Here is a 288,358-nt window from a genome sequence, read left to right as displayed (position 1 = left end):
ATGGGCAAGACCAGCCTTATGCACAAAGAGGTAACATTTTGCCCCCTCTGGAATTTCTATTGGCTATAGCAAGACAGGGATTTTCCCTGCAGTCTCTACTTTTAAGTTACCAAATGCAAAAATCTGTAAATTAGGACCTTTTAAATGCCAGACTCCAAGAATTTATCAAACTGTGCCTTCTGCCTTCTTGACTGTTTTTCATATTTGAGGTTCGTGCCCTTTATGCACTCTCACATGTTGAGTATATGTTCCCATTCTATGCTGTGTACACATTCCCAGTAAATTCTACTCATTTTGGCAAAACTGCTTTGGCACAAAGGCACTCCTTGTTGCCAATATCAGGTATTGGGACAGACTCAGTGCTTGATAAGATAATGAAAGCCTTCAAATCATACCAACTTCCAGGTTCAGGCTTTTGTGCCTATTCCAAGAGTTATCTATACTAAAACTTAGGCGATTTTGAAATTGGAAAAATAAATTGCAGATATCTGATAGCTGAGACCTGTTCCTGTACTCACTCATATCTACTTAAAGCAAAGGGGTTCACTGAAACCAAAGGAGTGACACAAGAAGGAGACTAAGATCCAGTGATGATCCTGCACTGATTGGTGCTTCAGGATGGATTGAAATAAGGAGCCAGCCACTGCAGTTGTCCAATTCTTTTCTCTCATTCCCTGCTCTTCCCATCCTGAAGCCATTAAATGCCAGAACCACTGCTTGATGTCTGACCTCAATAATTCCCAGAACAGCCAGCACATTGACCAAAGACATCAGCAAATCAACACCTACCCAGAAAGGAACAAATGGACCATTGGAATTCTTTTTCTCTGTTTTGTGGTTTGACTCAGGCTTCAGCCAAGTGTTCCTTCCAGACAAACCCCAAAAATCCTTTTCCAAAAGGAAAGCCACTAACCCTGTTTCTCCCCATGGGCACACACAAACCTTAAAACAAGGTTGTCTCCAGGCAGGGGTGGCTGTTTACAGGGGCAGCTTGGTTCCAAAAGTTATTTTAGCACCCCTTGTACTGAGCAATGTGATAGAATCTTGTTCAAGATTCAGTTTCCACAGCTCGAGCCCTGCCCTCCAGGCACACTGGGGTGTCACTCTGCATTTACCTGCACTCAGATCTACAAGCCAGCTCCCCAAAATTCTCTTACACACACACAAACAAGCACACATCTCACTGCATTCCCAACACATACTTTGCCTAACCCTGCAATGACCCATATCTCCACTGGGTTTCCAAAATTTGTTGTTTTCTCCAATCTATCTCTATATCTACTGACAATCTTTCAGCACCCTCTTCATCTACTCAAAGAAGAACTTACAGTGAAGTTTATCTGTTTCCAAGACACTTTTCCTTCTGCCTCCTCAGGGTTCTGACAACAAGCAGCTCATTGTTTGTTGTTATTACCTTGGCAGAGACACTGCTGAGAGAGCTGCTGCTTTCAAAAATCTACTCAGTAGTGTGGTCTCCCAGGGCTGCACGTTGTCATATTTGCCAAGAATGGGTACAAAAATAATCCAACATTTATAACAAAGAGAGAATTTGCTTTGCTGGGGTTTTTTTGTTGTTGTTGTTGGGGTTTTGGGGTTTTTTTGTTGGTTTTTTTTTTTGGGGGGGGTTGGTTTTTTTGGTTGTTTGTTTTTGTTTGTTTCTTTCTTTTTTTCTCTTTCAGGAGTCCTCAGTGCTAATAGTCCAAAGTGGTTTGGCAGCCTGAGAAAGTGAAGTCCTGAAGACCTTTCTCCCACTCCATGGTAGAAAGATGACACGTACACCTGTGACTTGTTGGCTACAAATGGAACTGCACACAAAACTGCCATGAGAGCTAGAAAATCATCTGACAGGGGGATGGGCTTCCTGCACAAGAAAATTGATGGTGTGGATGCAAAGTTGGTGCCCTTGAAAGTAAGGATTTGTATAGCCCAGACATGTATCCACCAGCTTTGCCAGTGTCACCTCTGATGTCACACAAGGCTTTCTCCTAGAAAGTAAGGAATTCAGTTTAATTCCTTTCTAAGCATGAAGAGGCTTTAAAACCTATCCCACCACTTAAAAAGTGGTTCACCAGGGAAAGTCAAAGAAGTAGAAGAAATTACAGAAGAAAATCTTTGCTGTGAGGGTGCTGAAGCCCTGGCACAGGGTGCCCAGAGAAGCTGTGGCTGCCCCATCCCTGGAAGTGTCCAAGGCCAGGTTGGATGGGGCTTGGAGCAACCTGGGATAGTGGAAGGTGTCCCTGCCCATGGCAGTGGGGTTGGAACTAGATGGTCTTTAAGGTCCCTTCCAACCCAGGCCACTCTATGATTTTATGGATCTTCATTTCACCCAATGAATCACTTTGAAAGAAAAATAAATAATTCATTGCCTCAAAACCAATGTCATTCCAGGTTAATCAATTCTTTCCTAACATTTAGCTAGCTGTGTTTTCCACCAAGGCAATTGCTTTCCACTGTTAAATCACACCAAGGAAATTTTTGATCCAAAACAACAACAGAAAACTTGGATTTTCCTGTTGATTAGTACAGTTAATTATCTATCAGAATGCAAATATTTGACGTAATGACAGGGCACAAAACCAAAACAAAGCTTTAACTTTCCAATATGCACTAGGGAAGAGCTCGTTTATGTGTGAATAGGCTTTTTTTGGTGTCTTTTATTTGTGCTTTAACACCTGGAAAAGCAATGCTGCAAAGGGCCTATTTGCATAGCAAAGGTGGCGAAGCTCATGGAGGTGGTTGGGATAACACTGTCCTTGCCACAAAAGACAGACAGACAAAATCTCTGGAATTCTATCTATGTAAACTGATCCAGGCTTGACCCTCCTTTACACAAACTCTCAATTTGGCAACATGAAAGAACTTAAAAATAGGCACAAATGACACTCGAGTTTCACTGCCAGGACAGTAGGACTGGGCAAAGAGGGTCTCAGCTTGAATGTGACCCAAGCACTGAGTGAATGGAGGTGGCTCTCTCACAACTGTCTGCAAATGTGTGCTTACACGTCTCTCTTGAGGCAGCTGAGGGGTTTGCCAAGAGCTGGACATGCCCCCACAGGGTTTTAGCAGGGACTTGATCAGATTTCTCGACTTCGCTCCAGTCTGAGACTCAGCAGCTCTGTTGTGTTTGAATTTTCATCACCTTTAAGTAAAGCAAACGATCCTGCTTTTTAAAGAATTTTCTGAAAACATTTTAGCCTTCCTGGAGTCTTCTTAGTTGTTTTTCTTCTAAGTGGCCGTGACAAGGAGCAGGTTCTCTTGGTGATAGTCAGCCACCAGGTCTCAGGGTGGTCTCCCCACATTTAATTTACAACACCCCCGCTGGTGCCCATAAGCTGCCCCACGCCAAGCACACACCATTTCTGAGGCTGCCACGCCCTGGGGTGCAAGGGTCACTCAACCCCCTGAAAAGCACGGGAGTGGTCCAGGGCTTCCGAACCCAGGCTTCTGATTTGGAGGGTGTGAGTAACTTCCTCCCTCTTGCTCCCACAGCTGGGCTCCCCTGAGCTGTGCCACGGGGCAGCTCAGACGCTCCAGCCCCATCCCAATCAAACCACGATGCCCTGTCAGCGGGTGCATTCATTACCTTACTCTGCAACACGTGTGGGATGGCAGATTCCACACCGTGTAGTCACCACACCTCTGCTCAGCCCTGATTTAGAAAGCTTTCAAGCACAGCCTGCTCAGATGCCTTCTCGGCTGTCCTCTCCCACCGACCAGCAGCAGAGCAGCAACATTTTTCTGGGTTGGCTCAGAGCACCATCCCGTTGCCTGAGCGTGCCCTGGTGGGCTCATGCTGCTGAATTCACCACCAAAGCACTGGGTGGCCCAAGCCTGGAGATTCCGGGGTTTTCCAAGGGCCTGCACAAGCCTTGCCTGAGCAAGAACTCTAGGGCTTCCAAGGAAAAGAGCAGGGCTGAGCAGCTGAGAATTAAAAAGGGTGGGCAAGACAACAAGGTTTCCTCCAGACTGACCCCAGAGGACTTTGTTCACTCTGGCTTAGATTAAGTAGTATTAAGAATTGCCCGACAGCCTAATCAAGTAATGAGAAATAGCTCCTACATCACCTACACAGGCTCCCAAACAATACCTGGGACCCATTGGCATCCACCACATACATAAATAATAGAACTGCAGAATCACAGAAGAGTTTGGGTTGGAAGGAACCTTAAAAACCCTTTCACTCCAAACCCCCTGCCATGGGCAGGGGCACCTTCCACTATCCCAGCTTGCTCCAAGCCCCATCCAACCTGGCCTTGGACACTGCCAGGGATGGGGCAGCCACAGCTTCTCTGGGCAACCTGTGCCAGGGCCTCACCATCCTCACAGGGAACAATTTCTTCCCAATATCCAATCTAAACCTGCTCTCTGTCAGTGTGAAGCCATTGCCCCTTGTCCTGTGACTCCAGGCCCTTGTAAAAAAACTCCTCTCCATCTTCCTTGTTGGCTCCCTTCAGGTCCTGCAACCGTACTTAAATCAAAAAGAAGGAGGAGGGGGGACATAAAGGGATATCCATGAGGAAGATTTAAGCATTTCTCTCTGTGCTGTGGTTGTGATTCCTGTTCCATAACTCTCTGAAAAAGATTTAAGACAGTCCCATCTCCTGCTCTTTCCCCTAACACCTGGACTTTTGTTAATTTATATTTCTGTGTGCAAGAAGTTCTGATGTGTATGAAGGCAAGAAGAGTATCTTTTCAAAAATTCCCATTAAAAATAAAATCTTACTCAAAAATCCATATTAAAAGAAGTTCTTTTCGAAACAGCTCTGACTCATTTGGAAAACACCCAGGATTTTGGTTTGCAAGTGTTTGATAGAATTGAGTCAAATCACCTTTTATAATACGAATTTTTCTGCAGTAAATTCTGCACATATCTGAAATGAAGTTACTTTTTTTTTTGTGGACTCCAAATTAAGTAAAGTATTTACTATTTTACTTCAGGTGGACTAAATCTCTTTTGTTCTAAAGTGTCAGTTTAAAATAACTCCAAGTGTCATGCCCACAAATGTGGGAACACTTTAAAGTGTTCCCTTTCTCTGCATACCCTTTTACAGGTACCTCTTGGGTCAAAACCCCTTTAATTCCAGTTCATTTTTAAGAAGGCTGGATATTTGCATACTTTTTGAATAGCTGAGGAACGAAATCTCCTTTAGAAAATTCCACAGCAGCAGGAAACTGCTTTATTCTTTTTTTTTTTTTTTTTTTTTTTACTGCATTCAGAGACATGTACATATATATAGAGAGATACACTCTACATTTTACTTATGGCTAATTTCAGGCAGAGAAAATATGATTGTTTTCTAAAACCTCTCCACATTTTCAGGCCAAGGTCATTCCCAAAGCTGATCCACCAAAACACAACGAGGAAATCAATTTTATATGAGAGATATGAGCGTCCCATTGCACAACACTGATGAGATTGCTGTGCTAACTCTTCAATCCTAATATCCAGTGTCATGGGCCTGGAAACAAAAGCCAGTTATAGCACAAGTTTCTTTGGCTGGTGTTAAAAGCAACCAGTATAAAACTGCAACTTGAAAAGCTTTTAAACCTTTCTCAAATAAAGTGGATATAAACGGACTCGTTTTCTTAAGTGCACCCCAGTTCACGCCAGATGCAACAAGGCAAACAGCTGGTCCCGCAGTTCTGAAGTCTGGGCTGGAAACACTTCTTTATTCCTAGTCAAAATCATTAAGTTAAAAGAGAAAATGGAAATAACCCATTAACAAAGGCAACCAGCAAGATAAAAGCCAGAATGGACTAAAGGGTCCTGAATACGAGAGAGTGTAGATTAAAGGCCAATGAAATATGGAACCCAGCCCCATATAGATTTACCTGGCTCAGCTTGTGAAATGTCAGTGTAATAGGCTGTTTCTGGAAAGATAAGCAGGGCTGTGGTCTGAAGAGGAGCCCTTAACAATGGGAACCTTGTTAGAGAAGTTTTCTATTGTACACATATATATCAGCTGCCATTGCCTTCCTTTATTAAGAATATCTTGGCTTGGATTCTGAGACTGCAAAAGCCCTCTCAGTTTAATGTGTTCTATTCAGTCTATATTTTAAACTACATTTTGAGCAAAAGAAATCTAAACATATCTTGTTTTTTAACTGGAAAAAGCTTCATAAAAGTCCCAGCTAATTCTTGCTGCTAGATACAATGAGGCATAGAAAATTAATGCAGCAGGCATTTCCAGATGGTGAATCAGTTTTTTAGTGATAGCCATCAGTGAAATCCCCATCGAATTTGAAAGGCTGCATGGAAAGCACTGGGTGTTTGTGTCAGGGAGAAGAGATATTAGATCTCCTTATTCTTCACCAAACCACTGGAGAAGCACAAAGGGTGCACTTGGAGTCAGCCCCCAACAAAGGCAGAAAATCTCTTCTTACAACAACAAATTTGTATTCAGTCTACGCAGAAAGGTATCAAGTGAGCTGGGCAAACCAGTGTGTCTGTTCCCCAAAAACCTGCATTTCTTTCCCCCTTTTGTTGAGGAGTTGCCTGCAGGAGGCCCATGTATTCCCCTTGCAGCATTTACTATGGCCCTGAAAACAAAGGATCATTCTGCACAATGAGGAACCCAGACTAGGAGTTACTTGGCTTTCCATTTAAAGCAAATAGAAATAGGGAAGATGTTTATTACAACATCCACTGTAAAGTGTTACAACAAAGATGTTTTAGGTGACAGAGCCTTTGTCAGATACTGATAAAATGTTTCATGACATCATCATTCATAGCTGGAAGCAGATGGACAATATTCAGGTGTGTAACCTTGATCAGCCTGGAACTTAGTGCTTGTTTTACCAAGGCAAACCACTTAAGATAGTATAATTAACATTTCCAGCTATGTTACCTCTTCAGTAATGATCTCTATATATTAGTATGTAGATAATATATATATACTAACATATATCAAATGCATGATTCATACAATATCTCAACACAGTAGCAATGTACGGGCTGTCACTGCATGCTGCTGCACAACATTTTTTAACAGCAGTACTGGAATCAAGTTTATTTAAATCAAGGCCATTTAAATCAGTGACTTCATTCAATAACCTAAATCCTGTTTATGTAAATTACTGGTTCAATTTTATTTTATTTTTTAGCATGGCCTTTATGAAGCGTGCCAGTCTTGGTAAAAAAAATCTGTTCAGATCTCAATTTCTATATTTTCCAAGTGTGAAGACTTTAAATGTGAAATCTTCAGAATCTTGAAAGCTGGTTAATGACATTAAATAACATTTAAAGGTAGTGAGTACTCTACTGCTTTTGAAAACAGAATACTTTGAAATGTCAAGAAAACAGCAAGAGCCTTGCAAAAATCTAGCAACTAATTTGCATTTTTGGCCTCTCTCTGTTAGGCATGAAAAATTATTTATTTATTTCTGCATTTATTTATTTATTACTTGTCAACACAGTAGTCCCTGGATGTCACCATACAAAATCTTGTGCCTTTCCTTTGATGCTTTGTGTAGTTATCCAGTCCCATGATTTACTAAGTCCTTTGAAGTAGCAGGGGTTGGAAAACTTAAGCCCAACTCCAATCTCTATTTCCAGAGCTCATGTGCCATATTTCCTTTCCTAGCATGAAAAAAGTACTTGAAAATACTTAGCAGGGAAAAAAGAGCTTTTCAGGAGCAGCTCTTTTGTCACTCTGGCTGCTCTTACCAGCAAGTGGTTGTCTGGTCAGGGATAACATGACAGGAATAATCTGCAAAGAGGACACATCTTATTAAAGTTGTGGCCACCCACTTTGCTCCCTTACTCCATCTGGCTTCCCACACATCCTGCCTGCCAATCCTTTATTGTGCTAACAGGAATAAATAAGAAGCAAACATGAAATGGCAGACATAGAATTTCCCTCTCATCACAGGAGCCATAAAAATCGAATTTTCAGAGGTGGAACCAACAGAAGGTCCCCATTATTAAGTCTGCAATTGGTTTTTACAGGGACAGCAATGGGAAGTTGAAATTCACCTTTCCCTTAAAAGACATAGATTTGTATTGAGCATTGATCACCATTTGTGTTTTTGTCTCATGAAGTAGAAAAGCACATTTTTCTGCTGCTTTTGGTTTCCCTGGTTACTTGAGCGAGTTACTTCTTGAAGTTTTTATGGTTTGTGGCATCACATTACACAAACATGAGTTATTATTGATGCACCACGGCTTTGAGCCTCTGAGAATGATAAGTAGAAAGAAAATCCCCTTTTGATGTAGCAGTTGCTGAAAATTCCTCCTGAGGTCACTCATCTGAAGAACTGCTCTCTGTTTACAGCAAGGACAGACTTGTCAAGGGGTATTTTCAATGCCTTGGCTAGTTTCTGTGTAAATATTAGTTGGTGGGTCCTGCACAAGCGAGTGCACCACTAAGTTTTCACATGCTAATATTGGGTAATCCAATGCCTCAGCACCAGCTGCAGAGACTTCTAGAGACTGGACACACTGGGTTCAGCACCATCTCCCCCCCACCTCAAAGCAATATTGCAAACTCCCAACAATTTTCATGACGAAGCTATGAAAAGTAGAGCTTGTGTCAGGTATCCACATCTGGGTTTTCTCAGAGTAATTACATGTAAATGGGCCGGGGGCAGAGCATTTAACTACAAAGCAGCAGCCTGTGTTTCAGAGGTGAGAGCAAGCACTCAGCTTTGGTCCTTGAAACAATAATCAGCAGCAGTCTGTGTACCTCCAGCTGGAGATTGAAAAAGAGGGGTTTAAGGAGTTTGCCCAGTTTCCTGTACGACAGCACGATGCATTTGTGTGCATAAATAGCCATCCAAAAAGGCTGTGAGAATTAGGATTGTTCAGGCCTTGAGGTGGCCTCTTTGTGGCCTTGCAGGACCTAAAGGGAGCCCACAGGAAAGATGGAGAGAGACTCTTGACAAGGGCCTGGAGCGACAGGACAAGGGGGAATGGCTTCACACTGACAGAGAGCAGGTTTAGAATGGATATGAGGAAGAAATTGCTCCCTGAGAGGGTGGGGAGGCCCTGGCACAGGTTGCCCAGAGCAGCAGTGGCCACCCCATCCCTGGCAGTGTCCCAGGCCAGGTTGGATGGGGCTCTGGACAACCTGGGAAGGTGTCCCTGCCCATGGCAGGGGGTTGGAACTGGATGGTTTTTAAGGTTCCTTCCAACCCAAACCATTCTGAGATTCCATGATTTGTACAAAAACACCCTCACAGATCTCAAAGTCCATCAGCCTGGGAAGTCTGCACAAGCAGCCAGCCCAGCAAAAGTGACATTCCACTTTTGAAGGAGTGCAGAAAAGAAATGCATTGTGATAGCTGTGTGTGCTCAGCTGTAAAACTCCACAGCTGAAGTACCAGTTCTGAATTCCAGGGATATTGCAGATATTGGATAGACCTTGTCAGACCTTGCACAAAGTGCCATCGAGGTTAGAGGTGGGGGACAAAGGACCTCTAGGATGAGGTGGAACCTCTTCCCTGTTTCTGGCCCTAAGGGCTGAGAGGTGAAGGACTGTGGGTGGGTTCAGAGCACACAGCCCCATAGCAATGGCAGCAAGAGGCACTTTAACGAGAGAAGTATTAAGTGCCTCTGACACCTATTAGTGAAATGATGATAAAAATAGTGTTAGGTCATGTGAAACTACACAGAACAATGTTGTTTGTACTCGGGCAGTTGAAGCAACCAATGAACTGTGTGGTTTCAGCTGTTTGGTTTGTTTCAAGTGTGATGACCCTTAAAATAGACAAAAATATACTTGTTGATACTGGACATTAGACATCCTTCCAAGCCACAAATGCCCCCCCGTATTTCTAACCTTCCCAAAGGGGCAGAACTGAGGTTACGGATTTAGGTGCCTGCCATTTTAGACGGCCAGTTTTGGAAATGATAAAAAACCCACAAGGTCACACAAGTGATTTTTGGTGGAGCTCAGATTAGACTCAGGATGATTTGGTATCTTACAGCACCCCAGTACTGTTTCACTGGGATAATGATGTAAAAACCCAACTGTTTTGGGGTTTGTTTTTTTCTTTTTTTTGCTTTGTTTGTTGCAGATTTTGTTGTCTGTTATAATAATGTGGAGCTACCTTGCTTTCTATCAGGAGAGAGCGTTTCTACTTAAAAATTGCTCATGGAAAAGAAATCGATCTTTAAGAAGTCAAAAAGGATTTTCTCAAACAGATTTCACATTACACAGGATAAATTGGCTAATAGTTTTATTCCGAACCTGGATTATCCTTCTACCCTGTTTTCCTGAGAGTACAGCTTCACCAGAATGCTAAATCATGGTATATAAATGTGCATATCAGATCTGAAGAATACATCCAGTTCAAAAACAGAAATAAACATTTTCTTTCCTCAAGCACCTAATGCATTTTTCCTAAATAAAAACCATCCTCCTAATATACTGTTAGACTAACATGTTTGGGATTTGTTGCATGTTTTGTTTTGGGGTTTTTTTAAATTTTAGTTTGAAGGCTACTAATACATGCCTGACCTCAAAAGAATATTTTCTTTAATTAGAAAATGCTCCTAGCTAGAGATGTCAAACCCTAGTTTCAAATAAGGCCTAGTTAAACAGCCAAAGAGGAAAATCTCTTAATCCATAACTTTAATCATAACAGATATTTTACATTACCAAAAATGTACTTAAATCAAATTGCTGTCCAATTCAAGGAATAGGGAATAATTTACTTGAAGTGAACCTATAAAGGATAGTCTGACTGCTGTTTTAGCCCAAGGTGTCCTTCCTCTGCAGAAAAGCAGCACATACATACAGGAGAAAAAAAAAAAAAGAAATGCTTTACTGTCTTCCAGTAAATCCCCAAATAAATTGATTAAAAAAAAAAAAAGGTGAACTGGGAATTAATGACATACCAGACACACATAATTCAATGTCCTGTCATAGCCATCACAAACAGTCCTAAATTTTCTGGCTAGTTTGGGCTGTCCAAGCTCAGTGTTTTTTAGTTGCTGTTAAGAGATGCTACTCCCTGGCTGCAATGAGAACAAGCAACCTCAACTGAGAATCACTGAGTCAATGACAAAGAACATTCCATGCTGTGAGGCTTTCACAGCCAGATAGGAGCTCTGGTTTAGGGGCAGAAACATTGCACAGGCAGAGTTTTATGCCGCCTCATAAAACTTGAAATCTTTGGGCAAGATAAGACAATTCCTTCCCAGAATCCCACAAGAGGGTCAGAGACTTGGATGTGAGGACAGGTTGTGGTAGGTGACTTTGAAAAAACACTGCTATTATTAATATGGGATAATAAATAGTTTTGCTAGGAAAGGTGTAGGGTTACATGGAAACAGGGAACAGCTGAATAGTATTAGATCAACAAAGCCAGCCTTGTGACTCCGCCGGCCCTAATATTTGTGAACTTGTGTATCCTGGAGAAGACCTGGCGTGCTCTTCCCTTGCTTCGCCTGGATTTGGAACCCAGGCACCACCCCCGTGCCTACCCCATCCACTTCCACCCCCTCAGCGCAAGGTTAGAGTGGCAAAAAATGTGTTTCACTGACAGGCAGGCCAAGGATCGTGTTCCTTTTCACCCTCTGACTGCACCGTGACCTCCGAGGGCTTATTTAGATCTGTCCTTGGCTGTTCTCAGCCCCAGGAGGAGTTTCTCTGGCCCCCTATGGACCTGCAACCCTGCTTTTCACATAAAAATACAGCCTGTTCAAGAAATAGCTAACAGACTACAGACAAATAAATGGCAAATATCTGCTTGAGGAAAAACAAGAATGATCAAGCCCCGTGTTTTTCCTTTAAGTTGCAATATGGAATTTTAGTTACACAACCAAGCAGAAGGAGTAGACACTTTAAATATCTCTGTGAGTTAAAAAACTTCAAATATGCTTTCCCTGACAAGTTAATTCCAATTTATTAATTAAGTCTATATCTTAACTTGCACTCACAGAAGTGAGTATGATTGACTGTGTCCACAGTTAGGCTTCTTTAATTTGTGTCATCACTGGGACTTCTGTGGTCCTTGGGGCTACACAGACCTGAGCCCCTCTCGGAGCTTTTCCTGGGGTCTTGTGGGAAGATCCTTCTACTCCTCCAACTCCAGAGAGGAAAGGAGAGGGATTTAACCCCTGTCCTCCTCACAAAGCACTGTGCTCTCTACATTAAGCAATAGCATTGCTGGGGCTTCTACCTTTCACCTCACCCTCCATGAGAAGCTCCACTTATAAAACACAGCCATGGTCACACGAGGAATTTAAATGCATGATCAGCAACTGGGTTAAAGAAAAATCTGTGTCCCTTCCCTACCTGTAGCATTTTGTTGGACATGAGTCCCCGTTGGTTAAGACTCAGTATGTTACAAGTCTTTAGTGATGCCTCTACATGAAGAATTACACAATGAATTAAAAGGATGGAAAACAAAAAACACCCACTATGAACAGTCAGTCACTTTGATGCCCCTTCACCCTGGAGCACTGGAAAAGTAATTCTTAGTGTTATTTCTCACAGGGGTACTAAAAGTCGCTTTGGAACACAGTGAAAACACAATCAGTTTTCAGACAGACTTTCCAAAGCACAAAGTGAACCTTGGCATCAGTGAATGTCTCACCAGAGAAGTGAGTCTTCCTGAGGACATTATTTCACTTAAACCATCCAGAAAGCATTGCAGAGTTTACTTTCTTAAATATACATGGGAAGAAGGTTTCTTTGTTTGCAGTTTGGGGCAGAGGGGAGATTGTGCTCTTTTTTCCCCCTTTATATATCTAACATTTCTTTTACTCTAATTCAAACACACAACATGTGAAAAAAGCTGCAGAGTTTATCAGTGAGACACTGTCATCCCCCACTTTTGCCAGATTTGTTTGGATTTACGAGTGAGACATTGTCTAGCCAGGAAACTGCAGATACCAGTTCAATCAGTTTAAACACTGATAAAGCAAAATCTTGGACTTGCATTTGAGTAGGAAGCAGCTGCACTGTGTCAAGATGTCACTGACCTTTGTTATGTGTTAGAGGTGTCCTGGCCAAGTCCCTGCTTTCACAGCAGCATCTGGGGAATGGCATGTGGGAGCATTTCTCACATGCTTCAGAGCAACTTCCAGTGCTTCCACTTCCCCACAAGATGCACACAAAGAGGCAGAATTTCTCTGGAGTGTCTGAGAAGGGCAAGTGCATTCTGACCAATGCATGTGGTGGCGAAATCCTTCACAGAAGGGGCAACGGCATCCGAAAACACCACAGCTGACTGTGAAATGTTCATAAAGAAGCCCCACAAAATCCAGAAAACCCAAACCAACAAAAACAACCAAGCAAACAAAGCATTATTTCAGTCCTTTGAATGTGTGGCCTTAGATAAAGCATTGTTAACTTCAGATAAAATAAAACAAAGGCCATTAAACTGGGACAGTGTGAGATTATCATTCATTTAATCACATCGATGTTGAGCTTGTTTCACCAGTTCAGTTTAAATCAGCATCACACAAAAAGGTCCAAAGTGCTGTAAATTTACAGGTAGAAAGAGAAGTGCCCATTTGTCATAAAGTGCCCATTTGTATTGTTGGGCCTCATCTGCACATAATCCTGTACCAGGTGAACTGAAAGGGTATTTTTAGATTAATTTATTTAGCTGTGGTATATTAATTTTGTTAGCTGTGGTATTGTATCCATAAATCTATGACCTGCATCTCATTTATTCTAATGTGGCTTTCTTGTACTACTTGGCAATAAAAAGCAGTCTTGAAACAGGAAACAAGCACAATTGAGGTCAGTCAGATACCTCATGTGCTTACAGGACTTTCAGCACCTCTGAGAGCTGAATAAAAGTGCAAAGTGACACAGAACAGAGCACCACTGTGCTACACCCCACATCCACACATGTGGCCCTGGCCTGCTGGGCTTAAAGGAGAAACAGAGGATGGCTACAGCTGAAAGGGGCAGAACCAGGAAATTGTGCCAGACTAGAAATTGTTCTCTCTGTTCAATCCATCTAAGTAACAACTCCTGGAAATGGAGCAAGAGATGAGACAAATCATAATATATGGCATGTGGCTCCTTCTACATTTAAAAGGCAGCCCAGAGAAGGGACATGCTCATCTTTGCACTAAATCCCACATCTCAAGCATCTTTAGGTAGGCTTGAACACCTTTCTGTGGAGTTCAGAAGACAAGTGTCCCATGGGGATGTGGCTCAGCTGTCCTCACACTCTCTGTAACAAAACTTGATTTCTCTAGTCCCAGCTTTGCAGTTGGGCTGTGAGCACCTGGGATTCAGTTTCTGTCCATACTGTTGTAAAATGTTAAGAGTAAAAGCACATTATTAGCAGAAACAGTTTGCGGTCATTCAGTGGTAAAACGTCTTCAGCCAGGGCTACAAATACACCTGCACTCTCATACTCAGGGTAATGGACAGACAGTCAAAAAGTTATCTCTTTGAAATTAAAAAAACCCCAGGTTGTTACAAGACAGAGTGAAAAGATTGTGCTAAACTCTGTGATCAAGCACCACACCAGGATATTTACATCTCGTCGGAGCAGACCGAAAAAGGAAACGTAATTTTCACCAGCATTTCTGTCCAATCTATTTTTGCCCACCGCCTCCTGTGTACTGTAACAATGCATTTGGGAAAGTAGGTGTTCATCCCATACCTCCTGATCAAATTTTGTTTACTGCCTTCTTTCCCAGACTTCAGATGAGTAATGGAGATGCCTTCAGTGGCCATGAAAAGCCGAGCGGGGGTGGTAACGGGGGCACCAGGGAAAGGACACACGGGGATGGCAGCCGTGGCCTCCAGGGCAGCAGCACATCCCAGGCCTTTACCTTTCATGGAACTCAGTGCTCCATCTCCACCTTAGGAAGGAAATGGATTGAAGCTGGGATGGCCCAATCCCCCTGGGGCACACCCAGGGCAGCAGCTGCTAAATCAGTTCTGAAGAGGAGCCAGTCAAAGGCGGGGGGAGGGAAAGAATCATCTTGGACCCTTGGGGAAAAAGGAGTAGAGTGTGCCCTCTATGGCTCAGCCACCCCTGCCAGCCACAGGGGACAATTCAAGATTGCAAATTCAATACAGAGCCTAGCCTGCCTTCACCATGAAGCTGCAGAATGGCAGAGGGCAATTCCAATCCCTGCAGCGTGCTGGGATTTCATGGCCTTCATTAGTGCATTAAACGGGATGGCTGAACCCCTTCCTTGAGCATCTCTCTCTTTGCAGTTCCTCTTTCACACCTTAATCCCATTTCTATCCAGGCTGCTGGATCAACAGGTGAAATGCCCTTTGACTGAGCCCTTAGCTGGAAACATCAACGAGATGGAAAAGCTACTGGCTGTTCTGACTGATTAGGTGATTTTAGTCACATAAAACCAGCTTAATAATTTCAGAAGAAAAGTTAATAACAACCCACAGTGGGGTCTTGACGTGGTACTTTTTAGCATCAGGAGCCTCAGGGAAGGATCTTTAAAGACTGAAAAGTGATCAGAGACGTCTGAAAAGGAAATGCTGCTTTCTTCCTGTGGTGGATGATCCCACCAGCACCGAGCCATGACATTGCCAGAGATGGAAGGAATGACTTTGTACCAGATTAAGCAAATCAATGATTTAATATGAGAAAAGATCAAGAACTGAAAAGGGTTTTGCGTTCAGCTTTTAACAAAAGTAATGGTGGTAATGTAAAATAACTTGCTGTAGTGAGAACTAATTTACGTTCTAAACAGGGCCAAAAATGTGGGGACTGAATTAATAAATATTAGGGAACGTCCTTCTGGATTGACTAGCAATTCAGGAAAGGCAATTTCAGCCAATCTAAAAAGCCATAATGTTTCAAAAGGTGAATCCTGTATGTCCTGCATCAAAAAATCCACAGAAAATGTTTGGTTTCCTGTACTGATTAATCTCTGAAGCGTTTCATTTAACACACTGGTTTGTTGCAGTCAGACTTTGTTAGGAATACACTAATACTTTAAATAACATTTTAAAATTTGTACTCTTCTTATGCAAAAAGACTTTCAGTAACTGAGGTGCATTTACTTCATGTACCATCAAACTCACAATTTGCAGAGGAGTCAGACTATGTGTTCACATATGTTCTACTCTCCTTTGCCTTGTGTGAACTTTATATAGCTAGGAACCTAAATTAGCACTTTGTTTCTTGGTTAGCAAATTGATAGGAGTGACTCTATATCCCTGTACTGACTAAAGCTGCAAGTGATTAATTCTCTAATTCATTGCCTGGTAAAACAGGGGTTGTGACAGCTCCCAAAATGCATCTGTGTCTATTTTGGGAGTAACAAGAGTGTATATGAAAAATGTATGGAGATGTAGAAGCATGGATAAGGAAGAGCAGCCACTGACTGGACCATCAGCCACAACCCAAGACATGTCAAGACTCTTAAATTTGAGAATGTGGGTGAGGGAAAATGACTGTGCTGGTGTCAAGTGGTGCCCAGAGCTGGGGGCTGAGGCAGCTTCCGTAAGTTCACCTCCTGTTTATCCCACTCCTTGTTTATTTTGGGAGCCTTCATGGCTTGTGGCTGTAAGAGGGGATGTTAAAAAGGAGCTGCCAGGCTCAGTGAGGTTTTCCCAGCTGGCTCATGAGGAGGACAAGCAGGATAACAAAGGGAAAGGGGAGAGTTGTAGGGATCTGCACCTCCTGGTTCACTGGGCACACCTTGGGCAGAGGGGCTGCAGGGCAGGACAAGTCACAGTCACTGCCTTGAGGGCTCAGCTGAAGGCAGAAGATGGTGCTCTTCTTTTCCAAGCCATTGCAGCACCAGCAAAGAGTGATTCCTGCTTTTTGAGCTTGGAAAGAGAAGATGAAACTTCTGATGAAGTGACTCAGCCAGCCCGGACACTCCAAATGATGCCATCAGCACAAGGTGAGTCATGAACAGGTGATGTCTGATGACTGCCTGCCCCACAAACATCCAAAGACTGCAAATCAAGGAATGAATCTTTCCTCAGATTTTAAGGAACCATTTGTGTCTTTTTTCCTGTTTTCCTACAGGTGGGACTATCCCCCGTTACCGTTCCCTCTGACGTGGTTGAAGTTCTAAACGTGTTTGAGCATACACAGACGAGCTCTTATGAAAAAGACATCTGTCACCATTTCCTAAACTTATAAGCTATGCAATCCCTGCTTTCAAAATTGCCAGGCATCTGGCAGGGAAAAGATCTGGCAAAGGCCATGCTGTACTCTACAGGAGGAAGTGAAATCATCTAAACACTATGGGATCAAAAAGCAAGTAAATTGAGAGAGGTCACATCAACCACATCATATTCAATGCATAGAGACCCAGGAGTCTAAATTGCTTCAAGTACCCTTGGGTAAACAAGTTTGGGTTTGATGTTAAAACTGTTTAATTAATTCAATCAATCGTTTTGCTGAAAATGTTCCTGTCAAAGGTTTAGCATTACATGGAAAAGTGTCTTCTCCAGAGATTTGTGTTTTACAGATCTGTCTTCATGGTCTGTTACTTCCATTACATGATTATTGGCATGATTATACTAATTTGTTGTTTTAGCTAAGGGACAGATCTCCCCAATTTCCCACTTAATTCACTGATTTTCGGGTAATTGCAATTGTGACTTTTATTTGCTCAAATTCATGGTTAGAATATCCGACCTTTGTGATACCTTTGTCTGATTTTCAATGATTTTATAGATTAAGATGTAATTGAAAAAATAATAGTTACTTTCAGAGATGTTTTTCACCATTTTGGATTGTTTTAGACTTCTAGGGAAAGCTCAGCAGAACAAGAGAGGCTGGGAATTCCACTTAGTTTAAAGCTTTTGCTGCTCCCAAGAAGAGTCTCAAGTACCTGCAGAGCTGTTCTGAGCTACCATCGCCCATCAGCATTGCTGAGCCTTTCCTGAAAACTTCCAGGGAACTTCAGCACAAATTCTGTTCATTTTGCCAGAAAAAAATGAAGTGTAGAATATATTAATTAGGCTTGTTTCACCCTCTTAAGAAGATTATGGGAAGGGGAAAGTTCATTTGAGAAGTAAACGGGATACAAGACACACAAAGTTCCTTATTTGTAAGGGGGGGTTTCCTTGTTAAACACAAATGTTGCTGTAACTGTTTGAGACCTTTGTCTGAATTAATCATCCTTTTAAATCCTTCCAGAAACAAAGCTACAAACTAAGAGCCCTTTCTGTACCAGATAAAGCTGTGCCATCTTTCTCAGTTCTGTGAGCCAATCCACTCCCAAACCTGGAGCCAAGTACCAAAGCTGAATCTGAAACTGGGAAATACTCAGGAGGACCTGCAAGACTGTAGGCAAAGAATGGAAGAGCACCTGGGAAGGCATGAAGAAAAGCTGGAGATATTCTGAGAGCCTAAATTATTTTAATGGATAGAAACAGGCCCCTCCTGAAAGTGACAGTTCTCCATAGGCTCCTGAACACAAGAGATCGCTTGGGAGGGAGATCAGTTCAAGGAGCTGGAAGTCTGACATGTCAAATTGCACTGAGGAAGACAAAAGGAACCCCCTCAGTTATCAAACCAAGCACAGACAGTTGCTCTCAGGCCAGAACACTGACACTTCACTGTAACAAAACTCAATCCTGTGAGTAAGGATTAGCACTGCACAGGCCCTGTCCAGAGAACCCGTTGCTACAGATTGTTCAAAATTAATTGATTTCCTTGCATCAGTGCTCTATGAAAATGATTTGTTTTGCTCTATGCACCTAAATTTTGTTAGAAAAAGTTAGGTTGCACCAAGTAAACACAATTAAATGTGATAACTTGGGGAAAGGTTTTCACTGGAACTGTGATTTAAAGAACTTTTTTCCCTTGCTAAGAATGCAAAGTGTTTTGGTTTAAAATACTGTTACTGACAACATACAGGACTTGTGAGGCCTTGCTGGACATCTTGGTTGTTCCATGTGCCTATATCCTCATATGAGAATGGGGATGCCTGGCTGAACTGTGTGGTCCATAAGTGTGCACATAACCCCACAACCTGTTCCTCTCTACACAGCCAGAGCCTGGGGACTGAAGTCCTTCCTCCTCCCTTAAAATAAAAAAATGAGGGGCAACAAAGATTTCCAGTCAGAAAAATTATGGGTTTTGTTTAACTGTTCCAACAAACCTATAACAGAATGCAATGGCTTCAATGAGGAAAAGTTGTTTCTTTCCATCTAGCCCAAAGCCTGATTTCTGATGTGCTCCTTGGTGTGTCAAAGTCCCCTGTCCCTTTTCCTGTCCTGGTTTAACCCCAGCCAGCAGCTGCTTGCTCACCCCCTCACCAGAGGAATCAGAGAGAGGATCAGAAAGGTAAAAGTGAGACAATTCACGGGTTGAGACAAAGTTCAACAGGGAAAGCAAAAGCTGTGTGCACAAATAAAGTAAAACAAGGAATTCTTTCACCACTTCCCAGGGGCAGGCAGGTGTTCAGCCACCTCCAGGAGGGCAGGGCTCCATCACACATATTTGGGAAGACAAAACACCATCACCCTGAACATTCCCCCCTTCCTTCTTCTTCCCTCCCTTGTATTTACTGAGCATGATGTCAGATGGTCTGGAATGTCCTTTGGTAAATTGGGATCACCTGTCCTGGCTGTGTCCCCTCCCAACTCCCCAAGCACCCCCAACTTCCTTCACCAGCCTGGCAGTAGGAAAAGCAGGAAAGGCCTTGGCCCTGTGCAATCCCTGCTCAGCAATAACAACATCTCTGTGTTATCAACCCTGTGTGCAGCACAGATCCAAACCACAGCCCCATTCCAGCCCCTGGGGATAAAATGAAACCTACCCCAGCCAAAACCAGCTTTCCAAAATCACAGAATAAAACACCAAGTTCATTAGAGGGATGAAACCTCTCTCCTGTGAGGAAAGGCTGAGGGAATTGGGGTTGTTCAGCCTGGAGAAAAGAAGGAATCAGGGTGACCTCACTGTGGCCTTGCAGTGCCTGAAGGGAGCCCACAGGAAAGATGGAGAGAGACTCTTGACAAGGGCCTGGAGTGACAGGGCAAGGGGGAATGGCTTCACACTGACAGAGGGCAGGTTTAGATGGGATATGAGGAAGAAATTTTTCCCTGTGAGGGTGCTGAGGCCCTGGCAGAGATTTCCCAGAGAAGCTGTGGCTGCCCCATCCCTGGAAGTGTTCCAGGCCAGGCTGGATGGGGCTCTGAGCAACCTGGGATAGTGGAAGAATTTCTTCTACTCTCTGTCAGTCTGAAGTCATTCCCTCTTTGCCCTGTCACTACAGCTCCTGATGAAAAGTCTCTCTCATTCTTCCTTGGAGGCCCCTTCAGATACCAGAAGGCATCTATGAGGTCTCCACACAAATGACCTTGCTACCCAAATGTGGGCAGCACTCAACACCTGCAAGACATCAATGTAAGACTGATTGTAAAGAAGCTTGGAAATCTCCACATTCCCTACATTTCCCCAGGGAAAAAAAAAAAAAGAAAAAAAAAAAAAAGATGAAAGGGGATCCAAGAAGCTCTAAACATAGATAATTCTATAATTCTGTTTAGAGAAATCCATAAATGCTATGGATTTCTCTAAAGATTTCTCTAATCTTTAGAGAAATCCATAGCATTTATATAGGGAGAAAAAAGAAAAATCACATCATTCATGTGACCAGTGTGTCCTTCTTCTTGCCTTCTCCCATTCCTGCTTTCTCCTGTTGTATGTCCAAGCAATACTTACTCTTAGTAAGTATTGGTCTACTACTCTTAGTAGACCACAATATTTCTGAAGAACTCCAAGACACCTAAATAATTACATCTTCATTGGGTAAAATGCAACTCAAAATGCAACTTTTTCAAGTGTGTAGTCACCATCCTTTTCATTCAAGCAGAAGTTACTCATTACAACTCCTTGTTCATTACACCTGTGTTACACAATACCTAGGGCCCTGGGTGAGGGAAAAAACCACACAAACATTGAACTAGGACACAAGAGGATTAGGAACTGAGCCCCTGTGCCTGTACAGAAAACTGAAACCCCTCAGCATGCTGCTGTCAGGGTTTGCCATCAGTAAGTCACAACCAAAATGGCTCTTTGGGTTCCTGACATTGGAACCTGGCAAAAAGACAGCTGAGTGTGTTTTTGCTGCAGGAGGTGTAACCTCTCCTGCCTGCCCCCCAAGCAAACCTCAAAAATGAACCATGTCCAGCCATATGTAGAGAAATGCAGCATTTTGAGGGTGACAATCTCTGAACTGAGCTGGTAATTGTGTCCCATTGTCAGTGGCAGACGTCACACAGGCATTTGTGCACTCCTGCGTTCTTGGTTCTGAGCCAAACAACTGCTGGGAAAAGCCACATAACAACCATGGCCTGCTGGAGGCTGAGGTGGAGTCTGGTACAAGTGCCTGGCAGCCTGGACATATTAAATGGGAAAAGAAGCCATCACTAAGCTCCAAAGTGAGAAAACAATTCCCATAATGCCTAATAAAAGATGAAGAAATTAAAGGTCTACCAGAACAAATGAATTAGATAATGAAACTCTGGAACTAGATCAAAACTGGGAGGGGGAGGAGGGAGAAAAGAGGGGAATTGAGATCAAATAACAGCTGTGGGATGCAAGTCTGACTGAATATCCTCAAGTCAGGCCCAGAACGAGGCAGCATCTGGCAGAAGGAGGGAGAAGAGCAGTGGGAAACCAGAAGAAAAGGAATGCAGAGTTTGGGAAAGCTGGCCAGATGACATTGCATAACAGAGTCCCCTGCACAGACAGAGTCAGGTTCCAATGTACCCAGCCCATTTGGGAAGCAGAAATCCAGCCCTTCCACCAGAGGAGGAAGACAAGGAAGAGAAAGGCAAGGAACTAAAGAGATGTGAATCAACAAGACAGCACTGGGAAACAAGGCTGGATATGCTGTTCATATTCTGTGGGATAATATTTATGCCCAGAAGGATCAAAGTTTTACAGTGAATTACAGCAGACATGGCACACTGTAAATAGGCACTGATTTGCCTCAGAGTATCATATGTGTTGTTGCAGAGTCTTTAAGCCTGATTCCTTTTCCATTAGCCAGTTTTGGGTAATTTCCATTACGCAGTTTTCCATTACCATTTCCCAGTCTTGTGGGAAAGCACCCAGGATCTGCTTCACCCAGAAGGTGTGTTCCTGACAATAGGAAGTGTCACAGGCCACATGTCCAAAAATGGTTTTCCAAAGAGAGATGCGTCCCAGTTCCTTAAAGATACTCAGGTACCTCTTCAGGTGCATCACAGAACCTCTTTCACAGGCTAGGCTTTCTAAATCCCATGAATATTTTAGGGAAATTAAGGCTGGAAATGGTTAAATATTTTTAACCAGGACTTTGGATAAGGAACTACCTAAATTCCATTTAAAATTCTAATCCAAGGGTTTACTGACATGCCAATATATTCTGACTTTCTAACACTGGTTGGATAGATTGAACTTTTACACTTCTGCAAGGAGTTATCTGTGTGTCCAGGATGAGCCAGAATAATCTTTAAACAGGATTTCCTAAGTCAATGAAGCTAATACAGTCACAGCATAACATCTGGAATCCTCCTTTCCCTTTCTCTCATATTTCTCTCTGGCTGGTTTTGTCCAAAATCATCACAAGAATAGAAGAAGATACCAGGAGAAAGATAGGCATCCTGACTTATCACAGCAGAAATGAGATGATTGGCCGGAGACCACAAATGAGAAACTGTTGTAGTGAACATTTTATAAAAAGTAAAATTCAGGGTTTGTAGCAAATACCGATTTCTTTTATTTTGCTCCATTGATCCCAGTAATATTTATCTGAAGTATCATACTGTTTCTATTCCTTGTTTCAAAGAAAGTTATTTATTTGAATCAAAAAAGCACTGCTCAGAAATGAAGGTGGAATATGATTTTATGTTTAATGCTAGAATTTTGTTCTTCCACAGACTGAAAAATGAAAGTTCCAGCTAAAGGGATCAAAAGAAATGAGAAAAATGAAGCAGCTGGTGAAAGAGGACAAAGTCTCTGCCTCAAGGGGTAAAGGCTGTGGCCTTCAGGGGACCAAACAAGCATTTAAATGTGAATTTAAAGCTGCAGAGTACTGAGCACTAAAGCACTTTACTTTCAAAGCTATCATGTCAAAAAACCCATATCCATCATGTTACAGATTAAGGTGTTTTGCAAAATTAACAATTGGGCAATAGGCATAGGAGGTACTGATTAATCATTTGTATCTGTACTTGTCCTTTGTTATCAGCCTGTACAAATGCTGAAGGTCAATAACCTGTATCACGGGCTGGAAAAAAAAGAAAGAGATAAAATTAATATAAAAATGGGTATAATGAAGGGCATGGTGTGTACACTAAATGGGATCTCAGCAGTGAGGTCTGGGTTCCCACAATTTTCCCACACATTCATCATCATTTCAGCATCGGACTGTTGCAATTTCCTCTTACATTTGACACATTGCAGCCTGGATACATGAGCTAGAATCCCACTTACACCTCTTACATATGGAAAGAGAACATTCCAAATGTCAGGGGATAAATATATATCCATATATATATACACCCTAAATTGTTCTTTTTATGGTAGCAGCTCATGTCTCTCACCATCACCTTTTTGTGGCATGAGACACAGTGTATATTCTCATTGATTTAGTGTTGGAGACAAGACTTCACTTCTTCATCTGCTACTGTCTCCTTGCAGGCTCTTAAGTCACATATTCCCCTTGGTGCCTCATCTTGTCCATCCAAAGAAATCAGTGGGACAAGAAAATGTGCAACAGACACAACAGAGTCATTTCAGAGGCAAGGAGAGAAGTTTTACTCATGAGCTGGGGCAGTCCAGCATTAAATAGAAAGTTCTGCAACAGAAAATCTTGCTCACAGAACAGGGGTGTAAAAGAGAGGTGAAGTAAATAAGTATGTGTGGTGGAAAACCTGATTAGGAAGGATACTTGGTAAATAAATATATGTGTGGTGGAAAACTTGATAAGGAAGGACACTTGGTAGGTTACTAAGGGACTTCACTAATATGTCGTCCCTCATCAAGAAGAAATTCTGCTACCACATCAAAATACTTAAGCGCTGTCCTGAACGCAGAATTGAGTTCTCTCAGGTTCTCTGTTATGCTTATTTCCTTTTCCTTCAAATGGAAATTTGCCTTCCTTCCACTGTTGGAGCTGCCTGGATGTTGTGAACTTGAGTCAGAGCAAAAACTGTTGCAAAGAGCACAGTCTTTCTAGCAGAAAAACACCAGCACATTTTGTGCAATCACATATCCTAAAGGGCACATTAAATTTGCTGTTGAAGCTCTGAAAAATTTGTCTCTGACTGAAAGAAGAGAATCACCTTTGCCATGCCAAAATTGCAGAACTACAGTGATAAATATTCCTTTTTTTTGTTTAGGGAGTCCCTGTAATTGAATGAATATATCCTTTCCCTCCCTCCTTTGACCACCTTTGCTTCAGCTTTGAGTCCTAGTGAAGATTTAAAGTTTAACAACATCACAAAAAAGGAGAGAGAAAGTCTGGGGTAGGGGGAGGAGGAGAAAAGGCAGGTGTGGCTTGACAAGTGATGAGGAAAGAGGCTTTCAGGACACAGAGACTCGGGACAGCTAAGCTGCCACCGTATCCCTGAGAAACAGAGGGAAATGCCACGCCAGGCAGGGAACAGCATTGCTGAGCCACTGGAGCACACAGGAGCGAGCAGCAGGCATGCTGGCATTTCAGAATAGGCAGGCTGAAGTCATGAGAATGTGAAACACCATCTGAGAGCAGGCATTCTATACCAAATGCAAGGAAATCTCCATGGAATCAGCTCGGAGGCATGTCAGGAGCATGACCAGCAGTGCTGGCCGGAGTTCAAAAGGCTCAGCCCTGCATCACAAAAAGCTTCCAAGTGTTGTCTCACGAGTTAGTGTTCATTATAATTCCATGATTCCCACCCACCCCTTTAATCCTGAAGAGGTGGCTGCCCACAGCACCTACCAATGTCACAAGAGCTCTGCATCCATGATACTCTTGTGAAGAGCTACCTTGACAGAAAAAACCAAAGGCTACTTGCTGAAGGTGGTGCTACAAATCAGTGCTGGATCCTACAGGTCCACAGGGTGACTCTTTAACTACCAACTCAGAGTTCTCTCACTGCTGTACAGGAAGGAGAGCTGTTATTTCTTCCTTGTTACCTGAATGTTATCACTCAAGAGCCTTCACAAACCAGTTGAAGTGAATTAACCAGAAAAGTGGGCCCAGGGAGCATCAGGACCTCAGCAAATCACCGAGTGCTTTACAGCCCTCATTTGCAAAGAAGGGTGAATAAAACATTATCTAAATGAGAGGCAACAAGTTCCTGGAGACAGCTCAACAGCAAACAAGGCTTTCTGAGCAGGTGGCATGGTATCTGATAAGACAAGGGAAAAAGTAAGTCAATATGTAAGGCTAGATCTCCCTAATCCATCCTAACAGTGCTAGAATACCCTTCCCAAGCCTGGATCCCCATTCCTTCTTAATAGCAATTCTTGCATTACTAGCACTTTTAGATTCAGCTTCACAGCACAGTGTGTTTCTTCTAAAATGCAGGGCACTAATATAAAAATGCCACATCACAAATTCAGTTTCTCTTAAATAAGCAATAACTTGCTGTAGGAGAGCCCCACAATTTCAAAGAAATGCTTGAGACATGAGCTGGCTGAAAATTCAAAGCAACTCTTTCTCATGAGAAATAGCTAAATAAACCTTCAAATATTCTTTTCATTCTCAGGCAAAATGAGAGAGATTTTTTTCCTCTCAAACTCCTGCTTCTCTGCAAAGGAAAGAGGTATATGGATGCTTAGCTCACTGCAACCATGAAGGGAATGAATGAAGGGAAACAACCACCTTTTGGCTCTTCCCTCAGCTCTGGCTTTGCCTGGAGACTGGAATGCTGCCAAACAAACATGAATTTGTTATTAATGAGCAAAGTCCTTCTTTCAGAGTCAGAATAGATGGAATCTGAGCAGAAAAATATGGACAGAGCAAGGCGTGAGGTAAATTCCCAGTTGGTTTATACCCTATCCAGTGGGTCCTTGCAGAGTGAATAAAGAGAATTAGGCTTTGGGCTCACGTGTCAAGGGGTTTCTTTTTGAAAGATTGAATTCTTTCACACCGGCCTTCACAGCCACCTGGCAGGAGAGGATGGGACATCCTTTGAGGAGATAAAGGAAGGAAACAGCCCAGCACTGCTTCACATGCAGCATTGGTTTGGTGAAGGACACACTCCAGTAATCACAGAATCACAGAATCACACCACACAGCCTTTTCTGGCACCGCTGGGCATGGCTGAGTCTGGGTTTGTGGATAAAAGAGGGCAGGACATGGTGTCTGAAATATGTCTAAGGTAGCTGTAGGAAACATTAAAAAGTGAGAGAGTGGGAATGAACACTGAATTCACCTCCAGCAAAAGCAACCACTGGTGGATTCCAGGAACGTCTATTTAACTAACTCTTGCCCCTGGAGTTGCAAAAAGCTTTCAGAGCACGAAGCCACAACCAGAGACTAAATAAAGACATCTTCCACTCAACACTAATGCTCAAAGCTTTACCTAGACTTAATATAACCTTGGATTTTCAAAAATGCTTTTGGACAAACAAGGCTTGCTAACTCATTGGGAGAGTATGACACGTACCAGATTCATTTCCTTGGATGTCCAACCCTCATCACTCAGCCAAAGCTGCTCTGGTGTAAGACCCTGGGCATTCACCCCTTCCTGGTGCTTCCCATCTCAAAGAAGAATCTTTTCTTAGGTACACTGGTCTTCATTCCTGTGAATCAAAAGGATTTTAAAAATCACTCTGAAGGCAAAACAAAAACAAACAAACAAACCCCAAACAAGCAAACAAACAAAACCCCCCAAAAAACCAAAAAAAAGAGTGAATAAAATTGGATTTGAATATGGAAAAGATGAGAGGAATTACATACAAAGCCTGAAGTAGTTACCCTACAAATTGTTGCTTCATGACCTGTCATTGCTGCAGATGTTTTGCTTCTTACAGAAAGGGCATCAAAAAAGTGAAGAGGTGTCAGTAGAACAGTTCAGCAATGATTTTACAGACAAATACAGTCACATGGTCAGATTCAGGCACAACTGGAGATGTTTCCTATTCGTTGGAGATGGCGTGGGGTACCAGGACTCTGGTAAACATTTCCAGAGGGACAAAATTCAATAATTGATTTGAAATATCAAGCAAACCAGGGACCACTGTGTATAGATCCAAACCTTTTCCAGGCACCTCTTACAGGGAGGATCAGCCATCCATGTAGACAGAGTGCAGGGACATGGGAGGACTGGGATCAACCCCCAAGCAGGAAGATTGTCAATATTTTGAGGAGTCAGCACAGGATCTGTCCTTTCTCTGCTCAAACCACTGTGCCCTAAGACTGTTAGTGCATGAACACTAAAGTCACTGCACAGTTTTTTGGGACAAGGAGGAATAAAAATACTACAACACCGCAGGAGATTGCTGGTTGCATAGAGGGCAGCCTTCTGTAAACATACCGAGAGACAGGTTCTTCCCTGCAGGATTGCATACATGGGATTCAGTCACTTTTGGTCATTTTTGACACTTTGTGTCACTCAAACATACACTGATTGCTCTGAAATCAAGGAAGGAGCTTTCTCAGCCGTCACACTGCTCAGCCACAAGCTCCAGGCTCACTGCTGAGCACGGCTTCACAGCACAAGTTACAAAGAAAGTCAGAGCAGGTATCTGAAGATTCATCCCTTTCCTGCCTTAATGACCCCAATTCTCTCACCCCCCACAATGACACCAGAGTTACACCAATTACCACTCTTTTCTGTATAAAAATATTTTCCTTTTCTTTTCCTCAGCCTTGTTGGAGGCTGCCTTTTGCATGATTCACCTGTTCTCTGCTCATCCTAGCTCCAGCAGTACTGTTTTTCCTGAGACTGGGAGTGGAGAGGGATCTATCTGTGCATAACTATCAGCAGACAGTCTGTCAGCTAGAAAAGAGCTATAAAACCCAAAATGTCCTGTTCTTCTCCAGCAGAAGGGGGGAAAACAGAAAAACCATCTATTTATGGCTTTCAACTCAAAGGTCAATGAAAATAATCCCATTTGCTTTCATGGATTTTGGAGGAGATCCACAGATCTTTATTTTTAGGTATGAAAGGATCTATTGCTGGCTGCTTAAAATACACCATGACTGACTCTTCATCCATGGGATAATACTCCTCCCTTGCCTTTGTTGCTCTTTGACAATCAAAGGACCTTTTAAAGTTTTTTTTCAGCACACTCTTGTTTTCCCACCACACACTGAATACTTTGTTCAGAGAGGTTTTCTGGAACAACATTTCTTCCCCTTCTCTGAGGAAAAAGGCTTCGGTCTCCTTTCTGAGAGCCCTCCCTTTTGTGTCCGAGCAGCTGAGCCTTTACCCTGTCCTCTGGCCACATTTCTGAGCGTCAGACTGTCACGGAATCATGGAATCTTCAAGGCTGGAAAAGATCTACAAGATCATCAAGTCCAACCTTAATCACAGCCATGTACACCAGCTGTAATGCACTCTGCAAACCACAGTGTCTAAAAAGAAATTACTGTCTTTCTCAGACTGCTGTCACTGACAGGAATCTCCTTGGATGTCTGGGCTGGACCAAACCCCCCAGGTCAACAGCACTCCTAACAAACGAGGGCCCATTTTCTTTTCATTAACTGTTCCAGGAATTTGTTTTGTACTTCAAACAACACAGACAACAAACTTTATCCAAAAATCTCTTCCCATATACAAGAATGTACTTTTCCATTCCAGTGTAAATAAGGTGCTGCTGTGGGAAGTCACCCGAGGCTTTAAATCTAATCCATATTCTACCCACTGTGGCTATCTGGCCAAATGGAAATTAGACACTCTGGGACATGAGCCCCCAGGGCATCTCAGTAACAACTGAAAGGATTTAAAGATTTGTCATAATTATGGTGGACAATAAATATCTGAGCAGAGTGGCAGAATTCTGTGGGATAGGGAGCGACCCCACTGGGAGCTGCCCATGGTTATGTGCCCTATTCCTCCCCTTTTCAGTCTGAGCTCTTATGTGCATCAAGAATTTTTATGAATTAAATATCCTGTTTCAATTAAAACTGCACCAAAAGTGAAAGCACAGCTTATCCTAAAGTCATTTATTCCATTCTGGTGAAAACAGATAAAGCAAATATTAAAAAAATACTTAATATAAAAAATACTACACAATGCACCAGGGTCTTATGACTGGAATAAAAGTATCTTCAAGCATCCGTGCTTCTGAACTGTGCTGTTTATGCTGTTAGCAGAGACAAGGGTTTAGCTTCCATGCTACTCAAGGTCTGTGGATCAGCCTCATTTTCAACAGTGGCTGTCATTCTTAAGGAAATCTTTCTTTCTTGTGCTGCCAAGCTGAAGTCAAACCAGCCTTCCAGAACTCCAGTACATAAAAATGTGTATTTATCCTCCCATACGCTTTCTGTCGGACTGCATTCCTACAGCCTGAAAAAACAGTGCACAAGCTAAATCAAAGATAACCCACAAATACTTTGATAATGAACTCTTAAAAGTCTTTTACACTGGGGATTGGGCTGAAGAATTCCTTTGCAACAAGAGTATCAGTTCCTTTTCTTATTAAAGAAGTTCTGAGCTCTATCCAGTATTTCCTTGAGTTTTGAGTCGTGTTTTACTTCTGATGAAAGGATCAGAGATGCAATTATGAGTGAGCAATCCTTGACAGCTTTCCGGGATCTCAGCTACAAGTCAAGGGGGATTAATGAGTCTGCTCTGAAAGGTGATAGGACAGCTGAATGTTACACAGGAAAAAAAAAGGGATCTGTTCTGATTACATGAGGACATCTGGTCAGCTTCCTGTGGGAAATTATTCTAATTTTAATACCAATGAAAGCAATCCAATATATCTAGAAGGCAGACCCTTTAAAGAGCCACACACTGAGTCTTGAAGGCTGGGGGTCATCTCAAAAGGAGATCAGTGGCAGAAGTCACTGTCAATGCCAGGGAGCAAGACAAGATCCCAGCAACCTCCTGCCTGCAAGTTTGACTTTTTAATGATGACCAGATCTATCTAATTTTATGTGTACTACACTTAAAACACTGAGAGGCTACCAAGGTCCCACTACTGGTGGATATTTGAGGAGAAAACAGCAACTCCAAGGGACTGGTACTGCAACATTTCCTTTCAACAGGATGGTGCTGATGGTGCTGCTTCTTTATAACGTGGATGGCCCTGGCTGGGAAGTCCTCAGTGGGACTTGGAAATTCATCCATAAATATATTACACTGTAATTATATTATTTATATTTATGCCAGAGCCCCTTAAAATGAAGGGAGCATAAGAGAAGATTGGCTGTAATTGCCTGGTATTTGCTTTGTTAATTATTATTGAGTGGCTTAAGTCCAGAAAAAGAGAAGTCATGTGAAAACAAGAAAAAAATATAAACAGGAAAGCTAGTCAAGAGGAAGAGATGTTCTTTCTAGCACACAGACACGACAACAAGGGACAATATGAACTGGAGCTATCTCAGACTGCCTGTGGGTGCCCTGCCAGTACTCAGAGCAAAAATAGGATTCATAACACCAACATCTGACTTTCAAGACTCAAGGCTGCAGAGGCTTCTGCTGGCAGCTGCAAAAAAGAATCAGAAATAAAAATAAATATTAGCTAAAGCAGAGGGAAAAACAAAGGAGAGTCTCAAGGACATTGAAATACTCCTGATGTCTGAGAGAAAAACTACTTATTTTGTAGAGGAACATTTTGGATTGTTGCAGAGCTGCAGAATTATCATCACTTACCAGCACCAGAGATACCGGGACAGAAGAGAGAGGTGATCCCTGCTTCAAAAATAAAAACATGGGCACATGCAGGTGAGCAGATGGGAAAGGACTGTCAGGGCCTGCTTCATCTGCAGACATCCCATGCCTGCTGCCAGGATCAATCCAGCTAAATATTTTTTCAAAACAAAACAAAACAAAAACCCCCTGACAAACAAACAAACAAAACCCAAACAAACAAGCTCCTTGCTTGAGCTCTGCTTCTATCTCAGGTTGTAGGAAAACAAATGTCACACTGTGGTGGCCAGCAGGGACACTGGGCCTTCTCCACTCAGCAACATGAAAACTCACAGAAGCATGGAGCCACTGATTGAAAAATCGAAACCATAAAGGGAATGGACACAGGAAAATCTCCACAGAGCCCCCCTACATAAAAAAAGCACAGCAAAGCAGCACAACAGGACTCTTGTTTAGTTTCATGCCCCAGATACCCTTGTCCATCACCCCACTCTTCAGCACCCTCCAAATCCCAAGTGTCCTGCTCAGGAACACAGGTCAGATTTTATTCCTGCTGGGCCAGTTCAAGTCACCCACAGAGGGCAGGACCTTCAGGTAATGAGGAGAGGGCCTTTGACACCTGTGGGGTAGGAAAATAAGGAAATAACAGCAGTCCTATCTCTTTGTGTGACCCAAACCTGAGTTCAGGTTAGTGTCTGTGGAAAGGGGAATACTTTTTCATAGCATTCAAGTCAACATTATTTGTGGGAAGGGGAGCAAGGCCAGACCAAGAAAATGGCCAAAGTGGAAGGGCAACAAGCCTGTAACAGGCAATCCTTGCCTTTGGACAAGGGTGTAATACCATATCTCCTTATCTTACCAAATATGTCACGAATAAATGTTATATCTGAGGAAACACAATCCAGTCTGATGTTCTTTGGTGCCTTGGCTGGATCAGTGTTACCTTTGCATCTGCAGAGACCTTTCCTTTCAGTTAAAAAAAGAATTTTGCTTTTTAGTAAGTTTTCTAAAAGTAATCTTTCCCTAGGGAATCTTTTAAATTTGTGTTTCCCCAGAGAGCTTTGAAGGCAAATAATCCTAAACCACATCCTCTGGCAAGCTACCAACTTGTTAGGTAAACTAGATTTCCTTCAAAATGCCTTAGAACAAATTTATCACTGGTGATGGGAAGGATGAGAGCTTGCACTCACTGAGCTGGAGTTGGAATCTTTGGTTTCTTTCAGGTGGTAACATTCATCTGCATAAAACAAAGTGTCTTGATACTGTGCATTGGGATTAGAGGACTATCACCATGATCTAAAGACAGAGCTGGGTAATTTTATATTTCATGTCCTTCCCAGGAGCCCTGAAAGACTCTGGAGATGGAAAACCAATATAGCAGATACTTTGTGACTAACAAAGAGAAAAGGCAAACAGCCCCCTGGAGCACACTGAATTCCTGATAAGAAGCAATAAATGGAGAAGGAACTTGGGGAACAGGCAGGGACTTTGAAGAGAGACACTACAAAAGAAACACGTCTCCCATAAAAAGGGTATCAAACTCGAAGTGATTGTGAGAAGCAGGAAAGGCTGAAAAACTTGCTGAATCTCATTTGTAATGTGATCTGAAGGATGAGTTGCCAAGTCCTGTCAATGTACTTAGGAAATTGGCCCTGCTTTTTATTCGCATTCCTACCATCCTTTCACAGATGAAAAGGGAAGAGAAGGTATGACACTAACACCTGACTACCATAAACAGGCTGAATAAGCTGCATCCCCTTTCCAACAACCCTGATCTGAAAGGACAGTGAAAAATATGAGCATTGGTGTCAGCAGTGTACTCAGAATGTCACCACTTGAAACTTTTGTTGTGGAAAGACAGCAACTATTCCTGATATGGATCCTCCTTCTTTACCCACAGAGGTCAAGATGCTTTCTGGTGCCTTTACCTCCTTTTCCCTTCATAAGACCTGTAAGTAAAAATCAATTTCTCTCATTTCATCATCCCACAGACCTGTGTCAATCTGTTAGATGGTACTTCAGGTGACTCAGGCTGGAACAACAATAACAATCACCTGCTGGAAACCTCAAACATCCTTTTTGGGAGGACACTGTCCTGGGACAACAGGCAACCAAGTCATATTTCTCCTCTAGATATGGCAAAAATCCTGACTTGGTCTGGAGTTTTCAGAATAAGAATTTGCAGCCATAATGCAAAAATCTGGCCAAATGACTCAGGTTCCCATGGGTCCTGCTGGGAAATAGTTTCATATCATACTCACTATTGGGATATGGTTATTTTTATTATTTTCTTTCCTGAATTAGGATAAAAATCCAAAGGTTTCAAACTAAAGATATTTTTTTCTATTAATTAGTTAGAGCAAAGTGGTTTCAAGCAGGGAAAAGAAGAAAAAACACAATGAAAAATCCTCAGAACTGTTAAATCATATTACAGATCACCTTAAAACTTTTACCTGACAATGTACTTGAGTTTTTTCCAAAGCTAAACATTTGAGGTTTTTAAATCAGCATGTTTCATAAATAAAGACAGAGATCAGCAAACGTTTTCTAAAGTGTAAAGCTGCCATGCTAAATGTGGAAGAAATATAAAGTGCTTATACTTAAGAATTCTCATGACAGGTGCAGGTGAAATGTTTCAGAACAGAGTGAGAATGAGAAAGAAGCAAAAATTTACATATTTAGTTGTCAAAAACTGGTAAAACATTGTTATTCATATTTCATCCTATACAACTGTGGTGTTTTGTTGTGGGGTTTTTTTCTGACTGGAATTTTACTTTGAAAGCTGCTTTTTAAAGGTCCCACCAAGTAGAAAGTCTACAAAGATGATTTTTCTATATTGTTTTAGTCACAAAATCACCTTAATTTTAAATCATTGGCCACTCAGGTTCACCATACTTGTGGGTCTCCTTCCCTGGAGTTGTGGGAGCCATCCCCCATTTGGGAAAGTGTGGAGTGGCAAGGAAGAAAAATCACTCCACACTGAAGAGGTCAAGGTACACTTGAGGAGCTTGAAGGACTCAGGAGCTCTAGTTACTTCTGTATAATGTGTTCTACTTAAAAATATATTGTCTCAAGGATTACACCTTTATTTTTAAAATTAAAATCATAATAAATTAAATGAAATGAAAGACTTGACAAAGGTAGTGGAGAGCACTGCCTTCACTTAACAGTCTGAACTGCAGCAATCCCTTACATTGTCAAGGAGTACAACTCCTCTGTGACAGAATGTACTGCAAATTTTATGAGTGAAAACCAAAGCCAATTCTTGTAACATCCATTAGAGTTCCTCTCTGTCTGGGTGAGATCTGGAGGACTGTAAGTTTTCCAGTTAATTCTCCATGCTGGTAAATAGCAGTTTACTGCTGTTTCCACCTTTAGAACTGTAGAAATCATACCTGCCACCTTTAAATCATTAACCTCTGCAAAACATTCCTGCTCCAGCATTTAGCAGAGAGAACCACCAAAAATATGTCTGACACTGGAATGAGAACTCAGTTGATGCTACACCTAAAATCACAGAGTGAAATGTTGGTGCAGAACTCTGCCTACCTTGCTTAGTAAATTGCGCAAGAAAAACTGACCTTTACAATATTCTGCATTTATAAATGTCCTAGAACTGGGGTGTCTGCAAGTCAAAGCCAGAGGTGGAGCTCAAAGTTGCCACAGAGGCGGTATGATGACCAGGAACTGGAATGATCCCAGTAGTGAAAAGCTTGCTTGAAAAGAAAGGGCCTCTCCTATGGTTAAGCAGCTGATAGAGTTTAACTCCAGGTCTGCTGGGTGTATATAAAAGCTGTAATAGTCCTATATTTTAGGGATCCTGGAAGCTCCCAGTTTAGGAAGCCCTGGTGAGGCCTCACCTGCAGTGCTGTGTCCAGTCCTGGGCTCACTCCAGGACAGGAGGGAACAGCGGAGCTCTGGAGTCGGGCAGCAGAGGCTGAGGTAGATGATTTAGGGCCTGGAGCCATCACCTGTACAGGGAAAGGCTGAGGGGAGCTGGGGCTGTCCAGCCTCGAGAGTGAGCCCCACAGTTGAGAGGGGCCTCAGCCCTGTGTGTCCCTAGTGTGCAGGGAGGGCTACGAGCCAGGGCCCAGGCTCTGCTCTCGTGGGGCCCAGCCATCGGCAAACCAGAGGAACGGCGCAAGGGAGATCTGATGCCCAGCAAATCCACCGGACATGGAGCAGAACTTCTTTCCCTGGGCAGTGGCGTGAAGCCCTGAACAGAGAACCATGAGAGGGTCGTGGAGTCTCCTCACTGGGGATATTCCAGACCCCTCTGGACACAATCCTGTGCCGTGTCTCTGGGATGGTCCTGCTGGAGCAGGGAGTGGGACCAGATGAGCCACTGTGGTCCCTTCCAACATGACCCATCCTGGGATTCTGTGAAGCTGCCCACTCTGAGTATCTACACAGACATACAATTTGTTCTGCAAAGAAAACCAGAAGCTTTTTCTTTTTGACTCTTCAATCTCTATCAAAGAAAATGAAAAAATAAAATCAAACAAATCCAGAGAAAAGAAAAAGACCAAATAAACCCAAAGAAAAGAAAAAGACCATGGCTATATATACACAAATAGCCAACTACAGTGTAGTGTCCTTTACATCCATTCATGGATGGCTTTTTTAAACTCAGTCTGCTGCAGAATCCTATTTCATCTACTTGATGTCTTGCATAAAAACAGAACCAGGTTAACACAGGGCAGATGGAGGAGGAAGAACACCTAGCAATGCTGACCACCTTCACATGGGTAGTTTTGCACCTGAAGAAAATTTTCAATTATTTTTGGGGCGAGTTTCTCAAGCTAAAGGTGCTCCCTGTTTTCCCTGTCCTCCCCGGAGCAGAGACCTCGTGTAGAAGCCCAGAAGATAAGAGGACTAATGTGTGTGTCTCGAACATGGATAACTGGATAGCTGTGGAGCCAAGCAAGGATCGTTGGTAACATGCTGGGAGACAGAACACGACGCTCTCCTTCCCTGCCTGTCTCCCTGCTTCCTTTCCTTTCTTCCCTGCCTCCCTCTCTTCCCTGCTTCTTTCTTCCTCTCTTCCTTCCCTCCCTCCCCCTCCTCTTTCCTGCCTCCCTCCCCTCCCCTCCCCTCCCCTCCTTTCCCTCCCTCTCTGTCCCTCTCTTTTTCCTCCCTCTCTGCTGCTTCCCTCTCTCTTCTCTCCCTCCCTCCACCCCTCCGTTCCTCCCGCCCCTCCTGCTCCTCCCTCCCTGTCCTTCCCTCTCATCCCTCTCTGTCCCTTTCCCTTGTTCCCTTCCCTTCCCTTCCCTTCCTTCCTTTCCCTTCCCTTCCTCCGTCTCTCCCTGCCTCCTTCTCCGCCTCCCTCTCCCTTCCCTCCCTGCTTCCCTGTCTCCCGGCACCGGGAGATGGCGCCGGCTGCCCGCGGTAGCGGCGGGTCCCGCTGCTGTCGCTGCTGCCGGGGGGTCCCGGCCCGCGGCAGCCCCGAGCCCAGGGCCGGGCTGGGAGCAGCAGTGCGGGCATCACCGCAGCCCTGGACAGCCCTGGCACAGCCTGCGGGATCCCGGGACACCGGCGGCATCTCCCCCCGGGACGTCGGGCCCCGCCGGGCGAAGGCATCGGGAGCGCCGGGGGCTGTGGTCCAAGATGTACGCGAGGAAACGCCTGGCCTTTCTGCAGGAATCCTCACAGCCAATCTTGAGCCCGATGCGTGTTCCCGGCGCAGAATTTCCCCACGCTGCTGTAACACCGGCTCTTTCTCCTTGAACCAAAGCCCTCAGTCGGGGGTATGCGTATTTCCCCGTCTTAAAACCCATCTGCCACCTTCCTCCCTTCTCCCGCAGAGGGTCTGAACCCCGCTCCTCCTCCCACCCCACGCCTCCTCCCCGCAGCCCCAGCCGTGCCCGACCCCCGAGCCTGCGGTATAAGCTGTGGTATTTATGCCTGGCCAGCCACGCTCCGAGCCCTCAGGCCACCTTGTGCATCTGTCACCCTCTCCTAATCCTGCCCAAGCCGCCCAGGCTGGCTCCAGGCAGCCACAGCTCCGGCATCTGCCTCTCGGCACGGAGATGCCCCGCACCCTCACGAGAGAGACCAGCAGAGAGGGGGCCAAAAGCACCTGCTGCCTCTCGGCCCTTTTAGGAGAAGACGCACTGCACGTCAGCCTGATCCTCTGGACGTGGTGTGTGGGTCACGGCGCAGGAGAGGGCCCCAGACACAGCTGGGTGGCCCTGCAAGTCCCCAGGTCCCCAGGCCGCAGCCTGAAGTATCTCCCTGCCTTTCTCCCATAATCTGATCCCCGTTTTGAGCCTTGTCTTTGTTGCCCGTGGTGTGTAAAACACAAGGAGGGGGTTGCAAACCACAAAACCCAGCAGGTTTGTTCCATGCTGTGAGGAAAATTAAAGGCTTGGACTTCACTACTGCTGAACCCAGGGAGTCACTTTCAGTCACAGAATCATCTGAGAATCATGGACTGGTTAGGGTGGGGAGGAACCTTAAGGATCATCTCATTCCAGGCTCCCCGACATGGGCAGGGAGACCTTCCACTAGACCAGGTTGCAATCCCCTTCAAATCCCTTTGATGGGGACCACTCGTGACAAAGAGAGGAGAGTGGCAGGTCTTAATCAGCCTCCATTTCCTTCTCTCCGTCTAAAGAATCATCAGAGTCCCACACAGACTGGTGCCGTGTCTTGGCAAAGAGGCAGCATCAGCTCCCTGATGAAGGCTGATTTGCAGTTCAGCCATCTCTGGTTCACAGACAAACTCCAAGCAATTGAAGGGAAAGATCCTGTTTACATCCTTTCCCATAGATGACATCTATGCGGAGTTGAGGAAAGGAGGAAACATTGTGTTTTTAATACCCTAGAATCATGGAATGGTTTGGGTTGGAGGGGACCTTCAAGATGATCTCATTCCCCGCCCCCTGCCAGGGGCAGGGACACCTTCCACTATCCCAGCTTGCTCAGAGCCCCATCCAGCCTGGGCCCTGAACACTGCCAGGGATGGGGGCAGCCACAGCTTCTCTGGGCAACCTGTGCCAGGGGCCTCCCCACGCTCACAGGGAACAATTTCTTCCTCATATCCAATCTAAACCCACCCCTCTGTCAGTGTGAAGCCATTGCCCCCTTGTCCTGTCACTCCAGACCCTTGTCAAGAGTCTCTCTCCATCTTTCCTGTGGGCTCCTTCAGGCACTGCAAGGCCACAATGAGGTCACCCCAAAGCCTTCCCTTCTCCAGGCTGAACAATCCCAGTTCCCTCAGCCTTTCCTCCCAGTAGAGCTGCTCCATCCCTCTGCTCCCCTTGGTGTCCCTGCTCTGGACTGGCTCCAGCAGCTCCCTGTCCTTCCTGTGCTGGGCCCCCAGGGCTGGAGGCAGCTGTGCAGGGGGGTCTCAGCAGAGAAGAGCAGGGGGACAGAATATATCTTAGTATATAATAAGGTACAATAATGCCTTAATAACAGGATGTTAAGACATCCTTCACTTTTTATATAACGTAAAATAGTAATGTACACAATTGCCATATTTTTTCAAATCATTCCAGCTGCACTATTTCTTTTTTATATTAACATTGAATGAATTTTATTTTTTTATGGTCATCAGAATGTGCCCAGCTGAGAGGAGATGATGCAGCCAGGCTGCATCCCTGAGCCAGAGCAAATCCAAGGTCAGAGTCACGAAGGTGCCGCAGGTCTGGAGCAGGAAAGCTGGCTGGGGTTTCCACGCAGCACAGACTTTGTGCATCTGGGAGCAAACCAAGCCATAAACTCAGAGAGGTCACATATGTCTGGATCCCCATGGGCAGTGCTGAACTGAGGCAAGGCTTGAAAATCAGCCCCAAAAACAAGCAGATGCTCACCACTCACACCTTGGGATGGTGTAAAAACTACAATAGGGTGGGTCGAGCCATAGGGGTTGAGGGCTGATTCTCTAAAGAATGTAATAAAGTTAAAATGTCTTTTCATTCTAATGTGGAGGTCTAGGATTTCATGGCAAGATATGCATCGTGTTCCCTAAGGGTTTCCTTCCCTTATACAAGCACTGTCAGGCAATCAGTATTGTCTGACAGGGATGAATAAAATAACCCCAGATTAGTTTCCCATTTGTGCCTCAGCACAACAAACCATACACTTGTAGTAAAAGAGATTGTTTTGATAGGTTCAGGAAGAATATTTTAAAAAGAAGTGTTTAAAGATATCAAAGCAAAGCAAATCTGTTCTCAGCATTCTCATTCCCAATTTACAGATATTTGCGTTCTCCTCATTCCTCTCTCTATTTTTAAATTTAATTCAAGCAGCATGTATCACCCTATTTTAAAAACACCCCATTAAAAAAATCAAGTGATATTTGTATCAATTTAACCTACTTTTCAGATATTTTGCCAGAAGCTCTGGACTTAATGCAGATTGCTGCAGAAGGATTTTTTTTGTTTGCACAGAAAGAAATCTGCTTATGATAGGTTAAAACAAAGGAGATAGGTCAGACTAGTCTGACCAACTGCCCCTTTAATCAACTATAAGCTCAGTTTGGGGGATTTTTTAAATGAATTTATCCTGATCCCTAAGACAACTTGGCCCAATAAATAGGATGCAATATCCTTTCTACAACATTCCTTATAATTAACTGCAATTTTAAATAACAACCTAGGTTATTAATATTACTGCCCACGTTAAACTCTTCCAACAATTTTCCATTTCCTATTAAAAAAAACCCACCATGTTTTCTTCTGCCTCTTTCTTTCCAACACCATTGGTCTTCTAGTTTTGTGCCTTGTTTTGTTCTCCAAGTTGGAGTTTCATGCAAATAGGATTGTCCAGTTTCTGGTCTGAGAACCATTCCTGCATTTTTCCCTGCCTTCATTTCCAGTGAGGCACAGAGCAGATGGCCTGGGGAATGAGCCTCCCTCCCTTCCTCCCGAATTCCTTCCGAATTCCTTCCTTCCTTCCGAATTCCTTCCGAATTCCTTCCTTCCGAATTCCTTCCTTCCTTCCTTCCGAATTCCTTCCTTCCTTCTGAATTCCTTCCGAATTCCTTCCGAATTCCTTCCGAATTCCTTCCTTCCTTCCGAATTCCTTCCTTCCGAATTCCTTCCTTCCTTCCTTCCTTCCTTCCTCCCTTCCTCCCTCCCTTCCTTCCGAATTCCTTCCTTCCGAATTCCTTCCTCCCTTCCTCCTCCCTTCCTTCCGAATTCCTTCCTTCCGAATTCCTTCCTTCCTTCCGAATTCCTTCCGAATTCCTTCCTCCTTCCTCCCTCCTTCCTTCCTTCCTTCCTTCCTTCCTTCCTTCCTTCCTTCCTTCTTCCTTCCTCCCTTCCATCCCCCCCTTCCTTCCGAATTCCTTCCTTCCTCTCCGAATTCCTTCCTTCCGAATTCCTTCCTTCCGAATTCCTTCCTTCCGAATTCCTTCCTTCCTTCCTTCCTTCCTTCCTTCCTTCCTCCCTTCCTCCCTCCCTTCCTTCCGAATTCCTTCCTTCCGAATTCCTTCCTTCCGAATTCCTTCCTCCCTTCCTCCCTCCCTTCCTTCCGAATTCCTTCCTTCCGAATTCCTTCCTTCCCTGTCCTTCCTTCCTCCTTCCGATTCCTTCCTCCGCTCCCTCCCTTCCTTCCTCTCCTCTTCCTCCTTCCTTCCTTCTCCTTCCTTCCTTCCTGCCCTTCCTCCTCCCTTCCTTCCGAATTCCTTGCCTTCGAGAATTCCTTCCTCCTTCCCTTCCCTCCCTTCGCTTCCGATTCCTTCGCTTCCCGATTCCTTCCTTGCCTTCCTTCCTCCTTCCTTCCTTCCCGAATTCCTTCCTTCCTTCCCTTCCTTCCTTCTTCCTTCCTTCCTTACCTTCCTTCCTTTCCTTCCTTCCTTCCTCCCCCTCCCTTTCCTCCTCCGTTCCTTCCTTCGCCCTTCCTTCCTTCCTCCCTTTCCTCCCTCTCCTTCCTTCCGAATTCCTTCCTTCCGATTCCTTCCTCCCTTCCCCTCCCTCCTTCCTTCCGAAATTCCTTCCTTCCGAATTCCTTCCTTCCTTCCTTCCTTCCTTCCTTCCTTCCTTCCTTCCTTCCGAATTCCTTCCTCCCTCCCTCCCTCCCTTCCTCCCTTCCTTCCTTCCTTCCTTCCTTCCTTCCTTCCTTCCTTCCTTCCTTCCTTCCTTCCTTCCTTCCTTCCTTCCTTCCTCCCTCCCTCCCTTCCTTCCGAATTCCTTCCTTCCTTCCGAATTCCTTCCTCCCTTCCTCCCTCCCTTCCTTCCGAATTCCTTCCTTCCGAATTCCTTCCTTCCTTCCGAATTCCTTCCGAATTCCTTCCTCCCTCCCTCCCTTCCTTCCTTCCTTCCTTCCTTCCTTCCTTCCTTCCTCCCTTCCTCCCTTCCTCCCTTCCTTCCGAATTCCTTCCGAATTCCTTCCTTCCTTCCGAATTCCTCCCTTCCTTCCTCCCTTCCTCCCTTCCTTCCTCCCTTCCCTCCTTTCCTTCCCTTTCCTTCCTTCCTTCCTCCCTCCCCCGCAATGGGAGACACAAGCATGGACTTCAAGAAACATGGATCACAGACTTTTTCAAGAGCTGGAGGAGACAGGAACAGGAGATTGGCTGAAAGTGGAGAGGAAAGAAGATTATTGCAGATAAAATGATGGAATAACAGGAAGAATTTTGACTGAACTGCAAATTTGTCATCAGGACTCAATGACCTTGGGGGTCTTTTCCAACCTTAATGATTCTCTGAAAGACTGAAAAGCAGGATCAAAAGGCAGAGAACAACATGGATGAAGACAGGCATTTTCACAGAACCACAGAAGTTTATTCCTAGTCGGTACTCAAGCTCTTAGTTAAAAGCTCTTCCATCTACTGGTGTAGCCAAGCTGTAAATGAAGACATCCAAAAGAATAGATGGGGATTGTTTCTGGAAGAGAAAGACAGCAGTTGCTATTGGATTTGGTACCAAGAAAAATCATGGCACAGCATTCAACCCCTCTGTTAAAATAGACACATCCCACCAAATCTGGAGAAGCTGTTTAATTTTGAGTATCAGGAATGAAAAAAAAAAAGGAAAAAGGGCCTATGTGAGCATTCATCTCTATTCCAGTATTTTCTGGGTTTGTGGGCTGATGCTGGATCCTGATAAAAGTTGCCTGAAGATGGAATGCTCAGGTACAGTTTGAATCCCTGAGTCCAGCCAGAGCTCCAAGCTCTCAGGGACTCAGTGCTCAAAGCCACCCTCACCTAGACAGTTTTTGAATGAGAGTTAGAATTGTATATTAGATACACAGGAAACCATCAGTGCAGAAGTTTATCACAGGGAAGGCTGGTGTAAGAAATGTAGCAACCTCCAGAAATGTGGGCCTGCCCCCTGAACTTACTACCTTCCTCGAGGAAAAATAAAAAGTTTGAGGAAAACAGATACTTCCTGTGAAATTTATCATGTCTTTTAATAAAGCTGCAGGCCTCTGCCTTATACTGACAGTGGCTTTCTCATTGTCCTCTTACAACCATTTCATGTTCAGCTGTACTCATATTCTAATTTGCTGCTAAAAATAATAGTGATTAAATAAATAAATAGATTTATCTGTCACATTGGCTTCACTGACATCATGATCAAAATGACAGAGAGTTGGTTTAGACTGGATATTGGGAAGAAATTGTTCCCTGTGAGGGTGCTGAGGCCCTGGCACAGGTTTCCCAGAGCAGCTGTGGCTGCCCCATCCCTGGCAGTGTTCCAGGCTGGGTTGGATGGGGCTCAGAGCAACCTGGGATAGTGGAAGGTGTCCCTGCCCATGGCAGGGGGGGGTGGGACTGGGTGATTTTTAAGGTTCCTTTCAACCCAGGCCATTCTATGATTCATTAAATCTCTTTTGCATGGTTTTTCTTCTTCAAGACACAATCCCTGACAATCTCCATACACATCTACAGGATCAGGACAAAAGATGACAAAGCCTTCATCCGAAGTCACAAGATTGAGTAAATATAACTATATTGCTCTGAAAACTGCACATGCTGGCTCAACCTCAAGACATGCATGTGTATTATTTATCTTGGTTGAGATTCAACTCCTGCCCAGAATAAAAATACTAAAACAATTGGCCAAACATGGGTGTAAGCATATCTGCTTTGATACTGGGCACTGGATTTTCCTAGAAATTAATCCTCCATTAAAGCAACAGATGGCCCTGTGTTGTTCCAGGGGCTCAGGGCACACATGAGGGGCTGGGTGACTGATGGACTTATGAATGACTGGGTCTGCAGAAACCTTAAGTTGGATTAGTATAAGCTCATGCATGTCAGAAATGGTTTGCAGTATTGACATTTCATGTCAACTTTGTGAATCCAGACTCATTTCAGCCCCACACAAGGTTGTGTCACGTGGAGGGGACAACGTAGGAATATGTAGGAATAAACACATCCTGGCAGCTTTACTGACTGCTTGGATGCTCTCAGCCAGCAACAAATGAAGTCCCTGCTGATTCATCCTTTAAATCAGTGACAGCTACTTAATTAACAGGACCACAGCCAAGCTGCTTAGGACTAGCACTGACCCTTCTTAAGGAAAGGAAAGTTGTGCAGCACATTTTGAAGGGCACCTCCCAGCAAGCCCATGGCTCAGATTTGGGGTGAGCCAGGTGAGAAATGGTAGCAGAGAAAAGCACAAGGTGTGCCTGCACTTATAGAGCTGGGCAGGACCATCTGGGCACAGGGGGCTCTCGGCCCTCTCCTACCTGACTCCATGAGGCACACAGATATTCCTTGGATAACGCCATGACCTTCCATGGACTCCCACAACCAGTGTTGACTGTTACCCAAATGCTTTCACAGTGGAAAGAGCATTTACAGTAGTTATAAAGGGTCAGTAAAATGCTCTCCAAAGACCATGACCTTCTCTACTATACACAGTTAAACCCCCCCTCCCCCGCACACCTTTAAGCAGTTTCCACCTAAACACTTCTTAAATGACAGGTGCAAAACATGCCAGGTGCATTAAATCCATGACTAAGGTACAAGTTGTCCAGGCTCCACAGACACCTCACTGAGGGGCTGAAAAGTCAACCAGCCCTGGGGGCCCAGCACAGGAAGGACAGGGAGCTGCTGGAGCCAGTCCAGAGCAGGGACACCAAGGGGAGCAGAGGGATGGAGCAGCTCTGCTGGGAGGAAAGGCTGAGGGAACTGGGATTGTTCAGCCTGGAGAAGAGAAGGCTTTGGGGTGACCTCATTGTGGCCTTGCAGTGCCTGAAGGGAGCCCACAGGAAAGATGGAGAGAGACTCTTGACAAGGGTCTGGAGTGACAGGGCAAGGGGCAATGGCTTCACACTGACAGAGAGCAGGTTTACATTGGGTATTGGGAAGAAATTCTTCCCTGAGAGGGTGGTGGGGCCCTGGCACAGATTTCCCAGAGAAGCTGTGGCTGCCCCATCCCTGGCAGTGTTCAGGGCCAGGTTGGATGGGGCTCTGAGCAACCTGGGGTAGGAGAAGGTGTCCCTTCCCATGTCAGGGGGGGCACTGGAATGAGATGATCTTGAAGGTCCCTTCCAACCCAGCCCATTCTGTGATTCTAAACCTCACCTCATCTTACAGGCCTAAACAGCCCCCATGCTCATGTGAATGGTGTATACAGGCCAATGAAGTGCATAAAAACTCCCCACCACTGGCAGAAGTCCTCCCAGTCCATTTCAGAAGCAGCTATTCCAGGATGGATGGGGTCAGTAAACATGGGGAAGAGGCCAGAGTGGCACAATGACGTTTGCCAGCAACGTGAGTCCACATTCAGCGATCAGTAAAGGGAGCAAACGGAGGCCTTGTCTTGTTAAATTTACAACTGTGGGTAGAATGAAAACAATTTGCTTCCAGATATTTTAATTTAGCCTTTTTAAAAAGACTACTTGTGCTTAGTATGGCTTTCAGAGAAGCTCTGATAATGGTAATAATAAAAAGAAAGAAACTGTAATACTTTTTAGTGCAATGTTTGGCTGTTCCTGTACTTCATGAAGAAAAGCACAGAGTTAACCTCAGCTTTTACTTCCACAAGCAAAAATATCCCCTGCCTTACTCCCTACCTTCTTGTTCTCCCTGTGCTTATAGGGCAAACGAGGGGAGGTGAGGGAGAAGATCACCTTTTCCCACTGAATTCTTTGCTATACAACACAGACTCACACTTTCTTCCACAGCTGAAAAAGCAAAAAACTTTCCTGTACCATCTGCGACTCCAACAGCTCCACATAATATTCCTTCCCAAGAACAGAACCCAGATATGTTCCTTTTCCCCATAACTCTATAAAACCCTATAAAATAATGGCCACAGGTGCACACAGAGCACTCCAGCACTGCAAGCCTCGCTCGGAGTTTCTTGGCACCACATGGGGCTACACGGGCTCCTGCTGTGGGTAACTTGCAATGGGCCTTTCATCTCCCTGAAATCTGGGGGAAACAACACAGAGAACAGGGGGTTTTGCCATTAAAAAGGGGGAAAGTGTAAGCTGCCAATTTATTGGAGACAAAGGAAACGAGGAAATTTATCCCATCCAAACCATCACAGAAGACTGATTCTGGAGGACACACAAGCACCATCAGAAGGCTAAAGCTAGTCATGCCAGAGGCCTGAAAAAAACCCAGAAATCGAAGCAAATGCTAATTCATTTGATGAACTAGCAGCAGAGTTTATTTTCACTGCGAAGAAACTTGCCAGTGGCAGAATACAGACTGTCCCACTGGCCAAAGGCAACATCATTTGGCATGAAAATAACTTGTAGTTACCGAAGCAACAAAGGATTTCCAGACCAGAACTCAGGCATCACACCAGTCCTATTGCTACAGGAACAGGGGACTGGGGGACTTGCCCCTGCTATGTGACAGTTGACCCCTGACTTGTACAGGCCAAGACTGATTCCCTCATACTGGATATCATCCTGGATTAACTTTTTGCTGTTTGTAGCTGAATATTTTAGGGCACAAGTAGTTCTACAAACATATTTGGATAACGAAACATATATATTTTTGAGTAAATGAAAGAGGGCTTTGAGGAGGATTTTAATCAGCCCACAGAGATCAAAAGAATACAAATTTTTTTAATTGGTTATAGAGACACTTTGGTCTTTATTAATGGAAATCTCATGCCCTTCAGATATTCAGGATAACAAAAGCCACTCTGGAATGTTCAGCAGTGACTGTGCTGTTCTATTTAACCTCCTTCACTCATGCAATTAAGACAAGAAAATGGCATGCAATTTAGGAAGAAGAGCAAAGCAAAGAAACTTAATGGTCCACAAACAATCCAGAGGCTGGAAATTATTTGGCTGGAGTATTTGGTGGGTGTACATGTTACACTGGAAGAAAATGAGACCCAGAAAAATTTACTATGGTCAAAAGGGAAGAAATTCAGATAACAAATCTTCAATTATAGGTTTCACAGCAGATTCCTGCCTTTGCTGACTTGTCTGTTAGATTTCCTCCATGCTCAGCCTTCCATTTTTTTTTTTTTATTCTACCTTCTATGTATGGGGAAAGCTCCTGGTCATAATGTGTAAATAGCATGCCATGTGTTTCTTGGTATATCTCTTTAAAACTTAGCCCCTGCTCTATCCTTTCTAGACAAAGGACAGACAGCTGGTGTTCCATGGCTGCTGCTCGTTATACTAATCTTAATCAGTTCCCAGCTCCCATGCAGCTCTCCTGGCAGCTCATCTCTCCCAGAATATACAGAGAGCTCTGGGGCAAACAATATTTATTATCATATTGAAACGCCGAGCCTCGCGCAACGGAGCACGAATGTCTGACGTATCTAGATGCTATCAGATAAACAAGGAAACCATTTGACACAGCTTTTGTCACTGCCATTAAATCATCTCAAGGGGTTTGATTTCAAAGAGCTCAGCAGAGCCCTACTGCTGTTGTCATCTCCTATTTTTGTTTGCACTAAGGGCTCTGCATCACTACATCAGAGGCACAGATGTTGTGCCGCTGCTCTCGGTGGAGTCAGCCCTCACATATCCAAGAGCAGGTATTGGCAAATTTGGGTTTTTTCATTTGTTTGTAGGCTAGGATCTCGCATAGAAGCTTAAAAATACATGCACACAGCAGAAGAAAAAGAGGCAGACAATGTTGCAAAGGTGAGACTTTGAGCTAGGACCAAGAATTCAAAGCCTGGTGGAAAGTAAAATGTTTTTAAGTCTTGGTTTAAAAGGTTTCCCTTGAAGCCAACTTTGCAGCATCCTGATTTTGTGGCATGCAGCTTCAGCCTGACCTTTTCCCTTGCTTGGCTCAGAGTCATGTTTGCCAAGGGAGCATTTGCCCTGCAGCCACTTGTGTTCGTTATGAGCCACTCATCAGCTCCTGGGCAGTGGCTGCAATCAGCTGATTGTCTGGCTAGGGGACAGTTTGCTCAGAGACAGGAGCATCCACTTGCCTTAACATTTCTCAAGAGCTCTGTCCAAGTTTCCACAGAGTAGTGTTTCAAAGGAGACCGAGGCTCTGATGCTCTCATCAGCCAGTTGTCTTTTTGCCTGCTGGCATCAGTGGCCAATGCACTGCCAAGCAAAGGAGCAGCTCCCCAGCTGTTCTTTATGTGTTCTGAGGGAGCAGCAGATGCTCCCACTCACCTTACTGAAGGCACCATCCACCAAAAAAGTTTTACAGATGTGACTCAGCCTCTCTCCAGGAAAATCCAAAGCTGTCTGGTCACAGTTAGAGGAGATTCACAGCACACTTCAGAGCACAGCCAAGTCAGACCCCATTTTTCACAATGACCCAGGAAGTCTCCAGTCAAAATTCAAACTGTGAATCTCAGAAGTTATCCTCTCTCTGCATCTTTGGCTAACTAAGGATTTAGAGGCAAAGGGCTGCCAGTATCCAATCCATAACACTGATATTATGCTTGGAGCACCTTTTAATGAGTGCAGGGCCTTCAAAACAGCTGTCATTTAGAAATGTACAGTCATCATTCAGTGCAGTGTTAAAAAACCAGACCCTTTAACTGTTAGGTGCCTGTTGAGAATTGGGAAGTTTTTGTTCTGTTTGCATTTTGCTCCTAAGAAGAACCACTCTGTAGAGTAATGAAATCCCTCCCACTTGCTATTGCCAAGGCTTTGAAAAACACTGCCAGGGCTACTTATTTTTTATGTTAAACAACTTGTGTAACCTTGCTGTGGCCAAACTGAACCTTACACTGACTCTGCTGCAGAGGATGACTTTGTCTCCTAGTAAAAAGCCAAACAAGCACAGAGGGCAGGAATATCTTTCTCACAACTGGGGATTCAGAGCACAGGGTTGATGCGGCAGAAGGAGATGCAGAAGCAGCCACATTATCACTGGATGGGAGTTCCCACCAGGGTTATTTTTTATTCAAAACCCAGAATTAAGCAAGGAAGGCTTCCTGAGAGCAAAGAGGACACGAGTGGTGACTCCTCTGGCCTGAGGGTAAAACATGTGGTGTTTGGCTTGAGATGAAATTTGCAGAAAGAGGACTCAGGCTTAGGGACACTGTGCTCATGCACAAAGTTAGAAACAGGAAACTTTCTCATTTATCATGTCTGTGGTTGGACTTCCTCAATCCTGTGCTGGTTGGCAGTTTCCAGCTCTTGTGGTGGATTCTCTTAGCAATGTTTTCAGCTCCATTCAACACCTTTCCTTTCTAGATTATTTTACCATTTTGTTCTCCTTATCCCTTCCCCTTAGATTTCCTTTTCACCCTCTGAAAAGCAGCACATTTATCATAACATGGGATTTTTGCTGCCAGTGTACTCTGCTCCCTCTGTGTTGATACTATTCACACCACCTAGTTTGGGGGCCCAGCCTTCCCGGGTGTTATCTGCAGGGGGAATAAAGACACCCCAAAAATACCATTCAAACCCCCTGAGAACAGAACCGCCCCTGTATGTGCCTGTCTCTCCCAGCAGTGACTGAAGAGGGGTCTAAAGGCACAAGACCCTCACCAGGGAGCAACAGGAACAGAGCTGCTCTGTGAAGGACAACAAGAAACCAAGGGTGACCACAAGAGGGGCAGCTGCAGCACCCATCTGGCCAGAGCAGCGTCCCCCAGGGCCTGAGCAGAGCAAGCAGAGATGGGTGACAGCAACGTGCTCATTTGATGGTGAAAACAAATCAATACCAAGGTCAGCCCTGAAAATCCACTCAGCAGGAGGGGGCTGGGTGCTGGAACACCTATAACACAGCCAAAGCCACAGGTGGGTGCTCAGGCTTGGGCTCACAGTGGTCCTGGGGCAATAAGCAGAAGGTGCACGTGGGGAGGCTGCAGGTCAGGGCAGTGAAAGCCTGTGTGGTGCTCAGGGCCACAGTAACCAACCACTACAGTCAGGGCCCCAGGGGTAGCTCCTTTGAGTATCAGCCAGCCTGACTTGTTGTCCTGTGTGTGGCAGCAAAGCTTCCTGGGTGGGTGGCACTTCTGCTGTAAGCACAATACACTGCAAACCAGTGCCAGAGCCCAGGAGCATCTCCCTGCTGCTGGGGTTCACCTAGGGGCAGCTGCATGGTGGCTGTGCCTCTGCTCTGCCTCGTGTCCCCCCTAGTCCTCAGTCACTGCCTGCACCTGCTGCCTTGATCTCAGCCCTGCCTCGGTGCTACAAACCTACTGGGGTCACAGGTTCACTGATGTCAGAAAATACCTTAAGGACGAATGAGTCCAACCTGTGACCAAACACCACCGTGTCGCCCAGCCCAGAGCATTGCATGCCATGTCCAGTCATCTCTTAAACACCTCCAGGGATGGAGAATCCACCTGCTCCCTGGACAGCCCCTTCCAATGCCTGACAGCCGTTTCAGTGAAGAAATTCTGGCTGATGTCCAGCCTGAACTGATACGCGGAAAAGACTCCACCACTGAAGTAAGTAGTAAAGTAGGTACGGTTATTCCAGCGCTGGGGCGCATGTGGATGTGGATTGCCCCATCAAATGCATTCGCACAGTTACAAGCTACATATTCATTAAGTTTCCAAATACGCCTATACATATTCATTGCCTAGCCCCGCCTAGCCCCGCTTCCTGTTATAATGAGCCCGAAGTCATTTCCTTTTGGCTTGCGCTTGTGCAGTGCCTCATGCAGGGGTCTCTGGGATGAAGTAGGGAGTCTTCCTCAGATGAAGTAAGGAGTCTTCATCAATTTGAACTTTTCACCTTGCTTCCTTGCACATGCTCCCTGAGTCCCTGGCCCAACTTCAAACACCAAGGCTGGTTTGAGCTGGTTCCTGGGTCCAAAGCAGGATCTTTTGGTCACGCCTGTTTCTCCTTATCAATAGTCTTGTACCCTCCCTTTTCCTACTTGACAAATGTAATAAATATTAGGCAAGCTATATGCATTGTTTTAGCAAGCAGCCCCTTTAGTAATTCACTTAACCCTTGTTTCCCCGACTCAGAACCTCCCCTGGTGCAACTTGAGGCTGTTTCCTCTCCTCCTGTCCCTTGTTCCCTGGGAGCAGAGCCTGATCCCCCCCCAGCTGCCCCCTCCTGTCAGGGAGTTGTGCAGAGCCACAAGGTCCCCCCTGAGCCTCCTTTGCTCCAGGCTGAGCCCCTTTCCCAGCTCCCTCAGCCCCTCCTGCTGCTCCAGCCCCTTCCCCAGCTCAGTTCCCTTCTCTGGACACGCTCCAGCCCCTCAATGCCTTTCTTGTCCTGAGGGGCCCAGAGCTGCCCCAGGATCTGAGGTGTGGCCCCAGCAGTGCCCAGCACAGGGGACAGTCACTGCCCCGGCCCTGCTGCCACCCCATGGCTGGCACAGCCCAGGTGCCATTGGCCTCTTGGCCCCCCTGGGCACAGCTGGCTCATGTTCAGCTGGTTGTTCACCAGTGCCCAAAATCACTGGATTCTTGCCTGGCCCAAGAAGCTTGGTTATCATCCCAGGACCTCTCTGATGTAGTTTGGATCTGTGGGACTGTGCACTCAATGACAGTGCTACTCCCATCTGCCTCGCCCTTGCTGCTCCCTAACATAGGGCAGAAAAAGAAATAATTTCTGGAATTCTGGAAGTACCAAGCAAAGGTTATTTGCCAGGGGTTTTGTCACCCTGTCCCTGATTCTGACATCCACCTGTTCACACGGACACACACAGAGCTGCACACATCATCAACACATTTCCACGACGCTGCACACAATAATGTCAACCAGGTGAGCGTGACGGTAGGAGCCAGGATCCTGTTTTATGGAAAACAGGAATCCTGGAGGAGTAACTGAACTCCTGTGGGGGAGAGGTTGTCCTGCTGCCCCACAAGGAGAATCACAGCCTAAGGATAAAACTCATTCTCTCTGCTCACTCTTTTCAGAATTCTGTTTTGCTCACAAACCAAAGAACTACTTCTTGGAGGATAACATTTCTCTTTTTTCTGCAGTTCCCAGATACTTCAAGTACACAATCTTAAATTCCTTCATACCCAGATAGAGTGGGTATTAGAAATGAAACGACTCAATTCCAGGAAAGCCTTCATTAAATTTGGCCCATCTCAGTTTCCCTCTGAAATGGATAGCAAAAATTACAGAAGCTAGAAGAGCCCAGGTGATGGATTAAAATGAGAGGCATTGGCACAGATCATAAAACAACTGAAAACGGTCCTTTCAAACCCACTGTGAGAAGACTGCCAAGGGAAAAAAATCAGACATTTTAAAATGGCTGCTTGCATCACTTTCATTGACTGTCTTTTCAGGTGCCATCGCCCCCACTGATTCACAAAGTCACATTAATTCAGGGAATGAGGTTTGACTGCAAAAAGAGCCACCTCAGAAACAGGTCAGTCATGAGAATTCTCAGGAAATAACTACAGGAAGGAACAACCCAATAAAATGCAAAGGAAAACTACGTCGCACACTGACTCTGGGTGTACAAAACCATACAAGTCTGATGGACTTGCTGTTGGCCACATGGGAGCCTTAACTCACCTGAGACCATTAACATTTGCATGCACATTTGAGAAAGGAAGATTTATTTTTAAACAATTTTAATCACTGACATTTGTTCTGTTTTTATGATGAAAATGAGGAAGAACAGAGGAAAGGTTCCTAATATAGATGTTTTTCTATTAAAACTTGCTCCTCAAGATCTTCCATGCTGCCCACTGCTGCTTTTCTAGCCATTAGCCCTAATGATTTTCCTAGCAGTAAAGGAACTCACTTCAAAATGTGTACATACAAAAGTATATGTACTTAAAATACTTATAAACATTATATTATAGTAATTATTATGTATAATAAATATACACCAATAATATAATGTGTATAAAAATATTATATGCAAAATCCCCAGAGGGAAAGGATGATAGAATTCCTTTCCTTGTTTTTCAGTCCCTAGGTTTCACATTTCATAAGATGGATGTTAGTTATGACAAAGAGTGTTAAAGCATCTAGTCAAATTCCAACAAGATTCCCATTCATTTCTTTGGGAAATATTAAAAATCACAACTAAGACATCAAGCAAAGAAACCTGGCATAAAGTGATGCATTTTAGCTAAAACTAAGGTCAACTTTTCAATAGCATCCAGAAATTAAAATCATGTCATCTAAATGATTAAAAGCAAATAAAAAAGGCAACAGATAAATATATTTTTCTTCCTTTCAGCACAGTAAGACAAGCCATGGGGTGTTTGTTCCAGAACTACACAAGAGGAAGATGAACCCAGATGTGTCTTTGCTTTTGTGATCAGCAAAACTCAAGAGAAAATTACCTTCTCTCTGCAGAGGTGATTTTCCCAGGCTGTACTCCTCCACAGACTCTGAAACTTCCAACATCTGGCTGCAAATTCAGAAGAGAATGACATAAACTTTCTTGGAAAGACTGCCAGACTTTGGGACTGGCTAAGGGAGGACACCAGAATCCACGAAATAAAACCCTCTGTGGCCAGAAAAGAGAAAGGGAAATGAGGAGGAAGAAAGAGGGAAAAACAGCAGCATAGTAAGAGTAATAAAAATAGATTCCCTCCAATTTTATTAAACCACCTGCCTTAACGTCTCTGCTCAGTGCCAGCCTGACAGGGAGGTGTCAGGAGAACACAGCTGGGGAATCACAATCCACATCCTTCTCCCTCAAAGTGTTTTCATTTCCCTGAGACTGCCAGAGGCAGAAGTCTGGACTAGAGGAAGGTCACGTGCGAACAAGTGTGCTGAATCCTGCACTCAGCCAAGTCCCTGACACACAGACAGGAGGGGAAATAGGCTCATTTTGCATTATTTTCCCCTTTCCTGTTCATTGTAGCAACTGCAGTGCAGCATCATTAGAACCTGCAGGATGAGGTAAAACACTTCCACTGATAAAACCTCCAGATCCCCACCAGTATTAGGGTGGGAAATGAAGCCTCTTGGTCATGCTGTTCCAGAGGTTGTCCTGCCAAGCTGTTCCAGCTTAATGCCTCTGGTTAACTCCAAGGAAAAAATGAGAATTACTGAGCAGGAATGACAAGTGACATTCACAGGGCACTGCCTCTTACTCCAGGCACCTCCCCTTTCTAACCCACAAACACCTTGACCTTCATGAATCTACTGGAGTCATCCTGATCTACAGCAGCTAAGTCCTCTTAGGTGCTATTTAAATAGCAACAAAATCCCTTTCTTCACATTTTACATTTATGCCAAGGAAAGAAATCACAACTGATTAAAAAACAAAACAAAACAAAACAAAACAACAAATACCACATGGAAATATGCTGGGAGTTTCCTCATCCTCAAAACTTGACAATAAGCACATTTGAAACACTTGTGATGTTGCTGGGAAGGAAGGAGTGGTTTACTCAATATTTAAAGAAATGTTTCAAACCTGAACAGAATAAAGAGGGTTTGTAGCCATGGTAACTTCCACAATCGTTTATTAAAAAATGATAATATCCCTGAAGATTTGTGACACGATGCAGCAACCATGTCACATTGTGTAGGCTGATGTTATGTCTTGAAAGCCTGAATGACTTGATGTGACCTGGCATGATGCTATGGATATTTGAAATTTTTCAAGGGAAATTCCAGTTCTAATGGTAGGTAGCAGGAAACAAATTTTCACATGGGGTTGGAAAAGGACACAAACAAATGACAATCGTAAATAATTCCTTAAAATTTATGTGCTTGCAGAGTAACTTCACAGCATGGAAGGTGAATAATAACACTGTGGCTGCACAGGAAAAAGTTCTCATCCAACATGTGGCATCTCCACTGGGACTATACAGCTCTTGGAGTAAGTAGGCAGTGTCTTATTTTTGGTAAATATAAAGACACCATTACTATAAAAACGTATTACAAATTCAAATTTCACCACTGGAGAGACATTATACTTTGGGGTTTTTTTTTACTATTTAGACAGTCACAGAGAGCTCATTTCAAATGAGAGTGTAAAATCTTTGTGCTTTGACATCTTTTTTTCCTACTTTGAATGAAAATTAAGACTTGAAAATAATTCTTGAGCATGTGATTTTGAAAAAAAATATCCTTTCTGCCATCATTAGAGCTTCAGACAGTGGATCAGACTGTTCTTTTAATGATCAGACCAGGCACAATATGTGGGATCAGGTGATTGCCAGTTGAAAGAGAGGTTAAAATTCAGGACTGATCTGAGTCCAGCAGGGAAGGGAGGGGATTCTGTGGGTTATTATACCCGTGTATTGCAATGAGACATCTCTGAGAGAGATAGAGTATTCCCAAAATAGCATTTGCCAGCACATTAGAGCAGGCATTGGCTTGGTACAGAACCTTTCTCTTTACTTAGTATTTTGTAAGTTGCTTGAGAAGTATCAAGGAATGAGAGATCATTTGTAGCCAGTACACATAATAATGAAGTAATGGTGAAAACTAACAACATTGCTGCAGCACTCTCAGAAGCAGCTTTCTCCCCCAAAATAGAGGTACATCAGTTTTAAGAGAACTGTTTTATAAGGAAGTGCCAAGAAACCACCCTTGAAAACTGTCTTTCTAAGGGGAGTTGTAGAAATTTCTTTCCTAGCAGAAGTATGACAAAATACATTTAGAAAAGCATTCTGCATGGAAGAGTCTTGCACTGGCTCTGAAAGGAAAATGATGATTTATTCCTTGGAGGGGTATGACTTTGAGAGTGTGGATCTACCAAATAATGGTTAGGAAAGATCATCCACTGCTGTCCTGTTGGACTTGGTCCCAAAGGCCTGAGTTATCTCCATCGTGTCCAGAGACATTATTCTCTCTGTCCCAGAGATGAGCTCCCTGCCTGTGCAATGTGTTCTCTTCATTGCTGTGCCAGTTTGGACAAATTTGGAGGAAAATATCCTCTGAGAGAAGGCAGGTTACAACCCACCAGGTTCGGGAAAAAAGAAATTTTCCTCAGAGGAAAATGAAAGAGATAAAAACTATTTATTTAACAAACACACAGGAAAAGGATAATAATGCTAAATAATAAAACCTCTCGCTGTGGAGAGAAACCTGGGAAAATTTCAGAGTCCTTCCATAGGTGTAGTCTCTCTCCTCCTCCTCAGAGCTGGGCCAATGTGGGCCCACCTCCAGGGCCTCGGTCGAAAAATTCTACTGATGTGTTCTGATGTTGAAACAGTCCAGAAGAGAAGAAGGGAAAAACCGAAGTCCCAGGAAAACAAAGTTCAACTCTCGGTCTCCCTCTGGAGAGAAGGAGCTGAAAGCTGGCTGAAAAGCAAGCAGGGTGCTTTCTCCACTCTTGCTGCTGCAGCAGAGGAATGTGTGTATCTGTGTCCTTGAAACAACTACTTGAAAAGTTTGCTCTGTTTTTTTTCCTGTCCCCCCTCTCAGGCTCAGTTTAAAGGCACAGAAAGGCACAAAATTAATTTCTGGGCATAGAGCAGCAATAGGGGACACACATCATAAAGTCACCCCAAGACAATTGCAAACAACAGGCTGCAGAGCCAGGGCAGCAGGGAGCCATAATAAACTTTACTTCTCTTATCTGGACAAGTTGCCTTGCAGCAGGTATTTGTCACCAAATGTTCACTTGTGTCACTTGTTCAGTGTAGCTCAACCCATATTTGTGCTCTGCTCCACCACAGGCTTGTGCACAACTGGTTGGAGAGTGGTGAATGAAATAACAAGTTTTTTCTTCTTTCACAAACCTCAGTCACAGTGATTTCTCTCAAGATCTGCCAGAAAATGTTTAGATCACCCACTGGCAATAGGCTCTGCCTTAAGTGTCCAAGTGCATGACCACTCCATAAACTTAAGGCAGATTTCCACTCGATAGACTTTAATAGCTAATATTTGCTTGGAGACCTTTTGTCTGCCCTCCACACACAGGACCTGCTTCCATTTGGAGATAAATCGTAAAGAGATGAGCCATAACTGAGACAGAATCTGTCCATTTGAATTTCTTCTCTTCATCATGAGGAACTGTCTACAACACACCACAAGCTCAGAGACACTGACAGACAGAGATTTGAAACCCAGAAAGATGGAGAGATACTATTGGCCTCAGCACCCTCACAGGCAACAATTTCTTCCTCATATCCAATCTAAACCCTACCCTCTCTGTCAGTGTGAAGCCATTGCCCCTTGTCCTGTCACTCCAGGCCCTTGTCAAGAGTCTCTCTCCATCTTTCCTGTGGGCTCCCTTCAGGCACTGCAAGGCCACAATGAGGTCACCCCAAAGCCTTCCCTTCTCCAGGCTGAACAATCCCAGTTCCCTCAGCCTTTCCTCCCAGCAGAGCTGCTCCATCCCTCTGCTCCCCTTGGTGTCCCTGCTCTGGACTGGCTCCAGCAGCTCCCTGTCCTTCCTGTGCTGGATGCAGCCCTGCAGGGGGTCTCAGCAGAGAAGGGCAGAGGGGCAGAATCCCCTCCTTCCACCTGCTAAATCCTCACCTAATGTGAACTGAATCAACTCACTCATCTGACTGCAGCACTGTTCCACTATTTTAAAGCCAATAAAAATTTATTCTACTGTATTTTGTTTGATCTGGTTTGCAACAAATAAACCAGTTAAGTTTTATGATATGCCCTTTGAGATGTTATTTTTCTTTGGAATCTAAATTTAAACTAGATCAGTCTCTGGTCCCACCAAGGACAAATATTTTAAAAGTGCTGCCAGCCATGCCTTTTAGCCTGCTGTCTCCCCTTTATAATTATTGATGTTGGCATTATACCAAGAACCCTTTTCTTGGTGTATCAATAGAGCTGTGTTTAATTTGACATTTTACTTGCTGGTCTCAGTCTCAGCATCAGTTTCAGTGAGTGCTTTCGAGCAACAGAATCCATAATTTCTGTGTTTTAACAGCATTTTCTTTCCCTGATATCATTCAGAAAATCATTCAATAATTCTCCACTAAATGATACCAAGGAAGCAGGAGATTATTTGCAACAGATCACATCACACTGCAAGGCCATGTCAAGTGCATGAAACAAATCTCCCAGCACACCCTTTTCAGTGGGCTCATGAGAAACTCCCTGTGCAGGGGAGTGCTGTCCATGTAGGAAACTACACCCTCCTGACCTTCAAACACTGGCATTTTGGCCTCATAGCCCCCCTGTCTTCTCTTGGGCCTGCTCCACACCAGGCTGCATCATGAATTGCTGAGCCCCTAGGAGAATTAAGGGTTTGAGTCTTGTCCTTACCTGAATGCACACCTTAAAGTGTGAATGGGATGGGATAAATGCCTGGTTTTGTCTCATGTTTTGTGATGCAGTCTTTCTGCCATAGCCACCTTCAGGAGATGAATTATTCACTAGAAATAATAAGACTGGCACTCAATAAAAAACTGTCAGGTTTCCAGGTCCCATTCAGGTGCTAACATTAGCTTTCATCTTTCAGATAATACATATTCAAATTCATTTGCTAACCTATTATTTGGCAAAGGAACTACAGGTCACAATAAAGTTAATTTATGAAATCACTTAAGTGAAACTCCACACCTGCCTTTGCCTTTCACCTCTGCAGAACATTAGCAGGCCGTATCACGTATCATTGCAAATGTTTTTCATTAGAGTCAGCAGCAAAGGTGACTAAAGTGAAGCACAACAGCTGGATTTAAGAAAAGCAAGTCTTGGTCAACTTAATTGCAAAGGCCCTTGAAACTGGCCTTTGCCATCTCAACGATAGCTCCCAAACGATGGTGTGTGCATCTGCATGTTAGAGCCCTGCTTTGAAGGCATCACAATGCCTCATCATATCAAATATTGAAGAAACATGATCAGCTTGTGCTGCAGCATGGCACTACCACTGAACTAACCAATTCCTCCTGTCACCTGTCTGTATTAAAATCGGGAGGCTGGAAATGTGGGAAGTGTTTCTCTAAGATAATAACCATAACTTACCTGAAGTTCTCATGTTCATGTTTCAGTCAACATGTAAGGTAACACAAACAGGCTCCTGTGACGACAGAGACCTGCACACTCTCACTATTCCTGAACACGTAGTGAAAAGTCAGAAATGTCCTCAGAATAAAAAGGCTGTCAAAATATAGCAGAAAATTTGCTCTGGTTTTCCTCAGCGTAGCTTTCATATTTCCATTAAGGGGGTAGACGAGCAAGTACTGACAGTTTGCAAGGATTTCCTTAACTTCCCCTTCTGTTTCTAAATTTGCTGAGGGAAATTTGTCACTTTCCCCCTTTTCAGATTTTTACCTCCAGCTTTGGCAAGTTTCAAGTATGGGGTTTTTTTTCCCTTCATTCAAGGGAGTTCCAGATGTATGTGGGATTTCATGCTTCTTCTTTTAATGGATGGTGGACAGTTACTACTCATGAAAGAGGTTGGGATCATTTCTACAATACTGAATATGGCATATTTATCAGCAAAATGACCTGCACACTCCTCTTCTTCCTCATGTCCAACCTGAACTTCCCCTGGTGCAGCTTGAGGCTGTTTCCTCTCCTCCTGTCCCTTGTTCCCTGGGAGCAGAGCCCGATCCCCCCGGCTGCCCCCTCCTGTCAGGGAGTTGTGCAGAGCCACAAGGTCCCCCTGAGCCTCCTTTGCTCCAGGCTGAGCCCCTTTCCCAGCTCCCTCAGCCCCTCCTGCTGCTCCAGCCCCTTCCCCAGCTCCGTTCCCTTCTCTGGACACGCTCCAGCCCCTCAATGCCTTTCTTGTCCTGAGGGGCCCAGAGCTGCCCCAGGATCTGAGGTGTGGCCCCAGCAGTGCCCAGCACAGGGGACAGTCACTGCCCCGGCCCTGCTGCCACCCCATGGCTGGCACAGCCCAGGTGCCATTGGCCTCTTGGCCCCCTGGGCACACCTGGGCTCATGTCCAGCCGCTGTCCCCAGCAGCCCCAGGGCCTTTCCCAGCTTTCCAGCCCCTCTGCCCCAGCCTGGAGCTGCAGGGGGTCGGTGTGACCCAAGGCAGGACTGGGCCCTTGGCCTTGTTGACCCTCAGACCATTGGCCTGGGCCCATGGATCCAGGCTGTAAATCTCAAAATAAATTTACACCTGATGATGACACTACTGGTAGTGACCAAAAGCCCAACATGTCGAGCCTTTCAGAAGCAGAAAGGTCACCACTAACCTGTCCCGTATTTGAAATATTGCTGAGTTACCTGTTGGCCTCCAAACTGTCTGTCACTTGATCTCCCATGGCACAAAAACATGAAAGGACCGGTGGTACTTTGTGCTGCCTCACCCTAAAGAATTCTGAGGACAAATACATGACTGAGAAAGGTTCATGTATCCTCTCAGATCCGCTGCCACAGGATTAGTGTCTCCTACCTACCCTGCTCACTAATTCTGAACAGAGAATAGAAGAAATTTGGGAGGTAGAGTTTCTCCTTTGGTGCTTCCTTAGCAAGTACAGACTGCTTGCTGTTTACAAGGCAAATACAACCTTGAGGTTCCCTAATTTCTGACCAGTCTTCTATTTCTTGATGAAAATTTGAGTGTACTCTGAGTGGATTTTGAAAGGTTGTCAAGCCTGGAATGGGCTGCCCAAAGGGGTGATGGAGTCCCCATCCCCAGAGGTATTCAAGAAATGACTGGATGTGGCACTCAGTGCTCAGGTTTAGTTGACAAGGTCAGAGGCTAGACTTGATATCTTGGAGGTCTTTTCCAACCTTAATGATTCCATGATCCTGTGGTTCTCTGGAGGGGACCTTAAGGACAGTTCTTTAAAGAAGCCTCATACCAAAATGCCAAACCAAACCAACAACCACCAAATAACCAACCCAAAACCCCACCACCAACCCAAAACTGAGGAAAGATAGAAAAGTGTCACTCAGAAAAGCTTCCCTGTAGGGTCACTGGAAGTCTGATACTCTACTTATCTATGATTAGATCAAATATTACATGATAATAAATATATTGGACACAAGTTAATCCATAATTGCCTGATTTCTTCAGACACACACTTTCTGCAAAATTTCTTCAGATACACATTTAATTCCGAAAGTCTTTCCTGTCAAGTGCACAAAAGAAGCAGAATGAGAGTAAATCCCCAATGAAAATCTGCCTTCCTCACCCTAGAGAGAAGAACACTTAGGTACTGGGCCACAGTAGAACTTGCAGCAGAGACAGCATTGCTTTGTCACAGTGCAGCCCAGATGAAATGGGGAACAGCACAAGAGGCGATGGCTACAAAGAGGTTACACAACAGAGAACTGTTGAAATAAGCTGTTAATATTCTGGAAAAGCAATAGGCAATCTGCCTGCAAGCTACTGATCCATAAAAAGACAAACAATTTTCAGTGAATCTACTTGAAGTGATTTTTTGTTGAATCTCCTTTCCCAGGAGAAGAATTCACCCTGCCTCAACTCTGCTCCCCAAACCTTAATTTTCTGAAACATATAGGAAGATTAGTGCATAAAGGAGAGACCATCTGTTTCCTTTCATCACTAAACTAAAGATGGTTTCCTCCGTGCAGAAGATTGCAGCCCTTAACATCTTGAGACTGTAAGCATTTGCTATTTAAATGCAAGCAGGCAGGAATCTAACAGGTCATTATTTCCCTTTAAAATGAGGGAGGGAAGTTGCATCTTCAATCGTTATCTCATATTATTTCAATCTTATCTCTTTGCTGGCTTTGGCAGGCAACCTCAGGCACATAGTCAGCAGGATTCCATTTCAACCAGGTTTTTGTTTTGTTTTCCTACTGGAATACCTGGGTGACTCCAGGTATTGAGACACATTTTGAACAGACACACGCGGGAACCACTGGAAAAGTCCTGTTGGAAGCAAATGTGTGTCTGGTACATACTATTAATGCTATTTTATATGGTTCTAGATGACAAGCTCTTTCCTTTTCATGGGATTGGCACTGTTAGAATAGTTAATTAACACAAATTCAGGAGCAAGCCTGCTTCTTGACACTTGATGTTCCCAACTCTCCCACTACTTAATTCCATCTAGAGGAAATAATGGGGTTTTGCCTTCTTGGATTGTTCCATTTTTATGGCCAATGTGTTTTCTAAAGACAGGGAAGGCTTTTAAACATAGGCAAGCAGAAGCTGGAGCTGTCCCTCTCATAGACTGATTTCTGCAGCTGAGGATTTGAAGGTGCTCAATGCCTAAAGTTTATGATTGGACCCATGTGTCCGAGGTCCATTGAAATTTATGATGTCACTATCTGGAATTCACTGCCTCAGTCTGGAAAATAATGTTTCCCTTCTTCTCCATAGCTATCCTAGAGCCACCAAAACTGTTCTACACTGTTGAAACATTGCAAATCTGGAAAGGGATACTTTTGGCCTACATGTGACATATTTTTGGCATCTGCTTCAAAATCCATCCAAATCAGTGGACTTGGAGGAAGAGGGAACAATATGAGTCCACATGGGCCAAAAAGGTCCACTTACAGTGACCTAATTCCAGGCTGAAGTCTCAGAGCAAAACAAGCAGAGCTATATTCCAGCTATTGCTACTGGGTACCCATTTTACCAAGTGAGTTTGGCAACTATTTAAAAAAAAACCAAAACACCTCAAAAACACCCCAGAACCATCATATCAGAGATATTGTTGTATGCTCAGTTGTATGCTCAGCCTGATTGCAGGACACTCTGACAATGATGAGAAACCTCTATGATTACAACTCTCCCATGTGTTTTACACCTGTTTCACCGAGGAATGAAAATGCTACAGGTCAGTCATTCCCGAAGATTTCCTATAATTATGTTACCTGACTATGATGCCTCTTCCTAATTATTTTTTATATCCTGTACCCGTGTAGATCTTCCTTTTAATGGCATCCCTGGACTCTCACAGAGCAGAGGACAATATCCCTCATCCTCTTCTTTTTGTCTGGCTTTCTCACTGGATCCCCACAGTTTGCACCCTTACCTGTTTATCTCCTGTGCCCTTTGGGGTCTGTAATCCCTCTTCCTACTTTCAGAATATTAGTATTTTGACTATTTATCTCCCAGGATCATACAGTACCTTCTTTCTCCAGCCCATGGCTGCCCTCATGGTGGGAATTTCACCCTCACAGAGGAAACCAGATAAAAAAGCAGGCATGTTGCCTTTGCCAAGAGCCACTTCTGCAGAGACCATTTGGAGGGCTCTGCTGTCCCACAGAACTTAAATTGGGACCTTTCAGCAGCTCGTGATTTTACTTGAAAGAGAAGGGAAAAAAAAAAAATCAGAGCTGTTGAGAGAAGTTTCCCAAGTGAAACTCAAGTCTCAGAAGGCGAGGAAAGGAGGTTCTTTTTTAAAACATAAACTGCTATAAACTATAGCAATATAAACTGCTGCTCTGGAATTGGGATAAATTTAGTATGAATTCATCACTGAGAAGTAACTTCTCCTGGTATGTGAGCTATCTGTGAGCTTTTGAAGCTGTCTTCACTGGACTCTACAGAGGGGTAAACAGGCTGGCATGTATCTCACTGTATACATGCTCTTGCATGGGAAAATCCAATTTAATCCCTGGAATTTCAGCTTTCCCTGTTCTGTTCTTAGCGAGGCAGCTGCTTTTAGGAAAATCTTATCTTCAAGCAAGACAAGGAGCAAACAGTATGGACTGCATGTGACCAGAAGCAAAATTTCTACTGCAAGCACTGACTACTTTGAGTACTTTCAAACACCTGATTTCTGCTAAAGAGTGTTGTGGGAGCAAAGGACAGTGGACCAGAGAGAAAGGAATCAGAAATTAGAGGGAAATTTGGGATCTAATAATAACTTTTTTTTTTTTTTGGTCACAAATTCTTCCAGAAGTCATTACATGGTTTTTGAGTTTGAAGACCCCATGCAGGGCAAAATAATCTACTTTGGGAGATCAACTCAGTGAGCCAAGAACTTTACATTTGCAATATTTGTTTTCCATCTTCCAGTGCTCTGCTGACTGTCAAAGCAATGCACATTTCATGGAGCATGAAGAGAATCACTGGAGAGAAAGGGGAAAGAGCCACTGAGGTCACTGATCCCACAGCTGATGTGAGGGCAGATTTTGGGGTTGTCAGGTCAAGTTTTCTTCATGTGGTGAGCAGTTCTATCTCTTTGGCCTGGAATCTTCTCCCACTCACCTGATGTGAACTGAATGGAGTTATCTGAAGGCCAGCACTTAGACTTCTCTAAGTGTGACAAATAGAGAGAAAAGTCATTACTTTGTGCATTTATTTGCACTTCGATTAAGTGCAGCTCTGTGGTCTTTCATGCTCATCTTGCATTTGCATATCATCAGATAAGTGTTGGGGTGGAGAACAGTCTATTTAAAATTTAAATCCTGTGTGGAAAAAAAAAAAAAAAGAATTGTTGGGCCACCTTAATCACCAGATATTAGTAGGGAACCATGCTCATTCGATCCAAGTTTCACAGCCAGAGGTGGAAAGATTATTTTCCTAAACATCTGAGTAAATAAAGAACAATCCACAGACACAGGGGAAACTTCATGGGATACAATAATCTGGAAACCTACTCAATCAGATTTAATTTATATATATTTATATATATATATATATACACATATATTTTAAGAAGAAAGGATAAGTAATTACAACCAAAAGAAAAAAAAAATATTTTGAAGGACATTAAGAAGGATGAGGGCAGAAGAACTTACCAAATTTACCAAAGCTCAAAGACTAGGTTTTTGGGAAAGCTGGAGCTTTGGAAGATGGGAGTGCCTGCATAAAAAATGTTCCCTATAAGAGCTCGGCCCTGGTGCCAGGCTGTTTTAACCTTAAACTACCTAAGGGAATGCGTTGCAACCATACAATTTTATCTTAATTTATGCATAGTAAAGGCATTTCTGTGCCACATTATGTGATCACGGTAACTCTTCTGACCTGTTAAAGCTCCAAATAACATGAGGTCCAAACTAGATCAATGCTACTGAAACGAAAATTTTATTATTTCCCTGAGTTATGTTCTGTGGTATCTGAGATATCAAAATAAAATTTCAAGTACTGATAGAAACCTTAACCTCCATTAAGCTTTTCTGGCAACAGAGAAACAAACACGAGGTCCGTAGCACCAGGCTGAAGCACAACGGAACTGTTACCTCAGTAGGGCTGGTATTTTTAAAATCCTATTCATTCTTCTTAACTCTCCCACAAGTATCAGCTGTTCCATACTTTTCTTCCTTGTATAAGTGAATTGACAAACACACTTTGAGATATGTGTGTGGGTTCTCGACCCCCACGTGTCCTCCCCGGATGGGGGAGAAAGTCCTTGCCAGGAATAAGAGACGAACGGGACTCTTGGATCTTCTTGGTCTTCAGATTGTTTATTATATCTTATCAGCAATTTACATGCTGCCAACATAGCATGAAGCAGAGCAAGTACCAAAAGACATGATACAGGAAATTCCAGGCCCTTTTAAAGGTAAATCACCCAATTGTCACCAAGAATGTACATTATTTATACTTTTCCACCAGTGCTTAATGAACTATCCATTCACGTAGCCCTGTACTGCAGCATTTCCTAACCAAGCATTCTGTGCTACGAACACTGCAGGAAATGGAGTAGGTGAAGAAGAAGGAAGAGACCTGAAAAACCACAGGGATCCTCCATCTTGTCTTCATCTACTTACCATACTAATAAACCTAAAACTCTAAATTTTTCACCCTGTAACAAACTATGTATTATACTACCACCTAACTCACACCCTTGTAGATTCTAATTCACCCCAAAGCCTTGGCAGCCCTCTCCATGGACGAAGGTTAAAAACAGTGTTTCCCTGGGGGGATGGGCCCGTCAGGACAGGCAGAGAAACATTCCCTGCACTCTGGGTTCCAACAATATGGGCTCTAATTTCGGGTATATCTGGAAAGGAATGATTTCATTTCCAGAACAGGGATCAGAAATATAAAACTACTCTCCTCACAGATTATTCTTCATATTTCCACACCACTCTTCCTGCACAGGGTTGTGTTCATTGCAGGACCTGTTTTTCCACAGCTTCCAATGGATTGCTGGAGGTGTTTTGGGACTACAAGGACAGAGAAAAGCTCACAAACAGGCTGATGGGGATCCTGGATGGGAGCCACGGAAAGCTGACCACACACATCAGACCACATAATCTTCCACACTAGAATATATCCACACTTTATTTACTCTCAGTTTATGTCTTGATCACCAGTGTGGTTTTCTCAGCCTTTAACTCCCTGGAAAATGGGAAAGTATCTAATGGATGTTGAGTCAAAATGGAGCTAGTGGAAAAAATTAGAACAATGTTCTTCTGGATAACATGGTTTAGGTGACTGGGGACCTCTCATCCAGAGCAGTAAAGCTCTGTTTCACCTTCTTATCTGGTTTCTATGACAATCACACCAAATAATATTATTCAGGTGTAGCCATAATTTCATATATATTCTATTCATGGCACTCTGTGTCATTTCAGCTAGGACAAAAATTGCTGACTTACAAAACACTCCAGTTCGAGCTTTCGAAATTTCCAATTATTTTCATGAAGTATTTTTATTTCTGTTCTAAATTTTGGACAAAATATAAGGGGGAAAATAGAAAAAAGATAAATAGAAAAAGTAGAAATTACTACTTCTCAATTTTTTAAAGTGTTGGCACAAGTGACCATCTATAAACTGCTATTATGCATCAAACTACATCAGGAGAAAGCCAAAAGTCTTTCTGAAAACAGTTTGTGTTTTAAGTCTCACACACTGTGGTATGCCTCACAATCATAAATTCATGTTGGAACAGAGCTGAGGTCTTTACACTATTTCTAGCCTCCTTTAGAAAGGGGTTACACTGGTAATGTGGCCCTTGAGTGAAGCTGATTTATTGACATTTCTTTCAGAAATGTCACGAGAACTGCTCTCAATGCCAAGGCTACCTGAGACAAAAGATTGATGGAAATTTCCTGTACACATCCTGCAGCTTTTTCACTCGAGATACTACCATCAGAATCCTGTTTAGCAATATTACCATCACTTTTACTGAAAGGAAAAGGCTGATGAAATTGATTCACCCCATGAAAGAAAGATAGCACTGTGCTGGCATCAGCCTTTTAAAATTCACTGGGATCAGTGGCCATGGAATCAATTGGCCATGGGATCCTAGCTAGTGCAAATGCTCCTTCTTTCCCCTTCCCTTGCTTGCTGTTCTGTGACTAGCAGAGACACATTTCCAGCACAAAGCAGACAGGATAACAATGAAGAAGCAGAAAAGGGGGGTGATTTTCACTTCACCCCATCCTTATACCTTGAGAGGTTCAAGCTGGTCACCAAGGAGTGTTTTCACCAGCTGGATTTGAGTACTCTCTTTGGGAGGTTCATTACATGGAAGTTTTGGAGCTTCAGGGTTTGGGGTTTTTTTCAGTCATTCCCTATTACTTTCTTCGCCACTGTACAACCTTCTTTCCCCAAGCCTTTCACACCTTCGTTATAAGGCCATCCTATTCCTTCAGGAATTTGGTACATTTATTTGCTAAGATGGATCTTTGGGACGCATCCCTACACAGAGAAAGGGGTGTTGTGTAGCCTGGAATCAACTTCCACTTAATCAAAGCACCTTGCTCAGAGTGGACTCGCTGTGCCCAAGGGGAGAAAAAGAGAATATTCTTACCTCACTTTCAGCTGATTCACCTGCTTATCAGCGATCCCATCTTCCTGGCCTTGAGCCATGGCAAAAGAATTTATTATTATCCCATATCCCTTCCATTCTCCTACAGTGTTTCTGCTTTTCCTTGGACTGTATCTCTTCAGAGGATGGCTTTCCCTCATGCCTATCCTCAAACTATGGGCACCATAAAAAAAATGAACAATTTTTACACCAGACCCTTCTAGGCCTGAGTTTCATTTTTTTGGAGGGTGGGTCAGGAGATACTTAGCTAGATTTTATTCTTAGAACCTTCTTATATTGTGAATAAAGTAAGTTGTGAGGAGAAGTTTTTATTCTGATTCATAGCAGTGCAAACAGAGAGAATGGCAAAGCTCACCATGGAGTCCTTAAGTGTTCATCTCAGGGGAAGGGAAGTCTTACCAGCAATTCATATGGACAGGGCCAGGGAAGTCAGAGTTTTAGCTGTCACATTTACTCAGCTGCACTAGCCTGGATGGCCAGTTTTAAAAACCACCATTAACTATTGCCTGTCCCTTTTTTTCCCCATCAGCTCTTGCTCATATTCCTCACAGAAAACCTGTTAGAAGATCAAAGGCAAGTGATAAAAGCTGCCTTTTGTGCACTGCATTCTGGTGTATCAAAGTGCTTTAAATAGACCTTATAAAAAAAAAAAAAAGGAAAAGGAAAAGAAAAAGAAATTATTTTATATTGGAGGGTTTTTTTTCCAGAATCTCAAACCTTGCCTAGCAAAACCCCAATTTAAGTTGGGAAAAGTTGGGACAGCTATGAACTCCTTGACTCTTTCTCTTCATAGTTATTTGTACTTTGAAGGTTTTCAGTATAGGCTTTATTTGTGGCAATTTCCAAATGAGGCTGAGCAGGGAGTGCCAGTTTGGCAAAACAGGCTGGAAAATCTACTGAGAAAAATATGTCCCTCAGCATTTAAAGATCTTTACTCTTCCCTCTATGTGTGCCTAACAAATACATGCTGGGAGCAGCCTGGTTTTTTTCACACTAATGAAGCACAAAAATAATGGAAAAATCAAGCAAAGACAAAGCAACCCAGAAACTCCCCTGGGTGTGGTGCTGAGCCTAGGAATTCTCCACCTGCATGACCAGGCAGTGCCAGTGGGGCCCAGGGATGCTGGACAGAGGATTGAGAATGGCATTGGGAAGGCTCTGAACGGAGAATTTTGTTCTCTAGTGCATAATTCTCATAGTGCAACACTGAGCAAAGGCAATAATTTCTGTAACCAGGTAGGAAAGGGTTTGCTCTTACATCCTCTTTGCCTGTCAGCCCGAGATCTGCAGTCAGAGAGAGAAAGAGTTGAAAGAAACCTGTCCAGTGAAAGCTGAGACTGCCCCATCCCTGGCTGTGTCCAAGGCCAGGTTGGATGGGGCTCTGAGCAAGCTGGGATAGTGGAAGGTGTCCCTGCCCAGGGCAGGGGGTTGGAACTGGATGGGCTTTAAGGTCCCCTCCAACCCAAGCCATTCCATGATTCTGTGAAACCCATGGAATATCAGGGTAAGGAATTCTAGCAACCAGGTGGTTTTGTGAGAATTCTGCACTGACAGATGGGATATTTTTTTCCCTTAGTCTTGTTTGTGACTCTCTGCTGAGGTGCTTACACGGATACGTTGGCTCCACACTGTTGCGGTGAGTTGTCCTGTTTAAATGAATCCAAATGATTGGTTATCCTCCACAGAGGCTGGCAACCTCCACGCAGCTGAGGGGTGATAGCTGTGCTCCATTTATCAAACAGTCCTTAGCCAACATATAAATTGCACTGAGGCTGCAGCCACCCCTTCAGTCCCCAAAGGCTGCTCCGCTCATTCCTCACTCTTTGACACTTCTCCCTACTGGATCGTTAGAAGCCCTGTTCCGATGTCCTGGAGGACGGCCTGTGGCGGAGAAAGGAACACTCTGCTGTGCTTCCTAAGCAAGAAGGGAAGCAATCACTCACACTTCATTAGCTGCTGGAGCACACATCTGTTCCCAGCTTCCACACTGCCATCCATCTCACCGATGGGGGCAGACCTCAGAGTGAGCAGAGGAAAATTAATTCCTGCCGTCTACCCCCTCTTCTTCCCAAAAGCTGCTTTGAGCTTTACTCTTTAAGGACAGAAATCAAGGGCCCTTGACTCAGCCAGGACTCAGCATGGTTCAATAAGGTCACAGAATCACAGAATACTTTGGGCTGGAAGGGACCTTAAAGACCATCATGTTCCAACCTCCTGGTCTGGGCAGGGACACCTTCAACCACACCAGGTTGCTCAAGATACTTGTTCCCTCCTTCCCCTGGTCAACAAAGAGGGGAATAAGGGGACACTCTCCCTAGAGGACCCCTCAGCAGCAGCACTGATCTTGGCACTGCCAAAGAGACCAGATTTTGGCCAGTGAGGTGCAAAAAAGCTCCCACGCAGCCACATTCCCCCCAACACATTAACTCAGCCTGGCTCAAAACAGCAGGTTCAACTCTGGCCTGAAAGGCACTTTTAAACCCAGAAGCACATGAGCACAGAGCTCCTCTGCCTTGGCTTTGTGGGTGAGGCAGGTTCAGGGCCTGGGTGAAAGGCTTTACTCCACCTGAAAGTGAGGCAGCATGCTCACTGCAGCACCAGACCTGTTAATCTCTGTGGCTAGAAAGATCACCCTGGCCCTGTCTAGCATCAATTCAGTATTTTCTTCCTTTTCCTTCTGCAAATTACATAAGTGGGGAGCCCCTCAGAGGCAGAAAAGAGGGGCTGTGGGGGCAGCTGCTGCTACCTAGGAGGGAAGGAAAAGGGAGCAGTGAGTGGAAAGGGACTGTCACCACCAGAGTGGTTTTGCTGCAAGTAAAGGCTCTCCAGCTGGGGCTGTGTGGGAGGGAGCAGAGATTCTGCCAGCAAGCAGAAAGGTGGAGGATTTGTTGTGATGTGGTTATGTTGTTTTTTTAAAAACACAAGCTAATTTTATTTCTCCCGTGGCCCCTTCCTCATGCAGAGCTCTCGAAAGTAAGAGATCACAGCTCTTCAGACAGACTGGGCAGACAGGGCTTGTATCAACAACCCTCAAGCATTTTAAACCAACAGCAAAGAACCCAACCAAAAGTATCCCCTCCCTATCACCAACAAAACATTTTTGGTCGTTATCAGATTTCTCATCCTACAGCAGCTCCCGTGTCCCATCCTTGTGTCCCACAGAGCCAAGTGTGTGTGGGTCCGCACATGAGAGACAGCAAAATGACAGCTGAGATCCCTGAAAGTTGTGAAAATCCAACATGATTCCAAGGCAATATTTTGGGGGGGAAAGGATAATAAAAATACCCCAAACAAATCAAACTCTTTGTGCTCCTTTCCCACCCTCAGTTTGTCTGCACTCAATGAGCAGGGTGAAAGCAGCTCTATCAGAGCACATCATTAATATCTTCTGCCTGCATCTCCTCTACCCAGGCAAAAAATGCTCCCAGCCCTGCCCCAGCCTCACATCCCCCAGTGCAGCTAATGTGCTGAGAGGCACTCTTTTGCCCTAGTAATCTTGTTCACACGTTTCTGCTGCATTTTATTTTCTGCATGCCTGTGCTGTAATGTCATTTGCCAGCCTGAAAGGTAAAAACAAAATAGAATGAGCTACCAAGAACAAAAAAGAAAAGGCAGGAGGCTCACAGGAATGCCCTTGTTCATCTCACGTAGGCAGGAATGTGCTTTTTCACCGCTGCCACGTGAGGAATTGCACCTCTGTGCTCAGTGTTCCCCGAGTCCTGCCTGAATTCCCAACTGGGCAGCACAAGGCACGGGGATTTGCGGGCAGTTAATTCAGATAATTGTATTTTCCTGCTGCCTGTGTAGCGGAAATGCCGGAGCTCCGGGGGCAGAGGATTCCACGTGCGCTCGCCTGCCGTATGTAGTGCACCGTATGCCTGCAGCTGCCCTCCTCTAGTCCCATCTGTTGGAGATTGATGTTGATTTTGCTCATCTTGCCTCCTGAAAACCCAGCAATAAAAATGAATGAACTCAGTGCTCGGCAGAGTGTTGGCAGCCGATTCAGGCTGATGGCAGGCACATGCGCTGCAAGGTTCCTCTGCTGCAAACACGCTCACAAGGCTATGGGACTGGATCCTGGGATTAAGAGTCCTGTCCTAGACAGGTCTTTGCACCACATTCACCTCGGTGGATTTCAGTCTGTCACTTTCTTATCATTAGGAGGCTTCTGTTGTGTTTCCTGACTACCTTGGACCTTTTTTCCTGTAACTACAGGCACAAAGCCCAAGCACAGAGCTGGCAGCTGGTTAAGGACAGTCAACTTCTAAGCAAAATCCCCTTTTCAGGTTGAAGATATTTTCATCTAAATTGAATCTCTTATTGCAAATTAAAAACTGATAAAATGACCAAAATGATTTGATTAGCCTAGTCTGAAACTCAAGCTTATTAAACCATGAACATGCTTCCTATCCTCTAATAATGACAAGGAGAAGCTAGAAAGAAATTAATGAGCATGCTTTTGGCAAAACAGCAGCAGTAGCGCACCTAAGTGAAAGATGATGACCTATAAATAGAAACCCTAATTATAAACCAGCCCCAGATGTTTGTTTACAGGAATATATCTTGTTTCTGATTGGAGATGTCTAGTTGTGTATACTATGCCTCCAAGATGTAAGAGGAATCAGGAGCTGTCATTTTGGGGTACATGGGAAAATAGAGCTCCACTCAGTTCAGTGATGGAGGTGTAGGTAAGTCTGACAAGTCACCTGTCCCCATCACCACTGTCACCACTCACAATCCTCAGGCTTCCCCTTGGAGGTCCTATTGCCCATTCCCTGTGGTAAATATCCCACAGCTTGAGTGGGTTCAGCCTTCATTCTATTTGGATGGGACACTTTGCAATTTGTACGATTTAAAATCCTGAACAGAGGCTTGGCATACAGCATTAAATAGACAAGGACGAGAAATGTCCTTCCCTCTTTGCTTTGTAAATAGCTGTATTTGATGGGGTCTTTCTTGCAGCAAGGACATGTTCCCAACACACTGAAAGTGATAGAAAATTTCCCACTGACTTCACTAAACCTTTGAGACCCAAAGCAATATTACAGCAGTAAAAAGCCAGCATTGTACAATGGCCTCAAGTTTCTCCTGGCAGTGAATGCCTTTTAACAAATATGCCAAAAAAAAAAAAGCTGAATCTCCCCAAAGCAAGAGAGACACTGAATGGTTTCATGTCCTTGCTCTGAGGGACTTTAATGTCCACGAATGCTCAGAGCGCTCAGAATTTTGATAAGTTCACTCTAAGATCAAAGCCTGTTTCCAGAGACTCAGAAACCTCCTCATTAAAGCCTCAGTCCTGAATCCACTTGTGCATCTGTTCATGTCAGTCAGGACTATGCCTCAGCACAGAGCTGAGTACTTCACTGGATCTATCCAGCAAAAGAAAATCAAGGGACTTGGAAGAACTGGAAGATCCATGTGACAAGGATGAAGCCCTCCAGTTAAAGGCCTAAGGCTTGCATCAGCCCACAGATCTCCCAGGTCATGGTACTCTGTTCCTTAGTAGAGAGGGTTAGAAACAACCCAACAAATTCCTTTAAAAAGTTTGCGCTTCAGAGAAACAAGTTTCATTTAAATGCAGATAAACTCTGAGGTGTTCAGTGAGCAAAAAACAGCAGAGCTCCACTAATGTCAAGGAAATTAGGCTGGTTCATGCCAGCTGAGAATCTGCCTTAAGCACTCTAACAAGGCAGGGCCAGGTCCTACAGCATCCAGTTCCAAGAGTAGCACAGGGAAGTACTGTCCTCACACAAACTTCTCTGGTGAAATGGGTGACACTCCACTGATTCATGTAATATCAGTTCTAAATTTAGCCATGGATGAGAACTGAAATAAAGAACATAAGCCTTTAGGGAGCAGGACAATCTACCTTTCAAGTCCAAACAGGTTTATGAAGAATTATCCCCGAGCCGAGCTTACCACTCGCTGGTAATTTTTTCACCATCTCAAATCCCACATCAGAAGAATTTCAGGCTGTGACAGACAGATATACAGAAATAGATATAAATATAGATTAACACATTTAAAATTATCAGTCATTATTACTCAGAAACTGTTGTCACTGTCACACATGTGATATGGTTCTGCAGAATGGGGACATTATTTTATTGAGTTATAGATGGGGAAAAGGCATAAAGAATACAGGCAATGCACATATTTGAAATAGCAATATAAACATAAACAGAAAAATGTTCAAGTCAAAGTCACATGAAAAATTAGACTAATCTTCAGATTCATTCTAGACTTGTATGTACAGCGTTTTTACGCTAAAGGTAGAAATACAAACTCCAGAGATGCAGCACATCTCAAGAATACAAAATAAATAAACAAAGAAGAGTGCCAGTAAAAGAAAGAGAACAAACACTTGAATCTTCTTCCAGAATGATGAGAAAGTTTGATATGTAAGAACCATGGGAGAAGATGCCAAATCTCTGACAAGAACTCAATTTATTTCCAAACAAAAGCTCAAATAATAAGTCTTGTGCCTGGGAGTGAGCCCAAAGCATTTAAACTTTTCTCACTCCTGTTGCGGAGCTGAACAATTCCTCTATGAGAGAAACCTTGGAGCAGACCAATGTTTCAGCAATCCCAGTGAAGAAATCCAATTCTGGGGATGATGGGGACATCACAGTTATTTATCCAGAAGGAAGTGTTTCGGCAGCTTCCAACCCAAGATGACTTGAGAACAAGGAATAGGCTGGTTTGGTTTCAGACTCTGCAGCAGTGTCTTCCTAATGGTCAGCGTCTGCAGGAGGAAAGCAATCGGGAGACTGTCATGCAAAAAGCTGCAGTAAGTAATGAGGAAAAATCATTAGGCTCCACACTGGATACAAAATGATAGCTTAGAACAAAGTGGAAGGTGTCCTTTCCCATGGCAGGGGGTTGGAACTAGAGGATCTTTAAGGTCCCTTCCAACCCAGGCCATTCTATGATTCTCTGATTCTCTGAAAGGTTCACTGTTATTTCACTTTCCTTTCAGGAGTGTTACAATTAATCGAGTGGCACCGAGCACCATTAGTGGTTTTCCTGCTGGAATTTTCTTCTTCATCAATTTGTTTGCATAACCAAATATCCTAGAGAAAAAACAGCCCTGTTTCCACTCCCACAATCCTTTCAAATTAGATTTTTATGGTAGATTTTTCCTCTTCAGAAAAATAGGTCAGTTCCCCTGCAGTAATGCACACAGTCTGAGGCCCATGTTTCTGCTTGGAATTGAGCACACATGGAATGCAAGTGCCCCTTGGTGCTGGGCATCTGCACATGCCACCGACTACTTCGACTGGTCAAGAGACTACTTGCAGATTTCCCCTGCCTTCAGAGCTGAAGCGAGGCCTAAATACTTAAGCCCTTTTCTACTTCCAATCTCCCTCTCTGAAAATATGGACCATAAATATCCTCTCCCAGAAGATTAGTCCTGGAACCTTACTGGGCTTAAAGTTACGTTCAAACAATGTCCTAATAAAAACAAATAGTAAATAAAGTGCGTTCCAAGGACATCAAATCATGATTACAATGACTCCCATTTTTGTAGAACTTCCAAAATAAGTCTTTCTTTCTTTACGCATTGGAAAATAAAAAGCCTTGGTATACAGGAATAAGTTAAATAGATGGGAATATGGAAGTAAAAAATAACAGGAGATTGCTTAAGAAGAGTATTTAAAACCAGAAAAGCTATTCCCAAGTAGCTTCCCAGGCAGCCTCTGTAAGACAAAATAGAAAAGAAAGAAGCAGAAAAAGAGGGATTTTTCAGCTTAGTGGGATCAAAGAAGTTGGTTTCAATGGGGTCTGAAAGGGAGCAAGGAGTACTCTGACCATAACTGCACACCTGAACCACATGATTTTACACACAGACAGCTTAAATCTATCACAATTGAATGGTGCCTTCTTTCAGCATGTGTGCTAATGCTCCACTTCATAAAGCAGCCCTGAAAGGGTAAAGAGGAGAGAGAGCCCTACAAATATTAGTCATTCACACTGTGAGTCCTGCAGCGTGGGGACCACACAGCCACCTCCCTGCCTGCCTCAGAGGGCTGTTCCCCAGTTTTGATAAAGTTTTCCACAGTCTTGAAAGTGAACTTAAGCCCAAAGGTGACTTACATGGAAAAGAAAAAAACAGACCAACGACAAAAAAGCAGCGAAGTGAAATCCTTTGGAAAGGTTTTGAACTGAATATGTGTGAAATGAAATAAACAGTTCTCCGCACCCTGAAATAACAAGGGCAGTTTCTGTCAGAAGAGCTCCCCATGTGTTAATCTGCAGTGAAGCCTCAGTGCCAGAGCTGGCACTCTTTGAAGTTAAAGGAAAAGCTCCTTCTGTCTTTATGGTGCCCAGATTCCTGACTGAATTGAAAAATAACGGAGCAAGAGGCTTCCTAAGCTCCCAAGAGCTCTTTGAAGATCACTGCCCAGTGATTAGAGGAGATGTCAAGGGGACTGGGTTAGAAAGCTCACACTGGCTGAGCTGGAAATGCTCCCTAAAAGGGCTCCTGATTTTGTTGTGAGTGATCTCAGAACAAAGCTCAGCAAATCTGATGGCAGATTTGAGTAGAAAAAGAGAGATCCATTTTGTCAAAATAAAATACTTGGCGCTTTTTTTTTAAATTTTATTTTGCCAATTTCACTTTTCCTTTTTTTTCCCTACAGATTTATGTTAGCTAGAATCAAAGTTGAATTTTATGTGGGTTTTTCATAGTATTTTCATAGTCTTCTCCTTTCTTTTCTCCTTTGGCAGGAAGGAAGAAGGAGAGAGGGGAAAAAAAAGAAGGTTGGAAAATGAAAGGGACTTTACTCATTTAAATTTTGCATAAATCAATTTTTTAGTTGAAGTCAAATTAACTGAAATCAACATTTTCATGTAAACATGAAAAATACAAATGTAGCATTTTGACACTCTTTGATTACATATTTTCTACAGCAGGAACTTCTTGATTAAGAATTTTCAGCCAACTTAAAAGCACAAGTATTAGGAGTCCCTGCAATCTGGCATCCTGAGCCATAATCTTTTTGAGCAGCAGAGCATCTACACTAGAGCAGAGTAGCGCCTGTAATACAAGCGAGGATAACACAGGGTAAGAGATTAATATTCTGCATCATACTGGGCTCTGTTATTTTTATCCTGCTGTTTCCTTCACTCACCATCTCATGACTCACACCCTCCCCACACTGGAATTTCTGCCTCGATCTCCTGGCTCACTGGTGTGTTAGGGAAGACGTGGAGAGCCATCTGGAGAGCACCGCTCCTGCTGGAGCTCCAGGTCGCTCTGGAAAACACAGAGAGGCAGCAGAATTTACTGATTTATCATGCACCTGCACTGGCTGTTGAATCCCTTTAGCAAACTGTCTTCAGCACTTGTGAGGGTTGCAGTTCTTCCTTGTTTTCACAGCCTTAGTGAATCCACTGGATACAAGTCCAAGTTCCAGACAATCTCGTGGAAAGCTGGCACTGCACCAGCCTTTAGTAAAAATACAGGGCTCAGCCTGTGAGGTGAGAAAGGGCTTGTGAGAGGTGAATGTAATTCAAGATGAGTAAAAGAGCTGTTCCCTACACATTTCTTGGTTATCACCTCAGGGATATGGTCCTTGATGCCACACTAGGCAGACCATCCAGGATTGATACTTCCTGAGGCCAAACCACAGTTCCCTGAAGTGGGATGGGAAGGTCACAGGAGGAATTAGATGTTTAAATCCTTACTAATTGCACATATAGCTACCGTGATCCCAAAGGCGGAACATATGAACCCCAGTACAGTCTGCTGCTGTAGAACCCTGCACTCACACTTCCCAGTGGATTCAGTTCCCCAAGTGCCTGAACTCTGCCTTCTCTTTACATCCAGAAGTAGCATGGAGTTTGCTAGTTAGGAACTTAAATTCTACCTCCTCCCAGAAATGAGTCTGATCAGAGGAAGCATAATTATTTTCTCTTACCTTCCCATTGAGTGGTAAGAGCCCCTGCTCAAGAATCACAATTCTCTCCCTTCCCTGTATCTGAACTTCCATCTCCACCTTCCTGAGGGCATTTTCTAACCAGTCAGCAGCCAAAAGCACAGAAGGTTCACTCTTTATATGAACAAGCAAATATTCCCTGGGCTAGAGGGAGTACTTTAGGCAGCAATTGGACACCATATCACCCTTCAAAAAAAAATATCATACCAGAAAATGACCTCTAAATCTCACTCTAGAAGACGTTTCCTCCTTTTTTGCCCTGCCACTTTCAAAAATGAACTTCATTGAAAGGTGTCAGAGAAGCTTTGTCCACAGAATGTTTACATCTTGCCAAAAAAAGGTGTTTATCTTGGGAAGGGGGGAAAAAAATCCTAACTCAGTAGCAAGATTCCCCTCATGCAGGTAGTGAAGCAATGGGCTCTCCAGGACCTTAGGATGTGTCTAGCCAAAGTAATCCCCTTTTTTGTTGAGGAGGCAGGTAGGAGTCAGCTTGGTTCTGGAGTCAGTTTAGCAGAAGGATCATTTGTGTTATTCCAGCTTTCACAGGCAAACATAGCAAAGGATGTCAAATAGCCCTTTCTCACAACCTTTTAGATCCTCTGGCCTCCTGCTTTTTCTTTTTTCTCCCATCTGGCTCTCCAGGTAACACTGGAAAACACAAAGCATGTTTTATTTTTGTGGATGTTTTACTCTCCAGATTTGCCCTGGGTCAAACTTCCTACTCGGGTCACATCAACTCAAGTCCTTCACATGGACTGCTGATGATGACTCAGAGCAGTCAATGAGCCTTTTGTTGGTGAAACAACCTCATCCAGCAGAGACTTTGTAGCTCAGAACCCAAACACCAGCTCAAGCCACCCGTCACATGCTCTGCCCTCTCCTCTTTTGCCTTCCCAACATAACTGGCTGCCTGGAGGGGGGCAGATGTGCATGATGGAGCAGGAAGGCTGACGGCTTCCACGCCACATCCAAATGTCAGGTCTCCCCTGAATCCAAAGGGCAGAAGCTTCCCTCAGTCCACCCTCAGTCTAGAAATGTGATTTCAACACAACAGTCATGCCCTTCCTCTCAGACAATTCCTGCAGCTGGAGGATGATCAATGCAAGAGCCCCAGGAGAGGCTGAGGAGGACATGATTGCTGACCTGAAATGAAGCCTGTGCACACTGCAGGAGAAGCTTCCACTAAAATCTCTTCCACTGGAGTCAGCACCTCAGGACAACAAATGCTGCTGCAGTTTGAAAGACGATTACTGAAAAAAAAATAATAAAAAAAACCTAAAGGGAATTGGAGCAGCCAGAGAAAACCTTGTTAATGCAGCAGTGTCCTGCTGTGAGCTTTCTATTTAACAGAGAGGCTCTTGGTACTACTGAGTTAAATAAGTTTTTGCTGTCAAACACCTGTCAGCAGTCCTTTAGAGTAAGGTTTGTCCTGAGCTGCAATCTCCTGTTCTGAACCTGTCTTTGCCTGCAGCTGTTCTAAGTGGACTCTAAGAATCAAGAGGAACCCTTTCCATATCTTACCTTTCAACTCTGTCTTATCACCTGAGGTGCACAAAAGGTCAGGAAAGGACATAAAAATATCTCAAAGAGGGCACCAAGAGGGTGGTGACAGGCCCTCTTCAGTGGTGCCCAGCGACAGGACGAGGAGCAATGGCCGTAAACTAAACACAAGAAGTTTCCCCTCAACATGATGAAGAACTTCTTTCCATTGAGGGTGGCAGAGCACTGGAACAGCTTCCCAGGGAGGGAATGGAGTCTCCCTCTGGAGACATTCTAAACCCACCTGGAAACATTCCAAACCCACCATCCAGGTGGGTGTTCCTGTGTCACCTGCTCCAGGTGACCGTGCCTGGTTGGAATGGATGATCTCCAGAGGCCCCTTCCAGCCCTAAGGATTCAGTGAAAGCAATCACTCAGAACAGTCAGGAAATGACTTGCAAAGAGCAGCTTTCCTTTCACACTGAGTTGCTCTCTGCACTTCCTCCCACTCCCCTCCTCCAAACAAAAGGAAAGGAAGATGCAGGGACACTTTTGTGGTCAGCTGGAACATTGGATAGAGCAAAGCGAGGGACTTTGTCCATGAACTGTTTTTTTTCTGGAGGATTGTTAGGTGCTTGGAAGATACATTTTTCATGGAAGTGTTCCTGATTCAATCCAGAGTTCTCTGGCAAAGGTTTCGTCAACCATATGGGAGATGAACTCTTTGCCACCTCTCACAGACAGTAACTTCCAGGAGAGGCTGAGGAGGAGGCCTTCCTACAAGCTGGAGCAGGGTGGTTCATTTTACGCAAGATTTTAAATATTCCAGAAAAAAAAAAACCACCTAGTGTGATTTTCTTCTAGTGACTCAGAAGACAGAGATGCAATCCAGAAGGCAAACTAAATACTGAAATGTATATAACCACTGTAATTTCCAGAGAGCAATGATCAAAATTGCCTCATGTCTGTACACTGCATTCCGTGGAACTCAGTCTTCATGGCAAATGGATGCCTACTATTGGATAAAAATGTCATCTGGCACTGAAAACAGCAAAGAAGGATGGTAGTTCCTCGCTCAGAGCATCACTGAAAAGCACTTAAAATCACTGATGTAAGATTAAAGCCTTAAAAATAAAACCACATCATTAAAGAGCAGGAATTTTGCCTTGAACGTGAAATGTCACCAGTTTCAAGACAAATACAGTTCTATATTTGGAACAAGAATTAATGGGAAAGGAATCTGAAAAACCCAAACATCACTACTTGATCTTTCGGCACGAGAAACGTGTGAGATATTTCTCCATCTCACAAAGAGTTTCTGTCCTAAGAGGAAAGGTTCACAGTTTGCTTTTTTAAGAAACTACAAGTCTTGTACTTTCTAGTATTAACTGATTTATGCAAATTTTATACTTATCCTGTCCATGAATTAATGAGTTGCCAATCTCGCTGTATTTTCAGTCAGATCAGCACCAGGTGGAGAGCAGACTTGCTTAATAAGGGGTTTTATCGAAAGAGTAATTCAGCAAACATACATCAGAAATCCAGTGTCAATACTGACAAGCCTAACAAACTTTCCTAAGGAACCACCCAATTCTGTGGGGGCTGGATTCAGTTTTAAGTTCTTGGCAGAGATCAGTAACCTCTACTTGAACCGTGCTGTCCAAAATGTCTAAACTGAGCCCTGAGCTCAGTTCTGACCCCCACCAAGTCAGTGGCACCACACCAAGTGTCTTCCACTGCATCAGGACTGTGACTTAACTGTTTTTAAGCCAGACACTGGCAATTACCCAAAGTGCACCCTTTGGCTGCCATGGCAAGGTCTGGATTAACTCTTTCATCTCCAGCTTAATTAGATCACCCTTGATACATTCAGCAGTATGAGAGCAATCTTTCTGTGGCACTGCCTTTCCTCTGTTCCTGCTCCTACACAGGCTCTGTGGGCACAGACTTTATCTCTGTGAACTGGGAATGTAGCCCAGGAGCAGCTTCCCATCAGAAAAACACAGGCTTTACTGAAACAACAGCAACTCCCCTCATAAAATGCAGCATCAGGTCAGGTTTGCCTATGACAAAGGCAAATTGAGGCTGGCACAAGGCAGTGTTGAGTCTGACAGTGTGTGACTTCCACAGGTGTTGCTCGAGCTTGTGGGAGGTGTTGCTCTGACTCATGGAGGCTGTCAGAACTAACAGGGCAGCTTGGTGAGGCAGTCTTGCTAATGACTCTGGTGGTTGTATGAAGAACTAAGCCATTCACAAACAGAAAAGGAGCAAAAGATGTTTCAGGAGAGGGCATGGGGGCAGCCACAACTCCTCTGGGCAACTGGGCCAGGGCCTCACCACCCTCAGAGGGAAGAATTTCTTCCTAATACCCAATCTAAACCTGCTCTCTGTCAGGGTGAAGCCATTCCCCCTTGTCCTGTCACTCCATTTGTAAAAAATTCCTCTGCCCCTTTATCCCTTCAGGTACCGAAAGGGATTTCTTCCTGTGAAGCCTGCACCTGCTTCAAGAAAGGCTGAATGTCCCCTCTCAGTGAGTGACACACTAGGTGCAATCATGGGAGAAGACCAGGCAAGGCTCCCTGGCAGTTGTGTTCGACTGAGTATCTAAATTTTCTTTGGAAAAATAGAAATGAGACAGAGTAGCCTGCAAATGCTCAATTCATTTAGAGTAGCTGGGACAAAAAGAATGTTGAGATCCTTCAGAGAAAGAGGAAAAAGCTGGGTGAACACACAGCAAAATGGCCAATAAAACTTGCAGCTGCATAACGTGTAAGAAAAAATCCTCACATGTATCACAGAGATCTAAACATTTGTCTTCTGAAAAAACATGTTCTCGGTATTTGTAGTGATGCTGGTCAACAAGAAGCCAGCCCAGATTAAATCTGAATCAGCCTGACACTTAACCAACAATGAATATTCAAGAGACCTGGCTGCCACCACTTCGGGTCAGTGCTCTAAATTCTACCTGTGAGAGACCAGCAGTGAAGTTTCACTACCTGCAAAGTGAAGGCTTGTGTTCACTACACAGGGTGCAGCCAAAGCTGTAATGGTGACAGGGTGCATGAGTAAAAGAGAGTGAAAATATCATCTTTACTGCAATCTGTGGATCAGCCCATTTTAGGATCCAGCTTTAGGTGCTGGAGTTTAAAACTGAATAGGAAGCCTTACAGGAGATGTGTGAATGATCCACAGCAGAAAATTTAAAAGCAGGGGAAAGTAATTACTTTTAAACACAAGATGTAATTAGGCTATGGAACTGAGTGACACAGGTAATCAGAGAAGCCAAAAACTTAACTGGATTCCAAAGGGCCAGCACACTGAAGGGAATATCCAGATTCTAAACTACAGAAGATAAAATCATGGAATAGATTGCTATTCCAGCTATCTTTTCAAATAGTAAGTACTAATTTGGCAAGGTCTTTACACATCAGTTCAGCACTTGCAACCCCTCAGTTAAGTTTTCTTAGGGGGAGTCCAAAAGTCCCATTTGCCTTGAATTGTTCCTACCTTCTCCAGCTCCATTTTTTCCAGCTTAAGCATTATGGACTGACAGTGACACCCAGCCTTATATAAGAGACCACAGAAACAGACTGATTCATAATTTAGGCTCCAAGCTGACAGTGAGGAATAATTGACTCATCCTGCTCCTTTTCCAAAGTGATTCTTGCCACTAGTTCAAAACACAGCTGAGACCGACCCTTACTCCATCCACCTAGCAGTGGGAAAGTACCAAAAACAGCAGCAGTGCTATTTCATGCTCTCTCTGTCTGCTGAAGCCAGTTGCAAAATATCCATTCAATTCTACAGCACAACAGATCTTCAGAGTCCAAATATAATTTGAATCAGGTAAGGGTGGAGTGGGCATCTCTCTGGTCAAAATTCCAGTCTTAGAATCATGGAACGGTTTGAGTTGGAAGGGACCTTAAAGATCATCCAGTTCCATCCCCCTGCCATGGGCAGGGACACCTTCCACTATCCCAGGTTGCTCAGAGCCCCGTCCAACCTGGCCCTGGACACTGCCAGGGATGGGGCAGCCACAGCTTCTCTGGGAAACCTGTGCCAGGGCCTCACCACCCTCACAGGGAAGAATTTCTTCCCAATATGCAATCTAAACCTGCTCTGTCAGTGTGAAGCCATTCCCCCTTGTCCTGTCACTCCAGGCCCTTGTCAAGAGTCTCTCTCCATCTTTCCTGTGGGCTCCCTTCAGGCTCTGCAAGGCCACAATGAGGTCACCCCAAAGCCTTCTCTTCTCCAGGCTGAACAATCCCAGTTCTCTCAGCCTTTTTGTATGGCTCTTTATCATCCCCACCCTGGACTGATCCTAGGGGTTAGTGCTCTGCAGCTAAGAATGGTACAGGTTTTGTATCCCTTATAGGATTAAGTTACTCTTCATTCAATGCCTATGAAATTTGGTAACAGCTATGACATAACTGGTACTGAGCAGCACAGGTCACCCTCCATGCCACCTGTACTTCACCATGGGTGATACTGATGGCCCTCAACACCCACACAGGATAAAAGGAATGCATCAAAAAAATGTTGCTCAGCACCTTGTTGAAGTGTTCCCTTTGTGTACAGCAAATTATGGAGATGGCATCTCTGTTTGCAATAACTTCAGTGTCCCCCCTGACTTCTGAGATGACTTTTAACAATGGGGATTGTCTACCTAGGAAAAAGCCATCTGTGTCCTGGGTAGTCCCTGCACAGCCATTCTCCTTTCAAATAATAAAGATGAAATTTGTTTTAGTATTCCCAAGTGGACTCAGTTACACATAAGTCAGGCCTACCCTTATTCCAAATGTGATTATCCACAAAGGAGTGTGCAACATTTTGAGTCATCATAATCAAGAACTAATTTTTTCTAATATCCATTCAGATTACACTTCCCAAGTGTTCCCACGTAGGTGAAGCCATGAAGCTTTAGGAAAAAACCTCTTTCCAATCTCTGGGCATTCTCTACAGAAGAAAACTTGGTGTAAATTCTCGCCTGTAAAATCTGAAGAGCCACAGTACTGTCCCTGTTACATGCACTGCCTTTTCCCCAAACAAATGTAGCAGGAGCAAAATAGGCCAAAAATCTGCAACAGAAACTGCAAGATGATTCTCAGAACATACCTGTGTTGTGGCAATGCCCCAGATACACTTCTGTTCCCAAATACCTTTTGATTTATCACCTAGGGTACAACAAAAGGTAAGGCTCAATTATTGGGGAATTCTCCTTTTCTTTTTTCTCTTTTCTTTTTTTTTTTTCCTTTCTGGAAAATATGCTTTTGTAAGATATTTCTTGCTTTTAGCCTGTGTGCTTGTAGCATTATTTTGAAAAGCCACTGGGCAGATGGTCCCCAAATGTGAGTTAATAACTTGTAGGTAGCTTTTGGGGAAGCTTTTTGAAATCCCTTCATGCAAAATGATTTCACGAACTGCCTGCACGCTGTTCTTTGGCCATTTGAACAGACTATTTCAAAATGGTCAAGAGAAAAAATGGCAGATTACGTCCCATTTGTTTTGCAGCAGGCTGCTACATTTATTTTACCGTGGTAGAAGACCAGAAAGGGAAAATTAAGCACGTACAAGACTTTCACTGAAGATTTTTCTAGACCCTGAAAGCCATGACAGGCTTCAAGGTGAGGATGTCTGGGCCTCTGCCCCTCTACTGCAGCATTTCTTACCTTTCAAAATAAGGTTGCTTTTAGAGAGAGCAGCACAGGCTGAGTGTTCAGGAACCATGAGTCAGACTTCACAGCATCATAAGGTTAATGTAAAAATCAGATTTCAAACAGGAGGTTCTTCCTGCTCACCACTGGTTTGGTAGAGATACTGCGTGCTCTGCATGGTATAAAGTTAAAAGTGTTTTAAGTGGCTGGTCTGGCAAGAATTTCATCATCGGTTTTGAACACATTCCAACAAAAATCCATCACTGCATCGATGACAAAATTCTGCAGCCTTTCTTAACAATGGCAGCACATCAAATGCCTTCTGATCCTCACCCAGATCTGCCTCTGTGTGAACCAATCAAGCATGACTGCCCTCTCTCCAGGGTGATGTGTAACTTTAGAAAATAGAACCGAAAAATAGAGTATTTTCAGTTGGAAAGGCCCAACTCTCTGAGCACTCCTCTCCCAGTGTATATTGTGCCCAGCATTCCTCTGTTCCAGGTGCAGAATCCAGCATTTGTTGTTGTTAAATTTCACCCCATGGCTCACAGCCCAATGCTCCAACCTAGCAAGGCCTCTTGGCCCTGAAGAGAGTCAACAGCACCTCCCAGTTTGGTGTCACCAGCAAATTTCTCATGGCGTGTTCGACTCCTGCATCCAGCTTGTTGATAAATAATTGAACAGGACTGGCCCTAGATTTGAACCCTGAAGAAACAAGGCCCAAGATATAAAAAACCATCACCTCAGAGCCCCAGGTTGATAGTTACAGCAAGTGGTACTTTTTCCTCAAGCACAGCAAACTCTCCCACCATAATGGACCAGGAAGTAACACTTCTATCTTGACAGGGCCAAAGTTTTGAGGACAAAGAGCAGGTCTGAAATGTACTTTCTTCTCAGAAATCACACATTGCTAATAGATATGTACCTATATTTTCTTTTTCAAACCTTCAGCTGCCTTGCAGCTCACAGAGAGCCAATCCACGTGGGCTACGAGCCACATTTTAGATGGCATCATTGAAAGGGCCTCATCCAGAGAATCAGTGATGAGCACAGTCTAAGAATGTAAGCAAAACTGATTGCATTGGCTAGACCAGAAGGGTAAAGTCTGGCGACCAGAGTGATAAACATGATGGTAAACAACTTTACAGTTTCATGTTAGCTTATGTCTATGAAATATGTGGGGATAAAGTGTGGCCACATGGTCCTTCAGGTTAAGGTATTGGCCTCCCCATCAGGACATGGGCCCTACTCTTCTGCAGCCCAGCACTGTGGGATCTGGGAAAGTTATCTAGAGCTCACTCCTGCTTTTCAGTTCCAGTCTTAACATGGCATAGTGATAATGCTTTGCTTTCCTTCCTGTCCATTCTCAATTCAGTCCAGAAGTCCTACAGTAAAAGCCACCAGTATGGAAATTGGGTAGGGAAGAATCAACCAACTCTTTTGCAGTGTCTCATGCCTTGAAAAGCAAATAAAATTAGGTATTTCTCAGCTCCAGGAGGTAAAGGAGCTGCAGACAGTACTGATCCTGTGCAGGTTTCCTAAAGGAGGACTTAAACCCAGTCTATTTAAAGTCCAATAGTAAAGATCCATTCTTCTTGTAAACTATTCCCTTCTAAAGCGTTCCCTCTCGTCCTGCTGCCTCTCCAACATCACCAGTGCAGTGCAGCAGAAAAGGATACGAGCTTTAAACTCAAGGTTTTCTCTCCTCAGCGAGGGAGGGAGGGATGAAGGCAGGCAGGCAGGAAGGCAGGCAGGCAGGAGGAAGAAGGCAGGCAGGAGGAAGGAGGGGAAGGAGGAGGGAGGCAGAAGGAGGGAGGGAGGAAGGAGGAAGGGAGGGAAGGAAGGAGGAGGAAGGAAGGAAGGAAGGAAGGAAGGAAGGAAGGAAGGAAGGAAGGAAGGAAGGAAGGAAGGAAGGAAGGAAGGAAGGAAGGAAGGAAGGAAGGAAGGAAGGAAGGAAGGAAGGAAGGAAGGAGGAAGGAAGGAAGGAAGGAAGGAAGGAAGGAAGGAAGGAAGGGAGGAAAGAAGGAAGGAGGGAGGGAGGAAGGGAGGGAGGAAGGGAGGGAGGGAGGAGGAAGGGAGGAGGGGAGGGAGGGAGGGAGGAGAGGGGAGGAAGGGAAGGGAAGGAAGGAGAGGAAGGAAGGAAGGAAGGAAGGAAGGAAGGAAGGAAAGGAAGGAAGGAAGGAAGGAAGGAAGGAAGGAAGGAAGGAAGGAAGGAAGGAAGGAAGGAAGGAAGGAAGGAAGGAAGGAAGGAAGGAGGAAAAAGGAAGGAAGGAAGGGGGAAGGAAGGGGAAGGAAGGGAAGGGAGGAAGGGAGGGAGGGAGGAAGAGGGGGGAGGAAGGAGGGAGGAAGGGGAGGGAGGGAGGGAGGGAGGGAGGGAGGAATTCGGAAGGAATTCGGAAGGAATTCGGAAGGAATTCGGAAGGAATTCGGAAGGAAGGAAGGAAGGAGGAAGGAAGGAAGGAAGGAAGGAAGGAAGGAAGGAAGGAAGAAGGAAGGGAGGAAAGAAGGAAGGAAGGAAGGGAGGGAGGGAGGAAGGGAGGGAGGAAGGGAGGGAGGGAGGAAGGGAGGGAGGAAGGGAGGGAGGGAGGAGGAGGAAGGGAGGGAGGGAGGGAGGAAGGAAGGAAGGAAGGAATTCGGAAGGAAGGGAGGAAGGAAGGAAGGAAAGGAAGGAAGGAAGGAAGGAAGGAAGGAAGGAAGGAAGGAAGGAAGGAAGGAAGGAAGGAAGGAAGGAAGGAAGGAAGGAAGGAAGGAAGGAAGGAAGGAAGGAAGGAAGGAAGGAAGGAAGGAAGGAAGGAAGGAAGGAAGGAAGGATCTGCCTCAAGATACATGGCACTGTTTGCCTTATTTCTAAGCACAGCTCTGCTTCTTGCTGTTATCCTGTAAATCCAATCTAATCAGCATCTGCAGCACTTCGGAGAAGTCTGGAACATACCACGGTCTCTCCTGTGTTGATAGAGCGACAGCTTAGGACAGCTCATGCCACAGCTTTTGCCTAACAGAAGCAGTTTTAATTCCAGTCTTTCTTTCCCCCATGCAGCCAGCTACCTTTCCAAAAGCTGTAAAAATAAGTTATCTTCTTCAAGGCCAGTGTCCTTTGGCCAAATTCGGTTGGAAATGGCTAACAAGTTCAAAAATTACTGATGGACAAAAGAGTGACTAAAAAACCACCAAACCCTTCTCCAGACTGAACCCAGCTCAGTCCACTTCTGTCTGCAGAGCTGATATAAACCTGTTTCTGTGGTGCTCCCCAGAACCAACCACGTGTGAAAATAGCTGTACCTAAACTTTCTGCTAAGGCCACGGCGTCCCTGTGTGGGGAATCATCCCCAACATGAGCCAGCCCTGCAAGGCCTGCCAACACCAGAACATGTGCTCCATGGCACGTACTGGCATCACCAGCAACCCTGCTGAAGGTGCATCCAACTCCTGCATCCAGGTGGCTGATAAATACGTTGAAGAAGACTGGCCCTGTTCAATAGGGAGCACTGGGCACAGCCACATCCACTCGGCCTGGAGTACAGAAGTTGGGAGGGATGATGATGATGAGGCAGAGCCTGCTGAGCCTGCAGAAGAGAGAGAGGGATGGGCGAAGGATGGTGTGCACAAAAGTGCCCTGCCACTGTCCAGGGATGGCTGATGTGCCCACCAAAGCTGGAGGAGAGCCGTGCTGGCTCTGTGGAGCACCGAGCCAGGGCCAGCTCAGCACATCTTGATCTTCCCCATGCCAAGAGGCTCCCGGGCAGCAGGGCAGGCTCAGCACGGACTCTGCTGGAGCTGCAGGACCCTGCCACTCCCTGAGCGCTGCCTAGCCTCAGTGAAAAGCACCAGCTCCAGGCTCCTACCGAGATCCAGAGCCAGCAACTCAGCAGGGGCTGCCTGTAGCCCTGGCTAGAGACAGAGCCGGTCTGTTGCCATGCTGCACCCTCAGAGCACGTCCTGCACTGGCTGAACCCCTGTGCCACCCGCTGCTCGCTCAGTGTGAGCCTGCGATCTGCTAACAAGGCATTTGCTCTGACGAGGCAGCAAACACGAGCCCCCCACAGATCCTATAAAAATTGCTGACATTCACAGAACCGCGAATCAGCTGCACTCATCCTCCAAATTCCACCACCTCGCCGGGAATTAGAAAGCTGCAGGTTTGGTTCACTGCAAACAGGCTCAGATCTATGCTATGTCTTGTCCCAGTCATGTCAGCACCAAACTGGAAGGAACAGCCACAGGGCAGGCAGATTTGTCTGCACCACTTTGTTACCTTCACAGTTAAACCTTGGAAAATCCACTTTTTGCCAGGAACTTTTCCTGTTGCTGTTCCTCCCTTTGGAAAAGATGCTAAATGGCTGTTTGTCATCTGATCAGAAAGGGGAATTGAATATTGCCTGGCTGAGTCACAGACTGCTGAAATTCACTCCTGCCCTCTCCCTAAATTGAGAAGGCATGTCTGGCACACACCTGAGTAAGACACTTTATGAGTAAGGCTTCTTCTCAGTACAGGTACCTGGCTCATGCTTCCTATACAACAGAGACTAAAACTTTACAAAATCAGCCATGGGCAGCACTCCCAGGATATTTTTCCATTTGCACATATTTCTAAAAATGTCAACACCAGTCTAACCATTCTCATCTGGGGAGCCTGACATCAGATGTACATTAGCCTGGGAAAAAAAAAGTCCAAACTGCAAGCCCCTTCTAAAAAGGAAAACAAATTCAAAGTATGTTACACTGGCTCCTGCCTCTGGGCTCTCTGCAAACGAGAGGAGGAAATTTTACAATGTGATTTTACACCCATGACAATTCAATTAGAAAATCAGACAAAGGAATGGGCATGGGTTTTACAGGGATGAGACATGGGTGATATGTGAGATTCCTGTTCAGGCCTGATTTCCTGTTTGTTTGGGTTTGCTACCCAACAGCAGACAAAAAAAAGTCCCAGGCAGGACCTTAAGAGCTATGTGCAGTCCTGGAATGAAATCCAGACAGCTAAACAACACTGCATCTGACTGTGGGAGAGCTTCCCTGGGGAGAAAGCATTTTGGCTTGAGCATTTTTTTCCAGTCATCAGCCTCTGATTATTTTCTCTTCCAAATTCGGGCCCTTCACACCCCTCCCCAGCATCACCTGCCTTGCCTGAGAGAAGAGTACAGCTGAGACATGCCATGCTACCATTTGGCCACTCTGAGTCCAGGCAAGAAGTGATGTTGTTTCCACACCATGCCCACAGCACATACTGTCAGCATTCCCTCACTGTTAAGAGAGATCTCCATTTAATTTGGGCTGCCAGGAGTCAAGCAAAACAAAGGATATGACTGCAGAGCTCAAGTCTATCTGAGCAGGATTCCTGGAATGGAATCCAGTTGACTTCAGTAGGACTAATCTACAGCTACAGAGTGAACAGAGTGCAGGGTGTGCTTCTGAAATATTTTAAATATACATTTCCACGAATGCTGCAAAAATGACTTTACAACTGCTCTCCCTCGGGGAAATAATTAGAAAGCCCTCCTCCCCTTACTGGCTCTGATGATGATTGCATCTGCTCACCTCCAAGATGTGTTTGGCACCTGAATTACACTTTTGCTTTCTTGCAAATCTTCATGTTTTCTACATGTGCATTTTCACTATGTGTCCTGCCTCTAAATATTAACTCATAAATACAATAAGCAGCATTTTCAGCCTTACTTATTGAAACAGACCTCAAGGAGTGATACCCTGACACAAAAAGTTCCATCACTTTTTCCCAGGTGGTGCACCTCAGCATTCCAAACTCCACAGTTCTGGTGGTCTTTTCTGTATGACACCCACACTAAACCACGTGCCCACTCATCTGCTGAAGGAAAAATCCCATCAATAGGTTCACCTGTCCTTAGTGGTCCCTTCAGAGGGACTTACTTCTCACCCCCCTCTTGGAGTGGTTGACAGCATCAACATCTTAAACTACTGTAGTTAGAGCTGCCAAGACCCATGGATTACAGGAGAGATTTAAAATGGAAGTTTACTTCTAGACATGCACCCTTTCTTCTCCCTCTCACTGAATTTAGCTCATGTTCCAGTCCCTGGGGACCCCTGGCATGTAGGCTCACCTTGAAGCCACAGAAGAATTCTAGTCCTGGTCCACTTCCTGCCTGTGCTGGGTGGTCCGTGGTTTCTTCAGCACTAGAATGCAGTGTGTCCCCACCCCTTCCTTATTTTTTTATAGTTTTTTCTTTTAATTTCAAGTTATTTCATGGTGCATCCTGCTGGATAGCAAGACCAGGGGTTGTGCTCAGCCACCAGGGCCTCAACTGGAATTCTAAGCAGAGTTAGAAGATGCAGTGACTGAAACGCAAGGCACAGCCTACACTAGGGCTGGGCTAGGAAAATCAGGAAAATCAGCCAAAACCCAAAGCAACAGTATCCCCCTCTCACTGTCAGATCCACTTGTGCTCCTCTGCGTGCAGCTGGAAGAGTGTGGTGATTTTTAGTAGAGTTGCATATAGATGAGTGCAGGTGGAAGCAGAATTAGATGAGAACAGATTTTGGCAGGAATAACTGTGCTCAGTGAATAGAGGCTGATTATTGTTTAAGAATGTGCCAACAGGGGGAAATGTGTAAAGCTTTTAAGGTACCCCAAAAATTGCCTGAGGGCAAGAGGCATCAGAACAGGGCTGTATCTACACTTGCCACCTCAAGAGTTTGAGGGAACTGTTCCCAGGAAGTTAATCACAATCAAAGGCTCCTGGCCACACTGGTAAGTCTGTACCCAAGCACTCTCTCCCAAAGTACTTCCTAGGCACGATGTGGGAATGAGCAGAGGCCAGGAAGGGAGCCCAGTAGGCTGAGTGCCGAACACCTTGTTTCAGAGGGAGCCTCTGGCAGCAGGAGCACAGCCTGTCTCCTGCCAGCTGGCCTCAGTGCCAGGGAATGGTCCTGGGCACATTTCATTTTCTAATATAGATGCAGTCAGGATGTCTATGAGAATTTGTATCTCCCCCTCAGTGGAATATCCAGCTTCCTTTTTAAGAACAGAGCTACCCCATTTTCCACTAGCAAGGAGCAGTGCAAATTCTATTTCGAAATGCCCAGGGTTTTCAAGCCTTCCAGAGAGATTTCTCTCTCATGCTCCAGAATTCTGCACTTCTCAGCCTCTGCTCCATTGTCAGTATGTATCACTGAGATGGAGACACTCTGGGAGACAAGTGGGAAACAGGAACCTGACCAAAATTTTGTTGGTTACTGGACCCTACTCCATCAGGCCCGCAGGAAGATGCCAATGCCCGCCTTAGAGCCACACTTCAGCACATTCTCCTAAAGGCAGGTACCTGGGTCCTTCCAATGCACTGAGCAGACTTTTAAAACATGATCCTGTGAGATACTGTGCAGGTATTTTGCCCAGTGGCTGAAATCCAGAAACAACTGTGGGAGCCACCATCCCTTTCTCAGCCAAATGCCCTGATACCTCAGCTGTGGACTCCTGCTCTTCGCTTTGCTCCCTATTTGGCTCAAGGAACACTGTCTCCTTCAAAGCACAGTGGCTAAGCTTAAGCTAGAGGGCATTCCTTCCCAGAACAAGGTTTGTCACCCTCCAGACTCCCTGCTTCTTTGCATCATTCTCTTGCATAATAAAACACCATGTATTTGCACAATAACCTTCCTTTAAACAACCCCCTTGTGCAGCACTACCTTGAAAATTACAGTATTTGCTGAACTGAGAAACTCATACAATTTGCTCTGCAAATTCATGTTAAATGAATCACATTCAATCACACCCCATTAGATATTCAAATCATTTTAAACAAGACAGAGAAAAAAATTATAAGGCTACGTTGCTTAAATAATTCAAATAATTTCTCACCTCCCCAATCACAGGCATTTCTACCTACAATTAAGCAGGGAGGAGGGAGAGGAAGAGGTTTTAAATGTGTTGAACTTGCTTGAGAGAATTAAATAAGGTATAATGTAACTAATCTCTATGAACTGAGGAGAACAAAGCAAGCCCTGGTATGTATCTGTGATAGTTTTTGGGGGAATTACTACATGCTAGGACACCATCACTAGAGTGAAATCATGCAAAGGAAGAAATTCTACCTGCTCCTTGTACACACCAGAGCCTCAGACCAATGCAGTCAATTTAAATCACACCTTTTCCTCCAGCATCTTCCCAGAAACATCAACCCTGACGTGAGTATTTATCATGCAACTGTATCATCATGAGCAGAGCTGCAAGGTTTCATTGCACTCCTTGCCCACAGGAATGAGGAAACCATCACTCCTGGCCAGGGTTGGAGATGGGATTTGAGAGGAGACCATGTATTTCACCATTTATCTCCAAACTGGCTTTGTCAGAAAACTAGAGAAGGTCAGAATTACCACTGTCTCGAGAGGGAAACTATTGCCTGTTTCCACCCAAGGTGGCTTCTCCAGCAACATTCTTTCCAATGTCAATTTTAACACAACACCTGTTTTCCACAAAATTCCAAATGACAATCTCCATGGCACACCATAGTTGAAGCACAGAAATAAGATATATATTTCTTTTTTCTCTTCTTCCTGTCAATCAAGTGTTAAAAACCTACACTGATTTATTTGGAAACATCCCCCTGATGACTGTGAATTACTAATACAGGAGACAACTTGCAGATGACTTTTGGTAAATTTTAAATTCTATCTGGAAAATTATAAATTCTGCAGTAACCATAAAGACTGTGTGCTAGGAAGCCCAGGCTCTAATGAAAACACTTTGCTGCCAGCTAGGAAGGTTATTCATTTTACTATTAGATCAGGTAACTTCTGAGGCATCCACAGCTTCTCTGGGCAACCTGTGCCAGGGCCTCAGCACCCTCACAGGGAAGAATTTATGCCTAATATCCAATCTAAACCTCCTCTCTGTCAGTTTGAAGCCTTCTTTTTCTTTAAACAAGTTGGTATTTCTCTTCACAACTTCTAATTCCAATTAGTTCTTTAGTCATATCATTATCAGCCTTACTTTTTTCCTATTCCAATTAACATAAAACTTCTTATTTCATATTATTTCAATGGGTACTATACCCCCTTTTTTCACAATATTTCATCATACAAATATTAGGTATGTTCTGGTCAATGGGCCCACAGAGTTACTGGAGAATTTCCATGTTTACTCCTCCTATGAGCTGACATGCTGATGTCAGATGGGATGACCCAGGTCTACTGAAGAGTATCAGCACTCTGAGGTCCCAAATTTAGGCCAGAGAAACAGAACTTTAACAAGTTGACAAGGAGAATTGGGGACCAGTTAATGCATACAGAAAGAAAAAAAACCACCAACAAACCACAACCAAACCAACCAAAACCCAAACATTTCAGAAACTACAAAAAGACTAAATGGCACAATCTAAAAAATATTTAGTGGTGCTTTATATAGCATAAGTGTTGGCAGAATGATTTGGGAACAATGATTTTAATTGGTCACAGGCTATATTATTATAAAGACCTTTTCTGTTTCATTTTTTGGACACTTGTAGCTATGGAGTGAGGCTGGTGGTCACACAGTGACATGGCTGAAGCTGCACCAAAGGCAGGCAGATGCTGTTAGAGCTTCATCTCCCAGTTTCCTTGCTGCCCCTCTGTCCTGCATGGGACCAACCTTGTTATTCCCCCACACGCTGCCTGCCACACAACATTCCGATCCCACCACTGGCCAAGTGGCAAGGCCAAAGCCTTGATGAGGTGCTTAAAGCCCTCCTTCCATTATTCCCTAAATCTGGCAGCAACCAGCCTGGAGGCCCCTGCCAAATTTCACTCCTGTTCATGGCATCTTGCTAAATGTCTGGATCAAATGTCAGTGAGGCAGCTTGTCCCTCACCACGGCTCAGTGGCACTGTCACATGCCACTAAACGCTCTCCTCATTTGACCTCACCACCAGCTTCACTGGCACTGATCAGGAAGGAGAATTCCATCACAGAAAAGGTTGTCAGGCATTGGAAAGGGCTGCCCAGGGAGGTGGTGGAGTCACCACCCCCGAAGGTGTTCAAGAAGCAACTGGACGTGGCACTCAGTGCTCTGGTTCAGTGGACAAGGTAGTGATCAGTCACAGGTTGGACCTGCTGACCTTGGAGGTCTTTTCCAACCTCAGTGATTCTGTGACAGGTTTCAGAAGAGCCAGACCTTTTGTGCACACATGCCATCTCCCACGGAGAGTGCTCTGACATGTGCTTTGTTCCCTGATGGGAGGTGAAGGGCAGTGCCTAGAGAATGGCTCAGTGAGTGCACTGCAGCTCGACAGCCCCACCAGCACCACCTCCACCAGACCAGCAGTGTCTGCAGCTGGAGAGGCCAGGGAACAGCCAGCAGAAGTGCCACGTTCTCCTTACAGAGCCCAAATGAAAAGAGCACACAAAAGAGGGGCTTGTTCGTACCACTCAGAGCAGCATTAAGTTCCCTCTGTGTTCAGTGACCCCACCAGATGGGTCACAGTGCACAGCTGCTGGCACCCAGTCCTTGCCTGCAGAGCCACTCACACCCATGCAAGAGACCACAGGGGGAAACTCTCTCTTCCCTCAGATCCACGTTTTAGACCTCCTAGTCCAGCCAAGCCCACTCCTATTTGTGCTTGTGTCCAAGCCCTCTCCCCCTTTGAAAGGCTTGGTCTTCTCTTCCACAGCCTTTTCTTTACCCTGCCTGTACACAGAGCATGGAACAATGGTTCACAGAGCTCCAGGAGATGAATGGTGTTATATAACTGCTTGTTACTGTTTTATCGTTTTTTTAGGATGATGGAAAAGTAAAAGGGAAATGTGGACTCCCCTTGGGGCCAGGCCAAGCAAACTAAATTTACATCACTGGTGACCCAAATGAACATTCACCTCAGGACCCCCAAGAATGCATTTTAGTGCAGTGTCCCCACGTGAGAGCACAAGCCATTAATAACTACAGCATGTGTGGGGTGAGGGAGCTTCCCCGCTGCAGCTCCTAGCCAGACGAGTTTACAAGGAAGTGTTGGTTTGTTGTTTGGCTGGGTTTGCTTGGCGTTTTTTATGTCTGCAATGAGTTGCTATTCATTAAGCTCTGATATCTTGATGCTTTTGATAGGGCAAAGAGGTTTGATTGCGCTTGCTGTTCATTCCAGGTCAGCTAACATAAAATCAATAGTGGTCAGGACATATTTCCTTCTTGTGATGGGCCTGGAAGAGAAAATTCTCTTCCTGTCTCACATTTCCAGGAGCTTTCTTGGAGGGACTCAGTTCTCTCTTACACTCTTTTGCAGCACAAATTTGCATCAGCACATTACGTGACTGTACCACATACCCACATATTAGCCCCAAAATCCAAGGGGAACCAATGGCTCCAAGGTTTCAGCCCAGTTTATAACTCATCTTTAAATAACCACCAGAGAATCAAAGAATACCCCGAGCTGGAAGGGACCCACATGGAACACCCAGGTCCCATTCATGATCTCAAATCTCAAAATCATAAAGATCAGTGCATCTACAACGCCTGCTGTAAGCTGAGTTGCTTGAAGAATGTGTCCATGGTAAATGCTCTGCTGAACTAGGCTCTGACCATGTTTCTTGTCACATTACTCAGTGTTTGGCAGCAGTACCTCTCATTAGAAAGCAAATCCTTTACTGCCCTATAAGCCAGTAGAAGCTATGCATTTATTTTTAAAGGTGTCAAAGCCAAATTTGCCTGAACTCTGCTTAACAACTGTTTAGAAGCCCAAGCCAAACAAATATTTTTAACCATATTTTGAGAATAATTTGTTTTCTTTCTATTGGAAAGTTCTGTTGTTCTGTTATGGAAAAACAGCATATTCAAACTAGAGGTTGAAGAATTACTTGACAAGCTTGCGTGGAACCCTGTGCAGCAGTCAGGGTATTTTGCTCTCACTAGGGTTGGTTTTGGTTGGGACGAACCCTACTCTCAGTTGTAGCAGGGACATATTAGACATTAGAAAAGATTCTTTCCTGTGAGGGTGGTGAGGTCCTGGCACAGGTTGCCCAGAGCAGCTGTGGCTGCCTGGAACCTGGGATAGTGAAAGGTGTCCCTGCCCATGGCAGAGGGTTGGAATGAGATGCTCTTTAAGTCCCTTCCAACCAACACCATTCCATGATCCTATACAATGGAATCCAGAGCTGAATTTTGCAGCCTGGCTCCCGTGGGAAGTTAAAGGCCCTCAGCACCTTGCAGGACTCAGTCCTGTGAGGTACTTCTGCAAACATGAAGTAGGGTTCAACAAGCAGTCATGATAATGTCACAGTTCATGATAATGTCACCATTCAAGATAATGTCACAGTCCACTGCCACTGAGGAGTGAGGATTTCAGTCCTTGCTTCCTCACTTCCCCACACCACTGACCTTCTCCATCCCTTCCTTGCACCAGCTCTGGCACTCGCTTGCTTTCCAAATCACTAATTTGACACAAAAGATCTACCTTGTTGCTGCATTTAATTTCCTGTCAGATGAGTGAGCTCAGGCAGCTCCAGGAAGAGAAGGCAGCACCTGCACTTGTACTTCCACAAGGAGAGAACCAGTTCAGTGCAAGCAACAAAAGGACACACGGTGGGAAGAAGAAAACTGAAAAGGAGGAAGGAAGACCAGGCCTTCCCTTTGTGTCATTAAGATCAACTTCACCCACCCCCATAGCCCTGATCTGCTTTCGTCTACATCAGCTTCCTGCAACAACTGCAGAGCTGTAATCCAGACCCCTAAAATCCTTACACAGGGTTCTAAACAAGTGGCTGTGTGGACACAGTGCCCCTGCTCTGAGGAGCCGACAGCCCAGTTGATGTAACACACAATTGGAAGACCAAACTCTGGTGGTCAGGAAGGTGGGGGTAGTGGTTAGAGAAAGACCACCCCAAAACTTTATCCTGAAAGACTCACTGCAATTGTTTGGTGCTTATTCAGGCGAGTCAGATGGATGTGATCACTGAGAGCAAATCAAACCACTTGTCTGACCAAAAAGCCTTACTCCAAGTCCATCAATGACCTAGATCTCAGCACATGCAGCAGAGTTACACCACTTCTTTGTTTCATCTGAGATTCAGCCTCACCAAAGAGCTGATTCTGCACTTCCCCCTGATGCAACAACTCCCACCAAAGCTCACTGGAGATCTCCCTGAGTCTGGAGTGCAGCTGCACTGGGCGCTTTTCCTGTCAGTCTTGTTTCAAACAGCTCCTCAGCATATTACAGCCTCACTCCCCATTTAAATAAACAAGCAAACAAACCAAGAAACCAGCATCTAAAATCCTAAAATTAATGTGGAAGATGCTGTTCTCTATTACAAGATTCAAACTCCTTCCCCTCAGGCCTGGGTTTTAGGCTAAGCACTCTGTTCATGAAAAGTATGACTTGCTTGGCACTTACTTTACTGACTAGGAAGGAAAAAATCACCATGCATTTGGGCATTATCATTAAAGAGCACAGTCAGGGACAAGGGAAGCAGCATTTGTGTCTGGGGAAGAGAATGTCAGAGCACTGCTCGGCAAAGCTCATCTCATTTTATCTCAGGACATAGATGAGGTACTTGAATAAATTATAATCCCAACTGAGCACTTAGTTATATTAGAAAATTTGTTAGAAAATTTGTTAGAAACAAACCTTGAGCAATGTTGACAATCAAGCCTTCTCTTTTCTGCTACTCTTGCTGTGCCACAGGATGTGGGAAAGGCATGGAACATCCTTCAGCAATAAAACAGAAGTTGGAGGGGGAAACAGACATGTCCTTTGCAAGAGAAATGGTAACACAGCTCTTTGAGCTAAAGGAGCAACTTTGTGTCGGTCTTCAGAGTAAGCTGTGATCTCGATGAAGACAATGTGTCACTCGTCTCTCAACAACACCTCAACTGTAAAATCCACAGCGCTGAGAAGGTTTTGTTTGGAAATAAAAGAAACCAGGGGTGTGTTTTGATGCAAAGATGGTGCTTTCCATCCGTGTCCAAGAGAAAAGCCACACAATGGTTATTTAAGCAGCACGGCATGCCACGTTCAACTCCTGAAGTGCCATCCACTCCCAGTCTGTGGTAACTAAAACCAGTGAACTGTGTACACAAATGGTGTGTGGATACATAGAGGTGACTGATACACATGCCCAAGGAACCTGGAGTGTACACTGAAAACAGTTTTGCAGATATTGCACTCAATAGTCTACTTTCTTGTTGTGCCTGTCCACTCCCTCGTGCTTTCGATCTGTTGTGCACTTGAAAATCTGTTCAGATCACTTTTGATCTGTTGTGCACTGGATTGAAACCAGTAACAGCAGACAGTGTATTTTTTCCTTTCGGTCTCAGATATATAACAAAGATACAAAACTGTAAAACTACCAAAAAAAAAAAAAAAGCTGCACATACTTTTTTGAGTGGGGCCAGTAAGCACATGACTGAATTACTTAGAAATTCTGAAACAGGAAGGTAATTAATAAAATTATTTATAAAGAAGTATATCTACAAGATTTAATAATTTAAGGCTCACAAGAAACTAACATATCAATGACAACAGAAGTTTTCTGCTCTAGGGTTCAAAGCACCAAATTCACTTCACATACAAGATAACCAGATCTGTACTGATCACAAATGGAAAACTCAGAAAGTGCTGATCTGCTAATGTTCCTAGTGCTTTAATGATATCATATTTCACAGGAATAAGAAATCTCCTTTCAACCATAAATACAGTCATACAGATACAAAATATATTTGAATAATTTCAATTTGAAACTACAGTACAAAACCCCTCAACCTCCCCCCTCCCATCCCCAATCCATTCACTCTCCACACACACATCCCCGCAGTTCTTTATACTAAATTTGGAGCAACTGAATTGGTTACAAATTACCCATTTAAAACCAATGACCATTTGCTAAAATAAGTTTCTACAAATTAGATTTTTCACTGTCATAATTTACCAGCTCCTGCATCATGGAGCGTAGCTTATTCTTAGTCTATTTTAAAAATAGGTGACCCTTTGTGTCATGGAAAAAGAACATAAAAACATGTATTCCTGGAGGACTGCTCAGGACAGTGATCAATTTATAAAATACAGCCTGACTTAAAAAACTAATTGGTACTAAAAGAATAATTATAGTATCAAGATTCTGACACCAGAGAATCCTTCTGCGCCTCTGAACTCTAACTCTCTCCTCTCCTCACAGGTCTGTTTCCCTATTGGTGTCCAGACAGAGAGCATAGAGGGATTTTCTGAGATCTACGTTACTTTTTGCTTTGATATTGGCTTTCTCTAAGGAGCTGGTGCCACTGTTGAACTCCTCACTGTTTTCCAAGTGCACAACAGATTTGTTCAGAGAGTTGTTACTGGGTCTTCTCTTCACTTCTCCCCCCGCAGTGCTGCCCTGAGCACTACTGTGTTCATCTTTGAGGATAGCCTGCTCTTCGTGGTCAGTCTCTCGGTGGTAGAAGTAATTGAAGTTGGACACGATGACAGGGACAGGGAGGGCAATGGTGAGCACACCAGCGATGGCGCACAAGGAGCCCACAATCTTGCCCCCCACGGTGACAGGTCTCATGTCCCCATAGCCCACAGTAGTCATGGTTACCACTGCCCACCAGAAAGCATCAGGGATGCTGGAGAAATGAGACTCGGGGTCATCGGCCTCAGCAAAGTAGACAGCGCTGGAGAAGAGGATCACCCCGATGAAGAGGAAGAAGATGAGGAGGCCCAGCTCCCTCATGCTGGCTTTCAAAGTCTGTCCCAAGATCTGCAGCCCCTTGGAATGTCTGGAGAGCTTGAAGATCCTGAAGACTCTGACTAGGCGGATGACTCTGAGGATGGCCAGGGACATGGCTTGCTGCTGGCCCCCACCCCCATTGCTACTGCCGGCCCCGGGCTGCTGGTGCTGAGCCAGCTCGGTGCCCAGGGTGATGAAGTAGGGGATGATGGCCACGATGTCGATGATGTTCATGATGTTGCGGGAGAACTCGGGCTTGCTGGGGCAGGCGAAGAAGCGCACCAGGAGCTCGAAGGTGAACCAGATCACACAGGTGGTCTCGATGATGAAGAAGGGGTCAGCCAGGCTACTGGGTGACTGCATGGGTGGGGAGTCCCCGGGCGTGCCATTCAGACCTCCACCTTGTGGGGGCAGGGGTACGGGCAGCTCCCTCTCGTCCCTGAACTCGGGCAGGGTCTCCAGGCAGAAGGTGATGATGGAGATGAGGATGACCAGCACGGAGACGATGGCGATGGCCCGGGCTGAGCTGGAGCTCTCGGGGTACTCAAAGATGAGCCAGACCTGGCGCTGGAACTCATTGCGGGGCAGAGGCTTTTCCTCCTCTTTGATGAAGCCCTCGTCCTCCCGGAAGCGCTCCATTGCCTCTTCACCCAGCTGGTAGAAGCGGATCTCGTCGGCGAAGACGTCGATGGAGACATTGACGGGCCGGCGGAGCTTGCCGCCGGACTGGTAGAAGTAGAGGATGCCGTCGAAGCTGGGCCGGTTGCGGTCGAAGAAGTACTCGTTGCGGAGCGGGTCGAAGTAGCGAATGCGCTTGTCGGGGTCGCCCAGCAGCGTGTCGGGGAACTGGTTGAGGGTGCCCAGCTGCGTCTCGAAGCGCAGCCCCGAGATGTTGATCAGCACCCGCTGGTGGTGCATGGCGCCCGGGTTGGCCGCCGCCGCCGCCTCCTCCTCCTCGTCGCCCGCCGCCGCCATGGCCATGCCCCGGCGGTGTCCCCCTTCCTCCGGCGGCCCCATGTCCGCGGCGGGGCGCGGGGCGCGGGGCGGCGGCCGCGGCGGCGGCGCGGGGGCTGCGCGGGGCTCCGCCGGCCGCTCCTCGGGGCCGCCCGCGCCGCCGCTCCCTCCTCCGCGGGGACCCGGCGGGGGCCGCTCCCGCTCCTCGTCCCCCGCGGGCGGCGGCGGCGGCGGCGGGGCCGGCGGGGCGCTCTCCTTGCCGTCGCTCAGCTGCGGCGAGCCGCCGAGGTGCAGCAAGTTGCCCCGCCAGCGCGCCCGGCCGCCGGCGGCCGCGGCATCGTCGCCGCCCGCGATGGCCGTGGTGCCGCCGTTCTCCAGAGTCACCAGCGCGATCTCCATGGGCAGCAGCAGCAGCGGCGGCGGCGGCGGCGGCGGGAGGCAGGCGCGTCTGAGGCGGCGGGCATGCTGCGCTCACCGCCCCGCTGCCGCCGCCGGCCACCTCCGGGCGGCCGCGCTGCCCTGCCCTGCCCTGCCCTGCCCGACCCGCCTCCCCTCACTGCGCCGCCGAGCGCGGCCGAGCGCGGCCCGGGGGAGCCGCCCGGGGACCCGGATATGAACGAGCGATCATTATATTATGGTCGCTTGACGTAAAAGAGGATCCCTCCTGCTCCGCGCCCCCGCGCAGGCAGCGGCAGCATCCCCCGGAGAGCCGGGATGCCGCATCCCCCCGCGCCCCGCCCCGCCCCGCCCCGCCCCGCCGGGGGAATGCGCGTCGGGGCGCGGACGCGCTCCGGCAGCCGGGCCCGGCCGTGGGGATGCCCGCAGGTGCCGCGGCGGGGGATGCGCGGTGCGGGCACCGCTCCGGAGGTGCGGGAAGCCGGGCGCCGGCGGTACCTGTGGCCGGGCAGGGGGGCTGGGGCCGCCCTCCGGCCCGGGGGGCGCGGGGCACAGCGCTCTCCGCTCCGCAGCCCGCGCCCCCGCCGCGCCGGGGGATTACGGAGCGGCCCCCGCGCGTGGATTTGCTCGCTAAAGGGATTGCACGCAGCGAGCGCTCTGGCTGCAAACCCCCGCTCACCTCTAATGAAAATCAGAACTGAAAGCCCCGGGGATTCCTGGTGCCTCTTGGCGTGTGTCTTCCCCTCCCCATTCCCCAGCGGAATAAGAACAAAGGAAGGGATGGATTGGTTTGGTTTTTTTTTTTTTTTCTTCCGTTGCGTTTGCTCTCCCCGCTCCTGCTCCCTCGAGTTTCTCGCTGAATTAGCTCCCAAGAAGAAGGTGCTTCCCAAGCCAGCAAACGACATTTCTACCATGCTACTTTCATGTTAGCATTTGCAAACACTTTCCCGTTGATGCATTCTTAAACCCACATCCAAGGCTGAAACATTTCAGTACATGCACGTTTTATTAGAGAGAAGCAAGCAGCTTTACACAATTACTTCAATTACAGTTCAGTAATACAATCTATGCTAAGATCTTACTTCCTATATTCAAGCCATAAACTCATCCATTCTATTCAAGGTCTGCAGGGGAAGACACTAAATATGTATATGAATACTATAGGATTAGAACCTGTAGGTATATATACCACTCCAGTCTTGTAGAGTTTCTGGTTTTCTAACAAAATTGAGTGTGACCATTTTGCCTTCCAGTTGGCATCGCTGCAGTGACATTTTTTCCTAAATCCTTATGTTACTACTCATAGCTCCATCAAACATTTAATCTAGATTCACTGTGACTAGTGGGTTTCCCTAAATTTAAAACATTACCCCTGTGTATGAAATATGCCCAAAGATATTAAAAGCAGTGCCAAAATAGAAAACCATAATTGTATTAAGCGGTTTCTGTAAGTGGTGGCTTGCATTTTATCTCCAAGAACTGAGCACAGAAGTGCCAACCTGTTTCGCCACCATGACAGTGAAGTAAAGGACCGCTTTACTCACACAAGTAATTTGTAGAAGCAAAATTATCTGGAAAATAAGTTCTTCTTTGAAAATAACGGCCCTTTGATTTACAGTTATTTAATGGAATAACATATTAAACCTGCAAAATGTAGGATAACACCCTTCGGGACTAGCAAAACCCACAACAAATACAGACACACCACACACACACACACCTGTGCACCCCAACAAGGAGTGGCTGATCTGCTCCCAATGCACATGAGGGATTACAACCAGAGAAGGGATTGCACACTCAAAAACTGTTCTGGTTTTCCAACTCTGTCAGCTCCTGTAATGCAAGGCATTCTCCCTCGAAACATTGCCTCAGGAATAACCATTTATTTCAGGAGTAAACATCCTCAGACATCTGTGGTGGTGGGCACCACACAGAGCAGAATAAAGTGTACAGAGCAGAAGTAACTTGCTGCCCCTCAGATGGTTGTATCCATTCTGCCATTCCTTCATCAGTAACAGGGAATGCCTGGGAGGAACCATGCTGAATTTAAGTTCAAGTTTCTAGCCTTTTCTAAGTATCAAGCTGCGGTGTTTGCGTCCTGATTTTGAAGGCAGATGGGATTATGCTGAAGTACAAAGAAAAAGAAAGACTTGCCCAAATTCACCTGGATGAAACCTTGCAGAAAACCCTATGAAGAAAATGTACATTATTAATTGATAGATCAGAAAAATGCAGCTGCTTGTACAGCATTTGAATAACTTGTAACTACTTTCTTTGCAGCTTGAAAAGGTCTGAGAAATCTATTATGGTGTCTGTATGCATGCATACAAAAGAAGAGCAGAGAAAAGGGACAAGAGAAAGTGGGAGGATGACATGAAAGGGGAAGGAACATCCACTCCAAGCAGGGAATTTTGAAGGACAATTTTTATTTAATAGCCTTTGTTTTTTCAGCTCAGTGTAAAGACCCTGAACACTCTCTTGAAGAGCAGCAGAAAGCCAAGGTACTGGAGAGAAAGGATGACATGCAGACTAGGGAAGAACAGTGCTGAGATGCGGTACTGATGTTTTAACCAGGCACTCCCTGAAAAGAATTTATTTGTCCCCATACTTGTGATTTAGCCAGAAGTATTTTCTACCCTGAGCACAGAAAATCAGTCCCTTACACTCCAGCACATCCACAACAAAACCTAGCCTTCACTGCTGCTCCCACTGCCCCTCCAGCTCCCACTGTGCCATTCCATAGCCAGGTGTGGCTGCTGGGAGCTGTCCTTCAGTGTCCCACAGCGAAATGAAAGACCCATCCCATGGAGAGGTCCCACATATTGAGAAATGAGCCGTGGGGATGGTCTGCAGGGGCTGCATTCACCTACCCACACCCAAACACACTCATGCACACACTACACCCTCTGGTACCCTGACCAAGGACACCCTGGGGACATCCAGTCTTCTCACAAATATGCCCTCCTGGGCCATCCCTGTCACTGACAGGGAGTTGCAGCATCCCAAAAATAAAAACACAGTGCTGAGAGGTGAAGAGAGGCACACCAAGCTCTTGAGGCTGCCCACAGCCCTCCTTCTCAGCACTGATGGGACTCCATGTGTCTCCCTCAGCACATTTTGTGGGTACAGGGACCCCAGGGTGACACGGGTGACTCCTTTTTTTCCTTCTCCATGTGTTGACTAAATAATAGCGAGGTTGTGGCAGATGGTGAGGAAATCATCTGAAGGTGAGAGGAAACCGAAGGGGTTAAAGGCAAATCTATCCCTCAGCCACTTGGTTAATTCCTCAGCAGCCTGATCCCATGTTGAGATGATTCAGGCCAGAGAGAGAGACTGCCACAGTCCCCAGGGGAGACCCCAGAGGAAAGACTCATATTTCCTGTCCAAGAGGATTAAGTACAAGGCCATTGACAAATCACAGTAAACATCTGGATGTGAGCACTCCATCTATCAAGCCCTAATCCACGAAGCTATTCATTAATGAATTCAGCACATTCACACTGTTCTATATATAGGGCTGGCTGATCTTTTTAAATGTTTGACTTGTAGGTAGTTTACATCTGTATCAACAGATTTTTATTTTTCGAGTAAAGCAATCTACTGTATTCTGCTTTTGCTTGTTTAATTGTTTAGAGTAATTCTTTTGCCTTTAAAAAAAAAAAAAACAACCCACACACAGAGCCATATTTTCTGATAGTATATAAAAAAATCCAATAGCTAAAACGCAACCATGTCCCTGCATTTTATATTGCTTTGCAATTTTAAGCCCAAGTTCCTCTGGAAAGTTTCCATCACACAGGGATGGAAAAACAATTAAATAGTAATTGATTTTCTTTTCTGTATTTTGTTTTGATTAAAATGAGAATCCCTCTCATTTATCTTCAGAGAGAAAGTAAGCACTGAGTAAATGGTCTGGTTAATTCAAAAGTAATTTGATCAGAACATCCATAATTTACATTGACTGGAACAGCAGGAAAGATGCTGAGCACTACCAGATATCAAGCTTATTCATTTCACCAGCCTACTTACACTGCGCTTTACATCTTGTTCATGTAAACTGCTCTGAGAACGTCTAATGACCCACATGTTATAAGGGGGGACTTACACACCACCGTGCCCTTAAAGGTCATCTGTTAAGATTGAATAACATTCCAGCCTGCTCCCAGCAAACAGGGCTGTGGAGCCGAGCGTGTTGTTTTCCACACAGCTGTGGCAGCCTCCTTCCAGAGGAATCTGCAGCCTTTGTCACTGATATTGGTGGAATCAGCATTTGCCCAGAGGTTTTTCACAAATCCAGCTGCCACAGGATATTTTCAAGTCATCCTCAAAGCTTTGGACTCTACCAGGCAGCATGAGCCATCCAAGCTTGCAATTTATAATTTTCCCCCATTCTCACTTCCAGTGCTTTGCTGTGGTGTAATCTTTAACTCCAGGGACTTGATCTCTAGAGGGGAAATCCCATTCGGTGCCTTTATTCTCTGTTAAATTCCAGGAGCATGTACCTGTGCTCTCAAGGTTTTGTCACAATAGGGTGGCCCAGGTGGACAGTTCCAACTGGGATAACCCAATTTTAAAGCAGGAGAATGAAGATAAGCACGTGGAATCTGAAGGAGCAACCTACAGAGCCACTGAGCTATACCCCTGCAGTTTTATCCTCACTGCCAGTGCGAATACCCTCACACGTGAATTGTGCTTCCATCAATGCTTCCGTAACAGCTGTGCTCCATGCCAGTGTCTGTTCCTGTGTGGAAAGCGTGGTGTTTCTGGGCAAACTTAATCCCTCCTTATCAGTCAACTGAAAATACTTCATCCTATGCCACTGAAGTCTCACCAACAAAAAGCTCTTACTCATTCAGGATCAGGCCACTCACTCAGGCTGTGAGGAAGAGGGACAGGAATAAATCAAAGGTTCGTGTCTAGAACAAATGGTGACAGAAGTGTTTGATTTAGGTGATCAGTCACTTCAAGCTGTCAGGTGACAGATTTGTACCTTCAGGTTTTGTTACCACCTGTGTGGCCAGTGACACTCCAGAATCCATTGCTCTGTCACACACAGACACGAATTAAGCTGCATAGGCTGCCTTAAAAAAAGCTAAATGGCGTGTTTACAAATTCATCTATTTTAAGAGTGGAAAAGCATTGAGTAATCTCATTCAGATTTCGTGCTCATTTCTAATTTTTAAGCAGTCATGAATCAAAGAAAATCAAAATACATGATGCTTAGTCTGATATAAAATTATGAATGAACTTAGTAACTACATTCTGAAAACATTAAAGTGAGGAGAAACTGAGGTTGAAACCTACTCATGTATAGGAAAAAGAGCATTAGATTGCTTTGTGAGCACAGATAATTTAGCCAGCTGCAGGAAATGCTCTACCATGAAACTAGAGGGCCAAATGTACTGATGGTTTAAGCAGGAGAGGGCCCTAAATGAATCATTAAGTGGACAGGAGTAATGAAACAGCTTTACATGCACTGAATCTTCATCTCTGGAGAGGCCCCAGGGGAAACCCTCCACATGAATACAGTATGTTAGACACACAGCAGATCCTGTTTTCCTGTCTTTCCAAACTAAGGGAGGAATGAAGGACTCACCCAGGGATCTGCTAGTTAAAATTCTGACAAATGTAGAATTCCAGTATGCAAAAGGGTCACTATTTATTTATTAATTAGCCCAGAAAATACTTGACAGGAAGAAAACCAACTAGCACAGATGCAGTGATTCTCATACTCACCAGTGACAATCAGAAGAGAGACTGCTCGGATCAAAGGAAGGACATTTATGATGTGCCCTTGTGACAGTGTAAACAAGTCCTTTGTGGATGTGTGTGAAGAGGAGGAGGGCAAGGAACAGCAGAATATTGTTTTATCTTCCATATGTGTGTGGAGGGGCTGAGGAAAAGGTCTGGGATACGAACATAGAGCAGTGAGGAACAAGTTGAATTTATTTTTTGTAGCCGCTCAACTCCAGATTGGTGTGGGGCACACAGGGTATTTTGGGGTACATCCATCTGCTAGGTTCAGGCCAGCTCTAGTCCTCTGGGCATTCCCAGTGGAGTTGGACTTCTTTACATTTGAGGTGGATTTGGTTTGGCAATGCATCATGTCACTAATTCTCCTTCAACACCTTTGTGTTTCACAAAATACCACTACTCTCTAATACATTCAGATGTAGTGTTTTAATCAACTGAGCAGAATTCAATCAATAATTACCACTTTGTAGTTTAATTAGGATTTTCAAAGCACTACAACATCAAAACTTTAACAGTATTTAACAATCTGCAGGTGAATATAAGTGCCAAGTTCTTGCTGTCGTTGATTTAGGAGCAAAAAGAGAAGCCAACTAGTGATGTGTTAAAGTCAATGGAGCTATGCAGCTTTGCACTAGCCAATGAATTGATTTTATAAATTTTGTATTAATTTTTATACAAATAGGAAGTGGAGGTGGTTGCTTATGGTGTTGTTAAATTCTTTATGTTTGATGAGAAGCAAAATTTTAAAATAGCAGTATTAAAAATAAAAACAAATTGGAGGAAAAAAGTTACGAATAGGGAACATTAATGTATTCTTTTTAGTTCAATTGTGGCATCTGTAAGGAGCAATACCAAGTATCTTCATGCATTAAAATCCTCTATTGTTATGAGAGCAACCAAGGGCAAACAAGCATTCCAGAAAATGGGACATGGTAACTCTCACTGCACTAGTTTCTTATTAGGATGAAATAATAATGCCTTCTTTAGCTTCAGAACAGTGAAGACACCTGTCCAGCCAGACAACATAAAGCCCAATTTCCTTCCTGCTTATACTGATATGAAGTTAATCCATCAGGACCACCCCAGTCCTAGTAGGAGCTTCCTTAGCAGGACAGGGTGGGATGCAGTGTACAGGTGAGTGCATCCTGCAGTCCCTGTGGATTCCTGGCTGCTGCTGCTGCTATCTGGACATTGATTTCCAGGCTGGAGGCACACGACCCTGCCTGATCTGCAACACCAAGCTGAGATAGTATTAGGGATGCAAAGAAGCCCTGAATAGCCTAAGAAAGGAGGCAAGGAGTTGTAGCTGCCTGCTAGACCTTGGACACTGAGTTAAAGATGGAAGGGAAAAAGACCTTATCTTGTAAATGTCCCAAAGCCTCCTATGCTGGTGATGATTTGGCTTAGCTTGGCCTCATCTTAATTGTGCTCCTCAGTTCCTTAACCCCTGAGTTTACATCATTCCTTTCTTCTCCCTAACCTGGCATATTTGAAGGCAAGACATGATCCTCACACACACTCCCCAAATACATTTTCTTCCTGAAACCACGCCACAAGCAGCAGATAATGTGCATGTTCATCAGACTGTGCTCACTGTCCTCTTTGATTTCCTTTAAGTCAGCTTTTCCTGCTTTCCCCTAACGCAGGTCCAATAGTAGAAGTGTAGGAAGAGAGCCAGGATGTAGAGGAAAACTGTGGTGTTGAAGCCATCAGGGTACAGGCACTCTGTGAAGAGGTTGTAGGAAGAATGAGCAGCAATGGCCACAAACTGGCACTGGAAGAGGTGGAAAAAAGAAGCAGCCAGATTAGGGAACCTACATGAGATACACCTCAGCTGGCCACTGAGACCATCACAAATCTCACAACATCCTAGCAGTGTTCTCAATCCAGAGGATGACCTGCTTGCCTCTCCTGACATCCCTGAGAACCTGCTTTTCAAGCCTAGCAGTGTTTTCCCACCAGGAAAGATGCCCATCGAACCTGGAGGTTGAACAAATCCAGCTTCTCCTGCCCTTCACCCATTTCTCTGCCACAGTGCAGTAACTGAGATGTTGGAATATGGAAACTGAAGGTGGGAGATTCCTCTTCCTCAGTGGTAATCAGGTTATTATACCCAGAATTAATTTGATTTGTATTTTAGCTTGCAGGGAGGAACTACAGATACGACCTTTATTCATTTAAACATTAAACATTAGTCCTTTTTTTTTGTATTTTACTAAATCACCAAAGCAATGAGTTCTACCTACCAAAAAGCTGTTAATTTTTTTTTCCTGTGCTATAATTTGCATTACAAATACCCTTTTATTCCATGCAATGCTTTCTTGTTCTACTTTGCCACACAGGCTAAGTGAGAATTCTGGAGCAGCCTTCACTGCACCACTGCTTTACACATATCCTCTTCCTCTTCCCTTGTAACTGCATACTTTTGGTTTGCAAAGCCTCTCTTTGAGGGAAGAAAACTTTCCTACACCCATTGTCCTTGTCTGGATCATTGCATTATGCTGTATCTTTGAAAAAACACAGGGTTTTCAGGATCTGTAACTTTGTCAGAGATGAGGGAAAGAAAATCCAAAGGGATTTTCTAGAGAAAGAGTAAAACTCACAAATTCCTCTTCAACTTGCCTGTTTGCCTACAGTTAGAGACATTCTTCCTTTCAGAAGGAACTGAATGAAGGCTCCCCAGTCTGCTGCCATAGACAACACAGAAAGGAGGAATCCAATCGCTAAGTTTTCTCTCCCCTTCCCACAACAAAGCTGTGGATAATTGGTTTGGTATGGTCACTGAAGGCCTCTTGATAAGTCTTGTGAAAGCAACATTTGGAGCAGGTCACCAGTGGCTTCACCTCTGAGAGTGGCACAGGAGGGCACCTAGGGATGTGCTGCTGTCTGTGGGCAGCAAGCAGAGGCTGAGCCAGTGAGGTGACAGACAGCAGGGGCCATCACACCTGACCCATGGGAGGGCAGGGATGAACACTTGGAGCTAATTACCAGCTGCAGGATGGTCAGGTAATCCTTCCACCACACGTGCTGGCGCTTCCGCGGTCCAAGGCTGGCCAGGGCGTAGTGGTCATACATGAAGATGTGGACAAAGGAGTTCAGCATCCCAGTAAAGAAGGCTGAGGAGTGAAGAGGTGAGGGTGAACAAGACACATGACCCATTCCAGGCTAAGCCTGTGAAGGGCTCACAGCCACTATGATGATGCTTCCAAAACACATCACATCTACCCCTGTGCATGAACATTCCATCTGGGCTCTGCTGTGGAAGCACATCAGCTTCTCCCTTCCTTCAGCATATGGGTTTGGGTTGGAAGGGACCTTAAAGGCAATTAGCTCCAACTCCCAGGGCCCATGTCCTGCTGGAATTGCCCAAAGCCCCATCCAATCTGGCCTTGAACACTTCCAGGGTTGGGCATCCACAATATACCCATCCCATACCAAGTGTTCAGAGACAGAGAAGAGCTTCAAAGGCAGAGGAGAAACTTTTTGATCTTCTGACCAAAGCATTTCATACCATTCTGGTGTCAGGCTCATGTAGCCAAAATGACTTCCAAAAAAAGAATGCTCCAGCATCTTGTATAGGGCCTACCTAGTGTGGCTTGGTACTCAGATGTTTCTCTTCCAGTTGAGCAAAAGGGGGCAGTGGTCTGGATACAGCCCAGACAGGGGCACAGCCAGAGCAGGAAACAGGGAGCCAGGACCTGGGCTGCTGTCCCAGGGCCTCTGCCTGGGGAGTGAGGGAGCACTGCTCTGGGAGGAGATATACACAGACCTCCTGTGGGATGTTATTTTTTTCTGTTTGGACCCACTCTGTTGGAGCACTCTCATTGCAGTGAACATGGCAGCCTGAACAGCCCCAAGAGCTGAGCAGATGGGATCAGCTGAAATGCACATGTTTTTCACACCTCTGGAAGCAGGTGAGCTTCCTACCTGCCAGTCAGCCCATCTGCTGATGCTACCTCCACAGCCCAAAAAAGCCCTGAAACACAAGGTTTTCTTTCAGCAGCATTTCTTACAAGCATACCTTGTCCTCCAGGTACGTATTTGACCCCTGACCACCAGCTGAAGAGCATAGAGCCATGATGGTACACGTGCAGAAAAGTCACCTGCTCTTGTTTCTTGCCCAGAATTAAAACCTGAAAGAAGCCAGGCAGAGGAGAACCTTGAGTCGATGTGTTTGGACAAAAATTTCACAGTATAAAGTTATAAAAATAGCTAATGATGAGTGCAAATCTCCCAAACCCATTTCCTCTGCTGTTGATAAAAACTGGTGAAACTCAGTAGATGCAACAGAACTTACAGGAGGAACTGGAAGACAGAATTTCTTCCACAAAGCCCCAAATATTTTTATGTCTGGATTGAGGTCCCAAAGTCCAAAGAGGACACATGTGAGACTCTGACTGAGCTTCCATACAATTCACAGCTGCTTGGGTCTGGTCCTTTTCAGCACATAGGTTGTATGTTTACTGCTACCAGACAGTAACCCACAGAAAAGCCACTGTTGAATGGCCAAACCCTCCTGGAATTTGCATTAGCAAAGAGAATGGTTTTGCCAGATGAATACATGTCAGGTCACTGTATTTCACCATGCACATGCATACACACACACACCAAAAAGTGAATCTGCTTTTCAGGCACTCAGGACTGGCAAAAAGCTGATTTTGTTGCTGATGCAAACAGACAGGGGATTGGCCAAACCACTGGCAACAGCCTAGGAAGGATCCACATGTTTATTCACATTTCAGTGTGTTGTCAACTTACACCCCAAAGGGCTGTGAAGTTTTAGGCTAGGACACAGCTTTCTCCTGCTGGCCAAGCAGAGACCTTGTCCAGTCATTTAGCTCATTCATCGTGCAGGAGGAGACCTGAAGACAAGCTCTAAAGAGGTGGGCTTTCAATTCCCCACGGGACACAAAGCTTTAGTGCACAGTTCCGGGATAACTGTGGCAGCAGAGATGTCAGGACTTGTCCCCTTGCAGCCCCTTTCCTGCCCCACTGACCACTGTTAATCAGCCAGCCAGGCAATGGCAGAACCTGTGTGGCACCAGCAGCTACAATTTTGGGAGCCCACCTGGCAGTAGGCAGGTTAAAGCCTCTCCCCTAGCACTGTACCCAGCCTCAGGAAGGCTGTTGGGGAGGGAATGTGCGTAGCCACCGGGATGGACACAGGCAGCGAATCAATACAGGATCAGTCCAGGACATCAGTTTCGGCACGCTGCCCCTTTCTGACAAGGAAATATCTGTTTCCAGCCCCGGTGCCGCTGAGGAGCTGCGCCCTCCTTACGGCATCCAGGAGCTGGACGGCTTTGGAGGAGAACCACCAACACACTCTTGCCATCTGCTGGGCAGCGCAGGGCACGGCGCTGGTTTTACCCAAAACCAGCACATTTCCAACCACGCCCTGTATCCCTGCCCACCCGGGGTCTGCAGCAAGGGGGGGAAATTAAGGGGTTCTTTTCGTTTTTCTGTTTTGTTTTTTTTCTTCCAGACGGCAAGTGGCTGAAAAACTGAAAAGATAATATGACGCTTGCATCTGTTCAAAGCAAGATATTGTAACTCCAAATTCAAACAGAAAAAACTCATGCAGCATTTTTGGAAAGCTGAAGCTGGTGGGACTCAAACCCCCTGTGATGAGCAAGGAATAGTTTTAGCTAAACTCCTCTGCTAAAAGAAGTGTTGGGGAAGATTTCTGTCATGCAAAGCAGAGGATATAAAAATTGGTTTTCTTGTTGGAATCGATCAGAATCCTTATAATGCATGCAAAGAATCACATCTATTTCAGAGGTAGTTTGCAATATTGATACTTCAGCTGGTAAAATCACCTTCTCTGCAGTGATCAAAGAGCAAACTTAGATGGCTGCGTTGACTGAGATGATTAATTTTAGAGAACTAAAGCAAAATGCAACAACTGTTGAAGCAGACACTTTAGTGGAACAGATTTACAGGCAACAACAAACTGGAGTCAAAGCCTTCTTAGCCATGCAAATTGCTATTTATGAGCAAAAGAATCTGCATAGGCATGGGAGAGCAGGGCCTAAGGCACGCTTTTTCCAGAACTGTACCCTCATTCCCAGCTCACTCCAGATGTGATCCACTGCCTGGCACAGGTACCTGTAGCTGGCCAAGACTGAATGACCAGAACCTGAAACAAACAAAAAGCAAATAGAAATCAATTTTCTGTTCAATGCCATCTGTTCCAAAAAAGATGGGCACATTAATGCTGAGGTAGTAGGGTCTCAGTCTAATAGTCACTGACAGAAAATCCATGAACAAATAGTAAAAACCTAAAACAAAGTACTTCACATCCTGGTTGCAATCTCAAAAGGCAGATTTGGCCTGGGAAGATTTGTAACTCTTTGTGTAAACACTGGAGGGCTCAAAACTACTTCAGCAGGAATAGTGAATTCTTGGCTTCTAAGTCTCTCTGAGAAGACACTGTTCTCCTTTGCAAAGATCTGAGGCTGTTCTGTTTTGGCTGGTTGCATTTGCCTGTTCATTGGAAAGCCAAAAACTGGACCAAGTAACCAGTACACTGAACAACCAAGCACAGAAAAGCAATTTTCACACCTGTCCTCAGATGGAGCAGCATTTGTTAAAAACAAAACAGAACAAAACAAAACAAAAGCAATTCATGTTAATGTAATGCTTGTGATACAAACTAAAATGGCATATTTGTTGACACCAGAATGTTTTTGAAACCTATTTGGCCATGTTCCCTCTCAGAGTTTTCAGTGGCCTACATAAACTAGGGGGGCAGGCTTGTGGAAAGGCTTATGCATTAAAAACAAGCAGAAGAAAAACCATTCTTTACACTCTCAGCAGCGGGAAGATAGAGAGTGCTTGGCACTCCTGGAGAGAACTGCCAGCTTTGGAAAATCATAGAATGTTAAGGGGTTGGAAGGGACTTTAAAGATCATCTAGTCCCACCCCCCTGCCTTGGGGAGGGACACCTTCCACTAGATCAGTGGTTCTCATCCTCAGAGATGGATCCATCACTAGCCAGACTCGAAGAAAATGAGGCCGTTCCACATCCTCCACACACTCCGTGCCTAATGTGGAGATCTCAGCTTGCAATTCATCCATTCAGGATGAATGAAATCCCGTGTTAATTTCATGAATGGCAGGAGGATTGAGAAATGGGAGGAAATAAAGTACAGCAGGGCAATAGTGCTCCTCTTGTGGCAAAACACGGGACATGTCCAAGCCAGCTCCCACTCCCTTCAGCAGAGTCCATCAGCAAAAGCTGTTCCAAACCTGGAATCTGGAGGCTCCGGAATTCAAACCCTTCCCAGGTGCTTACCTAGGAGCCAATCCTGCCTCCTCACCTCGTAGAACATGTAGCTGGATAGTGCCACCACAGCCAGGCTGTAGGCGACCAGCAGAGCCCGCAGCTCCAGCCGCCTCTGCTGCTGCATGTAGGAGGGCCCCAGTGCCACCACAGAGAGGTGGAAGTGGGGAGTAGACCAGTGGCCACAGGTCTGTCCTTGGACCTGGGAAGCAAAACACACAGCCACAGCTGGCACCGCCACACACTGCAGGGTGGATATATTTAATTATGTTTAATTACTTCCCTTCAGCGCCCTCCGTGGCAGAAAGAAAATTGGTGTCTCTGTGTCTTTGCAAAGCTGCACCACAGTCCTTCTGCTGTGACTCAGCCAAAAGGCTTCAGCACAAAGGTTTTAGCACAATTTTTGGGTATGGACTGCAGTGCTGGAAGGCAGATCGTTCCTGGGATGAGGTGGAGCCCTCCCTGGGCAAAAGGAGCGATCCCAGACACTGTGCAGGGAGGCACAGGAGCAGCCAAAGCAACAGTGGCTCTTCAGGAGTGTAAATCCTTACAGCTAAACAATAAAAGTGTTTCAATCACCGGTGTTACTTCCTCACAATCCTCAGGACATCTGAAATTCTCCACTCCTTCACTTTTATACCTGCTCAGAGAGCGGACTCTCTTAAAAAGCATGAATTCACTGGGAAATGCCAAAACACTTACCTCTGCTGGAACAGCTCTTCAGTCCTACAACAAAGGGAAACTCAACAGATTTTCTGCCATGCCACCTCCTCCTAATCCTGCTCTATCACCCAGGATATGTTATATCAGCAAAAACGTCCCAGGTGCCATTCATGCTTTCCTTTCCTGTTCCCCATGTGATCACTGCTCTGCCAAACTCCCTCAGTTTTTTTATAAATGCCACACCAGTCTGGACATCTCTGTTAATCCCCATCCCTTCTAAACCGTTCAGTTCTTTACTATGGCTACTTTGGGCTGTGTCAGGAGCTCTTTGATATTCCATTTCTGGATTTAACAGTTTATCAGAAGTCCTGAATCCCAATTTACACTCTCTTGTGAAATTCAAGTCCTGAAACATTTACAGTCTGAGCATTATGCCCCATGTCCTCCTCCTGCCAAAGCCACCATGCAGGCCTGCTGTTCTACCTTCATGGCATTTTGTGGCTTTTCTTTACATCCAGAGATACAACAGAGACCTTTGGGACCAAATTGAACCTCTAACTACTGAAGATCTGATGTCTCCTCACTGCAAAGTGTCAAATCTCAAGCACTGAGGAGTGGGTGCTGCCAATATTTCATTTGATAATAGGTTTTACCAGCATCACAAAGAGTTTAAACCCCAAAGTATTAACTCTTTGGTCAGCTAAGCTTTCCCATGACACATGAATATGCATTTAAAAAAATTCACTTCCTTTAGTATTCCAGACTTAACAGGCAACCCCAAGCATTTATTGCTCCTGGTCCTGTCAGAGCCCACTGGGAAATCCCCCATCCTTTTATTCCTTGCTGTGATCCAGTGGGAGGGTCCCTGGGATATGTTTCAAGACTTAAGGGAAGTTTGTGATTGTACAGAAAGAAAAGTGGAAATCTGCCTAGTGAAGAAAATGTGGGCTAGTAGAAGGATTGCATTCCTCCTAGGTTTGGTTTTCATGATCAACCTGTTTATGCAGAAATTCCCGTTTTAGACAGCATCTCTACCTACCTCCACTTTCTCCAGTTGTAGAATTCCTGGAGTTTTCTGCCAAGTTGAAGCCATCCCAGGTTCTGGAAAGAAATTAACTCAACTGAATCTAGAACGAGAAGGCTCCTTAGACAAAGCCTCAGGACTACAGCTAATGAAAAGACAATAGTTTGCTTTCTAAAAATTTAACTTTTAGACCAGGATTAAAGGCCCCTTTAAAAAAGGAAGAAAGAGAACCCTGCCCTGCAATGATTAGCTATTTAACTTCCAGATTTTATTCATTTATAAATTTAACTAATTTATTATTTCATTTCCAGGTTTTGATATTTCGTGGAGGTTTCACCTCTAAAAAATGCTCTGAGCAGCTTTGGTCTGCCAGAGCCAGGAGGGAACTGCCAGCACCACTGGGAAATCAGTCACACGCCATTTTTTCCTAAAGCACTGTGGGCACAACATTCACGTGAGGACACACACCAGGTGTCATAACTGCATCCTTCTGCAGGTGTTCTTGGATATTCCCAGTGCTGGAAGGCAGCTAGGGATTCATTCAGTACTGCTGCAGTTCCAGAGCTGTTAACAGAGCTGGTTATTTGGCTTTCTGAGGCCCTGGTTTATACACTAACTTTGTTTTATCTGGTATAGATTCTGTAATGTAGTAGATAAAGTAGAATACTCATACATATTATGATGATCCTCCTCTTCCCTTCTTTCCTTTAGCAGGGAGATGTTTTCAATGGCACTTGGAAGTTCTCCTAGAAAACACTTTTCTGCAGTTAGTTTCAACAGCTTGTGCTACCTGATCCAGCTCTCTCCATTAGCAAATACACAGGACCAGCTTCCTCCCAGGTTCCTCTCCAGCTGGCATTGAGAAAAGCACATTTTCTCCTTTGACTCTTCCTCACAGACTGTGACATCCACGCCCAACACCGTGTTGGTGACAGACATATTCCCAAATTTCTCTCCTGCAGTTCATCCTTGCAGTCTGTCCCAAACCCCTCTTTGGGGTGTTCCTCTGACACAAAGCCCGAGACCCTCAGCAGGCGTCACACCCATTCTGACACAGAGACACATGCCCTTGTAATCCGGGTGGAATCCGCCAGCACCGAGATTAGTCGGTGATTATCAGCTGGCTCAGAGTCAAACCAGCAGGGATTTCATATGGTTACATGCCCCCAAACAATCCACACGCATTCCAGCTCACTCCACCTCCCTTCTTCCCCCCCCAAACCGTCGGGAAAAGCCAGGAGGGAGGAGCGGACTCACCGCAGCTGCCTCCGAGCATCTCTCTCTCCAGGGCTGTCCCCAGCCAGTCGCGGCGCAGGAAGAGGCAGCGAGACAAGAAGCTGCAGACTGCGCTCAGCTTTCTTCTCCACAAGGCAGGTGAGTACATCACTTGCTGGGTCTCCCACAGCCGTGGTGGATCTTCATGTCTCTTCTTCCATCTCCCGGTGGCAGCCACCAAAACGGCACCGCGAGCCGCAGGCACCGTGGGGTTGTCGCGCAACTTTGCCAGAGTAAGAGGTTACAGCACCTTCTCCTCCCCCGCCGCCCTCTCTTGCCTCTCCCCACACGGTTTTATCAGATTAGGGGACTGGGAAGAGGCCGGAAACGAATGCAGAGGGCTGGGATCCCCCAGGAGTGAACCACTGACCTTTACTGCCAGGCTCGGCAGCCCGGCCAAGTGGGAACTGGGCCAGCGTTTCTTCTGCAGGTTTCTTCAGGACATGCCACGACAGCTTTGCAGACAGTAAAAGTATGTGGGATCATGCCTGGAAACCAGTCTGTTCAGAGCACTCCTTCAGACCAGCACAAGGGGCTGTCAGCAAGCTTTTTGTGTGCTCAAATAGGTCCAGACCACCAAATGAGGGGGCAGAGAACAGTGGGAACACTAACTCACTCACTCATTCACTCACTCACGGAAGGCAGGGAAAACTCAGCTGGAGTCACCCCCTCATATCCAGCCTGTGTTCCCAGGGGAGTCACATTTACCGTTTTTAATGAGACAGGGAAATATCTGGATAGGGTGTGACAGCGACACCAAGTGATCCCCAGCGACTGCCCAAGGGCAATGCAGAGAGCCGCAGTGATTGGGTGCCATGTGGGGGTACCAGTGCAGAACCAGGACCCTGGATCCCCACCCTCCAAGAAACAGCCCAAAGCCAAGTGATGGGGTTCTCTTGGTCATCTGGGGTGTGGATACATCCTCTTCTTTTCCCAGTGGGCAAACTCCAAACAGAAGAGAGGGTAGCACCATTTCTCATACCATTGCACTGGGTCTGTCACCAGATCCATCACAAACCCGTCTGAAGGGCAAAGCACCAAAGATCAGCTTTTCAAAGCAGCTTTAGGAATTAGGCATATCATGTGCTGGGAGTTTTTCATTGAAACACATCATGTGCTGGTGCTGCCGGACACCTACTGCGTTTCTATGATGTATGGAAACTACGGAAGAATTTAAATAGGTATTTTTGGGAAAAGTGATTTAGGATGAAGGTTTTGAATTTTGGGGGTCGGGGGGTTAGAAGGGCAATCCAGTTTAGAAGAGGGTTTGACTGACCTTTGGTATCATATTGGGTTTTTGCTGACCCAGGTTCAGGGAGACAATTATAGTGAACTTTACAATTATAGTGGACTTTACGGACCTTTTTTTTTTTTTTTCCCAGAGCTTCCTATAAAGACCCTTTCTTGAACTTTTCTAATTGCTCGTGAACCAGCAGGTTTCATTTCTATATTTTTGGTGCCCCAGTCCTAAAAAAGGTTCAGTGATTTATCTGTGTGAATAGATGGAAGTGATAAACCAAACCAGTCCTTTCTATCTGTCTCATGTAGATGGGACTATGTTTTATTATATCTATTTGGTAATTTAAGTAATGTTTGTTGAGCTATTTATATTGATGTATAAGACTCAGAATTACAGACACAAAACTTTTCCATCAAACTTTTTTTACCCTGGTGAAAAAAATTCACCTGCAGTGAATTTTCATAAATTTCATTTGGGGCAAACTATTTTATTGTTCACATAAACTGGATTTTTTTTTTTTTAATACCATGAAACATATTTTATTTTCTAAAGCCTTTCCTGTTCCCGAAGTATTCCCAGTGGTGCTGTTGCAGATGTTCACTAGCACCACTGGCAGACGGAGAGATGTCACCAGTAATGTGATACTTTTACACTCCAGGAATGGGTGTCCTTTGATGAATGTCAGGGCAACTGTGAGGAACCACACACGAAAGCCTCAGGGCTTTCACTTTCAGCAAGAACTCAGTAGGAAAAAAACCCCAACATTGCTCCTTCACTGAAATAGTATTAGGGGAGCTCTGAATGCCAAAGTGAATTGGGTTGTTCATTCAGTGACTTGGCAAGAAAAAAGGGTATTGCAGGAACATGGATGACAGGCACAGTAATAAGGAATTCAGTTATGTACAGTGTGTGACAGCTCAGCCAACTCCATCAGAGATTAAGAAATATTTTAACTAATGACAAGCCTGTCTCCAGCATAGTCTAGAGGTGGCTGCCACAAAATCATTATCAATAGCAAATACCAGCAGTAAAACAATCCTGAGGGCTTCTAGACTGTGCAGCTTTTGCTCTTTGGTCCTATGACTGCTGTTGCTTCCAACCAAAGCTGTACTAAAAGCACAAATTACCAAAAGAGACCGGTTTTAACACTTGAGAAAGACAAGGAGCAGGGGGCCACTCTCATCTGGATACCCAGGCTACATCATGGTGCTGCTCTGAACCCCACAGCAGACACTTGGCAGATCACAGAATCACAGAATGGTTTGGGTTGGAAGGGACCTTACAGACCAATCAGTTCCAACCCCTGGCCATGCACAGGGACACCTTCCACTAGACCACACTGCTCAGAGCCCCATCCAGCCTGGCCTTGGACACTGCCAGAGATGGGAGCTTCTCTGGGCAACCTGTGCCAGGGCCTCCCCACCCTCACAGGGAACCATTTCTTCCTCATATCCAATCTAAACCTGCTCTCTGTCAGTGTGAAGCCATTCCCCCTTGTCCTGTCACTCCAGGCCCTTGTCAAGAGTCTCTCTCCATCTTTCCTGTGGGCTCCCTTCAGGGACAAGATGGCCAAAATGAGGTCACCCCAAAGCCTTCTCTTCCCCAGGGTCAAGAATAAGATGATCTCTAAGGTCCCTTCCAACTCAAACCATTCCGTAATTCTCTGATCCCTTCTGCAGCAGAACAAACCTTCACATGATATCACCAACCTCCTCAAATCAACAAAACACCAAATAATAGCAGCAGGACTTTCAAGCTGGGTCAAAGAATATCTAACCAGTTAAGGCACCACAACCTTAATGACCAGCACACACACAAAGATTGGATGTGGCCAGATACTTTCTAAAACTTGTACTCACCTGGCCCTTGGAACACCCGAATGGCATCAAATTCACTTCCTGTGCAATTCAAGTGGAACAAACCTCTCAAGTGTTTGATGCATGCAAGTGATTCAGATGTAGTGGTTTTTATGCAGATAATGAGAGGTAAATATCAGAGCTGAGGATGCCAGAGAACAGGAAGGAAGGTGACAGACCTGCAAATCTCTTGCTCAGCTCATATCTACATCTGCACTCTTGCTAAACATGATGCTTATGGGATAACACACGAATCAGGAGATTGTCAACAGTTCCAGCAGATGAAGCACCTTGCTCCTTGGCAAGAGTGCCCTCCAGAGAAAGCCCTGAACTCCTGAAATGGCATCTTTGTGAATATATTGCCGAGGGAGGTTCCTGTCATCTCCCCTAATTCACGCTTTTCAACAACCACAACTGCTCACAACAGAAATAAATGACAGCTGGTTTTATGAGTACTCTCTCAACAATGGGGACACAGTAATAGGTGTTTTTACAGCAATAGAATAATAATTCTATTATATTGAGAATAATAATTGAATGGCTGTGTTAGTTTTGCTAATATGCAATTACCAGCTTACATATGTTTCTGGGGAAATACAGTGGTTTCAGGTGACAATCAGCCATCACTAGAACACTCTGAAAACCTCACCAAACTTTTCAGCACATCTGGGTCTAGTCCACAAAGGTCCTGTGCATGAAAAAATCCAGACTCACATGTATTTAGAGTAAAAAGAAGCCCTTAAGAGGCACAGTGAAGCAGCTGAAGCTGCTTCTGGCACAGGGATTCTCTTTCCTGATGGCCTCAGTTATGCACCATGCAACCAACTGCACAGACCTTGAAAGGTTTAGAACAGATTACAGGGAGGAATTTTTGGCAGAGGTACTGAGCAGCCTGGCTCTGTGCATAGGACTGGGAGACTGCATCAACTCTCGTGTAAATTGCGGTCTTAAACCCCAGTATTTTAATTTTACCAGTACAGATTTTTCACTTTAATTAATCCGTGGGGGCTTCAGAAAAGTCATTTGGCCTCTCCGTGCCTCAGTTCCCAGAGCTGTAAAGGAGCAGCAAACCTTTTCTCTCCCACAGGAGGGTGGTGAAGGTGACCTGCAGTAAGTGGAGAGCCAAATCTGCCATGTTCCACCCATCTGGGTGCAAACTAGGGTACTTCCGGCTCTGGGGCTGTTGTCTTTGTGACCTTGGGCCAGTAATTTCGAGTGTGAATCATCTGGCAATAGCCCTAAATTTAGGTGTCTACATCTAATGAACTTCTGCAAGGCTTAATGAACTTTGCAAGGAGTTCTAAGGGCTGGTCCAGCTGTCCACACAGAGGAATGGGCTGACTCCCAGGGTGCCTCAAGGTATCTCACCTGAGCTCCAAGTGTTCTGGTAGGCAAAGGATTCCTGCAAGTTCTGTGCCATATCCGTGAGATCCACATGGATATCAGAGCTATCTTAAGGCATCTCCAGTGCACTGGACACCTACCTATGAACAGGCCTCTGAACTGAGTCCTCTTTGCTTCTAGACCCACCTTTTGTCAGCCTTGCCTACTTACCTGATCAATTCTTTGAGATAAGAACATTCTCTTGTGATGTGCTTTTGTGACCAAGCATCAGTCTTGGCTGTAGGAGCCTGAAATAGCTCTGTATCCAACAGTGCATTCCCAAATAACTCCTAGGCCTAGAGAACTCAGAAACCTTCGGCTCTCATCTCAAAATCTGCTGTCCTTTCAGCATGTCTTGAATCAGCGTTATTTCAAAGTTGCACTGGGACTGGCAAGGAGAAGGGACTTAATGCTGATGCCAAATGTCATTCAAAAACCTCCCAGAAATGAGCTTAAAATTATGTATTGATCAATAATAACAACCTCTTATTAAAGTAACACCCAAAACCCAAACCTTAGGCATCATGGTAGCAACAAGGTTTTTATGCCAAGATCTTGGCATAAAAGGAGTGAGAAGCCAAAGGAAAGAGAAGGTGATGAGCCTTCATTTAGACATCCAAGGGATGCCAGGAATATTGTTCTAGTCCTAGAGCTCTACAGAGAACACAGAATGAACTTGATTGTCCAAGGGCTCCAGCAGAAGCAGCCTGTGGATCTCCAAACCCAGACCCCATGGCATTTCCAATATGCCGGAGCCACAGGTAGAACACAAATTTAATTCCTTTAATTAGTGCAGTACCCATGTAATGAGAGTACAGTGCTGATGACTGCTGTCTCTTGTTTTCCCATCCCAAATCAAGGGAATACAGAATTTCCACATACCTGTGTGTGGAAATGTCTCTCAGTAATACTTGAATCCTTCACTGCTTCTGAGAACTCTCCTCTTCCATTTCATTCCCACACAAATCCACCAACAGTACTGAGCTGAGAAATTAATTCTGACCAGCTGTTCCTATTGGAGAGTACATGACAGAACTTGCCACTGAACATCCACTGCCATTGGAAAAGGGATTATTTTCCCTTTTTATTTTCCCTCTACTTTCTGATATTCCTCCACTACGTGCACTCAGCTGATCAAACATGCCAGTCATACCAGATGCTACTTCAGAAGCTGAAGAGAGACATTAAATGGTGTACAAACATTGTGCACGCCACCTGCAAATGTCTGGGGTTCACACTGTAGGAAAGAGGATGGTCTTGTAATTGAAATGCTGCTGTTGAAAGAAAATAATGTGTATTCTGTTTTTAAAATCAGATGCTCTGAATTACCACACCAACATCTGTCAGCCTCATGGGGATTCTGGAAGTCTAAGACAACTCTTACTTTTTTTTTTTTTGTTTGCCTGGTAAATACCTGTAGGAACCCAGAGTGCCGAGAACATTTCTCTGCCTGTTTTTAAGGGTTCTTACCCTCCTGAACAACACTGTTTTAGCTTCAAACCTTGGAAAAAGTTACCAACAGTCCAACAAGAACTAGAAAATACAGTGGTGTGAATTAGGTGATAGACTACTATGTAAGATTGTCACAGGGTGAAAAATTTACAGGTTTTAGGCTTCTCTTTGTAGTAAATACATAAGAGTAAAAGTACCAAAATGGAGGATTGTTGCTGTTCTCTAGACCTTCTTCTTCTTCTACTACTCCATGTTCTGCAGTGAAAGTAGTTTGGAATGATTGGATAGAGAATTCTGCAGTTCCTGGCCGTGTTACTGAATAATTGGTAGGAAACTGAAAATAACATACGTTTTTAGTAACTATTGGTTAAAATATCTTTAAAAGGCTGTGTAAATCCTGATAATGGGGCTCACTCCTGCTTTTCTGTCTTCTATGCTGTACCTGGGTCACGCTAGTGGCTCTGTTCCTCTGATAAGACTTAATAAACAACTATCTGGAAGCATTGAAACTCAAGGAAAAGTCTCTGTTTATCTTTGAAACTCCTCGCAAGGACTTTCAGCAAATTCTCTCCCATCAGGAGGGACTTGATTTACGGCATGGTTCAGTGTCAAATACCCATATCATCCTCCCTCTGCAAAGATGTCTCCACCGAATTGGACTTAGCTAAATCCCTCTGTGATGGTACCGTGCTTTCATCCCTGCTGTTCCTGCCCCTACACCCAGAGAAACCTCTCCACAGAAAATAGTATGGCTCCTTTTCATCATCAAACCTTTCACCCTAATTATGCCTGCAAGTTGCTGACATGTGGTGGTCAACCAGGCCATGATGTGTCCCCAGCTCTTTCCACTTCACCTTTTATTCCCATTTTGCCTGCTCCTGCCGTTATCCTGCCTGTGTCTGCAAAGCACTGGATCGTGTCTAACATGCAGATTGCAGGCTCTGCAGACTCTGACTCCCCGTGCAGTGACTACCAAAGTATTTATGGCAGCCATAAAAATTGAGGATGCAAAATCCTCTTTCCTTCTCTAATGATCTGGTACATCTGCTCCCAGTGATCTGGAAGCCAAATAGAGCAGATATTTATAGGAGCCAGAAAATGAGCAGTTAGACTTTCAAACTTCTAATGGTGGATTTTGGAGCCAATAGGCAGCACAGAGTGTTCTGATCTCTGTCCTTTAAAGAATTACTGTTTGGAGAACAGCAGACACCTTCCTGAAATTGCCTTATATTTACAGTAGCAAAAAAGACTCAGTTTGGTCATGGTCCATCCTGAATCTCTTATCTATGTGTGAAAAAAGAAGATTTCCCCCTCAGTTAATGTAACTCATGGCAAAACACAGTGATGTGAAGTCCTTACTGAGGCAACAAACTCCTCCATGCAGAAAAAAATGGCAACATCTCTACTGGGCAGGACTTTGGCTGGATTTTATGTTTTGCTCTCACAGCGATGAACACTCTGTTCAAGCCCTCAAGGCCAGGTTTTGCTCAGGGGCTCTGAGCAACCTGGTCTAGTGGAAGGTGTCCCTATCCATGGGAGGAGGTTGGAACTGGGTGATCTTTAAGGTCCCTTCCAACCCAAACCATTTTGGGATTCTCTGAAAACAGCGTGGGTGATTCACTGGAGAAAAACTGCCATTCCCCCCTCCATTTATTGCAGAAAAAGGATGTGGTTGGGACTCCTCCAGTTCAGATTCCTTAGACCTGTGGTGAATCAGTCAATAATAGAAGGGCATACACAGTCAAACAGCTGCAGAGCTGCATCATAGAAGTAGCATGACTCCTTTGCAACTCCCCGAGGTGTTTTGAGGTTTAATTTCTGTTTTATTCTTAGGAATTCTCACAGAAAGACAATCTGTTCATGAGAAATGCTGTTAATATCATTGCTGCTATTGGCAAGTACAGTCCTGGTAAAGGTAGCAACAAATGAGCCAGAGTAACATGCAGGAATTCCCTCTCCTCCTGTTTTCCATTCCCCTGCAACCGCATTACATACTAGGGAAGTTAACCTGGCCTATAGGCACAGGTCTTGTCACAATTCCAGGCTACAGACCAAATCCTGAGGGATGATGTGGGCTAGCAATCCTGCTTGGGTAGCTCACAGTACTTCAATAGACTTCATCCTTCCTTTTCATCTTGACTACTGTGAGAAGTTTGGAACTCATCCATTTGGGATTGTGCACGCTCCTTAGGTTTGTGGGTTTGTCCTTGTTGCCCTACAGTGCTTTGAGACACAATCTTCTACACACCAGTGTGGGAAAAGCACAATGATAGAATATTCTCCGAGCTGGAAGCCAACAAACCACCCCTGTGGGAGGAAAATCCTGACCTCTGCCACGGGAGATATGATGGAATACAGAGCAGGCACTGACCTTGGAAAGAAAGCCTGGTTCTGAGTATGCAGGTCACATACCTCTGTCTCATCTGTTTGTTAAAAAAATGGAGGGTGTACAATTTGTCTTCAACTGTCCTATAGCAGATGAAGGAAGCCTTTTAAATGACTTTCTGTCAGGAGGAGATTTAGACAATTAAAAGATGATATAATGACTGTGTAGCTAGCAAGGCCCAAACTAACGATATAAAGAAGGCAGACAGAAGAAAAAGGGACCTCCTTTTGCAAAAAAAAGTCTACATGGCTCATGGGCTTCCTTAAGACTACAGAGATTGTGCACTGAAATTAGGATAATATGCTGAGCCCCAGGCTGATAGTTCCATCTCTATGCTAAGTAGGTAAGGAAGAAGATTTAAAGAGAGATTTGAAGGTTTCCTGCTGCTCCTTGCAAAAACATCTCCAAAGGCATGTATTTAGGATGCTGGTAAGTGCCAGCACAGGCAGTCACCAGGCTGGTTTGTGCAGTGCCAGAATTGCCCTCCACACAATTCATCAATAGATCCCTCCCATCTGCCTACAAAAGTATTCAGGATTTCATGGCCTCACCTGCCCAGCCCCTTCCCCAGGAGCAAAGTCTCAGCCAAAAAACAGCTGCCACCAGTAAAAGGTGACAAGGGAAGGGCCTTGTGTCACATCTGAGAGCTCTCAGGGGTATCCTGGGGAGCTGGTGATGCTCCCTCAGCACCGTGGGAGGGGTGCAGCAAGGTTTCCACCGCATGAATGGCAGTGATGTCTCATAAAGAGGACAGCCCAGCTGTGGCCCTAAATTAATAGAATAACCCACCCCTTGGCACTATCAGGAAATCACTTCTGTTGGGGCCCTTATACCTCAGTTAAACGGATTATCAGAGATATCCTGTAGATTCCAGGCAAATATTCATTCTCTCTGAGCTACCTGGAAATCAGCCAAAGATGCCAGGGCTCAGTTGTGGACTAGGGACTTAGGCCAGTTCTTTTATTACCTGATTTTTTTTTTTGTTGCCATGTAGCCATGAGTCTTTAGTCATGTCTCAGGCATCACAGTCTCTTCTTCTATACTTGGGAACATTTAACAGCTGCAAGAAATCTGTTTAAAAAGTTGATTTAGCAATGGAATCTTAGGCTCTCCTGGATTCTAGGATCATTGAGTCCAGCTCCTGGCCCTGTGCAGACACCCCAGCAATCCCACCCTGTGCATCCCTGAGAGCGGTGTCCAAACGCTCCTGGAGCTCTGGCAGCCTTGGGGCCGTGCCCATTCCCCGGGGAGCCTGTTCAGTGCCCCTGCACCCTCTGGGGGAAGAACCTTTTCCTGATACCCAGCCTCACCCTCCCTGACACAGCTCCAGCTGTTCCCTGGGTCCTGTCCCTGGTGACACAGAGCAGAGCTCAGTGCCTGCCCCTCTTCTTTTCCAGGTGAGGAAGCTGCAGAACTGCTGTGAGACCTCCCTCAGAATGCAACTGGACTATTGTGCTGAATGAAATACTTTTTTTTCACAGTGGATCACGAGAGGGAATGTTTGAGAAATGTTGGCACTATTTGTACCAAAATAGTCCAACTCACACATCCCCTGGACAGGACTGGCAAGTGTAAATCACAGAATGGCCTGGGTTGGAAGGGAACTTAAAGATCACCCAGTTCCAACCCCCCTGCCATGGGCAGGGACACCTTCCACTAGACCAGGTCCCTTCCATAGATCCATGAGAGGGTCTAAAGACACTTAAGCCGAAGATGATGCATCTCACAGGAATGCATTCACTTCCAAATACAATGTTCTGGCTTGAATGCCACCCTCAACAGAATTTTACCCTCTTCTGCCATCACTTCTTCCATGGTCTTTGTTCACACAGAGATTTTGATGACCTTAAGCTTTCCTCCACAGCTCTTTAGTCCCCATATATACAGCATTTCATTTGACCTCTTCTGAAGCCTCTCAAATTTGCCTGCTTCTTCACCAAAATGCAGTGACCAGTGACCAAACCCCGTTGTCCAATAAAAAACACCTAAGGGGAAAAAACCTTCAATCACTTCTAACACTTCTCTTTTTTTTTTTTTTTACATATAGTAGTCCTCTCCTTAAAAATGCAGCAAAATGCTGAGAGTTTTGGGAAGTATAAGTTTGCATCATATTTATTTCAGAAATGAAGAGTTTGAGAGTAGTATTATTATTATTAATCTTAGCAAAAAATTGTAATTAAAAAACCCAAACAAAAAAAAAGAACAAAAAACCAGAAAACCAAGAACAAAGCACCAAACAACCCTGTGGGAATTGCTTAGTCACTGCCTGGTACTTTGTGCAAAAGAAATAAATTTGTGCTGAGTAAATCAAATGTTAAATGCTACAAGATCAGCCCTGACAGGAGGCTCCTTTTGCAGGGCCTGAGAGGAGGATGCTCCTGGGCAACTCTCACCTGAATTTGTCAGGGAGGTGATAGCAATGGGGCTTTGAGATGGACTGGCAGAGTCCTGTGCACACACAGACCTGGCAGAAAAAGGGGTGGGAAGGCTGGAGCCTCAGCAGGTGTGGTGTGGCATGGCTGTACCCTGCCAGACTCACAGCATCCTATCTCTTTCGGCTACTGCAATTAATTAATTAAGCAAGATGAGGGCTATGCATGAAGTGCTTTTCTCTTTTTTTTAAACCTGGTTTACTTTCTCTTTTTTTTTTTCAGATTAACAGAGAATTGTCACTGACACCTCTGACCTATGCTGAATTTCCATTTCCCTCAGGTGAGCAAACTACAAGGCCAAATCTATAAACAGAAAGCATTATGTAATTTATTAAGACTGGAATTGAGCACCATCAGGAACTGTTACAGTTAGGATGGATCCTAAGCTAGATTTTTTTTTTTTATTTCTACCACTAGAGGCCTGTAATGTGCTGCACATTTGGAAAAATCCACATTATCTGTCAGTAACATGAGAGTACAATGAGTATGAATCTGCATTGTGATTGTAAAGAAGTTTCTATGTATTTAATTTCAACTTCTGAAGACAACTTTCTGCCAATGGAAGAACAAGTTCAAATAAGCAACTTTTCAGCAGTTTAATAAGAGAAAACACTTAATAAGCAAATCATTTAATAATTTTATTCTCTTTAAAAGCCGTGGACTGATCTCTTGTGTAACATTGCTTAGACTGGGATTCACTGAACAGACACCCAGCCAGCTGGTTTCAAGTTAGGAATAAATAGCAATTTAGGAATAAATGTTCACATCTAGCATGTTTGTGCATTTGTTTTGAAAGTATAGCACATCTGACATCTTCACTGGTGTTGGTGGTCTGGAAAAAGTACCTTACCTATGCATGAAGGCTTAATGTTAGAGAAATACTATTTTCTTCTAAAGTAGTCATAAGAGATGGGTATTTCCAAAACAGTGGTGCTGTTTATCATGTTGGGGGGGGGTTGTTTTGGTTTGGTTTTCTTTCATGTTGATTTGGCCACCTGATCACTCCGCTTTGCTCTAACAGGCAAATTTTCTGCATGTATAGAGAAAACTTCTCTGTGGATTTCAGAGTAACCCCTGAGATCTGTCTGTAACTGAATCTCTGTGGGTAAAAACAAGTTGAGCACTCAGACTGGTGGTTTTCTACTCCTGACATCCCCCCAGTCCAGGTGTAATAGTTTCTCTCTTACAAGCTGGCCATAGAGCCACTGACATTTCTCAATATTAATTTCAGAGCTGCTGCTTCATCCTGAAGAGCACATTTCTGCACAAGTCACTGCACACCTCTCACTGGAGGTGTTTGCAGAGGAAGGCAAGAGCAATTGCTTCCCGGGATAAGATCCATCTCACCTAAGTTTACCCACCTGAAAGTTAGATGTCTTCAGCAAACCCACAGACCCTGGAGACAAACCAGTGTTCTTGGGAGGTGAGTCACCGTGCCTGTCAGCCCTCCCGTGAATCACCAGTTAGCAGTGCCTTGGTTTTGTTACTGACAAAATAAAGAGGCCAGACAATTAACTGAGCCTTTATGCCTGAGTGCCATCGTTCAAATCAGGAGAAATGTCCCTTCTGCAGCCCCCAGTGCGGGGTACCGATGGCACTACTGGAAATACGCAGCTGCGAAGCTCTCTGCTGAGGGCTCTGTGAGGTAATTTCTCTGTGTGGGACATAAAGCAAGCAAAGTCGAGTGTAAAGAACTGGAGAGGCTTTGATTTGCTGGTGCTGCCTCCCCCAGCGCTGTGGGTGCTAAGTGACTACATAAAACATGAGGGAGTCAGACTCACCCAGAGCCCCGTGCCAGCCCTCTGACAGCCGCTGATGGCACCGCGGACAGGCAGGGCTGTGGCATGCCCACCGGAGGTGCTGTGCTTTCCTGCCCTGCCCTTCCCACGCTGGGGCACTGCCGCCGTCCCTCTCCGAGCCCAGAGCCAGGGGTCACCGCAGAGCCTGAGCGCAGCAAGGCAGTGAAAAAGCAAGAGGAGGAGGCGTTCTGGAGGTGGAGGCGCTTCCCTTGCCACCCAAGCCAGAGCCTGAAGGTGACTCATCCTCCTCTGCACTCGCTCTCGAACAGCTCCTTCATGTGCTGTTCTTCCCTTCCTTCCCCTTCCTCTCCCTCCCCGTAGAGGTGATCCAAAAAGTCCTTCTTTCCCCAGGAACTGATCTTTTTTTTGCTTGGTCACTGGTGTATCCAGCCCTGTTTTTTATGCATTGCTTCAGGCACTGCAGAGCAGGGCAGCAAATCTGACACACTTGGTGGAATAAGCATTCCAAGTCAGGAGCTCAGCAGATATAAACTGATGTGGCTCCAGAAAAAATATGACCCTCAGTTCTCCCTTTGTCTCTTGGGACAGCAAATGCAAAATGCCCCTGGTGAAGACTTTGAAAGCAGACCGGCTTAAACCAGGCACAGCCTTGCTGATTTTTAAAACCGTGCTGCTTCTAATTCACACCAGCATGGGAATGTTCGATAACAGCTTTATTTGTGCGCTTCGGCGCCCAGCAAAACCCATCTTCCCACACGCAGAAAGGAGGTGTCTGCTAAAATTAAACGTCATTCTCATTAGCATTGTAACACGCTGAATTTTCAGACTGAAACGTGGCATGTGGAAGAGCTGATAAACAAATCCTCCGGGCCGAGGCCGCAAACAGGAGAAGGCAGTAAAGCAGAATGATGCTGCCTCTCCCCAGCTGTAGATTTGGTGCTGTAAATCTCTGGAACAGAGACCATCCGAGCCTCGGTGTCCCTGGCACACTCATCCTAACAAAGCACAAGAACCAGAGGACTCGGTGACCCTGGGAAGCTGATCAGCTTCTCCCTCCAGGAAACTCTCACCATGGGAAGCCAGCATTCCCTTCCTGGGGTTGTTAAAGCACACACACACCCCTGGAGTCATCAGGGAAGGCTTCCCTCCTCTCTTTCTCAAGGCTACATCAGTAAGCCGATGCAAATGTTTCAAAAAACTACACGGGAAGTACAGAAGCATCGATCTCATCCTAAAACAAGTCCTTCAGCCTGGCTGAGGCTGCCCTTTAGGCAAACAGCTTAGCTGCGCACACACGAGACAGGCTCCCTCAGCTGCCCTGAGCAGGTGTGGTTGGTCTGACGTCAGGGGACACCAGCTGAGGCTCAGGTCAGACCTTTCTCCCGGGCCCATATGTTCCACAGGACACTGGGGCCACGCTGTTGCACTTGAAGCAGTCACTCAACTCCTGTAATTAATAAAGAGCAAAAATGAGCCTTCTGGCAATGGAGGCAGCACACCTCAGCGTGACTCCATTGCAAATTGTTCTCTTCCCTCAAAAAACATGGGGAGCCATCAGAAAAAATGGAGGTGATAACAATCCAGCAACCAGGGCCAGGGATGAGATCCACCACCCCAAATTTCATTTTCAGCACCAATTCTCCAATGAGCTTGCTTTAGCCCTTCTGAAAAGCCTTCACCCTCTCATGCAAGATGGATATTCACACCAATATCCTTTAGGCAAGCTCAAACCACCACTGACAGATATACAGTATCACCTTCTCTGATCCTGTTGCACCTTCTTTGGGAGGGAAGGTGTTCCTCCTGTCTCACTGGAGACTGCAAGCTTAAGCATTTATGCTCTGGAGATTTCCCCTCATTCCTCAGTCTCTGTACAACACACCGAGAATTTAATGGCAAGTTAATGAAGGGCTTCTAAATTACAATTTTAACACAGATACAGATGATGAAAACACCTGCACTCACAGAATCACAGAATCCCAGGATGGGTCAGGCTGGAAGGGACCACAGTGGCTCATCTGGTCCCACTTCCTGCTCCAGCAGGGCCATCCCAGAGCACATGGCACAGGATTGTGTCCAGAGGGGTCTGGAATATCCCCAGTGAGGAGACTCCACACCCTCTCTGGTCTCTGTTCAGGGCTCAGTCACTGCCCAGGGAAGAAGTTCTGCCTCCTGTCCAGGTGGAATTTCCTGGGCATCAGTCCCTGCCCGTTCCTCTGGTGCCATGGCTGGGCCCCACGGAGCAGAGCCTGGGCCCTGCTCGGAGCCCTCCCTGCACACAGGGACACCCAGGGCTGAGGCCTGGGTTGGAAAGGGCCTTAAAGATCATCTTGTTCCAACCCCCCTGCCATGGGCAGGGACACCTTCCACTATCCCAGCTTGCTCAGAGCCACATCCAACCTGGCCTTGAACACTGCCAGGGATGGGGCAGCCACTGCTGCTCTGGGAAATCTGTGCCAGGGCCTCAGCACCCTCACAGGCAACAATTTCTTCCCAATATCCTACCTAAACCTGCTCTCTGTCAGTGTGAAGCCATTCCCCCTTGCCCTGTCACTCCAGGCCCTTGTCAAGAGTCTCTCTCCATCTTTCTTGTGGGCTCCCTTCAGGCACTGGAAGGGACAATTGGGTCACTCCAGAGCCTTTTCCTCCCCAGGCTGACAATCCCAATTCTCTCAGCCTTTCCTCCCAGCAGAGCTGCTCCATCCCTCTGCTCCCCTTGGTGTCCCTGCTCTGGACTGGCTCCAGCAGCTCCCTGTCCTTCCTGTGCTGGACCCCCAGGGCTGGATGCAGCTCTGCAGGGAGGTTGCAGCAGAGAGGGGCAAAGGGGCAGAATTCCCTCCCTGTGACCTGCTGGAGTCCATGCAATAAAACATATGGACACTGGAAAAATTGACAAGCTTCATTTCCCCCCTCTCATTTCAATTTCTTAGCTTATGGATATAACAAAGGAACAATTCTCCTTACGCTGATGGAAGTTCTGCTACTACGGCTTTCTGTTCAGCACACACACTCAGATGGGGTACAGCTATTGAACACATAAACCAGGGATGCCCCGCATGCAAACACAGCTTCTGTCCTTTCTGGAAGTGGAAGACTGCACAGGGAAGTGACGTTACTCCCACCACAGTGGCACCCTTCCTGTTCCCATCTGGGAACAAGGTGGGAAGCAGAGATTGAGCATCCTGCTTCCAGCATCCCACTCCCAGTCCACGCAGCAAAGTCACTGAGGCAAAAGGCTTGGATGCAGGAGAAGGGGAAGGTGGGAGGAAAGACAAGGTCCTACTGGCTTTCAGAACTAAACAACAGATTTGGAACTCATGAGCAGCTTATGCATTTGACTTGAACCAGGTTCAAGGCAGGCAGGTGCTGGGTCAGCAGCCTCTGCAGTGCTGTCAATGCCTTTCACTCCTGATCTGCAGTTTGTTAACATCTTGGCATGTGGGGACTGCTCTGGCATCCACCCCACTTGAAATCTGCTGCCCACACCCTCAGGAAACAGCCAATGTCCTTTGGGACCCTCATTCCCTCTTCACAGAGAAGACAATGACAGCAAGAATAGAATGGAATAGACTGGAATGGAATAGAACAGAATATTTCAGTTGGAAGGGACCCACAATAATCATCCAGTCCAACAGCCTGAGCACTTCAGGGCTGACCAAAGGTTAAGGACATTGTCCAAATGCCTCTCAAACAATGACAGAGCTAGGGCACTGACCATCCCTTCAGGAAGCCTGGTCCAGTGTCTCACCACTCTCTCAGTGAAGAAATGCTTCCCAATGTCCAGTCTAAAAATCACATGGGTCAGGGGAATATGCTGCAGGAGAAAGATTTCTGGGAACATTGATCCTTCCTTTTCCCAGTTCTCCGTCTCTGCAATAGCAGAAAATGCAGCATATTCCCCTGCCCTGTGTGATTTTTCGACTGGGCATCGGGATATTTAAGCTACAACTGTTGTGATCAACTATTAAATTCAGGTAAGGAAACTCTCAAGTAAAGGCTGAATGAAGACCAGTGATTTGTCATCTTTCCTTTCTTTTTGTCCTATGGGCATATTTGAGGTGAAGGTGGCGTAGAAATGACTGCTTTCTTTCCTTTCAACCCTTTTACCAATCTGGGATTTCTGCCACTTGGCTAAGTTGACTTAGAACTTTCTTCTGTAATAAATAGGATTTAGCTGAAGCTACTCTAGTGATCTAGGCATGAGGATCTAGAAATGAAAGTCTGGTTGTTACTGTGAAAGCTGTTATTACTTCAGTCTCTGACCCTGACTGTGCTGGCTCTCAATTTCTTGTGAGAAATGACAGTAAATGACGTCCAGTCCTCCCGGGTTTCTGACTATCAGTGTCTGGGAAGAGACCTGCTGCACTTAAAAACTAAAATTAAGTCAGTCTCTCCCCCAAAAATAATAAAACCCCAAAATACTGGACACCAAGACCTCTTGGGAATTCCATGCATTTGTAGAATATGTCCGTATGCTGAGAGGGAATCCTGTCTGTTGTTGCCATCTCAAACGCACAGGAAACATTCCTTTTGTGGATATGAACCCTTCTGTTGCAATTCTCCACACATAGGAGGTGGCAGGATTTCCTCCAAGAAGAAATGAAAGTCCTTGTATGCCCCCACACTGATATATCCTTCAGGATTCCCGTAAGGACTTGGAGCAGCTTATTTGTCATTTGTTAATCAAACTCAAGGGGATTTTTAATGTGAAAAAAGTCCTTCGAACGAGACAGTCGAGTGCATCCAGTGAGGGTTGTGCTAAGATGCAGACTGGCAGTCAGCACAGCTAATAAACATTTAGTTCCAGAACTTTGACCCAAAGACTAACAACTTTTTTTAGCATTTTTTTGAATTCTATAAAAAACTGGGGGATTGTGGAAAATTGCTCTTTTAAAATCTTCCGCATGCTGCCAGAGTGCTCCAAGCGAGAGACTCACCAATACTTACGACTCCAGGGTCAGCACTGCTAATTGAATTAATTGAGGCTGTGCTGATCTGCACTGTCAGAGAACATGACCTCAAAACATTGAATTTAAGTTCATTTTCCTCATGTTTCCAGAGTTCTAGCGAGAGAAAAACTACCTCCCCCTCAGGATTCATAGGGCATGGGGGTATATAAAGTAAGAGTTGTTTGATTCTCCCTGTACCATTAGGGGCAGGGAATGAGGAGAGAACATAGATGGCATGAGTCTGTTTGTCAAGGATGAGCAGAAGGGGGGGATGGAGATCTGCTGATGCTGACAGTATTTCCATGATCTCCAGATCTCCCCTGCAGCGTCCCACTAATCCCATCCCTACCAAGGCACCCACCTTCCTCCAAATGGAGCACTCTAGGACCCTGCTGTGGTTTCTGTGCCAGAGCAAAAGTCACACACCAGTTCTGCTGCAGGAAGCAGGGATCCTCTTTCCTGTGCATCTCTCCAGGACCCAACCCAGCAACTCTACCAGTTTGCCCCTAGAGACCGAGGACCTGCTGCCCTGCTTCAGACACAGAACCTTCTGACCATCCCACTTCCACAGGGGCTTGCTGGCTGCCCATCCCTCCAGCTGCTCTGCACCAAACCCAGTTAATGCCACGCAGAGAGCCCTGTAACCCAGGTGAACTCTGGTTCACCCTGCTGCTGCTGCTATCTGCTTACAACCTCAGCTGCCCCTCCAAATGATGGCTGCTGACCTAGTAATTTAAGCCTGGTCTCCCTTCACGTGATTATACCATTCCTAGAAACTTCAGTTGGCTTTGTAATTGAGCAGGTCCTCTGTGCAGGTCCAAGGGCACTTTCCAGGATGCTGTGGTGATCCTCACCAATTCCCCTGCGCTCCAGGTGTCACCTGGGGCATCACCAAATGTCACTTAGCTTGGATGCAGAGTGCTGTGCACACCATGGATTTTCCAAGTCCCAATACCAATAAACCATTTGCTCATTCCTCTTGCTGGCTACTGTTCATGAGAAGCATGAAAACTGCAAGCCACGATTATGAGCAAAATACCTGTGCCCTGCCCTTATGTGATTCCCATCAAAAGAGCATGGGAGAACTTCTAGTGGGAGGTGTCCCTGCTCATGGCAGGGGGGTTGGGACAAAATTATCTTTGAGGTCCTGTCCAATCCAAACCATTCAATGAGCTTTGTGATCTTTGAGGCAAAACCTTATGGATACAGGAAAGAGCCGTCTCCTCCCATACAGAAATTGAGGTGCAGGACACCTTCCCCTTTTCAAGAGGAGCTAGAAGTTTGTTGAGCTGGAGATATGTAATGGACAGGGATTTTCCACCCCTCAGTCCCTGGAATGAGCTCTGCTGAAAGAGGCCAACTTGAACTGCTGCCTGAATCCTGCAGAAACAAACTGGCCAAGCTGGCAGCTGCTGAACCATCGGTAGTCACCTCCCAGAATGGCCATCAGCTGCCACTTTGACAGGAATCCAGCACTCTTTGGTGGCATTTACCTTAGGGGACAGATATTTCTCTGCATCAGGGAGAGCAATTTCAGCTTTCAGAACTGTGTCTGTATGTTTATTGCTTTTTTTTGCGTTCAAGAATTATTCATGTCACAATTCAGATTCTGACTCAACTTAATTAGCACTGGAAAGGTCATCTCACAGAAACTTAGGTAGATGAAGGACAGGAAGTATTATAACATTTCCTTCCCTTCCTTGCTCCAGAAGGAAAAGTCTAAACATTTCTATGCTTGTGCCTAGCTCTGGCCCTGTGCAGGGTCAGGAGCTGGGCTTATGATCCGTGTGGGTCCCTTCCAATTCAGGATATTCCGTGATTCTGTGAGATGACATTATGTTAGCTGTGGCTGTTTATCTGTAGCCAGCAGAGAAACCTTCCAAAACAGTGCTTCTGCTCTTTTTCTGTGGCTATGAAATGTGTTTGAAAAAGAGTGGAATTAGCTGGGGATGCCAGCCCTCAGGCAGTGTGCTCCTGCACATATCAAATTTAGTAATGAGTATTTAATAGTATGTCATTAAGATGATGTTGAGTTGGCTTCACCCTCGTAAATCACACATCTCACTGCATGACCCAATTGGTTTGTTCCAATTTTGTTTCAATAATATTTCATGGACTAGGCCAAGTTAACAGGCTAATATTCATGCAGTTCATGCATATAAGTACAGCTTTGCCTGGTATTTCTCTGTCTCATCCAGCAGCTCACAGATTCTTTTCAAGAAGGCAAAAGTGAGGTAACTAGAATCAATTATTATCTGTATTTCTGCTAACAATAAAAATCATCATGGATTTGCTGTCTATTGAGCATCTGACCATCGTTCCTGGAACAAAGATGCTGTAGAAGTGTTCCACCTCGTTATTCAAGGATTAAGTCCAGCATTAGAAACTAAGTTTCAGCTGGCAAAACTCACTCGTAATGTCCAATCTAACCCTACTCTCTGCCAGTGAGAAGCCATTCCCCCTTGTCCTGTCACTCCAGGCCCTTGTCAACAGCTCTCCATCTTTCCTGTAGGCTCCCTTCAGGTGCTGGAAGGCTGCAAGTTGCGTGGATGTCGAGGGCTGCAAAAGGACAGTGGGAGAGAACCAGACACATCATTTTGCAGGCACAGCCTCAAGGCACTGGATTCCACACCATGACATGATAGCTAGTGAATGCAACAGCCCTCCAGGGTCCTGGCTCTGGAAAACTGGAGCTGACCCTCACTGTTTGGTCCTGCTAAGGCTCACACAGCCACGTATTCAATCCCCCCTTCCCCTAGAAACCAGGATTTCCTAATGGTCTGAGCAACACATTGCACAGTTTCTGCCCTTTGCTCCTTCCAGGGACTGGTGTTAATCTGGTGGTTCTCAAAGTCTCTGCTAGTGCCTGTCCTCTGCCTTAAGGATACACTCGATGCACATTTCAAGAACTGCTTATGCAGTACGAGTTATTCCAGCAGATTCTAACACGAGAGAAGAACCACTGAGAACAGCACGAGGCCAGTGGGAGGCTTTGCTTGGAGAAAGTCCAGGACCAGAGCAGCAGACCCAGGAAGGAGAAAGCTGCACAGCCCTGAGAGCAGAGCCAGAGGCAATTCTGTGTGTGGCAGAATCGTGCATCTCCACAGGAACTGTGTGATGGGGTCAGTGAGAGACGACTGACACACAGCAGAGCAGTGTTTGGAACCACAGGGTCTCTCTCCTCTGTGCTGGCTTTCCTTCATTGCCTCATCTCGTGATCGTGGTTACATCCAGAACCTGCCAGCAACCTCTTCCCCCCAAAACCCACCATTTTTGCACCTGTTTCCACCAGTGCTCCCCTGAATTTCAGCAAGACTGCTAAAAGGAGAGAGAAAACGCCTGGAAATTATTGTCCTTGGTGGTCTGGGGATGCAGCTTATCCCTCTGTGTAAGCACAGCCAACTTGTACTCACAGCAATCTACAGTTCCCCTGGGACTAAACCCCCTCTCAGTGTCTGCTGAGCCGGTGCTCACCTATAGCTCAGGGTCAGATGGAAGCGTGGGGCTGGTGACACACGCTCAGAGGCACTTCCAGTCACACACATCCAAAAGAAAATTCACAGAGGAGCCACCTGCAGCAGAGCAGTCACTGCAAATGCCACCTCCCAGCCATCACGGAGCATGTTCAAAGCAGGGGGATTTCCACAGGTCAGGAACACAGCGGCAAAAACAAGGCAAAGATAATCTGCTGGGTATTAGTGGAAGGACACATGTAATAAGAGGTCAGCTAGTTCAGGAGAAGCCCCTTTGATGTTTCAGATCTGCCTGACATCTGAGAAGTCCGCTGCCTTCCAGAGCTGGCAGCAGGAGCTACTGTTTTCCTCAGGCTCTTTTCTCCATGCTTGTGGCAAGCAAAGCAAGGACATATTCAGAACTGTCTGGCTTGGAAACACTGTTTTTTGGGATGAGGGCACTCCAAGTTGTTACAGGATTAGTGCTAGGGAGACATGTTTTAAACAGAAAAGGTCCGGAGTTCATTTTCATTCCCGTTCCCACGTTGCCCAACCACTGCGTCCCCTTCCTTAGGTTCAGCCTAGGGCTGGCATCCAAGAACACAGATTCAAAAGAGGCTTCTACTGCCTTGCTGCCCTAGTTCTTCTTCCACCCCACAGCAACTACCACATCCCCAGCCTTGCTAAACGGGTGAAATGCCAGAGGGCTTTTGCTGGAGGCTGCATGTGGCTTCAGACTGACAGAGAGCAGGTTTAGATTGGATATTAGAAAGGAATTCTTCCCTGTGAGGGTGCTGAGGCCCTGGCACAGGTTGCCCAGGGAAGCTGTGGCTGCCCTATCCCTGCAAGTGTCCAAAGCCAGGTTGGATGGGGCTCTGAGCAAGCTGGGATAGTGGAAGGTGTCCCTGCCCATGGCAGGGGGCTGGAATGAGATGATCTTCAAGGTCCCTTCCAACCCAGGCCACTCTAGGATTCTGTGATGATTTTGTATGGATCATAACTGAGAAACAAAGGGTGCCAGCTAACTCAGGGAGCTGTGTCCTTCAGATGGGAGGTGAGGAGCAAAACCTTTCCAGTCCTGCCTTTTGGACCTGTAGCACAGCTTTACTGTTGCTAACCAAGTCAAAGTCTAGCTTCAAGAAGTCAGGGCTACAGCTAAGCCAGCAGCCTGAAACCTGACCTGGATTTATTCTGTGAGCATGTTTTCTTTCCTGTGCTTTGGGTATGACTGTGCTTGGTGTGGGGATGGCACAAGGAGCACAGATCTGATTGCACAGTTAATCCTTCATTACAAAGGTACTCTCTGGCTTCTCAGCTGGTAGGAGGGAGGGAGACAGACAGATGAAACCCTGACATTTTGTCTGCACAGAACTAGAGACCTGGACTACCCCAGAGAGGAAATGCTGCTGGATACTGCCAAGAAAGGGCTTTGCTGTGCTCAGGTTTCCCTGACTTAGATCTCTTTGGGAATACAGAGAGGGAGCTGCTGCTACAAAATCTCTCCTACCCACAGAGCTCTTGGTAACATTTTCCTCATGGTTCCCAAGCTCCTCTGTCTCCACAGAGAACAAAAGAATATTCCCACTGCCTTTCCAACACAAGTGCATCCTCACCTCAACCAGCTGCATCTATCCCGAGTCTTTTGTAAAGGAAATCCTATTTGAGGAACTCCACTTTGAGCTCCACTGCCTTGTTCCTGCAGGCAGAGCTCTCCAGGGCTGGGACTGCATCGTGGCTCAGCTCAGCTCAGGTCACTCCATGCGCAGCACCAGCATCTGCAAAGTCATCGAGACTTGGCTGCAGTGTGCTGTGCCGAGCTGGAGCACAGCTCCACGGGCACTGCGCATTCCTGCCGGCAGGAACAGGCACCGGGAGCACGGGCAGCCTCGCCGCGACCTTACCAAGGCCGGGAGAGAGGAGCCAGGCTCTCTTGGAGTGGGGCACAACCTGTCACAGCACCCATTTGAAATGCCCCATTCGCACTGCCCCTTCTTCCTCCTCGTCTCTGGTGGAGAACAGGAGAGGTTACTGGATCACCTGGTCATTTCCAGCTGTCGTCATGCCCCTGATGACTGCGGTTTAATTATAGGAAGTGGACTTGGCCCACCTCCAGAAGCCAAGGACTCAGGTCTGGTATCCAATCATTTCTCTTCTCCACAACTCAGGAACGCTGAGCCTCTGCAACTGGAGCAAACAGCTCTAGCTTGCTCAGACTGCTGGACCAGTTCTTTAGAGATGACTGTTCCTTGGTTTTTAAGAAAACGTCACGTTCTAGGATATTTCAGGTAGAAACTTCTGAGCAGAGCCACATCACTATAAAATAATGAGCACACAATCCTGAAAAATGAGCTGCAGTGACATTTTATACAACCAAAAAAAAAAAAAAAAAGGGGGGGAGGAGAAGAAGAAAACACTAATCACGTCTGTATGCATCAGCAGTGTCACTACTGCACTGGTAATTATGCCAAGCCCGTACATTTTCTTAAAAAGCAAAAAGATGATAGGTTCTTTAATCCCACAGCTCTTCTAATTCAAACCAGGCTGAAAGGGATGTCTGTCTAGCTGTGTGAAGCTGTTTCACACACCTGTATCCCACACCTCTTGTGTCTGTAATGCTCTCACCCTTACATAAGAGAGAGGGATGAAAATCTCTGAAGTGACAGGTGTAAGAGAAGAGATTACTTTCCCCCCTTATTCCAACACAGAGGAATCTGCTGGAATCTGCTAAACTGGGAACAGCTTCTACTTGAGCAATGCTGCTCTTACAGACACCAGTCAAGTCAGGGCTGATTCCTTGCTCTGATAAGGACACAGAAGGCTCCACATCATCGAGCTGCACACTCCCCACAGCTGGCAAAGGAACAAGGAGCTCAGGGGGTCCATGACAGCGTTTGACAAAAGAGCTGGAGAAAGCCACTCCTGCTGTGAGCACAGACACATTCCTGCTGCAGGAAGTGAACACTAGGGCATGCTTTCTAGGGACACAAGGATTAGCTGGGACAGATAAAAATGGCAGTAACAGCAAATGAAATACAAGGCATTCCTTGCAAATTTAATTCTCCTCTTAGTGATGCATGTCCTTTTCATTTGCGAGGCTGGCGCTGTCACCAAGGTCAATGCAAATGTGCTGTCAGCTGCAGGAAATTGGTGGGAAACTGAGCATTTCTGAATGTCCCCAGGATTTCTGATGGCCTCTGCAAAATCGCATCGGACTTCATTCCCTTGTCACAAGTCCCACTTGTACAGCTAAAACAATTTTTTTTCCATTTAGGGTAGAGAAGACATCTCCATTAATCTGATCTGCCCCAACTCACAACCAAGAGAAGCTCTCCCACACTGTGCTAAGACAGAGGTTTTGCTGGAATTTTAGAAGGGATAAGAACATCGCTTTGCTAGTTCTTCTCTCCTAAAAGCACCCCAAGCAGCTGAGATTATTTCGCTTTCTTCCCTACAGTCCAACTCTCACCCTAAATGGCAGAGCTGATCCAGCCAGAGCAGTACCCATTCTCCACCAGTGCTGTGCCAAAAGCTGTGCAGGCAGCTATGAAACAAAAAAAAGTGCCAGAAGAGAACACTGGTAAAATATCACTTCTGAGACCAGTCAGTTCTGTGAAATGTAAGAACATTGCCATTGCATCGTCTGCCAGCACCACGGCACTGCAGAAATCCTCCTCTCTGTAGGCACTCTTCAGAATGGGTGGGCTCCACCATCTGTCTCCTGAGCACTGCAGAGAGCACAACAACTCCCTCTGCACATGCTCTGGCACGGAGCAGCAGGGAGTGATGGCCCCAGCTCTGGCTCCGAGTGGGCAGATGCGAGCAAATAGGATTTATCAATTCATCACTGTGTTGCTTTTAGCTTTGCCTCGGTACAACTGCGCTGAATTCCACCGAGCTAAGCTGGAGTAATACCTCAGGGAACCTGCTGCTCCTTCCCACCCACGTGCCCCACTCCAACCACAGCTTCCACTCCGTGGACAGGTGGGTTTGGGAAGCAAGCTCTTTTCAGAATGAAGCCCTGGCAGAGGGGGCAGCTTGAGGAAAGTTTCTTCTCAGTGAAGCCACCTCTGAATTGTACTGGGGAACTAGAGCACCAAAGACCAATGATAACACTCAGTACCTGGGGAGTGATTTTTACTCCCAGAACTCATTTCATCTTCTAGCAGAGGGCAGGGAGTGTCACTTGTAGTTACTGAAAGGGCCAAAGATGGCAAACACCAGGATCCATGTTCCCTATCTCCCAGACAGGCTATTCCATTGCCTTACAGACCCTGTAATTATTTCTGCAAACCAGCATTCAGCTGGGTCAAAGGAGATGAGATTCGCCACCAGGCCATCTTCTCTCCATCAAACCCACCCCAATGCAATGTGAGTGGAGGATGTCAAAGATGTCACATCTACCAAAGCTGCCGGCTTTTCTCTTAGCAACCCTGACAGTTGCCAGGAAATGATGCCTTGCTGTTACTACGGTGACACAGGGGCCCAAAGCCACATGCCACACAACACTCACTTGCAAGGGAAGGGGAGAAATGCTCACCCTGGCTCTCCCATCACTTCACAGGTGAGGAGGTGGGGGAGGAGGGCCTCCACTCAAGCCACAGAAATTCCAGCAGTGTAAATGAGGAGCAGGGTTCCTGCCACCTCTGGTCTAGAAAGGGCTTAGGCCACCTGTCCAGGCTACCAACAGGTTTGGTATTGCACTGCTTCCTACCAGCACCCAGAAGCTGTTGCTGAGGAGCGACATGAATGCTAAAGAAAGGCCTCAAAGGTGGCAGAGATGCACCAAGTGATCCAGAAACACCATCACCAAAACCTACCACACAGAAAAGGGAAGAAAAACCCCATTCTTTGTCTCATTGGATGACGCCACAGCCTATTCTACAAGGAGCAAGAACAGGGAGAGGACAAGGCTTTTTTTTTTACTTTTTTGTTGTTTACTTGGCACATTTCAGATCTCAAACAGTGCCACAAAAAGCATCAGGCCTGTGTAAGTACCAGCTCCTTTTGAGGGATGCAGTCAGGCTATAGAAGGTGGCAACAGCTACGGTGAAGGGCCTGGAGGGGAAGCCACACAAGGAGCAGCTGAGGGCACTTGGTCCTGTTAGGCTGGAGGAGAATGAGGTCAGAGCCCACAGCAGTTCTGCAGCTTCCTCACCTGGGGAAGGGGAGGGGCAGGCACTGATCTCTGCTCTGTGTGACCAGGGACAGGACCTGAGGGAACGGCTGGAGCTGTGTCGGGGGGGGTTAGGTTGGATATCAGGAAAAGGTTCTTCCCCCCCAGAGGGTGCTGGGGCACTGAACAGGCTCCCCGGGGAATGGGCACAGCCCCAAGGCTGCCAGAGCTCCAGGAGTGTTTGGACAATGCTCTCAGGGATGCACAGGGTGGGATTGTTGGGGTGTCTGTGCAGGGCCAGGAGCTGGACTGGATGATCCTTGTGGGCTCCTTTCAACTTAGTGGATTCTATGATTCTGTGAGTGCAAGAACCAAGACCCCACAGAAGCAGAGACAGACACACAGCCTGCTGCACGATCATACAGGGGATTGTCTGCCCAGCCCAGGAGCTGCAGTTTTCCACTGTGCCACCACCTCAGCACAGAAAACAGACAGGATTCCAGCCCCTTGCAAAGATGGGAAAGAGGTTTCCTACACCTCCCCCAGTCTGTTCCTGACCCCTGACACTACAAACCTATAGCCTTATGCAGAACAGGTACAGGATTCCAGCTCTGACTTTGCCAATGTGTTACCTCTGCCTTTTCCTGCCACAGGAGACACCAAGTGTCAGCCCAGATGGAGCCTTTTGGAGCAACCAACTACCTGGGTCAGCTAAATGGGAGCCTTGACACCAACACAGATTTCTGTCCCCTCTTAATAGAACCTGGGTTTCCTTTCCTTGCTACAGAGGAAGAAGAAAGGCCTTAGATTTTTATCTCCTGGCCTACAACTGGTTGAGTGTACCTCGCACTCCAAAGACAAAGTAGGTGGAATTGAAGATGGATGGGAAGACTGACGTATTCCCTCTCCCCCATCCCCAGCCTGTGTGGAGCTAAGCCAAGAGGAGCAGGGTGTTCCAGCTGAATGGTGCAAAGTCCTTCCCTCCTGCAGAGGGAACAGCAGGGAATATTCTGCTCTTGCTCCATGCAAAACAGCACAGCTCCTCACCACATCCCACCCAGTGGGTGAGGGCAGAGGATACCAAAGACTTTCAGAGCTGCCACTTTGCCACACATCACAGCCAAGAGGATTAGTTCAGTAAGGGCAGATACTAAGCTCTGATCATCTTGTTCCAAGGGTACAGATTACTGCAATATGAGCCACAGGGAGAAAAAAACAAAAGAAAAAGAAAAAAAATACTGGAAAACCAGCTGACAACAAGTCGAGCCAAAACGTTTTTCTCAGAATGGGTAATGACAGAAAAAAAAAATAAAATTATCACTTTTCTTTTTTTCACCAGTTCGAAAGCTGATAAGAGTTTGGAGCAAAACATTTCTAAACTGAAAATACAGGCAAAAGATTTTCTGAAAGATGTAAGCACAGAGGAGCCATTTGATCTCTTGGTGTCATCCCCTTGCGTTCCACAGACCAATTTCACTCATTCGCTTCTTCATTAAACACAATGAGAGATATTGAGCTAAAGCTTCTACTCCCAAAAGCCATCCAGTTTTGAAAACACCAGGAGGTGGTGATGCTTCCCTCGATCATTTCCTCCAGGGAATAACCACTGGATTCACAACAGGCCCTCATTTTCTGTTCCCTAACAAATCAGTGACAAACTCTAGATCACCTGGAGGGCACAGACATGCACCCATGCCATCCAGCATATTCTACCACAATTATTAGCACATTTCAGAGACAACCATCACTGGAGCCATTTATTATTTATCCAGCTCTGGAAGGTTATCAGCTCCCAGCTGAGATCATCAGAGACATTCTTCCTCCATCCTATCTGATTGAAGAGCAATGGAAATCCTGTCTGGGCTTTCTGACTGTGGGAATCGTGCCAGTTGACCTCCCCTGGTGCTTCCAACAACCCTGTTTATATAACCACACAGCCATCCCCTGCCCTGGGGCAGTTGGCCAGAAAGCTGATGGCTAGTCTGGAATTACAGTAAATTTAGATATGAGGTATGGCTTCTGTTAGGAATTGGGAGTGTCTTCTTATGGCTGACATAAGCAGGCCTGCATGAGAGGTTTACAAAGCACAATACTGCAGGTCATCAGGGGAATCAAAGGCTGAGACCTTCAGGAGAGACTAGGAACAAGGATCCAGCTTAAAGTCAATGAGAAAGAATTTGCTGGTTCTCCTTGGTGGGTCCCAGCCCAAAGAGACAAATCCAACATTTAGCTGGAAGCTTCGAATCCCAACCAGGGAGCAGTGAAACTGGCATTTTGATGATGATTCGAGCTTTCTCTGCTACTTAAGGCAGGCTCAGTGAGGAAAAAACCTCTTAGTGAGAAAAATTCTTGAACAGATTCCCTGTGATTCACTGTGTTCCTAGCTCCATCTGTTTCCCTTAATATCCAGTGTAGCTACACATTAACCTCACATTTTAAGAATGAATGATGAAGGCTGTAGCCAGCTCTGTACTCTGCAGTGAAAAGGCTCCATAAGGCTAAGCTAAAAGAAGTTAACACTTCTAAGTGGTGTCTTTCAGTGTAAACCTGTCAAACTCTCCCAGCAGTACAACCCTGGAACACTAACCTGCTTTAATATGCAAGAAGCTGTGGCAACTGCTTCTGATGGGTTGCCATTTTTTTGTCTTTTTCTTTATTTTCCCCAACCCTTATTTCCTATATTTGATCTAAATCTCAAGCCAGGCTCTCTCATCCACTGGGAGGTTCTGTGAAAGCAGTGGTCACCCTTTCCTGGTTTGAGTAGGCCAGTGCAAGCCAGGCTTGACACAAACTGTAGGGAAGAAGAGGAGTTGCTGAGGTGCTTTGCAGCACAGCACAGCCCTCAGGAGAGGTTTTAGCAAGGGCAGAAACTTGCAGGAGACATTTTTTAATGTCCCCCTCTGCTACGTGAGAAGGAAATGCTTCTGGCACAGCCTGCCCACCCTGTCTCCTGCAGCCTGCTTCATTACCTCACACAAGTCCAGAAACTCCCTGAACTTCTGGCTAGGATGGAAGGGAATTCTGTGGCATTCAGGAATTTTGTAAAAAAAAAAAAAAAAACAAAACAAACAAACAAACAAAAAAAACCCAAAAAACAAAAAAAAACCAAAAAAACCCAACTCATTCTTAGGTGGTTAAATCAAGAAAAGGGCTCAGCCTTAATTTTCAGAGGAAATATCCTGTCCTGTCCACGATACTGTGTGTTTCTCACCAACGCAGGGCAGTGGAGCACAATGGAAAATCATATAGGGAAATCATATTGGGATCTTCATGGATTGGTAATGAGAGTTAACAGATGACCTACAAGAAGGATGGAGAGGGACTTTTTACACGGGCCTGGAGTGACAGGACAAGGGGGAATGGCTTCACACTGACAGAGAGGAGATTTAGATGGGATCCCAGGAAGAAATTGTTTCCTGTGAGGGTGCTGAGGCCCTGGCACAGGTTGCCCAGAGAAGCTGTGGCTGCCCCATGCCTGGAAGTGTCCAAGGCCAGGTTGGATGGGGCTCTGAGCAACCTGGGATAGTGGGAGGTGTCCCTGCCCACAGCAGGGGCGGTGGAACTGGATGATCTGTAAGGTCCATTCTATGATTCCATGGCCAAATTTTGCTCTCCCTTGTCTATCTCCAAGTTACATTTGGAATTAGATGAATTTCACTAAGCAAAGTTCCAGCTGTGTATTGTTAAGCAAAACATAACTGTGCCATTGGATCTGCCACACAGACAGACTCCCTCCAAGCCAGCTCTTACTCTCATTGATATCTGTGGTGCAGTCAGTCACAGCAAGGTTCATATCTCTGAACTTCAGGCAGTTGATGTGGCCATCCAGACTTCCAGGGATAATGAACAGAACCAGAGACTGCCAGGATGCACCTCATCTCCATCAGAATGTGAACAGCTCCTTACACCAGACAACTCCTGCTCCTTGTTTCTGGATATCATTGCAGTTGAGATACGTTGCTCAGAATTATGTCTAAGTCTTTGCTGTCAATGTCTACAGATAAATGAAGTAAATCCTGCTCCAGTTGTCTCTGAGACAGTAAAGGAGTGGTCCAATCAGCTTTGCATCCATTAAGTTATAATTAAATAGTTAAAGTAACATGGGCTGATATCCCTGGCTCCGTGGAGATTTAGGAATTTAAGGTTCTACCCAGGGCATTTCATATCTTCCCTGCCTAATGCCCATGTCAAGAGAAAACTCAAATTGCCAGGATCAACCACTTGATAATGATTTGTGTAGGAGAAAAGATTTCTACATACTCAGTTTAGATTAATGTCACTATTAGGCTGCTATTCCTTTATCCCAACTCTTGTCACACAATGCAATTATTAATGTTTTGGCAGCATCTTCCCTGAAACTTGAACCAACAAAGCACCCAAAGCCTTGAGCAGAGCCTGATATCTGCCTGCCATCTCATCACAGCTGCTGGATATTGATTATCAGCTAATTACCCAATTGACATCTTCCCAGTTTTATTGTCTTGTTAAGGAGCTTATCATAAGATCTGTCAGACAATCCAAGACAACTTCATTTGCACAGCGCTAATAATTGAAGACTTTGGATGAGTAATAAAATACAAGACATAAATTTCTTATCACCCCCTCTTCCTACTTCCCTCCTGGCGTGACAAAGCACAGTAGATGATGATGATGCCTCGCAAATCTGTTTCCCTTCTTCACCCCAGAGACTCTATCTGATGGTATCTAGTTTTGATAAGGAAAACATTGTTCAAAGTAAGTTGAAATCAGAAGAGACAGCCTTGTTTACTGGTACTCTGGAAGTCAATCCAAACCAGTCTTTCTGTAGTCTTGGAATGTATAAATCAGAAAGATTAACCTCCTTGCAGAACTATTGTGCAAGTACAGCTGCTTTGTCTCCTCCTCATGCCCAGGAAGGGAAGGCATCACACAAATCCTACTCAGCAATTTCAAATTAAGTTGGAACCCTTCAGGTTTGGGGATGATCACCTTCCAGAGCTCCATAAGAGCATTTCACTTGCTTGAGTCAATATTCCATACAAGCAACACTGTGGTTCAGCTTTGTGGAATAACCTCAGTCAGGTGTGATTCAGTTCAGTTTATAAAGGAAAAAACTTGAATCTACCCACTCAGAGCACAACAGGGCACAAACTTTTGATGAGACCCACCAAGAAATCTTCTTTGCAAAGTTTTCCTTTTGATTTCTTTGAACAGAACAGAATACAATCAGCAATGCACTTGGAGCAACCTTGAGCTAGAAGGGTGGAAAAAATTTCCAGAGCTCTCGGGGTACAAATGAAGCACCAGCAGGTTCTGATTCTCTATAGCAAGACAAAAATCACATGGCAAGCTGTCTACACAGTGAGACAAAGGCATAAAGACTTATCACTGAAAAGGTGATGCCAGATACAGAGTACTATGCTAATAAAAGTCAGACTACGCAGATTTGACTCTCTCCTTTTGATTAAAATTCATTTTTTTAATTACTACTCCCAAATGTGCTGCAAGATATAGCTATGCCAGTATAAGAAACCCTATAGGTAAGCATCAAATAATTTAAGAAAGATTTAGAGTATAAATACACCTTTCACTAACAAAAGGGGAAGGTTTCAAAAGCAGAGCAATTCTTAGTCTCACTCCTCTTGAAAATGGAACAGATTTTTCCCAAGTGAACTGTTGCTTCTTCAAAAAACTTCTGATTGGACAGTAATACACCAAGAAAAAAAAATATAGTAGCTGAACTAGCAAAACATTAATTAATATTTCTTATCATTTATAGGAAAACGAACACAAAATAAACCGTCTTTGAAGGCATCCTTACTTTTACTAAGACATGTGGCACCTTGCTTTGTTATTTTCTGTTTGAATTTCATCCAGTGAAGACCCAAATGGCTTTACATACAAGTGTCAGCTCAGGATATATGGTTTTAAATAAGGTCAAGGTGCTTTCAGATTCTCAAAGGCACCTAACTCTCAATCAATTAGCTCCAAGCAATCTCTAAGCAGTTATCACAGGCTTGAAACACCTGAAAGACTTTGGAATCTATATAGCACTTGGCCAGTTTGAAATTTAAACCATTTTGTCTTTCACTGGATTTGATGCTCTTGGACACTTGAAACACTTTTGAAGGCCAATCTCATGGATAGAATTGATGCCTTTAAAGACTCAAAGAGCTCTGGACTTTCAAAAATGCATCTTTTCTTTACTCTGTACAAGAGTTCCTTACCTGGAAACCGAGGGCAGCAGCAGGAAAGTCCTATTCCCACAGACTGGGATAAGAACAGGAACGATTATTAGACACAGAGATTATACAGGAACAGTGGATTGGACTATGACAAAGCCTGATTCTTCCTGATGCTTTTAGTCCAAGGTAAAGAGCTCTGATGTAACCCTGAAAGGGAATGGGCAAGACCAAAGAACCTAATAGTGACCTAACTGTGGCCTTTCAGTGCCTGAAGGGAGGCTGCAGGAGAAATGGAGACACTATTTAAAACAAATTATACTCCCAGCTCAGCTCCTGCAAGGCAGAGAAGTTCTGGTGCAGGAGAAGCACAGGGAGCCACAGCCTTCCAAACCAACAAGAGAACCTACAGGCAGACCATATCTAGTTTTCTTTCCCAACCTCCAGAAGCCTTCCCTGGAAGGGGAAGACGACTGACCCCTTCTGACCCCCTTCTGCAACGTGGCTTTGAAAGCTGGATATCAGATCCTCCCCCTTCCTGCTAAATAGAGACATTTTCAGAAGTCAAAGTCAGTTTCCTGACTCTTGTATGTGTTTATTCTGCTCACTGGATGATATTTGGCTTCCCATATTTCTGCCCCTCTAGCTGGCCTGTCATCCAAGGGTGTGATAAGTTCATCAAAAGAATGAGGGGCAGTCCAACCTGCCTGAAGAGAGGTGATGGAAAACAGAGTCCTTGCTAACAAGAGCAGCAGGACAAGGGTCACATATTGGTAGAAGTGATGAAAGCTCCTGCAGGTCTATTCAGTGTGGCTGTTGCTATGAGAGTGAAGAGATTTGCTGGCCCTGAAGCAAGGAGAGGACACAGATGCTGTTTGTTCCATATCAGTTACAGATTCTGGTCACTTGTGTAAGTTAATACTCTCCCAACTTCTTTTAGGCTCATTACAGCTCTTCTTCTGTTACAGCTTGGCAACACAGTTCTGCCTCTCCTTCCACAGGGAGAACACGCTGCCTTCTGCCCCTAAGAGGCACATGGTGGCAAAGGGCAGATTTTAGTCTCTGCATCTGCACTGGTGGTTCTACCTCAGGTTTATTATCTGTGTGGAAGAGAAAGACAACCATCCGTCAGACCTCTAATCTCAGGAATGCTCTCCCATTCAGAGCCAGTCCCTCTGTGCTGATGAGAAAATATCTTTGCACCACTGTTCTCAGTAGGATCGTGCTAGGCCATCTCCAGCCGTTTTCTACTGAAAACAATAATGTGTAAACAGGGAAGTAATAAGGACTTGAATCTCTCTATCCAGGTGAAATAAAGAGATTGTATACAACAGGTGCGTTCCTGGTGCTGTTGAACTCTCCTTTTGAAAGTTTGTTCCTACCACAATTAGACTTTGGCCGTTGTGTTCAGGGTAACAGCATCAGAATCATTGCCCAGAGCATTGCTTCAGAAATGAATTCTGTTCCAGGAATGATGACAGGTTTCGAGATAGCCAAGCAAACAACACGCTGGAGTACTGCCCATGCTGTGCAGTGCTGTGAGTGCCATATTAAACACATGTTTAATCACTGCAATGAAGGGGAAATGGCAGAAACACAAGTTCTGCCTCCTTGATCAGCTCTTGTAGCACTCAAGTGCTACATCCAGAGTTGAGCCTCCAGTACAAGACTGGAGGCACCACTCCAAGGGTATATGGAAGGTGGGGGCCTCTGCTTCATTATCCACTCAAGGAGCCTTTCCCTCCCACAGGAATATGAAATGAAGGAGGAATTTATAAAAAAGAACATGCAGAGGGCACAAGCCACGTGCACAGGAGAGGGAGAGAGGCACCGGGAAAGGGCAAAAGTCTTTAGCCATTAATTGATGGGACCACCAAGGATTGTCAGGCACAGCTTTGGAGAGGAATTTGTAACTGATAAGAAGGAGGAAACAAGAGGAATAAGACAGCTGAGGATATTTGAGGTGGGCCTGAGGGACTGAACTTAAGGAACGTTTAGTGGGTCAGGGCAAAACAAGGGGGGAGGAAGAAAATAGGACATAGAAGGGTACAAAGAAGAGCCAGTCAAATGTAACCCCTCACTGATCAGTGGATGTGGCTGAACAAGCCTGCACCCCATCACTACAGCCCATCCTATATTTTTATTAAAGCTTTTTAAAAAGGTCTTTTTAAGCCTTTTAAAGACTTTTGCTGTCTTTCTGTACAACCTTACTGCCTGTTCCACATGTGGGAATGCTCTAAGGACAAGGTACCAGCTACTGGGGACAGAAACTGACGCAAACCAAATACAAAGCATTTTGGAAAGGTAAGTAGGGTGAAATGTCTCTTTGTTTTCTAACCTCAAACTGACTTTTTTGCAGCTCAAATTTCCCCTCAAAATTTTTTTTTTCCAAATGCTCTCATGGGACAACTGCTGAAGCAACTCTCAACAAATTAAGGTGCTTAAATACAAAACATTTCAAGTTGGAAAGACCATATTTAAGGAGAAAACAGATGATCTTTTGGGTCAACCCTAGGCAGTGTTCTTTTCTACAAAATGAACTGTATATATTCTATAGATATAAGTATAGACACACTAATGTAGCATTAAAAAAACACCAAACAAAACAGAAAATTATAATAAAGGTAATATCACATTCTAAATTTTTTTTCAGAGTCCTTGTTACAAGGCAAATCATCTCTCCTGAGCACCAGTGGGAAAGGCAACAAGTTTCTCCTATGAACACACTACAGCAGGAGGGGTTTAGCAGCAGACTCTCTATTCCTGAATCTCTGTTGAGAGATTCCTGGTTTGAAGTCAAGAAAGAGGAAAAAATATCTTTCCACAGATACAGCTTTATCTAGGCATAATCCCTAATAAAGTAAAAGCCTTGGTTTCATGAGGGAAGCAGATAAGGAAGCAATGCCCAGAAAGGGTTTAAACAGAGAGGTTTTACTAAATTCCCCAATTCTCTTTTATATTGTGCATTTTTGGCCAGAGAAACAGGTGCAGGAGTTCCTGAAAACTGGAGTCCATAAGATTTTCTCATCACCATCTAACCACCACCCCAGCCTTATTTCGTATTTTTTTCATGAGGCCAACCCTTTTGCTTCTCTAAAATTTGTTGCCATAACTTTCTGTTCTGAGATCTTGTGGCAACAGAAAACCTTCACAGGCAATGATACACTAATGCCAGCATCAATCAGCAACCACATTAGACAACAAAACCTCTTCCAAAATGTCAATACAATAAACAGTGATCATATTCCACTCAGTGCAGGCCACGAAGCCTTGCCTGTACTTCCTCATGATTTTTACATGACAACTGCTTAAATTTACGGGAACGGTCCTGCCCTGTTGCTAAAGAAAGGAGTCAAAGAACTGGGGTATTCAACTAAATAATCAGGAAAGACAATTCCTTCTCTTCCCAGGGACAAATGCACAACCATGTAATCTATAGAATGGATAAATGTCATTTCTGGGTTGCTTGAATTTTAACTCAAATCCAGCAGCAGGCAGGCTCAGTTGTGATGGAACAATGCCTATGCTTTGCTGTGACCAAGATGTCAGAGCTTCATTTCAGACATGGCTGAAATGGACTTTTTTTGAGGGGAAAAAAAAAGCTGCTTGTAGGTGAAAAAGCACATTCCAGGAGCTGCACACCCAGTGCTGCCTGCAAGTACCACAGTGCATGGCACGAGCCAGACCACCACAACTTCTGGAGCTACACATTCCCTTCAGGAGCCCCTCTTGCTCTGCCCTTCAGAAATCCAGCATCCTCTGAATTCTGGGAAGGGAGAAGGTTGAACTTCATGATGGAACAGCATCTCACTCTGGCTGTTTAAATACAACTCTCATGTATTATGAAGGCAGGTTTTCCACAGAGATCACGGCTGTGCTGAAATTAAAGATTGTAGTACCTGCAATCCATTCCCTTCAGGAATCTTTACCAGTGGCCCAGGTACCCTATTGGAATGTGACCTATATAGATGCCAGTGGTTCTGTGGTAAGTCACTAACCTTTTCCCAGCCTGGTTTTTTTCTTTACCTGTTTACCAGCATATCCCACAATTCCAGTTTCCTCCAGTGACATGAGGAAGTTTCTCTAGGATGCCATAAGCAGTCCCTAGTCTACATGGCCCAGGAACTGCACCAATAGCGTATTTCTTGCATTAAAGAAGAATGAGAGCTCAGAAAGCTAAATTCTCTAAAGCTATCTCCACAGATTCAGCACAGCATTTTTTATTTCTGAAGTAAATACTCTAAAATCCAATTTCGTCTCCTACCAGGATTTCTATGCAATATTAATATGCATAACAGATTTTCCTAGTATTGCTTCCAGTTCTTATCTTCCCTATCACTGCACTTTTTCTTTATAGTTATTGCTTATAGTGGAGAAACTTCTGCCACATAGGGCCTAAAAAATAATATTTTGATTCCCAAAGGCCTTTAGGTAATATGGTAATGCAAACAATAAAGACAAAATTTCCCTGTGGAACTTTTCAATACAGTATTACCCACCCACCCCAAGCACTTACACCGTAACTCTCTTTTTCCTAATGCTGGTATTCAGGAGACAACACAGAAATGACAGAATTTGAAGCAAAAAAGACAGATGATGCAGACATTTGTCATGCAGCCCTGAAAAATGTTTGTTACACCTTCTCATCCTACTTTTCTTCTTCCCAGCTTAACTCATTTGCTTTGAAATTCTTCCATTCTGCTGGAACCTGTAGCATGAATCTTGATTGTTTTTAGAACAAACCATGCTCAGTTCATTTTAAAAATAAGGGTTTCTGTCCCACAAGACCTTAGAACCCATCTCCACTGTCTGCAATCTGTAGGAAAACTGACTTTCTTCACTTCACTGTCTCTTCCAGCATTCCCATTCTGCATTAGTGCAGCATTTTTCATGGGATCTCTCAAAAATTCCTGCCCCACCACCACGCACGTAGCTCTGCAGTACTTGCACATCCCTTTGTGTTTCATGGCATCTCCCAATCACTCCCCAGCATTCCCTCAGCCCACCTTCTCTGGAGACAATAAAACACTCACTGCCAGGCACTGAGCTCCCTCATCTTGCCAGAGAATGTGGGAAAGACGACAGGGTCTGTGTAGGAACTGAAATGGAACTGAGCACTGAAAAAGTCAATGCTCACATTTCAAAAACTGACTCTCTCCAAATGTAATTTTTGCTATGTATGTAAAAGGTATTAAATATGTCAAAGACCTTGATCTTAGCTCCCATCAAAGGGCAGGAGACCCCGTCCAACAAACTATACTGAACTCTTGGAGGTTTCTACACCAAAGGTCCTCTCGGTTCCTTCTCCAGGAGATGACGTCAGTGCTGTTGGACAGGTGGATTACATGCAAAGGGCACAGGCCAGGGCTTGCTCATCCTCTGATTTTTGTCTCTGCATTCTGCACTGAAACAGTGTCAGCTGGCTCAGGGCTTGCAGGTGCCACGGGGGGCAGGCAGGCAAGCCCAACTCACCTTAACTCACCCACCCTCCTCCCAAAATCCTGACCTTTATGATGAATTGGAAATAAAAACAGCTCAAAGAATCGCAGAATGGGCCGGGTTAGAAGGGACCACAGTGTTTTGTTTTGGGGTTTTTTTTGTTTGTTTTTTGGGGTTTTTGTGGGTTTTTTCATGGGTTTTTTTGTGTGTGGTTTGTTTGTTTGGGTTTGGTTTTGGGTTGTTTTTTTTTTCTTTTTAAATAGCTAATTCAGGAGATCTCTAAAGCTTATGATAAGAATATCCTGATAATTACTAGATACATTTTGTTTACAGCAATATTATTGGCTGGACTAGAATTAGACTCCTGCGCATTCCTACCTCTACGTTTAGCAATGGTTCTGGATTTTCTTAAGAAAGACTCCACTGTTGTGGATTGGAAATGTAGGAGCCCATAGCCTGTAAGGAAGAAGGAGACATGAATTATAGCACAACTCCCAAAAGTTCAGTGTTCAAATGCTGAGGGACTCAAAAATGGGAGTGGAGGGGGTGCAGGTGGAGCACCTACACACTTCTAAACGCTCAGAGAAAACAGAGTATATTTTTCCTGTTAATGGCAAGCACTTATCCGTGGTATTTAGAGCATAAATAGGATCTAAAGTGCAGCCAATAGCTGCTTTCTAAGCACGGCTAAAATCAGTTATATTCACGGTGCAAAACAGACCAGTGGAAGGACATTCACCACTCTCTAGGCAAATTTAACATATGAGGATGCCTACCCTAAGCCCTGGGACAGTACCTGGGTGCCTGGCCGGGCCTTCCAGAGATCTGGAATTTGATGCTGCCCTTTAAGTTGACGGGACTCCCGTGATTTTCAGGTTCAGGATACCAGAGTGACACCACCAGGGTGCTTTAGTTCAGGATATTGAGAATTGAACGGAATCCTCCTCCCTCTTGCCATTTTCCAGTCCTTCCCACTTCAGAGGGAAGCTTTGATCCAACAAGGATCACAGGCAAAAGGCTGGTGAAATCCCAGATGGAAGAAGGCCAGCGCAATTAGACACAATCCCGCTTTGTAACTCACGATGTTTTCCCTAAGTAAATTATTGCTAATTTGATACACCAGGAAACACAGCTGGTGTTTTTCAAGGATAAAAACCCCTCTGTTCATGAAGACACAGCACTACAGGCCACAGCAAGACTAAGACAGGCTTAAGGACCAGCAATATTAATGGATTATTGGCGCAGCTGAATTTGCCCCAGGACCACAGCTTCCTCGAAAGGTGCACAGGCCAAGTAGGCATCACAGGGGATGTGAATGGACAGACAGAAAAAGTAGTAAAGAAGGAAATTTCTCTTTAAAGACTGAGATAAATGAGCGGTATGACCATTAGCAGCATATTTTCTTAAGGTTACCCATCAAAAAACTATGAAGAAATAGAAGTCATGTCACCAGCACGGACAAATATCACAGAATCGGTAAATTTGGAAGGGATCGCAGTGGGTCATCTGGTCCCACCTCCATGCTCAAGCAGGGTCAAAATATACAGCCTAGATGGCAAGAGCAAGAGAAGCCTGAACAAACACCGTGTCTCAAACAGTGCTTCAAACTTTTTAAATGTTGCTTTTAAGATTCTGTGCTTTTGGGCGTGAACCTCACAGCTTTAAAATTGAAAGAAAATGCACACACAGACTTCCAGTCTCGGGATAACTTCAGTCAACCCAGCATTCCACTTAATTGGAGTTTGTGGAAGATCATTTTTGCAGAGGCAGCTTGCATCCCCTCACTACAGACCAAATGTTCCACTCTTTCCTCATCCAAATTTGAGATAGAGATGAATTCATCTTCCTTACTCCCTGTGGTGTAGAACAGGTTGTTCACTAAGTGGAAAAGCCTTCTGGAGTCTTTATTAGGGAAAAATAAGGGACAGAAGCTGACAATTAATAACAGAAAACTCCTGGAGTGACAATGACTGTGGCTTGTCCTCCAAGTTATTACTTTCCCACCCCCAATACAGATCTAAAAATCATGCTTTTCTCTTTGTGTGCTTTCCATCTGTTGCAAAGACAGCAAGAAGGAATATTCCACATGCATTTCTCCCACCATGGAAGAGACATGAGGGGAACTGATATTCCTATATTGCTGTGCAGCAGCATCCAAAGGCTTCCCTTCGGATCAGTATCTGCTCGGCTGGGCTCTCTGTCAGCACAGAGGACTTCAAGACCGTGCTGTTTACATCTTCTGGCAAAAGCAAGTGTAAATGTCTGTAAAAAACACTCCTGGACTTAAAATATGAGCATTAAGATTCTTAAGACTTCAGAGTGATGCAGAGGTGAGGACAACTTAACAGAGAGCCTTGGGCTCTTTCTGAGATAAGACATTCCAACTTCCAACCAATCATCAGTACCTCTCCTTCCACACTTGTTTCCTACCTCTGCATCAGTGGGGGACAGCAGCACTCCCAGCTAGGTAAAAAAGCCCCTTTTATTTGTTCCATAACACAGCACCCTCTTTTTCTTAAGGCAGAGAGAAAAAATAAAACAAAACAAACCCCCCAAGCAGCTTCACAGCACTTATTGATACACCTTGAGCCGTGTGAGCTTAGAGGATAAAGGTTAAGTTTATTTTCACTGATGCCATAAAGAAGGAAGCCACTGAACAGTCCACCAGGGAGAAAGCTCCCACTGATGCAAGTATGTGGGAAGCACATGAGCCACAGAGCCTGGTCTGCTGAGATCCCCCTGCAGAGCTGCATCCAGCCCTGGGATCCCAGCACAGGAAGGACAGGGAGCTGCTGGAGCAGGGACACCAAGGGGAGCAGAGGGATGGAGCAGCTCTGCTGGGAGGAAAGGCTGAGGGAACTGGGATTGTTGTGCCTGGAGAAGAGAAGGCTTTGGGGTAACCTCACTGTGGCCTTGCAGTGCCTGAAGGGAGCCCACAGGAAAAGATGGAGAGAGACTCTTGGCAAGGGCCTGGAGTGACAGGGCAAGGGGGAATGGCTTCACACTGACAGAGAGCAGGTTTAGATTGGACATTGGGAAGAAATTGTTGCCTGTGAGGGTTCTGAGGCCCTGGCACAGGTTTCCCAGAGAAGTTGTGGCTTCCCTGCTCCATCCCATGGCAGGAGGCTGGAACTGGATGGTCTTTAAGGTCCCTTCTGACCCAGGCCATTTTGTGATTCTACGAATGTTAAAAGAAATATTGATTTTCTGCAGGGGTACTGAAAAGTGGGAAGTGGGTGCCTGCATCCATGTGTTGTGCATGCTTTAGTAGATAAGGGCTGACTGCACATAAATCTGTTTGCTGGGAACTCATTTTACATCACCAGAAAACCCAGCAGGTTTTGTTTGTCTCACACAGGGGTGTTCCTCTGGTTGCCCAATCACATCCTGCTCTTGTACAACAAGAACTTCAGATTAACCTTCGTGGCTGTGATGGTGCATGTGGCCTACACTTCCCCAAACACATTTTTTTAATGCCCTCCCAATCCTTTGTTACGAGATTAGTGCAAGCAATTATTCTAATGCCTTCATCTGTGTGAGGCCACCTCACACACGGAAGCCACCAGCGGAACTCAGTGGTTACCAGTGCTCCAAAGGGCAAGAGGAAAAAAAAAAAAAGAGGGTTAGAAAGCCAAATTGCTCATTCATAGGCAGCAGAACAACCCCTTCTGTCCAACTGCTCAAAGATACAACCCCTCCATTACATACAATCACTCACACATTCATTCCTCCTCAGCCACAGTGGCACACAGATATATTTTGCTCCTGTGGGTGCTTGTTACTACTAAGTTGCAAAGCATTACTGGACTTTCCTCCCACCTCCCTATCTTTGACAAAAATATTCTTTCTTTTTTTTTAAGAACTGCTCTCTTCCACCTCAATCTGGTGTATTTTTGATAAAGCATGTAGCTCAGCCTTCTTATTTTTTATCTTGGTAGACTCATTTCCATGGAGATCTCTGGAAGGCCAGAGAACAGAACCATCACACTCCCCCCTTCTACCATCCCCACTTGAGCCTACAGTGCTTTTTTCCACATTTTCTTTTCATCCTCTCTCTTGTTGCACTTGTGCTTGACTAGAAACTTATGTTTACCACTACAGCACTCCTGACTCATGCAAAATGTGAGATCCAACATTAACACAATTCACGAGAAGGGAATTAGAGAACAGAGAAAACGATGTCACCCTCTCCATCTCACCACCCACTCCATCCCAGGTCCTTCTGTGGCCCCAGCTGAAGGAGTAACTGAGCACTTCAGTGCCTTTCACTTGGTGGATCTATCCCTAAAAAACTCCATGTAGCAATGCACTCATAGATCTATTTAAGTTAGCAATGAACCATCAAGAACGAGCCAAACAGAACTCTGATATTTATACAGAGACTAAAAAAAAAATAAAAATATACTTAAAACCTGAAAGATGATTCTGAAATACCCCTACATCAATTGAATCACAGGCTCTTCTGCAGGTATTTCAAATATTGTGCTCTAGAGCTTCCCAGGTACTTGATAGGTCACCTGGGCCTGCTCAAAGGCACTGGCATTCCTCAGGCAGCTGAAAATCTCCATCAGACCTGTGCCCAATCTCTCACAGATTTTAGAGCCTAGGGCTTGGAGTTACCTTGGTTGTCTCCAGTGTTTTATGGACTCACTGAACAACTCAGCCAGCGATCTGAACTCCCATTACAGTCACTGGGGTCAAACTGGTATTTCTGCAGCACGATCCCCTTACTGTCAGGTCAACATTTAAGGCTGTCAGTGAATCACGCCCAGCAATTCCTTTTCCTCTCAACTGACTGTAAAAAACCAGAGGGAGCCAAATGCAGTGCTCATAGGCTAGGAAGGAGATCATACCTTGCTCTGAGCAACCTGGTCCAGTGGGAGGTGTCCCTGCTCATGGCAGGGGGTTAGAATGAGATATCTTTAAGGTCCCTTCCAAACCAGGCAATTCCGTGATTCTATGGTTCTATTATTAAGTAATACTAATTGATCTAATAGTTTAGAACTAATTTGTAGCCTGGGCCCCATTATCATTCACAATAATGCACAGATGGCATTCACAGGACACACAAAAATGAAACCCCCAAAACTCAAGTAGTACAGTGAAGGGATACAAAAATGACTTCAGAGACTCTTTGAGAGAAATATAAGCAAGATTAATGCTTTCTCTGTCATTTGTTCTCCCAACAACAGAATCAACATGACTGCTGCCCTGGCCAACTCAGATCCTCAGGTATTGTTCATTAGCCACATGAATACAAATATAACACACATGTACATATAACTTCCTACCCACATTGCAGCTCTGACTCTCTGACTGCTTCTCTAACTCTGAATTTTCCTTTTTTTTTTTTTGGCAGACTTCAAGAAGACAGAATGAAGTGAATGTCACCAAATGCTTTCACAAATTGTTTTAATGAGCTGGATTTTGATCGATTTAAAGGCCTAAAAAGGTGGATATGCAGCAGGAAGGAGAAGTGGATAATGGTGCTGCTGGAGAACAGCACTAAAAGCCAAAAAGGGAAATACACAGAGCAACCAGTTTGATGATGCAGCCACCAAATGAGTCTTCAGCCAGGTTGTGTAGGAGAGTATAACAACCTTACCAATTCCAAAAATCGGAAACACCAGAGAGATACTAAACCCTACCCACCTCTATCTACATCTTGCAGCATTACACAGGCAGACTCTCAAGTGAGGAAGGGTAACAACCATCTCCAGGCATTTGGGATTCTCACAGGGCAGACACAGGATGGAGAATTAAAATGGGAGTCTACAACTAAAACTGATGAATTTAAGTGCAAAAAGTGGCACAAGTGTCAACCAAAATGTCCTAATGGTACGATTTGGAAAACAGCCTCTTGAGAGGTACGAAATAATATAAAAAGCATTTTATAAAGCAGTCTTTTCTTAAAGGGAAGAAAAGAGGTTTAAAGAGATGTCTAATACAGGGATGTAGGTCATGTTGTTATTTATAAAATGGTGATTCCTGTCATTATTTCCAGTATATTCCTGAATGTTATCTTTCATCAGTGACAATGGCAGAGCGAGTGCTACAACAGTCCCTTCAGGCTTATTTTCTGCAGAACCATATGGAAAAATTAGGAAGACATTCAAGAGTTAAATACAATCACCCTCAGCAGAAGCTTTTCCCAGATTAGCCCTTGTGTCAATGCATTGAGAAGAAACCCAGAGGTTATTTTCACTACTGATCACAGAAAGGCTGAAGTTATCAAGGACCTCTGGAGGTCACCCCTGCTCAAGTAGGGCCAGCCACAGCTGCCTGCCCAGGAACATGACCAGTCAGCCTTGGAATATCTCCAAGGATGAAAACTCCAAAACCTCCCTGGGCAGCCTGTGGCAGTGCTCAGTCACTCTCATACTTTAAAAAAAACCCCTAAACAAGCAAAAACCCAACCAAAAAACCAGTTTCTGTTCTAGTTTGTGTCCATTGCCTTTGGTCCTGTGGCTGAGCACCATGGAAAAAAGCCTGGCTCCATCTTATTTACCTCCCCACATCAGATAATTCTGGTAAGATCTCTCAAGAGTTACAGCACTCTCAGCTTTTCCTCACAGCAGAGATGCTCCAGTCCCTTCATCAGACTCTCTCCAGCACATCCATGTCTTTCTTGACTGGGCACCCAGAAGGGAAGACAATACTCCGGGTGTGGTCTCACCAGTGCTTAACAGAGGGGAAGGATCAGCCCCTTGACTTGCTGACAATGATCGTCCTAACACAGCTCAGGATACTTTTAACTTTCTTTGCTATGGGAGTACACTTGGCTCACATCCATCCTGGTGCCTGCCAGGACCTTTCCTGCCAAGCTGCTTCCCAGTCACTCAGTCCCCAGCAAATACTGGTGCCTCCTCCTCCCCAGGTCCACAGAACTTTGCACTCCTCCTTCCTGAACTCCAGGAGGTTCCTGCCACCCACTTCTCCAGCCTGCCCAGGCTCCCCTGGATGGCAGCACAGCCCCCATGGACACCAGCCACTGCTCCCAGTTCTCTGTCTGCTGGGGGAATACTCTGCCCCATCATCCGGATAATTAATGAGGATGTTGGACAGAATTGGACCCAGTTAGAGGCCTCCATTTAGACTTTGTGCCACTGACCATCCCCTTCAGACTGTCCCCTGTCTCCTGATTTACCCCACCCTCAATCTGCTCTGCTGTGAGGGAGACAGTATCAAAAGCCTTACTGAAGTCCAGGTAGACAATGTCCACTGCTGTCCCCTCATCTACCAACCCAGTCATTTCCCCACAGAAGGTTTTCTGGGTTGGTCAAGCACAACATCCCTCTGGCAAATCCATGCAGTCTCCTCTTGATCACCTTCCTGTGCCTGGAAATACCTTCCAGGGTGAGTTACTCCATCACTTTCTCCACAGATCAAGGTGAGCATGACCAGCCTGTGGTTGCCTGCTTCCTCCTTCCTGCCTGCTCATGGAAAGGAGTGGGAAGAGAATGAGGATATTCTTTTCAAGAAAAGAAGGCTGACAAGTGTCTGGCATCTACCCTGTCTTCTGAAGGAGGGAATGTTAGATCCAGACATATCCTCAGCAACATTCCACTGCTAGTCTGAGGACTTCAATGCCATCTAAATAATCTGCATCAGTTTGAACTTCCCCAAAAGTGACTATTTTATCCTCCACAAGAACAAAAATGTCTGACACAAGCATCCAGCAGCCTTCAGGAAAAAAAGGAACTTTACATGCTGATAAGAACACATTAGAGTAGAGCAACATACAAACAAAAAAAGTACCTAGAAAGTTAAATAATTAAGAAAAGGTATCTTCCATCTAAGAGCAATGCCTTTTTTGAAAGCAGATGGTCTGGAGTCGGAAATAAAATCAGACTTCCCCCTGACTGCCTCCATCCCCTATTACTTGATTATTTTTCCTCAAAGCATCTGGATGTAACTGACCTCCAACCGTGGAATCAGCTACAAAATAAACATGTCTTCTTGTCCTTAGGCTGAGCTGCTGAGCTGCTGTGTCTTGAAACAGTATTCCTGTCGAAGTTAAAGTCTACTCAGTGCAGGAATTATTAATAACTCCTTTTATTAACATTCCTTTGGCTGAACTGTTTGGGGTCAGCTAAAAATGTTTTCTTCAGTAAGGGGATATTCTGGAAGAAGCAGTGTTCTATCAATTGAGGAGGCAAACCCAGTGAAAACAAAGAAAGATATTATAACAATCCAGGATTACAGAATGTGCCAGGTTTGGGGTTTGGTTGGTTTTTCGGGTGTTTTTGTTTTGGTTTGGGTTTTTTGGGGGGGTGGAGAAAGTTCTTTTTACTTGTAAGTCCACACCAAAGTATGCTTTAAATGCTTCTCTCAGATACCTGAATTAGCAGATGGTATGAGTTTAAACCATGCATTTCCTCAAATCTACCTGGAAATGCGCACACAATCAGTTCCTGCTGGGCAAATACTCACTATCTGCAAGGTGCAGCTATAACCAATGGCACAGCTATTTCTGCAGCATTACTGATCACCAGCAGAGATGGCAGCTCCATGCACCAGGGAATGGAGAGTGAAGTGCTGCCCTGTCTTCTGTCTGCACCAGAACAATGCCACTCAGCATTATCTAACTGGGATTATCACCTGACTGGCAGCAAGAAAGCCTGATGAATCATTTTTATTCCAAAGCACATTAAAATGTGAAAGGGCAGTGCATTAGGTCCTTCCAGTGGAAAACCTTACTTCTCTATGGAAGAACCTTCATCAATATTGAGTTTCACCTTTCACATAACTCACTGCAAATCTATCCTGTGTACCAGGACAACTTTCACCTTTCCTGGTAAGCACCTAAAACTTCATTCACCACTTCGGGAGAGAAGTTACTCTCAAAACCAGTAGCTGGGACTTGCACAAAAGCTCAATTACCTCTGAGGAGCTAATACTACTCCTGGGATTCAGTTCCCACTAACTTATGCATGGAAAAGCTACGTGCCATCAGCAGAACAGAGAGCAGCATCCTACTCACTTAAACACATCCCTGCAGCTGCACAGAAAGCAAGCAGCAAACCAAAAATTGCCTCAGAGATGCATTCATACTGACTGCAAACCCAACATTTCCAAGAAAGCCTTGATTAAGTCCTGGAGACAAGCCAGATAGAAAATGAAGCACTTCTATGAAAATTATAGTCACTGATTCGTTTCTATTGGCTGCAAAGTTGTTTGTTTAAAAACGTTTCATTCCCACCACACATTTTGAGTAAACAGGTACACAGAAAACTTCAGCACTTCTTCATCCTTTCCCCTCTCTCCCTATTTCCTCCCCACCTCCCCCAGTCCTTAAGCTTCTCTCAGCAGCTTGCAAACAGTACCTCCTTCTCCCACTGCACGCACACCAACTCCCTCCTTCCAGCAGAACTGGGGACACACGTGAACTGGGCACAGAAACACAGAATGGTTTGGGTTGGAAGGGATTCCAAACCCCTGCCATGACAGGGACTCCTCCCACTACCCCAGGTTGCTCAGAGCCCCATCCAACCTGGCCTTGGACACTTCCAGGGATGGGGCAGCCACAGCTTCTCTGGGCAACCTGTGCCAGGGCCTCCCCACCCTCACAGGCAACAATTTCTGCCTCATATCCCATCTAACCCTACCCTCTCTGTCAGTGTGAAGCCATTTCCCCTTGTCCTGTCACTCCAGACCCTTGCCAAGAGTCTCTCTCCATCTTTCCTGTGGGCTCCCTTCAGGCACTGCAAGGCCACAGTGAGGTCACCCCAAAGCCTTCTCTTCTCCAGGCTGAACAATCCCAGTTCCCTCAGCCTTTCCTCCCAGCAGAGCTGCTCCATCCCTCTGCTCCCCTTGGTGTCCCTTCCCTGGTTCAGAACTGAAAGCAGAGGGAAGTGGTGACTTGAACTGCTTGGCCTCAGCCTTTCAGAAAGGGTTGATTTTCCTTCCTGGTGACTACAGACCACATCTGCTACACCAAGTAATTTATCACGAGGATTTTTTTTGCTTGCTTTTGAGCAAAAGAATGAAAGCATTTTCTTGGGGAAGAAAAAGCACATGGTACAGTCTGCAAAAATGGGTAGTTTTCAGCCAATTCAACTTAATTCATAATTCATCCTAATTGATGATACAAGGTGTCTGTCTAAGCAAGTGCATTTTTGTGAACAAGTAAAATGACCACAATGAATCACTTAACACACCTTCATGTGAAGTAGGAAAAGCATTCCTAGGACAGTTATTCCTCTTTTGTTAAAGCAAGGTGCGCCCCAGTCCCTAGTACACACACACTCTGCTCTGGGACTTCCAAGGCAAGACCTCAGTCACCTTTAGAATCACAGAATAGAACCACAGGATCATTAATGTTGGAAAAGATGCCCAAAAGCATAAAGTACAACCTTTGAACTATCCTCACTTTGTCAACTAAAGCATTAAGTGCCACATCCAGTTGTTTCTTGGACACCTCCAGGGATGGAGACTCCACCACCTCCCAGAGCAGCCCCTTCCAATGCCTGACCACCCTTTCCATGAAGAAATTCCTCCTGATGTCCAACCTGACCCTCCCCTGGTGCAGCTTGAGGCCATTTCCTCTTGTCCAGTCCCTTGTTCCCTGGGAGCAGAGCCTGATCCCCCCTGGCTGTCCCCTCCTGTCAGGGAGTTGTGCAGAGCCAGAAGGTTCCCCCTGAGCCTCCTTTGCTCCAGGCTGAGCCCCTTTCCCAGCTCCCTCAGCCCCTCCTGCTGCTCCAGCCCCTTCCCCAGCTCCATTCCCTTCTCTGGACACGCTCCAGCCCCTCAATGCCTTTCTTGTCCTGAGGGGCCCAGAGCTGCCCCAGGATCTGAGGTGTGGCCCCAGCAGTGCCCAGCACAGGGGACAGTCACTGCCCCGGCCCTGCTGCCACCCCATGGCTGGCACAGCCCAGGTGCCATTGGCCTCTTGGCCCCCTGGGCACACCTGGGCTCATGTCCAGCCGCTGTCCCCAGCAGCCCCAGGAGAATGCTGGGGGAGACACACGCGAGACTCTGCCACCGCTTAAAGGACTGGGCTTCACTTTTTGCCCAGCCCATAACTTTGGATACCCCGTTCTTCTCCCACTCCCCCACTTTCCACCAGCACCACCAGAATTCCAGCTCCATGGTGACTGTATCCACAGGCTGATGAAGCTGAAAGCTGAGTTTTCAGCCAAGCTCAGGGAGCTGATGTGAGTCACAGCACAGCTTCCAGAACACCCAAGTGGATTTGGGCTTGTTTGGAACCTTAGCTGAGCGCAGGCAGAGGAGCTGCTCCTTTTGGCAGCACATCACACGTAACTCAGTGGGGGTGAGCTGGCTGTGAAGCCACACTCCCAGTCAAACACTTCTTTTACCTCAGCTCCAACAGCTGCAGCCACAGAGCAAAATCCACGGAGCCAACAGGTTGCAAAGCTCCCTGGCCTAAGGACCGGGTTTTCACTCATCCTTGTACAGCCCCCACAACCAAAAGGCACCCCAGCTCAAGTGACATTCTTGAGCCAGCTCAGCTTTCAGACTTTGAATTGTTGCAATCACTTCTCCTAGATCCACGCTGATCATGCCACATCAGAGCCCAGCTCTTGCTTCCCCACAGAAAACAGACATATGTTTTATGGGTGTTTTCCACTCCTGAACATAGCCTGTCCCAAATAACCAAGATCTTGGTTCTTTTCCCTCTGAACCCTATTAGGGCTTTCTGCCATCTGCTATGTCTGTGACAGATGCTTGTATAACTGAGAGATCAAGCTAAATATAAGATACCAACACCCCCGTATGCTCCAAACATTCCAAGTTTAGTACTCCTATTGTAAGTGAGGCCTAAATATAGCAAGATAAACCAAAAACATCTTTTATGTTGAAGCATTCCTAAGTTCGATGACACCTCAGCACAAGTTCTCCAAAGCTTAGCAGGGAAGGGAGGGGACAACATCTCCTGAGGGTGTTATTTGGAGATTAAAAGCATCATTACCAAGGCTGTAGCAAACCCTTCTCCCACGTGAGGACACTTGGCTTTGAAGCAGCACAGCTGAGCTGTGTTTGCCACCATGGCTACAAATCCAGAGTGCCACAGAAGCTCCCTGATGGAGAGCAGCACTCTGCAGGCAACACCAGCCCAGCCCAGGAGGGGACTGACACATTTTCTACTCCTCATCTTGCTCAGCAGAGGAAAACTGCCCTCTTTTCTAAAGCTCCAGGGACCTACACAGGTAGAAAAGCTATCCTGTTCCCCCCCCACCAAAGCCACAAGGCTCTCACATCCTGAGGGACAGGGAAATCAAGGAGCAGAGACCCTTTGCAGGCTGAAGAACACCCAGCAGCACAGGAGCTGTTGTCTCTGGAGAGCTTTTTCACCTTGAAGTAACTCACAGCACTTCATGGACTCCAAGTAGCTGCCATTTCACCCACCTCAGAAGCCCAGGTACCCCCAGTGCAAGCTGACAGCTGCTTAGGCAGGCTACTGGGGAAAAAAGCCACTTTCAGTGTGGAACACACCACTGAGCAAACAGTATCAGCCAGGAGGGAGAGGCACATTTAAATAAGGAAATACAGGTGCCTATGCTGGACTTCAGCCAGCTACTCTGTCCTGAGAGGTCTGTTAACCACAAGGACCCAAACCTTCTTTTCTTTTTTGGTCTCAAAAACACATTGATGACACAAATACTACCCTGTGGCACCACTGCAATGCCCAGATGCAGTCACAGTACATCTAATGAAACAGAGCTACAAATACCACAACTTCTTCCTTCCAAGTTTCATTGAGGAATCTCCTGTTCAAGCACTGTTTATATGACAATACCAATTGTGTTGTGAATTAAAGTGCAGCCTAAACTTCTCACACTGTTTGTGCAGTCCTGCTTACTGCAAACAAACCTGAGCTGTCTCTTTTGACTCTGCACTTCATTTCCACTGAAGACAATGACTGAGCTTTGGGTGAATTCAGTGAGCTTTAGGACAGAGCCCAAAGGGTTGAACACCTCTCTCCAGCAACAGAGAACTGGCTAAAAACCTAAATGCTGTGCAGCATCAACCAGAAAAATCTTCCCTTGCCTACCAGTTCCTTAAACATAAAGAACAACTTGGCTGAATGAAACAGGGAGGACATTGTGCCTCTAAACAAAGGAGTTCTATCTCTTATTTTATGACAGGTCCCCCTTCTGCATTTCAATATAAGTTAACAAGCACAAAGATATCCATGCCACATTGCTAGGAGTACTCCTGGGCTCAAAACAGCCAAAGCTACTGACAGCACACATCCAAAACCCACCCAGGAGAGCAAAAGACAAGACTAGGTACAAGCATACCTGCAACGCAAGTCAGGCTGAGCCTGATGCCTCCAGCCAGACCTGACAGGGAGCTATGAGTGTATATCAGCTGTGTTGTGGAAGCCTCAGGTGATCAGGTTAATTAAGTCCTATTAGTGCGCTCAGGATCATGACACCAAGAGCAGGAGGGCAGCTGCAAACTGTAAACAAACACACAGAGAATTGCCACGCAGATGGGCAAAATTCCTGTTCACACATCCCAACCTTCAGAGGGTGGAGAGCCATGGAATACAAATCCTGGGCTGAAACAGCTGGCACAAGCCAAGGCACAGCCTCTCTCCCCAGAATGACGGGATGACGCACAGGCCTGAAGCCCTCAGCATTCCCCTGTCCCTGGCAGATCCCACAGTGTGACCTTTCTGCTGCTTCGCTCCTGGCACGGGAAGGGTAGGAAAGGTGATTTCTGAGCTCCGGCCTCCAGCTCTCAGAACAATCTGTGATGTCTTGCTCTCTCCCCTGTCCCTTTCTACTCATGTAGCACCTACTCTCAACACAGAAGTATTGGTTGGAATTGAGGGAGTTTGGGCTGGGATGAAGTTAATTTTCTTCCCAGGAGCTAGTATGGGGCCGTGTCTCAGATTTGTGCTGGAAACAGCATGGATAACACTGGGATGGTTTCGCTCTTGCTGAGCAGGGCTTGCACAGAGCAAAGATCTTCTCTGCTTCTCACCAGAGAGGCAGCTGGGGGGTGCACAAGGCATTGGGAGGGGACACAGCTGGGACAGCTGATCCCCACTGACCAAAGGGACATCTCATACCACAGCACACGAGGAGGAAGTGGGGATGTTGGCACCGATGGTGTTTGTTTTCCCAAGTTACACATGATGGAGCCCTGCTTTTCTGGAGAGAGCTGAACCATGGGCAGTGGTGAATGAATTCCATATTTTGCTTTGCTTGCAGCCCACGAGTTTTCTCACTTTCACCTTCCAATTATCTCCCCCATCCCACTGCGAGGTAGTGAGTGGCTGTGTGGGGCTGAGCTGCCAGCTGAGGCTAAACCATGACAAAAGGTCATCTAGACCAACCTCCTGCCCAGAGCAGCACCACCATCAATGCTAGACCAGGTCACCTCCAGCTTCATCCAGCCAAATCCTGGAAATTTCAAGGGCTGGAGTTTCCCAACAGCTCTCCAGATGACTCATTTCAGTGCTAAACTACCCACGTGGTGACTTTTATTTTTTTCTCATGTCCATTCTGAACCCCAGTAATGTCACCGGAGACCTCCCATGGGGATTTCTCTCCAATTTAGTGTCTTTCCCCTTTCAGGTAACTCCCAGCCTTATCCACTGAACTCCCACACTAACACACACTGCCTTGCCCTTACATTTTCAAAGGTTTATATAGGACATACAGCTGTAAAGTTCCTGTTAAATATGACCTAATTTAGTTCCAAGTTTAGCATTACCAGGACATTTTCAGGGATGGGAATTTCACGGGCTTGTGGCTGTGCAGCCATGTGATTTTATGAAATAGCATTCAAGTGCAACACTTTCAGTAAGGCACTCCAGAAGAGGATATTTACAGGGGATCACTGTTTTCTGGGGTTTCTGTGGTCCCAAACGTTACTGAGCACCATTTGGCTGTCTCACACCAACACAGATTTGTGATTCTATTCATCACAGAATGCCCACAGAGATGTCAGACACCTCGAGCATTATTTCAAAAGTGTCACAGAGAGACCGTGCAAAAGGTCAAGAGATCTGAGTCCCAGGAGCACCAAGTGCAACACCAGCCCTTCCAAATATGAAAGAAGCAAGCTGGGCAAATCCTGCCTCTATATTCTCAATGGAAGACAAAAAATCAAAGCAGCCTGCAAACTGTGAAACTCTAACTGCCCTTGGTCACACTGTGCAGCTCTCTTTGAAGCCAGCAGGACCACAGGAGAAAACACCTCTGAGATGCTGCAGTGGTTTCTTGAAGAATCATTTTGCTTTAGAGGGAAAAAAACCCCCAAAACATAAAATCCATGTTGGATTGTGCATTCTGACAGAAGAACAAAATGAATGGGCATAAGGAGGCAGGAGATGCAGTGTGGGCGATGCTCAGCGCAGCACTTAACGGCGCTTTGAAAATTACACTTGAAATATAATTTGGACATAATAAGTGGAATTGTATCAGAGAGCACCAACACCTTGGAGGTGATAAGAGCTCCTTAATCACATTAGTGTAAACACCTGGATTTCAAACGAGGGAGGCAAGAGCAATCAGAATGGAAGGGAGCAGCCCGGAAAACCCAGAGTAATGACAAAATCGGATTCTTCACTGACCAGGACACCAATGCTGAAGGAGAGCCACGGTTTTCAGAACAATCTGGCATATTCAGACAATGAAAACCTGGATGAACCCTGTTACCTGATGTGGCCAAGCTCCCTAAACCCTCTGCAGAGTTTCTCTACGTGGGGAAATGAGTGAGTGGGCAGAGAGCCCCACTCAGCCAGGGAGCTACAGAAACAGCTTTACAGCCACATCACAAATGAAGTGCCCACAAGTCAATGAACTAATTTAAGCTACAGCTCCTCTGCAGACATAAGGTCCATGTCTACACAGTGCCTTAAATAGCACACAGTATGGATTCTCCAGCTGGCCCCATGTAGAGAAACTGTACAGAGAGAGAGAGAGAGAGAGAGAGACCATGCCTCAAATGATTGCCCAGATTTCTGGGATCATCTCTGTTGTAGAAGGAACCTGGAACAATTCCATTCAAGTGTGACAAAAAGGACTTCAAGGGCTCTGTTTATGAAGAAATTATTTCTGCCCTAATTTTACTCCCCCTTTTGCTTTCAGAGGTCTGCCCAGTCTCTCCCAGACAAAATGTTACATCGAGTCGAGGTAAAAAAGCCAAGGGGAGTGACAGACATCTGCCACACACTTGGGAAGAGCCAAGGAGAAGAGTGGGGAATTAACTGTCACTTATAGGGAAAAGTCAAAGGAAAATGTAGGATGTTCACATTTTCCAGTGATTAAACCCTTTCTGAAGGTGTCTGAATGGCAACAAGGATTTCTGAGGATTTTTGTCTCTCATATAAAACTGGGAACTCCAAGGTCCCATGCTCAAAGGGCTGGATTTGTATCTTTTAGATGTATTAATCAAGAGTTACTCTGAGATGAGATTAAAATGCTCTCTAGAATGGGCAAGCAGGAGTTCATTGAGCAGGGAATTTCTTTAGGCCAAATCACTATGCTGATGGGATTCCCATTACTAGAAACTTATGGTTACAATCCATGTAAGCCCTGAAAAGGATCAAAATATTAATCATTTTGTCTGGCTGGAAATTATCCATCAAAGCCTTGTTCAGCCAAGAAATGGGATAAAATTTGAGTTATCTTGTCTCCAAAACATTGATGTTCAGAGAGGTTCTGAAGACTCTGGGATTTCTGTTGACCCCCCCCTGCCCCATGTGTTCTGTTCTCTCTACATGACAAGCTCTGCTCTCTCCCCCACAGCAAGCAGAGAAAGATGTAGCTGAAGTGGAGCTGTGGGAGGTGGTACCCTCTGGAAAAACTGAGCCTGTGCTGCAGCAGCTCTACACAACCCCCCTTTGGCAGGAAAACAGTCAGTTTCACAGGTAATGATTTAATAAATCAGGGAGCTCACTAGAATGAAGTCTGCTAAATGTGGGAACAGCTTTTTCAGTTCCCTTTCACTCTCCAAAAAAAATTGTATTTGTCCATAGACTACAAGACAAAATAGTTTTTCGTTTGGAGATTTTTTTTTTTCTTCTTTTTTGACAGCCAAACGTTTTCTTCTGCCAGCAAGAGAACTCTTGGAGGTGTTGCTGAAAAATTCTGAAGAAAAGAGAAAGCTTCTACTTCAAATCATGTTTTTGCATGTTTGAAAAGTCTTTTCAGCTAGTTTTTTCAAGCTGAGAGATTTTTATATTGTTGAAAGTAATTAAACAGAGGAAAGTGGAAGTTCCTCTCTCTTCTACTTCAGCTGGTGGTTTGTGAAAACATCACTATTTCCCGAATATTGATGGAATATCCTTTAGGCCAAAGTTTCATGTCTCTTCCATCTGACAAGCAGGGAAGTGAGCTCTGTTCTGTGGCACACCTGCTTTGTGTGACTCCAGACCTCTTCATTTTCCCTGACTCTTACTCACACCCAAACTTCTGCAACTGGACGAAACCCAGCACCCCTCCTTCCAGGCCTCAGGAAATCAGACTTCAGGCCAGAAGGTTCCCTGAACCAGAAGAATCTAAGCATCCTTTTTTTCCCCCTTATTCTGCAGAAACTGCTAGTCCCAGATGAGGACCCCCAGCCTGTAACTTTGTCCATGGTCTTTTTCACAGACAATGATTGACTAGAATGGGGATGTGAGTGATTTGTAACAGCGCATTCCAGCGCAGAGTTTGTCCTTTGTGCCTGGATTTTTACAGTGGCAGCATCTGTTTCATGCTGCCATCAAATCACAGTGATGTTTCCACTCTCTCCTCAGGCTATGATGAATGTAATTTTCCAATGTTTGCCTGAATCCCACACAGCACTAATCAGCAATTATCAAAAGCAGCAAACACAAATAATTAAGATATTTCCACGGCATGCAGGCATGGTTGTCTCTGGCATGTGTGCCTCACACTGCCTGGGAAGAAATGTTGTCTGTACCACCCAGGAGAAACCCTGAGGGGAAGAGCAGCTTCACCTCCACGTCTTGACCCCAACTCAAGCAAAACAGTGTGGATGAGGCATCCAAGTGATTTTATATTTTCAGAGGAAACAAGCAGCTTAAAAGTGACACCCTCTGCTCCATCACCAGCCCTGCAAACATGGGGAAGCCCAAGCAGGGGATGCAACAGCATCAAGCACCTTTAGTATCTGACATGATTATCGGTGCTCTGGCAGATCAACCAGTGCCCTTCATCCCCTCACTCCCAACTGCTCCCAAATACAGCCCAACACAAGAGATTTCAATCTCCCTTGTACTGACACGTTGTTTCCCAGTCACATCTCCCTGTTTGCTCCAGTCTGGGCTCCTCAGCCAGCCTGGAATGCACTGCAGCCAGGGGCTCCTTTCAAACTTTGACGTGGAGGATTTATTTTTGTTAACGTGTAATATTTCCTCCCGCTACAATTAGAGGGATAAATAAATAAGCACGCTTGCATATTCAAGTGTACTGCTCTCAAATTCCCAGGAAAAATCAGTGGATCTGTGTGAGCATACTGACATGGGTGGGAATGCTTGCTGAAAAGCCTACACACCCAGCTCCCCTCTCCTCTCTCCAGCTTATTTTTGCTGCTGAAATCATCATTCCAATTTAGACCTGCTGTAAAGTGGTAGAGCTTAGAGGAAATCAGTGGGCCTACAGAAGTTCCCTTGACCCAAAACCTTTTATTCATACCCCATTATAAATCGAGCAGGTTTGATTTGACCACTGGTCCACCAAAAGTCCAGACCCACGAACCTCTCTTCTCAGAATGTGTATCATATTTAAATCTCTGCTTTAATCTTTATGTGTGTAAATCCGCACAGAACTGACTCCATTCAAGTGACTTGAATCAGCATCAGCTCAAACAGGTGGGATTATGTGAATAATTCCTTACGGGACAAGAAACATGAAAGATTTTCCCTCCAGATTTTGCATTTTGGTTCTTGCCTTGACCAAGGCCCTTAACCAAAGAAAGAAAGAGTCTTGTGTATTTATACATATATCTTGAGGGTATTTCTCATTTCTGTAACCAGCTGTTTCACTTTTGAAAGAGATGCTGACCACCACCCTTTAGGTTTTAAAGCAAGCTCTCTGTACCAGAAACCAGGATGAGGCTGCACACGAGAATGTATCTATAAGGTGATTTAGACGACCATACATATAAATTCTCCAGGGTTTCTGTGCCTTCTGCAGCATCCAGTGCTAGAGGACAGACAACAGGACTGCTCGTCCACCACCAGCTTGGGACAGACCCCAAGCTCCTAATCTGGCATGGATGTGCAGGGATGGACCTCCAAATGCCTCTGTCTGGATTCACAGTTCCTCGTGATCACACTGCCCCACTTGTGATCACACATCCCACAGAGATGATCAAAGGACTGGGAACCTCTGCCATATGCTCCAGGAGAGGCTGGGAGAGCCAGGACTGTTCCTGGAGAAGGGAAGACTCAGGAGGACCCCTGCACTGTGGATAAATCCCTGATGGGGGAGGGTGTAAAGAAGACTGAGCCAGAGTCTTGTCAGTAGTACCCAGTGATGGGCCAAGAGTCAATGGGCATGAACTGAACAACAAGGAATTCCACAGAAATGTAAGAAAAATGCTCATTTTGAGTGTGGAGGTGATTGAACAGTGGAACACATTTCTCAGAGAGATTGTGAAATCTCCATCCTTGGAGGTATTCAAAATATGACTGCACATGGTCCTTTGCAGCTGGCTCCAGGAGACCCTGCTTGGGACACAGAGGTTGGACTAGAAAATCACCAGAGATTTCCTCCAAACTCAGCTTTTCTGTGATTCTGTGCTACTGCTGAGCAAGAAAATAACAATTTTCAACATCTGGCCCAACACAAATGAAAACATCACCTGACAATTATTTGCTAAAGAGTGCAAAGATGGAGTATTTACAGCTACCATCCATTCTGAAACTGGGAACACAAGAATGACAAGGGAAAGTGGGGAGGAAGGAAAAGGCATGGGAGGTCAAGGACCAGGATGCCCTGCATTTTAACTACTCTTTAAACTGTAACATTTCTTCAGCCTCCTAAGAGGGCAAAAGTGACTCCATGAGCCACACACCAAGAGGTCTGTGTGGCCCAGGGCTGGCAGGCAAGTACCATATTCCTTGGAGAACTGCAAAGAAGGGGAGCACTGGGAGAGGTCTCCAACTTACCCCTCATGGTGATTCTGCTCCAAAGGCTGAAGTTCAGGCAACCACAGGGACCCCAAGGAACTCTCATGTGCCCTGGAGTCTGGGACACCAGGAATCCTCTCTATCTCTACCAGTCAGGTAGTGATGGAGGCAGTGTTGGTACTTAAATTTTCTCAGAGCAAATTGTTGTGTGTGTTGGACAGCAAATTTGTAGATGCAGCTTTTTTTATGTAGCTATTTATCCTGAAGACTCAAACAATTACCTGGAAAGCTGGAACTTGCTCACAGCATCAATAGATTGTAACCTCTCTTTACCATATTTATGAGCAGAGAGACATTCACCAAACCTACTTCCTAGCAGACTCATAATCTTGCTGCTTCTACTGAGCTTCACTTCGTGTGACTCAACAGAAACCCTAAGAGTGCAGCAAAGAGTAAATCAGTCTTCTTTTCATGCAAAAAAAAGTATTGCCTGGAAAAGTTCAAACAAATGGAAATAGCAAGACCTTTTTATGTCTCAGTTTCCCCATCAGTCACAATCTCATCTTCCACAGAGATGCTGCTCACACAGGTTGTAAATAAAATGAATCAGAGCTTTTCTCTCATTTATCCACAAAACACCTGCCTCACTCCAGATGTTACTGAATAGAAGTAATCAGAGAGGGCTTTGTTTCAAACACTAATCACCAAGATTATATTAAAAAAATAAAAATGCTTGGTTTTACTCATGTTTTTAGTGTAGTCACACTCTGGGATCCAGGGCTCCATTTTACCTGGTGCTTTATACCAGCAGTTCCTCCTCACCCTCTTGAGTGGGTGACAAAGCACGGGAATTTCATCTGGACTAACCACGGAACACCACTCAAGCAACAGCATCTACTGCTTTCCCACACGTCATTGTTAATGTAATTCCTGCTCAGTAACACATTAAGAGGTGCTGAACTCCACAGGAATTTAGGGCACTTGGAAAGATCAGCTGGGAAATGCACGGGGACTCACAGACAAATGCCCTCAATTGCTCCCTGCTGCCATAAGCGGCTTTTGTACTACAATTTCATGGCTGTTTCGTGCTCATTCACTTCACACTGGTAATCTCACAGGACCACTGGCTTCCCCAGAACCCAGCCCAGTGTTTCACCATGGAGTGTAAGAAGTCCTGAAGCTGGGTTTAAGTTTTGGTGCAATTTAGACTGAAATTGAGGAGACTCACCTCCAAAGTGCATGTAGGTTATGTTTGTACAAGAAAAAAAAAAAGCTGGTATGTGTTTTTAACCATGTTCTGCACAAAGTGAGATACACAAGCAGACTTAAAGTATCACAGCAGAGATTTACTGTGATAAAAAATAAAAGACTTCCTTCCCCTACACTTCCAGATAGTATTTATTTGCAGGAGGTTTTAGGTTCCCTTGTAAAAGCAGATAAAGTCTGGAGCATATTAACTTCCACTACAGTAAATCATATTTTTTGATACTGCTACAGTAGCTTTATCACAGGAGTGTTAAAAAATTCTGGAGAAGAGTAGGAATTAACAAGTTTGCTTGCTCTGTAGATGTCTCCATGAAAGCTGACATTTTCCATGTATCTTAGATGGTATAAATTTAATTCTCCATCTCTCATTCATGTTTTTCATAAACTGTTCCATATTAAGTTCAAATCTATGCACAGTGAAAGAGAAGAATTTAAGTCTTCACTAAAACAGCATCATAGCTGTGAGGCCTATGGGCAAAATAAAGGACTCATGGGCTCATGTGTTTATTTCATTGCCTTAATTTTTATTATCTTAAAGCACAGACTCTGTGTGATCACAGAATGTTGCCCAGAGTCACAGAACACCAGTAGATGAAAATATATTTGGTGTCACTTTAACACATCTCTCCTTTAAAAGAGGTGGGTTTTTTCCAATTTATTGTACTACAGGGGAACCTGATAGGCAAGATCCTTTCCTGGCCAAACTAAAGCTCTTATGTTATGTAGAACTTTATCAGATGTGAATAGAAAAGGAAGACCCTGAGCTGGTTAGTTCAGAAGAAATGAGTTATGTTGACTTGCACGAGGGCATTTTGCATTTTTCACAGGAGCAATGAGCTGCACAAATGCAGCCAGTGAAGTCTCTGTTCCCACGTTCTTCGCATTCACTTTGGTGCCCAAGTCAGAGGAGTAAGAACTGAATGAGTACTACCAAAAAGACACACAGAAATCAAAGGACACCCCCCCCAGTCTGCTACCTGTCTGCCAGTCACAAATGTTCCAGCCAGGACGTGGGGTTCTGTGGACACACTGATCTGATCTGAGCTGCTCTGTGTGTTGGGGGATTCCAGCAGCCTTTTGAAGGTGTCATAAATGGGTGAGATCACAGACACCTGCACACCAGGAGAAGCACATCCCAGTCCTGTCAGGCAGTTTGAATATGCATTAGCAATAGTGGCTCTATACCCTACTGTGAGACCCAGCTTCCATTTGCTACCTTTAATTAATAATTGAAGGCATTGACTCCCATTGTTTTTGACTGCTGTTTAGGATCCTCGATAAATAGATTGATACCCTGGATTACCACAGCACAGCCTGAGCATCCCCAAACCCTTGACTGGTCTGGGGGACTGACACAAAAGCTCCCTTCTCATTTCTGAAACTCCTGAGACAGAACACAGTTTCTCTCCAACACTGGAATGTTACCAAGGGATGAGAGCAGCACATGAAATATTCACGGGGCAAGCAGACACAGAGCCAAAGCAGACCAGAGCATAACTCCAGGCCTGCCCAGACACCAGGAAGGCTTCACAGTTTGTAATGACACCAAGTTCTTATCGCATTTGTCATCCCAAGTGCCGACAAGGTGTCGTGCTGGAAACCAACTCAACATTACCCCAGGAGGACCAAAGCAGTGGGTTCAAAACCTCCACACCAAACATACAGACCTGCTGGAGACTCAGCAAAAACTTCACACAAACTATGTGTTTTTGACAGACTGGCCACAGGACAAAACAAAGCAGTGGTCTGGTTCATGCCACTTTTATGTCTCAAACACAGGAGGATAAGCAAAAGTATAATGGAAAAAGGTGCTAAATGCTAAGAGCCAAAATGCCAGAAGCCAACATGGCATGAAGTCCACTGGAAGACATTAACTTGTCATGATTTCCTGCACAAATTCTTTCGGGACAAGCAAGTTTGTGTCACAGCAGTGTTTTCCTCATAGGCAAAAAGATTTCCCATCTGGTTTTTGGAGCCTTAAAGTTAATGCATCCTTCTGTTGAACTAAAGCAACCACCCAGGATGACTTTGGGGTCTCAGCTCAGCGGGCAACGCCCAGTTTGAGCTGCATCCCTACACCCCAGTGACCAGTTGTGGATGTTACCCAGAAGTGCACAGCCCACTGAACGCCACCCTGTACAAACGCCACACTGTACAAACCCAGCAGCTGCTCCTGCAGTACTCACATCTTACCCTCTTCAGGATTTAAATATTAAATACCACAAGAGTTTACATTAAAGCCTCATTAGCAGTAAATGTTCTTCTCTTGGAACGTCAGCCATTTTTTTATCATCTAAATAATCATAATGAGGGTATGTACCCCAAGTAGTGAGATCTTTTTTTATTTCTCCTTCTAACTTTTCAAATTCCGTCCAAAAAGAAATTGCAACTGAAACAACCAAACAATGATATTAATTGAAGCTACAGGTGTCAGGGTTGAGGGAAACAAGCATATCCATGAGTATTTCAGGAACATTTTCAAGTGATTTATTTGCATTAAAAGCCACAGCAACAGTCAAAGGCCAGCAAAACAAGTTTTTTTGGCTAAATAGAAAAGCACCAAAGGAAAGCTACATCCCTGAAAGCTGGAACTGGCTTTTTTGGGCTGAAGATGAGTACTGGAACACACTGAGAACAGAACAGAAGACTCAAAGAAGAAGGCAAAGATACATCTAAACACCTACCATTGCCTGAGTGATTCCACTTGAAGGCAGGACCCTGTTGCCAGTCTCAGCTCACACCATCAATCCAGAATGTGTCATGACCCAGCTGCCACAGGAAACTAGCAAATCCTTCATTCAGAGTTTAGTGCAGAATTCTGCATGCAGATTTGTGTTCAGAAAGGCCAAACAGCAATGAGCTAAACATTCAATAAATTAAAAAAAATTTTTTTTCTCCCCAACCTGGAAAAAATAGTTCAAGTCTACTATGTGTTCTCAGTATTCGTGACAAAAGAGCTGGAGGATCCAGCTGGGTATCAGCCTAGGAGATGTGGGACTCTAAATGCCACTTCCACTGCACCTGGGTTTCACTCAGCAAAACTCTTATGTGAACTGAAAACAGGTGAGAAGGGTGACCCATGAAATGCACCTGTCCTTGACCTGTCCTCCTCCTAAGGATCAACCAGTGCTTTTTCTGCAGCTCTCCCTGTCACAGTGACAACTGCAGGCTCCCCTGCTCCAAAGCCAAATGTGCTGCTGCTCCTACCTAGTGAGAGGAGGTCACCAAATATACCATCTACAATTACAGTTTCATCTGCTAGCTGTAAAAGGTTTCTATTCAAGAGTCGTAATTGTCTTCTCGTTGGAATAAAATGTGAGGTATTTTAGGAAGCTCTTAGAGAAGCTGAGTGGATTGAAGCATTGTTGTGCTAATTAAAGCTTCTTTGATTTTCCAATGCTTAATCTAACACTCTACAAAGTGAGCATTTTTATAGCAAGGCCAGCCATGGGAGATAATGCAACTCCAAAAGTACCTGGTAGAAGCCTTGAGCACAGAATGTTTCTCATCTTCTTTTCCCCACAGACTGAAAAACAGCATGAAATCGTGGTCTTCTGACAGCCTTCTGAGGGGAAGAGACACAACCCTGTAGATGTCCAGTGGACCTGGGTTACTTCAAGAGCCTGTATTTGGCGGTGGCAGGCCAGAGCAGCTACTCTTGGGGACAGCCCTGAATCTGATACCTGACTGGCTTTGGCAGTCACACCATCTGACTTAAACTGCCAGCCCCAAAGGCACCTGCTCCAGATGCTGCAGAGGACAGGCAACCCTTTAACACTGGGGAAGGGTGCACCCATGAGAGAAGTTGTTTTGCTTTCGGAGCTAAGAGTCATTTTATGGCTTGGAGCTTTAGGATTCTTATTCATTGAAGCGTAAATACCTGGTTTCTGCATGGCAAGAAAGCATACATTCACACCTGAGATTCACAGGATTCCACAAAGCAATTGTTTTGTATCCATCAATGAAACAGTGCATGAAAACTGACCAACCTCCAAGATTAACCGCCAGATCAATCAAATTTATGTTGAAGTCATCAGTATTATACCAAGAAGGTAACAGGAAAATAGCACCTTGTTACTGAATGGACTCTGTGTCCCCTCTGTGTTGAAAGTCTGCTGAATTACTGCTCCTCTGAGGACCCCACTTGCCTGTGCAGCTGAAGAAGAAAGAGGAGCTTATTCCATGGATCATCATGTGTTATCTAAGCTATACCTGCAGAGACACATTTTTTCCTTCAGTGTAGGATGCTTTAGAGAGAACCTATATAGGAGGTGGCTTGGTGTAACCAAAGAAAGGACTCAACATGCAACATCTTTGTAAATTATGAAGTATAAAAGACAGCATAGGAGGATTTGCATTTTGGGCTAAAAACCCCACACATTTACTTCTGAGATTAAGTAAGGAATTAACACAGACATTCAACTAACCCAGTACACAGTGCTGGTTGGGTTTTTGTTTGGTTTCTTTTTTTTTTTTTTTTTTTTATGGAGCGATTTTAGAGGGCAAAACCATGTCCTAGGACCTGGTCCTGAATGCACAAAGTTTCAACAGGAAACAAGAGGAGCTTTGCCAAGAGCAAATGGGAGAAGACTGCTACTGTTAGAGATGATAAACAAGCTTTTTTTGTTTGGTTTGGTTTGTTTTTTTAAACACAAGAAAGAGAAAAGGAAGAAGCAATAGACTTCAGACACACCTAGAGCCAGCAAAACTCAATGACAGTGAGTTGAAGGGAGGCACGGACACAAGCACCTCATTGAATTAAGAACACCACCACAAAGCAGCCAACAACAGACAAACAGCTTGGACCAGACCCATCTGAGACCACTGCAAATCCTTGCTGACAGCTCAACAAAATGATTTCTGACAGTTTGTAAGTGATATTCAATCAACTGACTGGACACTCGAAGCTATCGATGAACGAGGGTTTCGTTGACAAAAGCTTTTCTCGACCAAGAAGGCAAAACAAGCAAGGCAATAAAATCACAGGACAGACCACACAAAATGTTCTGCCTCGTGTGAGGTCAGGGTACTTTCCCTCCATTTCACCAATGTGTGATCAGTGCTCTGTATGCATCCCACTGCTGGAAGCCACCCCTGTCTCCTGAAAAACCCATCTCTGTAGGTAGACTCCCAACACACAACAGCTTTGGCACAAAATAATGAGTATTTAATTAGCATTTATATCACTGCCTCCTTTGTGTACAACACAACACCGGGACACGGCACACGTGGCTCTATCGGAGCACTCTGCATGAAACATGCCTTGAAAAAACAATTTTCCAAAGAAAACAACATCAAGTCACTTGGATTTGCTGACATCCAACCCAACCCAAAGCCTGTGGTCGGTCACACAGTGGTCTGAAACCTGGTTTCAAGTCTGCACTTAGATGATAATGTTAATTAATACCCACAAGCCTTTGTGGCAATCAGTGTTCACGGCCAGTAGGTTTAACCTGATTTCTACTGGTTTTGGTGGGACTGAGTGATGTCTCAGCAGTGAAGCCAGCACAGCTTGGCCCTAGAACATTACTCAGGGCTGGATCCAAAGCCTAGGGAAGCCAAACCTTTGGATTGATTGCACTGTAAAGCTTGAGTTGACATTTACAAGCCTCTCAAAGCCCACAGCCACATTTCCCACTCCCTACATTGCCACTTCTTATACCATTCAGTAGGAAAACCATAATAAAGCAACCATTCATTTCAGACAGAACTGGCCAATAGTGACAGCAGAGAAACCAGACTCCAGAAAATAACCAGACAGAATAAACCTGGATAAGATCCTTAAAAATTATCTTTAATTGATGCCAAGTATGAACAGATGAATGAGTACAGAAGCAGGTAAAACTGCATAGATGAAAACTATGCATTTCAAATCGTTCAAGAACTCATAACATCAGATGTTTTAAAAATGGTAAGTCAAACAATTTCACTACTTGGAAGTAAAATGAGCTGTAATGTGACAATGAAGTACATACTTGACCCAAAGTATAAGCGACTGGTAAATGGTGGAAATAAGTACAGCTGTGTCAGCTTAAATGGTTTGTTGCCCTGATGGTGCACTTTCATATGGAAACTATTCAGTTTATATATTTCACATTGGCAATATCTGATCTTTAAAGTCAGAGGTATGTCTGAGAGGCCATTTACAGTTCTATTGACAGCTGTTATTTATTCATTTCAAACCGACATACTGCAAAAAAAACCAATGTTTTACATGTAAAGGAAAAGGGAAAAAAGATTTCATCATAGCAGGTTATAGGTAAGGGTTTGCTGAATTTAGTCATAAAAATATCATTTTTACTTTTGTACAAAAGTAAAATATACATTTGATCCCAATTACATTATAGAAATGTCACTGAAACAATAACATGGATCAAAGACTGATGCACCTAAAGGAACTGAATGCAGTGTCTTCATTTTATTACAGAAACTAGAAATGGAAGATGTCTTTTTTTATGTATAACTTGTAGTGACATTTGCTAGAGCCTGTGAACAGGTGAAATATACAGAATTACATAGATATTAACAGAAACTTTGAGACAAATTTCAGTTAAGACCTCAGTTTCATTTTATTTCCTTTGAAAATATCAAAGCATGCTATGCCTTGACAGCATAAATTGTTGACCTCACCGGTGGCAAGTTCAGCTGTACTGAGTGAAACTGTAGAACACCCTGAAGTTTCTTTTTTTTTTTTTTTTTGCAGATACAAATACTGACACCTTTAAGAATACTTGATAAGCATTTCAGGAAAAAGAAATTCCCTACACCTGATTAAGTAAAGCCAGAACAACAGAAAACAGAAAAAGAAACTCAGCCTGAATTAAGTCCAACCAAAACTGAAGTGTAGGTCCCTGGTTAAAGCATCTCAGAAAAGGAGCCTGTTCCAGACTTGCAGGAGGCAGGTCTGGGACAAACTTGCCCTGCTGTGCAATTGCAAGGACAGCTTTCCAGTTCCATCCAGCTCTGCGGCTGCAGAGGCTAAATCACACCTTGGAGCTGACTCTGCATCCCTGTGAGTCTGAAATTACTCTGAGGACCACTGGCATCAGGCTGCTGGAAGCCTACAGGATCAGACCATTCCTGGAAAAGCTGCAGTACCTCCCTCTTCTTCAGGTTAGGGGAAAAGATTAATGCAGAATGGCACCCCTCAAGCAACAGTTATCAAGGTAGTATTTGGAAAGGAATACTTTCTCTCCATGTATTGCATATGTATGCAGAAGATTTTGTTCTAAAATACAACTTTCCACCTTTTTCTAATAAATTTCAGATGTTCCTGACCTAGCGTTTGTTGTGTTTTGTTTAATAAACGCACATGTAAGAAACTGCACTGTTCAAGTGTGGACTACGGAAAAGTGAAACTCGCCATCAGTTCCTTAAAATCAGCAGGTTTTGATGTTACACTTGGGCTTCAGCTCTCTCATCATAGAAACTGACTTCCTGTACTTCTGCCTAAGGAAAACAATCATCCCTTAGTAAAGAAAAAACCCTGCCAATAAAAGTTGCTACTGCTCCTGTTGCCGATTTGGGCCACTGCAGCCTACAGTGAATGATACACGGCTGATTTGCTAACAAGGGTCTGATCTCTGAAATCTCTGCAGGGGTAAAAACCACTGCTGCAAGCAAGAGGACTTTGGCTGAATTTTGTCCTGTCTCCAGTGCTTCGTTGTGTCTTTCAAGTGCTTGTCCGCGTGACCAACAGTACGTCAGGCGAAGCGCGTGTGCAGTTTTGTAAAGTGGAAATTAATTCCTTGGGCCACGATCATTTTCAGCTTCCCCAAAGGCAGCAGGGTGGATTATCCTCATAAAGGTGTAAACCAGGAACAAAGGAAGGGATCAAGTGTTAGTTTTCGCCTCAGTAAGCCAGGCTGTGAATCTGCAGCACTCGTGTACCAAGAGTTCTGCTGCACGTGGGCACGCTCTGTCCAGCCACCCCCTGCACAGTGGGGTCAGTTCCAGTACATGTAATGATTACTACAGGCTTATCTGTCTGAATGGACTTGTGAGGCAGATGAGGTAAACTGCATTAAGCCCCATTGTGTTCGGAATTAAAGCAGCCTTAATTCAATTCAGGTTACTTCCCTTTCCAAAAGAATGACTCCAAATCAGATTAAGGCTGCTTTAATACTGCAACAGAATGTCCATGCTGGGCTTTAAAGCAGTTTAACAAATCTACTTTAAATGCACACCTTTCATTAATTCAGATTAGCTTTCCTGAAGTCCCCGGTGGAGATAAGGCTTAGGAGACCCCATGCAGGGAATCTGCATGGGTTTGCTGGGATGCTATGAACTCACAGCCTGGCTTACTGCACCCTAACTTCCTCATGAAGGTGACTACATCCAGTTCATGGCCTGTGCTGGAGCTGCCACACAGAGGGTTTGGCAGTCTGGCAGCAACCTCTCAGTTCTGTGAAGGAACGGGGTACGGAGTCCCTCATTTTCACTCTCCCCCTTGCTGCTCTGCCTCTCCCTAGTGCTCTCGAGATAAGTATGGTAGGACCAGATGGGGAATTCTGGCAGGGATACCAGCCTATGGGATTCCTGCCCGCTGCCTCTCCGCTTCATTCCTGCCTCTGCACTGCAGTGCACTGCTGCCTTGCCCTTGCCAGGTAAATTCCCTCACCCCTTTCCCTGAGTGGACGAAGGAAAAGCTGCACAGGACCAGCTACATAGCACAGAGGGGCACAGAGCAGTGGGTGGTAAAGAGGGCTTGGGGAATGACTCCTTCTGCTGGAAAATCTGCCTTCCCCTCATCAAACTAAAGACTGCCATATCCACTGGGTTCCCTGTCCAGCATAACAGGGGCATCATTTCCAGGAGGTTCCTACCAAATTAATTCCCTTGACTCTTTCAGAGAAGCACTAAACTGGCCATCAGCTCATTTCCAGTCCTCTTCCAGTTACATAAAAAACCCCTTAGAGTCCACATGTGGCAAAAAGAAACATAAGGGCCAAAAGAAAAAAAAAGAAAAGAGATATAAAAAGAAAAGAAATAAAGAAATAAAAAAAGGATGCTTGCTGATAAGAACAGGCAGTTTGTTAAGTGCACCTTCAGGCCCACAAAGACATTTCAGCACTCCTGTGTAAAGGGAGTAAGAGCTTTGTTTTCGTTGTTTATTTTTTTGTGTCAAACTTGTCGAAAACGCATGCCTATGCTACATGAGGTTAATTCCTGTACTCCATATGGATTGAGATCCTTTGCAGTGAGCTATAAATGGACAAAGCAACATTCAGGCTCCCCAAACCACGAGTCCTAATGATCTGTCCTGGTCTCCTGACAAAGCATCGCTGCATGCAGCACTTTTCTCTGTGCATACGCAGAATGATCATCACTCTGCACATTAAATTAAGGTGTGCACACCCAGCTGGGGCAGAAGTTACCCCAGTGAGGCCTCATCTCCCAAGTGCATCCTTCTGATCATCGGTCCCATAGCACTGAATTGATTATTGCTGTTTAGTTTAATCAGATGGTGGTTTTATAAGCTGAGTGCAGCATTCAAGTCCATTTTGACACCAGAAGTCCTATCCTAGGATTCAAGAGTTTGGGAAGATCAGGACCACTGGAATTTAACAGGGAGAGAGGTGTACAGCGGGCAAGGGTGTGAGCAGGGGACAGGAAAGAAGCTTTACAACATCTACCTAGAGGATGTAATGCCCTGTTTTATCTGATGCTTTGCACTTCTTGCAGGAGTTAAGAGCTCCCTCAGTTCTTGATCTTTCTCATCACTAAGATTCACAGAAGTCACACAGTGAGAAATAAAGTCAAGTCTTTCTGGAAACCTGGCAGGTCAAGCTTGTGCGTAACTGCAGAGTTAGGATTGGTTTTTAACTGTAAGTGCCTCAATTTGATTTTATTTTATATATACATGTGTCTGCATACGTATGTGACACACACAGGAGCAGACAGACATATATATATATTTATACACATATATACATGTATCAGAAAGATAGGGGAGGAAAGGATCTGTACAGTGTGGAAGGAGGTGTGTTCAACAGCAGTTGGCCACATGCTAAGTGCAGAATGAAGATCCTCAACTCTGTCCATTTGAAATATTAAGATTAGTGCCTATGTTAGTTCAGATCAAAGGTTATTATCTTCCAGGGCCTAGCAGTCAAGGCTGGAATGTTGCAGAGGACACCTTCTCCTAGCATTGCTTTCCTCACCAGGAAATGATGGAAATAGAGTAAGATTAGGGACCAGAAAGAAGAATATGGCTCAAAGGCTGTGATGGGATCTAAGATCTGAAAGGGGATGGAGGAGACAGGGATGGGAGGGCCCTGCAAAGCCTTTCCCATCTACCTGCTGGGGAATCTAAGGGAAAGAAGAGCACAGTCCTTCAGTCTGGTTGCCTGACTGGGCGATGCCAGAGCCCGTGTTCCTCCTGCCCTGCAGGGACAAGCTGCCAAAAAGCCACCTCAGGGAAAGGAAGGGCAGGTACAGTGACAGCAGCGATGTCTCTATGAACAGCCTGGAGAAACCTGAAGCCTTGCATGAACACAACTATGAGTTATTTGGCAGAAACAAATACTGAGCCCTGCAGCATCCGACTGGCTGGGGAAGGAAAGTATCCCATGGGCACTGATGGTCTCTGCCTGCCTCTTCTGCATTCCTCTCACTCACACTTGATCCTTCTATCCCTAAACCCTTCCATGCTGTGCCAGGAGACAGCACAGGACACCCCTGACAGTGGACTGACTCCTTGCCCTTTCCCTCGGTGTCTCTGATCCGCTCAGTTCCTGGAGGCACTTTCAGCAATTTGGGGGGTGTAAGATAAAGGCACTGCGCAACTCTCTCCATCAATCTGCTGAGTCTCTTCAGTGAGTTTTGGGGGGGTACAAAGAAGTCTCAACTGATGACTGCAAAAGAAACCAGCTGCTGCAATTTGGATGCATATAATAGATAAGTTTCATTTACATTCTGAGAATGCACCAAAAAGCATGCATCTGCACCTTTCATCTATAGAGGATACGAGGTTTTTAGGTGTTGCTATATATAACTTGACTTCTTAATTTTCCATATAGCTTTCCCTTTAAGGGATGGGATACGTTCCTTTCTGACAATGCCTGGACAAAAGCCAACACATTTCCCTGAGCAATGCAGGAAAACAATCAGGTTTCTCTAATCAGTTCATTCAAGCCCTCAGTCTATCAAGCTCATTTTTTTTATTTTTATTGTTACCATTATTGTTGTTATTATTATCATCATTATTATTATTATCATTGAATTCATGCACTAATTAATTCAAGTTACACTTTAATCAAATAGGCCATAATGCTGAATATTTGAACATGCTTTGATCTCCAAAAGTTATTGTTCCCATTTGACTAACATACGCACTTAAATACAGTACTTTAAATTACTAGTCAACGATTTAATAAATTAAGGAGTGCACTTCTGGTGAATGCAAATCAAAAAGAAAAAGAAAAGAAATGAAAAAAGAGGAGAAAGGACCTATTTTTCGAAGATTCAGTTCAAACGAAAGCTTATCCGCTATTGTCTGAGGTAACGTTTCAAGCATGCGATCATAAAATAAATAGTATCAAATTCAAACATGCTTATATTAAACTCCATTGTGCTATCTTGCAACAGAGGGGCTTAAAGTTTTGTATCCAGTTCCGAATGGGGAGGGCAAGAAAAGTGTGTTTCTATCATCTGCATGTGAGAGAACTTAGCAGCATTGCAGATGTTTTGTCTTCAGTTTTGTTTGTTATTCTCCTTTTAGGATATTTCTTCTACGGACAGCAAAAGAGACCAGGCTTAAGTAGGTTTTTTAATAAGGTGCTGTGTGGATCTGTAGTTTGGAAGGATGGAATCTTTCACAGAGGGGGCGGAAGGAAAATTTGCACTCCTTCATAAACACCACGGCAAACGCTCGCCGCAGGTTTTGGCTGATCTTTTTGTACTATTATTATCTGATGCACTTTCTTGCAACTGTGCAGTTTTGCAGAATATTTTTACTGGAATCCATGCATATGCTTAATAGCTCTAAAAACTGTCTTGCTTAGTTTAAGATAACTTTATCAAAAAAAAAAAAACAAAAACAAGAGGAGATGGGAGAGGAAAAGTTTAGGTCTAGCGTCATAACGGCTTAAAACTAAACTAGTTCGAATGGTTATCGTTTACCAGGTGGAAAATGCTTTTCTGAAAATAAACAAAATTTTATCTTTCATGGATCCTGGAAGCTTCTTTATCGCAGAGCAAAGATTCGCAATGCAACAATGCATTTACGAGGTAAATAAAGCATTCAAAGACTATCAGTAAAGCATCTACAAAGTGTGACTGTGTCACTAAAGTCTTCAAGCTGTGAGTGGGGATTTTGTTTTGTTTTGTTTTTGTTTACACATCAGTCAGCAGCTTGTTTTTATTAACGCAGTTTTGGTTGGCTACAGTGCAGTTGCCAGTTCTGAGATTAGCCTCTCTAAAATTGTCTATGCTATTATTCATATCCTCTTCGATTTCCATGTACTCAGATTTGCTGATTGTGGAGGAGCTGCGGCGACTGAGATCACTGTCAGATGCTAAATTAGGGGAGCTAACGTGAAGTAACTGAGCCTGTTCTTCCCCTTCTGTTTCTCGGTGGTAGAAGTAGTTGAAGTTGGACACGATGACAGGTACAGGCAGGGCAATTGTCAGCACACCAGCGATGGCACACAAGGAGCCTACGATTTTGCCTCCAATTGTCACAGGGTACATGTCACCATAGCCCACAGTGGTCATGGATACCACCGCCCACCAGAAAGCATCAGGGATACTTGTGAAATGAGACTCAGGTTCTTCAGCCTCAGCAAAATATACTGCACTAGAGAACAAAATCACCCCAATGAAGAGGAAGAAGATTAGTAAACCTAGCTCTCTCATGCTTGCTTTGAGGGTCTGTCCCAAAATCTGGAGGCCCTTAGAGTGCCGGGAGAGTTTGAAGATTCGAAAGACTCTTACCAGTCTGATGACTCTCAGGATGGCCAAGGAGGTGGCCTGCTCTCCCTTCTGAGTCCCCTCCCGCTCGGCCATCTCAGTGCCCAGGGTGATGAAGTAAGGGATGATGGCCACAATGTCAATGAAGTTCATTATGTTCTTGAAGAAATCAGTCTTGCTAGGGCAAGCAAAGAAGCGCACCACCAGCTCAAATGAGAACCAGATGATGCACAGGGTCTCCACAACAAAGAAGGGATCTGTGAAGATGTTGGATTTGTAGACCTGGGTAGTGTTGTCAGTGCGGTGCACTGTGTACTCCTTATCCTCTTTCAGCTCAGGTAATGTCTCTAGGCAGAAGATCACGATGGAGATGAGGATCACCATGACAGAGACTATTGCAATAACCCTTGCTGGCCCAGAGCTCTCTGGGTACTCAAAGAGGAGCCACACTTGGCGCTGGTACTCCCCCTCCGGCAAGGGTCTCTCCTCATCTTTGATGAACCCTTCATCTTCCCGGAACTTCTCCATGGCCTCTTCACCCAGCTCATAAAATTTGATCTCCTCAGAGAACATGTCCAGGGGGACATTGACGGGCCGGCGCAGCCGCCCCCCGGACTGGTAGTAGTAGAGGATGGCGTCGAAGCTGGGCCGGTTGCGGTCGAAGAAGTACTCGTTGCGCAAGGGGTCAAAGTAGCGCATGCGCTTCTTGGGGTTGCCCAGCAGCGTGTTGGGGAACTGGGCTAAAGTCTTCAGCTGCGTCTCGAAGCGCAGTCCCGCAATGTTTATCACCACGCGCTCACAGCACTCGTGGTCGTCGTGGGCAGTGGGCTGGTAGCTATCCTGGGGGTGGCCAGGTAGCGCAGAAGTCTCGTCCATGTTCTCTCCAGCCATCACGGTCATGGTGGCACACAGGAAAGGGGACCAAGGGGCAGGGGAGAAGTGAGGGAAAGGGAGGAGGAGGAGGAGGATGGAGGAGCACAGAGAGACCCAGGGCGGTTCAGGGGTGGGGGGTTGAGGTGGGATGGGGAGCTTGAGGAAGGGGTAGATGAGGAGCCTAAAGGATGGAAATACCCAAAAGGGGAAAAGAGAGGCGGGATGAAGGGAGAGGCATCAGGGATGATGGGAGGGTGAAGAAAGAGGGAAGAAGTACCTTTAGGGGGGGCAGAGGGCAGGTAAGGTGAGGGGTCCTGTCCCCCAAACCGGGAGGCTGAAGGTCTATGGAGTGCACCCCCAGGCTGGGGCTCCCCTCCCCAGCCGTCTCCTTTAGCCTTTAACTCGATCCGTCCACTTTTCTCGCCGGCTCGACCATCGCCGCAGCTGCTGCCATGAAGCTACCACACACACACACACACACATGCACGCACATACACATAAAATAAATAAATAAATACAGAAATAAATATATAAATCACGGGCTGGCTGGGAGGCGAGTCCTTGCAATGCCAACTCAGCAAATTTCCATCACCTGCCTCTTCCTTCCCCCCCCTCCCCCACCACTGCCCTGGTCCTCTCCTCTTTTGCGCTGGGGAGGGAGGGAGGGATGGAAATACTCTGCTTTGAAGGCATAAAGCTCACTTGCAGGATGGAGGCTGCCAGGGAGGAGAGAAACAGAATAAACCAGCCCCCAAGCCCCTCCACACACACACACACACACACACACACACACACACACACACACTCTCAGGCGCAATGGATTGGCTTTCACACCAGCAGGAACATCCCGTTCTGCCCACTACGGCAGCACGTGCGGAGTTCTACGCGTTCCTACACATCCCCGGACATACACCAGGGCCTCCAAGGCAGAAGGTGCCCCGAACTCATCGGGAGGGCTTCCCAGGCAACTTCAGCGGGGTCAGCTCCTGCAAGGAGTCTCCCGAGCACCGCACTCCCCGCTGTGGAGACTTAGCTGAGCACTGACAACTTCATCACACCAACTGGGGGGGGGAGTGGATTACGAGAGGGAGAGCAAAGCATCTCCTCTCCTGCTTTGCAGCAGCTAAACGTAACTGAGAGAGAGACAAGGGGAGGGAGGTCGACATCTCAGACCCAAACCGTCCAAAATCGAGTGTAACAGCGGCGGGGAGAAGGGGCTTTTCCTTACCTGCTCCGGGTGAGACGCGCCGCTTAGGAGTAGGAGCCAGTGCCGGAATGCGTCAAGTCGCCTTGCAGCAGCATCCAGAAAACCAAACCAAAACAAAAACCGCAGCGGCAAACTTAACCCTCCTCCTCCTCCTCTTGCGCCCCTCTTTATAACACAGCGATCGCTTTACAGGGCTGCCTGCGAGACACTGAAATATTCATACACTGTCTTAGGCTGCACCAAGGGCGAGTGGGTTTAATTAGTTTCTGCTGAGAACCGCAGTGGGGGGTGGGGGGTGTGTGTGGAAAAGAGTGCAAAGTACCTTTTCCAAAAGGCTTGAGTTAGTCAATAAAATCAAGGAGTCCTAGATAGCTGCTGGCTCTCCAGCTCTCTTCCTTTAGGACAGCTGGAAAAGGAGCCGGGCGCTGGGCAGCGGCGGCGGGGGAGATGTCAGAGCGCCGCAGCCCTGCAGCCGCATCCCCGGAGTCGGTCTTGGCTCGTCCCGGCAGCAGCAGCGGCGGAGGCAGGAGGAGGCAGGAGCTGGACGCGTGTGGCAGGAGCGAGAGCGCTGCTGAATGCATAAGAGCGAGGAGCAAACTCGAGCCATTTCTTGACGCTGCAGTATCAGCAGAAACCTGAGAGCTGTTTGGTGCAGCTCGGGGAGCGGGAGGGCGGGGGAGCCGGGGGCCGGGGCCTCCGGAGGAGGGAGGGATGCGCGCTGCCCCGGGCCGGCCGCCCCCGCACGCTGCGCGCCGCGCCCCCGACGCAATGCGGCGGCCCCGGGATGGGGCTGCGGGATGGGATGCGGGAGCCAGCGGGATCCCGGGCAGCCGGCACGGGAGGCGCGGGCAGCCCGCACAGGTGCGCCGAGCAGCCGCTTCCCGACGCGCCGAGGGACGGCGGGACAGCGCTGCGTCCCCCGCAGGTCCCCCCGCAGCACCTGCGGCGGAGCGCGGCCGCACATCCCGCACGGAGCGCGGCTGCGGACCCCAGGGCGGCGGCTGCGCCCGCAGTGCCCGGAGCCCCCTGGCCCCGGCCCCCGGCCCGCCTCGGTACTGAACGGGGCTGCGCATCCGGAGCCTCCTGGACACACTGGTGGAGGCTAAATCCCGAGCGGAGTGGCTGGAATTGAGAGGGTTAATCGTCGGGCAGGGAAATCGCCCTTTCATGCTGCTTTATGCCACCGAATTCGTTTAATTGATGAATCACATAACTTCGAGATGGAAAAGACCCATTATGTCATCAGCTTGCCTCCCCTGCCAGCGCAGGATTGTTCCCCACAGTCTGTGATCACTTACATTATATAAAAGCCTGCTGCTCACTTTGTCGGAGCGGGAGCGGTGATCAAATACAACCCGTGCCTGTGTAATTTGAGGCACTCCGGAGCTAAGTAACACCAAGTCCGTGTTTAACAGACCTGGTCTCATTAGCTTTCCACTGCATAATACATTATCTTCACTTAAGATCACCACCTTGGCAGTCCGAAAATACTTAACCACCTGACCTCCCGAGTGGTTTCTATCTCTTTTTCCCTTCCCCTTACTTATGCCCGTGTTTTGTTGTTTTGGGGTGAGGTTTTTTGATGATTTTGTGGGGGTTTTTTTGGTTTTTTTTTTTCCCTAGAGTAAAAACCATTCTAAAATCCTCTACTCCTAGCAGTGCTGCAATCACAGCTAGTTAGCATGCTGTATTCACCACCCCTGTGGAAACATAAGTGCAAAAAACCAAACAGATTTCCTGTCTAGCCTGGTATAGGGTGGGTTTTGTTGTTGATTGGTTTTTTTTTCAGCGAGTGTCACATATGCTGAAAGTATTGTGAGAAACTTCTGGTGAAGTTCCGAGCAAGAGAGAAGTCTCTTTCTGCCACTCCCGGTAGAAATAATTAAAATAAAAAGAGAGGGTCTTCTTCCAGTGAAAAATAAAGCACAGTTTTCTGTCTGAAGTTCAGCAGCTCAGCATCAGCACCCAGCCCTGGACCCTGTACTAACTGCCCCCCCAAAAAAAAGAAAGGCTGTCCCATCACCTAAACTAACCAGACTGTTTTTCGACCCTTCGAGAAACTCAGTTGCAGCCTTTGACTCAACATCCTCTCATGGCAGTGAATTCCATGCCTGGGTAACTGGGCTGGCTGCAAAGTATTCCAGGAGCTCTGCATTTGGTGTGCTCAGAGCTGCTGTGCAGCAGGAGCTCTGGGAGTGAGCGCTCCCCTGCCTCTGGCACAGTGCTTTATCCCCCTGTCCCAGCCCAAAGGATGCTCAGGAATGGGATGAAAATGCAGATCTGACAAGCAGAGGCCCGAGTCCACAGTGCTGCTCTGCCCTTGGCTTCCTGCAGGATTGCAGGCAAGGCTATACATTCTGCTTTTGCATCTGGAAAACGGGACTTAAAAGTGCTTCCTTTGCCTGTCACAGCTCCTTAGGCTGCTGGTTTCTGAGAGCTGCCTTAGCACAGCAGAACCCAAATCCTCACTGGGAGCTGTGTGCACACCAGGCACAGAAGAAAAGAACCAGGAGTAAAAGCGGCCTTTGTTTCTCCATTGCAGTGAAAGGACAAACTGGGATATTGCTCCCCCCTCCTCATTTTGGATAGCTTTGAACTCTGGGATTTCTCTTTGCAATCTAACTACCATTACTGACAAGCAGTCACGCTGGAAGGGAAGGATCTTTCTAAGTGGGCTGTTAGCCACAGGGTCAATAAAATCTTGTTAAAGTACACAGACTAATGAGCAGTGTAACTAGGGCTTGCAAGGAGGTCGTATGTTACGCATTATAGTGCTAAGTAGCTTCAATTAAATGTTGAGGAATGGAAGGAGAATCCAGCTTGCTGCCAAATTTGAAGCCAGGCTGCTATTTCCTACCTTAAATATTACAGAAAATGGCCAGCAGCAGTTGAACTGATAATCCCCCCAAAGAGCCAGACAGAGAAGTTCTCTTCAGGAACAAAATTTTTTCATAGGCAAACTAAAAGTTGTAAAATACCTTTTCAGCTTTGTGTGGTGGGGAGTCTGGTGGTACCGTTATGATGAGAAAAAACAACAATTTATATATATATATATATATATATATATACACACACATATATATATATATAGAGATATAAAGAATTTAGTTGTTGATTAAAAGTCCCTGTGTGTTGTAAGGATTACAAAAAAAATTTGAATGAATGTGAATCTGAAACAGGATTAAAAAAATAAACACTGGCTTTACACAGTGAAACAGGCTTTAAACACTGTCACCAGGGAACCTGGAAAATCCTGATTGAAATCAGTGGATGCAGAAGCACAGCGGATTTCTGAGCATGGCATCATTCCTGTGAGCGTCTTGAGTGACCCCCAAAATTTCCTCACCCTGAAGAGACATTTAGTGTGATAAAAATCATTGTAAAATCCAATGGCAAAGGATATCCTGGTTGTTTGAACACTATGGATCCTCATGGGCACTGTAATCCCAATCCATCTAAGCCTGTAAACCAACCTGGAAACACTATAGCTCCATTTTGAGCTGCCTAAACTCAGCAAGGAGTTGTGCAGGTGTCACCACACACCTCATTTAATGGCCCTCGAGGCAGAGGATAAAGTGAGATGTTTTGGCCCAAATTTGCCATGCAGAGGCTCTGTCAATCGTTCTGGTTCATGACATGGAAAGAGTCAACAGATGGAACCAAAGGTGAGCTTGTGGTGTTGACAGTTGGGTTTTCTTCCTTGAGGGGAACAAAGAATCCTTTAAAAGGTTTTAATCTTTTAGTACTGATTTATGAGCCTTGCTAATATCCTACAGTATCATTAGGCATTTTTTGTGACTAGAATAATCAAATTGCATGCTTCAAAGCATACTGATAGCTGATGGGAGATGACAATTACTTTGGTTCCCTCTTGTCATATCATTTCATTGTTTGTCCTGCTTCTTTTTAAAGCCTTAAATATGGGCCCTCTGTGATCAGAAAAGGCAAGGAGTAAACCCAGTCCTGTTGCTACACAGAGGGAAGAGGAGAGCTTGGGAGTTATGCCTGTGAAGAAGGAAGTAGAAATTGCCTTCACTCATATGATAGTTGTGCCATTAGGACCAGCCAGGAGAGAAAAGATGCCCCTGCCTTGCCTCTATGTCCCCCATCAGTGGTTTGGAAAGGCACAAAGTATGGCAGTGGGAGAACAGATGGGAAAACCAGAAAATGTTCTGTGTTGGGTTGGGGTTGAGCCTTCTGTCCTCCTCAAATGCAGCTGTATAATCAGAAATGGAAACAAAGTGCCAATCCACCCCTGGCATATTCAGGTTTTTAATACACTTTTTTCTTAACAGGAGTCACTTTTGACTTCCCATAATTGGATGACTTAGTACAAGATCTTATAAAATCACCACAGCAAGAATATATTTCTCAAGAGTGCTGCTGGCCACCAAGCACAGAGAGCAGAGAGTGACCTTCCCACATGTCATGAGCGGCAAGCACCACACAAAGCGCCACTGTCAGAGAAAGGAACACCTGAGGAGGACAGAGCACCACCAGAGCAAGTACATTCCTCTTAAACCCCAAAAGCAGTCCTTGCAGTGGGTCCTTGCAATACACAGCCAAGAAGTCAGCTTTGGGAAGTCTGAGTTTTCTCCTGTGTGAGCTCATTTGCAGGATGATTCCACCTTATAAAAAAGGATGCTGACACATATCAAAACAAAGCCCCACCTCATATGGCATCGAGCTGCCCAGGAGTGAATCAGAAAGTGGTGGTGCTTTTGAAACAACAAGTCTTGTTACGAAGCCCCAAGCTTGAGACAGAGTGGTGATGAATCATAGAATCACATAATCACGGAATGGTTTGGGTTGGAAGAGACCTTAAAGATCATCTCAGTCTACCCCCCTGCCATGGGCAGGGACACCTTCCACTATCCCAGGCTGCTCAGAGCCCCATCCAACCTGGCCTTGGACACTGCCAGGGATGGGGCATCCATAGCTTCTCTGGGCAACCTGTGCCAGGGCCTCAGCACCCTCACAGGAAACAATTTCTTCCTCATATCCAATCTAACCCTGCTCTCTGTCAGTGTGAAGCCATTCCCCCTTGTCCTGTCAATCCAGGCCTTTGTCAAGAGTCTCTCTGCATTTTTTTTGGAGGTTCCCTTTAGGTACTGGGATGCTGCAATGAAGTCACCCCAAAGCCTTCTCTTCTCAGAGCTGAGCAAACCCTCTTAGTGGAGTTCTCTAAGAAAACAAAGTGTGCCTTAGGAACTCAAGGCATTTCAGGATACTCCCAGTGCTCAAATTATCGACCAGTCTTGCCATAGCCATAATCACAGCTACCCCACAAGACCAGAGCCAGGTTTAGCCCTAGCTGGGCTGCAAGGTCACCTGCAACAGAACTCCAGGAAGGCTCATTAACAGCAACATTAGACTGCAGCAATAGGACTTGGAGTTTACAGCACAGGATATTTTAAGGCCAGTGGGCAGTTGCAAGCTCTTGATAAGTTGCCACAAAATATGGCACATTATCACTTGTTCTTATGGTAAAGGACACTCACAAAGACCATCCATCACTGAGCAAGCCATGTGGAGGGAGAAGTCCTCATGGGCTTCATTTAGCCTTCCTCAAAAGCGTTGCCTTCTTGTTTAAGCAGGCTGGTGCCTGCCTCAAAAGCTGACTGCAGACCTGAAATTCAGGCTACCAAAACATGGCAGTCTGCTGGTACTCTCAGTGTTACTGAGGGAAATTTCCTGAAAAGGAGACATGTAAAAGAGAGATATAAAGGAGAGATGTGAAGACACCTACAGAGAAAGGAGCAGAGCATACATCAGTGGCAGTGACAATGAAAAACAAGGGGTATCTGCATAAAACTGATGCCAAACCAGTGTCTACAGGATTGAAGTCACCAATCTTCAGCAGTGACAGAAGTCAGGCTCAATTAGATGTATCAAATTCAAAAGTATTCAGTATTTCTTATGAGTCAGGGCAGCATCTTACACTGGATTCATGGTTATTATCACACCTGACAGAATGTGAATGCTGGAATCATGATCATGTGTGTTCCCAGCAGAAACTAAGACATGCAGTGGAGGGATTCCCAGGCACCAAGGCAGTGGCTGAGGGCAGTTTCTACTGGAACTGGAAGTTTTGGAGAAGAAGGAGCCCCAGCCATGATTCCAGACCCTCAGAACAGCATATTAGACTGGATGCAGATAAGCTGAATCTTGCAGGGGATGGTGGCCTGCACACCTCTGAACTTTTCAGTGTTTCCAACTATACCTCAAAAACCTTAGAGCCACAAAGGAAATGTCCAGAGCAAAAGTGGTGAAGGATTTCTAGTGGTTCATAGAGGAGATAAACTACTGGATTCTTCTTTTTGTCTTCCTGCCTCTCGGGACACGAGAATCGTCAAAGAAGTTGTCACACAGAGACAAGATCTGGCAGTGGTCAGGGCCCCATGTGATGGGGTAAAGGCACTCCAATGCAGGGAACCAGTCCCAAATAGCTATAAACCCCTGGAACAGCCACAGAAAGCTTGGACCTTGCTGCAAAGTCAGCACCTGGAGCACTTCGTGGTTGAGCCCTGACACAACTGGGATGGAGCCAGATAAACAAGGAACTGCTGCTCCTGCTCAGGGGGGTGGGACAGCCCCAGTGTGTCACTTTGGAGCATAGCATGAAGATGCAGCATGAGCTCCAGCACAAGGAGAGCCTGCTGAGGAAGTGCTGAGTGCTCCTGGAAGCTGTCTGGGTGCAATGATAAAGACATGGAAGCACTTCGTATCCAGAGTATGCAGCTGTGCTGGGAGGAAGAAAGAGCACAGGCATCGCCCATCTCATTACTAGGCAAAGGATTGTTTGTGTCTGCGTGTGTGTGCACATGTGCAAGATGGGATTTTATTTAAAGCAGGACAAGCAGTAATCCCTGAGGATATAAGAGCTGCCATCAGGAAATGAATAACTTCATACCTAGGGATAGAGGGTGCTTTATTGGAGTCAGGCTATTCCACTGGCCAGGCACCAATGAGCTCTGCAGAGCGTGGTCAGGGTAAACACTGATCAGCTGGGATCTTCCTGCCATTCCAAGACACCTTTGCAAATGGTCATTTTTAAGGACAGGAGATGGATGGTCTGCTTTCTGGGAGCTGGCTCTGGAGGAGGCTCTGGAAGAGCTGATCAGGAGTGAAGCAGTGCCTTCCCACAGTCTGACAGGCCTTGCATGCCCTCCCTGCTCTGACACGGCTCGTAGCACTGTGCAGTGGGATTTGTGCCATTCAGCACTTCACAGGCCAGATTTGAGCACCAGATGTCTTGCCGTGGGTATCAAAATGAAGAAGAGTGAGAGCAAACAAAGTTAGCAGCATAAACAGTGCAGGGACTGATAGTCAAAACAAGGCAGTGAGGAAAGAGATCCTTACCTGCCAGAGCTGGGCCACAGCAAAGCTTTTTCCCTAAGACTAAATAGGGAACGGCCAATGCATCTACTGAAGGAAACGTGTGCAGGGGGCTGGGTTGCAGTCCAGCAGCCAGCCTTTAGAAGCAGTTACACTGAACAAGACACTCACAATGAAGAAATGGAGAAAAGAGATGGTCATTTGTGTGTGCTGCTCAGAGTGGAGCAGATACAAACACAGAGAGCAGCAGCACAGGTAAGGCCAAAGGAAAGCAGCTGCAGCCTGGCAGGGAGCATAGGTCGCAGCTACAGTGACAGGAAAATGGTAAAGGAGGGCCAAAGGTAGCTGCAGAGCTGGGAGAAATGTCCTGACACAGTCTGAGCAGAGACCGAACCAGAAAACATCTTCATCGAGGTGCTTGTGCAGCAGAGCCACACTAGCAGGAAATGGAGTAACATAAAAGGTATGAGGGAAGTCAAACCCCTGGCAATAAGGGGCTCCATCTCTCTTGGAGGGACTGAGGATCTTCAGCCCCAGCTCTAAACCTGTAGAAAGCCTGAAAGAGCCACACAAGGGCAGAAGCTGCTGAGCAGGTAGTTCAAGCATCTGTGTCTGTGGCAGAGGGTTGGAAATGCTCTTGCTACTGTTGTCCTTCCCTGATGAAAATTCCCAGTGCAGGTTGCTTTGCAGAGCTGCTTTGGCAACAGGGCTTCCTCTTGCTTTATTTTTAGGATGCAAGAGAGGGGAAAAATGCTTAACAGGGTGTGTTTCAAACATATCCTTGCCTTAGAGCCCCAATTTCGAGTTACAGTTGCATGTCCTCTTTCAGGAACAGGGTGCTTGCTGACCTGCCTGCCCAGAATGCTTCTTGTCTGCTGGAGAGACAGCTCAAGTGAAGCAGAAGCAATTATTTACAGAAAAAGAAGGAACTTGAGTAAACAAAAGCACCGGCGGCTACTGTGTATTAAAGTGAAAGACCCAGATGCTTTGAAGCCTTGTCCCCAGGTGATTGTAAGTGCTTCAGAATAATTCTAAGTCTTACCCAGAATGAAGGCAGCTAGGCACCCCTCAGACACTACCAGGCCATCGATGTCCCATCTCTCCTGTGCCTTGGGCACTGCTGTTGTTCCAGCTTCTCAGTCTTGCTTTTTTGTGGCTTGTCCTACTTTATATCTGGGCCAGGGTCTGTTCTGGACTTGAGAAGTTTGTGACCTATTCCCTTTCTGGAGCCTCTTCTGTGCTAGCTGTGGCAGAAGGGAATGGGCTGCTTCCTGTTGGTTGTATTCCTTATGTGCTTTGTTAGATCACAGCTCTTGAGTTCTGAGCACCTCTTTTTATGATTTATTTTCACTTGAAGTCTCAAAATCAAGTCTCATGGTGTTTAAAATGCCAGTGAGTGCTTAGTGAGCACATTGCAGTAGGGCCATTACACTTCAGACTAATCTCTCCCTCCCTACGTGGCAACTTGCTGATTTATTTACAAATTGCTTGCCTTTAGAATTTCTAAAGCTTTTGCCCCCTTATGTCCCACTTTTCAAATCTTTGTGCATTATGTAGGAAAAGAGACAGGACATTCATCTGCATTACCTCCTGTCTGTGTCCAATTGCCTCAAAGCAGCAGTCAGCAAGTTAATATTCAACATTCAGAGCAGTATTTTCGGACTCCAGCAGTGTCTAAGGACTGATCCCAGAATAATGATCCCATTGTACTGTGTAGCAGAGAAATACATTGATAGTGTGAGGCATGCCAGGAAGAGCCTTTCAACAAGGGACAGGGAGCAGTAAGCATGGTGAGCAGTGAGATGGATGTTGTAGGGCAAACACAACAGCACAGTGCAAAATGCCTTGCCAGCAGCTACTTCCAAATGCTGTGCTGATAACAGTGTATGTAAGAGGTGAAGACACGCACTGGCATGCTCCAAATCTGAGCCAGAATATCAGACCACTGTTCTGGCCCAGTCTTACCAAATATCTTCTTTTCCTACACCCTGAGATGTGCTTCAGAACAGGTAATCACTGTCAAAGCCACATCCCCGAAGCAAGAGAACCCTTGGCAAAGACCTCAGCCTCTGGGATGTGTAGCAGAGCCAGCAAAACCCACTCATGGAAGGAAGTTTGGTGTCTGCCTGAAACCTCAAGGTGATCCATGTTTGATCATTTGGATCCAGAGCCTGTCATAATCACAATCTTTGATTTCCCTCATGCTTATTGATATGGTTTAGAAACATAAACTGGTTGTTGTTGTTAAAACATAAACTGTTTTACAGTTTAAAAATAAGAGGTTGTGCTTGCTCACAACCCAACATTTTGCCTATGGAAATTTCCATGGCCTGGGTGAGGTGAAAGGAATCCCACCTACCTGCAAGAACAGGTGATACCCAAGCACCCAGGCCTCCAGTGTCCTGGCATGTTTTACACATGGCAAATCCATCCCTTTTCTCCTGTGAATGAATATGGATTTATTTAGGGTTCCCAAACTATGGATGGATTTCAGGTTTCCTCATGAAAATTTTACCTGGACTGGCCTGAGTTCACTGTGTGTTGTTCAATGAAGCCAATTTCCTACAACGGCAAAGCAGTAGAAAAATAATTATGATGTTTCGTTTGACTGATAAAAAGAGATAGAAATATAATCATTAAGAAGTGATATCAGATGATATCTTCATCTGCAGCACTATTTCTGTGGTTGGGTATCTTGTATTGTGGGGAAAAGGCAGAGATTGAAAATGTATTAAATATAGCAGCTGGAGATGGTGAGTGGCATAGGAAAAAAAAAGCAAATGTGTAAAAATAATTTATTTCAACATAAAGCAAGCCCTTCTTTAATTGGTCTCTGCAATTTATTAAATTTATCACAAATCATGAGTAGTTTCAGGTTATCCACAGCTGTGAATTTTTAGAGTTAACCTTGTTAAAGAATGGTCACTCTTGTAACACACAGGCATCTGTGACTGTGCATATCTCATTGGATTGCTACCAGCTGGAAAATCAGAGTATGGAGCAGAACTCTGACCTTTGTGCTGCAGAATCAGAGGAAACAATCAACTGAAGGAGATAAAGGAGAATCCTCCTCATTAAGGAGGAAGTGGTACAGAAATCAAATTCACTTGTGCAAAGATTCACTTTACCAGCCAGCCCACCAAGGTGAAGAACTCCCCCTACTCAGCCGGCCGCAGGAAGGATCTGGAAATTTTAACTTGGAGCATTAAATTAATCAGAGTACTGTTAGCAGTTGGCACAGCAGGGATTGGAGGGTCAATTTGCTGTGGAATCCTTTTTGGGGAAGAGCTGTAGGAGCAGACCAGGCTGCTCTTTCATTCTAGCCAGGGAAACAACAAAGACATCCAGTGATGGATGTGATGGACAGTGCCAAGTAAACACAAAACAATCAAAAGAGCTGTTTCCTCACGTAATATGAAAGTCACCACTGTATTGAGGACAAGCACAAGTCATATGTTCCTCTTAAGTCCTACTTAATCCCTTCTTTGAGGATTTAAAGGACATTCAAGTGATTCATAAACCCTGTGCATGTTGTCTGCACAAGAATGATTTTTATCCACCACAGAGACAGCTGAGCCATGGGAAATTCTGCAGTGGGTCTCATCAGTGGAATAATGCTGCTGTGCTCAGGAAGGTCTGGCTGTAGCTTTAACATCTGACATCCTGGTAATCCAAACTTACGGTTTATGGTGTGCCCTGATTCCCCACAGGGTTCTGCAAGTAATGTATGTGTCTTACTGGCATCATTACATATCTGGCTGGGAAAGCAAGTCAAGGAGGAGCTTTGCATCAAGCACAAGCCAGGAATAAAGGCAGGAGGTCTCTTCTGACAGTTCATTGATCTGAGCCAGCATGACCAACTTCCTGTTTTCTAAAAAACAACAAAAAAGGGATCGAAAAAATCTGTTTGTTTTCAGAGATTATGTCTAGTTGGAAAATGGTGTGAAATCAGCAAGACAGTGCCTAAATATTGCTGCTTTTGAAGGTAACAACTAAACTGTGAAAGATGGCTTCAGATACCTTTTGCACAGTGTATGTGAATTTATTTTTGCTTGAGCTTTTGGTTTATGCCTCGCTGTGGTGATCTGCTCTTGCTCCTCTTGCTTTTTTTTTTTTTTTTTTGCAGGTTCCTTGGCTCCTGCATCTATCACAGCTCCGTTCTGCAGCATGCAGCGGAAAGGAGATTATTCGGATCTATAGTTCTGTCAAATGACACTCCTCAAGATATTGTGTAAGCTTAAAAAGGTGAATTTATGCTCTGGCTTCTATTCCTCTTTGTGCCTGAGACACTTTGATGTATAAGGATCTTTCAATAAAAGCAAATAAATGCACACACCCACCACTTGCTGGGGCCATGAGTTCTGAGAGTTATTTTGTAGGGGGACGGATACCTTCATACCTCCTTTCTTAAAAGGAAAAAGAAAATGAAGAGAATTTATTTACAAGGGCCTGGAGTAACAGGATGAGAGGGAATGGCTTCACACTGACAGAGAGCAGGGTTAGATTGGATATGAGGAAAAAAATTTGTAAGGGTGCTGAGGCCCTGGCACAGGTTGCCCAGAGAAGCTGTGGCTGCCCCATCCCTGGCAGTGTTCCAGGCCAGGTTGGATGGGGCTCTGAGCAACCTGGGATAGTGGGAGGTGTCCCTGCCCATGGCAGGGGGTTGAAACTGGATGATCTGTGAGGTCCCTTCCAACCCCAGTCATTCTGTGAGTCCATGAAATTCAAACACATTGCAAGAAGCAGAGAAAAACTGGTATTGAAAAAGTATCGGAGACAAACTCTGGACAGGGCAATCTTTTTTCTCATCCACAGAATAAATCCTAAATGATAACTCCTAAAACCTAGATAAAGTTCTAGATGCTGGATTCTAGTCCCAGAACCCTGGTTCTCACTTGTGACCCTCAGCAGCAGCATTTGCTTGGTCCAGACATTTTTCCTCCCCTTCCCATCTTGCCTTTCCTATGTAGACTGCAGTCTCTGTGGAGCAAGAAATTGCATGTCCATGTGATATTTCATTCAGGTGGCCCTGATCCTGTGCCAGTAGAAGAATATAAAAATCTCCAGTTTGACTCTCAGCAACACAGCTGGAAAGTTGGAGAGGGAGCAACAGTACCGTTTGTTCCTAATGGAGCATGACCTCTGGCTCTGTCCAGCTTTGATCACTAAAGAAAAGAAATCTTTCCCAGTCCTTTCATACTGCTTCCCCTGCTGTGCTGCTCTCTTTTGCTCCTGGATAGTTCCCCAGCTGCGGCAGGAACTCCCAGCTCTCTGTCCCTGCTGGGTGGAAATGGTGCTCCTCGCCAGCAGAGGTGTCCTGGATGCAATTATAAACCAGAGGGATCTCCTGTGGCATGAGGAGTATTTCATTTACTCTGGATATTTAGCAAGAACTGGTGATCCAAAGCGTGCTGTCTCCACTGCAGCCATCCCTTCCTTCAAAACTCCTCATGAGTCCTCTCTTATATCTCCATCTTCCATGGAACACCTGTGGCTTTGCAGCAGATGGCAATGCAGCACTGCCCGCTGCCAAGATGAGCCAGTTCATTTTTCCATCGTCTGCATCTTACTATGAAGCAGCAGAAAAAGAGGGGAAAAAAAACCCCACTTGGCAGCTGATCTGTGGCAAGTTCTCTCCTGTTGTGGGGCTCTCAGTAATATGAGCACATCGATTCGAATAACTCAGGAATAAGCAAATGGAGAAGTCCAGAGACAGCTGGCCCTTATTGACATGGTGGACATAGTCCCGAAGGCAATCTACAGAATTAGCTAAAATCCCAGCCTCAGATTCCTAAACAGCTCCGATTTTCCTGTGCTTTTCCCAGGGAGGGGCAGAGAATGTCCCCCTGGTGCAGCATTTAAATGGAATATTTCCTTGGCATTGTATCTTTCCTATCTGCTCTGTCCACCCACTTTCTTCACATTGTGTCTCAGCATTAGCCTGGCTTTTGGGCACATGATGCTGTGGAATTAAAAACTTGAGTTTTTAGCAGATTAGTCCAATCAACTTTCAGCTGTGATGAAAACAAAAGCAACCTTCGAATGGGGAACGAGGTGTCACAGCAAGGAATGCACAAGATATCCAGGGGTAGATTTAGCTCAGTTAAAACTATCAATTTTATTTCTCCTTCCCTCTATGTGGTTTTAATCACTTCAATAAACGCAAATCAAGAGCTTTCAACTTGCTCAGGCCCACACTGAGCTAAAACTCCTATTTTATGAAGGAAGAATTGTCCAATTTCCCATCTTTTGGAGCTAAGTAGCATTTTCCATGGGCCACTGAATGTCTTCAAAAGAACAGCCAAAGCTTCATAAATACAAGCAAAACCTTCCTTTCCCTCTGAAACTCTGAATCTCTCTTAGAAAATAATCAGGGATGGTCACTTAAAGATGATGGTTCCCATTCCAAGACCTGAAGTATTTTACAGAGGTCCCTCTTCCTGCTGTTCTGCCTTGGGGCTTTGGCAGATGGGAGCTGTGGAGCCAGATTCAAGCTCTTGGTGCAGTGCAAAGTCATGGTTTCTGATGGATTTGCTCCTCGTTGAGGATGCCAGAAGAGTGAAAACAAGGGTCAGGAAGTTCAGATACAGCCTTAAGGAGCAGCCTCCAGATGCAGGTAAGTGAGCAACACTAAAAGATAAAGAGCATCATCATTTTCTAAGGAGCTTGACAAAGTTTTCAAAGTAAACAGCATTTCTGATACCATGTAGAGTAAGTGCAATGGTCTGTTGTAAACCAAATTAGGCAAGAGATACCAACATTTCAACATCCCCCCAAAAAATTCATGCATTCAAAACAAACAGCAGGAAGAAGAAAGGGATATGAAAACATCATAGCTAAAATGTGCCTTTCATCTTCTTTTGTCAGGATCTTAATTATTACAGATCAGCAATGTGCTATCCTGCTGCATACTTGTGAAACATCCATAAAAAACTTTTGGTTTGACTTGAAAACAAACAAACAAACAAACAAAAAAAACCCCATGCAAACTATTTCAGCTAAGTCCAAGGGATCATTTCCAAATGCACAGAAAACTCAAGACACTTGCAGTCAAAAGTACCTCTCCAGGCCAGTGGGATTCATTTAGGCTCTGCAGTGTTTTTGCTGAACTGTGCTGGAGTTTTGACTCGTGTAAATCAGGATTTTAGTGTCTGTGCTTGTCTGTGCAACAGAAATAGCAGGCAACTAGAAACAGTGTGTACCTAGTAAAAACTGACCTAGCTGAGAAGTTTTAAGTTGATTATCTTGGAGTACAAACCTGAGAAGGGAAGGAAAGAGAGTGTTTTCCAGTGCTGCTTTTACTATGGGTGAAGCAAGAGCAGAAATTCAGGGTGGACAGATGGAGGTGTATTTCAAAGCACAGCAGTTAGACTCTCCAAAGCTTCCCCAGCTCAAAAGCAGTTTATTTTCCTGGGCTGCAAGAACCTGCTGAACATGGAAGTCCCTGCACAGGTGAACACAAGCACTGGCCATCTGGATATAGAGAAAAAGGCAGTGCAAATTACAGGAGAACAGGCTCCAGTCATGGTGTCTTAGACAAAGCTCAGTGAAACAGGAAAGTGTGGACAGAAATCTGATGGTTAATTCTAAGGGTTTATCTACTCAGCACATCAAAGTTTGACACAGTTCAGATACCTCAGATCCTTGGAGACAGGTATCTTCCTAAATATTTATTGGTTTTTCTGACATTGAACTTCTGTCTCCAGCTACAGTTGTGCAGTTGTGGGGTTTTTCCCCTTCTTAAATCTGTTATCCCAGAGGTATCCCTGATGGGCTCAGCCTTGGCCAGTGGCAGGTCCATCCTGGAGCCACCTGGAATTGGCTCTGGTGGACATGGGGAAAGCTTCCAGCAGCTCCTCACCCCCGTGACAAAAACTGTGCCCTGCAAACCCAGTGCACCCCAAAATGAAAATAACCAGTGAAATGTTGTATATTTTTCTCAAACCTCCTCTGTGTATTTTTCAGGCTTAAATGAAGCTGATTTTAGAATATTACCTGTTCAAGGTAAAGCTAGGAAGCGCTTCCCTGCCAGAAGCATTTCATGCTAAGTGCATTCTTTGAATGCAGGGCTGTCCTTTAGGGATCTGCTTGTACAATGCAAATGTGCAAAGATGGATGTGGAAATAAGAAAAATCCTTTCACACAGGCCTTTCATTTGAGCTTTCTTGTCCATAGAGAGAAGGGGTGCAAAGTTCATCAGTCTAAACTTAAATTGTGCCTCGGAGTATTTTGCTGTGTTACATTTTCTTTCTGTGACTTTCCCAAGCAGATGTTATATGTCAAAATACGATCTCAAACAGGCTCATTTGCTTCAAAGTGTTACCTTTTTCTAGCCAGCATTTCTTCATAATGTTCCATCTAAACGTGCTCTCCATCAGTGTGAAGCCTTTGGAAGTCGTGCCAGGGCATCCTACTAAAGAGAGGACTACAAAATATGTCGTATCATGTTTATCCAGTCACAGCCAAAATAACACACTTTAATTCACAGGGCAGCTTTCAGGACCCCTGTGGGATGGCACAAAAGTGGTGAAGATGGTAACTGCATAAAATTTCTACTGGTTTACTAGGAGAGGAAACATGAGGAGGGACTATTTACAAGGGTCTGGAGTGACAGGACAAGGGGCGATGGCTTCACACTGGCAGAGAGCAGGTTTAGACTGGGTATTAGGAAGAAATTTTTGCCTGTGAGGGTGGTGAGGCCCTGGCATGGGTTTTCCAGAGGAACTGTGCCCATTTCTGGAAGTGTTCCAGGCCAGGTTGGATGGGGCTCTGAGGAGGGCGTTGGAACTGGATGATATTTAAGTTCATCCCAACCATTCTGTGATTCTGGGAAAGTGGTTTCAGGTGGTAAAACCACATCTGCCCACCACCCCCTCAAGCCATAATTTGAATGAAACAACACAGGCCAAGCATTGCTTTAGCCTTTTGCTCTTTGGATAATATTACCAGCTCTCCCAGGCCTGAGTGTAAGGAGCTTAACTCTGCAGCATTATTGTGACTAAGCTCATCAGAGACTGCAGCGGCAGCCAGGCTCCCCAAGACAGACGATGGGGAGGATCTCAGGGAATAAGGGAAGGGCAGATGGGGAAGCCCTGCATAAATCATAAAGAATATGAAATAAACATTCAAGAGCTCAATGAAAATCCCAGATTAAAAAAAAAACAAACAAACATGTCTAGTCTCAGGCTGCTTTGCACCTAAAAATATCAAAATCCCGTTTCCGTTCTTTCATAGACTGTAGATCTGTATCAGAAGAATCTAGTGTGGGCATGAACCCATGTGGGACATTTATTGCTGGACTTTCCATGAGTTTAAAATCCATTTTATGCTTCAGAAGTACTACATTAGTAATGGCAAGTTCACCAAATAATGTGACTCCATCATCCTGAAAATTAGTTTATCCTGGACCTCAAAGCAGCAAAGTTACCTTAGGAAAAGATTAATTAAAACAAGACTTTCTTTTTATTGTCCTTCTCTCAGGAAAAAAAGAAAAAATCGCCTGGCTGGAAATTATAGGATGATAAGAGAGGAATCCTGGCTTAGACTGTGATGAAGACCCAAAAACCTAGAACATTTCAGATTTTCCTATGATTTCCAAAAGAGACCAAGAAAGAAATTTGTACCATAGAAAGTACCAAAATGATAGATCCAGCCCAGTGGGATAGATGGGAAGACACCCTGGGCAAGATTATGAACTTTCAAAAGATAAAGGTGTATTGCTGGGAACCTGCTGTAACTTTTCTGTGTCTACAAGCTTCCAGAGTCATGTAAAATGTGATTTCTGCAGTGATTTTGATTCATATGCTAGGAAGTCACCTGCTAAGGCAGCATCTTCTTTGCAAAAAAAACGAAAAAAAAAATGACAATCTCATGGAAAACTTGTGTTTCTGGAGGTATGTAGGCACTGAAAAATGGTATCATGAAGACTGGACAAAAATCACATCAGCTCATGATCTCAATCCACAGATAGGCCTAACCTTTGTCAGATCTATTGCAAAGCATGTCAGAAGAACAGAGAGAGCTGGCTGGAAAAACATGAAATTGCCTGAAAGAGTACATATTTATCCACTCATATCTGCCCATCCAGCCATTCATTGATCTTGTGCACACCCTGACAAGACATGCTTCCATCTTCCTTTGTTTCTCCCCTCACACATCAATCCAGGTAGATACTGGACATGATAATTATAGTAAGCTCTTAAATCCCAATAAATACTACCAAGCTGGCTACTCAGAGGCTTCCATGCCATCGACTTTTTAACACAGTAATGATGATTAGACTATTGCATCTCAGTACTTTTAGAGGTTTACTCCTTGATTAGACTTAGGAAGAGGGAGGAAATACTGCCAGAAATGGGAAGGAGATATTTCAGCCTGGGAAGAAGTTATGTTTTCAAATTTTGGGATTCAGAACACTGGAGGAATAATAAACACGTGGAGATTCCTGTTGTTAGGCTCTGGTGTTCTTTCAAACATGCCAGTGACAGAGAAAATGATGCTTCTCCTGCTGTGAGGGCTTTGGGACACCCAGTGCTGTGGAAACACTGGCTAACTCATGTCCTGCAACATAAGCTCAATTTCTTAGGCTGTACTTGCCAAAAAGACCAAAAGCTTGGCTTAGTACTCATGGCTGTGCCTAAATTCCATTGCCCAGCACTGCCAGTGGAAGTGCCCAAGGTTTTCGCTACCAAGAGCAGAATCAGAACCAGGGTGGGGGGCAGTGGAAACAGAACCAGGAATGTAGCACCTCCCACCCTCCACCTGCATGTTGGGCAGGCATTGCCTCAGTTTTATCAGTCCTACCTGCCTCCTCTCTCCATCCCACCTGGGCCAGGAAAACCGTGCAGCTCCCTGCAGGTTTGTTGTCCAGCACAGTTCACCATACAGTTTAGGAAACACAAACTAGTTCTTCTTCTGGCCTAAACTCAGAGAGCTCAAACGCTTCCTCTGAGGGAAATGCCTTCTGAATCTCAAATTTCTCATGATTCAGAACTTACTCAGAGCCCTTTTTTCTAGCACATCTTACAAAAGGCACTATTTGGTTTTGCTGCCTTAAGATCTTTCTATTCTGCAGCAGCAGAGTAGGACCAGGACGAGGAAGGAAACTCACAAGGTAGGTGAACATTTGGCAGCCCAAATGGCTGAAGGGTGAGGAGGGGATCCTGGCACACCATGAGTCAAGAAAAAGGAAAGTCAAGAGTTAATAAAAAAATCTAGGAAGGGTGGATAAAACTGCAAGTGAAAGGAGTATGGTCTGGGTGGAGAAGGGCTGCAGGAGACCAGCAGCATTGCAGGGGCTATAAAATCTTTAGAGGACTACGGGTGAGTGGAGTGAAGCAAGGTTCATCAGATCCTTCTCCTGAACCCAGCAAGTGACTCTTACAGAATCTGGATACCAACAAATACATCAGAACCAGGGGATTCACTCCACTTTGGTTGCTGTAAGTGCACTGCAGTTCTGCGTACAGTGACTCACAAAGGATGAGTAGGGCCCAGCAGTCTGTGGAAAGAGCAGTGGAAACCTGCCAAGGTGTTGGGGTTTTAGGAGCTCTCCTGGTTTTTTTGTTTTCTTTTTTTCTGTTAAAGGAATTTCCCCCATACATGTTGCTAAGGGAACAAATGGCTGGATATTTTAGAAAAACAAAAGAGCTGGCTACTTTTTTGTTTCACCTGGGTGTGTGGGCAGTTCGGTCTCCCAGCGTTTGGACAGAGAGGGAGGCTGCTTTCTTTGGCTGCTTTTCCTTCTGCTGGATAAGCCCCAGGATCCCCAGCCCGCCTTCCCTGTCCCGCTGGGAGCCGGGCCGTGGCCGCCCTACCCTGCCGTTGCTTTGAGCCTTCGCTACGCTGTAGCCGTGCTCGCCCTGCCTGCCCAGACCTCCGGGGGGTTCCCCACTTGGATACATCCCATCTGCCACCGGGGATTTGTGCTCGTCCCTGCCGTTCCAGCCTGCTGTTCCCGAGGGTCCGGCCGGACACCGGGATCGGCTGCCCAGGGGTTTGTGAAGCTCCTTTGTCCCATCCCTTCCCGGGATCCCAGGGCACCGGTGCCGCGTGCTCCCCGAGCTCGCTCCGGAGCGCCCCCTGCAGCCGCGGGGGAACCATCGCACCTGCCCTGCTCACCAGGAGCCGACAGCGCCCCTGCCGGCTGCGAGCGGAACTGCACCCGAGGGGAAAGGGCCTGACAGCCGAGAAGGCTGGCACTGGGTTTGTGATTGCTGTTACTGCCATGGTTGTTGTTGTTTGTTTGACTGGTTATATATATAATAGTAAAGAACTGTTATTCCTATTTCCCACATCTTTGCCTAAAACCCCCTTGATTTCAAAATTATAATAACTCGGAGGGAAGGGGGGTTACATCTGCCATTCCAAGGGAGGCTTCTGCCTTCCTTAGCAGACACCTGTCTTTCAAACCAAGACAGAGGGCCAAGGCAGCCCGTGTGTTCTCCATGTCACAGGACTGGAGAGACATGCCAATCACTTTCCCTCCTTGCTTTCCATTGAAGTTTGTCCAGACTTCTGGCTATAATCAAGGCCCATTGGATGCCCATTTTGTACCAAGACACAGCTTCCACTTTGGGGCAGAATTGCTCCTGAAGGGCAAAAATAAAAAATACCAGCAGTACTGTAGCTCTTGGTAGAATTTGAGGCTCTGGTTCTGTGTGACCCTGAGGAGGGCACTTTAGACAGCAATCACTGTTCCTGTCTAGGAGATGGCAATATCAGGTGACTGCAAATGCATATGAGAGGGACCAAATGAAAGAAGCCAAAGATATGTCAGCTGAAGAGGAAATCAGTTGAGAGGGCCAGTCTTAGTTTCTTCAGCAAACTGCAATTCAAAGGCTTGATCACTGAGGATATAAAAAGGTTGATTTTGATATTGAAGCTATTTTATTCTCCTGCTGACTGGTCTGCAAAAAGAATGTTTGTTACTACTGCTTTGAAATGTGATATACCTTCCAGTCTGTTTATTTGTTTTGCTTGTATCCCTACTCACTTCCACTGACACTGAATATACACAGAAAAATAGCTGTCTTTATAAATTCCAGCATCTCCCTCTGTGAAAAACTTCCAGAGCGGGACATGGCAGCCATTTAGCAGCGCACAACAGCCCTGTGCACCAGTTCAGGGTATGAAGGACTGCAGATTCCCATATCCAATTGCCATTGCAAGATGAAAGCGTAGATACTTAGGCTATAATTAACCACATTGAATTTGAGCAGTAAGCTAAGGTTAATGGTCCTACAACACTTGAGAAAAGTGTAATTGATCTCTTAGAGAGTGTAAGTGATTAGGAGATGCATTTGTGTCACTGGGAAGTTAGTATTGTCAACACCACAGTGGCTACCAACAGTGTTCACAGGGCACCCCTTCAGCACCAGCCTAATGAAATGGATCTGCTTCATCTCCCACATTTGCCAGCACCTTATAAAAATGGACCAAAGCTGATTCCATTGCCTTTTGTGTTGGTCCCAGCCAGAGGAACTGCTCAAATAGGGATTCATACATCTCAAAACAATCCATTTCCTGCTCCTCCCAAGGTCAGGTAATGCTGCTGTCCCCATTTCATTACACCTGAGTCAGAGCTACGAGATATATTGCCTCAAGCACAAGGAATTGCCATGATACTACGTCCAAGGTGATGAAGTCTGAGCCACTGAGGATATGGCAAACTGAGATCAAAGAATCACAGAATCACAGAATGGTTTGGGTTGGAAGGGACCTTACAGTCCAACCCCCTGCCATGGGCAAGGACACCTTCCACTATCCCAGCTTGCTCGGAGCTCTATCCAGCCTGGCCTTGGACACTGCCAGGGATGGGGCAGCCACAGCTTCTCTGGGAAACCTGTGCCAGGGCCTCAGCACCCTCACAGGCAACAATTTCATCTTCATATCCAGCCTAAACCCACCCTCTGTCAGTGTGAAGCCATTGCCCCTTGTCCTGTCACTCCAGACCCTTGTCAAGAGTCTCTCTCCATCTTTCCTGTGGGCTCCCTTCAGGCACTGCAAGGCCACACTGAGGTCACCCCAAAGCCTTCCCTTCTCCAGGCTGAACAATCCCAGTTCCCTCAGCCTTTCCTCCCAGCAGAGCTGCTCCATCCCTCTGCTCCCCTTGGTGTTCCTACTCTGGACTGGCTCCAGCAGCTCCCTGTCCTTCCTGTGCTGGGCCCAGGGCTGGATGCAGCCCTGCAGGGGGGTCTCTGTTAATGTGGACTTGCAGACTTACTCTAGTACCACAATGAGACTCCAGCATGGGAGAATCCACCTTTGGAAATCAGAGGGAAAGAACAGTAAAAACTTTTTGTCTGATCAGATTCAGCAGAGTTACCTTCCAGAAAAATTTCTGGGGAAATTTTCAACTGCAAACCTTTTCTTCCCAGCAAAACCAAACTTAACAAAATAAAGTCAAATGAAACAAATCAAAAAGTTTAAGGAAGAATGGAAGTCTCTCCCTTTTTGATTTCCACTTATAAATTGATTTTAATTCATTACCTTGTCTACCCCATCATACAAACTGACCAAAACAATGAATGGTCTTTCTAATTGCATGCCCCTTCTTAATGCAGATGTGTGCCTAAATTTCCTTCTCAACAATTACTTGTATTTCTACTTGAGCTTTTCATTGTAGAACAGAAATAGATCTTATCTGACTCCAAAGGGACTGTTAGCAACGAGCAGATTAGAAGGAAAACAGATGCTGGGGCAGAAGAGATGTAGTCTTGCTTATATTTTTAATCAGATCTAGATGTTGCCCCCAAGTTAAGAAACATTGCGGCCAGGGTAGACCTACCCAGGGCTGAGTAGGTGTTTAAACTGCTTCTGCAGAGAGGTGTCATTTCCAACAGGCAGAAGCTTTGAGTCATTCAAGTGCACAGAAGATACAAGCCCATTAAGGACAGTCTTCCCTCAATATCTTTCATCCTACTGCCCTTGGATTTTAAGAAGCTATTGAAAAGGATGTGTCTTTCAGCAGGTGAACCCCTTGTTTCTCTGGTGTCACATGCACACCTGAATACCTTTATTAGAAAGGTGAATAAGTGGCATTCTTCAATTTTCTAATAACAGAAATTTAATTTTGTGGCCAAGTGAAGGCAGCTGGATCACAGCCACTGTCTGCCCCTGCTGTTAGAAATTCCTCTGAAGTCCCCAGTGTAACGCAGAGTGGTTCACAATGTGAAGAATGCACACAAAAGCTCTCACTCAGAGCCGAGTGAGCTGCAGTTGGGGAAGATTTTGGCTCCCCATATCTGTCTCCTCCTTCCCTCTGCTGAGCTAAAGCCCCAGGCATTAAGGTACTGAGCCAAAATGTAGCATTTCCTGCAGGGCTCTGGTTCAGAGGCATTTGAAATATGACAGCGTAGACTAAAACTCGTGTTTTCTTGATGGCAAATAGAGGAAGAGGAAAAAATATATTTTTAAGGACACAGCATTGCTTGGGTTATCCAGTCAGCAGCAGAAACTTGTTAACAGGACAATGAACACAGAATACACCAATATTCAAGTATTCCTGAATATTTGTGGATGGTGTTCTCACTCTTAAGCCTTAAAGAAAGCTTATAACCTTGCAGTTGCACATCCCTATGGCAGAGAATCCTGTCCACTAATTCTTGCATTAAACCTGCATCTTGCCTTAGGAACAAATTACATTAAATGCCAGGACAGGGACTAGAAAGGTGCAGGTTACTATTTTGCCAATTTAGCAGTAGTTGAACATAAGTTTAATCCTGGGTATGTCAGCCTGTCACATTCTGGGCTGGGAAATATTCTTTTTAATATGTTTTGCATTGTTTTCCCAACAGCACTTGAAATCTTACTAAGGCAGCATTTGCTTTTTTTACGGTTCATTTCTCTGCTACAAATATCTAAAACCAGGCATTTAAGCAGTGTAAGACCACAAATGGACACCACTAATCTTATAAAAACGAACAGAACTCCCTTGTGTTCCATCAGTGCTGTAGCCATATCAAATGGGTGTCTGAAGAGGCCAGCACAAGGCACACACTGCCAATGCTTCCAGCATTTGTGCTCACTTTCCCTTCACCAGCCCATATGAAAGAGGAAAGGGGAATTTGCTATCCTTTCTGGATGACAAGTGCAATTCTGAACTTTCACACCTTGAGCTGAGAGCTTGATTTTGAGAAGAACCACAATAATGAACAGGCAAACACTGTGATGGTGAAAAGGGAAGTTGTGGCCAGCACAAAACGCTTCGTTGAATCTGGTGTGACACATGAGACACCTTTTGTCCTTATGGAACTTTAATTGTTGACTGTTAATTGTTGGCTGATTTAATTCCAGTTTGAAAAAGTTTTTTGAGATGACCCCTCAGGGTGGGGTGTTTTCAGGAGAGTTAACATTGCTATTACATCAGTTAACATTAAGACAGGGCAAAAATAGCTTTTAAAATGAAAATATAAGTCTTATCCAGCAAAACAAGCAGCTGTTCAAGCTTGGCTTCTTCCTTGATGTATATTTAGTCAAATGCACTGAGCCTGCGAGGGACCAAAAATAAAATATCTGTACTATGGCTTTGCACCCCCACTCCCCCGAACTCCCAGCAGCTCACAGATACACAAACCCAGCCTAAAATCTGAGCAGCAGGGTCTCCACTAGCATATATGTGCCTAGCTCTGTTGCTGGACGTTTATTTAACACAAACCAATAACCAAAACCCGAAGAAAGCTGCTACAATGTACTCTGTGCTCTGCTATCCCCACAAGTGTATGGAACAAGCCTGGGAGTCCAAGTGTTCTCAGATGGCTGCAGTTTCTAGTATTTAATCATGCCAAAATTCACTTAGCCCTTGAAATCAGACAAGATCAAGCTTATGAAGTGTGGGAAGCTCCTCCAGCATTCACTCAGTGGCAATTTACTGTAACTCCAGTAATGAGTTCCTCCCATGAGGCACTTGCATATCTGAAGCACTATTTCCTGAGGCTGTCATGTCATTAATTTCCAGTGTTTATAGGCCAATGGAGCTCCTGGATTTGCTGTGTGTAAAGGCTGGGAGATTCTAATGCATCTGCTGCAGCGCAGAGCATGTGTATCAAGCCTCCAACACAACCTCTTCAGAGGGAGGAGTTCAAGCAGCATTGAGGAAAAGAGGGGGAAGGCAGAATGGGAAAAGGAAGGAGAAGGGGAAAAGGACAGAGTGCTGCACTGAAAGGACAGAGTGCTGCACTTTATCAGAGTCTGCAGAATCTCCTATTTTCATTCTCAAAGGTGTCATTTTTGTGTTTAACACACACCTTTGTTACCTTTTGAGCTGAACATTTCCTTCAAATGATGGCAGGAACTGGAAGTGCTGAGCAGCCCACAAACCTGACTTGGCTCATGCAAAAATTTAGTTTCACTGGACGAGTAAAACTAAGAGTGGACAGCAGAACACCAGCTGGGCACTGTGAACTATAGCCACACAGCTCTGCAGTCACTCATAATCAGAGTGACAGGAAAGCCACTTTGAGATGCCCTGGATGCATTCCCTGATCATAGTGAAGTTTGTTATGCATGGAGGTGTTGGTTCAAACACAGATAATTAAAGATCTTTTTCCTTTGTGCCATCTTTTCCTGTTCCATGCCCGGATGTAGCGCTGAGAAATTACCAAATTTCCTATCAGATTTCCCTTGGCATGTATTTCATGTATTATGCAGAGACAAAAGGCTGTGAATGTGGGATTTTTAGTAAGGTTCTGAACCTTTTGTAGAGGGCTTAGAAATAATTTGTGCCTGATCCAAGTCACACTAAAGGGTCCTGCTGACCCAAATCTGAATGGACTTTATCCCATTATCTTGTGGTTGTAAATTCTTATCATCCAAACCAACTAAAGAAGTCCTGAGGAAACAAGAAAGGAACCAAATGTCTCAGTTTGTTGTGACACAGAACAGAAAATAATTTTTAAATATTCTATTAAAAGGACCATTTGAAACAAAACAAATAGGCACCCATTCTAATGTCCAAAAAACTCTCTTCAGTTGGATAAAGGAGAATTACTTGAATTTCAGCCAAACAGGGACTGCACCAACCCAAGGACTGCCTGTTCTGTTGTACACCAGGTCTGAAAATGCCTCAGGTCTGTGCACTCAGAAATTTTAATTATCAGCTTGAATTCAAATGTTTCAAAACAGAGGATCCCCTAAAGTTGGGAATACAAGTATTGTGAGGAAATTTGCTTTCAAATTATCTTTTAAGCACAAAGCTAAGCACTTGCTCATCAAAAATAGGTTTTTAACTTGGATTTTCAAAACTCCTCTAAGACAAATCAGATGAAGGAAATTTTCTTATATTCCCCCAACCTGAGTTCAAAATTTTCCTTGTGAACCATTTCAATCTGAGTAACACTGAAAAATCCACTGCTATTTGTTGGTGCTGTAATGAAACATTTTGTTCCAGATTAGAGCAATATCTCTATATTTTTTCTTTTTTTTTTTTCATTTAAAATAAATTTTTAAGCTTGACTAGATTTTTTCTTTTACAAGTTCTTTAATCAACCAATTAAACAAAGAATGGAGCACTCCATCACCTCTTCTATGAGGAACTACTAGGGATTTTAAGGCATCAGCAATATGCCTGTAAAACTCTGGATTCTGACCAGAGGAGGGAAGATGCTGAAGGCAAGGCAGAAGGTTAAACAGTAGAGTAAGCAGCATGTCAGGAAATGCAGGGAACAGTGTCATTTATTTTTATCCAGAAGCCTTTTTGCTTGACAGAATTGAAGAATCCCATTTTATAGGAGATACCCATAGGACTTGCAGACTAAAAGTAATTCCATTTAAATTTTCAGCCAGAAAAAGCAGTATTTCTATTTAGGTGTGTGTGTCTGGTGGAAGGATGGCCCTGCCTTGGCAGTAGGGTTGGACTGGATGATCTCCACAGGTCCCTTCCAACCGAAACAGTTCTGTGATTCTGTGACCATAAATTATGCTATAGGATTTGGATTACAGCAGGAATTTATCACCAGAAAATTCCTCAAGACATCCAAGAAGTCCTCAGGGAACATGTGCTGATGTAACTGCTGTTTGATAGCTTTCTTATTGTTCTTCCCTGTATTCCCCCCTTTGTGAATCACATTTTTAGTTTTTTCAAGGTCGTATTTTTTATTTTAGAGTTCTCTTTGAAATAATTACCTTTCTTCCCTCTCAAAAAAACCCCCCTGTGATTTATACCTACATCTCCTCTCAGGCAGTTTTGACTTTTAAAGCTTTGAATATTTGTGCCTTTCCGTAAAGTTAAGGATGCAGATCATTTATCTGTTGATTCCTAATATTACTGTAAGGTAGTGAACTCTTAATATATTTGTGGCACCAACCAGGCAGTCCAGATGAGTCCCTACCTAAACATCTTACAATCCTACAAAGAGAATATGTTTTATGGGAAAACAAGACATGGATTGATCACACACAACACACGATACACACCTGAATGCTGGACACATCAGCCTGTCTCTGCCTTGGCTATCAGCACACAACAGCTGAGGCAAAAGTGGGATTTGATCCCCGTCTCCTTGCACACATGGAAAAAGAAGTTCCAATGCTAGGATCCTGCAGCTCTTTTAAAATAACTTTTCAAACTAAAATTAAAAATTGAAAAATATAAAATAGTGTTGTCTGGAAACTAACCAGAAAGACACAGAAGATTTGTGGAATACAATGTTTTCACAAAACATTACTTTCCTGATACCTGCAGCTCTTCTTTCAGCCTCTGCGGTCCTCTGAGCATTAGGAATGTCAGGGAGATGTTTCAGGGAGATTGGACAATGCACAACTTTTAGTTGCACCCTTTTCCATCTTCCACAGGCACTGTGCCAGACAAATGAAAGTCATTAGCCTCCTTTCCAGTCATGCTCACTTGGAGGCTGAGCTCAACCACCCACCTACTCCCCAGTCCTTGTCAGCTGGTGATTTTTCCCCTCTTCTCTCATCATCCTGCCATTCCCAACATTCCATTAAACCCTGCCTATGTGTCTGCTGCTTTGCCTTTGCCCGAGAAAGCTCAGCACTGCAAGCCTTGATAAAGTGGATTTAACCTTCAGCACGAATATCAAGTCTCACATGACTCAGGCACACAATTAAGCTTTGCAAGATAAGGGGCTAATTAATTTAATTGCCAAACAGAAAGAGGGAACTCCTACTCAGGTTTGCCTGAAATCATGCTGTTAATTAATTAATTATTTATTTATTTGCCATTTTACTTTGAAACCAGAAGGTAATGGAAATGTGAACAATAACTCCCCATTCCTCCCTTTAAATTTTGATTTTCCAGGTCAAATGGAAGCCTCTCTTTTAGTGCATGTGGGAAGAAAAATAAAACCAAAAACTTTCTGATGTTTCAGATAGAATTTTAAAGGCTCTACTTTTACTTTAATCAAGAAGTAGTGGGATTAAACAACAATTAATACATTATCCTCTATCATGAGACCTTTACACTAACAGTGATAGTTTGAACAAATTGTTCTGTGGAAAAGTGTTCTGAAATCAGGTGGATTTGGCTAACCCTACTGGAGACATGTTTATTAATGACTGACTCAGGGTTCTGATAACCAAGAGGATTTAGAACATACTTGATTTTAAATGCAGCAGTTCAATGAATATATGGAACATTTTCTCAAATGGTTAAGGTTAGAAAATTGCATAATAAGCATTTGACTAAAACACAAATCTAAATCTGTTTCTCAGAAGAAATGTTTCTAATTTTTTTCCCCAGTTTTCCCCAGGAATTTATTCAGGCTTCTTCCAAAATTTGTGTGTTGGAATAAACACTGTTACTACTTTCAACCTGTAAAATGGCCTGAGTTGGCCAGAAGTTCTCCAAAAGTAAGTGAAAGCAAAAATGTTATTCTTTCTTCAGAGTACATTTTTCCCAGCTTTACTTTAAGTCCATTCTCATGACACTGAAGATCATTTTTAATGTACCAATATCATTTTATCATGAAATTCAGTGTGGAAATGGTCCAGCACTCATTCACTACTTCTGTCCTGGAGCAATGAAGAACCACACTTAATATTTGCCGTCTATCTAGCAACAGTTTCTGCAACATCTTCTTGGATGATAACACCCAGAGCAGCAGGAAAATAGTCAAATGAGCCAATCATTCCAAACCTGTAGAGTCATTGCAGTCTCATCAGCTGTTTTCTCATCCAACATAAAATGCATGAGCAAATGTGCCCGTCCTCGAGAATTGTCTGAGGAATTTTAAAGCTTTCCAACAATGATCACTGAATCACAAAATGGTTTGGGTTGGAGGGGACCTTACAGATCATCTTGTTCCACTCCCCTGCCATGGGCAGAGACACCTTCCATTAGACCAGGTTGTTTGGAGCTTCAGACATCCTGGCCTGGGACAATTCCAGGGATGGGGCAGCCACAGCTTCTCTGGGAAACCTGTGCCAGGGCCTCAGCACCCTCATAGGGAAAAATTTCTGCCTCATATCCAATCTAAACCTGCTCTGTGTCAGTGTGAAGCCATTGCCCCTTGTCCTGTCACTCCAGGCCCTTGTCAGGAGTCTCTCTCCATCTTTCCTGTGGGCTCCCTTCAGGCACTGCAAGGCCACACTGAGGTCACCCCAAAGCCTTCCCTTCTCCAGGCTGAACAATCCCAGTTCCCTCAGCCTTTCCTCCCAGCAGAGCTGCTCCATCCCTCTGCTCCCCTTGGTGTCCCTGCTCTGGACTGGCTCCAGCAGCTCCCTGTCCTTCCTGTGCTGGGCCCAGGGCTGGATGCAGCCCTGCAGGGGGGTCTCAGCAGAGCGGGGCAGAGGGGCAGAATCCCCTCCCTCACAGGGTAGAGGACGGTAGAGAAGAGCAGACCAGCAGGCAGTTCTCCTCCTGAGCTGGATTTCCCCAGTAAGGGAATCTGTGGCCACTCCCTTTCTGGGTAATGCTCAAACACTGTCCCAGTATGAAGAAAGACTGGACACCCTCCTGGGCACTTCGTTTCTGTGGGAGATGGAGCAGCAATCAAGGTTCTAAGTGGCAATTTGGAACAAGGCTCTGCAGCAGGATACAGGACAGGGATAAGTTAGTCATGAGCACAGATGAAGAGTAATCCTGCATTAGTCACACCACAGATAATAAGAGCTGGAAAATGATGACATGTGAGCCTCATGTTAAACCCACTTATGCTTAATTCTCTGTGCTGAATATAAATTGTTCTAAAGAACAACGCATTCCCACAGAACGATTCTTCACATCATGCCACTAACATCTCTGTCATCTTGATTTAGGCCACTTAAATGTCAGTAAGACAAGTTAACACTGCCTAAGGGCAGCTCTGTCCCATGCACCAGAAATCTTGTTCTATCATATTCTATTCTCCTGCAGTGCCTCATGAAAAAATGCAACTTTCGCACACAGGGGTAGATTTGCAGTGGGGTTACAGGGGAGAGGGATGGTGAATCCCCTTTCTCCCCCAGTATTCCTCCCCAGTGCAGTATGGAATATAAAGAATTAAGATCTAATGTGACTTGGTGTACCTCTGCCACCACCCTACCCATGCTGTACCCAGCCTGCCACGTGGAAATGCTTCCCTTCCACTCATTCCAGCCCTGAATGCCTTGATTCTCCAGAGGTGTGTTTATATGTCCCCAAAAAACCCAGCTGAAAAGCCATGGATGATGAGGGAGCACAAGTCAAGTTTCCCATACAAATACAAGGTGCCCATCTGCCTCTCAACAGCTCTGAATGCCAAAAGATCCACAATTTCTACCATCAAGACAGGATTATTAGACATTGAAAACACATGAAATATCATAAGCCGTAGGATCAATTAGGTTGGAAAAGACTTCTAAGGTCATCAAGTCCAACCTTTGACCATGCTCGTCACAGAGAAGCTGAGTATTGAAGGGCAGAATATTCCTGGGGGAAAGGGGAGTTGCTGTGTTGATTTCTGAGGATGCAAGTTCAGCATAAAAAGCTATAGTGAATTTTTCTTTTGGCAAAAGTGGGTGTAGAGCCTGACAGCATTAAAGCCTCCGAGGTGAAATTTGAAAATGTTAGCAGATTATTAGCAGCATATAAAAAAAATGTGCAGAAAGCTGCAGTGCTGAATTCATGAAGTGCTGCCCTCTCAACCCCTTGCAGCTTGTTTGAAGAGAGGCTCTGAACCCCCTGCCACAAGGTCCCCTCACCTGAAGCCATGGTGCAGATGACACTCAACCAGGTGCCTCCTACCTGCTGAGGTTCCAGGTTTGTCCCACCTGCAGGAGAATTTCAGAGCAGGTGCTCACAGGCACCTTTGAAGGGGTGTTAAAATGAATTCTATAAACAAACAACCTTTGGCTTCTGGGAGATCTGTACCTACTCCTGCAGCTTTCTCTAAAGGTAACGTGTAGTTTGAGACTCACAGGAAATATATTTTACCCACCCTTCTGGAGACTGAACTTTTGAAGCACTGTCACAGCATTTTTTCCTAATGACTTCGTGTATTTGTCCTTGAAGAACAACAGCAGCTTTGGGGTGGGAAAGAGATAAATGTTCTCTGAAGATGCTCTTTCTGGAGGTTACTTTTAGAAAGCCTGGAGTCTGCTGCCACTAAAATCAGCAAGAAAGTTATCACTGGCATCAGTGAGAACAAGACCACGTGCAGCAGTTTTACATTCAGGCTGGGTTAGGGAGTCTTTTGTTCTTGCCTCTGGTTTGCATGTCTTGTTTACACAGCGCAGTTAATGCCAGTGAAAGGACTAAGCACCCCTAACAAGAAAGGACTAAGCACCCCTAACAAGCAGCTGTAACAGATAACTCGGTGGGTATGGGATGGATTGTGTTACAGCAGGGAAGGGGGGATTTGTAGTTCTGTGTTATATTAGGATGCTGTTTTCCCACACAGGGAGCAAATTCTCCAGTGGTTAAACAAAGGAGGGATCTCATTAATTTGTACTGAATCACTCCTTCTGTCCCCGCCCCGGAGCACACTCTCCCTGGGAACAAGGCAGCCTGAAGGTATTCATCTCCTAGCACCAATGCCTGGGTGGTGAATATACCAAGCACCTTAGCAGGAAGTTTCAAAGGCATTTCCCTACCGGAGAGAACTGATAAAACTCCTGTCTCTTACCGTTTTTATATTCTCGTGGAAATAAAAGTACTGTGACTGACACAGTAGCATCCACCCATTCCCTGCAAGCCCCCTGCCCCACATGCTTCAGCGCTGCCATCTCTCCTTTGCACACCCTGGATTTCTCTTTGGGGTCTGAGTCTCAGGCTCTTCATTTAACCATGCAAACATCGACTCTGCACACTCCCTTTCTTGTCTGCTCCCTTCTCTCCCAATCTGTTCTCAACCTCAGCCCTTCCCTTCCACTTCCCAGTGTTTTCATTTACCCAAATTCACTTTCCTCCATACCCCACCCTGCTGCAGACCTTCCTTCACTGTCTCCTGTCTCCTCCCCCCTTTCTATTCCCATCAGCTTGGCTTGCACTCTCAGCATGCCTTCCTTCCTCCTTCTCAGAGTTATCCTCAGTATACCCTGTGTCCCCTTTTGCCATGACCTTTAAGCTTTCCCACACTGATACCCTGATCTGGTACCCAACAGGTGCTTCCCTGCCATCTCCAGGCATGTCAAATGTCAGGCTGTGCAAAGCATCTCTGTGAAGGTTTTGGATCTCCAAGCAGGAAACCGAAGGCAATGCTATATGAACTGAGTTCTCTCCAAGGGCACGTCTGGTACCTTGGAGTCTGGGCTCTGTTTTGCTCCTATAAAGATTTGTGACTCCAGCCGGGAGTACAGGGCATCCCTGCCCTCAGAGAAGCACCTGCAGCCTCTGCAATCAACCCACAACAAGGGTAATCCTGCATTTTTCTTGCAGTGTCTGCTTGGTGCCAACATGGTCTCCTTGATTTGCAGTGAGGAGTCCAGATGTGGATCCATCTGAGGCATGGCCAAAAGATTGGAACATGCCCTGTGCTGCTGCATAACGTGGGTTTAATATTCAGTGTCTTCTGAGGGAAAAGCTATGAAAGAGTTTAACTCTCTTTGCTAAAGGGTTTCCATTCTTTTCTGTCATCCCTTTGTGTTACTAGTGTGTCTTTCACTAATATCTTCTCTCACTAATACCTCCCTTCCATTTCCTCATTTCCCTCTCTTCTTCCAACCAATTTACAAACCCTTTGGCAATGGCTTCACACTGACAGAGAGGAGATTTAGATTGGGTATTAGGAAAGAATTCTTCCTGTGAGGGTGCTGAGGCCCTGGCACAGGTTGCCCAGAGCAGCTGTGGCTGCCCCATCCCTGGAAGTGCTCAAGGCCAGGCTGGATGGGGCTCAGAGCAACCTGGGATAGTGGAAGGTGTCCCTGCCCATGGCCGGGGAGTTGGAACTGGATGATCTGTAAGGTCCCTTCCAACCCAAACCAGTCCATGACTCTGACGAGATCAGGGAGGCAGCAGCCAGCTTTGCAAACGAGGTCATTACAGGCAAAGCTGGAAATTTAACCCAGTCCCTGATAGGATGGGGCTGACTCCCAGCGGGCTTGTTTCTCAGGAGACACCCAGTCTGGGTTTGGTCACTGTCTGCAAACACAGCTTTAGCTCTAAACCCCTGCTCTTCTTCCCAGCACAGATATGAAATCCAGCAGATAAGAACTGGGATCCCCTCCCTTTGCCTTCCCCAGTAAAGGAGGAAGTTCTGTTCCCAGCAGAGGGCTTGTGCAGAAGATGGTTGGTCTGTGTGTGCTGCTTGCTGTTCATTCAGCCAGAGTGCCAGGCTGCAGCAAGCCCTCATTTGTGTTGCTTGTTAAGGAGTTTTCAGCAAATTTTCTGCTATAAAATGTGGCCATGGCAAAAAGAAACCTTTCATGGCAATGTTTTCATTCAATGAAAACTCTGGGGATGCAGAATCCTGGGTCCAGGAGGAAAACCCTGCTGAAAAGCAGTATGAAAGAGTCTGTTTTCCTTCTGTATAACAAGTGGGTTTATTTCTCAACACTTGGATTAGGCAGGGAACTTCATCCTGAGTCTCCTGTCTCTCCTGTACTTGAGCAAAGCCACATCCAAAGGGATCTTTCTAGCCCAGGGCAGGTGTTTCACAGTTTTCCCTGCTAGAGTGTATCTAACCTGCATAAATACTTAAACACTTGCTGAGAGAGGAGAGCGTTCTGCAAGAGATTGATTTGACAGTGCTGTTGTTCAGGCGTTCACACAGGATGTGGGAAACTGAGGTTCAGGTCCCTGCCTCAATGAATATTGAATTATTTATGGAAAGTGGAGCAGCTGCAGCAGGGAGGAGTGGGACAGAGTAATGCTTTTGGAGTTGGGGCATTTATAGGGCATGTTGGAGATGGCAGAGCAAGATCTCATCCCCAAGTCTCCCACATTCCTGGTGACTGTCCCAGCCATGGCTGGCTCACTTGCTCTGTTACCTCAGGGGAAACCTTCAGAGCTTGCTCCTGTCCTACTGCAAAAGTTTTAAAACCTCTGTGTAGTACAAATGACTCCAGTTCTGGCATTTTTCAGCTTTTCAGACCTCTGTTTTTCAGTGTTAATGTTCTTTTACACTGTACAAATATTTAAAATGCAAATTAAAAGATTTCTGTCTTCCTGTGACTCTCAAGGAAGCAGTGTGAATAGTTCTCTGTATTTTCAGCCTGCGTTCCAGGGCCTGCTGGTCTGGGCTCCTGAGTACTTCTGTGGCTGAGGAAAAAATAATTAAAAATAAATAAATAAAATTAATGAGTTTTATATTTGGTTTGGACAGTCATAAGGCTTGAGGTCAGGCTTGCAGGAGCAATTTCCGTAGACTAACACTCTCAAGATGTGTCTTATAATGTCCTTAAGGATCAGGAAAGGAGGCTGTAAAAATAAAATGCCCACTTTGAAGAAACATGAATATTATGTTCTCAGGCCTCACCACAGAGGTGTTGGCTTATCACCTACAGGCATTCCTCATGGAGTCCAGGAGCCTGGGCTCTGTGTTCCACAGAAAGACCACAAGCAGAGGAAGGAGAGGACATTGTGTGGTGGGTGGGGTAAACTTCTGTATTTCCCGGTGTCTCTGGACTTTCATCCCAATCCTTTACTCTCCTTCAGTTTGTCACCCCCTTTACATGCTTGCTGTTTGCACCAGGTCAGAGAATTTATGATGTGAAATCCCAAAGCTTCATCCTTAAGTTCACATAATCGTCTCAGGTCATTTTTGCTTGGCCACTGTAGTCCTCAGTGTGGAATTTAAACCTGTCAGATCTAACTTTCCTGCTCATCCCCTCAAATACAGGTGTCTCTGGCTGCCTGACTTCAGCAAACACTGGTTTTCTTCAAAGCTTCCACCAGCTAGATGCCTTCAAAACCATAAAATTCTCCTTAGGGCAAACGGAAGCTCCCCCAGCTTTCTGAACTACCTTGAAGCACACATTCATCTCTCTGATCCATCACCTTGCTCTTATCTTTCTCCTTGAACTGTAATTTTACCCTGTTTTGTTTAGCTTGCTGATCTCCCTGTCCCCATCACCACAGCCATACATTCATATCACTGCTTCCTCATCTTCCAGCTTGCTGAAATCCTCTTTAACTTAGCAAGGAGTGTAAAACTGAACGTGTTGCTGTCCGTCAGGGACACTTGGCAGACAGAGATGGCTCTGCTTCGAGGCAGGGAAAGGACATGAGTCAGGAATGGCACCCAAACTTCCCATCTGAGCAGTGACTGGGGCAGCTCTGGGCTCAAAGTAGCTGAAGAAGGGCCCAGATCAGATAGACTGCTCCTAAACAGGAGATGATTGCCTGCAGACTGGAGACAGGACTAGTTAGGAAAAGTCAGTTCAATGCCAGGGCTTTCCCAGCACAGGCAGTGACCTTCCAGCTCCCAGGGATGTCCCCAGACACACGCAGGTTTAATGCAACACACACAACCTGGTTGCCAAATCCAGCAGGATTAAGGACCTCATTTTTATCTTAGTTCAGAAAACCTCCTGCTTGTGGGGAAGGGCAAGATATGTCCTACTTTGCTGCTTTGTGAAAGGCCATTTAGCAATTAACATGTAGCAGAGGAGGTAAAATTTGTTGCACAATCCATCACCCTGACCTTTGCAGGAAACAAAGCTCTGCTTCGGAGCTCATCAACAGGAACTCACAGTGTGATTTACTGCTGGGGCTCCCTAATCTTATGCTAATGTAACTCTATTGATTTCTGCAGATTTGCAGTGGTATTACATGGGAGGAACACGAAAATAAACTGAGCACTCAGTGTGATGAGGGGACTGTGTGACAGAAAGCTTGCCTGTGTTTTCCAATTTTATCAGCTGGCCTAATGAAAGCCGCTACTTCTCCGTACACTCCTCAATGCCATCAGTCCAAGCACGGTGTTGGTTTAAAAAAGTGATAAATTACCTCCTCTCACTGCTGTCTGGATCTAAAGCTATTTGTGAATTACTGCCAGTAGGAATTTCAAGAGAAAAAAATAAGAAGTTAAAATCAATTCAGCAAATGCCCCTAAGTAGTACAAACAAAGGAAGATTCGTAAATGACCTGTGCTCAGCATGTCTGTCACCAACAGGGATGACAATGTTTGGCGGTATTTTTCCAGTTGATTTGTAACACCCTGGAGAACAGTGAAAGTTGGCTGAAATTCTTGTGCTTCCACTTATTTCTCTATTTGTTTGTTGAGGTTTTTTTGTCTCTGTACTGAACACAAATGTTCTCCTTTGGGCTGCTCCTCTGACTTTTGGTTTGTGCTGCAGAAGGGAAAACATGAATCCCTTGACAGCTGCTATTCTGGCTTAACAAAGACTTGCTTAAAACACATTAGAGTCAAAGAAAGGCTGTTGTGCAGCAAACAGACACCTGACAACAGGGCTAAAAGATGCCAAAACAACTCCTTTGCAAAGCAAAGTTTAGAAAGCAGAGTTTAGAGTGAAGCAGAAAAAGACATACACATTAATTTGACCTTATGACTGGGCATAAGGAGCACAAAGATTCTGGGAAATCTGGGGAAAAATAAATCCGTGGGACCCCCTCAGGTGGAAGAGCATATGCATTAAAAATTTCTGGCAGTGGATTCTCAGTAGGATAAAGAAAGGGTGTCTCGTTTTTTGACAGAACAAGCTTTGTACCTCACACTTTGTCCAGAAGCCTGCTTTGGTCGCAGTGTCTGGCTTCTGACACCTGCATGGATTAATTTCCACCGCAAGCTCCTGTGTACGCCTTCTTTCAGGATGATGCCTGTCAAAACAAAGCCATGAATTCAACCACTGGCACTTCCCTCACTCCATGGAGTTATCCCTAATGCAAACTAGAAATTAAAGCTGTGCATTTTTTTAAAGAAAGTTTCTGGATTTTGGCAGAATATGGAATAGGGAATATGGCTAGGGAAAGATGGTTCTCCACAGAGCAGGAAAGGAGCTAATCTAATGCTATGGGGATAGAATAATAGTACTACTAAATTTCTAGGGAATATTAGGCAATCAGCAACACCATCTCCATGCAAGCTCAGATGACCAAACAGGAAAATGATCTAGAGTTACTGAAGTTCACTGACCAAGGCCAAAATCTGAGGTTCCAATTGGAGGATGTTCATCCAGGGTGGTAAGGGATGGACCTGCAGTACCAGAAGCTGTTTGGATTCAGCTGACAGCAGCTCTGAGTTACAGGTTAGTTGGTGATCATAAAATGGATCAAGAACTGGCATTCATTCATTCATTCATTCATTCATTCATTATTGGGGACACAAAGGAATGTTTTCCTTACCCTGAATCCACCAGCTCAGTCTCAACAGCTGGCAAGACTGGTGAGGTACAGGCATGGCTACCCAGAAGCAGGGAAGAATTCAGGGAACAAGAGAGAGGAGCTTTACTTAGGTTCCCATCCTAGCTCCCAGTTAGCTTAGGACCTGCTGCTGAGGACCTTGTCTCTTGCCTTTCGCCCAAGGTGCTGCCTGTGGAATATTTAGTTCCACAGCTGGGTTGGTCCTCTAATACACACTCCCACCTGCTGCACTTCCAAAGGTTTTCTGGTCTGCCAGAGCATGAAGGGGAAGTAAATGGCGCACGCAGGCTGCCTTCCCACTGCAAGCAGAGAGGATCGGACTCTCAGACCACAACAGCAGAGTGTGGTCAGTCCCCTGCAGCCAAACCTCCTCTCAGCCAAGCTGGGCCCATTACTTGCTGTTCTCCAGCCTTATCAAGGAATGTTATCACTCATATCAGTCCCCAAGTCCTTCGAATTCCACTGCAAGATGTGGCAGACAGTAGGACGGCACCCACCAAAGTAAAATGAACCCCAGATCTCTGCCTCTGAGGGCTGTAACGAGAGTAGGGGCGTGGGAGTGCCCTTTTTCTCAGGCTGGGAGGGACAGAGTGACGAGCACAGGGGAGCGGCTGTGGGAATCCCAGGCTGTGCTTCCCATTTCTTATTCTGCCTGGGACACTGGGAGACGGTCAGGAGTGAGTGTGAGGGGTGGGGGAGCAGGAGGATTACGGACAGGAGGCCTTCGGTGTGGGTGTGGGAAGCACAGGCGCCGTGCAGCCGTGAATCCAGGGCTGACAGCAGGCACTGACGGCAGGACTGTCACGTTCCCCACTCTGCCTGGAATTACCTCACTAACAGCATTTCCACAAAAGCTCTTTCACACCTTCTACAAATGTGCAACAGTAAACAAACTCCCACTACGGGGTAAAAAAAACAAACAAACTCTGCCAGTGTAAGAAACCTCGAGCAGGACTTTTTTTAAGCTGAGGAAAAGTGCAGAGGTTGTGCTGGCTTGTTAAGCTGTATGTGCATGATGAATTTGTAACCTGCTCCCACTTTTCACAGGACTTATCTTGGCTTCCCGTAGGTTTGCACAGGTATACTGCAAAACACTCCTTTTACGCCCTTCAAAGTGAAACATTTTTTCTTCACCAGTATTTGCTCTACAGTGGGCTGAGCTTATCCTTCATGTTCCACTTACACAGTCCCGGCAAAACCGAATGAAGAATTACACAGGATGACGTTTGGGTGTCTGCTGAGATTTGGTGGGTCCACAGTGTCACCGAAACGGTGGGAAAAACAAAAACCCTCCAACAATATTTTTAATGATAGAGAGTCAAGGCATTACTTTATTATCTGGCCAGGATGTACCACAGAAATCATCTCATCCTCACATAGTCCGGGTGTGCAGAGAGAATCATTCCATGACACATGACCTTTACTAGATTTTTCAGATCATTTATACAGTCAAAACTCATAGAAACCGATCGGGTCACTGTTCATTGGTCTCAGGTTGTGTAGTTCTTAGTATTTGGTCTCCTATTGGATCCGGATTTCTTCACTTCTGGTGTTAATTAGATCTTCATTCCTTGATTCCCTTATCAGTCTTTTCCCGAGGAGATACCTCCAGTTCTGCCAGAGGCAGAGTCTGCGGTAGATGTTCGTAGATGGCCGATGATGTTCTGTTGATGTTCTGCCGATGTCCTTATCTCTTTGGGGCTACTCCCAGTCTGTTGAAATGCTAAGCCCATCAGGCCTCACCTAGAGAAACATTGCCCTGGAAAGAAGCTTCAGTTTCCTTCCCCCGGGACAAAGGTGAACAAACTTAGCTACATTTATATATAAAAAAATTTTAAACTGGTATGTTTCCCAGCAATAGGGTGAACCAAATTCCATTGTTCCTTTGATTCATTTTCAGCCACTGAGAGTGAGGCAGTCAAATGTGAACTCAGCTGGGATTTTAACCCAAGTTTTCCACTGAAAATTTCCATGGCTGAAAATGTATTTTTTTAAATGGTAACATGCAATAAAGTACAACACATGTCCCCTGCCACTAAGCAAAAACCAAAATCTACAACAACTTGTGTGTTTTCAACAACTCAGATGCTGGGAGCCCTTGGGCCCAATGCAAGCACGATGCACTTTGGTTTGCCTCCTGTTCTTCAGGGCATTTCTGTCTGAGTGTAAGTGCTCAGTGGGAATTAGAACATTAAATGACCTGAGAGAAAGCTCAGAGCATCAAGGTCTACATATACTCCAAAAAGTGGTAGAGAAATCATTGCCATAAGAAAGTTAATCGTCTTGCAGCTGGAGTAGAAAACAAGGGAAAAAGATTTTCTCATAACGCCAAGAAGGTCCTTTACTACATAAACACCTCAGGCTGATGAGCAGGGGAGGGCTAAAGGGTATGGTGAAGACATGCACAGGAGCACCACCTGCACCACATGATTGTTTATGCACTGCAGAAAATCATAAAATCACAGAATGATTTGGGCTGGAAGGGATCTTAAAGATCATCTTGTTCCACTCCCCTGCCATGGGAAGGGACACCTTCCACTAGACCACAGTGCTCAGAGCCCCATCCAACCTGGCCTGGAACACTTCAGGGATGGGGCAGCCACAGCTTCTCTGGGCAACCTGTGCCAGGGCCTCACCACCCTCACAGGGAACAATTTATGCCTCATACCCAATCTAAACCTGCTCTGTGCCAGTGTGAAGCCATTGCCCCTTATCCTGTCACTTCAGGCCCTTGTCAAGAGTCTCTCTCCATCTTTCCTGTGGGCTCCCTTCAGGCTCTGCAAGGCCACACTGAGGTCACCCCAAAGCCTTCCCTTCTCCAGGCTGAACAATCCCAGTTCCCTCAGCCTTTCCTCCCAGCAGAGCTGATCCATCCCTCTGGTCACCTTGGTGTCCCTGCTCTGGACTGGCTCCAGCAGCTCCCTGTCCTTCCTGTGCTGGGATCCCAGGGCTGGATGCAGCTCTGAGGGTGGGGCTCAGCAGAGGGGCAGAGGGGCAGAATCCCCTCCTCACTCAGAGTATCTGCACATCACTCCCACTGATGGTCTTTGTAGTGTTAAATGTGGCCCTGGGAGTCACCTGCATGAGCTCCTCAGACCTGTGTAGCAGCAGAAGTCTCACAAGAATCAGTCACTGCTTTGTGAAGGGCTGGTTGCAAACACAGGCCTGGCACGATGGGTGCTGACAAAGGCACTCCTTGGAGCCAGGGTCTTGCTTTCTCCAAAAAACTGTCAAGCCAAGGGCAAGACACATGAAATCACTGCTTCTAAAAGGAGATGTAAGCCTCCAGAAACAGAAAGTGGGGCTACACTCCTGAAGACTTTGACAATCCTCTCTGGGAGGAGTCCTGATATAAACCCGCTCACCAGTACAAAGAATAAGAACTGCTTGTTTTGCAGTGGAAAAGACATCTTCATTTTTCAGAAAGGAGCAGAAAGGGTAGAAACTGTTTAAGAAAATATCTTTATTACATTTCAGGACACTGGGGAACACCGGAGCTGTGGCAGTGTTTCGGGTCTTGAAATGCAGGTGTAAGGAAAAAGAAGGAAAGTTTGTTGCATCTAGATGTGAAGTGTCCCTATGCCTTCCTGTGTCACACAGATGCTGGCAGCTGGAAGAGTTTTGCTGAGGGAACTCTCTGGTGCCACAGTGTTTGCCTCAGAGTAGATGTGTGCAAGTTTTTTAGAACTGTCCCTGTCTGAAGGGGATAAACAACTGAGCTGTTTCAGCTGGTTTAAGAGCAGGCAAATTTCATACCTCCCACCTTGCAAACAAAGATATGAGACCAAACTGAAGAAGTTCCAGTTCAGCTAACAGAGGAGGCACCATGCATTCACTCTTTACAGTCCCCTCTGTCACTACTGACCTGGAAAAAACTGTGTCTAGACAAAGTGTGGCTTCACCTGGATATACTGCTCCATGGTCCTTTCCATCCTGTGGATTAAATTTCCTTGTGAAGCCATCAGAGGATTGCACGGGCTTTTGCTAGGAAAATTGCAGCATTAGCATGTGGCCTGAGGAAGATATCATCACTGAAACAATTATAATGGTCACCTTTGTAACCTCAGGGAGGGACAAGCCATGTTTAATATGGCACCTGGCTGTGCCTTGAAAGCCAGGAGGGATATCCCTGTCCTGGGGGCATCAGGCCCAGCACTGCCAGCCAGCCCAGCGAGGGGATTGTCCTGCTCTACCCTGGGCTGGGGTGGCCTCACCTCAAGTGCTGGGGCAGGTTTGGGTGCCACAATAGTAGAAAGACCTAAAGCTGTTATAGAGCTGTGTCAGGGGAGGGTTAGGCTGGATTTCAGGAAAAGGTTCTTCCCCCAGAGGGTGGGTGGACACTGAACAGGCTCCCCCAGGCAGTGGTCACAGCACCAAGCCAGACAGAGCTCAGGAAGTGTTTGGACAGCACTCTCAGGCACATGGTAATTCTTAGGCTGTGCTGTCCAGGGCCAGGAGTTGGACTGGATGATCCTTGTGGTTCCTTTGCAGTTCAGGACTTACTATGATTCTGTGGAACTTCTCCCAGCGAATCTTCAGCAGGTTACAACATAGGATGAGTGCTCCATTTCCATTTACAGCCTAATTTCCTTGATCTTCCTAGCACTAAGCAGTTACCACTGTGTCATGCAGGCCTGGATGACAGCAGCTCTTCCAGCCAAGAGAAAGGTGATGTCAGAACAGTGAGAAGGCTTTGGTTTCCCTGAAGGCTACAATGAGTTAAGCAGGTGCAGCATTCCCATTTCCACACAGAGATGGGAAGATGGAGCCAATTCCATGCAGATGGTGAGCTGTGTAAACAAGAAGTTCCTGTTCTGCACCAGCCTGCTGATGTGCCTCCTGCCAGAGGGCATCTGCAGGCTGAGCACTGCCAGTTTCCAGCCCGGGCACTTCCCCCATTCCACCAGCCCTGCTTGTACAAACAGGGAAAAGGCACTGCATCCCACCATCCCTCCTCTGCTCCTTCAGGCCCGGGGAAGCAGGAAATCTACACATTTATCACTCAGAAAGGCACTTTGGTGACAGTGGAAAATATTACGCACAGCCATAAAAATAGTCGCGTCTCGTACCCAACAACAGCATTATTTCAGTGTGATGGATGGCTTAAGCCAAATAAAGTTACTTTCAGAGGCAAACCTCAACCTTCAGGGCTCTTTATTAGATATGTAAAGCTTCATCCACCAGGGCTCTCAAGCAGCTGTTTAAACATGCAGAGTCTTAATGAAGTCAGCAATGCTCCTGATGTGTTTCAAGCACTCTTTGCTGGATCCATGCCCATAAAACAATTCTTCTGGCCTTAATCATGGAGGTATTTAATGGCCCAGGTGTCATTCAGTGGAAGTGGTCACCATTCTTGTCACCCAAAGAGAGATGAGGGCATGTTATGGGCCAGGTTCAAATAGTACTGTTTTTTCATCAATTTCAGTGGGGCTACTTCCACTCCAGATATTAAGACCAGCATCACAGAGCTGTGCCTCCTTGCAAAAGCTTAGTTATTGTTGATGTATTATTCACATATTCAGCCAAGAGAAATTCACAGTGCAGAGTCTATTTTAGCCCTAGTCTTGGAAGGGGTCTGCTAGAGCTGGCTTTATTATACATGTGAATTTCCAGGTGCACATCTGACCAAGTACCAACAAGTATTTTCAGTCTCTGTGGAATGCCTACCAGTGATGTTCCAAAACATCTTCCTCAGACTGCCCATGTAGCTCATTCTTCTTTCTGTTCATTCTTCTATCTCTGACCAATGAAAACATGTACCCAACCTCATATTTATATAACCTCATTTGCCATCTCAGCTGGGGAGAGGCTGAGCTCAAGCTGCCAACCAGGCCTGTGGCAGTGCCTATATTGCAGGCTGGTTGTTTGGATTGGGTCTGCAGATGGAGGAAATCCAGGCAGTGCTGGCTCCTGGAGCCCAGTGACACAGCCGATCACCAGCCAACGCTGCTTCAGGCAAGTAGGAGCTCTCGGCTCTGTTGGCCATCACTGGGATCTCCATGGCTCAGAGCAGTTGCTTAATCTTGGACATCAGATGCCATCTGAGGCTGATGAGGATGCCCCTGCTCTGGCTTTTTGCTCCTGCTGCAGGAGAATGCCACTCTCCATGCCTGTAATTCCCCAGGCACCTCTGGGATACCCTAGGAAGCTCACTGCTTATTTATTTCAGACCTTGTTGCACTAGAAAAGTTGGTTGTGTCAAGGACCAGAGGGTTTTGCTCTGTGCTCTCAAGAGAGAGGGGCCCAGTGGAACATATTTACCGCTGACATTGACACAAGTAAGAGTGGTGTTTGCTTTGAAACCAAAAATCCTGTACCAAGAGCCCCATTGCTTATGAGAGTTATTAGTCAAGCTCCAGTTTTAAACCTTGTGAATTAAGTAATCTATTATAAAAAATAAAGTCTAGTGGTCAGACAGTTGAAAGAAGCAGAATATTCAAAGTCAGTTATTCAAAATATCCAAAGGAAGTCCATTTTAAAGGTATTGAAGAGACTATTTCTTCCAGACCATCAAGAGTCTGAGACATTCAGATGTCCAGATGCAGAATAGACTGTGCAATTTATTTACCTGATCTATGCAGGCTAACGTAACTGGGGTTTTCAGTAATAATTTATTGATAGCCACCTATTTGTGAGCACTATATAACCCCCTGAGACTGTGTCATATTTCTTCAGACACAAGGGGTCAGACAGCTAAGACAATCTGAGAGCAGAGAGGATGCAAACACAACGATTTTTTTCACGTGACTTTTGAAAAGCAATATAGAAAACACCAAAATAACAAGATCATCACTTTTGTACAACAGTGCAGTCACTGTTCCTGGGTGTAGGACTGACCTCTGCAAAGCATTTTGATTTGCTGTAGCTCAGTTTCTCCAGTGGAAAATGGCCACTCTGCTGCCACAAACAAGAAGTGCTGTGTGAATTAAGCTGCTGCTGCATTATCTCTGATTCTGTTTACAGCTGGTGAGGGCTGTTGGCACAGCAGACTTGTGTGGGTCAGGCAGGCATTCTGTTTTCCACACAGTGCTGGAATGCTGGTGTGCAGAGGTGGCTGCGTGGGTTGGCAATTACGGTACTCTTGACTCTGATCCATCCATGATCTCTCTGAAGAGAGCCTTTGTCAGGCTTGCTACCATGTGGGCAGAGAGTCATTCCCGGAGCAGACCCAGCCTGGGTGTAAGGGCAGATTGGGGGATGAGATGTTGGGGAGCAGTGCCAGGGAAAGGGACCTGGGGGTCCTGGTCAGTGGCCAGCTGGACATGAGCCAGCAGTGCCCTGGAGCCAGGAGGGAGATCCCTGTCCTGGGGGCACCAGGCCCAGCATCGCCAGCCGGGCTAGGGAGGGATTGTCCTGCTCTGCTCTGGGCTGGGGCAGCCTCACCTCCAGTGCTGGGGCAGTTTTGGGTGCCAAAACATAAGAAAGATCTAAAGCTGTTGGAGAGTGTCCAAAGTAGAGTTTTAGAGATAGTGAAAGGCATGGAGGGGAAGCCACACGAGGAGTAGCTGAAGGCATTTGGTCTGTTCAGCTGGAGGAGACTGAGGTCAGAGCTCACAGCAGTTCTGCAGCTTACTCAGGAGAGGAAGCGGAGGGGCAGGCACTGAGCTCTGCTCTGTGTGACCAGGGACAGGACCCAGGGAACAGCTGGAGCTGTGTCAGGGAGGGTTAGGTTGGATATCAGGAGAAGGTTCTTCCCCAGAGGGTGGTGGGGCACTGAACAGGCTCCCCCAGGAATGGACACAGCACCAAACCTGACAGACCTCAAGGAGTGTTTGGACAACACTCCCAGGCCCCGGGTGAGATTGTTGGGGTGTCCTGTCCAGGGCCAGGAGTTGGGCTGGATGATCCTTGTGGGTCCTTTCCAGCTAGGATATTCTGTGATTCTGTGGCCATGTCAGCTGCAGGGAACACTAACCTAGAATATGCTGATTATATGACAACAAAGCACAAATGGGTGGGTTACAAATTCCTGGACAAGGAGGCTGATCATGTATCCTGAAAAGCTAATGATGATATGCAAGGAGATAGCCAGACATCCCACTGCCTGGTCCAGGGGAAGACAGGTAGGAAGGTGGGCACCTTCCTGCTTGAAACTAAAACCCAGGCAAAACTGATCTCTGCTTAGGTTTGATTACAAGCACGAATCTCAGGTTGGGTTCATCAAAGTTCCAGGATGGGAGCTGAGTATTGAGTGAAATGAGCGCTCAGATTTCCAGCAGGTCCAAGTCATGTTTAGACTCAAGCTCAGTTCTCAGGCTGAGGATCTATGGTTGCAGAAAGGAAGGTGGTGAACCTAAGTGGTTTTATCTGGAAACCACTCCAAACTAAGATCTGGAAAAGTGCTGCTTTCTATTCTCTGCTTATCTGAGGAATAAAATGGTGTCAAAGCAAAAAAAAAAAAAGGTTTTGTAATAGAGCTGCTTAAAAATGGGGTCCTGCACAATTTTCGTCTGCCTCTCCTCAGATTTTGGATCAGTGTTCAAGCTTTTGTAAGCACACACTAGAAACTGGAGGGGAATTCTGATTTGGTTTGTTTTGTGGGCATTGTTGGCATTTTTTTGGCTTGTGTCTTCTTTCCAAATAGGGAAATTACATCAACATTTGCATTTTTTAGTCTTTTTAACCCATTCTCAGGCTCACCTTCAAGACAAGGGCTTGAGACCCCACGTGTATTTCAAACTTAGGGTTTTTTTTCTTTGCTGGAGTGGATTTCACTTTTTATTTTCTCTGATTTCAAGAGGGAAAACAGAATAGGTGTAATTTTAACAAACTCTTCTGAACCATGTGTACCTAGGCAGATAAGGGCCCAGAAAGGACCATGTAGGTCTGGTTCTATAAGGATTAAAGCCTCCAGGAGGGCAAACATAGGAGGCAGCATGCCAGCAGTTCTCATGCTCTGTCTCACCCTGTTTATAGCTGTGTGTCAGGTCTGACGTTGATATCTGTATGTCTAGGAACTTAAATAATAAATTGAGTCAAGAGTACCCCCCCAAAGAGCTCAGTATCACCTCTTCACTGTGTCTGGCTGCATGACATGGTATTAGCAGCATAACAGGGATGTTTATCTGTGTCCAGGTACCACTGCTCCCTTTTCCTCTTTCACCTGGGGTCAACATCTACAGCCAGCCTCACCAGGACCTTAAGGGCTTTAAAGCATCCCTACAAACTCTGCAGGACTGCTCTTGGTGTGAACAATACAGAATATTTCTGCTCTGGATCTCATCTGGACCTCCACCAACAAGCCAATGCTCAGGCTGCTCTTGCTCTGCTTCTCATCTCATGTAGTCTAAAAACACTTTCCTGTTCTCCCAGAGCTCCCAGGCACCTCCCTGCTCCCTTCCTGTCTGCTTGGTGGACCTGTTGCAGTGCCAGCACTGTGTTCTCCATGTCTGCAAGCCCATTTCTGTGCACACCAAACCAAGAAGGTTCTCCAGTGCCACACCTGAATGGGCAGCGAGCCTCCCCATCTGCCCCACTCCCACCCACTCTGCAGATTTTGGCTGGTGCTTCCTGCCAGCAGAAGGCAAACTGTGGCACAGAAGAACACCTGAATCACAGAATCACAGAATCATTCAGGTTGGAAAAGACCTCTGAGATCATCAAGTCCAACCTGTGACCAAATACCAGACCATGGTACCCATTGCCACGTCCAGCCTTTCCTTAAACACTTCTGGGGATAGGGACTCTACCACTACCCTGGACAGCCCCTTCCAATGTCCAATCACCCTTTCAGTGAAGAAATTCTTCCTGATGTCCAAACTGAATCTCTCCTGGTGCAGCTTGAGGACATTTCCTCTCCTCCTGTCCCTTGTTCCCTGGGAGCAGAGCCCGATCCCCCCTGGCTGCCCCTCCTGTCAGGGAGTTGTGCAGAGCCAGAAGGTCCCCCCTGAGCCTCCTTTGCTCCAGGCTGAGCCCCTTTCCCAGCTCCCTCAGCTGCTCCTGGTGCTCCAGCCCCTTCCCCAGGCTCAGTTCCCTTCTCTGGACACACTCCAGCCCTTCAATGTCCATTTTGCAGTGACAGGCCCAGAACTGGACACAGGATCTGAGGTGTGGCCCCACCGAGCCAAGTACAGGGGGACAATCACTGTTCTGATCCTGCTGGCCACACCATTGCTGATCCCAGCCAGGTGCCACTGGCCTTCTTGCCCACACGTTGGTTCACATTCAGCCACTGTCACCAGCACCCCAGGTTCTTTCAAGCAATTCTGCCCCAGCCTAGAGCACTGCAGGGAGCTGTTGGGGCCAAAGTGTAGGACCCAGCACTTGGCCCAGCTGAACCTCAAGTTCCCCCTGATGCCTTGTCCCGGTCTTAAAATCAAGAGTCATACATGGTTAGAAGGGAAGAAGGGATTTTACCTTGGTATTTATTTTAAGAATCCTTAGGTGCACACGTCCAGGTCAAATGCACCTCAATGCACACTGCAATGCCCCCCCCAAAATATCTGGTATAACATTACAGGTCTTACTAATTAGCATATCTATCAAAGATTCCCCAATGAGAGGCTCTAGTGAGCCCCCCCTCCCCAAGGAGCCTTCCCCTGGATGGTTCTATCTTGGTTTACAGAATGTGTTCTGGAGAGGACCTTGGGGTCTGGGGCACACTGATCCCTAGCTACGAAGCTTCTAAAATGTTTCGTCTCCTAGCTGAACAAACAAGTCCAAGATTGTAGGGGAAAAGCACTAGAAATACAGAAGTTATAAAAAAGGTATAACAGGGGTATAACAGAAAAGGCAAAAAATCATCATGGCATCACCCCTAATGACCACAGCAGTCTAATTGTCTCCTATCTTTGAGGCCTTTGCCTGCTGGAAACAGTTGATAAGAAAGATCCCTTGATAAGGCAACACCTCTGGCAATATAGGGAAATCTGATTGAGTGTCCATCATCTGTGAGGACAGCCAGCACTGCTCTGGAAGGCAGCCTGCAAAAGGCTGTGTCCTCTGAGAACAGATTCCACCCACTGAGACCACCCCCAGCCAGTCAATCTTGTGCTATCTTCAGCTGGCATCCCTTTGCCATGAAACCTAGGGGCTTATCTTCCATGCCCCAAATCCAGGGCTGTCTTAGGTTACAACGTAAGGTGTAACCAAAAGGATGTATTCTATCAGCATCCTCATAAGCTGTTAAAGCAGGTGGGGCTGTGTTCTTTATCTCCTTCATGCCACATCCCTGATAACTCCCTCCTGGGGATATCTGCTGCTAATGGGCCATCCAGCCTCACTGCATGACTCATAAATTACATCATCCCATTGTAAGATGCTCTGCCCAGGGGGAGGAACCAAGCATCCCTACCTGGATATAGTCTGAGGTTTGGAACACCACAGGCAGCCCTTACCTGCTGGATTCCCAGAGGACAAGAGCTACATTACCACCACTGGACCTTCAGAGGAAGACCAGACCCTTCTACAGGATCACTGCTTCAACAGAACCACATCTATCACTTCAGGAGGACTGCAGCCACCCCTTAATCAGACTGCAGCCACCACCCTGCCCAGCAGGGTGTCAGTTCTGACTTGGGATCTCCAGTTGGTTTGGTTTTGGTGCCCAGTGTGGGGTGGCACTGCAGCCTAGCATGGAAAAAGCCAAAAGGGCCTCAGGTGCGGTAGTGAATGCCCTTCCTACAGGAGGGGCAAATGATGTGAGCCTGGAGGAACCAAAGGCTCCAATGAGGGAAGATTGGAGGAAAAAGAAAGAATTAGAAGAACAGAGAAAACTAGGAAATGCACCTGCTGAAGTGGATGAAGAAGGAAAAGATATCAACCCTCATATTCCTCAATACATCTCCTCAGTACCATGGTACATAGATCCTTCTAAAAGACCCACACTAAAACATCAGAGACCTCAGCCAGAGAAGCAGAAACAGTATAACTGCTCTGGAGATTGGTACAAACGAGGAGTTCCAGAGCACGCTGTGGGCATGAGGTACCACAAAGGAGCCTGTGAGAACTGCGGGGCAGTGACACACAAAAAGAAACACTGCAAGGAGAGACCCAGGAAAGTAGGAGCAAAATACACAGGCATGAATATTGCCCCAGATGAACATGTGCAGCCTCAGCTGATGTTTGATTACGATGGGAAGCGAGACCGGTGGAATGGTTATAACCCAGAGGAGCACTTGAAAATTGTCAAGGAATATTCCAAGGTTGATTTGGCCAAATGGACACTGAAAGCCCAGAAGCTTCAGGAGGAGTTGGCATCAGGGAAGCTGGAGCAAGTGAACTCCCCAAGACACCAGTGGGGAGAAGAGGAATCAAATTTACAGACAGAAAAGGATTGTAACAGTGAAGATGAAGACAAATATGCAGATGACATTGATATGCCTGGGCAGAACTTTGACTCTAAAAGACACATCACAGTCCGAAATTTACGTATTCGGGAGGATATTGCAAAATACTTGAGGAATCTAGATCCAAACTCTGCTTATTATGATCCGAAAACAAGAGCAATGAGGGAGAACCCTTATGCCAGCACAGGCAAGAATCCAGATGAAGTTGGTTATGCAGGTGACAACTTTGTTCGCTACACAGGCGATAGCATTTCAATGGCACAGACTCAGTTCTTAGCTTGGGAGGCTTATGACAAAGGCTCTGAAGTTCATCTGCAAGCAGACCCTACAAAATTAGAGCTCCTTTATAAATCCTTCAAAGCGAAAAAAGAAGATTTCAAGGCACAGCAGAAAGAAAGTATCCTAGAGAAGTACGGAGGACAAGAATATTTAGATCCCCCCCCCGCCCTGCTCAGCTGAACTGCTGTTAGCTCAAAGAGAAGATTATGTGGAGAGATGGCACCCCTGAGAGAATTGAGTCGGACTATGGGAGTCATTCAGGAACAACTCTATAAATACCTGGGCCAGAATGATCTATCATATCCCCTATCACACACCAGCTGCCGGGAAAGTTGAATGGTGCAACGCACTACTTAAGATTTTGTGGATGCTGAAAGCTTGATGCAGAGAAATTTTCCAGCTTTCTGCCAACATCCATGTGAAAGCTTGCTTTCACATGCATGCTAGCTGTAAACAATGAGAGGTTTTTGTAAACCAATATTTTTATCTTGCACCTGCAAGTTTGTTATGCAGCTTGTTATGTTACTGACTGGAGAAATATTTTGAAGTGGATGTTGTAGGGTTTAATCAATCATTCTAAAAAGTGCATGGTCAAAGGACCAATAACCTTATGCCATTCAAGCAAACCAGGTTATATAAATGAGTTTGGAAATTAATAAATAATTCTCTTCCCTTCCTCTGGACTGGAGTCTATGTTGCTTTTCTCACCGACCCTGGTACAACAGCGACAAGATGACCCTGAAGGTGCTTGGTGAGGGGATCTTCAAAAATTGGGAAGTGAACTTAGCAAAGGCCACCTGGATGGTCAATACCCGAGGGTCCATCAATCGAGCTGGTCCCACCCTTGCACACAGTGGATGGAGATAGAGTCCCTGTGGTACACCTGAGAGGTATTTTAGGAAAGACTGTTTGGATTAATCCCACCTCAGGCAAAGGCAAACCCACCTGTGGGATTGTCTTTGCTCAAGGACCTGGTTACACTTGGTGGGTAATGCAGAAAGATGGGGAAACCCCTTGTGTGCCACAAGGGGACCTAATTTTAGGTGAGAACTGTGTGTAGGGTTTCACTGTGTATGCATCTATATGTAGAGTTTGAGGAGGGTATTGATAAGGGTATGATGCCGATGGTAATAGAATAAGGGGTAGATAATGTTTTAGGTTACAATATGAGATGTAACCAGAAGCATGTATTCTATCACCATCTGTTAGAGCCAGGTGGGGCAATGTTCTTTATCTCTTCCAGGACACATCCCTGATAACCCCCTTCTGGGGATATCTTCTGCTAATGGGCCATCCAGCCTCACTGCATGACTCATAAATTACATCATCCCATTGTAAGATGCTCTGCCCAGGGGGAGGAACCAAGCATCCCTACCTGGATATAGTCTGAGGTTTGGAACACCACAGGCAGCCCTTACCTGCTGGATTCCCAGAGGACAAGAGCTACATTACCACCACTGGACCTTCAGAGGAAGACCAGACCCTTCTACAGGATCACTGCTTCAATAGAACCACATCTATCACTTCAGGAGGACTGCAGCCACCCCTTAATCAGACTGCAGCCACCACCCTGCCCAGCAGGGTGTCAGTTCTGACTTGGGATCTCCAGTTGGTTTTGTTTTCAGACTAGCGTAAGGGCTGGCTAGAATTCATGCAATGCTGCTCCAATTTCTTTCCCTAATTCCTGTTTTCCCCAGGGGTTTCTCCCTGCAAATAGGCTTTCTTCAGCAATGATACCACAAGGTGTAAATTTTCCACCTTCTTTACAGCCCCTCTTGCCTTTCCATATTTTTTTTTTATGCTGTTCTGGTCTTTCTTACTTACTTACCTAGGTAATACCTTTTCAGAACCAATCTCCCTTCAACTCTAAATTGCTTCCCCTTTCCTTATGCCTCCCCTTTGGCTCTTAAATTTTGGCTTTTCTAATTAATCTCCCTGCAATGCTGAGATGCTAATAAAATCAGGGGGAGAAAGGATTTTTTTTTTTTGGACCCAGAGCTTGCTTGAAAGCTAATAACCTTGCTAAAGCAGATTTAAGAGATGCTAGGTGCAGCCTTGCTCTGTGTGCAAACCTTGACTCAGCACATATGCAAACAGGCTCCAAAAATAGCTTGCACTTTCCCAATTCACATGTGAGGCATGTGCCATAATTCTGCACTGTGCTTTCCAAAAATAGCACTCACACGCCATTGGCTGGTCTAAATCCATGGACATTTAGATTTTTCAACCCAGGCATCAAAGCACGGGGCTGCACAGCTTTTTCATAGAGGGATTTTTCTCCTGGGTGCCTCCCCCTCTATTCACAAAAATAAAGAGATTTATCCCCTCCCCTATGCAATTGCTTAAGATCCCCGTGGCAAGTGCACAAACCCCTCGTGAGGAGAAGTGACATTAGGTGTCGGCTCAGAGGTATTTTTAGCCTCTTTCCGTGCTCTCTAGCTGCTGGGAGCAAAGAGGTAACCCATTACCTTGAAGCTGGCCAATTCCCCTGGAACAGCAGCGAGGGCTCTGCAGAGCAGCAACCCAGAAACCACAGCCTGACAAGCAGGGCTTGTGTGCACACAGATCTGAATGGGGAGCTCAGTTAGAGACTGAGTGAAAGGCTTCTCTCCTGTATTTCAGGGTTAGGGACTGAATGAAAGGCTTCTCTCCTGTATTTCACGGTTAGGGACTGAATGAAAGGCTTCTCTCCTGTATTTCAGGGATAGGGACTGAGTGAAAGGCTTCTCTCCTGTATTTCAGGGATAGGGACTGAGTGAAAGGCTTCTCTCCTGTATTTCAGGGTTAGGGACTGAGTGAAAGGCTTCTCTCCTGTATTTCAGGGTTAGAGACTGAATGAAAGGCTTCTCTCCCGTATTTCAGGGGAGCAGGTCAGTTTCTGGGACAGGACTGAAAAGGCAGAGCGGTGATCTGATCACTGGGGTCAAGGCTAAGTTGGATGGGTCTCTGAGCAACCTGGGCTAGCAGGAGGTGTCCCTGCCCATAGCAGGGGGGTGAAACGATATGAACTTCAGTGCCTTTCCAACCCAAACTGTTCTATGATTCTGTGATGACCATTTCTTTGGAATAAAGCAGCTACAGAGTTGGGGAGTAACAGCTATGGCAGTGCCATCCCTTAAGGATGGCCCTGAACCCACACCGTGGTGCTGCCATGTTTGCATGGTCCAGCACAACTCCAGGGCACTACAGATCCAGGGATGCCTCACAGGTTTCCACCCACACCTCAAATCTTGGTTACACACCCACTGTGGGTGGCACAGGAATAGGACACAACAAGAGTCTACACCTTGAGAAGGGACACTGCAAATTCCTTTGAGGACTTCTGTTGCTAAAGCAAATATGGCACAGCCACATAGCAAAAGCGCATAAAGTGTCCATTCAAATGCAGCCCAAAATGTACAAGAATAACTCTGTCCCACTAGGCCTTATGTCAGAGCAGGTGCTGTTCTTCCTGCAGCTGTGGTCAGCAGCTCCAATGTGTGCTATCAATAGTGCAGCAGAAACGTGAGGAACATCCATACCTTGTTTCCAGTGGTGCTGCTGGATGATCCAACACTGCACTGATCCCTTATCAGTGGTCATTAGTTGTGCAGCCTGAGGGGAAGAGAAGACAGATGTGATACATGAGTCTTATCACTTACCAGATAAGGTCTTCAAGTGCCCTGAAGCAAAGGACAGTGTACCTTCTTGGGGCTGTGCTGTGCAGGGCTGAGGGCTGGACACAGTGATCCTTGTGGGTCCCTTCCAGCTCAGGACTTTGTACAATTCTCTATTCTGTGATCTATCAGGCTGATAACACTGATATGTCCTCCAAGCCTGAAGAAAGGAATTTAACCTGCAGAAAATCCCGGGGCTGAGAAACAGCCTGGACCAAATTCATTTGGGATCAATACTGCAAGGTGCCAAGTACTTACTGTCAGCACACCACACCTCCTTTCCCTTATCTAAATAGCCTGCTACTACCACTACCTTGCTTATCAAGTCCTGCTTTATACTTATTGAATTCCAGCAGCTTTGCTCCTAAAATATACCAGCACACAAATATGGTGGCATGACTCAGAGGTGGTAACATCAGTGGGGATTTTTTTGCAAAGCAGGAATGTTTAAAGATAAAAATTAATGCAGCTACTTTAGGGGCAGAGAGAGAAGTCAAGGAACCGGCAGCTCAAATCCCATTACCTGTGGGTATCTTTGCAAGCACTCACAGCCTCTGACCAAGGGCCCTTCACATGTGCTTCAGCTCATGCTGGAGATGCTTAACCCTTACAGACAGGCACTGCAGGGGAAACTTCTTGAGGGTTTGCAGCTTTCCTTCTGTTCAGCCATCTTCACTGCAATACCAGACTCTAACACTGCATTATTCCCCAAGAAAATAGACAGAATTTTTGCCAGAAGGACCTGGGGGTGCCACTGGGTGAGAGCTGGCCCTGCTGCGGCCTTGTGTGCTGGGAACCAGAACCGCCCTGTGCTGGGCTGAGCCCCCGGGGCGGGAATCCTGCCCCTCTGCCCCGCTCAGGTGAGATCACCCCTCCCTGCAGAGCTGCCTGCAACCCTGGGAGCCCAGCACAGGAAGGACAGGGAGCTGCTGCAGCCAGTCCAGGGCAGGGACACCGAGATGGTGAGAGGGATGGAGCAGCTCTGCTGGGAGGAAAGGCTGAGAGAATTGGGACTGTTGTGCCTGGAGAAGAGAAGGCTTTGGGGTGACCTCAGTGTGGCCTTGCAGTGCCTGAAGGGAGCCCACAGGAAAAGATGGAGAGAGACTCTTGACAAGGGCCTGGAGTGACAGGACAAGGGGCAATGGCTTCACATTGACAGAGAGCAGATTTAGGTGTGATATTGGGAAGAAACTGTTCCCTGTGAGGGTGGTGAGGCCCTGGCACAGGTTTCCCAGAGCAGCAGTGGCTGCCCCATCCCTGGAAGTGTTGAAGGCTGAGTTGGATGTGGCTCTGAGCAAGCTGGGATAGTGGAAGGTGTCCCTGCCCATGGCAGGGGGTTTTGGAAATGGATGATTTTAAAGTCCTTTCCAACCCAGCCATTCTATGATTTAATGATTCCTATCCCTCCTGTCCCAACCCTTCAAACTCCCATCAGATTTTCAGACTCCTGCAAGCCACTCCTTTGGGACAGTAGTGCTACAAGCTGATACCCAGTTTGCAGTGGAAGTACAGCAGTGACCTGGGGCTGCTGACTGGGCACGGGTCACGAAGGGTGTCTGAAAAAATCTCCCTGAGATGGAGGCTCTGCTCCATTCCCCCATGAACAGAGTGGGTTCAGCTATTGCTGGAACACCTCCGCTGCTCAGCGGTGCAGACGGAGCCCACAGCCCCGCTGAGCTGGCACAGACTGTGGGCTAGAGCAGAGCAGAGGAGTTGGTGTGTGACAGACAGGCTGGCTCCTCCGCTCCTGGGTCACCACGGAGCTCTGGGATGTCACCGTGCAGATGTGGGTGGGGATGGGAGTGTGCTCTCAGTTGCCATTCCCTCTGAGGAACGGCAGCCTCGTTTATGCGTAGTTCTGAATAAATTCCCTGCTAACCTCCCAGCCATCTGCTGTGGCAGTTGTACCTTCAGAGGCAGCCAACAGCTCAGCTGCCAGCAGCATGAAGCAGAACTGGTGCCTTCTCAGAGCATGGGGCTGGTGCCAACAGAACTTAAGTCAGACAGTTTTCCTGGGGGCTTCCAAATGGTTGTTCTTTGTCCAGTGGCATGAAATGTTAGAAGAACGTGAAGCACCTGCGATGAAATGCAAACCTAGGCAAAACTCCCCTGGTTTGGTTACAAATGTGGGTCTCAGATTAGGTTCACAGAAGTTCAAAGGTCTCCTGGTAAACTTGAGATGGGCTTTTTGAGAACCAAAACTGGATGCTGGGAAATTTAGAGCCCTGAGCAACCCTGTGAAATCAAGGTATGAGTGAGGAGGCAACAAAGGGACAGGTCTATGTAAGAGGAGGTGACTGTTCAGGAGGGCTGAGTTGTAGGACTCCTTGCTGCAGGATGTTGTGGATGATAGCTGTTTACAAGGGAACAGCTGGTCAAACTCATGGAAGGGAAATCCCTTGGAGGTTTATATTTGAAATAAATTCCACCAACTTTTGAAGCTTCTGGACGTTTCATGGGTTCAGGGAATGGACTCAGGGCAAGAACAGCACAAAGAGCCATTCCTGTGTACTGTGCATTATTTTCTTGACCAGCACTCAAGGTTCAAAGGTGCAAAAGTATTTACAATCTCAAATTTTACTAAACAAGGGAGTTTAAGTTTCTATGCCTTTGTGATTCTGCTCACCACCTCCCACAGAGACTTTTCTTCAGTCTTCCCATGACATTCACACAAGTGGCTGATGGAGGAGGTGCTCCACATGTGTCCATGGTCTGTAAAATCAGCGTTCAAAGGCACAGCTGAGCTAGTACAGCCCAAGGAACAAATCCATGTGACTGAAGGGCAGGAATTGTCCTCTTGGGCAGTGTTGTCTGCAGCAGGAAGTATAGAAGAGACATTGTCTTAAGCATCCATGAAAATATTGAATACAGACATCATCTCTCACATTTATGAGGGGATCAGAGCATGACATGGGCAAATACTACATTGAACTGATGTGTGATCATCCTCTGTGAGGGTGGTGAGGCCCTGGCACAGGTTGCCCAGAGAAGCTGTGGCTGCCCCAGCCCTGGCAGTGTCCAAGGCCAGGTTGGATGGGGCTCTGAGCAACCTGGGATAGTGGAAGGTGTCCCTGCCCATGGCAGGGGGGTTTGAACCACAAGATCCTCGATGTCCCTTCCAAGCCAGGCCATTCTGTGATTTCTATGGAGCCACCAGAGCTCACTGATAAATCTTGCTTCTCTTGCAGACAAATGTTCTCCCACATCAACTACTTTGACTGACATGAGTGGAGCAGTGCCAGCTTACACGAGCAGTACATCTGCTCCCACATCTTTACATAACTGTTCCTGAATTTTTCCCTTTTATTTTTTTCTTCCCTCCCAACAGGTAAAAAGAAGCTGTGGTTATGCTGGATTAATTTGAGAAATTCCACCAAAATTGATGATACCATGATGATTGTTACCAATATCTACTACTGTTCATATTTTAAGCCCTTTAAACTCTTCCCTATGTTTCTTTCAGAGCTGGGCTGTTAAATTCATTCCCAATATAAAAGGCAAGGAAAAAAAAGCTTTGTAAAAACATTAAACATGCTGCAAGACTTGGACCAAACCCGATTTACAGTCACTCTAGATGATCTAATAATGTACAGATCAGGTTCATGCAGCAGTGAGCAATTTGACGGTCAGACCAACAGTATTTCAGAGAAGGGGAAAGCCACGAGGCAAGCAAAAGGATGCTCTGTGGAAATGAAACACTTCACAGTGGGGCTCTGCTTGCAAAAGCATTTTTCACCTTCAACATTAATGTTTATCTGTTCTAAAGCATCACCTCTGGTAAATGCCAGGCACATGTACTCTAGGCACCGTGTTGACATCACCCTAGAGAAAATAACAATGGTTTGGCAGCCTGCAAAGTCTTTTTAAAAATAGCCTGTGAAGCCCCTGAGAAAATGACAGGCTCTAAAAATAGGACTAGAGCTGAGGAAGGCAAAAAAACCCCAAAAAAAACCAAAAAGAAAAAAAGAAAAAAAAAGAAAAGAAAAAAAAGCTTTCCTGATGCTAAAGCTCAGGGTCAGCTGCAAAATGTGGGGTTCCTTCAAGGACACACAATGAATGCATTGCAGTGCTCTGCAATGAATGAAATCTCCCTCTCTGAATCCTTCCTGTGCTGCACCAGTCTCTCAATGAGGGGGGAAGAGGGAAAAAGGCAGAATTTTAGCAAATTCAAGTAGGTACAGTCTAGGGTTTCCCCTCCTTCCTACCCCTGACCAGCCCCTGATAAAAACATCTCACGAAAGTGGTGTGGATCTACCTTTGCTTCTCCCTCCACACACCCCCCTGCCTCTGTTCTCCAGTGCCAAGGTTCCTTCTCACAAAAACAGATTTTGTGAGCACATTTTTGCTGCACTGGCACAGAGACAGACCTCAGGAGGCTGAGAAAATCATTGTAATAACCCAAATAATTGCAAGCAAGCGTCCCAGATTCTTGGTTATTCGTGATGCAGCAAGCTGGACATCCCCTTTTCAATTCTCATGACCAAGTATTAGGATAAGGTATGAGGCTTCTGCAGGATTTTAGACCCTCCTTTGGGCCCATGACAGTGGTAATTTTTAGTAGCGTTCTCTCATAGTTTTGAAATAAAACCAGAGCCCTCCAGTGGCCAAAAGCACACCAGTAACCTTGCTGGAGGCTAACCAGAGATGGACTCCAAGTTAGCTGCCCTACTTTATCTTGACACCAGCCAACAATCAGTGTGGGAAGGGCTGGACAGCTGCAGTCAGTGGGATATCCTGGGACAGACACCTGTGAGGACTGTGGGATCCCATGGATTAAAAAATGGGTTAAAATCCTGGCATCACTAGTGGAGAAGACACCAATGGAAACCGGGAGCCACTTCAAATGGCCGTGGTCACATGTTGGGAGTAACCTGATCCAGCACTCCTTTAGAGAGTTGCAGAGAAGGAAGGGACTAACCTGAGTTTTCAACAGGAGTGCAATGCAAAGGCAAGCCACTGGTACAGCCATGGGTCAGACACCCCAGAAATGCCACTCTGCCACCTTAGAGAACAGCTGTGAACCTCCAAGGAATTCTCTTCCTTCGAGGTAGGCACCAAATTCAGCCAAATGAAGTTGTACCTGTGCTTCTGGCAACTGCCTTACAAACAGCTGCTCGGTGACCATGTTTTGTTTCCTTGAGCAGTTGCCTAAGTGTACTTCTTCTTTCTCCAGTTCTGTGTTATTTACCAAGGAGTGGGCTCAGCAGAGGCTGAGCCTTGTGTGCATGTCATTCCAACTCTCTGGGTCTCCTAGTGGTGGATCCTGAAGGTGTGACAGCACTTTCCTTACGGGATTATCCTTATTCCTGTGACCCTCCTTGCCAGGTGTTCTCTGTTGCAAAAGAAAGCAGGTTTGCTTGTCTAGGGTTTCCTTCCTTTAACTTTGATCACTCCACTTTTGATTTTTTTTTCCCCCAGAAGCACAAGGAAATTGAGTTACCTCTGGAGACATGGAAGTGCCATGTGGTTTCCTGTCAGTGCCCTCCTCACAGGGTAGGTACACCCTGAGCAGCAGACCCAGGCTGCTCTGGGTTTCTCCAGCTGAGGAATGCCATGTCAGAGTGCTCCCTCACATGCTCCATAAACCTCAACCCTGCCCCAGATCTCTTTGGTCCCAGGAGAAACCCTCCAGAGGAACAAGAAACTTCACCAAGCATGGAGCAAGAGCTCCCAGGCACAACACCAGTTCTTCTCCTCACCTGTACTTCCCAACCCTGCAAACTGAGAGCAAAAACAGGGTGACTTCACCTCCTGGGCCCACTGAGTGCCATTTATCTGCCTCTGCCCTTGATGCTGCTTGCCTCCAGCACCATTTCATTTTGACAAAGATATCCCAAACTTTTCAATTGAAAAGCAGTCAAGCATCTCACTAGTCACTTGTTTCACCTTGCACCTGGAGTTTTTTCCCCACAAGGTTCTAGTCCCATTTCCCTGCCCACTCATAAGCGCCAGCAGTGAAGGAGTGTTCCATCCCATAGAGCTTCCAGACACCAGGATGATATTCTTGGCTGGCACAATGAATATCACTTTTTGATGCCAGGGAGAAGACTAACCTTTCACCCTATGTTACATCTTCTCCCATGGACCTTCAAAGTCAAGCTGAATGCCAAAAAAACCCAAAAAACAACCAAACCCAGGACATAAAAAGTACAAGCTGAATTATTCACCAGAAACCTACATATAGTTAAAATGGGGGAAACAATGGAAAGTAATGGGAAAACCTCTAGAAATGCAGTTTTGCTGAGTTATGAAGCCTGGTATGGCTTTCTGCAGATGAAAACCCAAGAGCCAGAAAAAGGTTAGTAAGAAAAGTCCTTTGTCCATTCTTTTCTTCTCTCCCACCACAGATATGTCAGTCCTCAGTCATCAGTGAGCAAAAGTAAGGATTTTTTTCACCCCACAGCCCTATCCACAAATGGCATTAAAATTATCCCTTCTATTCTGGGAGGGCTACCAGAAAAGGGAAAAAAAAATCTTTCACTCTGCCACAATCCATCAGCAGAATGAAAGGGTTGTCTGCATTTGGAAGAACTCAAGGAAGCATTTGGCACGGTTCATAAGACAAAAGGGGAAGATCAAACAGGTGGGAAAGAAGAGGGAACTATGGGAGAAATTTTGAAAGATTACAAAGGTATAGTTGGAGAAACTTTCTGTGGGTGAAAAAGCACCACAATGGCCTAGGAAAAAAATGTTCAGATGTGTTACATCCTGCTTTGAGATCAAGATGACAGGGAGGAGAAATGACCATAATTTAACCAAGAGAGCAATTAAAGTGTCTTTAGATACCTTAAAACAAACTGTCTCCTTGCAAACTGGAGTTACTCTGGTTTTATATGGCAGAATTTACTGCAATCTGAGACAAAAAAATCAGTGTTTCAAAAAGAACAGCTTGTTCACCATGCATGGAGTCAGTCAATCCAGCTTAATGACTTGCAGGACACGAGCTCTAGAGACTTCTGCCTGCATTATTCAACACTGATATACAGCCCTTGGAAGAACAGAAGCAGGTACTCATGCCACCAGCATACAGATGATATCCAGGTGGGCAGGTATGGCAGCACTGAGAAACAGATAGGAAATCCATGTTACCAGGACCAAGGGAAAGAGTGTCTGTCTGACCTTAGTCAGCAAGGAAGGTCACATTAATTTATAATCACAGTATCATGGAATGGTTTGGGTTGGAAGGGATCTTAAAGATCATCCAGTTCCAACCCCCTGCCATGGGCAGGGACACCTTCTCCTACCCCACATTGCTCAGAGCCCCATCCAACCTGGCCTTGGACACTCCCAGGGATGGGGCAGCCACAGCTTCTCTGGGCAAGGCCTCACCACCCTCACAGGGAAGAGTTTCTTCCTCATATCCAATCTAATGCTCCCCTCTGTCAGTGTGAAGCCATTCCCCGTTGTCCTGTCACTCCAGGCCCTTGCCAAGAGTCTCTCTCCATTTTTCCTGTGGGCTTCTTCCAGGCACTGCAAGGCCACAGTGAGGTCACTCCAAAGCCTTCTCTTCTCCAGGCACAACAATCCAAATTCTCTCAGCCTTTCCTCCCAGCAGAGCTGCTCCATCCCTCTGCTCCCCTTGGTGTCCCTGCTCTGGACTGGCTCTAGCAGCTCCATCCCAGAGCACAGCCTTTTGGCCTGGGATCCTCTTGCTGCATTCCTGACCACCCTCTGTGAAAAAAGTTATCTCCAGTCTCTGGAGGAGATTGTTTGGAGACATTTTTCCTGGCATGTATCCCATTCCCACTACTGCAGTCTTTAAACATGTGAGAAATGAGACAACTCTTAAAAAGATTAATTTATTGAAAACACAAAAATTGAAAAATTACAGAAATTAGAAAAATACAAAAATTTGGGATCCTATGGCTCAGTAGATGGTATGCCCCAGGAGCACAGGGATACGAGATCTTCTGGCTGAGACAGCGCTAGACCTCAGGTAGAGAAAAAGAACTTGCAGTGCTGGGTTGACTTTAAAAAATTACTAAAAGCCCTTTAAAAGGGGTAAGGCTTTGAATGCCCCAGCACCGATGTCTCCCACAGCTAGTCTGGAGAGAGCAAGAGGGGAAGAGAGAAGAGAAGAAGGCCCGCCTCTCAGCTTCGTCCTTTTTATAGTTTTTGCGCTGCCCCCAGTCTGCCCACAGCCCACCCACAGCCCGCCCCTTCGGTCCAAAGCAATTGGTGCTTTCCCTTTGATGGATCATCTCCGTCCACCAATGGCTCATCGTTGTCAGGGGGGGGTGGTATTGGTCGAGATAAGGGAATACAATACCTTCATTAAAATTCAGGTATTCAGGTTGCCATGGAACTTGCCTGCAGAGTAATGGCCGTGGCTAAAAATAGCGGCTGGCTATTAAGACTGGGTGGGGTTTTGGCCTTGGAATCAAAATGCAAGTGAAACACCTACAAAAAGTATTAAAATACATCCAACACACCTCAAAACACTTGTAAAAGTATACAGTAAACACAGGAAAGGTAACTCTTATGGTGTACCAGTGGTTTGAAGCTTGAAAAGGGGCAAGTTTGTGATTTCTAACTGGGAAAATTTTAACTGGGAAGGGAGCAATTCTATTAATAAACTACTTTAAACAAATAAAAACACTGATAATGGAACTGGATTTTTGTACCTGGGCTGATGGGTTAATTGTAACATTCAATTTAAAAATAATTAACTCAAAATTAATTACTTAAAGCACTTAATATGCAAAGGCCAAGCACAAATAGGGATTTCATGTATGACAAAATGGAAGACACAGACTGGAAAGACAGCCCCAGAATGAATCCTGGACATCAGTCCTGCATGTGTTGGATGGGAATGCTGGAGAGTGACTTTACCAAGACAGAGCTCTGCCGTGGGTCTTACGAGGAGTATAAATTCTTTGATTAGCAGCAAAGAACTCCGTGTTACTCCAATTGCCACATTAAGCACCTTTGTCAGCTTAACCATCCCCAAAAGAAGCAGATCAGACCATAACAGGACAACCATCCCCATCACAGTCCTCTAGAACTGTGACCCTGCTGATCAGGGAATGTTACCAGAGGTCAGAGAGGAAGTTTTTCCCTGCATCCACCCCAACAGGAGGATTTGTGGGGACACTGTCAGACTCAACAGGAGAACTGCTGGTTGCTTGATGTAGCCAAGCTAGGCCAAGGTAAGAAAATGCTTACCTGACTTTTGGAGTCAGATAGTAGTGGTTTCTTGTTGGTTCCTTGAGAAGTTCATCACAGCACTGGACTCTGCCCTGTCTGAAATGGTTTGATTTTTCTGGAGGAGTTAAACAACACCTGGATCCCCACATGAGGACACCATTGCAATTCACCTCAGAAGTGAGTTCCTCAGTGAATGTTGTGGGTTTGCTCTGCTCTCTCTGACTCTACAATGTTAACTGGCATCAGGACCACTTCTCTGGCTTGCACCAGATCCCAGCTATCCAACCAGAACAAAATCTAGACATGTCCCAGCAGCACCTTCTCTAAGCCTGTCTATATGTCCTCCTCTCTCCCATACCAGCTTTCCCAGCCTCTCACAACAGGATGTGGCTGCTCCATCAGTTCCACCTCCCAGGAACCAGCCACTTTCTGATGCAGAGAAAGCTGCAGCTTTTACATACAGGCAGCTCATCAGCTCCATTTGCTGTCACTCACTGCTTCAATTTTTGTGCACATTATTCTATTCACCGAACTCCCACTGAAACCTGAAAGATTTTTAGATGTGCCTAAATATCTATTCCCTTTATTCCTCCCAAAGACATTTCCTTCTCCTAGCAATTGATTTCCAGGGAAGCAGAGATTAAGGAGCTGCTTCTTACAAGCTGCAACAGTTTGGGTATCCTCTAGTGGCACGAAGTGGGATTTCAGTCACAAAAACCTGGATGTCTGTAAGATCTCCCAGCCTTCCCATGCCAGCACATATCCTCCCTCCTCTGAATCTGCTTTGCTGTGCTCCTTAGCATCCCCCACAATCCCAAATTCGGGATAACTTCAGCTGTGATAGCCACAAGAAAAGAAAAAAAGAGCCTTTTGACACTAGGTACGTTAAGACACAAAGGCTCTGTGCTCTTTTGCCATATGCAAACCTTGGCTACTCTTGTGTTTGCGACTTTTAACAAGAATGTTTGTGTTCAAACAGCTGTGTGACCAAAGACCTGTCACACACCGTGACAAAGGCATCTGCTGCCACTGCCCCAGGGAAAAGAGGCAGCTCCACTGTGGCAGCCAATGTCAGAGCAGGGCTTTGGTCACAGAATCAGAGAACCACAGAATCAGCTAAGTTGGAAAAGACCTTGGAGATCGTCAAGTCCAACCTATGACCTAACACCACCTTATCAACCAAACCATGGCACAAGTGCCACATCCAGCCTTTTTTTAAACACCTGGTCCACGGAGTCATCCCATCCTCCACTGATAAGAGGAGTAACAACTTCAGTGTAAAAGAAGCAGCAGAGCACCTGCTGCCAATCTCTAAGCTACAGGCCTGTCTATAAGATGGCATCATATCTAATAATGGAAAAGAGTTGACCGTATAACAGTACTGTCATTATTTTATTTTATTTTAATACATACCACCAAGATTAACAGTAATAACAATTTAAAAATTCTCCAATGCAACATGATAGAATACATCCACTTTGAGAAAAATAGGATTTTTTATTTTTCTTTCAGAGAAACTTTAAGTGGCACTGCTCTGGCATGAGAAGCTTGGTGACAAATCATGGTGGCACAGTTCTTGGCCATGGGGAACGTGGAGAACATTCCTGCATTTCTTTGTCCACAGAGAGCTTTCAGTCATCCAAAAGCATCTGCTTTAGTGTTGACAAAGTCAGCTCTGTAATAACCCAGGTTCCAGAGGCTGAGTGGAAAAGGATAACCTTTCTTTAGCTTTTTTTGCGTCATCCTGTAACCTTTAAATTGGAACAGCACCTCTGCTATCAAATTCAATAGGAGATTTCATACAGTTTTTTTATGAGACTCATTATCTGGGGAGTACATCTGCCATCAATTTTAAAGCCAGGAAAGATTGCTATGATCATGTATTGTACTTAGAAATGGGAACAGTGGAATCTCAACCTACTGGCAGAGCAGCCCTGTAATGCAGCTAGCACTTCTCCCACTGTCAGCCTTGTACCTTCCCTGTCCTCTAAACACGCCAGTTAAAATCCACAAGTTAAAATCCACTCTTCACTGGGTTAAAACTGGCTGGATGGCCAGGCCCAGGGAGTGGTGGTGAATGGAGTTACATCCAGCTGGTAGCCAGACACCAGTGGTGTTCGCCAGGGCTCACAGTTGGGGCCAATTCTCTTTAAGTGACAACCTGGACAAGGGGATCGAGTGCATCCTCAGTCAGATCTCAGATGATATTCAGCTGGGTGGGAGTGTGGATCTGCTGGAGGGCAGGAAAGCTCTGCAGAGGGATCTGGACAGGCTGGATCCATGGGCCCAGGTCAATGGTCTGAGGGTCCACAAGGCCAAGGGCCCGGTCCTGCCTTGGGTCACACCAACCCCCTGCAGCTCCAGGCTGGGGCAGAGGGGCTGGAAAGCTGGGAAAGGCCCTGGGGCTGCTGGGGACAGCGGCTGGACATGAGCCCAGGTGTGCCCAGGGGGCCAAGAGGCCAATGGCACCTGGGCTGTGCCAGCCATGGGGTGGCAGCAGGGCCGGGGCAGTGACTGTCCCCTGTGCTGGGCACTGCTGGGGCCACACCTCAGATCCTGGGGCAGCTCTGGGCCCCTCCGGACAAGAAAGGCATTGAGGGGCTGGAGCGTGTCCAGAGAAGGGAACTGAGCTGGGGAAGGGGCTGGAGCAGCAGGAGGGGCTGAGGGAGCTGGGAAAGGGGCTCAGCCTGGAGCAAAGGAGGCTCAGGGGGGACCTTCTGGCTCTGCACAACTCCCTGACAGGAGGGGGCAGCCAGGGGGGATCAGGCTCTGCTCCCAGGGAACAAGGGACGGGAGGAGAGGAAATGTCCTCAAGCTGCACCAGGAGAGATTCAGTTTGGACATCAGGAAGAATTTCTTCACTGAAAGGGTGATTGGACACTGGAAGGGGCTGTCCAGGGAGGACGTGGAGTCACTGTCCCTGGAGGTGTTCAAGAAATGACTGCATGTGGCATGCAGTGCTCTGGGCTGGTTGGTATGGTGGTATTTGGTCACAGGTTGGGCTCGGTGATCCTAGAGGTCTTTTCCAACCTGAATGACTGTTATTCAATGATTCTAAGATTCTAAGGTACCCTAATGGAATAACCTCAGCAGGAAAACACCCCACACTTCCATCAGCAAAGGGAGAGGGAAAAATCTAGAGACTATCCTAGAGGCAGAGTCTGTAGGGGCAAGTATTCACACACCTGAAACAGCACTGCAGAGGGAAAGGAAAAAAAAAAAGTCAGGCATTGGAACAGCTCATTCCTGAATGGATCCCGCGCCCTCTGCTGGAGCGCTGTGCTCATCCCAGCCGAGCCCGGGCGGAGAGAGCGGAATACAGGTGTGCCGTGCGAGGGTCAGAGCTGGGAACAGACAGCGGCTGGTCAGGATGGAGAAGGCTCAAGGGATATAATGCAGTGTAAAGGCTTTACATGAGGGAGAAAGGAAACTACACAATCGGTGATGAGGGGGGATCTTGCTCCCTACAGGGTGCCCAGAGGGGGATGGATGGACAAAGGGATGTGGGGCTGTCTCAGCTCACTTCACAGCAGAGAGCAGACCCCAAAATTTGGACACTACAGCGGAGAGAAATTTGGAATGTCAGGATTGCTAAAAACTCCATCAGAAATCTCTGGCATGCAGGAGAATGGTGCCAATCTTTTCTCCAAGCACAGGTCAGAGCAGTGGTATGGGTGAAGGGCACTGCCTGCACAGCCTCTGGGGAGGGTTCCACCTCCACCTGTGCTGCTCAACTCACTGCAGCCACTTCTCCAGGAAGTTTCATGGACTCCTCCGATGTCCCAGCTGAAACATAGATTTAGAAGAAACATAGAGATTTTGGTTATAGGCCAGCTGTGTTGAGATTAGTTGGAATAGGAAGAACTTGGGCCCAGTGAGAGTTAATTAAAATAGTTAGGAGAGCTGGGCCTGAAATGGGTTTTAAGATGTTAGTAACTGATTGCCAAATAACTGATGATCTGTCATCTGCATGTTTGCTTAGCTGTGCTTAGAATGAGGAGTAGAAACATTGATAAGTTGGTGTAGGGAACAAGGACAATTACCAGTTTCCTCCCTTGGTGGGAACCTGTTCAAAAGTCACACAAGAGGAAACTTAGAGGTCACTAAAGTAATTAGGATTGTTAAAGCTCAGAAAAGCAAAAAGGTCAAAATGAGGAAGATGAGTTACTTCATCTTTTTTGGGACCACTGACCCAGTTCAAGACCACTGACTCCATTCAGGACACACACTATGCATTCTTAATGACATGTAAGCTCATTTCCATACGAAGTGGAGAATGGGAGGTGTTAACATTAGGAATATACATTTGCATTTTGGATATTCATAATATTTGGAAATAAAAGGTATCATGTTTGCTTGGATCGGGGCCCTGCATCTTAGGGAGCTATCCCACACAGTGCCTGGTGCCAAATAAAACATGCACTTTCTAACTCTAAACTGTTAGAGAGCTCTTGTCTGTCTCAGTCGGATATTGATATTAGATCGATATTCATATTTTGGTAAATCACAACGACAACACAGTGCAACAGATGTAAGGCAAGCTATCCTTGCAGACTTCTCCAGGCCTCTGGCTTCAGGGAGACTCAGAGGAGGAGCAGATCAGCAGATCCTGGAATGGCTATCCCCACCTCTGGGGATGCACGGGGCAAGGTGTCACTGAGACTCAGCCCTTTACAGCACAGTGTTCTTGTAGTTCTGACACCTGGTGCTGCCTCCAGCCTGGAACTGCAGCTTGGTCACCATCAGGGGGGCGTGGTATGGATAAAAAGTCCTGGGAGCTTTCTTCCCTCCTTCTGTGATGCCCAGATTTGATTCCTACATGGAAAGGAGTGGAAGGACTGCATCGGGTGTACAGAGCAAGCAGAAGACACAAAGTGAGAGCTGCAGGAGGCAAACAGGACCTGGTTGATTTGGAAGAAGCTACAGCTACACATCCCTATATAACAAAGAAGTTTAGGATAGGCAGTGACGTCCTGAAACACAGCATCAAAACATACTGGAAAGGGTGAATTTTTCTAATAATAAACAAGGAAATTATTCCCCTGTGACTATGCAAATTGCTACTCAGGAAATGGCCGGGGCTATGGGGAGCTGTTAATGTGCACAAAGTTGATACCCATGCAGTTTGTCTGCTCCACTCAAACACAGCAGCACCACTGGCTTGGATTGGTCTGGGGGATGGAATATGATTTCCCCCTTTAAAAAGAGAAAGAGTGTGCTGTGCAGGTCTGATGGTGTCACCAAGAACCTCAACACTTCACTGTGATTCTTTGGACATGGTAGTGGATGAGCACAAATTTCAGGTCACAAAGAGAAGTAGACACAGGGTTCTCACATTTCTCTGGTGAGAACCTCACCTCTCTCTTATTTGTGAGCTTCAGACTCACTCTTGTGACTACTTGCTCCTTTTCCAAGAGTGGGTGTCTACTGCCTGAAATAAATTTGAAAATTAGGGATGAACTCTACACAGTGCAGCCAATGTCCTTCAAGCTATTCTCCAAGACTCTTTAAGGGCCTGTGGACAAGTTTTAAGGAGTCCATAAAGGTCACTAAGAAAAAATAGTTGGTTGTCAGCAAGCTGGTATTTACTGTACTGCTATTCTCATCCCCAGCAACAATATTTAGAGTATGTGCAAATAAAAGACTGGGAAACAGTTATCTTACTCTATCAGAGCTTGGGAAAGGTCAGATCTAGATTTCTCCAAAGGGTCAAAGCTATGTAACACCAGTTAATGCCATTTACTGTAGAAGCTGAACTGATTTTGATCTAGACGTAAGTTCCCTGTTTCTGCCAATCTTTGGCATGAATATTAAAGTCTGAAGAATGACCACAAGCAGACACCCAAAGGACAATAAGAACAGAACAAATATATGATAATTCCCCATCTTTTAACCATTTCTATCTTTGGGGATCTACTGAAACTGGTGTGTTTTGTTCATTTAGTAATCTGCAATCAATCTCTCTTATCATGTCTCCCCTTATTTCCCTGTAAATTTCTTGCATCCCCACCATCCTTTGCCAATGAGCTCCCCAGTTCTGTTTATCTTTGCATGAAGTGCCACCTCCTTCTGTGTGTTTTGGACCTGAGTCCCAACAGTCTCACTGGGTCACTCCAAGTCTAGGTAACCGAGAAGAAACAGGCCATGCTTAGTCCCGACTCAAGCTCTCCATACCATTCATAATTAAACTTCTGTCATACTTGATTATTGACAATGCTCCTTGCCTTCCCTGAACACTTTCCAGTGATGGTCTGAAGATAACATCCAACAGTGACTTCATTCTATCAGCCAGCCAGAAACTCTGCCCACTGTTTCCCATTTTTAACCACACCAGGATCTTCTCTTTTTACCCTACGACTGTACAGTTCCCTCTAAAGCCTTCTGACCTAACCAAAGAGACTCACCATTACCACTGTGCTTGTTTATCCCTCCAAAGAGATCAGTTTCCTAAAGCAAAACCTTCCATAATAGAAATCATGATGGTTTTTAGGAAGGACATTTTTTGTATTTATCAGGCATTCATTGATTCAATTCTTTGTTATACAATTAAGTGACCTACTACAGAAGTTAAATTTACCAGACTGCAGTACCTTAGATACACTTATGGAAACTGTTTTAAAGAAAGACACCACCCTTGCTACTCTGCAGACTTCAGGCACCAATGGAGGATTAAGTGAATTAAGCACCATGAGTAATTCCACTATTTCTCTTAAAAGTCATGAATGAAAACCACTCAGTTCTGATGATCTGTCAGCATTCAATCTGTCTGCAACACAGTTTCTGCCACAGTTATTTAATATAAGAGATGCTACTCTGTCTTTGATTTCATTTCTTCTAATTCAATGACTCTCCAAATTGTATTCTCTACTGGGATTGTTAATTCACTTCTAGACCAATTACGTCAGCAAATACAAATGCTGTACTCAAAATTAATACATTTATACTCCTCCCTGCTGCACCTTCTCCCTGACATTTCTTTTATACCTGTACTGCCACAAATGCAGTTTCATATTCTGTGGGCCCTTATGGCAGATGCAACTCAACTGCTCAGCCTTGCACAGCTTATGCCTTCCTAATTCACCCTCCAAAAACCTTCTCCCAAAATTACCCTAAGCCTGATTGGCTAAAATACCCCTCTTTGTCTCATCTGCAGTAAGTCAGACTGAAGGAGGGTGTCACAGAATTTAATACCACGCAAGGGACTGAGAAAATGTATGAGGACAGATTCCTGGGGCTTATAGATGCAGCCCTGGAACGGCCTCACCTTTTTGCTGGGACTCTCTAAATCCCAGGTTTCAGAATGAAGCCATGTAATGAGTATTGACGAGAGACAAGGTCAGGGCTATGCTTGCAGCCTGACCAGAAATGCCTTTATCTCCACCACCCATTTACAGTTCTGATGAGTGACTACGTGCAGCAGCGCCTGAGGCAGGTGAGATGACCACTCCTCCCTTCAGATCTTTGCTACCTGCTAGATAAAAAAGATATTTTCATAGGAAAAATAAGTTTTTTTAATAGAAGCATTTTGAGTTTTACTTAATAAATACAAAAGGGAGAGAAGTGGTGGTGATAGGGAGATAAAGGGGTTTGCATCATTGTAACCCAAATCTGATTAATTTTTTTGGCTGAAAAGATGACTTATGTGATATTGCCTGGACATTATACATCCACCTGTCAAATGTTTCGGCAGTTGGGAGCAATCTCAATTCTACACATGTTGCTGCAGGTTTGGAGCACTGCTGATGCAGGCTTGCAGTGATGGGGTCTGAGATGATAGGATCCCAAACACAGCTCCTTGCTGGCATTTGTGCCACTCACTTTAATGCAGAGTGTTTTGGGACAGCAGCTTTCCTCCAGAAAAGGAGTCAAGAATGAAGAACTGAAAGAGATGAAGTAAAGTAAACAAGTGTGGTTTGAAATGTGACAGCTAAGAGAACAAAAGACTTTGTAAAACAAACAAAAGGTGTGGATTAACTCAAATGTGCAAGTGGCAGGGTCCAGGGCTCAGGGATTAGAGGCAGTGAGGGCTTTGGGTGAGTGCCAGGGGACAGACAAGCACGTGTACTCACCAGTAACAGTGTTGCCACAGTGCTGGGGAGAAGAAAACAAATCTGTGTGGGAACCACTGCCCTTCAGCAGGACACAGACTCCTGCATCCAGTGGGGAAACAGGGCTTTTTCCTTGACTGTTGTCTCCTTGCCCTCTTCCAGAGAGGTAGACACATGGATAAATGCCATCTACATGGGCTTACCTTTGTGGCTCCTGAGTCCAGAAGCCAGCAAAAGCTGAGTGAGGAGGAACTTGGAGATTGCCACTGAGCATTCCCACATGCAGTGACCACGATGGAGCAGGACAGGTCACGTGGAAGGTGGTAACGCTCTGGGGAGCGCCCAAGTTGGCTCCGTTTTGTCTTGGTATCCAACCAGACACAGAATCTGGGAGATGGAAAAGCACCTTCAAAAACACCTTTCCTTGAGCAAGGGCTGGAATGGAGTCAGACACATCCCTCACCAGCACTACACTGATCTCCAGCCAGATCACTTCAACTTGATGGCAGGCAGAGCTGTCACCAAACAGAGGGACCACCCCTGCAGGACCAGCAGGGGGCCAAATTATCTTCACATCTTTCCCTGTGGCAGGAGTTCAGTGCAGCACTGCAGCATCCACCTCTGAGGAAGAGAAGGTGAAATTCTGCAAGTGGATGTGGACTGTCCTAAAAAAGCTGCACAGCCATACTAACTCCACAGTAAACATTTCATAGGAACACAGTAAAGTCCAAGAGGGCAAACAGCCTTTTTGACATAAAAAACCCCCACACAACACTTTAAAAAATACTGATTTTATTCATGTCTAGCCTATTCAACAGTGGATCACACTGGTAGGAACAACCACAAATATCGAGTTACAAGGTTTCATCAGGTTCTCGCCTGTGCAACGCTGGATTTGAGTCAAGCACTTATTATGGCACCACCACTAATGACAATGATTGCTGTTCAAAGCTCACTCGAGTCCCATCTCCCTGGTCCACTTCCAAGCCCAATAACTTCGTCTCCCACTGTGTGTGGGATCGTCTGCAGAGAATTTGTGTTCTCAAAGCCCGAATGCAGCAAACATCCTGAAGCACATCCAGCTAAAAATCCCCTATACCTCATGTTCTTTATCTGAGAGGCTTCAAGTTTTCAGTGAAACAAACAAACAAAAAAAAACCCCTCACCATCAACAATTTCTCAGAAATGTTGGACCTGACCTGTATAAATCAGCTCCAGTAAGGGAGCTGGAATTACTTATCACACATGGTCTGGCCTGCAAATTCCAGCTGTTTTCCTTGGAATAATGCATCACAGCAAGGTTTCACACCAAAAGCAAAGCAACCCAGTCAATATCATTCCTGCTGACGGTGTGAGCACAGAGTATGGCCCAAGGTCTCTGCCCCATGTATTTCCCCAGGATATTCACACTTTTCCAAAGGCAGCCTGCACCTATGCTGACTCTGAAGGCAACTGCCCTTGCAAGAAGGGTCCATGGCAGCTCTGGTCACTCATGGTCAGCCACATGGTCTTGAAACACAGATCAGGATACAGGGACTCAGAGAATTCCCAGAGCTGGCCTCCACTAAGAGACTTTGGGATTGTGGAGTGCATATTGCCTCCCCAGGACTGCAGGCTCACATCCACACCCAGCACTACTCAGAAGAGCTGCACCAGAAGCAGCCTCCAGTCTGGCAGCTCAGGATTTCTCTAAGCCCAGTCCTACAAGCCTGTGGGAGACACAGGGAGTCAGGAAGCTCCTCAGAGATCCAGACCCTCAACCAGCAGCCATAAGGAGATATTGCAGTCCCAGAGCTGCCAAATCAAAGAGATTTGATTTGATTGATTTGAGCCTTCTACCTCTTTTCCCTCACACACTGATGCTGAAATCTGCCAGACAGGCTAAAAGTCACTCAGGAATATAGAGGGTGTTATTGATAAAGAGTTCGAGGGAAGCTGGATGCCCAGCATCCATCAAACCACCTTCTGAAAATCCCAGCTGTCACATTTAACTCCACTCTTCCTCTCAGGCTCTCCCCTTCCAGAATTGATTCTTCTTAGCCCCCCTCCCACTCTCCTATGCAGAGAGCTGGCAATACACACAGGCTAGATCCACATGTGGTCATGGAAACTTGGCTGCACAGCTGACCTTTGCTGCTGCCAAAGGAAGGGAATTCTAGGCCAGAGCACCACTCTCTGCCCTTGACTTTTCAGAGCTAATTGGGTTTTCTATCACTTTCAGCACAGTACAGCGTGGACTTGTGGAGCTTGAAAAGCAGCAGAGGCTTTTATCACAATGGAGAAGACTTCAGAGCATTTTCTGGGAACAATTTATATTACAGTTCCAGAATTGTCTGACTATTGTGTCTCCTAAAATCACACAAAAGACTACAAACAGGGCTATTTCAGTGAAACTCGCTACGACCACTGAAAATAAGTCACTAACTCTGTTAGAGCAGGCAAGGGACTCACATGTTCACAAGAGCTGACTGTACAGATGCTGAAGCCAGACACTTTGTAGGTAAATGAGAAACACCTCTAGTTTGGGCCCATCCTTTAGACAGCAGCTATTTTTCATGAACAGGATGATTACTACTTGTAGAGCTATGTGAAACATCTACCTTTTTATCCAAGTTACGAAAGCACAGCTTTGAAAAGCACAGTAATCCAAGGCCAAAAAGACAGGCAGACAAATGGACAGACTTTGGCCACTTGTTTGATTTTCTAGAGAGAGCTGTTTGCTCTTCTAAGGGCTGACCTTATGCATTTGGCAGGTCTGGATGTTCCACTTGAAAAAAAAGGCTTAAAGGAAGTTTCAACAGCTGACTCTTCTGGAGGTGTCCTGTGTCAGTCTCCAGCTTCCCACAGGACTTGGTGCTTGTCTGGGGCTTTTGAGGAACAGCTCATAAATTGCTGCTATTTAGCCACTGGCAGTTGAATCCTGCTTTATTTAGTTTTCCCAGAAATGAGACACATTTGAATCTTGTAGGGCATTCTCCCTGCTTCCTTCCTGCAGTCCCTGTTCACATTTAGTTTCATTTTCCTGGACTGCTGACCCCTTTAAAAGCAACAGCAACAAGAAAAACCACAAAGCAAGGAAAACAGTTTCCTGACCATAAAGGCTGTACCCCCTTCACACAGGGAAACTCCACCAACTCTACAGGAAGAAGATGCAACAACCTCTTTTGCAGCATCCTGACACAACAGTCTTCCAGCATCCAGAATCCAGCCTAGCAAGGAAAACAAAAGAAGTGTTAAAAAAAAAGTGCACAAGAAAAAGGTGTTATTTTACATAGGTCACAGTAAAGCCACACCAACCTAAGGGTTCATTGCTTCATGAGAATGTTTGAAGGGGCTGAACTTGAAATCTCTTGTCAGCTGCAGCTGGCTGAAATGGAAAGTGTTACATTTCTTTGCTTACCTTGATGCCTACTGGGATTGGTGTTGGGGGCAATTTTTCCTTACAGCTCCTGGGAATTACACATCTGTCTTCTTGCATGAGATGAAATAAATTTATTAGAGGGTTGCAAAATTTGTTAGGATGCCTTGCAGTGCTGTGCTCTTCAAGGACAGAGACACAAGGTCTGACTGTTACTGTAACTGGGACTTTGGGAATTCCCAGAGCCATTTTCTTGGAATCTAATTTTAGGTCGTTCTAAGACAGATCTGTAATGACAACTTGGCTTATAGGCCCCTCCCTCCATGCCAGGGGCATGAAAGTCTATCAAAACAAGTAAGGGAATTGAAAATTTTTATTTTATTAAATCAGATCTGAAACAATTTATTAGACAACAGAATGAAACAATGTTGGGTCTGCCAGAACTTTTCTTCCTTTAGGGACTTCTCCATTGTCACACTTTCGTGCAGTCCATTCCAGCTGCATCTGTGCTGGTGACTCATGAAACCTAAAGGGCTATTAATAAGTTGTTAAAAGTATCAGCAGTCTTCCACAACAAAAGAAAGAGAAAGAAAAAATGACTGGAATAAATGAAAGACTGCACCCTGTGGAAGGGATCCCCACTGGAGCAGATAATGGAGAACTGCAGCCCATGGGAAAGGCTCACGATGGAGAAGTTTCTGGAAGACTGACTCCCATGGGAGGGATCCCACACTGGCCCACAGGAGGAGTGTGAGGAGTCTTTAGTGATATTTTCTCTCCCCTCTGGAGCTGAGGATGGAGAGTGACAGAGTGGCTTTGGGGGACACCCGGCATCCAGCCAGGGTCGACCCAGCACAGGTACACGGATAGGATGCGGTAGTAAATTCATCATTTCAGGGCTCCTGAGCGCTAAACAAAACTCTGAGGTCCAGACTTAATTGTGTGAGCAGGGCTAGGAATGAGCTTAAAGAAATCCAGCTTGTGCCTGCTGAAATGCTGAGCAGCTCAAGCCTTGCACTGCAAGGAGTTTGCACCATTTATGGTTTCACACGGCATTTTCTACCACAATTCCCTTTCCCACTCAGTGCAGGAGTTCGAAAGCAGCTTATTCCACTATGAAAACCATACACTTTCTAGTCCCTGAGCTCCCACAGCTCCTGCTACTGCTTGGCAATGACTCAAGTAGCCAGAAAAAGAACAAGAACAGGCTGTAAAAAGTGTGGCAGTGAGAAAGCCCTGGGCCAGAAGGTTGTTTGTCACACTGCCAAAGCCCAAAGGAGGAGAAAGAAGTGGGAGGAACATCAGAGGTAGGAGAACCCACAAAGTGAACAAGATTTGTCAAGAGCTCTGCCTAGGTTCAGAAAGGAGAAAATGTCAGCAGCACAAAAAATATATAAATATGCATCCTTACATAAATACAAATATACATCAACACATTTGTATCTGCTCTTCAAAAAGTTTTCTAAGACAAAGAAAAGCCAGGTCTACCAACAAAAGGCACAACTTGCTGGTTTGAGTTCACCACAGTTGTGAGCAATCTCTGCTTTCCAGGCTAAATATGTGCTGATCTTCAAAGCAAAATTCCCTCAGCGAGTTTTCTTTCATGTCAAGGTTTTTCCTGTGGATTTATATGTCAGAGAGGAGAGTTTTCACTCCAGGGATTACAGAAGATGAACAAATCAAGATGCTGAGGCCAGCTCACAGTTTTCAGGAGAGTCAGAGCAGCAATAATTGAATCCCAGTGATTGTTTGGTAAGGCAGAGACCCCATCAGGCAATTCAGAGGCAGAAAGATATGTGTGCAGCAGCTGCATGAATTGAACCTATGACAAATCCCTGGATTTCCCAGCAGAGTGAACGAACAGCTTTAGTTTTACACTGATGTATCTGACATGGGTCTTCCCCAAAGTTAGTAGAGATGTTCCACTGAGAAAGAGGAGAGGATGAGAGTCTAAATATTCAATATTTGCTACCTAGGATCTCCTTTTATCCATTGTGTATATTAATAATAAAAAATGCTTAGAAATTGTAAAATACACTCTCTTACAGATTGTTTCTGACCTGCAGGGAGAAGATTCCTGCTCCTTTATGGTTTGTACATTTGTTTAGGAAAACTCTTGGGCAGCAAACACGACTCCTCTTGAGCTGGAAGTGCAGCATGTTTAAGGTGTGTAATGTTACCTCCCTGTCCAAAGCAAGGGTTGTGCAAAAGAAGTGGTCCCACTAAATAAAAAGGTAACGAATTACATAAACAGGTTTTCAAATTTAGCATTACCTGTAAATCGAAAAGCCCAAGTCTAAGTTTTTCTGGACAACCTTTCATCAGGTGTTGTATAAACAAAGCATCTTCAGGGATCAAACACCACAGCCTTAAGCAGATCTCTGCAAACAGCTTAGAAAGTATAACTGAGCTGTTTTATTCAGCTACAGCAGAACAAACAATCATTCAACACTGCAAATGTTGGGAAAAACCCAACCAGTGTGGCCACAGGATAGCAAACCTCACATGTTAAATCTGCCCATTAAGCCTGGGTTTAGCCAGCACAGCCCAGCAGAGAGGGACTGGCATGAAACCATCTTATATCCAAGTTTATGACAGTGCTGGAAGGCACCATTAAAGTAATGATTACTGTCACTCACATAGAGAAATTAATAGGAAAGGTTTGGACTGGGCCAGAAGAGTGGCAGGTGGACCAAAGAAGGTTTTTCTATCTCTGTAACTCTATAAATGCAAAAGTGATAAAGCACCTAAAAGGAATGGGCATGAAGGCAAATGTGAAGCAAAAGATAAACAAAGTACCGAAGTACTCCTTGCCTATGACTTACTCATTACTCAGTTATTGCTTAATTACTTTTAAATACTATTTAAAGTACAAAACTAAACCAAGAATTTCCCACATGCTGAATGACATTGGATGCTCAGCTTGAGCTCTAAAGGGACTGAATTCCAGGAAGCAAAATGCAGGTGTTGTTCAGAAACAAAACCTACTACACTGCTGTTGTTTTTTACAAGGTGGACCTTGTGTATGTGTAGAGGGTTGCAGGGGATTAATTTTGGGCACCCATTTCTCCATCCTTAATTTTGAGAGCCTGATACTGATGCCTAAATTCGAAATAAATAGCTCAACACTCCCCAGCGAGGTTTTCTGAGACCAGAAACATGAAAAATTGGACTATGCTCTGAAATGGCATCTAAACTCAACTGGGCAACTTTTCAACCCCATTTCAGACACCTTCTACATTTATGAATTGAAAAGATGGAATAAAAGTCACGTTTAAAACCAAACTGCTGCCTCCTGCTACCCTGCAAGGTCCTGGAATCCCCCTCAGTGGTGAGAAATGCAATCCTACTCAGACTATACATGCAAGTAAGAAGATATACAGGCAGAAATAACTTCTAGCAAGTTAACTGAGAATAATTTCAGGCTTTGAGTATCCCTGGGGGCGGCAAAAATGTAGGGAAAGTTACTTCAAGTGGATGTAACTCCACTGAAGCAAATTTTACTCACTTTCATTAGGACAGACCCCAGTGGCAGCCAGGCTATCACACTGGGCAGAGATAAAGGAGAGGTGATTAAACAGACCAGATCCAATGTATTTATAGTGCCCGTCTGAAAGCAGAGAAGCAGAAAAGAGCAGCGGGATTGTGAAGTGAGCAGCTCTGTTCCTAATGAGAGGATGAACTCCTTCCAGTGTCCCGCTGTAACAAAGGACACAGATGCAATGGACACATCAGATCAGCTGGTGTAACTAAGTGCAAAGATCCAGCACTGCCTCATGTGAGATTGGTTGTTTTAGTTTGACTGAGTGAATCAAAATATTCAAGGAAATTCCCAACATTCCACCATTCTTCCTCAAATAAAACCCCCAGTTTAACCCCACACAGCGCTGGCCATATGCAGCTCACACTTCTCTCCCTGGGAGCCATCTGGAACTCCCTCGAGGAATCCTGACTTTCCAGCACATGTTGTGTTTAATTCTGACATGAAAAGGACATTGTTGGGTTTAATGACATTGTGCAAAGGCTACAATGACTTGCCCCAGAAAATGTACCATGTGGCCAAGTCCCACATCCATTCCCTAAATCCAACCCAAGGCTAAGTGCTTGTCCTCAGCTGCCACCAAAGCAGCTCCCTCAGAGCTAACTCTGGAGACAAAAAACCACAGAAAATCTTGCATTTCTCTACATATCTATGGCAAACTACAGTGCCACTCAGGCTGTCTCAAGCTTCAGGCCCGTCCAGCACATGCCAGCAGCCCATGCCTCACTACATATATTGCTTAAAGCCTTAAGCGAGAGGCCCAGCCCTGGGCATGATGACCACTGCTGCTGTCTCTGGGGCTCACTCCATGCTCAGCTTAAAAAACACCCAGGCCCTGGCTATTTAGGTAGAACTGCAGCAGCAAAGGAAATGGATTAATAAATGCTGAGGCAGACTTTTCCCTATAAAACTGCCTTTATCCCAACCCAGGTGTTTTTCAGCTTTTACCCTTCCCATTTTCTCCCATATCCTGCTGGTGGGGAGTGAGCGAACACCCACTGGAGCTGCCAACACCCTCTGGCACTGCGGGTCACCCGTGCAGGTGTTCCTTGTCTCATACCTCCCTGGCCCACAGGATGGCACTGTGACACCCCACAAACTCCTCCCGGGCTCCTGGGGCTGCTTCCTGACAGCAACAGTCAGTATTTTTCCCAAACTCAGACTTTTTCCCACCGGTATTCAAGTTTCCTTTGAATTTTCAGGCTTTTCAGCATTCAGCAGAATTCTACGGATTCTCCCATGCCGGTGCATGTCTTTGCCCAGCAAGATCACCACTCTCTCTGTAGGCATTTTGCTGGAATAAACATCAGTGACCTTCCCCCCAGAAAAGGGTTTATTGGAAGTTACACACCAACCCTCCAGAAAAACTCCTGCTTTTGCTGCTGAGAAATTGTATTCAGGAAACCCTGAGGTTAATTAATAACAGGGAACGGAGCTGGGGAACGGCCTGGAGAGCCAGACCTGTGAGGAGCAGCTGAGGGAGCTAGGAAAGGGGCTCAGCCTGGAGCAAAGGAGGCTCAGGGGGGACCTTCTGGCTCTGCACAACTCCCTGACAGGAGGGGACAGCCAGGGGGGATCAGGCTCTGCTCCCAGGGAACAGGGACAGGAGGAGAGGAAACAGCCTCAAGCTGTGCCAGGGGAGGGACATCAGGAAGAATTTCTTCACTGAAATGACTGTCAGGCATTGGAAGGGACTGCCCAGGAAGGTGGTGGAGTTGCCACCCCTGAGGTGTCCAAGGAATGACTGGATGTGGCACTCAGTGCTCTGGGCTGGGTGACAAGGTGGGCATCAGACAGCTGGACTTGATGATCTTGGGGGTCTTTCCCAGCCTTAACTACTCTGAGGTTCTGTGACCAGCTATTGCTTACATCACACTTCAAAGTACTGTACAAACCCAAATCTACTTCACAGTCTTGCTATTTACCACACCACCATTTGCATTTTACTGCAGATCACTGTAAAAACCTTGCAGTTTGGGAGCCTACAGCTTTCCAGCACTGATGTCCACCCAGCCTTCACGTGCACAGACACACCTGGCACATAAGCTCTGGCTCAGCTGACACAGAACCCACTCAGTTTCCCAATCCTTTCCCATTTCTGGGTCAAAGATGCAGCCAAACCACAGATGATAAAATTTGGGCTGTGCATCAGGTTTCAAAGCCTTCTCATCAGTGCTGGAGGAGCCTATGACACAGGGCTTAGATTCTTCCCTTGGTTCAGAAAGCAGCCCTTCAAGAGCAATATTTTGGGAGAACTGCAGAGTCAAAGACTTTAAATTAAAATTCAACGAGCTACGCTTGTCCTTATTAAATTTTTTGGAAAGGACCACAAAGGTCAGTGTTTTCAGCTTAAAGTAGCTGAGAAGCTGAAGCAAGCACAGTTTTACTAAACTCAAATCCAACCTTCCTTATCAGCTTTAACTCAGTTGCTAGCCCCCGTGAAATCCTCATCTCTCTTCTCTTCACTGCTGCCCTAAATGCCTTTTTGAAACATCCCAGGGGAACCAGCACACAAAATCGCACCAAAACAAACCCTGAGTATACCTTCCCCTTCCTTCTTCTTCCCCCACTTTATACACTGAGCATGATGCCACAAGGTCTGGAATATCCCTCTGCAGCAGAGGCAAAGACAGCAGTTGCTAAGGACAACAGCCTGCTGGGGACAGCAAAACAGCCACGGTCCTGCTGCCTGCTCTGCTTCCACCCCAGCCCTGGGAAGCCAGGATGGCAGCTGCTGATGAGAAATGTGGGAAAGGGGCTTAGGGACAAGGGAATTCCTGCCATGACTGTGGCAGTGGCCATAGTCATCTCCACTCCTTACTTCTCCCCTTGTCCCTAGGGTTCCTCTATGATCAAACCCAGCAATGGCAATACAAGCAGCAAGTTCATGTCTCCTGTGAGGGAGGCTCAGGCACTGCCCAGGGAAGAAGTTCTGCCTCCTGTCCAGGTGGAACTTCCTGGGCATCAGTCCCTGCCCGTTCCTCTGGTGCCATGGCTGGGCCCCCCGGAGCAGAGCCTGGGCCCTGCTCGGAGCCCTCCCTGCACACAGGGACACCCAGGGCTGAGGGCCCCTCTCAGCTGGGGCTCCTCTCGAGGCTGGACAGCCCCAGCTCCCTCAGCCTTTCCCTGTCAGGGATGCTCCAGGCCCTAAATCATCTCCTCAGCCTCTGCTGGCCCCGCTCCAGGAGCTCCCTGTCCCTCCTGTCCTGAGGAGCCCAGGACTGGACACAGCACTGCAGCTGTGCCTCCCAGGGCTGGGCAGAGGGGCAGGATCCCTCCCTGACCTGCTGCTTGGAACAAGAGGCAGGATTTTGAAATGCACTTGCTATTGCTCCAACTCTGTTTCACTAAAGTCACTAGAAAAAAATTCCCAAAGGCCATGGTGTGTTTTGGCATTTTTTTAAATGCCACCTTCTATCAAAGTTCTAGAAGTGTGAATTTATGGTATCTTGTGAGTGCCTGGCTGTTTAGTTAACTATTTATGCTGCCACTGTAGTTGCCTGAAGACCCAGTAGTGAAGTTTCCAGTTACTGACAGAAAGGAGGGAAAGATGTGTAGAGGCACAGGGAAATATTCAGAGAATCACAGAATGGCTTGGAAGGGACCTTAAAGATCATCTCATTCCAGTGCCCCCACCATGGACAAGGACACCTTCCACTATCCCAGGTTGGAGCCCCATCCAGCCTGGCCTTGAACACTTCCAGGGATGGGGCAGCCACAGCTTCTCTGGGTAACCTGTGCCAGGGCCTCAGCACCCTCACAGGGAACAATTTATTCCTAAAAAAAATAGCATTAACAGAAGCAACACTAACAGAAGCAAGTAAAGAGAGTCAACATCCCATTTATCCTGTTTCCAGCAGTGAAAATAACAATAGCCTCCACAGAAGTTGCAATCATGTGAAATCAGAAACAGATCAGAGAAGCTCCTTGAAGGTCTCAGAGTAACCTGCTGCCCCAGCTGCACATCTAGCCCCTATCCCCATCCCTGGCAGTGTCCAAAGCCAGCCTGGATGGGGCTCTGAGCACCCTGGGCTAGTGGAAGATATCGCTGCTTGTGGCAGGGGCATTGGAATGAGATCATCTTTAAGGTCCCTTCCAACCCAAGCCATTCTGTGATTCTATGGTTCTAACTTCCCAGGCCTGCCTCACACCACCTGCTTGTGATTCCCTGCAGGAAAAAAAATGGCCATTTGCTTTATCTGGAGACAAATTAGTGTATCTAGAACTTTACCACTGATAAACACCCAACTGCACGCTGAGGAGAGAAAAATGTTATTTCTCTTCCAGAGCCAGAGGAATTGAGGTACAGGAAACATGAAATGTTAGATCCATCCCAGATCCCAACGCAGAATGTGCCTGCGAGCATCAGTCTGTCCACAGACTGGCATGGTGCTGTGGCATATCTGACAGCCAGAACTCAAAAAACATTCAAATGGGAATTTTAGTTACACTTCAAAACACTGAATTTCCAAGATAAACAGGTCTTGCTTCCCAACGATATGGTAAATAGACCAAAAAACCCCTTAAATTATAAAAAAAAGGCTTCCACCCTGTTCCACGCTGCCTAGTTGGCATCGGAAGAAAAATGTGCTGATGTATGAACACCAGCTGAGAATTTGGCTCCATTTGCCTGAAACCAAGTCTCTGCATCAGCAGGGCTGTTAAAATATTTCAGCCATCAAAAACACCTCTTCATGCAATCATGGTGGACACAAAGACCTGACAAGAGTCCCTCTCCAAAAACACAAGGTTTTTGTAAGACTCATGCATTGCTTGTAAGACTCCAGCACCTAAATGTTCTATAGGACAGGAAGGAATTTGCAAGAGGATTCATCTGGCCCTTTTTACATATGCTTGCTTCTGAATCACCAATATATGACTAAATATAAACCATGAAGAGCTGTAATTGCTATTCTATGTATCCTCATATCCCTCTGAAATACCATAAAGGAAGAAAAACTACCAAAGCATTTAGGAGGATTACTTCCTAACAATACCAGTGAAAATCTACAAAAAAACCCCCAACCTTGCCAGATTCAAAGTGCAGATTTGACTGCTCAGTACCAGTCCTTCATGCTTGGAGAGTTGACACAAATCTCTGAAAGAGACAGTGAACTCCTCCCACCTGCAGCATATTTTCTTCTGCTGTTTTAACACCTTGGTCCCTGAGGGAAACTCAGGGGGTAGAAGAGAAGAACTTGCTTCAATTCCCTTCCTCTGGACCAGCTGGGAAAAGTGATGTCAGCCTCTTATCTCCATGGAGCATTCCAGGAGCTTTCAATTTACCTTGCAGTTAAGTGAGCTCTGGGCTTTGTCAGACAGAAACATTTTTGCATACTTTTAATTATAAGGCAGCCTGCAAGGGAAGGGAGAGTCACAAACGAGGGGCCTGCTCCGAGTGTTTTGTGCCTGAGCCTGGAAAACGGGGATCAGATGAGCATGGCCCAAGCCCAGCACAGAGCCAGGAGCAGCAGGACTTGTCAGCATTTGGGTGTTCCATGCACAGGGACAAACATTTTCCTGTGGTTTTTTTCATCCTCACTGCCCATCTGTCTGCTACTGCTGTTGTGGCAGTGACAGAACACCCTGTCCTGAGGGAGGAGAGGTCCCCAGCCGTGCCTGACATTATCCAGGTGTCAGGGAAGAGATGAGGAGCACTCAGAAAGACCTCCCTGTCTAAAAGGTTTAGGGAAAACAAGGTACTGAATGGCTTTATACTGTCCCACCTTATTGCTGAGGCCCTGAGATATGCGGGACATCCAAAGGCCACGTGACAGTACTGGGTACTGTCCCCTTGACCCCAAGCCCAGTATTTAATTACCTTCCTTCCTAAGTAGTCTCTTAACTATCAAAAAACCCCACACCACGTTTTGATGCAATTACTAACAAGCAGAAATGCCAAGGCCAGAAGTACCAGTGGGTGGTTTTTCTACACAGTTCCCATGACTGGGGATGGAGGATGGAGAGGAAAGCTGCATCAGCCTCCAGAACCCCTCCCAGCTGCAGCTGGCTTGATCAATATGTATTCAGACATCTTCTATGGGGATGCTGATTAGTGGTTACTGTGCAAAGAACTCCCAACTCATCTCCTCTGAAATCCCCTTAGCTAAGTGTTAGTGGCAGCTCACAGTTCTGCATGGGTTTGGTTTTTAAAGAGCCAAGACAAAAGTAAGTAAGGGGGACCTACAGCCCTCTGCAGATAGCACCTTTTCCTTCCATTCTCAATTCACCCAGAAAATTTTAGTAACAAGTTTTTTGCAGTTTTTAAATTTTTTTTTTTTTCTTATTACATAATCTCGGAATAAAAAGATCCTAAAAGCTGACCAGCTGAGTGGGAACAGGAGGAGCTCAGAACTCAGAATGACATGTTCTAACAAGTCCAACTGTGCTGGAAAAGCAGCTTGGTCTCATCAAAAAAACCTTCTCACCTGGGCAGGTGTTGCAGCTGCAGAAAAGAACAACTGGCTTGGCCCAGCCATAGCCAAAGCACTGGAACATCCCTTCTGTCACGCAGGATACATGCTGTAGTATCCAAGAGGTTTGGCCTGGCATTCCATCTCTTCTAGAGCATTTGAGTATCACCTAACTGAATTCAAGGAAGTGTTGGAGCTGACAGTGGAGCCACACTGATAATGAACAGGAACAACCAATGCCTACCACTACACTGCTTAAAAAAGAAAGTTTATTAAAAATAAATAATAATAATCCCCTCCCTTCCAAAAGAAAAAAAAAAAAAAAAAACCACAAACCCCAAATCCATGTCATATCTTTCATTCCAGATCAAAGTTAAAAAAAAAAACCCAAAAAAAACCCAAAAAAACCAAAAATAAACAAAACAAACTCAAACAAAACCAAAAAAAAAACCCAAAAAACCAAAACCACAACAGCAAAAAAAAACAGGGCAAAATTTTGTATTTTTCCTTGTTTACATACATTTTCTTTAAAAAAAATAAAAGTCAAAAAACATTCAGAATATAAAAAAAGGGATCACGCACATTACAAAATTTTCCAAACATGCCTTTTGTAAAGAATACCAAGGTGAAGTGAAATGAAACTTCTGTCACAAATGTTGCTGATTTTGAGGAAGGGGCACCTTTTGATGGAAAGATGTCCTAGAGAAATGTTTGCAGTCCACTGCTGAAAACAGTACCAGAACATCAAATACCAGACTAATGCGAGAGTGAATACTCTACAAAACGTTTCTGAAAGTCAGTTCCAAGGACAGACTACAAAGATCAATTGCTTTGTCATAAGCATGAAAGGCCATAGTCTACAGTTCTAAAAGGAATGTGCCAGACAGTGCTATTTCTGACACGCTAAAATATGAGAGTAATTCAGAGCCTGAGAACTACACACTGCTAAGGGTCCCTTCCAGCTTGGGCTATTCCATAATTCTGTGAGTGAACTGAGATCAGAAATAAATGCAACTCTGTGTTCATGGTTCAAATCAAACTCTGTGGCCTACTGTGTATTTCTTATAACTACTTTCTAATGTGGCTTGCTGCCATAACTCAAATGATGCCAAGTGCTTGGGACAGGCTCTTAAGACATCTTAAGGGCCACCAGATTTGTTTGCACCGTCGTGCCAATGTCACTGATAGAGCACAAGTAGTGTCCGCATTCACAGGCTTTCATGATGTGCATGGATATTCATAATATTTCCTTTGCCTGGCTTTTCTTTTTTTCCCCTCATTGAATCACAGAATCACAGACTAGCCTGAGCTGGAAGGGACCCACAAGGACCATCCAGCCCAACTCCTGGCCCTGCATAGACACCCCAACAATCCCACCCTGTGCATCCCTGAGAGCATTGTCCAAACACTCCTGGAGCTCTGGCAGCCTTGGGGACGTGCCCATTCCCTGGGGAGCCTGTTCAGTGCCCCAGCACCCTCTGGGGGAAGAACCTTCTCCTGATATCCAACCTAATCCTCCCTGACACAGCTCCAGCTGTTCCCTGAGTCCTGTCCCTGGTCACACAGAGCAGAGCTCAGTGCCTGCCCCTCCTCTTCCTCTCCTGAGGAAGCTGCAGAACTGCTGTGAGCTCTGACCTCAGTCTCCTCCAGCTGAACAGACCAAGTGCCCTCAGCTGCTCCTCGTGTGGCTTCCCCTCCAAGCCCTTCACCATCTTTCTTCTCACAGGAGAAAAGCTAAAGAGCAGAACTGGCTGGCCAAACTGGAGATAGAAAAGACAATGGTTTCCTCACTGAAGTGAACAAAGAGCATCAACAAGCCGGAAGGCTCAAGGACAAAGTCAAGGACAGCTCCTTCCTGGCACTTCTGTGACACAGAGCTGGATGGACAGATGAAGCTCCCACCTCAGTCAATATTTTTCTGCCTCCTGAGCTTAAGGGGATATTCACCTCCACAAGGGAAAATGATTTGAGAGAGGTAAGAGAGCAAATGTGAAGCTTTGTTCTGTCTATGTCAGACCAGTGCCTGCAATAGGAAATTATTCTGCTCATCTCCTCAGGCCAGGGTGGCCATCAGGATCACTTGCTCTGACCTTCTACACAACAACGCTGCTCCCCACAACTCCCTGACAGGAGGGTGCGGCCAGGTGAGGGTCAGCCTCTTCTCCAAGGGAACAAGTGACAGGACAACAGGAAAGGGCCTCAAGTTGCATCAGGGAAGGTTCAGGTTGGATATCAGGGAAAATTTCTTTACTGAAAGGGCAGTTAAGCATTAGAACAGACTGCCCAGGGAAGTGCTGGAGTCACCAGCCCTGGAAGTGTTCAAAGAATGAGTGGACACAGCACTTCATGATATGGTCTGCTGGGCATTGTGCAATTCCACTGAAGGTTGGACTTGATGATCTTGGAGGTATTTTCCAACCTTAATGATTCTGTGAGCAGCAGTTGTTGAAGACCCTACATCACTGCTTATTTTTGCAACAAATCAAGGAATCACAGACTGGTTTGCATTGGAAAGGACCTTAAAGATCACCTCATTCTAACCCTCCTGCCAGAGGGGCAGGAACACCTTCCACCAGGGCAGGTTGCTCCAATCAGATAATCTAGCTGAGCTGCAGCAGAGCTGGTTCAAGGCTTTTCCCAGCATTAGATGCAATGTTCAAGTGATTCCAGGGAGCTCGTGGTAGTGAGGAATGACCACAGACTCCAGGAAGGAGGAAGGTCAGCAAAGAGCTGGAGAGCTCTGGATAGGGAGAAAAGACTGGACCAGGTGAGCAGCCATTCCAGGCTGAGGGGAAGAACAGTGAACAGAGTTTGGTGGGTTTTTTAAAGGGTGTGAATTTGCTCTCTGCCTCCAGACCAGCTCCTGGAGGGATGTGGTATCCCCTGTGCCATTCTACCCCACTCCTAGGACTTCTTTCTCTCCCCTCAGTCTCACAGAGGAAAAATACCTCCCGAAACTCACAGCTCCTCCCCTAGCTCTCCCTCCTACTCACAAACTCCAAGTATTTAATAGTAAAATCACCAGGATTTGGTGTTTTGTAGGTAAACATGTGCAGTATGGGAAATGATCTGGAGACACAAGAAATGTAGGAAGATCTCACAGTTTCTCATATTTTTCTTCTCCTTTGGTTACTCTACCCCAATATTTTCCTAAATACAGGTCTTGTCAGTCTTTTGCTGGCCTAAAAAAGTCAGGCTCTTCCAGCTTCCATTTGCAAAGCAGTTTCCATCCACCTGATCATTCTTGCTGTTCTTCTCTGCATCCTGCCTGACCAAATTTAGGTCACCAACAATGCACACAGCATTCCAGATGAGGCCCTGCAGAATTCAAATTTCCCAGGTGGTACTGAACATGCTTGTCCCGAGATTTTCCAAGACCTGTACCTTGATTTTTATGGCTGCATTACTCTGGTGGCTCAGTTAGTGACACTGGCACTCTGACAGGGAGCTGCTGGAGCCAGTCCAGAGCAGGGATACCAAGGGGAGCAGAGGGATGGAGCAGCTCTGCTGGGAGGAAAGGCTGAGGGAACTGGGATTGTTCAGCCTGGAGAAGGGAAGGCTTTGGGGTGACCTCAGTGTGGCCTTGCAGTGCCTGAAGGGAGCCCACAGGAAAGATGGAGAGAGACTCTTGACAAGGGCCTGGAGTGACAGGACAAGGGGCAATGGCTTCACACTGACAGAGGGTGGGTTTAGATGGGATATGAGGCAGAAATTGTTGCCTGTGAGGGTGGGGAGGCCCTGGCACAGGTTTCCCAGAGAAGCTGTGGCTGCCTCATCCCTGAAGATATTCAAGACCAGACTGAATGGGGCTCTGAGCAATCAAGATGTCCCTGCCCATGGCTGGGGGTTGGAATGAGATGGTCTTTAAGGTCCTTTCCAAGCCTGGCCATTCTATGATTCCACAAATATTCCTTCTATTCACCCTCATCTGTCCCATCTCCAGTGGTATTTTCCCTTATAGCAAACTAATGATTTTACACAAAGATTTCTGTCCAGCTTCAGGGAAGGCATTGCTGAGATCAGAGGAGTTAGAGCAGGGAAGCCCCATTTTTACAAACCTAGTACCCCCTGTAAATGGAGACTCTGAAACCAGCAGATGCAGAGCCAACCTGCCAGGACTGCAATGATTTTCACATAGCCCTGACAGCAGAAAAATGTAGGAGGCGCAGAGCTTGTCTCCACATCTACCTCTGCCACCCTTCTGTTGTTCTATTACTTAAGAATTGCAACTACATTTCTTCAGCTTAAACAACTCTGTCTCCTTAGGAAACATATATAGGCAAGAGGAAGCTAAGATGGAGAGTGGTCAGGAATCCAGAGCCAGCAAGTGCTCCATTCAGCAGGAGGAATGTGGTGGCCATGCATGCCCCAGGCCAGCCTGGCTCCTGCTTCAGCCAGGCACATGAGGGGGGGTGTCAAGGACACAAAAGTGCCGAGCACAACACAGCAGACAGGCACTCGCCCTCACCTTATGGTGTGGCAGTGGCACACCTTCCCCAGAGCTCCAGAGCAGAGAGGAAAACAAAGAGACTGTGGTCCAATTCTGCTTTCACCGGGGATAAATTTGGAGTCACTTCACTGACGTCAGCGGAGTTATTCCAGAATTGCACCAGTGTAAAAGAGGGCAGCATCTGCTTTCTGAAAATGGATGCCATCAAGCTAATTGAAAACAACAGATGCATCAAGGAGCAGCAAGAAGGGACGGTAATGTTCCAGTTTTCTTGTAAAATACCATTTGATTTCCCTCCAGAGAATGTAAGAGGATAAACCAATATGTACTCTAAAAGCTAAACCTTTTGTTGGTGTAAAATTCTATACAACCTTTTAGGTGAATGGACCAATGTGTACCTACACCACCTAAAGAGATCCAGCCTAGTCATGTGCACTTACAGCCCTCTTCTTTGGGCCTGATCCTTCTCTCACACTCGTTTAAATCATGGGTGATACCACCCACAGTCCTAAGGAAACATTTATCTAACCTTGGGTAGAGAGCAGAATCAAGGCCCCTCATTTCTTTAAACACACAAGGGCTAGATTTGGCAATTAAATAGATACATTTGTGATTTATGCCACTTTTTGACTATGGGTCTTCCAAAATTTTACACCACTGAATAAACATATTCATCTAGTGAAAATGAAGCCAAAGAAGGACTTGCTGAATTTTCAATGATATTTTGTGTGAAGATGAAAGTTTCCCCTAATTCTTATCTCCAATGAATAGTCAACACAGCTTCAGTATTTATGGTGATCATGGAAATTGATGAGCACTTTCCCTCCTGCAAATCCTTTCTTTCCTTTCACTGAAAAGAAATTGTGCACAGAAAAGCTCAATTATTGCTTGGGCTCCTCTTATTAATTGGCACTACAGACAACCTGGATACTTCCAGTGGTGAGGGTTCATCAGGGAATGATATAGGACTGTCAAACCCACACTGGTCTCAGCTATGAGTTTCCCAAAGTGTAAAGCCATGTTCTGATATTCAAGTTCTTTGAAGCCTCAGACAGACTTCCCTGGAGCAAGGGAAAACCCATCCAAAGAGGGAAAAGCACATGGAATTAACATGTACTAACAGCATATGCTGCACTGCTAATTAGCACCATCCCTGTCTGCTTTCCCCAAAACCGTTTTTCTGGATTTATCTCCCTGGGTAGGGTCTTGTGTTATGTAGGACCCCACCCTGAACAGGAAGAGCTCCTTGAAGCTGGCAGGCAGTTTCCTCCACCACTGTCTTTGGTGGCAGCTAAGGACATGCAGCATCCCCTGGTTCCTTCCATCAGAGGATTAAGGCTTTTCATCTTGCCAGCACCTGCTCCCCTCCTTATGCCTAACGCAGGTGCCTGCAATTCAGGCATTCTCCTGTGAACCTGCTGATAACACGGCTCCAAATGCCTTCAGAAGGGGATCTGTCCCTAGTGCAAACTTCAAAGAGCAACGATGAAGGGCTGAAGGCTGTGCTTTTGGTTACAGCAGCACAAACAGAGCTATCTTGTGCTCACAGGGCTGCCAGGGAGGGCAGTATCTTCAAATTCCCCATAAATCTGTCCACATCTTTCCACCATTGAGAAATAAGTGCATAAAATGCTGCTGCTCTTAACTTCTGTCAATATAAACTTTAAGTTAAGCTCAGCTCTGCTGAGTTTAGTAGGACTTACATGGAACTTGAGTCAGATGAGAGCTTTTGGGAAAGCTGTGGTTGACTCCTGCTGTAATCTGCAGATCCTTCCCTGATGTAAACAGGACCTCAAAAAAAGAACAAACAAAAAGAAGCAGTTTAACGAACAGTACATATGCTAGGATTTGATGCAGAAGGTTGAAGTTGGAGCCCGATATAATGCAAGGTAGTTGTACTAAAAGGAGTTTTGCCAGCTTGAATCAGCAGATGGTGAGGATCTGGCTCATACTACATTTCTGTAGTTTATAATTATCTTTCTTTCTTCACCTAGAACCAGATTCTCCCTTTAGGCTGCAAATCTTAATTAGGAAATCCTTCCTCATTAATCTCAAGAAACTCTTGGTCGTTAATTTCCCAGAACAAAAAGAAACCTTACCTATTTCTGCTGTAGCAGCAGATGCTGGAGCTGTTTGTTCCTTTGCTTTTAGGGTTGATGCTGTTCTTTCCATCACCGTATGGAAGACACTTCAGTCCTTACCCTGTCTCTTGCTGCCCTGAATTTTCTTTACACTCACTCTTCTTTATCTCCATAGGGACCTCTGAATGAGAGGGCCCAGGAGAGAACACCAAATCCAGTCACCTTCACCCCCACGGCTGCTCTAGCAGTGAATTTTTATCTGTGAAAGCTGGATCAAAAGGCCCAAACAGAAAATTACTCAGAAATCCCGAATTCCAACATTTTCCAGGAAGGAGCAGAATAGGAATTTCATCTTGGAGGTAAGTGCAGGAATCCACCAGTAAAACACCACAAAACAGGTCTTCACACCTTTCATGCCTGCAGTCCTTGATGTGGATTAAAAAAACACCTGTGTCCTCAGTAAAATTCTTTCTTTCCTTGCTTCCTTCCCCACCTCCAAGGAGATGATTTCTGCCCTGTCCTGCTTTGGTGCAAAACATCCTGTGGGAAAATTATCAGGGGAACAAACTGTCACAAACCAGCCAGAGGATCAGGAAGGAGCAATAGTCTCTTCCACTGCAAAACTATTTCCTAGTGAGACTGCTGCAAGAGGAATTTCTGGGGTTTTAATGTGATGCTTGAGCTTGTATTCCTTGTCAGCTGGCACCCAGATAACTCTACATTCACAGGCCAGTTGCCCCTCAGCTCCCTGGCTGAGTGCTCAGATTGTCCTTCACACACTCTCCAGCTCTCTGTCCGCAGGGATGGACAAATAAAATCTCTTCTCATCTCCGGGTTTGCACTCCCTGCTTTCAAAGGCTGCAAACTGCCCACCTGAAGTTGGTCAGGGCAGCAGTACACAATATAACGTGATGGGATCGGCTCCAGTAAGCAAAGAAAACACCTGGAAAGATAAGGTGCTGATATCTGAACACAAAATACCCAACGAGTGCTTTCGCTTGTAGCCACAGTCACAGCTCAGAGAGAAACAGTCCGGGAGGTTGTTATGGAAACAACTCCCTGGAGGTGCCTACTTGGCTTCACAGGGATGTGCTCTACCTTCAGAAGGAAACAGATTTGCATTTTGAGCAGCCAGGGGGGAGTGCTACGGGCTGACAACTTGAGGTAAGGTTTTTGAAAGCATCTCTGTGATTTGGTGGCGCGAGACCTCTGGTAAAGTCAATGGCACGGGTGCCACTGTGTCATTTCAGTCATGTGAAAAAAGATCTGAAGGCTCCTTAAAAAATGTCAAATTCTGCAAGTTGTATAACACATAGCGTTACTGATGACTCTGGGACTTCGCTGCTTTTCAGGAGGTGCTTAGAGAAGGATTTGCATGCCCCAAATGAGTCCCAAGGTTACAGTTTCCACGCTTCTGTTGGCATTCTGTATTTCTCTTAGAGCCAACACAGGAAACACAGGGAGCAAACACCACTCCTGCTTTACACATTTTCATGTGCACTTTTCTTTACAGAACTGACAAACGTGGCTCACAAAAACTGCACAGAGCTGCCTTGTTCACCACAGAATTCCTTCGCACCTTGGGTACGATCTGCGGGCGGGAGATTCCAAAACACACTAGAAACTCACTGCTGGATTGCACCTAGAAACTCACTGCTGGATCTCACTCAAGCGCAGGACACCTCTTTCCAAGAGGATGTGTGTAAGATACTCTGGGATTGTGCTACCAGCGATCTGCCTCACATCTTTTTTTCTTGCTGGAGTCTCTGTGCCCAGCTGTCTGTCCTGCTGGTCAGGAGAACAACCTGTTCTGGGCAGGGAGGGCTCCTGCCTGGCAGGGCCAACAGGGGCAAGCCCAGGGGGAGAAATGAGCACAGGAACTTTCTGACGTAGGCTCAACATGTCTCATGACTCCTCCTGAACTTGTGTTCAACCTGAGTTTTTTATATCTTACTTTGGGGGAACTTTTATCAGCTGATAGACTCAGGCATAACATATCCCCAAACATGGGCATTCTGCTGGGAGAGGGCAGCAGCCTCGAAACACCCCTCTTAAATAGCAGCTTCTTTTGCTAGCTTCTAGCAACACAAATTTTGAAGAAAAGTCCCTCTCTTGGCCTCACAGTAAAGATTTCATTAAGGTGACCCTGAAACACAACTAAACATCACCGAGACTAAGACACACTAAGAACTGGACAACTTTCATGCAAAATCAACAGAGATGCCACCATGGCCCTCAGTCCCACTTATTCACTAGGACAATTTACCCACCAGCTGATTACACGTGTCTGGGGATGCAGAATGGTCCCCAAGGCTCAGACCTTCACAAACCTTTGCCTCAGTCCCACGAAGCAAAGAGAAATCAGGCATTATTCAGGCAAACCCTTCTGAGCTATGAGCCCTCACCACATCAAACTCATGTCTCCCAGACTGAGACAAGTGGCATTTTCCTACTGATTTCAGCGAGAAGAGAACACAGAGGTTTTAATATAATGGTTGTGTGCTGACCCCAGGGGAGATCCCTGCACACTAAAAACATCTGAGAAGGCAACAGGACTCTGGAGAAATGGAGTAGCTAGGATTTGCACAAACAACTTCTACCATATGAGCAGGGCCAGGATGGAGAGAGGCCACAATAAAAGCACTCTAGGCATGGAGCCATATCTCAAGACAACTGAGAACAGGCAGGGTAATGAAGATGCAAACAGACCCCAACTCACAACCAGTTCTATAGCCAGTTCTGACTATATTAAAGGATGGGGCTCTGAGCAACCTGGTCTAGTGGAAGGTGTCCCTCTTTGGAAAGAGATGATCTTTAAGGTCCCTTCTGACCCAGGCCATTCTATGATTCTATGATGTGCCTTTAGCATTCTTAGTCTTATGGCTGAAAAGCACAATATATACATGAAATCTATTCTCTGTATTTTTGCCCCTTGGCATTATGTCTGGTTTATGCATTACACGTGTCCCATGCAGTATGTAGCACATTCCAATATGCATTTCATACAGTATGATGCAAGGAGTTAATGGCTGCCTTTGCTTTCATACACATGCAGGCATGTGAATGCAGAATAAACACTTAGAATTACAACAAGAAAGACTTCTCCTTGCAGGAAAACCTGCCAGTAGAATACAAAAGCATCCATTTCCCTTTCTCACCTGCTGGCAGCGCCTGAAACGTTTTTGTAAGGCAGAGCTGACTGAAACTAATGAAATTATCTGGGAAGCAAAACGTGCATTTGAAGATAGAAATCTCTGGTCCCTTGGCAAACCCGGCACTGCAGACCAAGCTATGCATATTTTGCATGGCCATCACCAATTGCTTTCATAAAACCAAGTGCAAAAACACTGCTGTCCCTCCTATCCATGAAATACCAGGAACTGGCTAGGCCAGCAGTACAGCAAAAGCATCTCTTCAGGGCTCGCTGTATCTCCCCTCATTCAAAGGGTCTGGAGAATGTTGCTGCCTTTGTGCAGATAGCTTAGGGAAGTTTGTATCCGTGCCAGGCTCAGTCTCAAACGTTGACACACTTGCCCTGGGGCATTTTACGCCTGGGACTTGCTAAACCAGCTCGATCCTGGCACAGCACAGGTGCAGAGCTGTCTGTGGTTAGGATTTTTCTGCCACGTCAACAAAACACCAACATGCAAACTTCCCTCAGCTACACAAATGCTCAGTTAAAAACAGCAGTGGAGTCGACTGCTCTCACATGCCCGAATACAGTCCTGGGTATCTGAAGCACAAAGCACATCTCATTAAATGCTATTGTGTGAAGATGAACTCTGCAGATAACAAACGAATTTACTCCAACGCGCCTTGCACCAGAAGGCACTTACCACTATGAAGACTAAGTTGGTACTATAAAAGCCAATTAACACCAGGGCACTGGCATAAATAAGGCTGAGATAAGCTCAAAACACAGAGAATCTTCACCAAGCCTGTTGATTGCTTTAAGCCTGCTTTTGATACATGATGTATGGTCGCAAGTAGCAAAGAGCTTTTAGATTTATGCATCTTTTCTTTTTTTTTGAAACACAAACTGGGAGGATCTTTTAGCATGCCAAAGGTTGCAAAGAAGGCAGACATCTGCTTGCTGGCTTTCCCCTACAGCTGCAGAGTTCCCTGTGATCCTGGCTGCAGCGTTTCCATTATTCAAAGGCAATGGCATGGCAGGCGTGACTGATCCCACAGCCAAGGGCACTGCGCTGGCACAGGGACCGAGGGCACTGCTCGAGCCAGATGTTTGTAGCCCCTTTAACTGTTTACTCTGCTGAATCCTTCTGCTGAAGCAGTGGCAAGGGCTTCTCTGCTAGTGGAGTAACAAGGCTTGGTTTCGGAGCTAATGTTGGATCAAAGCAGTCATCAAAAGCAGAGAAAGAAATGCGCAAGGGAGTGGGGACGACAGCTAGCACTCCACGGAATAAAGCAAGAACATTTCTGCCTGCACACAGTAATGAGAAACAGCAAATCAGGACAGAAGAGCCCATTATCACAATCATTCTGTTTACGGTATCACAATTCACAGTCTGGCATGTAAATGCTGAATAGATCCAGCTGCTTGCAGGAAGACAACTGCAACAGCAGCTTGCAGCTCCGTGTCTGGACCCAGGACAACAAAACCCATCACACCTCTGTCAGCATTTTCTTCTCTTTATATCCCTGGTTATTGGGAGGAATGAAGTTGGAATATTTCATGGACTCCAGGTCTTCTGCTTCCAGGAATTCAGATTTGCTGAGGGACTGATTACTGTCCCCCTTCTTGGGCTCAGAGAAGGGTGATTGTTGTTGGCCGCAGGTGACGTGGGTGTACTGGCACTGCTCTTCGTGGTCAGTCTCTCGGTGGTAGAAGTAATTGAAGTTGGACACGATGACAGGGACAGGGAGGGCAATTGTCAGCACACCAGCGATGGCACACAAGGAGCCCACAATCTTGCCACCAATGGTCATGGGATACATGTCCCCATAGCCCACGGTGGTCATGGACACCACCGCCCACCAGAAAGCATCAGGGATGCTGGTGAACAGCGAGTCAGGGTCATCAGTCTCTGCAAAGTAGACAGCGCTGGAGAAGAGGATCACCCCGATGAAGAGGAAGAAGATGAGGAGGCCCAGCTCCCTCATGCTGGCCTGGAGGGTCTTCCCTAAGATCTGCAGCCCCTTGGAGTGTCTGGAGAGCTTGAAGATCCTGAAGACTCTGACTAGGCGGATGACTCTGAGGATGGCCAGGGACATGGCTTGCTGTTGGCCCCCGTTGTTGCTGCTGCTCCCGGGCTGTTGCTTCTGCTGCTGCTGCTGAGCCAGCTCGGTGCCCAGGGTGATGAAGTAGGGGATGATGGCCACGATGTCGATGATGTTCATGATGTTGCGGGAGAACTCGGGCTTGCTGGGGCAGGCGAAGAAGCGCACCAGGAGCTCGAAGGAGAACCAGATGATGCACAGGGTCTCGATGAGGAAGAAGGGGTCTGTGAAGAACGGGCCGGAGCCGGCGGCAGGACGCAGGGGCGGGGGGGTCCCGCTCGGCGGTGGCAGCGGCGGCAGCAGCAGCGCCTCGTCCCCGAGCGGCGCAGTCTCCCCGAAGCCAGGCTGGGAGCCCTTGGGCTCCTGGCGGAACTCGGGCAGGGTCTCCAGGCAGAAGATGACGATGGAGATGAGGATGACCAGCACGGAGACGATGGCGATGGCCCGGGCCGGCCCGGAGCTCTCGGGGTACTCAAAGAGCAGCCAGACCTGGCGCTGGAAGTGGTGCTGGGGCAGAGGCTTCTCCTCCTCTTGGATGAAGCCCTCGTCCTCCCGGAAGGTCTCGATGGCCTCCTGGCCCAGCTGGTAGAAGCGGATCTCTTCCAGGAAGATGTCCAGGGGCACATGGACCGGCCGGCGCAGCCGCCCCCCGGACTGGTAGTAGTAGAGGATGGCGTCGAAGCTGGGCCGGTTGCGGTCGAAGAAGTACTCGTTGCGGAGCGGGTCGAAGTAGCGCACCCGGCGGCTGGGGTCTCCCAGCAGCGTGTCGGGGAAGATGGAGAGGGTCCGCAGCTGCGTCTCGAAGCGCAGCCCCGAGATGTTGATCACCAGGCGCTCGCTGCTGCAGCAGCTGCCGCCGCTCCGCTCCTCGCCCGGCGCCTCCACCTCCGCCTCGCCGCCCGCCCGCGGGGCCGCCAGCGCCAGCGGCTCCTCCGCCCGCATCCCGCCCGCTCTGCCCTTCCTCGCCTGCCCTTCCCTGCCCCTCCGCCTCGCCCCGCTCGCCTTCAGCGCCCGCCGCCCGCCGCCATCCGCCTGTTGCGCCTCGGTGCGGCCGCGCTCGCCCGGCGGCTCCGCGGGGCTCCCGGCGCGGCTCCTCCTCCGGCCGCGGGGCTGGGGACACCGCGCTGCTGCTGCTGCTGCGCCCGGCTCCGCGCTGCGCTCCCCGCGCTCTCACACACACACACACACACACAGAGAGAGACACGCGGGAGAGAGAAGGGAGAGGGAGGTGTGCGAGTACACACGCACAGGGTTACACACGGGGAGAGGGGCACACGCAGACACACGCAGGCATCCGCACGGAGACACAGAGACAGACACACGCACACCGCGCCAGCGCCGACACGCTCAGCTACAGACGGATGCGCGCACCCGCCGACGGGGGATGCTCACCCCACCTCTCCCCCCGCCGCGGAGGACGCGGCAGCCCCAGCCCAGGGACGCCGGCTTTTGGAGGGAGACCCCCGAGGGGAAGCCGCTGCGGGATCAGCTCTCCGCCTAGGAGATTCGCAACAGCTGGTCCAAAGGGCGGCACCGCCGCCGCCCTTCTTTCGCCCACCTCTCCCCTCTGGAATCCTGCCCTCGTCCCTTCAGCCAAAGCCCTGCCCGGGCTGTCCAACGCCTCCGGCTCCGGGCAGGGCTCAGAGCTCAGCCGTGGGACCGGGCTGACCTCGGTGCTGTTCCCGTCCCTGCCGCAGGCTGCAGTTGACCTTGAGCCAGTCACTCCATGCCTGTGGCTCGCGGACCTCCATTTATAAATGTCATTGCCGTGATGCGAGCACGACGGTGGCATCGGACCATCCCCAGATGGGGACAACCTGTCACGGTAAACAGGGCAGCCAGAGAAAGACACAGGTAAATGCGGTTTCTCTCCTCATTTGGGGTGGATCGAGTTTGCCTCTTTTCCCACATACCAAACACGTGAGCTTGCTCATTTTTTTTTTGCCCACCACCACACAGTCAGCACTAAGTCTCCCCAGAATCAGAATCTGCATTTCACAAGCAATCTGACTACCAGCTCTTTTTAGTTTTAGAAACCTGTGGCTTGCTCCGTCCCTGTCACGCTCGGCATCTGAAAGCGCACAGACACTCACGACACTGTACTTTCTCCCGAAACAACCCAAAAACGGGGCTAACAGGTGACTCCGCTTCCATCCTTCCCAGGACAAAAGTCTGTCTTTCCCTTGAAAGCCCTTTGTTGGTGCTAAATGTTATTAACCAGGCTTTTATCATCACAGCATCTGATGCCTTTGCTGGCTGCAAGCCATGTGCTTAGCCTACACCATCTCTTAGCAGCACGGATCTAGAGGAAAACATTCCCCTTTTTACCCCTCCTCCCAGTCCCTCCTAACTAGCTGGCAATTCCTGGTTCAGGCTCTGGGCATTTTGACCAGCTGACTGTGGCTGCTTTCTCTGTCTTTGTT

The 288,358-nt window shown here is 45.6% G+C and overlaps 5 protein-coding genes and 2 long non-coding RNA genes across 13 annotated transcripts; 3 read left to right on the top strand and 4 right to left on the bottom strand.

The window, feature by feature from the left end:
• Positions 1 to 72,494: 72,494 nt before the first annotated feature.
• Positions 72,495 to 100,544, bottom strand: KCNA5 (potassium voltage-gated channel subfamily A member 5). 3 transcript variants are annotated; one of them, XM_039570425.1, is made up of 4 exons: positions 97,046 to 100,544; positions 83,511 to 83,667; positions 82,957 to 83,015; positions 72,495 to 73,166 (listed from the first exon to the last, which is right to left on the bottom strand). In XM_039570425.1, the coding sequence occupies exon 1, from the start codon at positions 100,476 to 100,478 to the stop codon at positions 98,586 to 98,588; it is 1,893 nt and encodes a 630-aa protein (XP_039426359.1). In that variant the 5' UTR covers positions 100,479 to 100,544; the 3' UTR covers positions 72,495 to 73,166; positions 82,957 to 83,015; positions 83,511 to 83,667; positions 97,046 to 98,585. The 3 variants fall into 3 exon arrangements, with proteins under 3 accessions (XP_039426359.1, XP_039426360.1, XP_039426358.1); XM_039570426.1 differs by lacking the exon at positions 83,511 to 83,667; XM_039570424.1 differs by lacking the exons at positions 82,957 to 83,015; positions 83,511 to 83,667.
• A 918-nt stretch (positions 100,545 to 101,462) lies between these two features.
• LOC104696121 (elongation of very long chain fatty acids protein 4-like) lies at positions 101,463 to 119,099 on the bottom strand. 4 transcript variants are annotated; one of them, XM_019292481.3, is made up of 8 exons: positions 116,459 to 119,099; positions 115,875 to 115,947; positions 115,217 to 115,278; positions 113,552 to 113,716; positions 112,289 to 112,368; positions 110,251 to 110,362; positions 109,218 to 109,345; positions 101,463 to 102,663 (listed from the first exon to the last, which is right to left on the bottom strand). In XM_019292481.3, exons 1-8 carry the CDS (start codon positions 116,583 to 116,585, stop codon positions 102,553 to 102,555), a joined length of 858 nt encoding a protein of 285 aa, XP_019148026.1. In that variant the 5' UTR covers positions 116,586 to 119,099; the 3' UTR covers positions 101,463 to 102,552. The 4 variants fall into 4 exon arrangements, with proteins under 4 accessions (XP_019148026.1, XP_019148025.1, XP_010408554.1 ...); XM_019292480.3 differs by lacking the exon at positions 101,463 to 102,663 and adding an exon at positions 106,110 to 108,003; XM_019292482.3 differs by lacking the exon at positions 101,463 to 102,663 and adding an exon at positions 108,011 to 109,115.
• On the top strand, positions 116,492 to 143,812 carry LOC109146122. 2 transcript variants are annotated; one of them, XR_002047938.2, is made up of 4 exons: positions 116,492 to 116,575; positions 127,448 to 127,505; positions 128,457 to 128,648; positions 143,153 to 143,812. It is a non-coding gene; the product is annotated as an uncharacterized LOC109146122 (long non-coding RNA). The 2 variants fall into 2 exon arrangements; XR_005604418.1 differs by lacking the exon at positions 143,153 to 143,812 and having other exon boundaries at positions 128,457 to 128,744.
• Positions 143,813 to 146,032: 2,220 nt separating this feature from the next.
• LOC109146123 lies at positions 146,033 to 163,324 on the top strand. Its single transcript, XR_002047940.3, has 3 exons — positions 146,033 to 150,964; positions 159,292 to 159,331; positions 159,459 to 163,324. It is a non-coding gene; the product is annotated as an uncharacterized LOC109146123 (long non-coding RNA).
• Positions 163,325 to 181,203: 17,879 nt separating this feature from the next.
• Positions 181,204 to 191,123, bottom strand: KCNA1 (potassium voltage-gated channel subfamily A member 1). Its single transcript, XM_039571213.1, has 3 exons — positions 190,745 to 191,123; positions 190,444 to 190,630; positions 181,204 to 189,396 (listed from the first exon to the last, which is right to left on the bottom strand). Exon 3 carries the CDS (start codon positions 189,240 to 189,242, stop codon positions 187,767 to 187,769), a length of 1,476 nt encoding a protein of 491 aa, XP_039427147.1. The 5' UTR covers positions 189,243 to 189,396; positions 190,444 to 190,630; positions 190,745 to 191,123; the 3' UTR covers positions 181,204 to 187,766.
• Positions 191,124 to 238,978: 47,855 nt separating this feature from the next.
• Positions 238,979 to 240,198, top strand: LOC104696122 (pre-mRNA-splicing factor SLU7-like). The gene has a single exon (XM_039571199.1). The coding sequence runs from the start codon at positions 239,011 to 239,013 to the stop codon at positions 240,181 to 240,183; it is 1,173 nt and encodes a 390-aa protein (XP_039427133.1). The 5' UTR covers positions 238,979 to 239,010; the 3' UTR covers positions 240,184 to 240,198.
• A 21,431-nt stretch (positions 240,199 to 261,629) lies between these two features.
• LOC104696472 (potassium voltage-gated channel subfamily A member 6) lies at positions 261,630 to 287,727 on the bottom strand. The gene is made up of 4 exons (XM_039571097.1): positions 287,328 to 287,727; positions 280,716 to 287,104; positions 280,320 to 280,407; positions 261,630 to 264,063 (listed from the first exon to the last, which is right to left on the bottom strand). Exons 1-2 carry the CDS (start codon positions 287,725 to 287,727, stop codon positions 285,321 to 285,323), a joined length of 2,184 nt encoding a protein of 727 aa, XP_039427031.1. The 3' UTR covers positions 261,630 to 264,063; positions 280,320 to 280,407; positions 280,716 to 285,320.
• Positions 287,728 to 288,358: the final 631 nt, after the last annotated feature.

Source organism: Corvus cornix, chromosome 1A, assembly GCF_000738735.6.
Source record: "Corvus cornix cornix isolate S_Up_H32 chromosome 1A, ASM73873v5, whole genome shotgun sequence".
Classification (NCBI taxonomy): Eukaryota; Metazoa; Chordata; class Aves; order Passeriformes; family Corvidae; genus Corvus; species Corvus cornix.
Note: the sequence above shows the minus strand (reverse complement) of the source record. Positions and strands in the feature narration are given on the sequence as shown.

What these genes read in the sequence shown, in the direction of transcription:
- LOC104696472 (XM_039571097.1), bottom strand. Translation starts at nt 287,727, where the DNA reads ATGCCACCGTCGTGCTCGCATCACGGCAATGACATTTATAAATGGAGG. An exon ending in GCGGCGGGGGGAGAGGTGGG is followed by an intron (nt 287,105 to 287,327) that starts GTGAGCATCCCC and finishes TGTGTGTGTGAG; the next exon opens with AGCGCGGGGAGCGCAGCGCG.
- KCNA5 (XM_039570425.1), bottom strand. Translation starts at nt 100,478, where the DNA reads ATGGAGATCGCGCTGGTGACTCTGGAGAACGGCGGCACCACGGCCATC.
- LOC104696122 (XM_039571199.1), top strand. Translation starts at nt 239,011, where the DNA reads ATGGAAAAAGCCAAAAGGGCCTCAGGTGCGGTAGTGAATGCCCTTCCT.
- LOC104696121 (XM_019292480.3), bottom strand. Translation starts at nt 116,585, where the DNA reads ATGTACTCACCTGCCTTGTGGAGAAGAAAGCTGAGCGCAGTCTGCAGC. An exon ending in GAGGAGGATCATCATAATAT is followed by an intron (nt 115,279 to 115,874) that starts GTATGAGTATTC and finishes ATTTCTTTCCAG; the next exon opens with AACCTGGGATGGCTTCAACT. An exon ending in CCAGCTACATGTTCTACGAG is followed by an intron (nt 112,369 to 113,551) that starts GTGAGGAGGCAG and finishes TGTTTGTTTCAG; the next exon opens with GTTCTGGTCATTCAGTCTTG.
- KCNA1 (XM_039571213.1), bottom strand. Translation starts at nt 189,242, where the DNA reads ATGACCGTGATGGCTGGAGAGAACATGGACGAGACTTCTGCGCTACCT.